Source organism: Onychostoma macrolepis, chromosome 18 (genome assembly GCF_012432095.1).
Source record: "Onychostoma macrolepis isolate SWU-2019 chromosome 18, ASM1243209v1, whole genome shotgun sequence".
Classification (NCBI taxonomy): Eukaryota; Metazoa; Chordata; class Actinopteri; order Cypriniformes; family Cyprinidae; genus Onychostoma; species Onychostoma macrolepis.
This window is the reverse complement of record NC_081172.1, coordinates 1,508,572-1,796,929: the sequence shown is the minus strand read 5'-3', so window position 1 is coordinate 1,796,929 and position 288,358 is coordinate 1,508,572. Positions and strand designations below refer to the sequence as shown.

The 288,358-nt window shown below is 34.6% G+C and overlaps 11 protein-coding genes across 21 annotated transcripts in view; 5 read left to right on the top strand and 6 right to left on the bottom strand.

Annotated features, from left to right (window-relative positions):
* The window catches only part of LOC131524658 (protein unc-13 homolog C-like), a 169,715-nt gene extending 151,958 nt beyond the window's left edge, over positions 1 to 17,757 (bottom strand). Inside the window, 4 exon segments of the mRNA XM_058751895.1 lie at positions 679 to 701; positions 7,797 to 11,345; positions 15,969 to 16,425; positions 17,649 to 17,757. Of these exon segments, the coding sequence (XP_058607878.1) occupies positions 679 to 701; positions 7,797 to 11,106 (3,333 nt within the window). The 5' untranslated portion in view covers positions 11,107 to 11,345; positions 15,969 to 16,425; positions 17,649 to 17,757.
* A 52,323-nt stretch (positions 17,758 to 70,080) lies between these two features.
* Positions 70,081 to 73,846, top strand: LOC131524577 (hemagglutinin/amebocyte aggregation factor-like). The gene is made up of 5 exons (XM_058751797.1): positions 70,081 to 70,221; positions 70,314 to 70,392; positions 70,727 to 70,915; positions 70,978 to 71,130; positions 72,113 to 73,846. Exons 1-5 carry the CDS (start codon positions 70,167 to 70,169, stop codon positions 72,156 to 72,158), a joined length of 522 nt encoding a protein of 173 aa, XP_058607780.1. The 5' UTR covers positions 70,081 to 70,166; the 3' UTR covers positions 72,159 to 73,846.
* Positions 73,847 to 105,103: 31,257 nt separating this feature from the next.
* Positions 105,104 to 140,495, bottom strand: lrch3 (leucine-rich repeats and calponin homology (CH) domain containing 3). Of its 5 annotated transcripts, none has more exons than XM_058751376.1 (22): positions 140,085 to 140,492; positions 127,494 to 127,638; positions 124,632 to 124,758; positions 124,428 to 124,533; positions 124,204 to 124,340; positions 123,951 to 124,060; positions 122,784 to 122,877; positions 122,539 to 122,665; positions 122,293 to 122,438; positions 122,115 to 122,191; positions 121,022 to 121,067; positions 120,790 to 120,930; positions 119,834 to 119,881; positions 119,665 to 119,718; positions 118,045 to 118,125; positions 117,318 to 117,389; positions 116,715 to 116,748; positions 116,530 to 116,622; positions 114,947 to 115,047; positions 113,889 to 114,026; positions 113,731 to 113,808; positions 105,104 to 108,819 (listed from the first exon to the last, which is right to left on the bottom strand). In XM_058751376.1, the coding sequence occupies exons 1-22, from the start codon at positions 140,338 to 140,340 to the stop codon at positions 108,661 to 108,663; spliced, it is 2,370 nt and encodes a 789-aa protein (XP_058607359.1). In that variant the 5' UTR covers positions 140,341 to 140,492; the 3' UTR covers positions 105,104 to 108,660. The 5 variants fall into 5 exon arrangements, with proteins under 5 accessions (XP_058607359.1, XP_058607358.1, XP_058607361.1 ...); XM_058751375.1 differs by lacking the exon at positions 105,104 to 108,819 and adding an exon at positions 110,241 to 113,512 and having other exon boundaries at positions 140,085 to 140,495; XM_058751378.1 differs by lacking the exons at positions 105,104 to 108,819; positions 118,045 to 118,125 and adding an exon at positions 110,241 to 113,512 and having other exon boundaries at positions 140,085 to 140,493.
* Positions 140,496 to 141,545: 1,050 nt separating this feature from the next.
* On the bottom strand, positions 141,546 to 143,192 carry serp1 (stress-associated endoplasmic reticulum protein 1). The gene is made up of 3 exons (XM_058751613.1): positions 142,931 to 143,192; positions 142,604 to 142,679; positions 141,546 to 142,064 (listed from the first exon to the last, which is right to left on the bottom strand). Exons 1-3 carry the CDS (start codon positions 143,012 to 143,014, stop codon positions 142,024 to 142,026), a joined length of 201 nt encoding a protein of 66 aa, XP_058607596.1. The 5' UTR covers positions 143,015 to 143,192; the 3' UTR covers positions 141,546 to 142,023.
* Positions 143,193 to 144,062: 870 nt separating this feature from the next.
* On the top strand, positions 144,063 to 151,151 carry eif2a (eukaryotic translation initiation factor 2A). The gene is made up of 14 exons (XM_058751945.1): positions 144,063 to 144,140; positions 144,746 to 144,815; positions 144,899 to 144,970; positions 145,186 to 145,304; positions 145,556 to 145,655; positions 145,737 to 145,819; positions 146,463 to 146,536; positions 146,614 to 146,758; positions 146,850 to 146,966; positions 147,740 to 148,314; positions 149,357 to 149,470; positions 149,549 to 149,662; positions 150,683 to 150,748; positions 150,831 to 151,151. Exons 1-14 carry the CDS (start codon positions 144,113 to 144,115, stop codon positions 150,894 to 150,896), a joined length of 1,743 nt encoding a protein of 580 aa, XP_058607928.1. The 5' UTR covers positions 144,063 to 144,112; the 3' UTR covers positions 150,897 to 151,151.
* Positions 151,152 to 151,164: 13 nt separating this feature from the next.
* On the top strand, positions 151,165 to 155,944 carry dcun1d5 (DCN1, defective in cullin neddylation 1, domain containing 5 (S. cerevisiae)). 5 transcript variants are annotated; one of them, XM_058751940.1, is made up of 11 exons: positions 151,165 to 151,302; positions 152,049 to 152,094; positions 152,206 to 152,240; positions 152,353 to 152,455; positions 152,538 to 152,629; positions 153,450 to 153,520; positions 153,632 to 153,723; positions 153,816 to 153,924; positions 154,083 to 154,187; positions 155,358 to 155,460; positions 155,541 to 155,944. In XM_058751940.1, the coding sequence occupies exons 3-11, from the start codon at positions 152,222 to 152,224 to the stop codon at positions 155,594 to 155,596; spliced, it is 750 nt and encodes a 249-aa protein (XP_058607923.1). In that variant the 5' UTR covers positions 151,165 to 151,302; positions 152,049 to 152,094; positions 152,206 to 152,221; the 3' UTR covers positions 155,597 to 155,944. The 5 variants fall into 5 exon arrangements, with proteins under 5 accessions (XP_058607923.1, XP_058607927.1, XP_058607924.1 ...); XM_058751944.1 differs by having other exon boundaries at positions 152,206 to 152,248; XM_058751941.1 differs by having other exon boundaries at positions 151,174 to 151,302; positions 152,052 to 152,094; positions 155,361 to 155,460.
* A 418-nt stretch (positions 155,945 to 156,362) lies between these two features.
* On the bottom strand, positions 156,363 to 159,511 carry LOC131524684 (uncharacterized). 2 transcript variants are annotated; one of them, XM_058751937.1, is made up of 3 exons: positions 158,883 to 159,511; positions 158,411 to 158,626; positions 156,363 to 157,651 (listed from the first exon to the last, which is right to left on the bottom strand). In XM_058751937.1, exons 2-3 carry the CDS (start codon positions 158,619 to 158,621, stop codon positions 156,762 to 156,764), a joined length of 1,101 nt encoding a protein of 366 aa, XP_058607920.1. In that variant the 5' UTR covers positions 158,622 to 158,626; positions 158,883 to 159,511; the 3' UTR covers positions 156,363 to 156,761. The 2 variants fall into 2 exon arrangements, with proteins under 2 accessions (XP_058607920.1, XP_058607921.1); XM_058751938.1 differs by lacking the exon at positions 158,883 to 159,511 and having other exon boundaries at positions 158,411 to 158,799.
* A 942-nt stretch (positions 159,512 to 160,453) lies between these two features.
* Positions 160,454 to 187,743, top strand: capn5a (calpain 5a). The gene is made up of 14 exons (XM_058751974.1): positions 160,454 to 160,653; positions 163,965 to 164,137; positions 168,898 to 169,029; positions 176,440 to 176,642; positions 177,104 to 177,109; positions 178,207 to 178,399; positions 178,484 to 178,677; positions 180,556 to 180,633; positions 181,190 to 181,385; positions 181,470 to 181,592; positions 182,426 to 182,622; positions 183,368 to 183,489; positions 185,285 to 185,421; positions 185,943 to 187,743. The coding sequence occupies exons 2-14, from the start codon at positions 163,973 to 163,975 to the stop codon at positions 186,123 to 186,125; spliced, it is 1,929 nt and encodes a 642-aa protein (XP_058607957.1). The 5' UTR covers positions 160,454 to 160,653; positions 163,965 to 163,972; the 3' UTR covers positions 186,126 to 187,743.
* Positions 174,704 to 175,504, bottom strand: ompa (olfactory marker protein a). The gene has a single exon (XM_058751973.1). It carries the CDS (start codon positions 175,249 to 175,251, stop codon positions 174,769 to 174,771), a length of 483 nt encoding a protein of 160 aa, XP_058607956.1. The 5' UTR covers positions 175,252 to 175,504; the 3' UTR covers positions 174,704 to 174,768.
* A 13,689-nt stretch (positions 187,744 to 201,432) lies between the features above and the next one.
* On the top strand, positions 201,433 to 249,833 carry myo7aa (myosin VIIAa). Its single transcript, XM_058752026.1, has 47 exons — positions 201,433 to 201,537; positions 204,463 to 204,576; positions 204,726 to 204,878; positions 207,107 to 207,291; positions 208,577 to 208,698; positions 208,791 to 208,933; positions 209,977 to 210,090; positions 211,311 to 211,464; positions 211,599 to 211,675; positions 213,004 to 213,123; positions 213,437 to 213,579; positions 214,586 to 214,796; positions 214,877 to 215,012; positions 217,246 to 217,352; positions 218,377 to 218,514; positions 219,378 to 219,536; positions 220,609 to 220,701; positions 221,796 to 221,890; positions 223,329 to 223,413; positions 223,490 to 223,708; positions 225,514 to 225,831; positions 226,866 to 227,069; positions 229,151 to 229,327; positions 229,442 to 229,531; positions 231,038 to 231,165; positions 231,258 to 231,384; positions 232,506 to 232,625; positions 232,774 to 232,947; positions 234,184 to 234,411; positions 235,405 to 235,576; positions 236,592 to 236,708; positions 236,801 to 236,927; positions 237,005 to 237,174; positions 238,272 to 238,462; positions 238,577 to 238,701; positions 239,919 to 240,076; positions 240,840 to 240,993; positions 241,115 to 241,270; positions 242,288 to 242,393; positions 243,342 to 243,455; positions 244,019 to 244,106; positions 244,988 to 245,094; positions 245,213 to 245,398; positions 245,489 to 245,605; positions 245,684 to 245,767; positions 247,378 to 247,497; positions 247,614 to 249,833. The coding sequence occupies exons 1-47, from the start codon at positions 201,433 to 201,435 to the stop codon at positions 247,704 to 247,706; spliced, it is 6,624 nt and encodes a 2,207-aa protein (XP_058608009.1). The 3' UTR covers positions 247,707 to 249,833.
* A 2,404-nt stretch (positions 249,834 to 252,237) lies between these two features.
* On the bottom strand, positions 252,238 to 287,871 carry gdpd4a (glycerophosphodiester phosphodiesterase domain containing 4a). Of its 2 annotated transcripts, none has more exons than XM_058750551.1 (16): positions 287,717 to 287,871; positions 280,567 to 280,821; positions 278,401 to 278,504; positions 277,033 to 277,126; positions 276,896 to 276,955; positions 274,000 to 274,098; positions 273,811 to 273,904; positions 270,143 to 270,288; positions 269,811 to 269,893; positions 264,369 to 264,519; positions 261,753 to 261,977; positions 260,333 to 260,490; positions 257,422 to 257,569; positions 257,259 to 257,341; positions 254,416 to 254,495; positions 252,238 to 253,117 (listed from the first exon to the last, which is right to left on the bottom strand). In XM_058750551.1, exons 2-16 carry the CDS (start codon positions 280,747 to 280,749, stop codon positions 253,011 to 253,013), a joined length of 1,815 nt encoding a protein of 604 aa, XP_058606534.1. In that variant the 5' UTR covers positions 280,750 to 280,821; positions 287,717 to 287,871; the 3' UTR covers positions 252,238 to 253,010. The 2 variants fall into 2 exon arrangements, with proteins under 2 accessions (XP_058606534.1, XP_058606533.1); XM_058750550.1 differs by having other exon boundaries at positions 253,024 to 253,293.
* Between the last annotated feature and the right edge of the window lie 487 nt (positions 287,872 to 288,358).

Genomic DNA, 288,358 nt, shown 5'->3' with positions numbered 1-288,358 from the left:
TATATCTATCTATCTATCTATCTATCTGTCTGTCTATCTATTTATCTATCTATCTGTCCATCCGTCCATCTATCTATCTATCTATCTATCTGTCTGTCTGTCTGTCTGTCTGTCTGTCTGTCTGTCTGTCTGTCTGTCCGTCCGTCCGTCCGTCCGTCCATCTATCTATCTATCTATCTATCTATCTATCTATCTATCTATCTGTCTGTCTGTCTGTCTATCCGTCTGTCTGTCTGTCTGTCTATTTATCTATCTATCTATCTATCTATCTGTCTGTCTATCTATCCGTCTGTCTGTATGTCTATCTATCTATTTATCTATCTATGTATCTATCTATCTATCTATCTATCTATCTATCTATCTATCTATCTATCTATCTATCTATCCATCCGTCTGTCTGTCTGTCTGTCTGTCTGTCTATCTATCTATCCATCCGTCTGTCTGTCTGCCTGTCTATCTATCTATCTATCTGTCTATCTTTCCTTCTGTCTGTCTGTCCGTCCGTCCATCCATCCATCATCCATCCATCCATCCATCCATCCATCTATCTATCTATACTGCTCATTAACATCACTGAACACTGAAAAACATGCAGCATATTTCATATACATTCAAAGGTGAACAAACACAGACAGAAAGTGGTGAAAAACAATAGAAGCACAGAAAACACAAGAAGACCTCGGTGTCCAGAGCAGTGCTGTCTGCAGAAGAGAAGCAGAAAGACAGAGAGGAACGTTAGAAATAACAGCACATATCGACTTCTTTATCTATAAATAACTGCACACACTTATAATGACTTGTGCCTAATGGAGCCAAACAAATAGTGCCAGCACAGCTCATTTACGATATCTCAGTCAGAGTATAATCCCTGATACACACACACACACACACACACACAAACCTTGAGACAATAAATCACGTGTCTCTCATACTACACCAGCCATATAATGCTGTAAAAGCCTGCGGTGCCCAGCACAGAAAGACCGCTCATGTTTATTTAAATACACTTCAGACAATCAATATCCAAACACGGTTTCTGCCAAATTATGGGCAGATTCAAACCTCAGAGATGAGGTTACACTGATGACCATCGCTGACCCTGATTTCTCATATTACAGGAGATCATCATCCTTCAGTCGCTCTCGTTCTCTCTCAAAGATCACCTCAGACGCTTTAATGTCACTCAAGTGTTTAAATGTAATGGCAATGATTAGTTCAGCTTTAGTGCAATAGCTTCACAGCTCGCTGGACCATGAACTATAAAAGTGAGACGTCAGAGGTCAATAAACGCACGTAGAAGCTGAGAAGAACAGCCGTGGAGCTTAAATCTAGCTGGTTATTAGAGTGGAGACGAGGATGGTCAAACGAAGTATTGATCAAATCTTTCCTGTTGGGCTTATGAAGGGTTACTTGTCCTTCTGTAATGCTCAGACCATCCTTCAGTGTCAGAGAAACACTAAACTGAGGACTAACTGGTATATATTTGGGTGTTTTATTGGCCTGTTTGTTCCAAATCGATTTTATAGCAACCGACCATCCAACTTTAACACTGTTTCGCTACCGATTAGGTTTTTAAAGGTCTTAAAAAATGTTTTAGTTTTTATTTTTATTTAACAATAAATCAAAATGTGTCAAGGTTACAAAAATCAAAAGAATATACACTACCAGTCAAAAGTTTTTGAACAGGTAAGATTCAAGGTTCTCTTCTGCTCACCAAGCCTGAATTTATTTGATCCAAAATACAGCAAAATCAGAATATTGTGAAATATTTTTACTATTTAAAATAACTGCTTTCTATTTGAATATATCTTAAAATGTAATTTATTCCTGTGATTTCAAAGCTGTTTTTTTAGTATAATTTCTCCAGTCACATGATCCTTCAGAAATCATTCTAATATTCTGATTTGCTGCTCAAAAACATTTATTATTATTATTATTATTATTATTATCAAAATAATAAAATAAAATATTTATATCAAATTAATAATATGTATATAGAATATATATAAATATTTAAATTTTTCTATTGATATTTTAATTGATTTTTACAGGTCAACATATTTTTTAACAGAAATGAAGACCCATAAAACTGTTAAGAAAATGAAAATGACTAAATTACAATGATTAAAATCACCATTAAGAATAACAGGAATGACATATAATTTAATGACGATAATTTAAACTGTTTTTAAAGGTGATTAGGAATGATGAAATATTTTTTAAATTCAAATGTTTAATTGAAATAATATTTTTAGGTCTGGAACTAACACTTTATACTGTATGATACATCATCAATTCCTGACCATATTTTGTCTGTAGAATATGCTGTTTCACTCAGAAATATGTCACATTACTAAAGTAAAATGGGTTACAAATGAAAAATCACATATAGGCATAAAGAGAATAAAAAGTTCTTATATTGACTGATTTTAAATATTGCCAGGTCTCATTAAATGGACCCTTAAACAAGATCACACAGTGTCCACGGAAATCTATCCATTTTGTGGGCTGCAGAATATATATGCACTGAGGGATTTCTCAGACGAATTAAATTTCCTTTTAGATTTCTTGGTCAGTGACAGAGACGAAATGAGATGAATATTTTGGCAGCGGTTCTCAAGGCTAAAACATATCAGTCTGTGAGAGAGGTGACGGAAAACCTCATTTGGATCAATGGTCTGTTTCCACTGAGCTCTGCCTAAATGCATCACTTTCATTAATAATGTCTTTTTTTAAAAACAAACTGCAGGTAGAAAATATCCCTGTTATGCACCATTTAAATAACAAAACTAAAATATTATAACGAAGTTGGCTTATATACATACTGTAACGTTAGATTTTGCTAAAATATAATGTAAAACATTTATCCTGTGAAATAACATGCACTGATAAATCATGCACAACAAGACCAAGAACATTTCTTGAAGCAAATATGGTCAATTTTGATTTCACGTTGTCTGTAATCTAAATATGAATCGGACTTTTTGCAATGCACTTTAATTATTTATTCCATAATTGGATATATTTCCTTGTGAAACTGAGCTTAGGTGTAGTATTGGAGCAAGTTATTGCATTTTAATGATTAGCTTTTTATTCAGTTTTACATTAGAACAACATGCACTGATGCATCATTTACCAGAATATGTATCTATAAAGTAAACAGGGTCAAATGAGATTTTATTTGACTTTCGTGTCCATCTCCATGAAGAATTTTCCTAATACAGTCATAATCCTCGATTATTGAAATGCAATGCAAATGTAGAGCAATGGAAATCTGGGGCAGAACTGATGCATTTTTATTGGTTTGAACAGTTAATATAGACATTCAAATATGAATTTCCAAACATTAAGAGGATAGGAAACCTTCTAAACAAACATCTGCAAACGGCAAAAAGTGTTTACTATCAGTGCTGCACACATTTTTAAAATTTGTCCTCTGTGAGCGCTGGGATCTAAATAAAATATTCAGAGAACGGATACACTACTTTCAGTCAGCTGACCTCGATGGATCAGAGCGGAAATATAAAATGGATATAATAAACACGTGAAGCGAGGAGTGCCGGCTCGCACCGCTACTCTCAGAACAAGACTGATATAAGAGTCCCAACAACACTGACCTGGTTAGCAAGCGCCCTTGGGAGGAGGAATTAGCATGTGAATGCAGTTCAGCCTAGAACTAAATGAAGATGGGTTTGGCAGGAAGAACTAATCCTAAGAGACCTCACTGTAAAAGACTCCTAAAATGTGCAGCCCTGCTTTTAAAACTGAACCAAAACAGCCACAAAACTCAGAGCCCCTGCACGACGGTTCCTCGTTTTATGCAAATGATTTCTGATCTGCATTCTCTAATTAGTCAAGGAGAAAATGAGAGCTCAGAAATTAAATTGGCTGTGTGAAAACAAGGAGCTAAATACCAGCACCACTGAACTGAAGAATATTTCTGTGTTTTCATCAAGGAGTGTAAACCTGGAGAACGCTAATCATTAGCACTCCCGTTTCCAGCGTTGTTAATGGAAAATACATTAAAATAAAAATGCTAAATATTAAAAATGTCCTGAGAAGAATTATAAATCATTTATATTTTATACAATAAATATACTTGAATACAGGCACGTGCACAGATAGGGCTCAAGAGAACCACATGCCCTTTTTGCCCTTGCACTCCGAAGGGCTTTTTTTGTTTGTTTGTTTTTTTCTTTATCAATAAATCAACACTGTTGGATTACCCTGTCAGTCAAACCTCATAACTCCTCCCCCTCTATCTTGACTGAATGAACTATTCCACAGCAGCCGAGCGAAATCTTGCAAGGGTAAATACAGATCTTGTTGTTTGAATAAATACATAGAGACACTATGTCTATAAAGGCTCATGTTTTATGTATTTGAGGTCTGAGACATGTGGGAGGGTTAGCACTTGCCATCTAGTCATAGCCAATAGCCTACACTTAAATAGCCTTGCATACAGTAGCATTTCATCTTTTATAAAATTAGATTTTGGTCAAATGCATTTTACAACAGGAAAAACTAAGCGCACATATAGCTACAACATACTTTGTTACCAGTTGATGAAAAAATAATGTGATGCCGCTGTTTTAATGGCGGACAAAATGCACATTTGCACACATTCGCTGGTCAAAAACCCTGTGACTGCATTTGAGTTTGACACAAAGCGACTGAGTGATTCTCTTTTTAGGGAAAATGTAGTAAATAAGAGACCTTCAAGAGACCAACATCCCTGGTCTTCCACAGGATCAAGTGTGAATACATGTCGGATGCTATAGTTTCTTATAATCTCCTATTTTGACTGGAATTGTGTTGGACAATATTTCAAAATAGTTTGACAAAAATACATTGATTCATTGCTTTACCTTCCCCTTTTCTCAATGACATACATAAACATGTTAACCAAATAATACAAATTAGCTTATAAAACCAAAAAAAAAAAAAGGTGATCATTTTTTTTTCTTTAAACGTAGTTTTATTGAACTTTATGTGTGCAAAGCAGAGAATAAATTAATTGTATATTAATAAATGGGGTGCCCTTTTTCAGTTTTAGCACATGCCCCTCAAAAGGTCTGTGCACAGCTCTGCTTTAATATATTTGACAGTATAATTAAAGGGTCACGCTTTATATTAGGTGGCTTAACTGCTATGTACTTACATCCAAAAATAAGTACAATGTACTTATTGTGTACATATTGTATTGCAAAACACTATTGCTGCTACTGAGGAGGGATACGGGTAAGGTTAGGGACAGGTTTGGTGGTGTGGGTAGGTTTAAGGGTGGGTCAAGGTGTAAGGGATGGGTCAACAGTGTAATTATAAATGTAATTACAGAAATGAATTACAGATGTAATTACATATAGGTATTTTTAAAAATATAAGTACAATGTAAAAACATGTATGTACACAATACGTGCTTTGTACCAAATTATTAATTTAAATGTAAGTACATAGTAGTTAAGGCCACCTAATATAAAGTGGGACCAATTATAGTATATAGTATATAAATTTGTATATCTTCACTGCAAAATATTAAACTATTTTTATAATTAGTGTGCATATAGAAATGTATAAATATAAATATATGTGCATATATAAATATAAAATTATATATATATATATATATATATATATATATATATATATATATATATATATAGTGTGTGTGTGTGTGTGTGTGTATAAAAAACACACACACAGACACACACACACAACAATTAGTTGGTAATTATAAGTAGAAGACATATTTCTACAAGTGTCTTGTGTCATAAAGGGAAAGCCCTAAGAGATGAGCACTCTCTTATAGGGTGAATGCCTTTTTCTAGCTGAAATTAAAATTAAATGCTCAACCTTTCAAGCACACCAACTCAGTGCCAGCAAAACAGTCTGTTCCTTCTCCCATTATATAGATGCTTTGTTTTCACAGACTAAAGCTTCTGTTGACTGTACACCTGTCAGTGTGTAGAAAGCATCCTTTCAGATCTCAAAGGTCTGTAGTGTAGTAATACCATGCACGATAAAACCTGTGGCAAATTCACTTACAGTGCAGTTTAGTCAGGTGACAAATGCACAAAAATTATTAAGTCATTGTGCATTCGGTGAATCTAGCGCTAAAACACTAGCACTCTCTATTCTATTTCTTTTTTATCCACTTGTTTTATTTTATTTATTTAAGAGAAGAAGAAAAACGTGACCCCTAACACTCGCACTCTATTCCATTTCTATTCTACTACTTGCATTCTTTTTATTTAAAAAAGGACACTAGCGTTCTCAATTCTTTTTCTATATTCCGTCTACTTGTTTTCTTTTCATTTATTATAAGAAAAATAAGAAAAAAAAACCTTTCTACGTCTACTGCTTTAGACTAACCGAGACTTGTCACAGCACTTACATATTATTGCTCTTTTGTTGGTTTTGATTGCTTCTATTGTCCTCATTTATAAGTCGCTTCGGATAAAAGCATCTGCTAAATAACTAAATGTAAATGTAAAATAACACAGACTCTACGTGCACTTATTTGATGTAAAACATATCAGTGAAAGTGCAATAATTTCTGGAATCCAATTGTTGAACTGTGTGCCGGTGCCAATCCTCATTGTAATGCCTGAAATGAACTGATTTGGTCTGTGATTTGTGGCTTGTGTTTTAGGGAATCAGAATCCACTAAAGTACACAGAGCATCTGGCTGTTAGTGTGCAGCATGAATGAGCAGCCTAAATACAGTATCCCAACAGTACTCAGCATTGTGGAGTGCGGCGCTGGGTTTGCCGTGTGCTGTGACTGTGATTCTCACATCTAGGTCAAGAGCGCTTTCGGTGTGAGTAAGACTGGGTGGAAATTCCCCTGATTCCTGACTGGCTGTAAAGGAAACTCTGCTTTTGTGGGGTAAACTGCCAGCATAGCCACGTTACCGCTGTTAACAACAGCAACTCCTTTTAGCCATTCCATTAATCATATATTGACATCTGTTTACAAACTAATAGCACGTTCATATTAGCTTTTATAGGGTAAACTGACTTTGTATTTGAACTGACATTTGAGACTTGCTCTGCTGAAATAAATGCTAATAAAACATGCCTGCATAGGACAAATTCACCCAAAAATAAAACAACACCACATTCAAATGTGGTGCATGTTACAAGAAGAACCAATGCTATTTGCTCTCATTGACATCAAGCCTGATCTGAAAATGCATAAATTAAATTTGAGAGCTACGATGGTGGGCATGATTTCTAGTGAGTAACGACTTGAATTTCATTACATCACTCACACAAACTACTGTATATGACATTAGAAGAAATGTGGAACATAAGTCAAATGGACTAATTTTATGATGCCTTTTGGGACAACCACTGATAAATGTACGCTTCTGCTGAATGAGAAGGTGCTGAATGGTAAAGCATTGTCAAATTGTCTCTTTTTATGTTGACAGTGACAGTAAATGATGAAAAGAACATTATTATATGGGTGAACTGTTCCTTTCAAAATAAATGCTTAAATACATATAAATAGAACTGTTGATTGGACTCTCTTTCATCTGAACTCTGAGGCACTGACAACAACCACACACACGCACACACAAAATCAATCGCCAATTCTAACCACTCAACATCAAATACTAGTAATCAACATCTTGCCCTTCACAACAACCCTGGGATGTCATGAACCAAGACCTCATGTATGGACAACGGTGGATCTCCGATGACTCAATCAATGGTTCACCAACCAAAGCCATAACTAAAACCCTTCAAGACAACAATAATAAGTTAACATATAAACTGGTTGGTTCATACCTCCTGCCAAGATCTGCTGTTCCAGCTCAGCCATCTGCTTCCTGTAAGCTCTCAGCGCCGCCTCTTTGAAGGTGGGACGTATCCTCTTTTTGGGTGGTGCTTCTTGCACGGGAACCTCTGTAACATTTTTGTTCTCATCCTCTTGTTCTACTGTCTCTTTTATCTCATCTGCTCCCTTCGTTTCTGGTATTTCTTGATCTTCCTGCACCTCCTCCTTACTCTCCTCCTGTTCCTCGGTCTCTGCTTCCGGTTCCTCGGTTTCTTCCACGTAATCCACCAAACTCACCTCATACTCCGCCGTGTCTTCGGTCATGGGATTGTCATCATACTCCTCACTGTATTCCTCATCATATTGCTCATCAAGGCTGCAGTCATATTCCAGCACGAGGTTACCCTCTTGTGAGATGTCATACTCTTGCGAGACGTCGTATTCCTCTTCTTGGTACTGTTCCTCAGCCTCGTTTGCGTTCGTTCTGTTTTCCAGATTGGCTAGCACTTGTTCCATCACCTCAACGTAATGTGTCTCATTGTCCACAGGTTGTTCAGCAGGTTGTTCTGCCTCTTCTGCCTTGTAATAGAAAGGCTCTGTGTAGACGTCCGAGTCAATGGTTGTGCTGGAGCTGTTCGCTGTGGACTGGGACATGGTTCTGAACCTACCCATGAATGAGGTGTTGCTCGGTTCTTCAACCGGGGCGCTAGTGCTTTGGGAGCCTTTATTCCACACGAAATCCAAAGCTGACTTTGCTCTTTGCAGGGTGGATCCAAATCCTCCAAAGCCGAAGGTTTTTTCACTAAGGTCAATGCTGAGCCTGCTACTCCAGGATTTGGGGACTTCCTCCACTTTCTCATTTCTGATCTCACTCTGGCTCCGGTACATGGAGGAAGATCTCTGGCTCTGCTGGAGGTGGTTCACATCTTGTCGCTGCAAAGTTTGTGGAGCTGATTCAGGCTTAGCTTGGATCTTCTTGGTCTTGGGCTTCTTTTCGGGTTTTGGTTCCGCCGCAGGTTTAGGTACTGGTTCTGGTATGGGTTCAATCGCAGCCTCCGGCTCTGGTTCTGGCTCCGGTTCAGGTTCTGGTTCTGGTTCTGGCGGTGGCATTTGTTCTAGTTCTGGCTCTGGCTCTGGCTCTGGCTCTGGCTCAGGTTCAAAAAATTCAGGTTCTATATCTATATCTTGATCTTGGCCCATCTCAGGAGTGCTATCTAGTGTCAAAAAGGTCTCACCTTCAAATTGCAAATCAACCTCAAGGCATTTAGTTATTTTCTCAGGGAAACCAGGGTTAGCTGCAGGGTCAAAGGGGCTACTGATTTCAGAGATTATGTTCTGTTCAGTGGAGGCATCCAAACCTGAATCAGCACCTTGTTCAAGGTGATGCCAGTCTTTCCAAGGTGAGAGGTCACCTTGCAGCGACAGCTGAGAGCCACTGTAATGGCTTCTGTCTCCCGATACACAAACAAGACCATTACTTACACCACTGTCAATAGTCTCAGTGGTTTCAACTTCATTGTGTTCCGCATAAGGTCGTTCCTGGCTCAAAGTTTGACTGGGGGGACTGGCATACCAAGAGGATGCCATGTCTTCTTGCTTCCGTTGCCAAAGTTCCTGATCTGAAGAGGAGAGCAAGGAGCAGCCATTGACTCTGTTGAAATACTGACTCTCAGAGAAGTCCTCAGAGTAAGACTGGCAAAGTTTAGAGCAGTCCGATTCAGACCGGCTGAGTTTGGGAGTGGAGTAGTCGCTCTGAGACAGCCATCCAGGTGTTATGTCAGAATAGTAGGACTTGCTTTGCTTGTCGTGGTCATCGTAGGCTGTGCTATCGGCATAGTGCACAGAGTACGCAGCGTCATCGGCCATCCTTCGGTGATCGTGAGATTTTTTCTTGTCCGATTTACTTTTTGGAGGTGGTTTGGACACAATTGCATATTTGTTCTTGTTTAATTCATCAAGCTCTTTGTCGCTTTCCATGGAGTCCCAGTCGTCACTTTCAGCCTTGTCTTTGGCTGAGACCTTGATGTCCATGCTTTCGTACGTCTGAGAGGAAGCCATCGGCTTGTCTTTCTTTTCTTTCGAATCGTGTGCTAGACTATCTGTCGAAATGGATATCCCAGTCCCTTTTAGCTTATAACACTTTTTCAAAACTAAATCCCTGTCTTGGGGGCTTGAAAATATAACTATAATTGGTCGAGGTTTAGCATTGTAACATTCTCTTTGTTGGCCTAGTCGATGGGCCAGTTCAATTTTAAATGTCTTGCGTGCTTCAGCGAAGCCCATTTTCTCTTTCAGGATCTGATAAATAAGGTCTTCTGTTTTTTCGTACTTCTCCTCAGGCACATTTAGAAATCTCAGAGTAGCTTTGTTGGACTGTTGGCTAATCTGTTTGATGTAGTCGTGGATGTCTCGAGTCTCACGTCTGGACTGCACAAAACCCGAACGGAGCTGCTCGATTTCGCTCTGCACCACCTCCACGCTGCTGGAGATCTCGTCAATGGAGCTTTTGAGGGCGTTAACATGCCCTCGCAGTTCTGAGAGCTCGGACTCGATCTGACTGATTCCCTGAAGTTCTTTGAAGATCATCTCCATCACGTCCTGAGTCTGGCTGATGCATCCCGTCGAGCTGGATCCCGGCTCCAGGGTAGTGGCTTTCTGGTGTCGGCCGGCCCGGTCCAGAGATTTGCTTCTGATGCCAAGAGTCTTTCTCCAGTTGCTGGCCTCTGAGTCCGAGGACACACATTCTTGGCTCTTCTTCCATTTCCTCAGTTTTTTCAGAGCGCCCAATCGAAGGGTGTGGAGACTGCTGCGCTCTCCCCGCTCCCCCTCCGAGCTGCCATCGGAGGGCGCTAAACTAATCAAACTCTTCCTGTTCCTTCTTACTGGCATTGTATAAGCTTTTTGTTCATCAAATCTATGGACAAGTTTTGCCTCGTTTAGAGAGTCGGAGTAATCACTATCAATTGACAAGACCTCATGAAACTCATTATTATTCAGAAAGAGGGCATTTTTTGGAAGTCCATTGGCAATTGCTACACGGTAACTGAATGTTGGCGAGAGAGAAGAACAGTCGTTTTTTCCGTCATCCTCCTCAAGGGATATATTGCGTGCTGATGAGCATTTGGAGATCTTTTTAACTGTGCTTTTCAGTGTGGTTGAGAACGTCGGGTTCCGTGCATGCACTTCGGGGGACGTTTTGGGTTCTTTTTTGTTTTCGCTACTCTCTTTCTTCTTTGTGGTATTTGCCAGTTTCTTTGTAAACATTCCTTTGCAAATCTTTACGATGTAAGACGATAGCTTCTTGAAATGGGCAGAAACCATGGAGGGCGATGTTTCAGCAGTTTTGCACTCTGGACGCAGTGAAGCAAAGCTGGTCTCAAATCCAGCAGTGCTCAACAGGAAGCACACAGACACTTACGAGTTTTGAAAGTCAACCCTGAGGTATAATAAAGGGTCTAGAGAAGAAGTGACCTCAGATGCGGTTGTGCCGGGCAGAAATCATCGCACATCCTCAGTGAGGGAAATATTCAAGAGTGTTCTTCAGAAAAGGCCTCATGTCTCTGAAAAAAAAAGAAAAAGAAAGATCTTTTAAGTTAGTTTGCACCGAAGGTCAGCATGTAAAATGCATAACTCTGAATGTTACACTGCATGTACTGTATAATAAATCATTGAATAATTCTTTGTACTAGAGCCCCAATTTCATAGTCCGTTTCTTATGAGGCTGTCAGATCCAATCCAGCTGAGCTAGATGTTTCACATTTTGAGAGAATTGCGGAAAGTTTCTTATTTTCACAGAAACTAGAGCAGAAAACATTCTGGTGTTGTTTTGGAGATCCAATAAACCCTTAAACTGCCTGACATGAATAATTGTGTTTACATTATTTTACAAATCAATGCATTTCTAGCTTCAAAATGAGCATGGCAACATAATCATCAATCGAGTTACACCACCTTTGGAAATCTGGTACATGTAGTGTCCCGTGATACAGACACACAACTTAATGATCACAGTTCAAATGCACTAGAAAATACAATATGACCAAACTGACCAGAACAATATACTCAAGTATAAAGGGCAAGACCCTATGGAAAAAAAAAGTGGAATATGCTTGAATATCAATAATTCAGATATGAATGGTTTTGTCTAGAAGCTCATTCGTTATTCATAAATGGAGGTGAAAGGTGAGTAATACAGTCACACTGTATTACTGCACTAAAGGGCCTTGTTTCTTTCTAATTAAATACGGTTCACATAGGGCCTAAAAATGTATAAGGGCATAAGAAAGAGAGATGTGATATTCTGTGGGTGAAGAAAAAAAAATACACTGGCATTGTGCTGAGTCACATTTTCTTATTTCAAACAGAAAACAAGATTATTTTTCTTACCCTATTGGCAGATTATTTTGCTTGTTCCAAGCAAAAACTCACCTAATTGTGACTTGTTTTTTCTGAAAACAAGAAAATAATTTTTACTTGTCTAGAAAATCCTTCTTGGTGTAAGAATTTTTAGATAATTTGGCTGGAAACAAGACAAAAAATCTAAGTAAGAAAAGCATTTTTTGCAGTGAATAGACTCAGTATCTGCATTCAGCTGCAATACAAACATTGTTCTCAGTTTAATAGTAATTTCCCTATAATACAGAACAGAGCAGATGTCAGCCTGTGTAACGTATGCGCGTGTGTGTGTGTGTGTGTGTGTGTGTGTGTGTATGGATGGCGTTGTTGACATATGTGTTGCTGTGAGTCACACACCTTGATGTTTACAGACCTCTCTCTCTCTCTCTCTGTCTGTCTCTGTCTGTCTCTCTTTCTCAGACCCTCTAAAGCAGCTTTCACTCCACTAATGTAATTATAATTTGAGTGTACAAAACTTGTACACTCAAATGTTATTAATCCAATCAGATGTAATTTGATGATCGGTGCTAAACTCACTCTGTATCCTGTCAAGAACACGGTCATATTTCAGTACATCAGTAGTTTGTCTTATTTTCCACTAAAAATATCCTTAAAACAATACAATTATGTTTCACGAGTAAAGTCACGTAAATAAGATAAAATGACTTATTTTCAATGGAATTTGAATCTTGAATAAAGTTTATTTTGTCCCCCGCTGGCAAAAACAATCCTGTTTTTTTTCTTCTTCTTCTTGTTCTAAGCATAAATCTCAATACATTTTCTTAATTATGCATAGCTCAAGAAAAAAAAAAGTAAAAAATATAAAATATTCTCTAAAAACAAGTCCTATTGTCTAAGCTTCTCAAGTAAATATCTGTCAAAAGAATCAGTTGCATTAAGAGTTTTTGCATCATAACATTATTTTCCTGACAATAAATATTTTAATATTATTGAGGTGCTTAATCATCTTGAAAGTAATATCACAATTCCAAAAATCTAAATGGTTAGGAAAATTAATTATATATATATGTATATGTATATGTATATATATATATTAGTGCTGTCAAGCGATTAATCGCGATTAATCGCATCCAAAATAAAAGTTTTTGTTTATATAATATATTTGTGTGTGCTGTGTATGTTTATTATGTATATATAAATACACACACATACAGTATATATTTAGAAAATATAATTTAATTTATATACAAATATATTTAACATATAAACATAACATGTTTTTCTTAAATATATACATGCAAGTGTGTCTATTTATATATATGTAATAAATATACACAGTACACACATATATATTATGTAAACAAAAACTTTTATTATGGATGCGATTAATCGTGATTAATCATTTGACAGCACTAATATATATATACATACATATATATATATATATATATATATATGTATATGCAAATTTAAATGTAAATATATAGTTGGTTTTCTTAAGATTTTAAGGTAAATTGTGAAGAAGATGAGATTCACTCTGACACAAATTCTGCCTATTCAACACAACCAAACCACTCAGTAACAGACATCAGATGTCACAATCACCAGACCACATCATTTACTACGAATTTTCTCGCTGATACTTTTAATTAAACTAAGTATTCGGCTGGTAAAACTCCAGCATGTGGTTTCTTAAGCAATGATTAAGACTTTGGGCATTGATGTCTATTTAGAAGAGTCAGTCCGGCCAATGGAAACAAATGCTGAGACCAGAGGTTTCTAACTTCCTTTTCCAACGAATTTATTAGCTCTTTTGTGATTAATGGCTGAAATCGCTGTCTATTTATTAAGCCATTACAGCATTACAGAGCTCATTCAATCAATCTACTGAAACTACAGACGAGACAATTAAATCTGATTAGAGTAACTGTCATATTTCCATCACAAACCCAACAGGTAATCAAGTACTATTTCACAGCGCTAATCAAATTTCATTGGATATGATGTAAATGCAATGCTAAAGATCATCACAGAGGCCATTATGGAAAATATGTATGTTTTAATCTGCACTGATTACGAATTTATGTTGTTTTAGAGTCACTTAATTGGATAGCTAATGAAAAATATACACGGAATGACCAAACATATGTGACAGCACCTACAAATGAACAGATCTGTTAAGTAATTTCCCTCTGGGATTAATAGAGTTTTTTGAATCTTGAATCTGGCTATTTCAGCTGCACTGACTACTAGCAATCCAACATATTGAAATGCAATTATTTCTATTCAAGTACGATAATGACCTGCACACAAAGCGAGGTCCATAAAGAAATGCTTTACTGACTCTGGCATGAAAGAACTTGATTGATGCCCTAATGCTCCTGAAAGAGAGCAATTCCCTGCATGCATGAACTAAGATCTAGTGCAAAGAAGAGTGGAAGCTCTTAACGATGGATTTGTTTCAGCTTTTGTCTTCTCAAGATGTTAACCGATAGACTGGAGTGGTGTGGATTATTGTGATGTTTTTATCAGCTGTTTGGACTCTCCTTCTGACGGCACCCATTCACTGCAGAGCATCCATTGCTGAGACACTGATGCAATGCTACATTTCTCCAAATCTGATGAAATAACAAACTCATCTACATCTTGGATGGCCTGAGGCTGAGCACATTTTCATTTTTGGATAAACTATTTCTTTAGCTCAATATTCTTAAACCTCTCCTGAGCAACGAAAGTCCAAACTCTGAGCAATAACATTTTTCTTTCCAATTCCACAAGCTAGAATGCAATGCTTTCTTATGAACCTATAACCTATTAACAACGCCTGAACCTCAAACCACCTTTAAGCAGATTCAGGTTATAGGTTTCAAAAAACTGCTTTCATTATCCAAATGAACAGAACTATAAAGTGAAACTGACTCGGCTCCTCACCAAAAGCCTACTGTGAAAGCATACTGTGCAATTATTTGCAAGTTCTTTTTTTTATTAGTTTATTCATTTATTATGTCACTGCTCCAAATTATTGCGCTTGACAGCGTGTTGTGCAATCCCTCATAAAGATGGGCAGCTCATTAGCTGCTCTCTCTTTCTCCCTCTGTCGCCCCGAGGAGAGCCGATTCTCATGTGTGGTCGTCTGTGAGCTTGAGATGCAAAAGACATGGATTATCGATCCGATGCAGACACAGGGCTCTGACCCCGTACCTCACATAAAGACACTGCTCTGACAACCTCAGCCCCTTCTGATGCATATTTAAGATAGAGAGACAGCGAGAGAGAGAGAGAGAGCCCCACCCACTAACACAATTACGAGCCGTTGCTCATCTCACATTCACTCATTACCCCGCGAAACCTCGGCATGCACAGATCCGTGTCGGCATATGCTTTCTAAATCTGAAAATGCATGCATTTTAACCATAAGCACAGCTGACTTTGAGGCCCCTCGACTGAGAACATGCTGGATATCAGTTCACATCAACAGGGCAGCCGTCCCGGCATGCATGCATCCGTGCATGCATTAAACCAACGCTAATTTGAGAGCGCGATGCATGCTCTTGGTGCGAGAAATGCAACAAATCAGAGCTGGCGGAATTGGAAAGCTCTTAATAATCCAGCGAGCGCTTCCATCATCCCGCTCTGCCTGTGAGGACACGCTACCAGATGTTGATCAGTGAGCTGAAAGCATCAAGCGTCGGACGTACCACAAAGTCTAATGGCACAGAATGGCATAAAAAGTGATACACGGATGCATGCACACACAAAATGCACGATCAGTTCAATTGCAATTCAACATTCAAGATGCAACAGCTTAAGTTAGTGCACACACATACCTGAATCACAACCCTCTCCGACAGCATGCAAAATCCATCCACTAGCATCCGCTGAACTCTTAAACGTCCTGCCGCGATGCCCAAAGCATCCTCCGACGATGCAAACGCACAAAGCAAGCCCTCAGTTCCACGTCCTGCTCTCTCTGCGATCCATTCCTCCCTCGTCGCCTGCTGCAGCGCTCCACTCAACCTTGGGATGAAGTCTGGCTCGGTGGGTGCATGCTGTTGCAAATCACGGAAGGATCCTGGGTAAAATCCCTCCTCTCCGTCCGGCTCTCCCAGACAGAAGTCGCAGCAGACGGTGTGTCTGGGACGGTGAAAGCCCCCTGTCTGGATGCACGGGATGCGCGTGTGTGAATAGAGAGAGTACGAGAAGCCCTTGGAGGAGTGCAGCCCTGAGCCTCTCTCTTGCTCACACAGAAAGAGATGCACAAAGCTGCTGCTGCGATTCACAGACCTGCACACGTGACACGAGAGAGAGAGAGAGAAGGAGGATGGGAAAGGATGAGATGCACAGCAGGAAGGCGGGATGAATGTGTGTGTGTAACAGAATCGAAGACTGACTTGCAGCTATTAAACCTTGCATCAATGTCCTCTCGTTTTAACGTCTCTCTCATTCTGTCCATTCCATTCATCCTCTAATTCGCTGTGTTTTCTAATGCAAACATCTCTAGTACATGCAACAAACCTTTTAGCACTGAGTATTAAAGTTGAGCTTGTGCATCGCCCTTCAGCGTTTGTGATTTCTCAAATCACAGCAACTCTATAATCCTCCTACTATAGCAATGACCGAGAACAACCTAGAAATCTAGCTACCCTCAAAACCCTATGAAATGCATAGCAATACATTAATAAATTCAGAATTATTAAGCAATCGTGTAATCCTAGAAACTACATACAGTAGCAACTACCCAGAAATCACTGAGCAATTATTTACCAATGCCATACAGAGTTACAATTGTTACCTACTATTAAAAACAGTTTGCCAATTAGCATGAAGTTGAAATACAATAAAAATATCAGATGAAAAGTGTTGCCTTCGAAGCTATTGTAACTGAAAATTTTAAGAAGCACTAATTGGAAATTAAAACTATACTAAAAGTAAATCAAACCTTAAATAACAATATTTGGGAAAATAAATAAATAAAAATGACAAAAGCATGTAACAAAATTACTAAAAATGTAATTAAAATTTAAAGGAAAAATGATAAATGTTGTCTTGGCAACTAACTGAAATACTTTTAAGTTTGAATTGAATTGAAACTGAACTAAAAGTAAACTAAACCTAAATAGTAAATAAATAAATAAAAATAACAACAATACATCACAAAATAAAAATAAAACTTACAATTAACCTGTCATAGTATATAAATGATACTAAACTAACACTGATGTCATAACAACCGTTCCTAATGCCATCAATCTATGCCATAGCAACCGCCTACAAATCATGCAGAACATCCCATAAACTACTTAGCAACACCCTAGCAACCCTCTAGAATAAATGAGCCTAATGGACTTGAGTTTTGCACAGACACATTTTCTTCCGAAAACAAAACATCTCATTATACCACATTATAGAATATGATTGCACTCATTACTACATTTTCCCCCTGCAATTTGCATGAGAAAAATGAATGTAATCAAACACTGATCTTCAACACAATATACAAAGCTCACCAAGTCTATAGTTAGCACGGTCTTTTACAGTCTCTGTGTCCTTGTAGAATATGATGATCATTTGTGATTGGTTTAGAGCTGATGGCTGAGAGCTCTGCTTGCTTAATTTAGCCGCTGTGCTATTTCCAAAGCTTTTATTATGATTTCTGTATCACTCAGGAAACAGGGGATGTGTCATGTAATCCCGCAAACAGCCGCTAATTTGTCTCGCCTCCCAGCTAAATTGCCTTTCCAGACTCTTTTTGCCCGTGTTACAACAGAAAAGGGGCGTGTGAGCGACAGAGAGGAGAGAGGAGATGAACCAGAGCCGGAGGGAAGCATGAATTTGGGATGTGAAAGCAGAACACGGCTCTTGGTCGCCCTCTAGTCTAGACACGGATTAGCACAACTAACCCACAGCTGCTCATCAAACATTCATGCTAATGCTGTGCTTCACCATAAAGATGTCATGTGTGTTCTGTTATAATCTCGGTGACATATGCACATACTGCTAAATCTCTGACTCTTTCCATAATCCTGGACATAATAACTGCTTAAAGTCAACATGAAATGGCATTAGAAAGACATTTGACTTTCTGATATTCAATGGTATCAGAAAGCAAAGTGTCTCTGGTCATATTTGAATTGATCTGGACTTTTGGACTTTCTATGGCTAAATTCAATTTTAATCAAAAAGCATGTCTAATTAACTGAAATCATAAAACTTGATCAATTTAATCAATAATTTTTTTTTTTTAACTCAAATTCCGTTTTATTTTGCCCAAATTCTGTGCTTTTCAATTTTTCTCGATTCAATTTTAATGGTTTATTTCATGTCTATTTTATTTTTTCTTGTGTTTGATTGATAAAACTCACCAACCAATAAGACACAAGCTTGTGGGTCATGTGGTTTGGATCATAAAGGCCACAGGAGTGAGAAAACAAGTGAAGCAAAGAGAAGTGATATTAAAATCAATTGCTGACAAAATGGGAATGTGTTTAATAGCCTATACAGCACTGACCTCACATCATTTCATTACATCAGCTGTACGATTGCTAACTGTACAATGCTTATTATATCATTATACTGCAGTGTGCTCTTACATCACTGCATTAAAGCAAGTGAAATTTGTATTAGACGACTTGTATATTGAATTTTCCCAGGTTATTTTCATGCAAATGAAATGAAATGTGTATTATCATCAAACAAGCAAATTTGCAGTATATTGCAATAAACAAATAGTTCAGCCAAAATGAAAATCATTTGCTCACAATCACAGGGAACTTTAAGCTTTCAAACTTCAAAATAGGACGAAAAAGCACCATGAAAGCAGTTCATACAAGCACTCTAAATGTTCTTGAGTCATACAATAGCTTAGTGTGAAGAACAGACCTAAATTTAATCCATTATTCACTGATAGCAAGCTGTAAACCACCAAAAAAATCACATAAACTGATTTTCAATGGGATGTGGATGACATAAAAATAAGTTCAAGCTTGTTTGCAAATTATTTTAATTATTTATTAAACAATTAATAAATAAAATAGAATTACATATTAATAATACATATTACAACATATTTATAAATAAAATAATGAATAATTATAATAAATTATCTTTTTTTTAAATAAAACAATTCTTAAATGGTTTAATTTAATTTAATTTAATTTAATTTAATTTAATTTAATTTAATTTAATTTAATTTAATTTAATTTAATTTAATTTAATTTAATTTAATTTAATTTAATTTAATTTAATTTAATTTAATTTAATTTAATTTAATTTAATTTAATTTAATTTACATATTTTGGCCTATTCCTCACATAAAGCTTTTGCATGATTTTAGATTATTTGGAATATAAAACATGATTCATAAAGACCACTTTTAAGATATTTATGTGTCTTTTTTAGTGCTGTCAAACAATTAATCGCGATTAATCGCATCCAAAATAAAAGTTTATGTTCGCATAATATATGTGTGTGTTCTGTGTATATTTATTATGTATATATATAAATACACACACATGCATGTATATATTTAAGAAAAATATGTTATATTTCTATATTAAATATATTTATATATCATATAAATTATACAAATATAAATACATGTAAATATTTTCAAAATATATCTTGTATGTGTGTGCATTTACATATACATAATAGATATACACAGTACACATACATACAGGTGCTGGTCATATAATTAGAATATCATCAAAAAGTTGATTTATTTCACTAATTCCATTCAAAAAGTGAAACTTGTATATTATATTCATTCATTACACACAGACTGATATATTTAAAATGTTTATTTCTTTTAATTTTGATGATTAGAGCTTACAGCTCATGAAAGTCAAAAATCAGTATCTCAAAATATTAGAATATTTACATTTGAGTTTGAATAAATGACCATCCCTACAGTATAAATTCTGGGTATCTCTTGTTCTTTGAAACCACAATAATGGGAAGACTGCTGACTTGGCAATGATCCAGAAGACGAACATTGACACCCTCCACAAAGAGGGTAAGTCACAGAGGTCATTACTGAAAGGTGTGGCTGTTTACAGAGTGCTGTATCAAAGCATATTAAATGCAAAGTTGACTGGAAGGAAGAATTTGGGTAGGAAAAGGTGCACAAGCAACAGGGATGACCGCAAGCTTGAGAATACAGTCAAGCAAAGTCGATTCAAACACTTGGGAGAGCTTCACAAGGAGAGAACTGAAGCTGGAGTCAGTGCATCAAGAGTCACCACGCTCAGGCGTCTTCAGGAAAAGGGCTACCAAGCCACTTCTGAACCAGAGACAACGTCAGAAGCATCTTAACTGGGCTGTGGAGAAAAAGAACTGGACTGTTGCTCAGTGGTCCAAAGTCCTCTTTTCAGATGAAAGTAAATTTTACATTTCATTTGGAAATCAAGGTCCCAGAGTCTGAAGGAAGAGTGGAGGCACAGAATCCATGTTGCTTGAAGTCCAGTGTGAAGTTTCCACAGTCAGTGATGATTTGGGCTGCCATGTCATCTGCTGGTGTTGGTCCACTGTGTTTTCTGAAGTCCACAGTCAACACAGCCATCTACCAGGAAATTTTAGAGCACTTCATGCTTCCTTCTGTTGACAAGCTTTATGGAGATGCTGATTTCATTTTCCAGCAGGACTTGGCACCTGCCCACACTGCCAAAGGTACCAAAAGCTGGTTCAATGACCATAGTGTTACTGTGCTTGATTGGCCAGCAAACTCGCCTGACCTGAACCCCAGAGAGAATCTATGGGGTATTGTCAAGAGGAAGATGAGAGACACCAGACCCAACAATGCAGATGAGCTGAAGGCCACTATCAGAGCAACCTGGGCTCTCATAACACCTGAGCAGTGCCACAGACTGATCGACTCCATGCCACGCCGCATTGCTGCAGTAATTCAGGCAAAAGGAGCCCCAACTAAGTATTGAGTGCTGTACATGCTCATACTTTTCATTTTCATTTTCATACTTTTCAGTTGGCCAAGATTTCTAAAAATCCTTTCTTTGTATTGGTCTTAAGTAATATTCTAATATTTTGAGATACTGATTTTTGACTTTCATGAGCTCTAAGCTCTAATCATCAAAATTAAAAGAAATAAACATTTGAAATATATCAGTCTGTGTGTAATGAATGAATATAATATACAAGTTTCACTTTTTGAATGGAATTAGTGAAATAAATCAACTTTTTGATGATATTCTAATTATATGACCAGCACCATATTACATAAACAAAAACTTTTCTTTTGGATGCGATTAATCGTTTGACAGCACTAGTCTTTTTGAAGCATGACATCTTTAGTTCCCCTTTATTTTAATCATACTGAAAGTGACCAGCATGTTGCCAAGGTCACAAAAGTACCGTTTACTATATATATATATATATATATATATATATACACATGCTTCATATACACATTTAGCTAAAATCATACAAATAAGTTTTAAAACAGAATAAATAAAATGAGAACCAGGGAAAAAAAGTGGGCTAGATTTCATTCCCTCTGTGTGGGTTTAAGACAACTTTGGACTGGAAATCTCTCTGGTACCTGGCAACCGCATGTCTTTTCACAGAAGAATAAAATTGCTTTGTTTTGAGGGTGAATTGTTCCTTTCCAGAACTTGAAGAATTGCGATGCTTTTGCTCTGCACGTGAATAGACCCGTCGTCTGCAGTTTGTTTTGTTCTGGACTCAAGGAAGTAGAAAGTTCAACAACTCTTCCACAACAAAAACCCTGTCAATGTGTCCCAAACCAATTAAAATAAATATTTGTTTAGGAAAAATGGGACATTTGCAACTTACCTATAGAGTCTCTCTCTCTTTCTCTGCTGTGATGCAAGCCATCAATCATCCTGCACCTCTCGTCCGGTCATGCATCTTTGCTCTAGAAGAGTCAGGAGACATTTAGGCATCAATCCTGGTTCACATGAGTCCCTCCATGACCTACATACACGACACACAGGAAAATCCTCACTGCATGCCGTATGACTGCAGGGCTTTCTCACACACACACACACACGTGTAGCTCTCATAGATCATGCAGTGCATACGATACAGGCCTGTAGTATCTTCACAGCTGTGGGAAACTGAAAGTAACCGGAGGTGATTCATCACGAGAGCTGCGATGCTCAGAAATATTATAATATTCTTAACAACATAATAGAAGCTTGCCACCATGGGAATATTCATTCGAGTGCGTTGTTTGACGGTAAATGACAATCGTTTAGGATAATTTCTCATTTCCCTTCCTCCAGGTTTCATTAAAGGCCGTGATGTCTCATTTCATTCTGTAATTTTTCAGTAAACAGTGTTAACCAGTTACTTGCCAAACGTGAGCAGGAATGAAATTGCTTTTTAGTGGTTACAAAGACTGTAAATTGCATTGTATTTATATTTTAATAACTGGAAATAAATATTTATATTGCATGTTAATGCAATGTAATATTTTATATAACGTTGTTTCATGACTGCTCTCAAACATGCCTGCATGTGAATCGGAGAAATGCATGTCTTTGGCATTTGAGAAGATTGTTGTTTTAAAGGTCAGAGAAGGAGCAGAATGAGATGAAACACCTGAGACTTCATCCAGCATGGTTACCGCACATTACCGCAGAAGAGGAAACAATATGATAACGTGGGAAATGTGCATTCAGACAAATGAAGTGTTTGAATGAGACACAGGTGTCGGTGTCTAGGAATATTTCAACAAGAAATGAAAATTCTCTTATTATTTATTCTCCCTCATGCTGCTGAAAACCCATACAACACAAAAGGTGAATGTTGAAAGCATTTACTAAAATTTTGTGTGTGTATAAAGTGAATGTGCCTGTCAATTCCCAAAATGACAAAAAGTTTGGGGTCAGTAAGATTTTTATTTGTTTGAAAGAAAGAAAGTATTACTTTTATTCAGCAAGGATGCATTAAATAGACCAAAAGTGACATTAAAGACATTTCTAAAGATTTAGTTTGAAGAAATGCTGTTTTTTTTAACTCTATTCATCAAAGAATCCTGAAAATAAAATGATCACAGTTTCCAATAAAAAAGCTGCACAACTGTTTTCAACATCGGCAATAATCAGAAATGTTTCTTGAGCAGCAAATAAGCATCTTTGAAAGATTTCTGAAGGATCGTGTGACACTGAAGACTGGAGTAATGATGCTGAAAATACAGCTTTGATTCACATGCATAAATTACATTTTACAATATATTCACATAGATAAAATTTCACAATTTTTACTGTATTTTTGATCAAATAAATTCAGCCTTGATGAGCAGAAGATACTTCTATCAAAGCATTTTTAAAAAGATCTTACCAACCCAAAACTTTTGAACAACTTGTGCATGTGTGTACAGACCTATTTACTATACATGAGACATTGTGCTATGAAAATCTGTTTGAAATGACATTTGCTGATGAGACAAGAGAGAACCAAAGTCAAATCAGTCAAATGAACATCAAATGAAGTCGTCCTGTCATTTTTGTAGTCCAATGCGACTTTGAAAAATCAATTTCAGAGCTTCAATGAAGGGAATAAAAGATTATCAGTGGATAACAAAGGTTTATTCATCACACAAAGCTATCATATGCCATCATCATACCATACTGCACTTGTTTTCATGAAAGAAAGAAAATCATATGGGTTTGGAGTGACAGCTAGTAATGGATGACAAAATGTAAACTATTCCTTTAAAACATGATCAAATCCTCTCACATTTAAATAAGCAGCTGTGGTCTTCTCCTAAAATGTAAATATTTGCATGTATCTTTAAGGATCTGCGTGATAGTGCAGTTTGTGAGCAGATCAACAGCAGGATGTTGCAGAAGCAGAAGACGGATGAGGGTAATGGGATTTTGGGGATGTCTTGTGTCAGTCACAGCGGTCGGTACGTCACAAGCAGGTCTGGATCTGCTGCATTGCAGTTGAGAGATGATGTACTACAGCCCACCGAACCCTGAATCTATAACACAGAGGAAGAGAAAGACACTCATCACCACCGGGGTCGGAAATTAACTTGTGGCAAAAATGCCCCAAGATAAATGGGCAAAAAATGTCCCTGAACGATTAAACTAAATCTATTGCAGCTGTCGCGATAAAAATGAAAATGAGTGAAAAGTGTAGATTTTGAAGAAGTGACCCTTCGCAAAGACCCACCCCTCACCTTAGTTACTGTTGCTATGTCTGACAATACCGCTCTCACGCCGTACATCATGTTCTCACACAAAAAATACATTGCGGAGTAAAGATAAAACTGACAACATGCCGACAGACAAGACAGAGCAAGTTACTTTAGGAATGAATCATAGTCTCAGCTTTTACATTTTGTCATTTTTTAAGAAATTCAAACAATAAATACTGTTTTGTGGCTCTTTAATGTGTCATGACAGATCACTGTTAGTAACGCCTCTGTTCAAACTGATCGTCTTTTCATAGATAAAGCACGAAATAAACATGAATGAACATTAGAAGGTATTTTATTTCAACCTTGGAAAGACATCAATACACACCATTTTTCAAGTTTAAGTCCAACCGATGTTAATCTACTCTCTTATCTGGTTCGATTGTCGGACAAAAGGGCGGATTCGGCGACATGATTGGTCAGATCGCCTGTCAATCAAACTCCCTGCAAAGGGTCAATAGACCGTTTTCACATTTCCGGGTTTCTCAGCAGCGGAAGTCGCCATAGTTGGTTAAACTTCGAGAGCAATGAATGGGAGACTAGTATATTTATTTTTTGCATACCCATTTGCTCAAATAGCGAGAGAAAAACTGCACGATAGTGTTTTCACGACTTTCAAAAAAGGAAAACAATAGCGAGAGACTGATAACGGCAAATTTACTGTCCCTCCCATAGACACTGTATTAGAAACACCCTCACATTAGCGTTAACTAGTTTGTTTGTAATTTGATGCAAGTGTGATATAATACAAAGTATAGTGTTATAAATGTACATACATTTAAAAAAAAAATCTAAATATAAAAAACTTTCGAGGATTTACGATGCTGATGACCGTTAAACCCATCATCACAGGCAGTCGACTGCCAGCATGTAATTGAATCTCCAGATCCATGGCCAAAGATATGATAGTTGTGAGGCTTCATTCTGAATCGAATGCGACAGAAAGAGTGGATACTGTAAAATAATACAGACTCCTGAGCAGAGATGGAGAAATCTTCTATTTGGACACAAGCTGTGATATCTGCACTGACTGACTACTTCATTCAAGCTTTGGTCTTCAGTATCTGCCACAAACATCTTCTCATCCCGTCCCTCTAGATTTTGAGGAAACTCCAGCTGAACTTGAACTCTGTAAACGTCTGTCTCGCTCTGACTCATACTGTATCTCTGAACGCGTTATCAGTATCTGTGTGAACTGAAGCTTCCGCACTACGGTGGATCTCGCTTTCTGTTTCTTACTCAGATTTCCTGATATAAGTGCATTAGGTATCTGCTTCATAAATCTGAATGTACAGTAGATCTGTAAACTAAGCAGAAATGCATCATGAATCAACCTGTAAGCAAATTCCTCCCCAAACACCTATTACCATATAGAAAAAATTAAACATGAAAACAATGTTTTTTAATAAAAAATAATAATAACATTTTATTACTTATTTTTCTATTTATTTTATTATTTATATAAATATTATTAAAGTATATGTATATGCATGTGTGTGTGTGATTTTGAATGATTTAGATTGATAGTTATTTATTTACAGAAATAAGTATCAAGCTAAATCATTCAAAATCAAATCGAAACGTTTCATGTTAATATGAAGTAAAAATAAAAATAATGCAAGAAACAGCTAAGGAAACAATTAAAAGACCGCTTGAAAATTCTCAGCTTCTCTGGATTTAATGATTTGTAGTTATGTGTTTCAGTAAAACATATTTTTTGTTTTATTTTGTAAACTACTTATGATCTTTCTTCCAAATTTTAAATGAAAATGTTGTCATTTCGAGTTTTGTTGTTGTTGTTTGTTTGGTTGTTTTTGTCTTTTTTGCATAAAATGACAATTGGTCAAAATAGCAAAAAAAGATGCCATGTTTTCAGACATGTTTATATTAATTTTCAGACGACACAATACCCATGTTTTAACTTTAGGCAAGTTAAGAAATCAGTATTTGGTGGAATAACCCTGATTTACAATCACAGCAAATGAAAATTTTATTGGCATTTTCCGCAAAATAAATACAATTTAAAAAAATGTTCTAAATGACAAGATCAGACCTTTATAGAATAAAACAAATATTAACATTTCGATCATACCCATACCTAGTAAAATCCAGTAAATCCAGACCAACTGAGAATTTTCAAGTAGTCTCTTGAATAAAAGATTTGATACTAGAAACTTTGCAAAGTCTAAAAAAGTTAAACAACAAAATTTTAGCAAAAAAAAGCTGTAGCCTTACTGTTAAACTCAACTAGTGGACTGATATAAACCTGTGTTCCCTGACTCCAGAAAAGAGCATAAAGCCAATCAGATCAGAACAGGTGATTTCAGCTTGCCATTTTATAGTGCAGTATGCATCAGTGTGCAATATGTGACGGTCCGTGAACGAGCCATTCATTAACCATCGTGACATTTAGGACACCTATTAGCATGCAGTCTCATGCACACACAAACACGTACCTCAGTCATTGTGCTCTAGTTCCCCTATTAGGGCCCCTTGAGAGTTACGCTGAACAAACACACTTTCTTTAATGTTTTTTGCACATATGGCAGCTCTCGTCTGTAACAACAGCATACTCTCTGAAGATCCTCATGACAAACTCAAAAGCAGCTCTCCTGACTCAGAGCTGACAATATCCTCAGCGAAAGGAACTTAAACTGTCTTCTAAACTCTCTGTAGACAGCAGGCTCCTTTCAAGGCCACTGAGACCGTCAACAGCACAGTTGTCTGGCGAGTTCAGGAAGAACCTCTGTGGATTTGTGTTTGAGAAGGACGTGGTGGTTTGTTCCTGAAAGCCTGTGAAATTCAGCAAGCCAGCAGAGCAGCATTTGAGTGTAATTACTCCAGCGTTCAGCTCTTCATATGCTCACAGCAAAACCCTGAGAAGAAAGAAAATCAGTGAAAGCCAAAACAGAAATGAGCTGGATACGCCACTGATATCAGTTTATCTCTTGCTCAGGCTTACAAAGACACAGCTAAACAGATGAAATATTATCAGATAGTGAGTTACACACACACATATATACATATATATACACAGTATCTCACAGCAGTGATTACACCCCTCACATTTTTGTAAATATTTTATTATATCTTTTCATGTGACAACACTGAAGAAATGACACTTTGCTACAATGTAAAGTAGTGAGTGTACAGCTTGTATAACTGTAAATTTGCTGTCCCCTCAAAATAACTCAACACACAGCCATTAATGTCTAAACCGCTGGCCACAATAGTGAGTACACCCCTTAGTGAAAATGTCCAAATTGGGCCCAATTAGCCATTTTCTCTCCCCGGTGTCATGTGACTCGTTAGTGTTACGAGGTCTCAGGTGTGAATGGGGAGCAGGTGTTTTAAATTTGGTGTTATCGCTCCCACTCTCTCATACTAGTCACTGGAAGTTCAACATGGCACCTCATGGCAAAGAACTCTCTGAGGATCTGAAAAAAATAATTGTTGCTCTACATAAAGATGGCGTAGGCTATAAGAAGATTTCCAAGACCCTGAAACTGAGCTGCAGCACGATGGCCAAGACCATACAGCGGTTAAACAGGACACGTTCCACTCAGAACAGGCCTCACCATGGTCGACCAAAGAAGTTGAGTGCACGTGCTCAGCGTCATATCCAGAGGTTGTGTTTGGGAAATAGACGTATGGCATGGGTTGATAACCGGTTTCAAGGTATACCGCGCTTTGGAAAATTCACGGTTTCAAAACCACTAAAATTTTCCGTTCATATACCGTTCCTGCGGTATGCACAGTGTTTTACATGTCGTCAAAGACGGAAAGTGCAGCAGGACTCCCACAGTTGTGAGCAGTGAAGAGCGTAACGAGTCACACGACGACTCCCCCTCCGGATAGCGGTCAGTGAGAGTAACCTGTGTGTATGATGGCCGAATGAGGTGAATCCCTGGAGCTTTTTCCCCCGTCGAAAAAGGCGCAGTCTGCTGTATGGGAATTTCTCGGGTAACGTAGACCAATCATGTTCCGTACAGATGACATTTTGGTGCCGATCACTAAATAAATACTTCCAGGTCGTACACAAGCGATATATCTGTGTTGTCTTCATTTCTCCCTCTTTCACCCTCGATCAAGACAGAGACCCATTCGCCAGTTGTTTCAGTGTTGAAATAAATACTATTTGGCTTGCTACCGAGGCAGATAACATACCTAATTAACTAGCTAACGTCAACTAGTTTCCTCCCTCACACTACTTCACAGAGCGGGGAATAGCAGACTAAAGTACTACGTTTCTGCGATTTAGTACAATAAATTCAGCTGGTATCACGTCTATAATTTTAAGCCTCCTGCCATTGTTTACATCTGTTCAAAATCACGTCATTTAAAAAAGAAACAAACTGCTGGCTCAGGTGTCTTTGCCAATGTCTGAGTATTATACGGAGAGAGACCGTGTGTGTGTGTGACACACCTCACCACTCATAACTTGGACTGAAAGATGAATGTGTAGAAAGTGAGCATATCTCCAAAAACCTTGTTGAGCTGCAGGTTTAATGACTGCATTTTTTATTTTTTACAGTAATTGTTTTGATTTATGTTTTTGATTATTGAGCTGTAGGTTTAGGTTAAGTGACTGCATTTTTTATTTTATTTTTATTTAGAAGGATTTTTTTTTTTTTTTTTTTTACAGAAAATAATTTATTTATGTTCTGATTATTGTTGAGCTGCAGGTTTAGGCTCTCTTAAGTGACTGCACGTAATTTAATTAACAAGAATTCAATTATTTATATTAATTATTTAGCCTGACATGTTTACCGTTCCAAAATGTTCTATATGTTTCTTAAAAATAAAATGTATTGTGTTCAGTGGGAAAAAAAACGTTGTTGTTTTTTACCCAGACATTTAAAAATAACATATTTTAGAGCTAAAACCGCAATACCGTGATACCGTGAAACCGTGATATTTTTATCTAAGGCTATCATACCGTCAGAATCTCATACCGGCCCATGCCTACATATGAGTGCTGCCAGCATTGCTGCAGAGGATGAAGGAGTGGGGGGTCAGCCTGTCAGCGCTCAGACCATACGCCGCACACTGCATCAAATTGGTCTGCATGGCTGTCGTCCCAGAAGGAAGCCTCTTCTAAAGATGATGCACAAGAAAGCCCACAAACAGTTTGCTGAAGACGAGCAGACTAAGGACATGGATTACTGGAACCATGTCCTGTGGTCTGATGAGACCAAGATAAACTTATTTGGTTCAGATGGTGTCAAGCGTGTGTGGCGAGTACAAAGACAAGTGTGTCTTGCCTACAGTCAAGCATGGTGGTGGGAGTGTCATGGTCTGGGGCTGCATGAGTGCTGCCGGCACTGGAGAGCTACAGTTCATTGAGAGAACCATGAATGCCAACATGTACTGTGACATACTGAATTAGAGACTGGGCCGCAGGGCAGTATTCCAACATGATAACGACCCCAAACACACCTCCAAGACAACCACTGCCTTGCTAAAGAAGCTGAGGGTAAAGGTGATGGACTGGCCAAGCATGTCTCAATGAGCATGTCTAAACCCTATATATATATATGAAGAGTTTGTTTGCAAAAACAGATAACTCCGTTTTTAAAAATTTTCAGAAATCATGTTTTTTTATTGTGCATTCCAATTAATCTCAATCAAACTGCATTTGGGTTATTTTGACTAGGTTAAAAAATAACAAAAAATAAATAAAAATACAGCTCACTAACACAATAAAACACAATAAAAACATGATAACATAAAAAACATGATTTTTGAAAATTAATGACTCGGATCTGCAAAGAGGAGCGGGACAAAATCCCTCCTGAGATGTGTGCAAACCTGGTGGCCAACTAAATGAAACGTCTGACCTCTGTGATTGCCAACAAGGGTTTTGCCACCAAGTACTAAGTCATGTTTTGCGAAGGGGTCAAATACTTATTTGACTCATTAAAATGCACATCAACTTATAACTTTTTTGAAATGCAATTTCAAAACTTTTAACTTTTAACTTATAACCTTTTTGAAAATGCAAATTTTTTTGTTGTTATTCTGTCTCTCACTGTTCAAATAAACCTACCATTAAAATTATGGACTGATAATTTCTTTGTCAGTGGGCAAACGATCAAAATCAGCATGGGATCAAATATTTTTTTTCCCCCCACTGTGTATATATATATATATATATATAAAATTAAACTTTAGTTTCTGCTCTCCTAAACCATAAAATATGCAATGAAGTAATGTTTCCATGTGACAGCAGTGAAGTTATTTAACCCTGTCCCTTTATTTTGACAAATATGATGTTTGAGCATCTGTCTCACAGATGCACTGTGGTCTTGAGACAGTGCTTGAGTAATTGCCAGTGAAAAGCGAAATTCTTTCAATTACCTCAAATCGCCATTTACGCCAGGAGTACCTTTGATTTGTTGTCACACTAGAATTAAAGGTGATTTTTCACATTTAAGCAGCAATTTTCCCTCTAACAAGATGCTGCTTGTCAGTAATCCATCAAACGCGACAGATACAAGCGCTTCATTCCCGCGGCTGCTGTCATCCATCCGTCTGTTACCCGACAGCAGACGCACTGACCACTGCTTTGAGAAGATATTGATCTGACCTGCACAGTATTCCAGGATAATGGACTAAGAACAGCTGGTACACTGATTAGTGATCAGGAACAATGTTTCTGCCACGGCTTACATTCTGCATGCAATCTAAAGATATGGAGAACTATAAACTGCTTTGTGCTTCACTCAGGGTTAAATTAGGGTTAGGGGTTTGTGCAAATCACTTCCACTAATAAAACATTCCCCTGCGCTTGCACAGCTCATCTCGTGAGCTCTGGTTTCATCCTCCTCCGGAGATCCGCTGGAGTGTTGTTATTGTGTGTGGGCAGAGACACGGAGTAGGTGGATCCAGCCTACAGCCTGTATTTACATTTGCATCAGACTCGATGTGGCAGATGAACAGCCCCCAAGATGCACCAGTGCTCACGAACTCCCTCAAACACACACAACACTCATTCTTAGAGCTGAATATGGCTGTTTTCTCAATCTCATACAGCGGCACAGACTCCTAAACTCTCTAGAGTGGAGAAGAGAAACAGTATTGTGGGAATAATTGTCTAAGAGTGGGAAGATGGATTGAGTTCAGAATGCCAGTGTGAGACATTACAGCACTGAGTGCTGATTTAGTTTCTGCTTTTACTACATATACAGCAAATTTCAACTTCTTGACTGTTTATATCACTGCAAAATGTAACCATATTACTGCCCAGCTCTTTATAGAAAGTTGGATATAAAAATATGTCCAGCTTTATCTGCATGCATACCCTAATGAAAAATAAATATACTGAAGTATATCTGAATGTGCTGAAGTGGAACTATTGCAAGTATACTTCAGGTACACTTTAAATATCTTGCATTTAAAGACTGATATTATTCAGAGATCATGCAATCCTCATCAATAGTAACATTAAAACACATTTTAGGCTTAATATTAAGAAATGTGCATTGTGCACAAGTAGTACTCCAAATAAAGTTTCATTATATTTTTAAATCAGTAAGTCTCGAGTGATATGTAAGTAAATATGTTAATATATTTGATCTTTACTTAGTATGAAATAAATGTATTTTAAACATTAGTTTTTTACTAGGGTACTCGTGTAGGGCATACTGTAAAAAGTAATTAGCTTGTACTTTTCATCTCACAATTCTGCCCCCCTTAATTCTGAGTATAAATTACAAATTCTTTTTTCTTGCAATTCTGAGTTTATATCTCACAATTCTAAATAATAATAATAAATATATATATATGTAATAGATAAAACAAAGATAATAAGTAATAAATTTGCAATTTCTGAGTGGAAATTGTTTTAAAGTAAATCCTACACTAAATCTACAGTGCATACAGTATACCTGCATAGGGTGATATACATCTGTATCTCAGCTGCTTGATTGTTTGTGTTGTCACAAAACTTAATTATATTATGCATGTTACTGTAAGCATGGGATTACAAAATCATTCACAGAACCATTAAATGTGAGTCTGTTTCTCACAAAAGACTTTTAAAAAGCACCAGAAGACTTGAAATACAATGAAATAATGGACTGCTTATCATATAGTCATATAGACTACTGCTTTTTGGAGCTCAGCAACATCAGTCCTCATTCACATTCACTGCACAGAAAAGAGCAATGCATCATTTCACAGAAGAAAATACGTCAATGGGGTTTTGAACAACATGCATGTGATTAAATTAATATATTTAAATTTTTGTGTTAAAACATTTGAACTATTCATTCAAATCTCATGCAAATATGCAAATGCTTCCTTCATTTCTCTCTTCCACTCAATCAACACATACTGCATCCTTTTTGTGAGCAACAGTACATAACCGCAGGCAGAAACACTGGACAGCAGAGCTGAGAAACCCCCTGTGTTTCACCTGGCCTATACGCAGCTACACACACACACACACACACACACACACACTCAAACTGAAACTCAAACTTTTCTTAAAGAGACATTACTATAAAACACTAGATGAAATGTATACACCAGACATGTGCAATGCATTGTGACATGCAAAATCAACAAAGTACTCTGAAAGTCAATTATTATTGATGGCATGAACTTTATTTGGTACATATTTAAATAATTATAACTGTCACAAGCCAACTATAGACCTCTGGCATGTTTTATATATATTAAAAAAATTATAATATGATATACTGTCATAGTGTTCAATTATTAAATATGCAATTGGTAAATATGAAATATATACATATATTGTGTGTGCATTATTACATATAAATATTTTTTAAATTATTGTATATGTTATAAAGTTACACACACACACATAATAATTAAACAATAATTTAATTACATTTATTTTACATGTATTCTTAATACATAAATAGTAATGTAATTATATATAGTAATGTAATTATATATATATAATTACATTATTATATATGTATTATTATGAATAATTAAAACACATGTAAAATAAATGTATATACGTATCACATATAATCACATATAGTGATAATGTATGTACATTTTTATTATGATTTATATTTATGCACACACTGGTGCATAAATAATCATTATTCATTGTGTTCATTATACAAATTGCAGTGTGCAAACATACACTCTAAAAAATGCTGGGTTAAATACAACCCAGCGCTGGGTAAGATATGGACGAACCCAGCGGTTGGGTTCTGCCCAGAAGGTTGGGTTAAACATTTAACAAAACAACCCAGCATGTGTTCTGTCCAATATTTACCCAGCACTTGTTAGGAGTTTGAACTTTTGTGTTGTCTTGTTCTGTTTCTTTGGCCTGTTCCTGTTTTTCCTTACATGGTTTTGTTCCTGTTCGGTTTAGCTCTTGGGTTCATTTGCTCGTTAGTCATTATTAGTTAACTCCCTTCACCTGTTTATCTCTTGTCAGCTGTATTATTTATGGTCATCCTTTCTGTTCAGTTTTTGTCTGTGATTATTCATGTTACTAGTGTTTCTGCTACCCTGAGTTTTTCATGTGGGTCATCGTCATCCTTGGAGAAACTGTAACAGCACTGGGTTGTATTTAACCATGCATTTTTTAGAGTGTACTTTATTTTGACTAGATTTTCACTGTATTTTACTTCTTGCATTAAACATTTTGAATCAACTTGGCATCAGTAGCTGTTTAGTCAAAATGACGGTTGTTCTGTCTAGAAGAAAATTCATGTTATTACATTTAAATTGTTTTATTTTATATTATTTAATATTATATTGCAAAGCTATGAGTTTCATGTTTAAATTGATTTACATTAAATAAATAAAATAAAATAAAAAGATATCCACCCTTGTTTCTCTAACTCACAGCGGACTTCTCTTACTGAATATTCTGAAGGGCAGCTCTGCATTGAATGCATCCAGTTTATAGACTGACACCCACAACACACCTGAGCTTAACTGTGTGCAATAACAATAAACATAGGCTACCGTCACATAAACTGCACTGACAATACCTGCACTGTAAAAAATGACCGTGATTTTAACAGTAAAAAACTGTGAAAATGCCATTAAATGGTTAACGGTAAGTTCCCCTAATATATACGGTGAAAAACTGTAATAGACATTTCAGACAATTTTATGGTGAAATACCGTGCTTGGAAGTGAAAAAGAATGTAAAATTTACAGGGAAAAAAATTCCATGCGTTGCATTTCAAATTTTGTTTGAATTTGATGTTCTTTCTTTGAAATAACTATGTTTCTTAGTTTTTTCTTATCAGTTATGTACACTGTAAAAAAAAAAAAAAAGAAAGTTCAGCCAACTTAAAATTTTAAGGCAACCAGCTTCAGTAGATTTTTGAGTTTTCTCAACTTGTCGTTTTAAGTTTATACAACAAAAATTTGAGAATCTCCCCAACAATAAGCTGAGCAAACTCAAAAATCTGCTGACGCTGGTTGCCTTAAAATTTTAAGTTGGCTCAACTTTTCTTTTTTTTTTTACAGTGTATATTAGGGTTGTATGTTACATCTAATGTTGTTAAATTAATGTTTATTGCATATCTCAGTTTAATGAGTCTCACCATGATGGTGTTTAGTGTTTGTGTGAATGACACTGTGCACCTTCTATACATGTTATTATTTAAAAGCTGCTTGTGATGGGCTTTGGTTCATCATGTGACTTTCTCATCACCACCTGCATTTGGTGGTTATCAGTGTATTTCAAAGGTACAAAACAGATTTCAGTACTTCAATAGGTTGGTATATTAACATTAAATCAGTTAGTGAAATTACGGTATTTACCTGTAAATTTAATTTAAAACCGTAAAACCTAAAATGTTGCTACCGTATTTTTTACGGTAGAATTCAGGCAACCACAGCTACCGGTTTTTTACCATAAATTTTACGGAATTTTTTTTTTACAGTGTGCACAAAATTTCCACAGACCTCCAGGGAAATACGGCCCTATCTGGTCGCTGTTAGGACTGAGTGCAAATACCACAAGCCTTCACATGAATACTACAGAGATCTGTTAAAACCTCTGCTGTTAGCGGAGTGTGCTACTCAGATTGTGGACAGAGGAATTTTCCTCTCGCTGTCGACATGTATAGAACTAGTTGACACGAGATGTTTTAGTATGTGAACTCTGTCAGCTAAATCTAATCTGCCTCATGACAGAGAGTGAGAGCGCTCAGCTTTGGCACTAATCTCTTCAAATACAGTGAGAGCAAATGCATGTCAGAACAAACACACAAACACACACAATGCATTTGTTATTTATACTGCCACTATATATGGAGCTCTGCTCTTTCCTTTCCTTTGAAAACAGACATTCACACACACACACACACACACACAGGGGTTTGGGAGTTAGACGAACCCAGCAGTAATTAACTTTTGACTGTTTTAAAGCCTCAAGCCTTCAAACTTCAAACCCAGAATCCTTTCACTGATCGTCTGATGCATACTGTGCACAACACTGCTGAAAGAGTCTGTTCCAATCTGGCTTCAGATACACCAGTCCACCTGAAACTAAACTAAAACAGCATATGAAACTTTAATTAAGTCTCTTCTGCTCACCGAGCCTGCATTTATTTGATCAAAAATACAGTATATACAGTGAAATATTATTACAATTTAAACTAGCTGTTTTCTATGTGAATATATATTAAACTGTAATTTATTTCTGTGATCAAAGCTGTATTTTCAGCATCATTACTCCAGTCTTCAGAGTCACATGATCCTTCAGAAATCATTTTAATATGCTGATTTGCTGCTCAACAAACATTTCTGATTGTTGAAAACAGTTGTGCTGCACAATAATTTTTTGTGGAAACTGGGATACATTTTATTTTTCAGGATTCACAGATGAATAGAAAATAAATAAATATATAAAAAATGAATATAATTTTATAAATATGTAAAATAATAATAATTTCTAGTGTTAAATGAAGTATTAAATAATTCAATGTCAATATGACATTTCATATATATTATTGTATTATTATTATTATTGCACTAAAGCCATTAGCTTTTATTTATGAATTTATTTTCATTTAATTTGAAATAAAATGTATTTACTGTCACTTTTGACCAATTTAATGCATTCTTGCAGAATAAAAGTATTAATCTTTCAAAAAACAGCAACAACAAAAAAAGCTAGGAAGTGGTTTTATGATAATTTCTGATAATTTCTTTTTTGGAGCTTGACAGCCTCTAGTTAAAATCCCATTCTGTTTCCTAGAAAAGAGCAGCTTAGACATTATTCCTGCAGATTTGAGGCTGAGCAAATGATGATGTATTTCTTATTTTGTGTGAATTATTCCTTACAGCTCAGCACCGCAGAGCGCCGAGGATCAGCCATGCTTGTTCATTCATAGGGAAGCCTGTAAATAAATTGAAGACTAGCTGCTGCTCAGATCATGAACATTTCCCACAGCACTGTGATGCGATTGCGCTGTGAATTCCCCGCTCTGGATGGCCCTGTCAAACTAGGCAACACCCTGGGCATTGAACCGCCACGCTAATCGCACTCCTGCGGCCCAACTGAAATGAGCTGAGCCGCTTCTCCATTCTCAACGTGTGCTTTCTAATCTTTGGGCAGATTAAAAAACGACCCGCGTCTGAAACAAAACACTGGAGGCAGGCGAGGACAAAAAGACTTTGTTCCGGCTGTTAGCATGGACAGCGAGCAAAATGTCAAGGGAAAGAGCTAAATTGTTTCTGGACCAGAATCGCTACAGACCTGCTCACAATATCAATGACACACAGAGAGAGAGATAATACACAGGAGCTTTATAGTGTTTAACTAGTGTTACATTATTACACATAAGTACGAAATTGTATTTTTTATTATTCATATATACAGTATAAAATGATAAAAATGATACTAATTTTTTTTTTAAGGTAAGTGGTTGCAAACCATTTATTTTAGACACATTAAAAAAAAATGTTGAAAGTCAACTAAATTTGTTTATTTAAATCTAGCTAAAATAAATTGTTAATAAATTAATAAACTTTTTTTTTTTTTTGTAAATTCAATGAATTTTTATATTCAGTGTGTGTATATATATATATTGTGTGTATACAGTATATGAACATTTTTGAATTTGAAGATCATGGTAAATTGTATTTAATTTGTCTTCCGGGAAACATGCAAGTCTCTTCTGTTGCTTCTGAAGGGCAGTACTAAATGGAAAAACATTATATTTCTACAAAATAAGACAAATTTGGACATCTTCATCCTGTTCAAAAGTTTTCACCCCCCGGCTCTTAATGCATCGTGTTTCCTTCTGGAGCATCAGTGAATGTTTGAACCTTTTTTAATAGTTGTGTTTGAGTCCCTCAATTGTCCTCAGCGTGAAAAGATGGATCTCAAAATCATACAGTCACTGCTGGAAAGGGTTCAAATATGCAAAAGATGCTGGAAAACTGAAGATTCTGCAGGACATGGAGGATTTTTCTGAAGAACAGTCTCAGTTTAACTGTTCAGAACAAACAAGGGACTCATGAACAACCATCACAAAACAAAAAAACAGTCGTGGATCATCCAGGTTCCCAAACTTTTGAATGGAGTTATTTTAATAATTTCAGCCTTTTTTTTTTTTTTTTTTTGTCTTGTGGACTAAATGTAAACATCTTTTATGTAAAATATCTCTCTCAGGACAGTACTAAATAAAAAATAACATGCATTTTGTATGATCTCTCTTATTTTGTTAAAATTACTCACAGATTCTGCAAGGGGTTCACAAACTTTCAAGCAGCACTGTATATATATATATATATATATATATATATGTGTGTGTGTGTGTGTGTGTGTGTGTGTGTAAAATAAAATGATTTTGATATGCTAGCTATATCGACCTTTCAGGCGTCAAACACTAATGCATGTGCTTGTAGAAAATGCACAACCTAAAAACCTCAAATCCTGCTGTGTAGTTTGCAAGTTTTAACTTCCAATTAACTCGGAGCAGAAATTGTTTGTGTTCCTTTGCGAAAGTGCAACAACTTAATTATGACTTTGCTGTGTGACAGTGATAAATGTGACCTATCATTATTTGCCTATAGAGCCAACAGAGCCAACATCCCTCAGGAAGAAATGGAGTCCAGATATACAGTATAGCACAGTAAAGTCATAATTACCACGGTACACTGGGTGCTAATGACAGGCGCTGGCGCTGACACCGCGGGCGATTGGGGAGGTTTGTCCAAACAACACAGAAACACGATATTAAAACTGCACTGAACGGATGCTTTACTACTTTAGTGCTCTACATGTAATGATGCTGATGATCTACATATAATACTGACAATGTGACACTCATTTAATCAATCAATAGCTGTCAACTCAAGAAGTGTTAGTGATGTTAAAATATTTCAGTGCAAGCTAAGCTCAATCAACAACATTTGTTGCATATTGATTACCATATTAATTATTTTGCACTTGTCCCACCTTTTATTAAAAAAAGAAAATAAGAAAAAGAAAAAAAAGGAAGTGAATGGTGAAGGTTCAAATGTAAAACCAAAAGACATAAACAATATTAACCTGATTTTAGTGTTGGAGGGGAAAAAAAAGAAAAAAGTTGTATTTAATAATAATAATAATAATAATAATAATGCATATTCACAAAATTATTAGTTTCACATTTTTCGCTTTTAAAAGCTCCAAAATTGACCTCTTGACCCCTATTAAAAATCATTTATTAAATATTATTAAAAAAATATTAATTAAAAACTTGAACTTGATCAAATTAAATTAAAAATAGAAATGCTATTGGCAACTAACTGAAATAAACAAGTGTAAGTTGAAGTACTGAAATTACTAAAGTAAATAAAAATAAAGTTATATATAAATACAAAACTAATAAAGATGACAAAAGCACACACAAAAAAAGGTAACATTAAAATGAAAACTGAATATTTGAATAATACATACTATAACAAGTATATATATATATATATATATATATGTGTGTGTGTGTGTGTGTGTGTGTGTGTGTGTAAAATAAAATGATTTTGATATGCTAGCTATATCGACCTTTCAGGCGTCAAACACTAATGCATGTGCTTGTAGAAAATGCACAACCTAAAACCTCAAATCCTGCTGTGTAGTTTGCAAGTTTTAACTTCCAATTAACTCGGAGCAGAAATTGTTTGTGTTCCTTTGCGAAAGTGCAACAACTTAATTATGACTTTGCTGTGTGACAGTGATAAATGTGACCTATCATTATTTGCCTATAGAGCCAACAGAGCCAACATCCCTCAGGAAGAAATGGAGTCCAGATATACAGTATAGCACAGTAAAGTCATAATTACCACGGTACACTGGGTGCTAATGACAGGCGCTGGCGCTGACACCGCGGGCGATTGGGGAGGTTTGTCCAAACAACACAGAAACACGATATTAAAACTGCACTGAGCGGATGCTTTACTACTTTAGTGCTCTACATGTAATGATGCTGATGATCTACATATAATACTGACAATGTGACACTCATTTAATCAATCAATAGCTGTCAACTCAAGAAGTGTTAGTGATGTTAAAATATTTCAGTGCAAGCTAAGCTCAATCAACAACATTTGTTGCATATTGATTACCATATTAATTATTTTTGCACTTGTCCCACCTTTTTATTAAAAAAAAAAGAAAATAAGAAAAAGAAAAAAAAGGAAGTGAATGGTGAAGGTTCAAATGTAAAACCAAAAGACATAAACAATATTAACCTGATTTTAGTGTTGGAGGGGAAAAAAAAGAAAAAAGTTGTATTTAATAATAATAATAATAATAATAATAATGCATATTCACAAAATTATTAGTTTCACATTTTTCGCTTTTAAAAGCTCCAAAATTGACCTCTTGACCCCTATTAAAAATCATTTATTAAATATTATTAAAAAAATATTAATTAAAAAACTTGAACTTGATCAAATTAAATTAAAAATAGAAATGCTATTGGCAACTAACTGAAATAAACAAGTGTAAGTTGAAGTACTGAAATTACTAAAGTAAATAAAAATAAAGTTATATATAAATACAAAAACTAATAAAGATGACAAAAGCACACACAAAAAAAAGGTAACATTAAAATGAAAACTGAATATTTGAATAATACATACTATAACAAGTATATATATATATATTTTTTTTAATCACTGAAACAAAAGGATGGGATGATTTCTTTAAATTAATTATTATTATTTTTTTTTTCATAATCAACATTATATGCCACAAATGCTGTTAATTGAGCTTATAACGTTTAATGAACTCCTATAAATATCATTGGCTCTCATGTGTCTTATGACTAATCACAAAGTACAAATATATGAAATAATAAACATAATAAATATCTATATAACTACATTTAGAAAAACTATGTATATATCATCTTCATCACTTGCCCCATGGTCTTCCTCAGCATTAGCAAGTTTTACACCTGTAGGAACTAACATTCATTCATCAAACAATCAAAACTAATTAAACACAGTTAACGACGGAAGTGGGTTTTGTTGTTTTGATTAAACTCAGCGAAGCATGCAAACGCTATGAAACAGAAGAATAATCTGTAATAATTATCACTAACCAAAATAAATTGCTGTTGTCATATTTTTCACACAAAACCATTTTTCTGGCATCAAAATGAGTAACTTATTTAAGAAACAGTCGCTAGTGAATTGGCTCCTGGCATTATCAGCACTGCTCCTCTCGAACGACTGCGACAAACAAACACAAGACACGGGAATAAACACAACAAAACGACTCAATTGTAACGGTATAATCAGAGCAAATGAAATGCAAACATAATTGAGTGATCAATCCAGAGCGCTTTTATCTCATGAACACAAATGCAAAGACACACACACACAGTGCTGGTTTTGTTTCAGCTGTTGTATTGCAGCAGTGATGGATCAAACCGAGTCTGACACACACTCTATCAGAGCCGGCGATCCTTCATTTCACCTCCATCTCGCCTCTGACACACACCACGCCGGAAATTAACTGCTCCCTAATATCAGCCCTTCATTTCATCCCCTTCTCCATCCAGGGAACACCGAACAGCACACTAGCACACCGACTATTTCTGCAGTATGCAGCACGTATAATGTAACAGAATACGACAAATGTGCATAAAGTATAATAAGATACTGTATCCAACCATGAAAATTCCAGCATCAAAATTCACATTTTCACCCGTTTTTAGCCTTCTTTATGACATTTTCAGTGTGTTTTTGCCTGAGCAGTTGACTGCGAGATTCACAATCTCAAAAAAAACACTGAAAGGCCTGTAATTCTGTCCCTCAGAGCTTTGTCTTATTCACGTCAAATCAAATATTGCATCTATCCTGGCTAAAGTCCATTAAATCCCTCTGCGAAAGCTGTTTCTTGTGGGAACATCTCAGAAAGGTAGCTTTAGGAGGTTTTGCTGTTCTTCTTCTGACATTTTCAGAAAGTTCACCCTCCACTAACAAACACACACACACACACACTTAGGATATACCTTCTATACACTTATACATTGTTTTATATAAAAACAATTCAAACAGTATGTTAAAAACAATATATTCTGGACAAAAACAAAAAAACTTTAAAAATAAGTTGAAGTATTAAAATTACTAACACCAAAATTAAAATTAAGACTAAATAGAAATATTTCTATTAATATTTCATTAATTTGATTTCTTAAAATGTATCTTTGATCATCAAAATCCCTTATTTAAACGCTGTCTTCAATTTAACGCCATACCCTTACATCATTTAGTATTTGTGGAGTCATGAATATGCTAATTAGTCCCCGCCTCCACCCAATCACAGCAGCTCCACACAATGGCAACTGACAACACTAGATAAATGGTTATTGGAGAGTGAATCCGTGAGTGAATTTATTCAAATTCTGATTGGCCATCGCGTTCCAGAAATCAACAGATGTGTCTGTCATTGGCTACACTGCTCAACTCTGCAAAAACACATTGTAAATAGAAATCTATGACCAATGGATGAAAAGCCCTGCCCCTCGGGTTGACGGGATTGGTTCTAATATTTGTGATGTAGAAAATGGGCGGGTTCAATCTGCGTTTTATAAAGTCGGACACGGTTTGTCTTTAGGGCTATTAAAATATAAATAAATTCTAAAATACTATGTAGCCTAAGTAATACTAAAATAACTCTGCTACATATGCATGCAATTTGCATTTTCACAACTTAAAAATACATTGTTTTCTTTATTTTGAATCATTTATCAGCATTAAAGTTAACTAAAACCATTAAATAACATTTTCATTACTTGAAATAAAAGAACTGTTAGTTGTAATAAAGAAAAAATAAAGCTAAACCAGTTTATTTCAGCTACTTGCCACATTTCTCAACATTTTTCATTTTTCATTTGATGTACAAAAATAACTAACAGGGAAATAAAATTAATGAAAACTACATAGATATGTCAAAAAAGAAAAAGAATAACTAACACAACTAACATTTTTAAACAAATGAAACCGAAAATATAAAATAGGCCTATAAATATAAAAACTAATTTAAAAAAAAAAAAAATGAATTAAAAAAACACTATAAAAGATGTGACCCCAGATGTCTCCACAGGGAGTTTCTGTCATATTTTGCTCACTTCTGGGGTCATTTTGTCCTTACAGATTATCAGTGTAAATCCTCACACATGCAAAGTCACTCAGAACTCATATAAAGGCTCCTGTAGGGCACGTGAACTTTAGTTCTGCATCGTTTCAGGGGAAAAGAGGTTTTTGTGCTGACTATGAGAATATTATGACCTTCCTGTTTGATCCGCTCAACAAATATTTATCTTTGTGTCCTGTGATCAATGACACCTTCACACACATGCACACACACACACACACACACACACACACTTCACTATTTCTCATCTCTATATCCTCTTTCATCTGCTTCTATTAATGCCAGCATGCAGTTTTGCATTTTTCTTTAAATAAAAAGCCATTACTTGAAAAATAATAAACATAAACTGATATAAATAAATATGGTAAATGCACTATTTAGTAAAATTAATTTAGTAAATGCACTAATAAAAATGTATAAAAACTGTATATAAGAAATAGTAATATAAATAACAGAAACTACTAAAACTATAACTTAAATTAAAATGTAAAATCTAAATAAAATCTAATTCAAAATATTAATACAAACTATAATAGTATACTATATATTAAGTAATGTTGTCTTGTCAACTACCTGAAATAAAACAAGTTTAATATTTTAATTAAAAAATAAATAAGTTTAATGGTTTAATAATAATAATAATAATAATAATAAATAATAATTATTTATTTCAGCTAACTTTTATTTTATTTCAAGTAACAAATAGGATTTTTATGGTTCTAGTTTTAGTCTTAGTTTTAGTAAAATATGCATAGTTAAATCTTTAAACCTGACCCAGGAACCGTGTGAAACAGGAGTTTAAAATGACCCTGGATTAGCTATTTCAAGTGTAAAAGCCTCTATATTGACGACAGTTCTGAAGGAGACAAATGTGAATCGGACGATGGTGGCACGCGGGCGGCGAGGAGAGCTGTGTACGTGGGTTTATCAGTGGCAGATGGTATCACTGGCGGACGATGGCACACAGATGGTCCAGGTATCAGGTCGGGTGCCAGGGGCCCGCTGGGGAACAGGTCCATAAGATGGATCAGGCTGTCTGGGGCCAGACAAAAGCATGAAACAGGGTCAAAACAAATGCTCTCTCTCTCATTCTCTGCCTCCATATCCATCCTCCACCATTCACGTCTTTCTTTCTCTTGAGACGTGGAGAAGGCTTTTTTTAGAAGGACCTAAGGAGGAGGCAACACCTCTCCGCAAATTTATCTTGGGCGAGCACCAAGTCTATTTTTTTTTTAAACTGTCATAGCCATTACAAGCCCAAGACAAATGAACTTTTCTGCTCCATGGAGCCTGAAGGAGCATTCGTGATGAATCAAACAGAAAAGGTGGCCGAGGACTTCACATTTCTTTATGTAGGACGCAGAAAAACTTTAAAGCATGATCGTGTTTAATTACCTGCGATATTTCTGAAAGCTTAGTCTAAATAAACTAAACTAAACTAAAAAAATAAATTTAAAAAATAGCTATATTAACATTTCGGCCATCACTGATAAGAACAAAATTATTTTAATGTTATGGCTAAATAATAAAATAAAATGTTAATACATTGAATTTTCCCTATTTTGTCTAAATAAATAAATAAATAAAATAAATAAAATCTAGTGAATTATCACATCATTATAATGCACAGTATGAATAACAATTGATTGCTCTTGTCTTCATTCTCTAATAATTAAATAAAATATAAAAAGACTTTATTTATTTTTAATATAACAGAAAAGTATTACAATTTTGGCCAACAATGACAAGAAGAGAATTATTATTATTATACAAAAAAAAAAAATAATAATAATAATAATAATAATTTTAAAAAAACAATATATATATATATATATATATATATATATGTATGTATGTATATGTATATATATATATATATATATATAAATAAAATATAATTTTTAAAATAATAATAAAAATAAAGAAAGAAATATTCATTTTATATTTTTCTAATAATAAATGAAAACTGGTGAATTATCATAGCATTACAATGCACAGAAAAAAAACATGGAAAAGAACAAAATGAAAAATATTTCTAGTTATGCTCTGATGCTCTTGTGCAAGACAGTGATTTGTCAATGAATCATTCTATGAATTAGTTCATTTAATTATTCAATCAAACCGGTTCAGAATCATTCATTATAAAATTTATCTGCATAAAAATGAATTTAAAAACCTTTAGCCTGAGATTGGAAGCAACCAGAAAGCTCACGGAAAAGTAATGGAAAAGCCTCAATCAGACAGTGACAGTAAAGCTTCCCAACACAATAAATGTCTCCTCTTTCAATGCACAGCTTCAAGTTCAACAACTGGAGAAATATTAATTACTTTTTTACATTTGTCATAATGGGGATTTTCCCTTTTCAAATACTGCTTAAGGTTAAATCTATATTGTAATTGAAAACAACAATGTGCTTTACAGAATGGACAAAGACTTTGTGCATTAAATCTAATGAAAGCAGAGGACGAATGACGAAGGAGGAGCATTAATCTCCTGCTGTTTGTCCGTGAGGGTTTTGAAGACCCGTACAGACCTATAGATGGAGGGAATATTGCTGTCTGTAGCAGAAATCAGATTTACTCCTGTACTTTATCCGCTGATCGTGTCGTGGCCACAGTGAAGCTCTTTATAATGGTCTTATAATATCGGAGCGTGAGCCTAATCTAATGAGCAGCATCTATGCTTTCATCACGTCAGACCTCTGGAGAAATGCATATTCCAACCATAAACCCACAACTTCATCAAAATAAAATAAAATAAGATAAGATAAAATAATGAGATAATCAAAAAGTTTGTATTAATTAAATAAAAGCTATATTAAAATTTTGGCCAATATTTTTTTTAATAAAATAAAAAGATTTTAATAAACAAAACCTATAATATCACTGTTAAAATACCTATTTCAAATAAAAAAAAAATATGTTCAGTTGCTGCCTCAAATTTTTAAATCAACTTGGTTGTATATGTATATCAACTTATATTATATTAAACAGACTTAAGTTTCATTTTATATAACTAATAAAAGCTGAAATTGCTCAACTTATTTTAATGAGTTAAAATAATGTAAAAACTTACTGATTATATCATTTTTTATAGTGATGTTAATAAATAATAATAAAAAAACAAAACAAAAAAACAATGAAAGAACAAAAGAACAGTATTATTTTCATGTTATGGCAAAAAAAAAAAACTGCATATAAAATAAATAATAAAAAATAAATAATAAAATATGTTTTTCTATTTTTTTTTTCTGAATAAATAAAAACAAAAACTAGTGAATTATCATATCACAGCATTATAATGCACAGTATGAAAAAATTGAAACCATTTTTTTCTCCAAATTGTAGTCATGCATGTCTAAATAAAGCCTCCCAAGTTACTCATTAAAATGCTAGTCATGCATGAATAAATAAAAAACAAACAAACAATGATGTAAAATACTTCATTGGTTAGGTGTTTCTCTTGTAGAGAGTAAAATATGCTTGTAAGACTTGAATCAGTTCATTTCAATAAATCAATCATACTGGTTCGGAATTATTCATTATCAAATTAATCTGCATCAAACTGGATGATACAAAAACAACAACATATTTTTATACAGGTCTTCAATCAGCATCTGCGCTCTTATCATGTCAGGCCTCCGAAGAATCACACGATTCAGCCGTAAACCAACAACTTGATTCAATGCATCACGCAAAGGAGGTTTGAGAGCAGTGGCTTGTGGTAGTTACTCACGACGACCAATGCCTGGTGTTATTTTACAAATGCAATGCAATAAAACACACACACACACACACACTCCTGGCTTTAATCAAGCCTCCATCTGATGAGCCGTGTGTGTCTCTGCCTCCTGTGCCGGTGGATATTAAACACCCTCGGCTGACTGGCCACAGCTGGTGGGAAAAAAGAGGTCAGAGAGGGGTCACTGCCTGTGACCTTTGACCTCACATTACGTCTTCCCTCTGCGCAAAAACAGTTACATCTGTCTCAGATCCGTCCTTCCTCCTTATTTCACCTGTTTTACTGTAAAATGTGCATCTGAGCATCGCTTAGCATCGCTTAGTATAAGCACACTCTCCTCACAAAGACATTAAATATTTGGAATATGTTAAACCTACAAAAATACAGAAGACACACACAATAAAAAGTGTGTTTGTTTATCCTCTGGTGATCATGAAAGTCAAAGAGCCTTTCAATAATCCTTTTGTAGATTCAAATTTGTTTAGCATTATAATAGAATTTATGATAGAATATCTAAAATGCAAATGAGCAGGAGGATGAAGGATTCTCTCGGAGGACTTGAGGAATCTTCACATCTGCATCACATTACTGTCGCTGAGAGGCTTTCAAGGTGGCGCATTGCTGCCACATAAATATTATTTTTACCACTCAGTTATGCCGTAATAACTAGATGTTACAGTATGTCATTTAAATGATGCATTTTCTTGTAAAAAGGCTGAAGAAACCGTTTGAAATACTGATGCTTGTTGTCAAGTTCAAGTTACATCCGATAACAATGATATATACAAAATATGTTGTTTTAATGATATATTATCTTATTATAATAGGAAAATCATATTGTTTTTTGACATAATATGCCATCATTATGAGAAAATATATTCTTTTAATGACACATTATCTTGTTATTACAAAAAAAAAACATATCATGTTAATGACATCTCATTGTTATGAGAAAACATGCAATTTAAACGAGACAAATGCATCATTTTAACAACATTGCATCTAGTTATTGCAAGAAAATATAGTTTTAGCAACATAACATCCCATTATTATGAGAAAACTGAGTGGAAAATATAATATGTATATACAAGTAGTGCAGACACAAACTCATCTACTGTATATTTATGCATTTGGCAGATGATTTTATCCAATGTGACCTGCATTGTAACATTGTATTAATTAATAAAACTGTATAAGTATTGTATAGCATTGTTTAAATTTTATCTATTCATCAGTATTGATTACACAAAACTAAAATTACTAAAAGTAAAACAAAAAAGCTAAATAGAATTACTAAAAAAAAAAAAAAAAACGACACTAAGAAAAATTACAGAATTATTAAAATGAAAATTTTACAAATATTTTAACATTTAATAAATATTACTAAAATTGTGTTGTTAACATTTTATTATACTTTTCACATTCTATATATTAATATTTATCTCCTATTGGGATGATTTTTAATTAATCATGTGACTTTATTTTTACCACCAGTTTTTTAAAGGTGGTTGTCTTTACCTTGCTTCTATTGTCGTCACTAGTAAGTCGCTTTGGATTAAAGCATCTGCTAAATGATCAAATGTAAATGTAATGTATATAATTTGGTATATTAACATCCATATATAATGAATTACATGCTTTTTTGTACTGTATAGTATGAGTTTAATCAATCAAAGCTAAAATGTTGCAACCGTGTTATTTACGGTAACACACCTGTCAGGTTTTTCTATACCGTCACTGTAACACAAGAATGCACGTTAAGTACAACAGGACCTTGTGTTTGCCAAGCGTTAATGCATTTGCATACTAGCTTAGAGCATGCTTGTGTCCTTACAGCTTTCGGGAAATCTGCCTACAAATGGCTTACTTGTACGGTATGTACAAGTAAGCCAAAAAAAACATGCAAACACACTTCTGCTTGAGGCTCGCATTTACAATGCAGATATATATATATATGGAGTGTCAAAGTGCTGCTGAATCAGGACAGGTCAAATGATTCAGAAGGAAATACGTCAGTGAATGAAAACCCCTCAAGCCTGCGTTCAAAGCCAGTTGAGTGTGTTTCTACGCATTTTCAGCTGAACGCACCTGCAGAGATTCCCAAACGGAGCCCGAGGAGGATCTGAAGAACATTCCATTGCATCTTCATTAAAGAGAGAGACGCCTGCGGTTCAAACCCTCTCTGACACCGGATGACATCAGGAATGCTGATTATGCATTACTGCACACATAACACTCATCATGTGACATAAGCATGATGCATTTCATCTCAAATGCTTTCATAAAGAATCAGTGGAAATAAATGCCTTTATGCATTTTAATAATGCATTATATTGTTTTCATAAATTGCAAGCGAAACCGAAGTTAAATGCATATAATATTTGCAGATTCCTTGTTACATCTGAAATTGGTTGTTTGTCATGTGTTTAATGCATTGGACTTTCTAAAGGTGTCACAATGTATAGATTTGAATGTATAACTTTGGTGCAATTATTCATGAGATCAGACAATCATTACAAGGATGACTAATGCTTTAAAATACTTGATGCATTATATAAAGGCTTAAAGGGTAATATTACAACGCATTTGAGAAACTGTATTTATGTAATGCGTGGTGGCTTGTGTGCTGAGATGTTTTGTGCCCTGCATCCCTACAGAGCCACGGGACAGTTACATAAACACACATGACATAAATGACCATGTCATGTTTACATTACATGTAGTGGCATAAACACACACCCACACTGTCACAGATGCACTGAAGAGGACACTGAAACACATTCATCAGACCTTTGATCAAATTAAATTGATGCATTAAGTTGATCAAAAGTGACAGTAAAGACGTTTATAATGTTATAAATGATTTCCATTTCAAATAAATGCTGTTCTTTTGAACTTTCTATTCATCTGTGAATCCTGAAAAATAAAATGTATCACGGTTTCCACACAAATATTCAGCAGCACAACTGTTTTCAATATTAATAATAATCAGAAATGTTTGTTGAGCAGCAAATCAGCATATTAGAATGATTTCTGAAGATCATGTGACACTGAAGACTGTAGTAATGATGCTGAAAATACAGCTGCGCATCACAGAAATAAATTACAGTTTATAATATATACACATAGAAAGCAGCTATTTTAAATTGCAATAATATTTCACTGTTTTTATTGTATTTTTGTTCAAATCAATTCAGCCTTGATGAGCATAAAAGGCTTCTTTCAAAAACACTATACTGGTACTGTAGTATAATAATAGTCATAATAATAATGTTACACAATAATAGTCATAATAAAAAGGCTTTTTATGGTTTCTGAACATAATGGAGGAACATTTTACAGCATTCTTTAACAGTCTAAATAACTGGCTGTTGTAAAAATAAACATAAATTGATTAAAATTGATATTTGTTCATTTATTTAAAATGGACTGATAAATTAAATAGTTAAATTACAGTTAAATCAATTAACCAATTAAGAGCTGCTTACCAATGAGGAATCACACATGAGCATTTCAAGTGTCTTCTGGAGGAAGAGGAAGAGGAAGAGGAGGAGGAGGAAGAGGAAGACGGCTCACATTTCCTGTCTCTCTCTCTCATCTCACTCAGACGGGCGTCTAGGGTTACAGGAAGGAAATGAGCCTCATGTTCAGTGTTAAATAATGGCTTTCAGAATCAAACAAATCAATGCTTTTTCACTCTGTGACCCCAGGGCAGACGTGCAGGATGAATATCAGTGTGTCAGAGCTGTCAGATGAGAGTGACTCATGAGTTCAGAGGCTTTGACCCCTTTCAGCACCCACTAATAATGAAAATATTACCGTCCATTATCATTGTGATTACCACATTATCTCATATGTTAGTCAGTATTATCATTTGCATAAGCACATTTTATATAAAAATGAAAACTACATTTTCTAAATCAATTCAAAAGTGTTTTTCTCAAATGTTTTTTTCTAAAAAGTTTAAACTTGAATCTAGAACAAAAGATATCTATCAATGGGGTCAGAAAAATTTAATTAACCCAAAGCGAAAACAAGATTACTTTTCTGACCCCAGATTGGATACATTTTTCAGAAAGCTATATTTCAGGTCATTAATTATCTTGATTTATGAATGTTTAGATGTTTGTACTGGAAAACAAGACTGAAATACGAAGTAAGAACGATGTTTTTTGCTGTATGCGGTAACAAAATCCTCTTTCTGAAGTCCAGCACTCTGAAGAATAACCTCCAGACGAACACAAAGCCCTTTAAAAGCTTTTATAATCAGACTTGTGACCTCATGTCACAACATGTACCATATTCTGAGCCGTATCTCGTCTTGAGTGAGAAAGACATTTTCACATTTGACTTGAAAACCCCTTCCATCACAGAGATTAGGATCTGCTCGTCACTGTACACACAAACACAATCACTGCATTTACATAATTCACCGTCAGTGGGTCAGCTGATGTGTGACTTTCACCTCGTCTCTCGGCCAGCATCCGTCTCAAGTCACTGATTCTGTCTAATAACACTGTATCTTGAGCAAAAATGTGCACAAAATGCCTAATATTAGCTCATTTGATGATGCTGGGTTCAGAAATGTCAATAAAAGCTTTCCATTATATACAGTTTTCCACAAAATATATATATATATTTTTTTTTTAAATTCTATACTGTATGTATCAGACGTAATGCACTTATAACAAAAGCAGTAAAATGTCAAAAGTTTTGACAAAAAGAAGTATTCAAAAACATATACTATAACTTACTAACTGTAACAAAATAATAGAACTTTATATCGGGCTTTAATGACTAAAAGAAGTAACTCACGATCTGCAAAGGAGTTGAAAATTATATAAAAGAAAAATATTCCGTCAAAGAACTAAATAAATAAATATGGATTTAATGATGCAAAGAAGTATTAAAAATGTATCAAATAACTTACAATCTGCAAAGGAATTGAAAATTATGTTAAAAAAATATTACATTTAACATCAAAGAACTAAATACATTATAAATATATATAAACAAAATGCATAATTTAACTTAAAATCTGCCAAGGAGTGGTAAAATATCTTCAAATACTCCATTTAATGTCAAAGAGCTTACATATGACGTAGCAGAAAACATCTGGCTCATTTTTGCATTTTCTTATGTCATAATTCTGACCTTGAAATCAGACAATTAGGCATAAAATAATGTGTTCAGATCCACTCATGCATGTGAAAATGAGCTGAGAACTGATCAAAAAGCTGTAATCTGGCTCAGATTCAGACAGGAATCATGCAATGTAAAAAAATAAATAAAAATGTTGAGCGAACTTAAAAAAACTAAACATTTTTTACCAGCTTCAGCAGATTTTTGGAGTTTGCTCAACTTGTTTTTGTGGGAGATTCTCAAATTTTTGTTGTATAAACTTAAAACGACAAGTTGAGAAAACTCAAAAATCTGATGAAGCTGGTTGCCTTAAAATTTTAAGTTGGGTCAACTTTTTTTTTTTTTACAGTGTGTGTTTGTGGTGTTTTTCTGCAGATTAAAGGAGAATATGAGAATACTTCACCTTAAAAATGTTACGAAATGCACATATTTTGTGAGATAGTGTGACGTTCTCCAGAAAAACAAGCACTGTTTTTGGAATCAGCACCCATAATTAGTAAAAAAAATAAATAAATAAGTGTTGGATTTCATTTAGCATATTTGATGCAGGACTTCAGGATGCATGTAAGAGTGTTAAATCTGTCTCTGTCAAGATATATTACATGCCAAAAACTACTCGATCTAGTGGTCGTGCTCTCGATCTGGTTCTGGGTGCGTTTGTCAGGCAGTTTTTTTTCACACTTCTAGTCTGCAGTAACTGTTGTCATGTCATGAGCTGGATGATTGCAGTACAGGCAAACATATCCGTCAGCCGGCGTCATTGATCGCTCTCAGACTGATTCATTGATGGAAACAGACACAAACCAAATGCTGATGGAAGGAATTGGTCTGGAAAGGAACACAATGGTTTTTTGTTTGAGCGTGTCTGTATTTGTTTGCAGCGGTGAACTTTGAGTCAGCGTGTTTGAAGATCTTCACCTGAGATGCATGGCTTTCCATCATCCATCATTTTCTTCATCCCTTTAGTTTGCTTCCATATTATTTTTCTCTCCTCTCCTGCAAAATGAAGGGACAATGTCAAAGTTTTGCTTGTGTGGGATAAAAGAATGCTACATAAAAAGCGACTTTTCCTTCTTGAGACTGTCATAAAAATGCAAAGTAAAGGTATAGTATAGAAACAGTGTATCCAGCTTGTGTAAAATATGCATTATTTCTCATATTGGGGTTGTAGAAAGCTGGCATCGCTGCCTCCTAATCTAATGCATTTGACTGTTCTTATAAACACCCTCCTTACAGAACAAATCAAATGTTTTTATTCATAAAATAAGAATAATAATGGGATTTGTGGCAACACTCTGCAAGGTCTCAGGATTAACGGTGGAGCAGCACAGACATGCGTCTAATAAATAAAAAGCCCTTTTCTAATTGAATTCTGCACAACTGGTCGATGTATTGATGTTGATTAAAGCCTTTATGCTGATTAATGATGGTCTTTACCGCAGCTGAGCGTTCTGGGCACGAGCTGCTGAATCAAAGTTTCTGATGAGAGCATTGCTCAACAGACAATCCTCAAATAATGCTCCAAACACAATGAAACTAATTAATTACAGGGTCTTAATTCTCTCTGGTAAGAACAGATGTTATACGTTTACCGCGAATAAAAAGAGGTTTGTACTGATTCTTTGACAACTAGTCACAATGATTTAAAGTAGGCATGAAAGCAAAGTTTATTTTTTATAATGCATATTACTGGTTTTATTAATACTATGCATTTATTTATTATCATCATAACTTCAAAATTCACTCCAAAAATCAATACACTGCCTTTCAAAAGTTTTTAAATACTTTTTTGAAAGAAGCCTCTTCTGCTCACCAAGGCTACATTTATTTAATCAAAAATACAGTAAAAATGCGAAATATTATTACAATTTAAAATAGCTGTTCTCTTTGTGAATATGTGTTAAACTGTAATTTATTTCTGTGATCAAATCTGAATTTTCAGCATCATTACTCCAGTCTTCAGTGTCACATGATCCTTCAGAAATCATAATAATATGCTGATTTGCTGCTCAAGAAATATTATTAGCAATGTTGAAAACAGTTATTATTTTTATGGAAACCATGATACATTTTATTTTTCAGGATTCTATATGATTAATAAAAAGTTTTTAAAAAACAGCATTAATAAAAATATTTTGTATGTAAAATCTTGCGGAATAGAAATATTCATTTTAAATGTAAAAAAAAAAAAAAGAAAAAAAAAAAAGAAGAAGAATACACCTTTTACTGACCCAAAACAGTTTCTCTGATAAATTGATCTCTGGTTAAAAAAATAATAATAATTTTTTTTTTTTTGGAGGCTAATTTTTCATCAATATGCAATCACTTGTTCCACCTCCAGTTGTCGGTATAATACTTTTCTCTCCATCCAAATCTCAACATAATTTCTCATTGAATATCCTGTTTCACTGGAAAACAAGACAAAAACACTGATTAAGAAATAGAAACGCTGTTAATTTTATTCTTTTTTTGCTTGCGGTGTCTTTGCTACTGAAATCAGTGAAAAGTGAGCAAGTGTTCAGGCCTTGGTGTTTAATGATATGCAAAATACTATACTTAATAACCTGAGACTTATTAAAACAGTGTTCTGGACATGCAAGACACTGCCTGAGGCGCCACAGACATATCACCCTGCAGCCCAAGACCGGTTGCCCACTGAAGCTAAGCAGGGCTGAGCCTGGTCAGTACCTGGATGGGAGACCTCCTGGGAAAACTAGGTTGCTGTTGGAAGAGGTGTTAGTGAAGCCAGCAGGGGGTGCTCACCCTGTGGTCTGTGTGGGTCCTAACGCCCCAGTATAGTGACGGGGACACTATACTGTAAAAAAGCACCGTCTTTCGGATGAGACATTAAACCGAGGTCCTGACTCTCTGTGGTCATTAAAAATCCCATGACACTCATCGTGAAGAGTAGGGGTGTAACCCCGGTGTCCTGGCCATATTCCCTCCACTGGCCCTTGTCTATCATGGCCTCCTAATAATCCCCATCCACTTGATTGGCTCTATCTCTCTCTCCTCTCCACCTGTAGCTGGTGTGCGGTGAGCGCACTGGCGCCGTTGTCCTGTGGCTGCCGTCGCATCATCCAAGTGGATGCTGCACACTGGTGGTGGTTGAGGAGAGACCCCCCACATGATTGTAAAGCGCTTTGGGTGTACAGCAATACACAATAAAGCGCTATATAAATGCTTCATTCATTCATTCACATATCAGATCTACACACACACACGTATATACTGTATAAGACATCACGCATATGCAAACACACACACACCCTGGACTCATCTGAGAACTCCTGATGGTGTTTAGATAGATTTACAATGCAAACATCATTCCCAGATCTAGACAGCTAAAGCTGAGAGATGCACAGGCATGAGCGTTTGCATATGAAGATGAAACCCACGCTACTGACCTTGAGCAGAGATGCTGACATATAAATTCGGTTTCATGGATGAGGGAATAACTGGTGTGTTGACTTTTATCTGAACATATGAAAGCGCCAGGAAACAATAACGTCTCTGGCACCGCAGGGCTCCGGCAGTAAACAACGCATGAAAACTCCCACCATGCCTTTGGAGAAGTGGACGCATGAAGTGCTGGAATGAGCCGGAGGCTCACGGTGCTTCATATGATCATCTACAGGTTCCTGATCCACGGGGATGAAGGATGCACAAATGAGAAAAAGTCACATATGAGTAACGGCAGTAAAATGCAACACCTTTACTTCTATAAAAATATTTTTATAGCAATGCTGAGGGGAGACTGAACTAAACGATGCAGCATTTTTCAGTAGCGTGACTGTAGCGCAGCTGTTTTCAAAACAATAACACGCTATTTTCCAATATCTAGCAGTGTAGCGTGACAATATACTACATTACTGTTGTTCCTGTCATTCTGTATTGCAATTGCAGGTGAGCAAACAAGGTGAACACGCTGCCATAGCGGTCCTTCATTGAAAATCCGATTCATTTAGTGAGCCAGTCCTTCCCTGAACACCATTTTATAGTAAAATAAATGACTTCATTCAATAATGGGCATTGGAAATATTTGCATGTAGCATTTCCATACTCTCAGTTTAGAAAGTTTGGGTTTGATAAGATTTTTTTAGTCACTTCTGCTCACCAAGGCTGCATTTATTTAATCAAAAATACATTAAAATAGTGAAATATTATTGCAATTTAAAATAATTGTTTTCTATGTGAGTATATTGTAAACTGAAATTTATTTCTGTGATCAAAGTTGAGTTTTCAGCATCATTACTCCAGTCTTCAGCATCACATGATCTTCAGAAATCTGCTCAACAAACATTTCTGATTATTATCAATGATGAAAACAGTTGTGCTGTACAATATTTTTGTGGAAACTGTGATACATTTTATTTTTCAGGTTCAGAGCACTTCTTTTGTAACATTATAAATGTTTTATTGTCACTTCTGATCAATTTAATGCATCCTTGCTTAATAAAAGCATTAATTTCTTTAAAAAAAAAAAAAATCTTCTTAATATGTATACTTTAGTATTGTGTAGTATAAATACTGCTCAGAATTGTTAACAATATGAAGCATAATTAATGTTTTTGTTTTGTTTTTATCGGCTAACAGTGTCCATTAACTGACCACTCCAGTAACTGAAGTACTTTATATCCAGTAACTGAACTACTTTAACTATTTAAAGCTATTAGTAGTTTGTCCATAGGGAAGCTGCAGTCTGAAAGTACCTCTGCTTGATGGGAATCTCACAGAGAGAAAGAGAAAGAGAGAGAGAGAGAGAGAGAGAGAAATACAAAAACAGGAAACCAAAACAGCCAAGGCAAGCCGAGAGCAGATGGAGCTGCGCGCACACACACACACACACACACACACACAGTATCACATAGAGGCATGAAAATACATGCAAAGCCATTCATGCATATGCTCGATTGCTCACACACACACACTTGACAGCATTTACAAACTTCATCCTTATCACCCGCAGGACCCGTTCACCTGCCAAAGCTGAGACCGCACCCATTTTACTAAATGAAGGAAAATGCACAGTATTTCTGCAGTCAGCATCAGAATATAGTGTATAATGCAGCCTGTGAGATCTGTGCAAGCGAGGAGCGCAGCTGCCCGATGGATGATAACGTTAATCTGCTCCCCTCCGGGACAGAAGCGGTTAATACACGTCCAAGCCACACGTTTGAGCATGACTACATAATCCAGCAGTTTAAAAGACATGTACTGGGATAAAAGCAAGCCTTAAAGCTGATGTATGTAGCATTTGATGTTCAATATGACCAGACAGCTATATATAAACTGCTCCAGGCATAATGATTCCTCAATCACGTGTCTTGTTGAGAACAGGTGTGCTGGTACTGTACAAAGTGATCAATTTAATTTCGGTAGACTGCAATCTCTTCTGTCGGGGGTCTGACACAATGACAGATCAAGGATGGACGAGGGGTGAGAGACTAAACAACTGAGTCTGACGTTCCCAATTCCCCACCGAATATTACAACGGCCCATTTTGGCAGCAAATCAATGCACGGGGAATGAGAACAGGAGCAGCGTGGACATAAATGACTGCGATAGACTGAATTAGGATGTAATTCATGCAGTAACTTTAGCCTGTGAATGTGTGGGATAGTGCATCTGGTCCTACGGGACTCACTGTAGAAAATATATGACCATGCGTGGCTTCAGTGGGAAAACAGCGACCTGGAAAAGATTACACAATTTAAGGTGTGTTTCACATCGCTGATAGAAGCAATGCACGGGAGATGCAACAGCAGGGTTAGAAAAAAATAAGATACTACATTGAATAGTTCCTTCAGCAATGGGCATATATTATATGAGGTGTGGGTTTTTAATATAAGGCTGCAGGAAATATTAATAGAATGGAAAAAACATTGACTTCATGACTTAATTTGCATATATTTTGACTGTGTCGGATTAAATTATTAACATGATTACAGGGAAAAATAATTAGAGGTTCATTTCAAAATATAATAATCACATTTTTAAAAAAAAATCTATATGTAATTGTTTTTATAATTTAAAAAGCATTAAAGAATTGTATAATTGTAAAATGGTTACTTTTACACATTGGATCTCTGACCCCAAAAATAAAATTAAATCAATCTTAACAGATCATGAGGGTTAAAAACTACATTGTTAAAAACACCTATTTCAGCTTAAAAACTGAAGTCTTAAAATATTACGTATAATCAACTTGATTGCATAAGTCATTCCAAGTTAAATTACATTAAGCCAACTTTAAAAATCAAGTTGAATTTCAAGTAACAAAAAAATACATATATTTTTGATGCATTAAAGTAATGTACTGATCATATCATTTTCTACACTGCATTAACTAAACTTGATTGTCTTGAAATCAGATTTAAATGACAGGCTCTAAATGATGTAAAACGCCAAGCTGCAGCTTAAATAATCAGAATTCAGTCACATTTACTGAACCATGTTTGCGTGTCTCTTGCACTGTATTAACTAGCATGAAGTCATTAAAAACTCCAGCAAACCATGAGTAGTTCACACAGTTATTATTTTACGTTGCATCATAAAAGCCAATGAAATTCTCATTTTCAGTGTGTTTTTCACATTTCTACAGTACATTTGGGAGCTAAAATGCATACGTATGTATTATACAGCAGGCCACTGTGTGAAAAAAAGACCAACACAAGTATCCAAAATTCATTTACCACCTCTAGCAGGTGCTTTCTGGAAAGTATGTGTGTAACAGAGTTTGTGTGTAAATAAATGAGTGTGTGTGTCCTTCCTCGGTCCAGGCCGCCTCTAGGGATTGGTCCTGTAGAGGTCAGTGACTGTAGAGGAGGGTGTTCATCTCGCTATCAATCACACTAAAGGAAAACTCTCTGAGCTGAGACAGCAAGAGGAAGTTTTTCAATAAATGAGTCCTGCACCAGATACTGAAGGAAAAGCACGTTTCTCTTCCAATAATGTTCAAAACCACCAGGATAGACAAAATCCCAGATATGAGAGAGATTTCATATGCTTCCGTTTGTGCTCTTTCAGACTGTTATTCTAACATGTGCAAACTAATGCTTTGCAGTGTAACGGTTTATTTAGCAGGTCAATGAAGCTGTTTGAATACAGCTGCTTGAGAGCAAAACAGAAACAGACACGTTCCCATGTGTTTGAGAGATAAATGCGAGACACCTGAGAGCTTCACGCTTTTATCCCGGGAATCCGAGCAGATAAGATAAAAAAGCAGAAAGAGAGGAGGAGGAAAACTGAAATAAGCGCAGAGACACAAAACCTGGAGGATTGAAGATTCTCCCAGTCATCATTCAGAGGAGAAAGAGAGAGAGAGACTGCGAGTATCAGTAAGATAAACAAACAGACATAAAGGCATTGAAATGAAAAGCACTAAAGCAGACGACGCAGCTCTCATTGAGATGCAAAGAGAATAATTACAATCTTTAGATCCGAGGCAGAAACAAATTAGATTAATTAAATGACCATGTCACATAATCTCTACTTTAACTTTAAATTAGAGAGCTGTTTGCACCAGTAAACTTACATTAAATCCATTAGTTCAGTCCAGTTCATTCACATTTCAAAATATGTTTAAAACATAATCAGGTTACATTTAAACCGTCAATTTGGTTTTAATTTCGGTAAATCTTTATTCATGTTGCTTCATTACTTTAAACTCTGATTAGTGATCGATTTGAAACTCGCAGGAGGTTTAATTTTCCAAAAGTGCAGCACTTATTTGATGGACTGGGGACAGTAAAAGTTGTCAGAATAAAGTAAAATGCCCCCTTTTGCAATAACCTGTACTACTGTTCAAATTATTATTATTTTAAAGAAACATTTTTATTCAGCAAGGATGCATTAATTTGATCCAAAGTGACAATAAAGACATTTATAATGTTCCAAAAAATTCTATTTCAAATAAACGCTGTTCATTTGAATTTAATATTTGTAAAAGAATTCTGAAAAATAAAATGTTTCAAAGTTTCCATAAAAACATCCTTTAGCACAACTGTTTTCAACATTCAAAAATGTTTCTTGAGCAGCAAATCAGCATATTAGAATAATTTCTGGAGAATATTGAAGACTGGAGAAATGATGCTGAAAATGCAGCTTTGATCACAGGAATAAATTACATTTACATTTTTATTCACATAGAAAACACTTATTAGAAATTGTAATATTATTTCACATTTATAGTCAAATAAATGCAGCCTTGGTGAGTATAAAGGACTTTAAAATAGTCTTTTGAACGTTATTGTATGTTATATTGGTTGAGCACAGACACACTCAGTGAGGCAAAGGCATGCGTTAATAATAAGAGTACAACATTAAATTAAACTCAGTTTCCTTCACAAGCTACTTATGAGAACCATAAGATTAATTCTCATGCAACCATCAGAATTAATCTCAGATAAGAGATTTAATCACTGATTTATTAAGACATGTTTTAAATAAAATGATGCAACAGCACGAAAACTCAATTAAAAAATTTGGATTAGATCAAACCTGTTTAACTCTCATTCTGACGGCACCCATTCACTGCAGAGGATCCATTGGTGAGCAAGTGATGCAATGCATTTCTCCAAACCTGATGAAGAAGCAAATTCACCCTCATCCATAACCTTGGATGGCCTGAGGGTGAGCACATTTTCTTTTTTGGCTGAACCACTCCTTTAAAGCAAGAGAAGAAGGAATGAAAGAGAAAATAGTTCATCTCACCTGTTATTGGCGCCGTGTCGTGCTCTCTTATCTTCATCTAAACTTGATGGTCAGTGTAATCCCACCATCACTCAACAATAATCAAACCTCGAGCCCAGTCCGGCTCCTTCAGCTCATCTGGTTTGTCTGTGTCTCTTCACAAGAAGGGTTTCTCGCCTCATCCAAGACTAGAGCTTTCTCCGTCTTTGCAAAGGTGGAACAAACTCTCAGAACAGCCAATTCACCTGTATTCAGACAAAAAACAAACACATCTTACTGCAAGCAGCATAAACATGAACCCATATAGAGCTACACTGCAAAAAAATGGTTGTTTTTCAGAACAGTTTTCTAAACATTCTTAAATCAACATATACTGTATTTTCTTAAAGGGATGGTTCACCTAAAAATTGAACTTCTGTCATTTACTCACCCTCCATTTGTTCAACTTGTTGTTGCAGCCACCGACTTTAAATAGTATGGAAAAAACACTATAGAAGTCAATGGGTACCGTCAACTGTTTAGTTACCAACATTCTTCAAAATAGCTTCTTTTGTGTTCAGCAGAAGAACAAAACTCAAAGGAACTTGAAGGTGAGTAAATGATGACAGAATTTGCATTTTTGGTTGAACTATCCCTTTAAGAAGCAAAATGATATAAGACATGAAGTGAAGTTTTGCTTAAATCAGGAAAGAAATATCTGCCAGTTGGGTCAGAAAAATAATCTTGTGTTGTCTTTTAATTAAGTGTATTTTTTTGACCCCACTGGCAGATATTTGTGTAGTGGTAAACCAGACATACTTACTACACGGCCAAAAATGATTTTCTTCCTCAGATAACAGAAGAGAATATATGTACTGGGCGAAGCAATCAAAGAACTATCAAGGACTTTACTGCAATCAAAGCTTGTAATCTTTTTTTAAGGTTTTGATCACTTTTGTCTTCACTATACATCTGGTGTTCATCTGCAGATTGACCAATATCATGTTCATTAACATCACAAGTTTGTTTCAAATTGGCTCAATGCACCCCAGTATGTGAAACAGTCATACTTTGCAGCACTTCATGATTATATTTTCACTCGACACACAGCGCCATACTGACTTGAGCTCCACACTCTGGTAATTACCATTGATATGGTCTGTGAACGCTCTTATAAGTCATTCTGGTTAGACAGTATCTGCCAAGAAGAGAACGAACAAATGAAACGACAAAAGCACAGTGTGCAGAAAGAAAGAAAGAAGCACTGTGGTGGTTATCAATCAGATGATAATACTAAAGTACTTGGCAACATCCAGCTAACAAAAATATATTTTGCTAACATTTCCATTAATTTATCAAATGTAATTTCTAAATATTCTCTGAACAGATAAGTGTTTTTGTTGTGTAAAATGGAAACATTAAGGGAACATTCCATTTTAATCGTTTTGAAAACGTTATTTTTGAATGTTCTCTGAACGTTCTGAAACATGCAGTAACACTTCAAAAATGTTTAACTAAAATGTTACAGAGAAAAGTTCCATGAATGATACATAAATAAAGCCCAGATAACTTTGAACATTTAAAATACTTTTAAATCTTGAACATTTGGAACATTCTAAGAATGTTAGAACTCCCTGTTATTTGGGCACTTGTAGCAAAAAGTATCATGGTACTATTAGGTTGTTTTAGGTATTAATATGGTAATAACGTGGTTTTAGTACTGTATGTGTCAAAGTATTATGCTATTATGATATGAAACCATAACCATACAACAGTACTTTGTTGTAGAAGACAGTTTGATTACCATATATAGTACTTAAATTTTACTGCAAAGTTTTACAAAGAATACATTGTCCTGCATCAAATTTGATGAATAAAATCCAGTACTTGAGTTTTACTAATTTTGGGTGCTGATTCCAAAAACAGTGCTTGGTTTGCTCGAGCGTGTCACACACACAATATTTTTGCTTTTAACATTTATTTTGAATTATTTTATAATATTATAACTTAATCAGCAGAAAAACACCACAATTTTCATATTTATTAATGATTCTGAACACATTATTTTACGCATAATCCTGATTTCCATTTTTTTTTTTTTTACTTTTGACATTTGACTGTTTTTGTTATTTTCATAAGTGCATTAAACATGATACATATTCAGTATAATTAGAAAAACCTTAATTCTTATTTTGTGGAAAAACTGCATGTGATGGAAAAATAGTTTTTGACATTTTTGAACATCATCAAATCAGATAATATTTATATATATATATATATATATATATACACACACATTTATTTATTTATTTAATTTTTTTTTTGTTTGGATATGGGGTAAATAAATGGGCATAAAAAAAAAAATAAGTCAAGATGCAAGAAACAAAATAGCAAGATATTGGTCTCGTTTTCTGAAAAAGTATCAAAATTAAGTGACTTTTTCTCACTTAATGGGGTAAGAAAAATAATCTTGTAAATAAAAGCACAGAAACTGCACAGAAAACCATGGTTATTTCTTGAATACAACAATGCAACAAATTTCTATCCACATTATTTGGCCTTCTGACCTTCTGCAGCCCAGCTTACACAATTTACCACCAAAAAGCCTGTGCTTTTGTGATAGCGTTTGTTCTTTGCTTTACCGGAAAATACTTTCTTACTTAAATGTCTTAAAGAAGGAAAGCTGGCCAAAGGGCACGAGATGCGTGCGCGTGTGTGATTAGTATTCCGCGGCGAGGCTTCATCCTGCAGAATGTCAGCAGCACCTGGTCACGCCTCAGAGCGCAGGGCCACGGCATGATGGGATTGATACGGGCCTCCACGGAGGAAGAGCAACCGTGTCAGAGAGGAGTGTGCCTAACAAGACTCTGCTCTCCTCCTCTCTCTCTGCCAGCGATACGGCCACCTGGGCTCAAAACCCGAGAGGAGACGCTCTGAATGACTGCGATCCAAACGTGCATGGTCTTCCCCGCGTCTCAGTGTGCAGAAAAATCCTTTTACCTGTCAAAGACTTCTGACACTGCTGAAATAAACTGTGCTTTTCCCTCCGAAATCTCTTTTTGGAAGAAAAGCACCCCTGAACGTCTCATGCCAATTGGTTTTAAACTGGCTTAAGATTTAAGCTCGTTTCAACACAACTTGCATTTGCAGCATGCGCACAACTGCATTTCTGCTTTGTAACGAAACTATGATGCTATACAGAAAAGCAAGAGATTTCTTTCTTACTACATTGAGCTTTGCATAACAGATATAAAATGGTTATCAGAAGTAGGCAGATGTGAAATATCAGCATAAAATATGTCATTTAATTAACATGGAAGCCAAAAACCAAAGTAAAGTAATAAACGCAACTTTTTTATGCTGAGCTGAGTCAGAAATATTGATCATGCTTTACAGTACGGTTTTATTTGTTAACAGTAATAAACTAGTTAACATGAACTAACAATGAACAAAGCATTTATTAATGTTCATTAAATGTTAATTCCAGCTGTTACTAATACATTTTTAAAGTCAAAACTTGCATCTGTTAAAATTTGTTAATGCAAAACATGAAAAACAATAAACAATGCATTTTTTTATTAAATAACATTAACAAAGATTAATAAATGTTTTATATTAATCTGTATATATTAATGCTGCAACGTAAATGTGTTAAAAATAAGTCATAATATAATATAACATTTTACAGTAGATCTCATTTGTAGTAGTTGACTAATTTTAACGGCTAATTAAAAATTCAAAGTCCAAACTTTAAGACTTTTTCAAGACTAGGTTACCATTTTAAAGGGATAGTTCACCCCAAAATAATTCAGTCATCATTTACTCACCCTCACGTCTTTGGGACGAGGCCTGTGCTACAGATGCCAAACAGCACAGAAAGTCCACTCCGCAGCGGTGTGAAGCGAAGAGGGCAAGAGAAACACACACAGTCATTATAATTCCAATCACAGAGCTGAAGTTTACTGAGTTTCACGATATCAAAGCACTAGAGATTCACAATGTTCTTCAGTGAAGGTCTCGCACATGCTTTATCTGCAGAGGACTTTCTTAAGAACAAAACAAAAGGAGGAAGATTTAATGCTAGATCAGCGGTTCAAACTTTACAGACTGTTTGTAAAGAAGAAAAAGTTACACTTTATTTTAAGGTGTCCTTGTTACAGTACAATTATACATTTAAGTACTTATTAATATTTATTAACTAGGATTAGGATTAGGGTTTGGCTCAGGGTCACTTGCATGTAATTACAGTATGTATAATTAATTGTTATTATAATAGTAATGTAATGTGTAACAAAGACACCTTAAAGTGTTACCAAAACAAAAAAAAATCAAAAACTAGACAAAAAGTTAACATAACTAGACAAAACTTATTTGATAAAAATGCATCGCTAAAAACAAAAATTGGTCACCAGTGAAAATTGTTGGTATAACAAGTAAAATGTTTTTGAGCTCAGAATATAATTTTAGTGTATCAAGCTAAAATAAGAAGTGTTGCTTTGGAAACTAGCTGAAATAAAAAAAATTAGTTACTGTTTATTTTATTTCAAGTAACATTTTTTTTTTATAATTGTTTTAATGTTTTAGCAATGTATGTATATGTATACTAACATATATATATATATATATATATATATATATATATATATGTGTGTGTGTGTGTGTGTGTGACCCTGGACCACAAAACCAGTCTTAAGTGTCAATTTTTCGAAATTGAGATTTATACATCATCTGAGGGTGCAAAAAAATCTAAATATTGAGAAAATCACCTTTAAAGTTGTTCAAATTAAGTTCTTAGCAATGCATATTACTAATCAAAAATTAAGTTTTGATATATTTACGGTAGGAAATTTACAAAATATCTTCATGGAACATGATCTTTACTTAATATCCTAATGATTTTCGGCATAAAAGAAAATGGATAATTTTGACCCATACAATGTATTTTTGGCTATTGCTACAAATATACCCCAGCGACTTATGACTGGTTTTGAGGTTCAGGGTCACATATATGTTAGTAACTATAATACTATAACAAACCTGGTACCATCTAGATGACATCTGCATTAAAGACTAGCATGCATGTCATCTATTAAATTTAGATTAAGGTAAAACATTTACAGATATTTTCTTGGGAATCACTGCAGCAGATAAAAAAGACAAACTGTTATTACCAACTGCATCAACAATCAAATTAATAAACTATTTGCTTCTCTCCTGGGTTCATTAAAAGACTTCAAAATGTTATCCAAATATCCATAATTAATATCACAGTATGTACACGTCAATCACTGAGGCCCACTGTGAATCTGTGCATATTAAGGTTTTGATGAGAAACTGGGGAGTTGAAGATGTTTTATTATATATAACTGCAGAATAATCTCTCTCTGCAATCACACGTGTGACACACAAACACACTGATCGCTCATCATCAAACCAGAGCCGTTACACTGTAGACAGAGAGGAAGACAGATGGAGGAGGATGATGATGATGGAAGACGGAGGACTATAACGGAGGCCTGAAATGAAGGGATTCAGAAGAATTGAAAAGAATGAGAAAATACAAGAAAGAGAGTTGCATGAATACAGACGCCACAGTGAGAAACACCTGTGCCACAGCAACACAAACACCCTTAATTACTTCTCATTTAATGATCTTTCACTGTGAGGCATTATAAAAATCATTTCATCATTGTATTACTATAATAGCAGTCCGGGCAACTTATTTTCCAAGGCTTTCAAGTCTTATGATTACTTTGTGTGAAAAACACACAAAAACAGTTATTCTCTGATATAATATTGTAGCTGGTCATGTGACACAATTAGAACCAATAGCATTCCTGAATTCATTTAGTATTACGCAATGAAAAATGTGTGTAGTAACAATTTTCAATCAGAAATTGATCGTAAATTTCACAAATATTTCATAAGTAACGCATTGAAATAAATGTAAACTTTTTTAATACAAATGTGAATATAACATTTTTAATAGAAAGACTGAAAAAGTATTTTCTTGTAAAACGTACTCAAAAAATCTTAGTTTTTCATTTATTACATTTTAATGTTTAAATATATATATATATATATATATATATATATTTATATAGTGCTGAATATAAATTTTTCTTGTTGAAGACTCAACTTTTATGTTCATTTTATGGTGCTTTTGACACTTTTGTAGATTAAATGCACCTGGTCACTGTATGCTATTATGAAAATTGTGCTAAATATGTCCTTTTATGTTTTATAGTAGACAAATAAAAGACATGAGGGAGTGTACTGTACAGTAAATGATGAAAATGTTAAATTCTCTGTGAACAAACCCTTAAAACAGACATCAAATTTACAATTGTTTACCATTTTGTCTTACAGCAGGCTGTTTAACAAACTTCACAACGCAATAAAATTTGAATACAGCTTATAATGCAAAACCCAGGTATGTGAATCTGGTTTAGCATCTGTAAACCACATCAGCTGTGCCAGACCCGTTCTATCTGTTCGTCAAAACGATCAGGCTGGGAGAATAAATTTTCCAGCCAAAGGCAGATGGCTGAAAACCCGAAGCCCCAGAACACATCTAAACAAAAATCGACCGACATCCTGAGCTCGAGTTAGTCCTGAAGATAAAAGCTTCAGATGGCACACGCAGAGCAAACACGCTGAAACCGAGGCCTTTAATGGGGCGTTCAGATCAGAGCGCCGTTCCACGGGGGATTTTATGTTGTGCTTTTATTGGAACTGTGAATATGATTTTCTTATGATCCAACATAACATCACGGCGGCGATTGCTTTGGATTCTGGGACCTTCTGGGATTTGCTGGACACCGAGGATGGAGTTTATCATCCACCTTAAACGGCTGAAGATTTTATTGTCTAGAAACACAGTGTGTGTGGATCCAAACTGTCCCAAAGGAGCCTTGGTTTGTGCACATATACACACACAAACATTAACTAGTGATCTAAACAAGTACTTCAGATGTATACTGTTTACAGATAAAGCCACACTACCTGTCAAAAATCTGGAATAACTACATTAACCACATCACTTGTTCAGCAATGGATGCTCTGCAGTGAATGGGTGCCGTCAGAATGAGAGTCCAAATTGTCTTAATGATGGATTTGTTTCAGCTTTTGTCTTCTCCAGATGTTAGCTGATGGACTGGAGTGGTGTGGATTATTGTGATGTTTTTATCAGCCGTTTTGGACTGACGGCACCCATTCACTACAGAGCATCCATTGCTGAGACACTGATGCAATGCTACATTTCTCCAAACCTGATGAAGAAACAAACTCATCTACATCTTGGATGGCCTGAGGCTGAGCGCATTTTCAGCAAATTTTAATTTTTAGGTGAACACTTCTTCTAAACCAGATGCATTATTCAGGTAGCTAAACATAAGAAAGGAAAAAAAGAGAAAGAAAGATTGCTGTAAAATGTTAACACGTTGCCAAGATAAATATATGCATCCTATACGTACAGATTAAAACAAGCCTGACACATTTTAAAATGTGTTGCTTGCATAGCTAGAAGCATCTGCATCCATATATTAGTGTTTGAGGCCTAACGCAGCAGTCGAATCCTGTGAATCCACACACACACACACACAGAGAGAGAGAGAGAGAGAGGATACGGTCATATAGTCAGAGCTCTTGAGTCTCGGTTCACTCTATAATGAGGCATCAGGCTCCAGCAGCACTAATGCGAAGCCCCCAGGTAATAACTGCACACTGTTCCACATCTCCTCGCTTCTGTTGCACCTCGAGAGCCAAGCAGAGAAGAAACGCTGTTCTATATAATGAACATGTGTGTGTGAGCAGCAACTGGGCACTTATGTGTGTTACTGCAGTTTCTGGTGGTTTGTGTTGCGGTGAGTTTCCTGCTGAGGCACCACTCCAGCCCGTGTAATTAATCAACACTGGATCACACACACACACACACACACACACACACTGTGAGGACAGTAGAGAAGGATCATCTGCCCTGCAGTGTGTGCATGCATGTGTGCATGTACTCTTATATGATAGTGTGTGTAACTCTGTTCCAAAAGCGGTGCTGTCGACATGCAGGTGTCTACTAAGGCAGCATACTAACTAGGGATGGGAATTGTGATTTAGTGATTCAGGATCTGATTGCACTTAATTATTTAGCTTCCTTAACAATTCCGTTAATTAATCTTTCAGTACTTGAAGAATAATTGCTCCTATAACTGTGACGTTATCAAATAAACTAAACAAAACCAACAACTTAGTGGTAATATACATGCATGTACACACACACACACACACGTATGTGGTTCATAGGCACTCTCTATAGGAATAAGGCATATAGGCAGATTATCTTATTTTATTTAATTAATTTATTTTTGTTTGTATTTGATAGTTTTACTGATGGAATATCCAACCTTGGCACATTTCTAGCAAAGGCAGTTTTTTTCTTCTTTTTAAATCTTTTAGGAAGATTTCCAGGCCTGTTCAGGTTTGATAACATATTAACAAACATTTATTGAATGATGTGAACAATCATTCTTTTTCCATTTTAGTTGATCTGGTCTGCTTTATGGTGGAGACGTTGCTTGGAAGGATACTTTTTAAAGGAAATGACCATATCCAATTTCTGCTTTCATGTGTTCTGTTGATTTTAATGATTTCAAATGATTTAATTTAATGGGAAAATGCACAATTAATGCAGGTGTTTAAAAACTTTATCATAGGCCTTTTCATAAAGAAAGTATTAAACACTATTGTCTTGTTTCCAAATGCAAATTTTGGTTTACATCTCACAATTCTGGTATAAATTCGAAATATCTTCCAATTCTGACTTTATAACTTGCAACTGCAAGAAAAAAGTCCAACATTTTATTTACTTTACAGATGAGTTATTTAGTAATGCAATAATTGACCCATAAAATGCCATGGTTAGAATTTAACACCACACCTTTTTTATTAAGCAATAAACCCATCTCAAGTGTCTCATGATTTATAGCGAGTGTAATTATTTGAGAATTTGCCTAAACAAATCGGATTGTATTATTTAAAAAATATACCATAAGGTCAAATAATATATTTATCTAATCGCAGTACAACGAGCCGTAGCCTTCCCTGAGTAAATTTACACCACTTATCTTTCATTAAGTTTAGCTTTCAAAATCAAGCACTCAAACAAAACGAACATAGCAATGTTTAACATGCAGCTCTGCTTATCTATGTTTACTGTACATACTATGATCCCACAGACAAAAAGCCATGATTCACTGATAAAAATGAACAAAGCAACACAGTTAAGCAGGTCAGACTGGCTGAACTGTGTCAAAGATTCTCCAAAATAGTCAATAAAATAAATTGAATTTGACCTGGCACAGATAGTAAGATATTTCATGCAAGAAATACCAGGAAAGTTCATGCTTTATATCAGTAAAACTCTTGGACTTAATCTTATTTGCTGTGATCCTGTACTTCCTCTCAAGGATGCCAAGAGCTGGCAACTAATACATTTCTGCTAATAAGTAAAGGTTTGTTTTTGCCTTGAAATCAGTCCCACCTGTTCAAACATGACTAGAACCCACTTGTTAATTAACAGACTGACCTTACATTACGTATTGGTGCCCATAAGTCCTGAAGGCCTTATAAAAGCAGAAGTTTTGTCTCAAGCTGTCTTTGTAACTTCACTCGACCACAACATGAAGAGAGCTGCTTCATTCCTGCTGCTGACGAGTCTCTTGGTCAACGGACAAGGTGGGAAACTTTATGAGAAACTGTTTAATTTAATTAAACGGTACGGTAGATATGCTTGATGTTAAGTGTTCAGTCTGAATCAAATTTTACAGAATTACGCTGGGAGAACACTTTCGATGAGCCTCTAGATTTTAAGTGCCCTTCGGGACAGTCAATATCCTCCATAAAGAGGTGAGTAGAAAGCAGACTGCGCTTTAGTAAAGGTAGAGATGCTGTCAAAATATTACTATATTAAAAGTCAAAATATAAAGGGCCAAAATTGCACATTGTGTCCAAAAATGCACATAATATAATTCATTTAGCATGCAACTCTTGATAAACGGGCAAACAATTATACTGTAAGGATGAAAAGTATCATATTTGGTTTGTAAATGAGCAAGAGACAAAATTCCCCATCAAAAGTAGTATGAATTCTAAAAACAATGCTTTTGTCTTATTAATGAAATACAATAGAAAAGTACCTATATACTGTATATAATCAGAACATCATGTTTCCCTGCCTAAGCCAACATCACAATCATCACGAGGACCGAATGTGGGAGTTCGGCTGTAAAGACACCTTTGATTCCGCTTCAGACTGTTTCTTGTCACCTAACGTCAATGATTTTGACCAAAAATTCACCTTTGAGTGTCCACCACACCACATCATGACCGGAATGAGCAGCTACCACAATAACAAGCACGAAGACAGACGGTGAGCTCTGATTTTGGACTGTTTTCATACCGGGCCGATATCATTATTGTGTTTACACACAGGTGGCAGTTCTTCTGCTGTAGAAGTACTGACCTCTGTACCGCTGACTGTGAGTGGACTACTTATGTGAACAACTTTGATGAGTATTTCCACTGGACTGTACCAAACCATAACTACCTGGTGGGTGCTGAAAGCTACCACGACAATAAACATGAGTAAGTACAGCTCCCCAAAATAATCCGACATGCTCGTAGACAGGCTTCATGTGAGCCTGGAGGGATTGTTTTGAGATGATGATTGGCTGCTTCCTTATTACAAGATGCAAAACGTAATTTATTAGTAATAATTGTCGACAGATATTTATAACTATTCACACACTCCGACTTCTGGCCATTAATTTAAGTTCTTTCAGTTAAGAAATCTTAAACCCAACTAACTAAATTAAGATCAAGACCAAATTTGGTTGGTAATTTGGTATTGGTATTTAAAATATTAAGGGGTGTTAAAGGGGATCTATTACGCCTCTTTTCACAAAACTTCTCAAAACATTTGTGACCCTGGAGCACAAAACCAGTCTTAAGTCGCTGGGGTATATTTGTAGCAATATCCAAAAATACATTGTATGTGTCAAAATTATTGATTTTGCTTTTATTCCAAAAATCATTAGTATATTAAGTAAAGATCATATTCTGTGAAGATATTTTGTAAATTTACTACTGTAAATATATCAAAACGTCGTTTTTGATTAGTAATATGCATTGCTAAGAATTCATTTGAACAACTTTAAAGGTGATTTTCTCAATATTTTGTTTTTTTTGCACCCTCAGATTCCAGATTTTCAAATAGTTGTATCTCAGACAAATATTGTCCGATCCTAACAAACCATACATCAATGGAAAGCTTATTTATTCAGATGATGTATAAATCTCAATTTCGAAAAATTGACACTTAAGACTGGTTTTGTGGTCCAGGGTCACATTTAATAATGAGAGATGTTAATGCAATTGGCCTTAACGGGTTTAATGTTGCAGCATGTGTGGTCTTCGACATTGTGACCTGTCTTCCTGTCTTGAATAATTTGTTCATTTGAATATTGATAAAGGTGTTCAGGAGACGTAAATATGATGCTGGAATCATAATAGCACATGAAACTGCCTATTTAAATAATAACATGATGTCTTTTTACATGCTTTTCAGAGACCGGCGCTGGAAGTACAAGTATTGTGCCAAAGTGCAATGCTGAGACTCACAAATTCCCTCAAGTGCAAATACACTCAAATTCAAATCTGAAATGAAGAAGACAGGATGGAAACATAATCATAACTTCAGAAGAAAAATGCTGATAGGTATAAGACTGTATATGAGAGTGTCTTGAAGTACTGTCAAATCAGCCGATATGAAATAAAATTGATATAAATCTGAATAAATCATAATTATTTCTAATTTATAAAATAATTAGTGTTTGAACAAGCATATGAATACCTTTTTTCAGGAAGAGATACAAAAACTCTAACAACACTTTTTAATTTATGTATTTTATCAGCATAATAATAGGAGTGGAAATTTGAATAGAAAAATTTACATGAATTTCAGAATGTCTTCAGCATGACTTGAGAAGTTTAATAGAAGAAGAACATCTGAGTTCGCATGGTCAGTGTCACAATGTTTACAGTCGTCTTCTATTTATGACTGACAATATTAGATGAGTAAATGGATAAATACATCACTTAAAAACATATATTTGCTCTGTAAACCCTTATCTTTGGAGTCAACATGATTCTGTAGAACAATATTTCCCAACCCTGTTCCTGGAGGAAATACAATAGTACATATTTACTGTATTTTCCTGATTCAACTCACGAGCTTGCAATGAAGAAACAAACCTTGGGATCAGTTGCTGAATTCAATTACAATTAAATTAGCTGTATATATAAGCCATTTCAACTTAAATTATAATAAACTTGTTTAAAAAAAAATAATAATAGTTGAAGCTTGTGCAACTGATAAAAAGGTTGAAACTGCTTAACTTGTTTTGATGCATGTTTCAATGTAATATATTTTAGAATAACATGTAAATGAAAAGTACAGGCTTTTATAGGCTATAATGTGAACTCAACATTCAGCCTCAAAAGGTTACTAATTTTGTGATAATGACATGCCCCATTATTTTGAGCTGCTTTGACCAGAAGTACGTTTTAAAGTTAGATCAGTTTTTAAAAAGCATTGGCATTTGTTTTTTAGCAATACAATCAGAGGTGCTTTTAATTTTTATACGTAACAAACTAAATGGAAAATAACAAACTAAAGATATTATTGGGCTTTGCAATGCCACTGAAAACAAAAATAACATTTCAGAGAAAATGATGCTGTATATATTTGATTGAACTGTGTATTTGAAGCGTATTCTTTCACAGTTAATTCATACTGATTTGTAATTGTCTCACCTTCAAAGATTGCATCTCTTGTGTGTTGACGTTATTTGATGCATTATGTGGTGGTGTTACCTTATGAACTGTGATTACATTATAAATTGCTGCAGTGTGTTTATAATATTACATTTACATAATACATAACACAATAATACATAATACATTTCTCATATACTACCCCATTATATTATGTGAAAAGTCATGTTGAAAATTGTTATTACACTATGAGCTTACATAATATCATATTTGTTCTACATTTTTAGAAAAATATTATATTATGTAAGGAGGATTAGGACTGGCAAGCTAATCAACATCATATAAATAAATAAATAAATAAATTAATTAATTAATTAATTAATTAATTAATTAACAGTGCCAAATCTATTAAAATTCATTCCACAATGTCCAGCACAATTGGGGTAAAAAAGGTGCATAAGATTTTTGTGGGTCTACCAATAACGCAAAAAATACTATAGTACCATGGAAATTGGGCATGAAACTTGTTTCCGTAACGGAATAAAAAAATAAAAAACATAAAAAAGATTAATTGCAATTTTTTATTATGATATCTTTCTCAGAATTATGAGGTATAAATTCAAAATTGCAAGTTATTTTTCTCACAATTGCACAATTGTGTTTTTTCTATACTTTTTTTAGTTGTAAAGTCAGAATCGTGAGATATAAAACAAGAAAATATCAGATTTTTCCCCCTCACATCTCGACATGATATTTCACAGTTCTGAGGGAAAAGTCAGAATTATGAGACAAACTTGAAACTGCGAGAAAAAAGTCAGTTGTGAAATAAAAAGTCACAATTGCCTTTTTATTTTTATTCTCTGGCAGAAACAAGCTTCCGTATAAATAAAAACATTTTTGACCAGCTTCAGCAGATTTTTGAGTTTGCTCAACTTGTGGGAGATTCTCAAATTTTTGTTGTATAAACTTAAAATGACAAGTTGAGAAAACTCAAAAATCTGCTGAAGCTTGTTGCCTTAAAAATTTAAGGTTGGCTCAACTTTTTTTTTCCAGTGTTGAAACCACTGAAGCCTGTCATCAAAAAGCCATTATCTACAACATTAACAAGCAGATATACGTATATTGCACATTTATACATCACAAATTGTGCACTAAATGGAGAGTATTTTTGTATTTTACTTTGCATAGGACACCAAGTGAGTCAGAAGTGTCACTATGGTTCCTCATATTACAAAAAAAAAATATTATTTTTTTTTAAATTGTTATAAGAGTGCAGCACTTAAGTGTTTAGTCATCCTCTATTTATGACTGACAATTTTGGATGTGTGAATGGATAAATATATTACTTTAAAACATATATTTGCTCTGTGAACCCTTATCTTTGGCCCATATCAATGTGATTCTAAAAGACAATATTTCCCAACCCTGTTCCTGGAGAAAATGCAACAGTCCATATTTACAATATTTTCCTAATCAAACACCCCTTCAGCTCATCAGCATGCAATCCATCCATTTCACTGAAAATGTCTTTCCTTTTGGCTCCACAGAAATTCTGTTTGTTAGTGTAAGATCAAGTTGAGTTGGTGAAATTAAATCATGTTTTTCTCTTAAATTTTTTTTTTTTTTTTTTTTAGTAAATATGTGGTAAATTAAATGGTTTCAAGTCAAAAATATAGAATAAAATAAGTTAGTTCATTTTAAGGGTTCAGGTAAGAATACAGGGAACAATTATATTTTACTGTATAGAATACTTCAATTACACATAAGTAAAAATGACTAATAATAGCTCAATTTTTGGTAGATTTATGGTAGATTATGACCTACATATTAGGTAAATTTAACTTACTTCGTAATTTATTAACTAACGGTAACATTTTCAGATGCACAGCAATAGTTTGTAGTTTACAGTAACATGTGTAGCCTATATAAAAGTGTTACATTTCTAATTACTATTCCTCACCTCCAGTACATTTATGCATTAGATTTCAGGTAATTCCATGCATACAGTACATACGCTGTAGAGGACATGGGGACTTTAAAAAGTCGGTTTTTTTGTTTTTGTTTTTGTTTTTTTTTTTAAATAAAAAGACATGAATAGACATGAAAAGGCAAAAACAGTGGGATTTTTATTTTAATCTCAAATAAATTTTCATTTTTTTATACCAAACTTTATATATAAAGATGATTCTCAACTATGTTATGAAACATATTTTTAAAAACCATTTTTCTTAATGCAAAATGTGTGTAAAATGGCCATAAATTAGGTTTTCCATTATATGCAATGTATCTATAAACTGTATCTAATTTGCATATTAATGTGTTTTTGGGGCAACATAGAATGAACAAATATGTGCAATAATGAAAGTAATAATTAGCAAGATTTTTATAACAATATCTAATATTTAATAGGAATATTGATATATAATTTTTTTTTCTCTATTCATTTGTTGCATCTTTCAAAATGTGTAAAAATAAAAGTCCTGGTGTCCTCTACATGTATGCACATGTATGAAACCAATGTCCTGTTTCATAACACAAGGTCATATTTTGATTTGAAACCCCATAACATTTTCCTGAGATGTTGATTTATGACAAACAATTTGAAAATGAGTCAGATTTAAATGATAATTACAAAATATTAGCATATTTCCATAAAGGTGTTACGCTTGATCACTAAATTAATGTCAGCCATTTTTAAAGACCAAGGAGAGGACGTGCTCACGGTGAAACATCCAATACGATGCACAATATTCATACTGGAAACTGATAAGTAGTATGATAATATGCCATTTCAAACACTGCCATAGAGCCATTTGTGTAAAAGTAATTCAGGTTTCAGCTCTACAGATGGACGGATAGACAGACAGACTCCTGGATGAGGAAGGAGCATCAATAGCAGGACAAATGAGGCAGAGTTTCCGATAGCCTGTGGGGAAAGAGATCGGAGTTTTTTGGTGCTTTTAATCAATGTTTATACTTAGATCCGGATCAATCAGTCGACCTTCAGTGTGTTTGAGATCTTCTCCTGGAAATAACACACTCGTCTCTTCACACTGCCGGTGACGTCTTATTAGGGGAAATTAATGCTGTGTCACTCTCTGGTCTTCATCCACAAGCACAAAAATGGGTTTCAAATGGCTTCCAAGCGATAAAAACACACAACGAGTTAATCAAACATACAGGGTGCAGGTTACAAAAACGATCAAACTAGAATTATATAGTTAAGACTTAATTAACCACATTCAAGGCCTGATTTCTATACTTAGTATTCTTGGGATGCTTCACTGTTCACTGTATTGATTCTGATTTGGCTTCATTTGGAACTATTTTCGTTAAGGGAGCAAAAAAAGATGACATAACTGCCAACGCTGTCTAAAATGTAAGTCGCTCAATTTTACCTTGTTTAACTGTTATATAAAAGCAATATGTGACCCTGGACCACAAAACCAGTCATAAGGGTCAATTTTTGAAATCTGAAAGCTGAATAAATACTCTTTCCATTGATGTATGGTTTGTTAGGATCGGACAATATTTGGCTGAGATACAACTATTTGAAAATCTGGAATCTGAGGGTGCAAAAAAATCTAAATATTGAGAAAATCACCTTTAAAGTTGTTCAAATGAAGGTCTTAGCAATGCATATTACTAATCAAAAATGTTTTTATATATTTACGGTAGGAAATTTACAAAATGTCTTCATGGAACATGAACTTTACTTAATATCCTAATGATTTTTGTCATAAAAGAAAAATGTATCATTTTGACGCATACAATGTATTTTTGGCTATTGCTACAAATATACCCCAGCGACTTAAGACTGCTTTTGTGCTCCAGGGTCACAAATTACACTCGCAAATGTGATTAACCACAACTGCACACTTGCTTGTGTATATATGACTTGGAGGAAAAAGGATGCAGAATAGCAATCCAAATTTGAATAAAAGGAAACAGAATTCAAATTAAACAAACAAACAAAAAAAATCATGTAACTAAATTTTAAAGTTTCTCTAGAAAGAATGACAGACTGACAGATGGACGGCTAGAACGATAGATAGAACGACAGATAGATAGATAGATAGATAGAATGATAGATAGATAGATATAACGACAGATAGATAGATATAACGACAGATAGATAGATAGATAGATAGATAGATAGATAGATAGATAGACAGATAGATAGATAGATAGACAGACAGACAGACAGATAGATAGATAGATAGATAGATAGATAGATAGATAGATAGATAGATAGATAGATAGATAGATAGATAGATAGATAGATAGATAGATAGATAGATAGATAGATAGATAGATAGATAGATAGATAGATAGATAGATAGATAGAAAAACTTAACAGTGAAATTTGCTAAATGAAATGAGTTCATTTAACTCAATTTTTAATGAGTTCATTTAACTCAAAATTTTCAAAAAATTCAACTCAATATAAATTTGTGATATGAACTCAAAAGCTAATTAGGTTAAGCAGAACTCAATCTAAATAAGTTACTATAAATTATTTTAATCTATTATTACCATACAGTCTATGATTATTACATCTAAATGGCTGACCACAAAATATTTAAAAGAAATATGAGCTTAATTCATGATAACTAACATTGCTTTTCACGTTTATACAACATGGGGCTATAGGTTATTATGCTTTATATCTACTAAACTAATACAGATATGATCAAGTTTACTGAATCCACCGAAGCCTCGGTGAACAAAGGGGCTGAGGAGCGTTTATAATGGCTGTTTTGTTAACCTTATTTAACATTTTACACTGTTATTTGCTCCTCACGTTGTCTTGTTTAAAATTCATTCTAACAAATTGTTGTCATGCTTTTGAAATCAATCTTCTCAGAGCGAAGGCAGCGAGGGGTGGTGTGATGTCACTGGCAACAGGAAGGCTGTGAAACTAATATGAGCCTAAAATGAAGTAAGTAGAATTCACATTAAACAAATTGATGGGCTTTAGTGTTGTACAAGATGTAATTTGTCAGGTTATAAACAGTTATTTAAATACATCTTTCTTCAGTTTTTATTTTTTGATGAATTGCTATTAATGCAGATGTAATGGCCAGCAGCACAAGTGTTAAGTCTTCTGAAACAAACTATACTCTCTTTTTTGTTGTTGTGAATATTAGATTGAAATTGAAACCTAAACATTGATCATATCATGAATACACAGCACAGATGAAAAATAACAAACCTCAAGAATGACATCTAAAAACCAGTCATGTTTGATATAATGTAGTGTGTGCCAACATTTCGATTCAGACTGAATTGGCAGAGTGAATAACATCTTAAATTTCAGTTTGTCGTTTTGCATTTTGTGTTGGTTCAGAAGAATACCAGTGAAGTCTAAGTTCTGATTATAGTTATATACTTCACTAATATAGATGGAAAAATGATCTTTTATATTTCTACTTGCACTTCTCAGTTGCTTTGGTTTTTCATAAAGATGTCAGGTAATTGCCAATGCTAAGTTTGTAGTGGTTTAAAGTAGTCTTATTATGATTCATAAAAATAAGCTGTCCATAAATGTTGCTTAATTGTAGGGATGGGTACCGCGAACCGGTATTTTTTTGGACCGGTACGTAACTGGGTCAATACCGGACTACCGATAAGCTTCAGGACAAACGATACTGTTATCGGTACTTGCGTTGTTTTATCTCCGTATGCTTCAATGTTAATGACTAATTAGAAGCTGCTGCTTGATATTTTCCTTCACTGAATGATGTGGCCGTCGTTTGCTCGACGTGCGCGTGATTTCCGTGCGCATGCGCGGTGTGTGTTTGCGTGCAATCGGTCTTCGCGGCAAGAGTGAAGCGTTGAAAAGTGTGAGCTCACGTGACAAACCTAAGCGACACCAGTGTCAGATGCAATATATGCAGTAGTGTAATAGTGAACAAAGGAGGCAACACCAGTAATACAATGAAACATTTACTAACAAAACGCAACATCTACCTCAAGCAATGCGCAGTGTTGCCAACTAATTTTCAGGGGAAGTTGCTAAAGGAAGGTCGATTTGTTGCTAAAAGTTGCTAAATGATGTTGTGATGTCATTGGCAATGACATCATTGCGTAATTACGACGCAAAAATGTGTCACTACATCAAAGCTCAGCAAAAATATATATTTTATGTTAATTTATATTTGTTTGTAAAATAATATAAATGCTTAATATAATATTAAAATATAAATAACTGTATTTTTATATACAACACTGAATTATTGAACACTTACACAGTTTTGAACCATTAAAATGTTTTATTTTTTATTTTTTATTAGCTAATAAACTTATAAAACTACACATTCTGAACAGTTATAGTTTTAAGCAGTGTATTAGTGGTTAGTTAGTGTGCTACACTCTAAGAAAAAATAGGGCACAATCTACTATGTTAACATTAAGGATTTTTTTTTTTTTCCTGCATTTTTAATTACGCATTGTATTTTGTGTTTTCGGGTTACAGGGTTACAATGGATAATGGATAACACATAATGTCCTGAAAAATTTCTACTTTTCCATTTTTCTAGATATTTTTCTTACAGTGTACCAACTGATCAACAATCGCAGGTACAAGCTAAGGTGTATCATAAATGAACAATTATTCAATTATTATTATCAAATTGAACAATTTGCAAATAGCAGCTAATTAATTCATGTGATGTGTGCTATGCATCTTTGGTTTCCTCATTTTGTGTAATTTAGATGGAAATTGTGTGCCTTTTTATCTTTTGAGTCATTTATCAAAGGTTGCTAAAAATTGCCAACTAAATTTGTTGCTAGGTGCTTTTGGAAGAAAACGTTGCTAGGGTAGTGTGAAAAGTTGCTAAACTTAGCAACAAAATTGCTAAGTTGGCGCTGTATTTACTATGTCTTCCAGCTCCAGCTCCAACTGCAACTCGAGAGACACATTCACATTAAATGTTGATTCAGCGGTAGAGTTACACTCACGAGACACTGCACTTATTCACAATCACAAAAGTACATTATTTGCGTGTGTTTTAAAGCCTTGCCGGTTAAACATTTAATTCGCGTGCTGCTCTGATGTGCACTTATTCAGAGCGCATACACTGAAGCCTGTATACGCTAAAAGACCGGTCAAACAGCACCTGATTACTTAGTTATCGTCTGATTGCACTAATACTGTCAAAAATACACAAGGTTTACATATAAACACAGTTATGTCTAAAGTGAAAGTAAACAGTTGAGGGAGAAAGGATGCGTGCTCGTAAAGGGACAGAACTAAACATGCTGCTGATTGTCATTAAAGGGATAGTTCAGCCAAAAATTAATATTCTGTCATTATTTACTCACTGTCATGTTGTACCAAACCTGTATTAATTTTTATTCTTGTGCTGATCACCAAAGAAGATATTTTGAAGAATGTGGGTAACCAAACAGTTGCTGACCAGCAACTGTTTGGTTTCCCACATTCTTCAAAATAACTTTTATGTTCAACAGAAGAAAGAAACTCATTCAGGTTTTAAACAACTTGAGAGTGAGTAAATCATGACACAATTTTCATTTCTGGGCAAACTATTCCTTTAATGTTAATTAAATAAAACACAAAGCGAAAAATAACTCCCTGCTCCTGACTAAAGAACTTTAACACAGTTGCTAAGTTCAGCAGTAATAAAATAACTTGAAATTTTCAACAACTTTTCACATATCTTTTTGCACCAAATAGTATCGATAAGAACCGGTATCGATAAGCAGTATCGGTATCGGTATCGGTATCAGTATCGATAAAATGTAAACGATACCCATCCCTACTTAATTGTGAGTTAAATTTCTGTAATTTTGTGTTTTGACTTCAGGAACAATAATGGCATCAGTCATTCAAGCTATGATCCTGGCAGATCTACTACTATCTGAAAAGAAGACTCAGCAGATTTGTTCAAGACACACAAGGTAGGACACAGGACAGGACAACTCTATATTTACTTGGCAACATTTTAACATTTTAGCTGAGGTCAGCAGAAATGACTGAATAGTTGAACATTTGAGTTGTCTTAAATGGATAGTCCACAAAAAAAAAAAAAATTCTGTCATGGTTTACTCGCCCTCATGTTGTTCCAAACCAATTTTGAATTAATTTTATTCATCTTCAAACAAAAGTATATATTTTTGATATTCTTTCGTTTTTGTCTATCCATTGGAAGTCTAGGCAGTCCTTATTTTCAAGCTTCAAAAAGTTTTTAGTTTTAGGCTTTGACACATAATAAAAAACCCTTAGCTCAAGCTTCTCAGTTAATGTTTGTGTCTTCTTTAGAAGACTTGAATGAAACCACTTTATTCATATGGATAAACTTGTCTTTAAGCTTAATATTGATTGCCTAGACTTTCAATGGATTGACAAAATGGAGAGAGAAATTTAAAAATATCTTAATTTTTGTTCCATAGATGAACAAGATTCGTATGTGTTTGGCTTGACTTGATAGTGATAGTGATAGTTGAAGATACCCGTCCCTTTAAAGGGTTAGTTCCCCCAAAAATCATTATTTAAAAGTCATAATAAAAGTCATTATTTTTGTTTTCTTTGCGCACAAAAAGTATTCTCATAGCTTCACAAAAATTGTGATTGAATTACTGGTGTCACATGGACAGTTTTAACAATGTCCTTACTGCATTTCTGGACCTGGGAACATTTCAGTTGCATTGCTGTCTATGGAGGGTCAGAGAGCTCTCGGATTTCATCAAACATATCTTAATTTGTGTTCTGAAGATGAACGAAGGTCTTGTGGGTTTGGAACGACATGAGGGTGTCTAATTAATGACAGAATTTTCATGTTTGGGTAAACTATCACTTTAAGCACCGTTTTTCTTTCTGTTTTGTAATAAAGAACCTTAGGTTGTCAAATTAAACAGTAATGTAAATTAACAAATTCAATTCAAGCTCTAAAACATTCAGCTTATATTCAGCCCTGAAAATCCTGCTGATAAACAACTCTGGAAGTTATGATGTGAAAAAGTACTACAGGGTTTTAAATGGGCACATACTTTATTGAATAAACACTTCCCCGATCTTTTACACCTTTATTGTCATTTATGAAAATTTAAAAATGATGTCCGCTTTATTTAAATAGATGATATTTGGTTACATAAACTATTTTTTTTTTTTTACTGCATTTAGAAAAAGGGAGCCTGATCAGGTACAGAAGGCAGCTGCCACCATCTTTGCTGTTAAGGAGGAAGAGGGAACATTGTCTTTAAACCAATGCTCCCAATGATTTCTTTGGACCAGTGTTTTTGCTTAGTCTTATGTAACTTTATTGCTTTGAGTTTGATGAACTTAAACCATTTAAGTAGCCAAGTTGTAAAGACTTAGTTAGAATTAGTTACCTGAATTCAAACCGATTCAGTGGAATAAACTTAAAATTTTTAAGTTCAGTTTACTCTAATAATTGACTAAGTGAACACTAAAAAAATGTTAATTTAACTCAATGTAAATGAGTTACAGTACTCATATTTATTAGTTTTAAAACTTAAATGGTTTAAGGCAATCGGTTTGAGTTACCGTAACTTGTCGGGTTTTACAGTGTAGATAGATAGATAGAGATCATGTAGATATTTCATCAAAGAATCCTGTTATTGCATACTTTCTGTAAACAGAACACCCAGATGATCTACTACAGCCACTATTTTTGACCGCTAAAAGTGAATTTTACACAAAATTTGAATAAAAATAGAAAATCTTTTGTTTCGGAGATGATAAATGAATGAAATTTACATGCAGCCAGTAACACACTATATAATATCGCACACTACCCTCTGAAACTTTTATTTTAATGCCTAAACTATAAAGTATTCTTTAGCACTAAACCATTCCGTGCTTAAGCCCATGCATGCTACATATTTTCCGACTATGCAGAGTATACATACACTGCAACACACCTGAGTATTTGCCTTAAAAAATAGGGAATCACCAGTTGAAGGAATGCAAAGAGAGAGGGCTAATCTTTTTTTACATGACCCAGTTTATGAAAACAGTGAGAGCGGTGGAGACAGAACTGGGTCTAGACACTAATTTTTTAATCAGTTCTGAGGGTGGAAAAATAAGAGAACGAGATTGATTCAGATCACTCCCGTTATTACTGTCCATTTCAATTTGCCTCGCACAAAAGCAGCAGCGATGCTAAAAAACCCCAGCATGAATTATGGAAATAGCATGCAGAATATTCCAAAATAAGGGCTTTCTGTTGGGCAGAGCTGGACAAATATTAATTTGGCTAATGAACAGTGGCTGTTTAAACAGCCAGTCATTTGAATGAAGCAAATATTGGCACGAAGGAATATCAGCGAATCTCAAAGATAATCATGAAAATATAGAATTTTGTTCTTCATATAACAGTGTGCACTTTCCCTCACCTACTACGTATTTACACTCACACACACATATACACACACACACACACACACACACACAGTCTGGTCAGCTATATAGGGACTCCTACCCCGTACAGTAAACTTTGTGCATTTTTACTTTCTCAAAAAAAACTCATTCTGTATGATTTATAAGCTTTTGTACCCATGGGGACCTCAATTTAGGTCCCCACCGTGACACGTGTCCCCATGAGTCTGTGTGTATTCAGGTTTAAGTTCCCACCAGGATATAGAAACCTGTACACACACACACACACACACACTTACTTTTCAATTATGATAGAGATTAATATGGTTTTTAAACTGATGGTAATTTAATACTATTTTAATGTGTTCTATCATCTAGCCCTAACACTCACATAAACCTTTCTGCATTTTCATGAAGTCATTATTTATGTGTTTATTAAGATGTTTTCTCATGGGAATCATCGGCTGCTCAACACAGTGTAGCTCATTTCAGATTTTACCATCCTTGTGAGAATATTTGGTCACATATCAAGTGAAATACTGGCAAAACACACACAGCTTCACTTCTAAAATTTAATGAATAGCGCAGACTTCTATTGTTTACATCTATCTTTATATTGTTATATCTATTATATCTAATTAATGCTAATATAATAAATTATAATTTGTTTGTTCATATATTATTTTACATTTATTCACAAAAGTTATCTGAAACATTAATGTAGACACTTCACTAGCAATATAGGCCTATAGATAGATAGATAGAGCTACTTTTGGAGACGAGAAGTGTAGATACACACACCAAAGAGCTGTGTGTGTGCTGCATGGACATCATGACTGGTGTTATGCAACACACACACAGCACAGTTTTCTGAGGGAGTGAGGTCACACTGCTCGTGTTGATGCTTGTGGACCTGCACATCTCCTCCAATCAATCACGTGGAGCCGCAGCGCCGGGAGACAGGCTTTCCCGAACGCCGCACATATCAGCGCTCTTCACACTCTCACCATCACACTGTACCTGACCATCACATCACAAAACACTGGTTTACAGCAGCTCAGACAGGTGTGAGCTCTGCCAGTGATCCAGCAGTCAAGCAAGAAACGACAAGAAGTTCATTCTGACATTTTAGACACAGTGTGGTCAGTTTGGGGATTTTTGCTCTGCTGACAAAAATAGTGGGATCAACTGACTTGGGATCAAACCACCTTGCATCACTCTAGTAAATTCCTGTATGACTTATAAGCAAAGCATCAATGATTTAAATTAAAGAGAAGAACACAAAAGCTGATAAATACACAGTGCAATGAGAGTTAATCTGCTGCTGTTACTACATAATCACCGGTTCACTCACTAATCATGCATGCATACGTGTGTGTGTGTGTGTGTTTCGTAGAGCCTCTAACTGCTGCTGAAAGTGTCACTTCTGATCAAGCACAGCAGAGGACGGCAGACTGTGAAGAGAGGGAATTGCAGAAGGAAATAGAGGGGGGGGAAATCCGTGGACAGAGACACAAACAAGCCCAAATAAAGCAGATCACAATAATGCTGTTCAAAGCAGTCGCCTGTCAGAAAGTGAGAAACTGTCCTTTTAGTCTGATTCTCTTGCCCGGTGACTTTTTCGAGTTGGTTTACAATAATTGACTCTGTAAAGTCCTACCTGGTCTCATGGCATTTACGTACCTCATGTTAATTTAAAACAGCCTGAGGAACATTTCTAATGAAATAAATAAAACGAACACCATTGAACACTCTTAACCAATCAGAATCAAATCAAAAATCAATAATGCTTGTGAGAATTTCATTTTTAAAGGTGCTATATATCATACACACACGACAGATGACAGTAAAATTACACAGCAGTCAGTTCCTGTTGAAATATGGCAAATTCTGGCATCGATTGAAATACTAGTGTGTTATAGATAGATTTTATTTGTGTATTTTTTCCATTCATTCATTGTTGCATAAACATAATGCATAAAATAAAGTAGTGCATTAAATAAAGCGCATGTTTTAAAAGTAATGAAAATATGTGAGGATAAAGAATACATATTTGCTACATTCCCACTGCCATTAAAAAGTTGGGGACCGTTAAGATTTTTTAATGTTTAAAAATAAGCCTCTTCTGCTCACTACTGCTACATTTATTTGATTAAAAATACAGTAAAATCAGTAATATTGTGAAATATTATTATAATTTAAAATGGCTGTTTTCCATGTGAATATCAGTTCAAATGTAATTTATTTCTGTGATCAAAGCTGTATTTTCAGCATCTTTACTCCAGTCTTCAGTGTCACATGATCCTTCAGAAATCATTCTAATATACTGATTTAATGCTCAAGAAACATTTCTGATCATCATCAATGTTAAAAACAGTTGTGCTGCTGAATATTGGTGTGGAAACTGTTATACTTTTTCATTTTCGGGATTCTTTGATGAATAGAAAGTTCAAAAGAACAATGACAGTGATTAAAAGTGCAAATAGCATCAGCGTGTTATCGCCTGAAGCACCAGTCAAAAAAGCAGCTACTGCATTTTATTCAAGTAAATCAAACGTGTCCCACCAGATTATGCAGCTCGGTCACAATAAAGTTGGAGACCCATGGTGTAGATGTTCTGGTCCATTATGGAGACACAAAAGGCTGGTTTGTATGAAGAAAACAGTACTGCATTAAAAATGGACAGAAATTATTTTCTTAATCAGTTATATTATGCACATATCTGAGTGTTTATGAAAACAATGAAGGTCTAGTTTTATTTTTGCAATGCATTTAAAGTTGGAATTGTGATGCTGAAAATGTGGATTCGACAGCGCAGATGAATGCTGCGTCTGACGTGCTTCAATTTAACACGCTTATCTAAACACTTCTCTCCCCCGAGTCTTTAGAAACGAGTCCTGCAGGCTGGATGAAATCTCTCTCCAGCATCTGTACAGAGGCACAAAGGCTAATGCCTCAAACAGATGGCTTCACTAACGCTGCGGAAGACAGATGTACATGTCGTAATATGTCAATCGGGTGACTCGAAACGAAACAAGAGATTTGTATTCAATAAACATGACTTTTATTTTTTATTTGGATGCTTTGAAATAAGGGCTGCATTCTGCTGTCGTTCATTCATGTAATTGGTTCTAAATTTCCAGAGCAAATGTCAGCCGGCTGCCATTTTTTCATAGGTCACCTGACCCTGTCATGTCAGTGCATCTTGATCAATGTTGTTATTAAAGGTGATATACATCATACACACAAGACACATGACAGCAAAATTACACAGCAGTCAGTCCCTGCTGAACTATGGCGAATTCTAGCACTGAATGAAATACTAGTGCACTTATAAATGTATACAGAGCTAAGAAATATTATATACACAATGTATATATATATATATATATATGTGTGTGTGTGTGTGTGTGTGTATGAAGAGTTAATTTGCAAAAACAGATAACTCCATTTTTAACAATTCTCAAAAGCTTTCCAATCAAAGAAGCAACTAAATAAACATAAACAACAAAATGAAAGTAACTGGCAGCCGCCTCAGGTCAGAATTCGCAACACGAATCCTCTGATTATAATGAACAAAATGTAGAGGTGATGTAAATAAGAGGTTAATTGTGCCGTGTTGACATATTCATTGATTATAGCGGAATTTTCTGAGATGGCGATAAACTGAAATGAGTGACAGCTTTTTAAGGAAGCACACTTTGCGCGCTTTCTTTGCTGTATATAGCCTATTCTCCAACAAAAGTAAAATCTTTCCATGCCACAGGCATATGCCACTCGACATGTCACCGTTATATGCGCATGGCACTCGACCCGGCACCGTTTTTCTCAAATACATGTTGGGCACAATTATATACTCCAAGGACCACAGCTGGAGAATTGCAGAAAATAGTTGAGTCTCGGGGTCAGAAAACCTTAAAACAAATAGTCAAACATCTCCTACATCAGCACATGTTGTTTGGGAGGCTTTCAAGAAAAATTCTCCTCGCTCATCCAAAAACAAACTCCAGCATATTCAGTTATCAGACACGACTGGAACTTCAAATGGGACTGGCTTCTATGGTCAGATGAAACTAAAAAATGAGCTTTTTAGCAGCAAACACTCAAGATGGGTTTGGTGAACACAGGGATAAAAAGTACCCCATGTGTACAATGAAATATACTGCTGTATTTTTGATGTTGTGGGCCTATATTTCTGCTGGAGGTCCTGGACATCTTGTTTAGACACATGGCATCATGGATTCTATCAAATACCAACAGATAAAAAATCAATAAGTGACTGACTCTGTTAGAAATCTTATAATGGGCCATGTTTGGATCTTCCAACCGTACAATAATCCAAACACAAACCTCAAAAACAACACAAAATGGGTCACTGAGCACAAAACCAAGCTTCTGCTGGCCATTCCAGTCCTCTGACCTGAACCCTGTAGAACATGAGTGAACTGAAGAGAAGAAGCACCAGCATGGAGCTGTGAATCTAAAGGGTCTGGAGTGATTCTGGATGAAGGAATGGTCTCTGATCTCTCGTCAGGTGTTCTCTAACCTCATCAGGCATTATAGGAGAACATTTAGAGCTGTTAAACTGGCAAATGGAGGTTTCAAAAAGTATTGAATAAAAGGGTGCCGTTAATTATGGCCAATGTGTATTAGAGAAAAACATTTATTTCATAATGATATTTCCCCCCATTTAAAATTCTTATTATCCAATGAAAGGTTAGATTTTTGTGATTTTTTAAATAAAAGATCAAAAGGATTACCAATGCAGATTTATTTTCACAGCCTTCTTTGATCATATTTACCAAGGGTGCCAACAATTCTGACCACGTGTGTATATATACACACATATAAATATACATATACATATATATAGGCTACACACACACACACACACACACACATACATATATATATATATGGTAACACTTTACAATAAGGTGTCATTTATTAACATTAGTTAATGTATTAACTAACATGAGCAAATAATGAACAATGCATTTATTACACTATTTGTTAATGTTAGTTAATGAAAATACAGTTGTTCATTGTTTATTCATGTTAGTTCACAGTGCATTAACTAATGTTAACAAACACAACTTATGATTTTAATAATGCATTAGTAAATGCTGAAATTAACATTAACTAAGATTAATAAATGCTGTAGAAGTATTGTTCATTCCTAGTTCATGTTTACAAATGTTGTTAACTAATGAACCTTATTGTAAAGTGTTACCATATATATATAGGCTACATATACAGGCTACATATACATATATACATTATATATATATATATATACACACATACAAAAACGCATTTCTTTTTGCTTGCACGCCCAACTACCGTCCATGCATACAAAAATGTACATACTCTACGCAGTATGCAATATACTGAAATACTATAAATAGTGTCCTATTCTCAACATATGAACATCTGTTGTATCCTAACAGCTCCACCCACTGTCATTATGACATCATACATATCAAGACGATGTAATTGTGCTGTGAATACCTTGAAGGAGCCGATGAGACAAGCCAAAGCCTTTAAAGCACAGCAGGTGCTGCATGAATAAAAGAATGCATATTCATGAACATTAGCATTCATTTGCATACATTGATACATCTTGCATCAAATTAAGGTCAGTTTAAAGCAGTCTAGAGGTGAAACACCTAGAGCCGTAATAAGAGTTTAACATTTCAACCAGAGCTATAGCTTAAGGCTAGATTTTAATATATTCACAGTGTTAGAGAAAACACTTTGAAACTGAACCTTGCCAAACTACTGGCTATGCATAATTTAATGTAGTTAAAGCAATCTGATGGTTTCTGATGTTCGATTTAACTCAGTCTGATATGCAGAGACAATTAGAAGCCAATTTGTAGGTCAATTCACCTCAAACAATGACAGAGTTTAATGTAGCACTGTTCGGGAAACCTGTCTGAAAACGTCATTATTTTTGCCAGCTTTTTGGTGATATCAGCTGCACAGAACAGTGACACACTTCACCTTTAAACTACAAGCTACTGAAACTAGTTACATTAACACAAATACACAAATAAACTGATATGAAAATAAAGATGATCATTGTTGAAAACTATGGAAGCTTGTTTTTCCCACGGGATTAAAAAAAAAATGAATCTCGCAATTCTGACTTTTTTCTCAAAATTCCAAGTTTATATCTTGCAAATCTGAGAAAAAAGTCAGAATTATGAGATTAAAAAGTAGTAAATTCCCTTTTTACATTTTTTATTATTTTGGGGAAAATGCAAAATGTAAAATCTGAATTCAGAGAAAAAAATAATATTACTTTGCAATTATGAGAAAAAAGTCAGAATTGTGAGATAAAAATTGTAATAACAGTTTTATTCCATGGAAGAAACAAAAATTGTGAGATGTCAACTAAAAATTTAGAGAGAAAAAAGAAAAATCTACATTTTGAGTTTTTACCCCACTTTTTTGTTTCTGTCATGAAACAAAAACATTTAAAAATCATTTATTAGTAAATTATTAGTAATTGCAAGAAAAAGTCTAAATTATGAGATTAAAAACTCAGAATTGCAAGTAAAAGAGTCCCAATTTTGAGATAAAAAGTTGCAATTGTCTTTTTAATTATTTTTATTCTGTGGCAGAAACAGGTTTCCATAGAACAGATGAAAGCAACTGCTTTTTATTATTTGTGGAAACAGTGGTACTTTTTTCAGAATTCTTTGATGAATTGAACGTTCAAAAGAACAGCATTAATTTGAAATAGAAATCTTTTATGACATTATAAATATTTTTACTGTATAACTTAAATGTCTTTATATAATCATGCATAGAGAAATACTGTAAACAGATGTCTGGAGCTGGATGTCCAATCAAAATCTGCTGTATTGTGGAACAAATTCATCTGTCACTTGTTGTCAAATTAGGTGTCAGCATGGGGAAAATGTCTGAAATGTCTAATAAAATATGTAAAATACACATTAAAAATGCATTTATGTCACTTTTGGTCAATGTTTAATGAACAAAAGTGTTCTTATTATCCCAAAATTTTGTAATGTTAGTGTGCATTTAATAAAAACGTGTTTGATTATTGCCGCATCCACAGAAAGAAATGTATTTTGTGATAATAACACACTATCCTGCCTATTGCACAGCTACTTTAATGAATAAATACACAAGAATTGAAATATTGACCATGTGTATTAAAATAAATACTAATAAGTCTTCCAAAGCCTTTTTACTACAGTCAGTATAACCGCTTCTCAATTTTTGTATGAAAATATCTACAGATAAAAACAGTTTAGTGGTCATTATACAAACATATTTGACTCAGTACTGCGACTGGCCAATCAGAATCAAGTATTCCAGAGAGCAGCGTATAATAAATGTGAATCATGTCAACAGTGAGTGTTTGTTTAGCTGAAGGTGGGCTGGATTCATCAGAGGGATGCGGGATCCGCGGCGCTGAGGAAAGCTTTGATCTGTTCATTCCTCCGGTCACGCTGCTGAAGGGAAAGAGGAGAGGTGCAGAGGAGCAAAACCAGAGGAGGTCACGGGGAAAAAGGATTTGTGTTGTACCTTCTGATGCTTTCAGAGACCGTCTGTCACAGCTCGTCTCAACTGGTGGGTCACGACCCAAAAATGTCAACAATTAAATACAAATAACTACGTATATAATCATGCACAGGTACAATAAACAGTGAAAATACAATAAAAATTTGTTTAAAATAATCAACAGGTGCTTAACATATTTTTAACTAAAGGAACATATTGAATCAATATTTAATTTTTACTTACAAAAAGTCTGGGGTGAGTTATTAATGCTAATATTCTGCAGGGATGCATTAAATTGATGCAGTAAAGACATTTATAATGCTATAAAATATTTTTTTAACAAATTCTGTTCTTTTGAACTATCAAAATGTATATTTATATATAATTTATGACACTGAAGACTGCAGTAATGATGCTGAAAATTCAGCGCTGCGTCACAGAAATAAATTACATTTGAATATATATTCACATAGAAAATAGCTATTTTAAATTGTAATAATATTTCACATTTTTACTGTATTTTTGATCAGATAAATTAAGCCCTGCTAAGCATAACAGCCACAAACCTTTGAACAATTGTATATAAAACCATTAATAGTAATAAACAACAATATTACTTACATATATTTTTAATAAAACAATGTAAAACTGGATATAAGGCATCATAAAACACTGGAGCATAGTAGATCACTGAATCAGTTTTGGGTGAATTCTTTGAAAAGAACCTTTGAACGGATTCACAGAAATGAATCAAGTCTATCAGCTATCATTAGAGCATTGACATTTTAGCACAAATTCATCTGTCACTTTGTTCAAACGAGTTAAATCAGATGCCAGCAGGGACGGGACGTGTGATTCATTCTCAAAAATCACGAACACAATTATTTACGGTAAAACAGCATGCAACCCAAGTGCAAATTAATTTGATAAGTAAGGAATAATTGACTTCAGTCCGTTGAATTATTAGAAAAATAATGTGTGCAATATTTTTCTAATAATTCAACGGACCGAAGTCAATTATTCTGCTTATACTACGGTTGCCACACCTCAAGACATCGATCAGATGATATATTTCAAGGCATTCGTCCGGTTTTTCTACTTAAATCGCTACTGTGAGTAGGATTATTTCTTCCGCATCTCATCCAACGCCTCCGTTGCTAATTCCAAAACGACATTTTAAACCTAGTAACGGAGGCGTAATAAAACGTAGTTTTGTGGCAAAAACATGGACATGATCTGTCGTTTTTATTCTTTTGTTTACTATATTTATTTGTTTGGCCAGTGTTGTTGTGGGTTTTGGTTCTTTTGCTGTATGGACATTTGAAATAACAGAAATCATTTGGCGAAGTGATATGGTCATGTAACGCGGTCAGGAGCTGCCTGGAACTACGTTCGCCGTGCGTTTCCCTGAAAATAATTGCACACCTCAGAACGTTTGTCAGCCAATCAGATTCAAGCATTCAACGGCCCCGAAGTATAATGTTAGTTATTTTAGAATTCAATTTCAAATTTAATTATATCATAAATAGCCTATCCTTGAAAGTAGATGATAACTGGCTGACTATATAAATGCACATTTTTTTTCAACAAGTGAAAAGCACCAGTAACAATATTCTAATGTAATAAATCACGGACCTCTTGTGTGACGTGTCTTCATTTATGAACAAAACAACACAAGATCAAAGAAACTACATTATCGCTAAATGTGTTTAACGCAAAATCTCAATTCTAGAGCAAAACTTCCTGAGAAAGACAAAACAAAACCTAAAACTGAAATTAAAATTAAAACCACACACACACACACAAAAAAAAATTGGAATAAAAATAAACAAAATCAAATAGAATCAAATGTTTAAAAAAAATTCAGTTAGCTTCTAAGGCTTCTAATGTTTTATTTTAATTTAGTTTAACTTGATGCACTAAAATAACTAATACTGAAAAACTGTGCAGACAATGTAAAAATGCTAAAAATGAAAAAACAATAAAAATTGATTAAAATTTTAAATATTTAAACAAATAAAAAATATATAATTTTATATTTTAAATTTCTCAGTGATGACTAAAATGACACTGGAACAAAAGTCACTGTAAATAAAAATGTCTGTGGAGCTTAAAGTTTCTCCTACAACATCAAGCTGTAAAACTTAGTTTTTTTCTGCACTGCTCTATAAATTAAAGTGCAGAACACTTCAGATGTCCCACTGTGCACTGCAGTTTTTTTCCAGACGGACGATTTATTATTGCAGTGTGGCCGCAGAGGGCAGCCGGCCTCGCTAATGCTCTTCACAAATGTCAGCGCATAATTCTTCGTTACTCTAATGATATTCTCAGACTTTGCCATGTTGCAATCACCACTTTGATGCTGAGACGCCACTTACGTTGGTCAATGTTGGTCAGCCTGCTGTTGCTAAGTTACCAGAGCATCAGCCGTATAGAGTGAAAGCGCTGACACTGGTTTCCTCATGCAAACACAGCGTATGATGCTGATTGTGAGCTGGAAACCCAGCGATCTGAGGATCAAACCCCAGAAAGCCTGATCCACAAACCAAAGGGTTGCTGAGTTCAGTCAATCTTATAAGTCCCTGCAGAGTATTGCAGTCGCTTTGGTTGAAATGTGTCTAATAAATATCCAGAAACTGATCCAGTTCATTGCTTCATCAATTAGAACTGATGTGCTTCACCAGCTAAAATATTAAATCATTATATTGGATTATCAAATAATATGCATTTCTAAGAAATATTTTGGGATCTAGCTTTTGGAAAAAAAAAAAAATTATATTTTATTATAAAATCTGTATGCCTGAATTTAAGATTTATGTATTTAGCTTTTAGTCTTTGGCAACTTTAACATTCATCTGGCCAAGCCTTATACTGCAGACTTCCATTCACTCGCTTCATTTGATTTCAAATGCCTTTCCACCACAAGCATTCACAAATCAGGAAACCAACTTGACATAATTTACACACGCAATTGTACTGCAGACAGCATTTTGGTAAAATCCCAACACATCTCTGACCACTTCTTCATAACATTTAACCTACATTTTCCTACCTGTGTGCCACCAACACCTCTACCTGTTACTTTTAGACGAAACCTACGCTCCCGTTCACCCTGCCATCTTTCCTCTGTAGTGTCCTCCTCTCTTCCCTCATCTACCCATTTCTCATCTCTGGATGTGAATGCAGCAACTGACACTTTATGCTCTACTTTAACTTCTTGTGTAGACGATATTTGTCATCTCTCCTCCAGGCCAGCACGGGCTGCCCCTTCTAACCCCTGATGTTCCTCGTGAGCATCGGGCCAAACTCAGGGCAGTAGAGAGAAAGTGGCGCAAGTCAAAAGATCCGTCTGACCTGAGTATGTATCAGTCCTTGCTTTCATCTTTCTCTGCTCAAGTCCATACTGCCAAATCTTCATATTTCCACAACAAGATCAACAGCGCTCCAGACACACTTATCCTCTTCAACACATTCAATTCTCTCTTCTGTCCCCCTCCATCACTTCTATAACAGCTGATGATTATGCCACATTCTTCAGAGACAAAACTAGAACAAATCAGCTCCACACACAAAGGACCTCCAACCAACCACTTCTGCTGCTAAAACTCCCCTCTTCTCCTTCTGTCCCTTCACTTCTCCTCTCCAGCCATCCTCTCCTACACTCTTACCAGCACTCATGATCAACACATCTCTCCTCACAGGCACCTTCCCCACTGCGTTCAAGCAGGCTCGGGTAACCCCACTGCTCAAAAAACCTACATTAAACACTTCACTTAAAGATAGCTACAGACCTGTCTCTCTCCTTCCATTCATAGCAAAAACACTTGATCGAGTCAGGTGTCATTATTTCTCTCACAGAACAACCATCGGGATGCTAACAAGTCAGGTTTCAGGAGTGACCATTTAAATGAGACTGCGCTACTGTCACTGAAGCCTTGCGGATTGCAAAAGCTGATTCCAAATACTCAGTTCTTATTTTGCTGGATCTACAGTATCTGCCGCTTTTGATACTGTGAATCATCAGATCCTCCTGTCCACCCTTTTCATCACTGGGCATCACAGGGTTTCTACTTCACTGATTTGAATCCTATCTCACTTTGTAGGTCGTTCAGGGTGGCCTGGGGTGGGGAGGCATCCAGAACACATCAACTGGTCACTGGGGTTCCTCAGGGATCGGTTCTTGGACCCCTCCTCTTCTCCACATACACTACATCACGGAGTCCCATCATACAGGTACATGGCTTCTCCTACCATTGCTACGCTGATGACACACAGCTCTATCTCTCATTTCAACCAGATGATCCAACGATGCACGGATCTCAGGCTGCCTGGCGGACATCTCGGCATGGATGAAAGAACATCACCTCCAGCTCAACCTGGCAAAGACTGAGCTCCTTATCTTCCCTGCCACTCCAGCTCTACAGCATGATTTTACCATCCAGCTAGGTTCATCAACAATTACCCCATCAAGTTCGGTCAGAAATCTGGGTGTAATCATTGATGACCAGCTGACTTTCAAAGATTACATTGCAAAAACTGCTCGATCTTGCAGGTTTGCACTGCACAACATCAGAAAGATCAGACCCTTTCTGACGGAGCATGCTGCACAACTTCTTGTCCAGGCCCTTGTCGTTTCTAGACAGGACTACTGCAATGCTCTCCTAGCTGGACTTCCATCAAGCACAATCAAACCTCTACAAATGATTCAGAATGCAGCGACACGACTGGTCTTCAACGAGCCCAAAAGAGCACTTCAAGACACTGATGCTAGCATACAGAACAGCCACAGGCTCAGCACCCGCCTACTTCTACTCTCTTTTACGAATCGACATTCCCACCAGAAGTCTGAGGGTGCTTTCACACCTGGCCCGTTGTTTCGGAACCTGTCGCATTTCCCCCTTTAGCTTGGTTAGTTTGGGCATGTGTGAACACGGAAATCGCACTCGGATCTGCGCCAAAACAATCGGTCCAAGATCGCCTGAACGAGGTGGTCTCGGCTCGATTGAAAACGAACTCTGGAGCGGTTCGGTTGTAGTGAGAAAGCAATCCGATCCAACGGACCAGGCTATATCACACTGTATAATGGGTAATTACGTAAGTTCCGTGAAAAGCAGTGGGTGTGCACGTCTTCGCCATTCAAAATCAAAGCGCGCCTTTTCATTAAAAAAAAAAAAAAAACACGTTTTAAAATATAAAATGTATGTTCATTTGCAACAGTTGCTAACAACACTAAAAAGACATTTATGCTATGCCATCAAAACAGCCACATCTACTGACGCACACCGTGCTGCGTCGTCACGGGAACATCCCAGCTGAAGATAATGAGGAAATTACTCTCTCCCTTTGCCAAGTGCATGCCGCTTGCTTTAGTTAAAAATAACAGTGTTTTGTGAATGTTGATGCTTTAATAGCAAATATTTATTGGGAGCGTTTATGCAGGGATTTCATAAATTTCATGGATGTAGCCACAGAAAAATTTTCTTATTTGAACAATGCTTGAAACTTGGTATTACGAGCACTTCCTGTGTCTGTTTGCCTCTTAAATATGGCTATCGATGTAACGCGCAATATTAATTTAGTTGAAATGTATGCAAATTGAAACAAAAGCAATTGGATTTATTGATGATAAATGTATAAACCTGGTAATTGGATATTTAAACCACATTCAGTTTATTAGTACTATGTATGACTGACATACAGTGCTGCTTGAAAGTTTGTAAACCCTTTAGAATTTTCTATATTTCTGCATAAATATGACCCAAACCATTATCAGATTTTCGCACAAGTCCTGAAAGTAGACAAAGAGAACCCAATCAAACAAATGAGACAAAAATATTCATATTTATTCGGGAAAATGATCCAATATTGCATATCTGTGAGTGGCAAAAGTATGTGAATCTCTAGGATTAGCAGTTAATTTAAAAGTGAAATTAGAGTCCATCTGTGCAGAGGTGTTTTCAGTCGGTGCAATGACTATCAAATGTCAGTACGTGACCTGTTTTATTCAAAGAACAGATCTATCAAAGTCTGATCATGTTTGTGGAAGTGAATCATGTCACAAACAAAGGAGATTACTGAGGACCTCGGAAAAAGAGTTGATGTTGCTCATCAGGCTAGAAAAGGTTACAAAACCATCTCTAAAGAGTTTAGACTCCACAAATCCACAGTCAGACAGATTGTGTACAAATGGAGGAAATTTAAGACCACTATTTCCTTCCCGAGAAGCGGTCGACCAACAAAGATCACTCCAAAGCAGAACATGTAATAGTCTGCGAGGTTGCAAAAGTTCCCAAGGTAACTTCTAAGCAACTAAAGGCCTTTCTCACATCGGCTAATGTTCATGTTCATGAGCTCATCATCAGGAGAACGCTGAGAAACCATGGTGTGCATGACAGAGCTGCAAGAAGAAAGCCACTGTTCTCCAAAAAGAAAATTGCTTGCTAAAGATCATGTGGACAAGCCAGAGGACTATTGGAGAAAGGTTTAATGGATGGTTTAAGTGAGAAGCTATTATGTTCAGAGAAAAGAACACACTGTATTCCAGCTTAAAAATCTTCTCCCATCTGTGAAACATGGTGGTGGTGGTATCATGGCTTGAGCCCGTTTTGCTGCATCTTGGCCAGGACAGCCTGCCATCACTGAAGGAACAATGGATTCTGAATTATACCAGCAAATTCTAAAGGAAAACCTCAGGACATCTGTTTAAGAACAGAGTCTCAAGAGAACGTGGGTCATGCAGCAAGACAACAACCACAAGCACACAAGTCATTCTACCAAAGAATGGTCAAAGAAGAACAAAGTTAATGTTTTGGAACGGCTGAGTCAAAGTCCAGACCTTAATCCAATTAAAATGTAAGCAAGCAGTTCATAGGAGGACACAGAGTTGAAGTGGTTCTGCACTAAGGAACGGGCGAAAAATTCTCTTTGTGTTCTTTCAAGACTTATATGAAAATCTGATGATGTTTTGGTCATATTTATGCAGAAATATAGAAAATTCTAAAGGGTTCACAAACTTTCAAGCAGCAATGTATATGCATCACATTAAGTTTATTTGTCAAAACTGTGTAACCCAAATTGATGGAAATGTTTAATGCAATTCAAATACATACATTTTAAATAAAGGCAAATAAATAAATGCAACAAAATAAGTGCATACTGTGACTTAAAATGAATGGCATAATATAAAATGTTGGTCATAACACAAATGATACGTAGCTCACCTTATCAATAAAAAAATATATATATTTGTGGCTGCAAAGTTGAGCAATTCTGATTTCAGCTTCAGTCTCTCTATTGTCTGAAGCACATGTGAAGAACATTTTTTTTTTCTTTTCCATCTTTTTTCTTCAGCAAGTCTGATGAAAGAGAGAGAAACAAAGAGAGTCAAGGCAGTTTGATATGTGCAGACATTTTTTTTTTTTTTTTTTTAAATACTGTCATTTTGTATTCAGTTAGTGACAATACTATGACAATTGCATGAGAACATCTCCAGCTTCACTTCATCACAGACAGCATTTTAAAGCATCATCAAAGTAAATGCTCATAAACATGCTGCCTTCTTTTAAGGCTTATGCACCTCACAGAGAAAGCAATCCCAGAATGCAGGAGTTATCTGTTTTTGCAAATAAACTCTTCATATATATATACACATGCATACAGTACATATACGTTCTGTCTGGTTGTCATTGTGTCACGCAGTATTTTCATGTTGCACCTGGTTAGGCTGGAGTCTTTCTCCTCATGCACACACCAAGCGCTGCCCACTGCACATGCATGCAAGTCCCTAATTGACCGTTAGCTGTTGGTGCATGCATGACGAGGCTCACATCACTGCTGTGCTCAAACCCACAGGATCTTCAACTCAAATTCACACGCTCAAACTCATCTGCTTTTTGACTATTTACAAACAAAAAGCTTCAGTATCAGGCACAATAAAGACATGCTTTGAATTCAAACAGAAACTAGGATTAGATATTTAAAGGAACAGTTCACACTAAAATAAAAATGTGCTGAAAATGCACTCACCCTCAGGCCATCAAAGATGTAGATGAGTTTGTTTCTTCATCAGGTTTGGAGAAATGTATAGCATTGCATCAGTGTCTCAGCAATGGATGCTCTGCAGTGAATGGGTGCCGTCAGAATGAGAGTCCAAACAGCTGATAAAAACATAATCCACACCTCTCCAGTCCATCAGTTAACATCTTCTGAAAGAAATCCATCAAGACACTTTTAACTAATACGATTCCATAATCCATAATAAAGCTTCCTCCAGTGAAAAAGCCTGTTGTCTCTCACATCATAATCCAGCCACATGTTTGTTTAGAGCCGTTATGGCTTGTGCTTGATCTGTGCAGATTTGTCTCCTAATTCAGACCAGACCACTTTTTCACCAGAGTAAGAATTATTACAGAATACAGTCTCATATTTTAGCTAAACAATGTTTTGTTTTGAAGCTAAAACGTCTTAATGATTTGTTTCACATATGCAATTAACAGACACTTTTATCCAAAGTGACTTAATTGCATTCAAAAGTACAGCTTATTATCAGACCTTGCTCTCATTAATAAAAGGATGAGCTCTTCAATATGTCCTGTGCCAACAGGAAAAATAAAAAAATGTCATCGCAGGAAAGTAAAACTGCACTTGTCAAGGCGTTTTATGAGGTCTGCTTGGTCTCTGGATCTCGTGGGACATCTGCTCCTGTGAGACTCTCACCGTCTCTCTGTGTTTCACACAGCTGTTCTGTCAAATAAAGCTGTAGCAGAGCTCACAAACACACACATCTGACACATTTTACATCTTCAGTGTCCATAATTTGGCATATCATCAGCGTCGCTCAAGAAACTAAACCCAGACAGTCTGTTTAGGCAGAAAGTGAAGCTGAACAGGCAAAAAAAAAAATGCTTTATCACAGATGCAATGAGTAAATGATCTGATTCAGAGATTCAATTCAAAGACAATATCAGTATGCATACTACAGATTTAGTTGAACAAAACAATCAAAGTTTATGACTTGCTCCGTGCAAAACTGATACCTAATCCTACTTTAATTGAATTCAAAACTTATATTACTAGCACAATACTGATAAATCTCAACAAGAAGAGAAATCGAGGTGTGGCTTTTCTGCAGTTCTCTATAGAAACACTCTCCTGTGTGATATAATCAATTAAGGCCTTAGGGAGTCTATTTTTCAAAACATTTGCCATTGAGCCTGCCTTCATTTGCATATTTCATAATTAGCGATAAAGCAATGCATCACATTTGGGAAAATAAGATGCTGCCTGCTGGCATGCATTTGGTCGTGAGGGAAAAAGGTTGATTTGATAAGCAAAAACAAAGACGGATGAAGTACAGTAACCCAAATCCACTCCTAATGTGCATATTCATCTTGTGAAATGGCATAATAATGTAATAGTTCTCAATCATCACTGATAAAGCCCTTCAGGTGCAGACTGAGAACAAACCCATCTGAAGGACTCTTGTGACCTCTACCGGACGCACGTGATATTACAACACTATTTGCGCTACAAATACTTTATTACTGACAAAATGAGAGAAATTATTTTTCTCTTGATTCATAGATTTTACCCGGATAAGTGCTCTCTTGAAACACTTAAGAATGATATTAATACAGACCGTTCTTTCCGTTTAGAAAACCCTGAAACCTCTTTACATTGATTCTGGAATTGCACACAACATCGTTTTAGTGCGACATGATTTTATCAAATGTCATGTGAATTCTAATTTTGAGTTTATTTATAGAAATGTAATTTTTGGCTTCCATGAATGTGGGGGGAAAAAGTGATGCTTACAGCATTTAATAAATCTCATTTTCCTGTAAGCTGAATATCACATTCATAAATGTACATTTTCTAAATGCAAACCTCTTTCTTTTTTTTTATTCAAACTTTAAATTAAAAAGTATTTTGAATCCATTGAGTTCTCTACAAACTTAAAAGCAATAAGAACAATGGCTTTGCTAAAGGACTTGGCACTTCTTCTGGACTGAATGACCCTGGACTGTTGCTGTATTGTTATGATTTGACAATGATAACAATTCTTATTCTTCTTTCAAGCATTCAATTAAAAAAAAAAAAAAAAAAAAAATGCTAAAAAAGTTGACCTGAATGAGAATATTACACAAGTAACAAGTAATAAAAGCTTTATTAAACAGACAGCTCATATAATTTCATTTGCATTCGATAACTAGGCTACTGGCAAAGATAATAATAATAATAGTCACAAGTTTTGATTTAAATGTCATGAGCACAAAAGGAAAAATTTTTTAAAGGTATATCCTGCCTTATATTTATCATATAGGCCTAATGTAAGTGAATGAAGGCATGCAATAACTGTGTTTTACTTCTACTAAAACAAATGAAATAAAAATAAATTAAGCTTCTGCTGCAGATCTCAGGACCTGGTCATTTTAGACTACACATGATATCATTTTTGGGCAAAAGTTGCTTTATAAAAGTGCTGGTTACTCAAAAGTGTGCTTTCTGCACATGGATTGAGTTGCTAAACAGAGACTATGACTAGTTTGGCAGTGATTGCTCTCGTTCTGGACGGTTACAGCTGTTGTCGTGTAACAGTAACTGGTTACTGCAGCGCTGTACATGTTTCTGCTCCGCAGCTGCTGAGAAACTCAGCCAGAAACAGCCGAGCGCTGAGACGTTTAATGATGCATCAACACTCACTCACAGACAGACAGGAGAGAGAGAGAGAGAGAGAGAGAGAGAGACTTTCAGTTTGTCAAGGTGCTTCTCAGGAGACAGACTCCTGAAAAAAAAAAAAAAATGAGGAGCAGAAAAACATGACTGTCATTGAATAAAGGACAACGGGGCTAGTTGTCACAAGTGGAGTCAAAAATTCAGCCAAACAGATTCTTGTTTTCTTGAGCAGTAGGATAATATTTAATATTTCCAACAATTTTTTTGTATTATCAGTTTAAACCACACTGACATATAAAGGAATAAATGAGAACTGTCACCCTTTACTCACTCTTACGTTGCTGTAAACGTTCACTGAGTGGAAAAGAGCAGCCTGGACATTCAACTAAACATCTGCTTTAGTGTTTTACAGAACAACAAAATAACAACATAAACAAGGGCACACTATATAAAACGGCTCTCTGAAGTTGTAAATTAAACCTGTTACTGGAATACTTTTACAAGAAAATACTATTTCAATCTTTCTACTTCAAAATGTGTGTCGTTTCTTCGAAATTTGTGATATTTATCAGCAATTGCTGAGTGAAAATTGTTTCAAAGTAACATTTTTCAGTCTGTTTTTCAGAAATATCCAGTTGGGGCAAGTTGTCACATTTTAATAAAATATTAGATTTTTAAAAATCATGTTTTGTTTGCATATCTAAAAAGCCATTAAATAGCCCATAATACACATTAACAGCAATATGTTGTTGAACAATACTGAATATGCTTCCTTTTTCCAACTTTAGATTTAAAACTTTTTCAATTTAATAGATCAAACAAAAAAAATCAACATGTCCCACTACACACTCTCAGAAATAAAGGTACAAAAGCTGTCACTGGGGCGGTACCTTTTTCAAAAGGTACATGTTTGTACCTAAAGGGTCCATTTTGGTACCTTAAAGGTACATATTAGTACTAATAGGTACAAAAGTGTACCTTTTGAAAAGGTACCGCCCCAGTGACAGCTTTTGTACCTTTATTTCTGAGAGTGCAGAGTCAAAGTGTGTTAAATATAATGTAGGTTTTTCAGTGTAACAACAGCAGAAGTGTTCAATAGCATTTGTGCAGTCAAGGCTGAATTTGTAAATTTGTAAATAAACCCACCAGAGCAACCGAGTCGCCTTTGAGCTTTTGCTCACGGCACAGAGTAACATTTGCTAAACGAGTGAAATGATATTCATGAGGCAATTAACTCTATCAAATTCCACAACATAACAAGCGGTGGAAACCTCCCAAAGCTCAGAGCAGCACAGAGAGTGTTTGTATGAAGGACAGAGAGTCTGGCGGTGTTTTAAAGCATCTTTGAAGCAGCCAGAGCATCTCAGGAGACTGATTTCACAGCTTCTACGCACTCGCTCAAGCTCTGGGACTGTGCAGGTCTTCAGAACCGACTGACATCAGGCTGGTTTGGGGACTGGATCACAACAGACTGCAGAGAACTTGTTAAAAAGTCAAGCCGTGGAACTAAACTGTTTATATAAACTGAAATGTCACATCCAGATTTTGCATTTTGTCTATGAAATATGTTTGTTCAGATATAACCTGTCAGTTTCAGGCCTGGGTCAAATTAAACATAGGCCTACAATATAAATATAACCACTGTAAACAAACAGTAAAGGAATATATATAGAAATAATGATGATGGGTTTGTTGTTTTTTTTTCAATGAAGGACTTTTCAATTAAAACTTGAATTGAAATATTTGAAAAATACTTGAAAAAGTGCACAGGAATAAAGATCATGACCTTAATCTGTATGTATCTTTTGTTATTGTGTGGTTAGTTTTTCACCTTTTTAATGCAACATTTTGATAAGACAGCAGACAATTAACACTGAAATTATAAAATAGGCTCCTAGTAAAAACTATTCAAAGCTATAATAATCCATACTTCGAATGATTAGGTTTATATATAGTGATGGGTGTTATGCATTACAAGTAACGCCAGTTTTTTTTTTTTTTAATTTTCAAGAACAGAGCAATGCTAACCATGTATTGTTTCACACTTTGTGAACATGATTAAATATGAACATGTATTTACTCATCTCACTCACAAAAACCGATTTAGCATTCCTCAAAATGATTAAAAACAGTGAAATGCAAACTCAAAATATGCAAATCTGCAATAATTACGTGTGTAAAATAAACAAATATCCTTCAATCTAATCCCATTTAATTAACCAATGTCTTTGCTGCTGATCCAATTCAACCATACTAATGAGCAAATTTGACTGGTGTGAAAAGGCTTTTATATTTGCCAAAAACATAACTTTTTATATTAAAAAAAAAACATGCAAGCCCAGCCCAGATGAGAAAAAGTAATGCAAAAGTACAACGTGACAGATTACTTTCCATAAAAATTAACTTAGAAATGCACCTCAGTATTAAATAAAAGTTCACTTTTGCTCTAGAAAGTAGAAAGACTGTAAATACTCACCATTATATTTTGAATATATTTAGCCCTTCAGCTGCTGCGAATTAAAACTTCATGCATGTCAACATTACAAACTGGTTTTAAAAAGCACAAATACCATTTACAAAGCTCACTATGATTTTACAAAGGCAGCAGCATTATTATTATGCTATTTTGGAGGAAACTCCCAGAAAATCCCCATGTAGCCCATTCAGATGAATTTCCTATTTTGTACAAATGTTCCTATTTTGAATAAAAATGTGTTTTTTTTGTGTGTTTTTTTCACACGTCGCCCTCTGATGGACAGTGAGTGTTACTTCAGTCCACAGAGACAAACAGCACACCTGTTCAGTGACAAAACCATCAAAACGCTCTTCAGTCGCTGCCATTTTACCACGAAAAAGGACAAACGCAGCATAAAAAAAAGCTCTTTAGAATAAAATGTCCAGCAATCGGACAGAAGCACTGAAGCTAGTCAAGAATTATACATTTATCCATGCATGCACATTTTTTAATAAAATGATCTTAAGACGAAATGCTGATTTGCATTTAAATTATTGCATGAGAACAAAGAGCCTGAACCAGGAGATCAGGAAAACTAGCACGACTTTGTAGGAACTCATCTGCATGGGACAGTGATCAAAATATGTTATTATGCAAATAAAATATGCAGATAAAAACCTGTAAAATGGGACACTGTTGCATTCAAACCCAACACACATCAGAGGTGTGCAAATAAATGAGAGCACAGCAGAAATGGGAAACTTTTTATTCATGTATTTCACAAATCCAAACGTTCAGACCATCTTTTTTCCAAAGTAAAAACTTTACAGCAAATGTTTTGCAGGGAGAAGTGTTCAAAAACAAAACCGCAGTGAAAATAAGAAGCTAATGTTCGGGCAAACGTTGGGGTCGTCTGAAAGCGCACAGTAGGTCCTCGTGTTTCAGGTGGAGAGTGGTTCATACTTGTAAACGTATGGAATGTATTTATTTACTGTACAGACACGCAGGGACAAACCCTGCAGAAGAAACTACATGATCTGTGCTGGGGAAATAACCCTAGTCAAACAATTTATTTATAGAGAAAAAAACAACACACTCTAAAAACACCTATACACAACCTGTCGCAATATATTTTTCTACCGCTTTTAACTTCCCTTTTAAAAACTCTAAAAAAAGCAAGTTAAAATAGTGACTTTAATGATTCAGTTTTCTACATTTTCATTTTTGAGTCTCTTTTATCAGTCATATTAAAGATTACATTATTATCTTCAGTATAGCATGTTCTTGACCCTACGGGTGAATCTCATGAAAACATATCCAGGTCACGTTTCACCGTAAAAGCAAGAAACATTTTAAAAGAATATTTAGCATAAAGAAAAAGTAGCCTATTTTAGGATTTTTTTTCATAATAAATAAGCACATTTTTGCGACAATCTTAATGAAAAATAAATTAATTCTGCAATTCATATTATTCATTATGGCGATTCTCATTTTATTTCAATTTTGACTTTTATATGAAAAATAAGACCTAATATTTAATACTTATATAATACAGTAGAAAATAACATTTAAAAACAGGTTTATTTTCTTTGCAGTATAATACAGTGGAGAGGTCTTGTTTCAAACAAAGACTAGCTTTTCACTGCAATATAATGAAATCATAGCGAAAAACATTTTAAAACATGTTTTTTAGTTTTTTTTTACCTTGTTATATATTTATGCCAAGACAATTATTTAAATTAAATGTTTAAAAAAAAAATTAATATTTTTCTTAAAAAAAAAAAAAAAAGTAAAAAAAAAAATTCACTGCATTATAATTTATTTCAATAAAAAAAATAAAAAACTTGTTTTAAAATATTTTCTCACCACATTATAATGCAATTAATTAAGTAAACCTGTTTTATATTTTTTGCTATTTAAATAATACATGATTTTACAATAAAAATGTGCTTAATTGTCATGAAAAATGAATAAATATTGTTTATTTCTTTTGATTTTGGGGTGAAATGACCTGGCCATGCTCTTGAGCGTGTTCGTGAGCGTGGAAACCAGCACTGCTGGGAGCTCAGGACTCACTCCAGTAACTCTGGCACGATACGGCAGATCCGAGCGGGAAGTAACAGCGTGTGGAACTGCCTCTGTAAAGACAACCGCCTAAACCAGTGAACAACATCTGTGCTTTTCAGGCTCACACACACACACACACACACACATCCAGCTATAAACCACGGATGACATGTGTGTTGTGATGGCAGACAAATCATAAGCAAAGCCATGCAACGGTGGCAACGTAACAATCTGAATAACAAGGAAATAAAATAAAAACAGCTTTTATACTGCCGTCCCATTTCAGTCCAAACTCCCAACACCCAGAATCCCTCGCATGCAAGACCAGTAACATATAAACACACAACAGCAATAGAAATCAGCCCTCGTCGCTCTATCAGCTCCACACGACCAAGGCTATTAAAATAGAACAAGTGTTTCATTCATTTACTGTGTTTCAAACATCTTTACATATATCTGTGTTTTAAAAAAATTGTGCCCATCATGCTAAACCTCGCTATAGCACTAATATAACTCTCAATTTTACAAGGTCAATAAAGTCTGTGAGCTCTTAAAGTTTTAATAGTTTTCTTCTGGTGCGATCGTAGTACTAAAAGCAGCACTAAAAGTGTCGTAAGAATAAAATCCCGTGGCTACACATTAAAACTCGTGACGGAAATGCTCGGCGGATCACATCTCCGTCTGTTAATCTAGGACCCCTGTGAATTAGTGTCATTCAGTCATTTACATGCTGCTTTGGACTGTTTTTCTGCTATTTAAATGCTCACGGTCGAATCCCATCAAAACACGCCACACTTCACCTAAAATAAAAAAGGAAAAAAGACTACACGAAGCTTATTTCTTCTTTCCTTGTTTTTCTTAAAGATTGTATTTATTTTTTTGCATTATGACATTATTTTCATGAAAAATAATGCTCATTACCATGATGCATTTGGATATTTTTTTTTTTGTAATTCTCATTATTCAGTAGTTATTCTCATTACTGTAATACAGTAAAGATACAGCAATACAACGATTATTTAAATCCTTATGAACTAAATGTACTAATTTATGTACAATAGCTAATTTAATACATTTAATTCATTTAATTTAATAAATTACAATACTTTCAATTTAAATAATATATCATTATACTTTTGCATTGTGATAATGAGAATTTGTTTTGCATGAAAATTGTCACAAAAACCCTAATGGTCCTAAAAAATGTGTTTCAATACTTTTCTTAGCATTATAATGCAATAAAACAACCTGTTTACTGCATTATAATGCAAAGAAAATGCTGTATTATTTAAATAAACAATGAAATGGTTAACATTTTTAATTTAAATAACACATAACTCTCTTTGCATGTTTCAATACTTTTCTTAGCTTATAATGCAATAAACAACATTTTAAAATATTTTTTTCACTGCATTATCATGCAAAGAAAATTCTGCATTATATAAATGAAAAAAAAAAAAAAACTTAACTTTAATTTAAATACATCATTTTCTTTGCATTACATTTTTGCATTGTGATAATGAGAATTTGTAATGGTTCAATAATTCTCCCAGCTTTATAATGCAATAAAACAACCTGTTTTAAAACATTTTAACTGCATTATAATGCAAAGAAAATTCTGTATTTAAATGAAAAAAAAAAAAAAAAGTTTACAATTTTTTATTGAAATAATACATAAATTTCTTTGCATTACATTTTTGCAATGTGATAATGAGAATTTGTATTGTACGACACGAAAATAATGTTACATAAATTTTAAAGGTCCTACAAAATGTGTTTAAATTTCTGCACGCATAATATCTTATTTTTATTTCAGGGTGAAATGTGACCTGCAGGTTTTGTGAGATTAAACCACCAGCCAATGTAACTCTCAGATACGTAAGCTTGGGTAGTTTTGGCCAACTCTCATTCCCACATCATTTGAGAGTCAATAATAATAATAATAATAATAATAATAATACAAAATAAACACCACCCATAATAGCTAGAGATATTAAAGTGTAAAAGTAACTGTTAAATGAAATAGAAATATAGCTTCAAAGAAGTCTCTGGACATGTCTGTCGGTCAGTCGTCTCTTCTCCTCTCTCCTCTGTTGTCTGAGGGCTGGTTGGAGCTTGAAGAGTGTGTGTGTGTTCACAGAGCAGGTAGTGTGTGAGTGTGTTACCGTTACAGAACCGTTCATGAGGCACTCAAGAACAGAAAGGAGTCTTAAAGATCTTTGAGCCTGCTGGGAGGAGATTCCTACAGAGAGAGGGGGGAGGCGACGCTGGGGCTGGTCGGGGTCGTGCTCGGGGACGGCGTGTGTTTCGGAGGAGCCAGATCCAGGAGGGCACGGACCGTCCCGGCCACCTGAGGCAAACCTCGCTCTTCCAGGATGTGCAGGGGGAGACACAGCTGGTTCTGCGGCCGCAAACACACACACACACACAGAGCAGGGGCAAACAAAAAAAAGGGACGAAAAGGGTGTCAATGGAGAAACAAATTATTAAATTAATAGAACTTAGAAAATGAAATGATCAAAGGAATAGTTCACCCAAAAATACAAATTTCAAGATTAAGGATGAGTTTGTTTCTTCATCAGATTTGGAGAAATGTAGCATTGCATCAGTGTCTCAGATGCTCTGCAGTGAATGGGTGCCGTCAGAATGAGAGTCCAAACAGCTGATAAAAACATCACAAGTAATCCACACTAGGGCTGTCAAAATGGCTGAAAAACTAAATTCGAATTTTGTACTTAAATATGATCAATATTCTAATTTAAAAGGCATAATTTTAGTTAGGGGGGAAAAAGCTTTTGTCTTCTCTCCTGAGGCCACAAGAGGGCGCACCGAGCAAAATATTACTAATGCACGTTTCTTCAAAGCAATAAAATAACAAGACTATCTTTGAAAAAAAAAGAGAGCATAATGTTTAAAATAATGTCAAAAACAAAACATGTATGTATGTATAGTTTAATACAAAGGACCGAAAATCAATCACAAAGACCACTTTTTTCCATTTAAAAACATGAGATGCAGTGGGATGGGGAAAACCGCCATGAAGTTGAACTTATATTTATTTTACATGGCTTTCTAAACATGCGGCTCTCTTGTGTGAGACGCGAGTGCAACGGTGATAGATGTCCCTATAGAAAATGCGATAAATATACGTTCTGTGTGAACGGCTTGGTTTCAGTTTTGAAACATCATCTCCGCATTGATGTTCTCTTTTTACACAATATTTTGATATTTCCAGTGGGTTCAACTGGATAGGCTAAAAACATTAAATTGCAACGACACATACATCGTCATCGCATCTCGTGCGCCACTGATAAGGCTGCCTGACGCACACCTAAACTTCGAATGCAGCGTTTTTGCATTCAAATGTGGATTTTTATCTTAAATTCGATGAATATTCGAAATTCACATTTTTTTTTTTTTTTTTTACAGCCCTAATCCACACCACTCCAGTCCATCAGTTAACATCTTGAGAAGACAAAAGCTGAAACAAATCCATCAAGACGTTTTTAACTAAAATATGAGTCCATAACCCATAATAACGCTTCCTCCAGTGAAAAAGTGCATCTCCTGTTGTCTCTCACATCAAAATCCAGCCACATATTCAGAGCTATTTTGTCTTGATCTGTGCAGATTTCTCTCCTGATTCAGACCAGAACGCTTTTTCACTGGAGGAAGCGTTATTATGGATTATGAATTCGGATTGGAGTTAAAAACGTCTTAATGCTGGATTTGTTTCAGCTTTTGTCTTCTCCAGATGTTAACTGATGGACTGGAGTGCTGTGGATTATTGTGATGTTTTTATCAGCCGTTTAGACTCTCGTTCTGACGGCACCCATTCACTGTAGAGCATCCATTGCAGCGACACATTTCTACAAACCTGATGAAGAAAAACACTCATATACATCTCGGATGGCCTGAGGGTGAGCACATTTTCAACAAATGTTCATTTTTGGGTGAACTATAAAATGGAGGAACTTAAAGCAGATAAGGTACAACTAAGGAAGAACTTAACTTATAAAGAAAGTATAATCATGACAATAAAGAACGATGGAGGAGAAGAGGAGAAATGGAAAAATCGTTCAAACCAAGAACGCAGCGTCAACTAGTCTGATACTACAAATGAACTGAAGTATTAGTAGAGGCTGTTATTGCGGATGCTTTGAGTTAGTGATCTGAACGAAGCCCTTAAGAGATCAAAACAGGGTGTAAATCATCCTGCACTGTTTGTGCTAAAAACAAGAACTGAGGTGCCATCTAGCTATCCAATATAAAGCTGCGACTCTCAAGACTCAAACGCACAACTCAACTAGTGATAAAACACACGTCTACAGAGGATACATGAGTTTAGATTTTATTGTAGAAAAGCAGAGGAGGACAACAGTCAGACTGTAGGAAAACCAGGCAATATGGCACACAAATCTGACAGACAAATGCTCACACACTCTCTGCGACCGCTGCTGTGTTTCCTAAGTGTGTTAGGAAGATATTACACTGTATAGCTATACATTAAGAACAGGCATGTACTGGCTGATGAGGGCTGTTATTTCAGTGAGTAACTGTTCCGGTGCACGACTGACAGCATGCTTGATAACTGCAGGGATAAGAGTGGTTTTCTAACTATTTAAAGGGTTAGTTCAGCCAAAAGGTCAAATTCTGATGTTATTTACACACTTTACATCATTTCAAAATGTGTATGATTTACTTTCTGCACAAAAGGAGACATTTAAGTCCCAGCTGCTTTTTTCCACATAATAAGCTTCACTCAATGAAACACAAGCAGAATTTTGTTTACATAAAAAATTATTCTTATTATTTTAAGCACTGCATTTTGATAACACTTTAATAACATGTAATACTGCAACAACATTATTATAAATAAACCATAAAAATAATACAAAAATACGTCACTTTGGATAAAAGCATCTGATAAGTGAATAAATATAAATATTACTGTACTGTACAATACTATAACAAATATAATATTAAATAAAATAATTTAACTAAATCAATTAGTTTAACATAAAAATAAACTTTAGCAAAAATGATCGAAAACAGTCTTTCAGTATTTTTTCTTACTTTTTTATTAAGGATTACAATTATTCTAAGAACGAGCAATATTCGTCTGCAAGCTTAATGCTTTAATATAATCACTTTTAATTTATTTATTTCGAATTTATGCAATATACTGGAGCCAAACCAGAGAAGGCAGTCAGCATTCCTGTACGCATAATTCACGTAATGGTAATTTGTGGGCGGGATTATGCTAAATTATGAATGACCGCACACGTACTCAAGACACAAATGATTAGAATTCATTCGCATATATACGTTTAACTATCAAATCTGAGGTTTGTGAAATAATTGGCCCATTTTACGGACAAATTACTTCAAATGTACTCATGTTTTCATGAATGAGGCCCAATGAAAGCGAATTAGTACAGGGGCTGTCAGGCTCCAAAAAGAACAAAGCACCATATAATATGAACTGCTGTTATGATATGACTTGTGCACTATATTACAAGCATTTTGAAGCCATATGATAATTCTGTTTGAGAAAACAGGCTTAACATGTAAGCTGTGTATGCCACATGGCACATCTGTCCCCATTCACTTTAATTGTATGGAAAAGAGAAGCTCAGTCAGTACGCCAAAATTTTGCGTTTTGTGTTTCATGGAAGAAAGCAACTCATACGGAATGACAAGCAGGTGAGTAATCGTTATTTTAGGCTGAACTATTGTGTTAACCGTGAGGTGGAAGACAGTGACATACACACAGTAAGGCACAAAGGGATAAAACAGGGGGAGTTTATGGTTTGGCATCCTCCACTCTGTCTCATTTCCTTTTTATTCACGCAAACCCTCGGAAACTCAAAGCCTCACAAAGTACTCAAACAGTTCAGCAAACTTTGGGAAAAAGTGCAGCAGTACTGATGCACAATAAAGGGCTTGTTCACGGAGCAGGCAGCTTGTTCTGTTGTCTTGTTTAAGGCTGAATGGGCGAATCCGCCCAACTTTGTGCTTTTCGATGGAGCTTTTAATTTTTGCTATGGACATGTGCTCTCTACACACTCACAAACACGCATATAAACACTCTCAAATGATTGTTCGCTAAGCCCCGCCTTAGAACATCACTAACCAATCCTACCTTAGCAGCTGTTGCGGTTTATAAACCATCAAATGAGACTTCTGTTTATTTTGTTTCATTTTAATCCATACTTTTATTCAGCAAGGATGCATTAAATTGATCAAAAGCGACAGTAAAGACATTTATAATGTTACAAAAGATTTATATTTCAAATAAATGCAGAAAAATAAAATGTATCACAGTTTACACAAAAATATTGTGCAGCACAACTGTTTTCAACATTTATAATAATCAGATTTCTGAAGGATCATGTGACGCTGAAGACTGCAGTAATGATGCTGAAAATACAGCTGCGCATCACAAAATAAATTACAGTTTAATATATATTCACATAAAAAAACAGTTATTTTAAATTTTAATAATATTTCACTATTTTTACTGTATTTTTGGTCAGCCTTGGTGAGCAGAAGAAACTTCTTCCCGAAATATAAAAAATCTTCCTGACTTCAAACTGAACAGTAGTGCAACTAATTTTCTTTAAATAAATGGCACAAAATCACAATTATTTCCAGTCTATGTAATAATACCATTAAACCAAATTGTATCCCTTTATGAAATTTGCATGAATGTTATTTTATGAAGCAAGCAACTTTACGCAGAGGGGGCGGAGCTTAGCGAAGTATCAATTTTGTGCACTAGAAAACACTATAAACGTAACATCTGTGTGCATAAACACCAGCTATTGTGTAATTCTGCACAAAGACGCAAACAATTGGCTATTTTAGTGCAGTGATTAACATGGAAGTGTGATTTAAAGGCTTGGCACCAGGTGGCAGTAGAGAGCACATAGCAGCGACATGATTGACAGGTAGAAAAGGGCAAATCCAGCCAGCTGGGAAGAAGGAGGGGAGTGAAGGGGAGGCGGTGCCAGAGAGAGCAAGGCCTCAACCAGCCTAAACACACAAACCACCTCCCCTTTCAACACGTCACCCGCTGAACACAAACTATCCTGCCCACAGAGCCGAGACGAGGAGGAAAAGGAGCGTTCAAATAAAACACAATGAGGGGTTGATGGTTTTAAATTGGAAGGGAATGGAGGGAGAGAGAGAAAGAGTTAGTAGTATTAGCGATAAAACTTGAAGGCACTAGAGGAAACAGCAAGAGATGTTAGGTTTGAAGCAAATATGAAACAGAGAAGTTATTTCTTAATTTGGTTTTAAGGAATACCTGAGGAACTCCAATTCTGCGGCAGGCCTCTAGGAAGTTCTCCACATTTCGTCGACACTTGGCCATCGTCAGTTTGGGCTGGAAAGAAAGAAAACATGAAACCGATGCAATGCTATGCACATACACAAAAACTAAAACAACACTAGATAGTCTCTCACCACTGCCGGTGAGGGTACATGGATGCTCGGTATGGATCGGGGACGCACATGGTTGGCCAGATGGCACAACACGACCCCGTCAGTCAAAGCTGCCCCAAGATCACTGGGTAAGGACACCTTGAGTCGGCACTCGATATTCTACAGGGTTGCAAAATAAGACTTACAGCAGGATGAAAACATTTATAAAGAAAAATATATACACACTACCAGTCAAAAGTTCTGAACAGTAAGATTTTTCAGGTTTTTTAAAGTATACACTTCTGCTCACTGAGCCTGCATTTATTTGAGCCAAAATTAAATATTTTTACTCTTTAAAATTACAGTTTAAAATATATTCAAATAGAAAGCAGTTATTTATTGATGTGATCAAAGCTGTATTTTCAGCATCATTACTGCAGTCTTCAGTGTCACATGATCCTTCAGAAATCATTCTAATATGCTGATTTGCTGCTCAAGAAACATTTATTATTATTATTATCATCATCAATATTTAAAACAGTTGAGTACTTTTTTTAGGATTCTTTGATGAATAGAAAGATCCAAAGATCAGCATTTATCTGAAATAAAAAGCTTTTGTAACATTATACACTAAGTATCTTGATGATAAAGACAAAAATGTATTTCAGATAAATGCTGTTCTTTTGAACTTTCTATTCATCAAAGAAACCTGCAAACCTGAAAATTCTGCTCAGCTGTTTACAACATAATAATAATAATAATAATAAGTCTTTTGAGCAGCAAATCAGCATATTAGAATGATTTCTGAAGGATCATGTGACTGAAGACTGGAGTAATGATGCTGAAAATACAGCTTTGTTCACAGCAATCAATTACATTTTAACATATTTAAATAGAAAACAGAATATTTCAAAATTGTACTGTTTTTGCTGTACTTTGGATCAAATAAATGCAGGCTTGGTGAGCAGAAGAGACCTCTTTAAAAAAACATTAAAAATCTTATTGTCCAAACACTTTAGAGTGGTAGTGTATATGTATGCATGTATGTATAAATCAATAAATAAATAATACATGATGGAAAAGCAGTTTGTTTGACGCACCCTTCTCAGCTGCTCTATCAGTATTGCCTCCTCTCCTGTCGGGGCAGGACTCTGTGTGGGAGTGGCTTCCACTGGCTCCGCCTTCTGTGTGCCTGATTCGCCTGCAAGATGGTCACACATGCCATTAGGAGCACGTCAGCACATAATTACATCAAGTAGCTATCAGGAGTGATGATTGACATGCCTGTAATAGAGCGCAACAGTGACTGCCCACTTTGGAGTGTTATTTATACGCTATTATAGCATTACTTATATATATATATATATATATATATATATTTTTTTTTTTTCTCCAGTTTTCAATTTAATATAAGTTTTTGTAATTTGATGTGCTTTTGCCATTTGTATTATTATTTTTTTATTATTATTATTATTTCTCTAGATGTAATTTATCTTTATTTTAGTTTTAGTCATTTTTAGTGCTTGAACTTTTTAGGTTTATATATTTTTTATTTCTAACTTATTTCGATTAAATCTAATATTTATATTTTATTTCTAATTTATTTAAATTAACAAAAACTAAAAAAATAATAATAACAACTATATAAATAACTAACAAATAATTAAATTTACAATAACAACACTGCCTCTTTTTTCAGTGACTTGGGTTCCTGAAGTATTTCTCACATTTTCTTTAAAAGCCTGGAATTTCTTTAATTAAGAGTTCAAGACAAACCAAGTAGTTCCAAGGTGAATCACATCAACACAACGTGAGATTCAAAGCAAAACATATGAAAAGTAGTATGTTAAGAAGGCAACGTTGCAACACGTACTTCAATTCTTTCCTGAGGGTTTGGAAACAGCAATACATTAACATACATATTATTCCCCACAAGTAACTGATCAAATGCAATAGTTCTGAAGTATTACAAAATATTAAAATACATACCGTCACTGAGAAGTACTGACACCGATTCATGCGCTATAAATAGTGCAGTTTGCAGAATGCACATACACTATATTGCCAAAAGTATTGGGTCACCTCCTTCTAATAAACAGGTTTGACTACTTTAGTAATTTCCATGAGTACAAATCTTAATGTTAAAGCATATAATGATATTCTATTGATCCAAAAACTCATCACCAAACACCAATGATCTGTACATACACAGTATGGACAAAAGTATTGGGACACCCTCTTCTTTCGAACAGAAAAAGCACTTCCAAAACTGTGGCAACAAAAATGGAAACATAATTCATGTATTTAAAAATTGCATCTCTGTTGCAACAGTTTTGGAAGTGTCTAAAATGACCCATATGTACAAGTCATTGGTGTTTGGTGATGAGTTTTTGAATCAATCATTTCTTTTTGAACCTTGCCTTATACACAGAGCCATTGTCATGTTATAATAGAAACTTGTCCTGTCCGAACTGTTGCTATAGAATTAGAAGCACACAATTCCCTAGAATATCATTATATGCTTTAACATTAAGATCTGTACTCAAGCAGTCAAACCTGTTCATTAGAAGGGGGTGTCCCAATACTTTTGGCATTATAGTGTATCTAAGTGTGTGCATCATATGTTTATTCATGACATCATGAAAGTTGCACAAAGCAGCAATCAGCTGCGTCAGATAAACACCTTTTTTCTTCTCCTCTCGCTGACTGAGGCGGAACAGGTAACTCTCAGGTCTCTGGCTGGGGCCGCGGGATGGGGACGTGGGGGATTGGAGGGCTGCAGGACCAGCAGAAAGTCACAATGGGATGTGGGGCAAAGAATTAAATAACAAAACAGAAGGAAAGAGTCTGGTTTAAACAAACACATACCGGTGGGTGACAGCGAGCCATAATCTTCACCTTGCTACAGAAGGAAAGAGAAAAAATTAACTCAAGGCGTGAATCTTAGAAAGACGTCCGTCACAGATATTTCTTGGCAGTTTTTGTGAGATTCACCCTCATTTTTTAAATTAGGTGTTTGATGTGAGAACTTCCAAACCCTAAACAAACATGCACACGCATCAGCTGTAATCTTACACCATGTCCTAAACAGGCATGACGTGACAGCTTTCCAGCATCAGTTCCTCAATGAAATGGAAATACTGCTCACAAAATCACAGTCAATCACAATATATTTTATGTTTATTACAGTGAAACGCTGTATTAAAATAATTAGATATCAGACTATTTTTTTGTCACAAATAACAAGACCCAAGGTGCCAAAAACAGATATTTTGTTATTCACAGTTATGTCACAGTTGTGTTAGGATTAAACTCATTCTTTACTGCATTCTGCCTCGTTAGATCTGAATGCAACAGCAGTGTCTTTGTGTAGTGAATTTATGAAGTAAAATCATCCACAATATGCTTATTTCTATCAACAGAAATAAAGTGATGGAGGCAGATCATCTCCAGGCTCTTGTGGTTCAGTACCTGCGGCATACAGGAGGAGGCGACGGATAAAGTGGGAGACACACAGCCATCCAGCGGCACAGCAGAGAGAGACTAGCCAGCCAGAGCAATGCAGAGAGGGAGAAAGATACGAAACGAGGGGAAATAAAGGGACGCAATTAGGAAATAAACAGCGGGTTTGAGAAAGTGTAAGACAGAGTTTTGGAAGAGTCGAAGAGTAAAAGATTTTAAAGTTTATTACTGAAAATGCTGCAGGAAAAATGCTAAATGTTTTCTTTTAGGGGTCATAATCAGCTTTAAAATAAATAAATACATTTAAAAACATGATGATGATTGTCAAAATTTAAATAAATCATCAGGAAGCATGCATAATAAGATTATTTGCATTTATAGAAAAAACGATGGAGGTGGATCATCTCCAGGCTACAAACAAACAAATAAATTATCATTACCATTTAATTTACTAGCTTTTTAAATCAAATTTAAAAAAATAAATAAATCCATAAGCTTATTTGCATCTACAAACAACAGAGTGATGGAGGCAGATCATCTCCAGTCTTCAAAAAACAAATAAATGAACATTTGTGAGTAGTGTTGCAACATGCAAAAGTTTAATACAAAAGGGGTTTATTCGTATCCCTATCCCTAATTATGAGCAATACTAATTGTGAATCAGCATTCATCAACAGCAGTGTATGGTATAGGTCCCCATTTAGACAGCTAGTAAACATGGCTGTGTGTCTTTCACCTGTTTGTGAGGGTCTGGCCTCTTCTTTATAGTGTTGGTATCTGTGTCTATCTCAAATATCAGTAGGGGCTCAAACTCACTCTGACACAAAACCAACATGACAGAGAGAGAAAGAGAGAGAAAGACAGGAAGGGAAGCAAAAAGAAGCAGGGCAGGCATGTTAAAGATGCTTGCCGGGAAAAGCAGATCTAATATTAAAGATGCACTCAGAAAGTTTTAATAGTAATTAGACAGTAATAACCATCAATTACAAGATAAGGCTGGTCATGTCTTAACAAAACAGCCTTTTCTTGCCACTAGAGTCTTGCGAGTGGACACCATTTGAATCATGTGTCAAAAGAACAATTAAATAACTTATGAGTAAACTTTTTAATTACTGAGTGCAACTTTAAAGGATGTTAACCGCTTAAATGGATCAGAAAAGTAGTTTCCATTAGAAATAACCTTAAATCATGTCAATACATTATCACTGTAAAAATTGAATCATGGGTCTTAAAAAAAAATTAAGGTGATAATTAAAAATAGTGAGTATATTTCATTAAAGAAATTGTGATTCAGTGTTGTATAGAAAATAATTGAGGACTTTTTACTAATAAAACCAAGAGGTGTGTTTTCCTCATTTTTTTTAAAGGAAACTTAAGCAGTTTTGAGGCTTGAATTGAGGAACTGATTAAACTTAAAAAAAATTAAGGTGATAATTAAAAATAGTGAGTATATTTCATTAAAGAAATTGTGATTCAGTGTTGTATAGAAAATAATTGAGGACTTTTACTAATAAAACCAAGAGGTGTGTTTTCCTCATTTTTTTTAAAGGAAACTTAAGCAGTTTTGAGGCTTGAATTGAGGAACTGATTAAACTTAAAAAAATTAAGGAAAGAAGGCTACCTATTTATTTTAAGAGAATTAGTTAAATTTTGCAGTTTCATTTTAGAGGTGATTGTTAGTTCCCAGCATGCTTTGCATATGGCTGGATATGGAGAGTACATTTTGAAATTAAATGATATTTTATGTGTTTTTTGAGTGAAGGGAAACATCTATTAATGTTTAATGTTCAGTTATGTTTGACATTTGAAAGAGTTTATATGTTACGTTGAAGTTTTCTTTGAGCAGTGCAATCGTTACCATTGTGCAGAAGAGTAGAGCTTATGGTTATATATATACTACTCCTCTAAAGCATTAAGCCTCGTTCAATGAGCAGTAGCTTTGCTAGAGCTAGTGCAGTACTTTCCAGTATTTTCCTTCTGTATACAGTCTTTTAAAAGCATAAAATAACTCAGTCAAATACAAACAGGCCTCACTCAAAATCACAGACTTTTGAGAATCAACTTAAAATAAATTAGTATATTTCACAAATTATATTAAATTTATTGTGTCACAGATTAATTAATTTAGGAGATTTTACATGATTTATTCAGGTAGATTCCATTAAAAAACCAAGCCTTAAAAACTACTCAAAAATATTAAGTTAATTAATTTTTTTTAAGTAAATAGCCCGTTCCATTTTTTACAGTGATGCAAAGTTATAAAGATTAATAGTGACATCTGTTAAGGGAAGTGAACACACAAGAGAAATGAGATGGTGGAGAGGATAACGCATGATCCGAGCTGATTGGCTCTTACCATGAAGAGGGCGGAGTCATCGGTGTGAGTGGACCGTCTGGAGGGGTACAGACTCTGGGGTGGGACAGTATGCATATGACTACAGCACTACACACTCACATTCACACACAGCAGGATGAAGTGATGGATAGGGAGGAAGTGATTGTGCAAATGTGAAGCAGACACTCACCTCACTGTCTGTCGGACTGAGCTTCGTAGGGCTCTGAGACGACTTGTGCTGAAAATAGAAATACAAAAAATTGATTTCCAATCTTTAGAAACATCACCGGACACATTTGGGAAGAGTTTCTAATCAGGATTTGGATGCTAAAGATCACTTTTCGCCCTCAATGTATTATTGCGGTACCTTTCGCTATACTAAATGCTATTATATTGTTGGGAACACTACTTTGGAAATGTAATAGGTTACAGATTACCTATTTAAAATGTAATTGTAAAATGTACCCGATTTCTTTTCTAAATTTCGAATGTTTTCAACTGTTAAATAACATTTAAACAAGTAAACCAGGCAGGGTTAACCTTACAGTAGCACTCAACACTGATTACTGTCACTTTCAAAATCCTTCATCACTTGAATGAAGATTATAATAATTTAATTTTAAAGCACAGCCACCAGAAAATAAGACTTTCTACTCTGAGATCAAATGGTTAAATACAGATTTAAATAATAAATAAAACTAAAACATATACATAAACCCGCTATCAAATAAAACGTAAGTAAGCAGTTGATGGCAGCCATCGACTTCCATAGTATTTTTTTTTCCATTCTATAGAAGTCAATGGGTACCGTTGGTTACCAACATTCTCCAAAATATCTTCTTTTGTGTTCAACAGAAGAAAGAAACTCATATAAGCTTGGAAAAACTTGATAAATCTTCCTCATCCCCCATTTTTTATTGTTTTTACATGTTGTGAAAAAGCATTTGCTAACAAATGGCTAAAAGCGACTACAGAGGTTGCTGGGGACATTAAACATCACACCGAACAGGTAAACTCGTACCTGTGAATTGCTTTTACAGCCTCATTGTGTTTACAATCATGCTCTAGCAACTTTTTCCTAATTTCAAGAGTTTGCAGCACTTTTTTTGCAAATGCATTAATAATTGTGTGTATGAGTGTGTGTACCTTGACGTAATTCATTACAGCGTCTTTTTGCACTGATCTTGTTTTCTGTCTCTCCTCTTCGTACCGCAGAGCAGCCAGCTGAGCTTCCCGTCTCACTCTCTCCACGCCGCCACCAGAACCTGACGCCACACCAGCGGAGCGCTGACACACACAACCAGAGTAAATTCAGAGTAAATTTCAGAGTGAATTTCATTGACTGCATAATGAGATGTGAAAGTACAGGGACTCTCACCTGATTATGAGCGTACGAAGATGTGACCGCTGTATCCGGCCCACCACTAAAGAGACAACAACTGTTAGTGAAAACAGATATTTTCCTTCTCTATTTGATTTCCAATTCTTAATTTTTTTTAATTAATTAGCGGGAAGCACTGATGGTTCTTAGGCAGCCATTGTAATAGTTAGCGTTCTTCTTCTTCTTTGGAAGTTTATGGCAGCACATAAACCCGCTTGCAGGAAATTTATAAAATTTGGCACGCAGATATAGGACAGTCCCAACATAGCAAGTTTGGAGTCGCCAAACCAACAGGCCAAATTTGCACTAATGTTTATGCTAATAACTTTTGAACTGTAAAGTTTAGAAGAAAATTTATTTATTTATTTTTTCTGATCCCTTGGCTCGTGCGGAGTCATATGGACACGAAAATGTAAATTTCTATGGTCAAGATTTCTTGCAATTTTTAATCATTCGAAAAAAGCTACTTTTTTTCGAACTTGTCCTAGACGGATTGTCTGATTTTCTCCAAAACTGACTCATCTTTAGATTATGCTGGCAAGAAGATGATTAGTCAAACCGTTCTTGAATAATGCGTGAACAAATTTGACTAAGAGCACGACAAAATGGACATGAGCCTATATCTCCGCAACGGTTTAGCGTATTGAGACCAAACTTGGTGTGTGTTATAATAACATGACCTGAGGTTACATGCACAGTTTCGACACACTGTCACCTAGTGGTCTGGAGGTCTATTTTTGCTTACAATTTCAGTTGGCGAAACAGTTTCTGTTTACCGCATTAACAAATTTGATGGCATGGTGCCAAACTGCATCTGATGCTGTATCTCTGCAAAGCTTTGACATTATGACACCAAACTTTACGTGTGTCATTGTCACCTAACACTGACGACACCACATCAATTTGTGGCACCTATTGGTAAAAATTGGTAAACCAATAAATCATATTACTAATGACTGAATTTATGATTTATTAGCTAGTAAAAGCAGACGGGAAACAGACATGAAAAACAAGATCATTACTGCTTATGGTGGAGTGAAAATGTATATTATACATCGCAGTTATAATGAAAGTTTAATTAGTTCAGTACCGGTTATGTAAGGGGGTTTGGCGTCTTGGATCATCAGTTCTTAAGTCTCTGGATGGGCTGGTCTTCACGGGTGAACCCTAGAAACAAAGTAAAGCTATCATTAGCCCCGTGTTAACAACAAAATCCAATTGGTGTTGAGTAGAACTGATGTGATCAGCCATTAATCAGTAACGCGCACCTCTCTGGTGATTCGTCTTTCAATGTAGGCCATAAACTGTGAGCTGAGGCTGACAGGCTCCGCCCCTCTACGGCTCCGCCCATCTTCATCCTCATCATCCCCCGTACTGCTGTCAATGAAGTCTATCTGTTCAAGCTCCGTTTCCACTTTAGAAAGAGACAAGATGATTTCAAATTAAAATCCTGTAGAGCTTATTACTAGAGTCTAGTGAACTATAGTGATTCATAAGTGTAGATGTCATCTCACATGTGCCATTGGTTACGTGAGACCCCGTCCGATGATCCTCACGTTCTCTTTCTCGATCTCGTCTCTGTCTTTGCTCTCTGGTGATTTCCGCCACTCTTAACGGCAAGTCTGACAACTCGTCTGAAGGCTTTAAGAAAGGATAGATGGGGAAAAGGCAGAACAGGACAATGAAATGAATGATGCATTATGGAGAAGAACAGCTGGATAGAGTGGATTGCTGATTGAGTGATCAGAATAGCACTTGCCTCATTTCCAGACCACCTCTTGTCTCCGCTGTCAACACTGTTAAAACCAGAGTCCAGAGCTCCGTACAGCCGGCCAGGATACAAATCCTCCGCACTGAGAGACAGACAGACCGACCAGAGAGAGCAACATCAAATCATCTGAGGTTTCACACATAGAAATAGTCTTCTAAAGGTCTGAAATTACTTTCTAACACCCATATCATGCTACAAGAGACGAAAGTAAAATGTCTTTTTGATTTTCTGGTGTCTAGATATGGCTTGGGTCCCTCCTCCAATGTAATTCTGTGGTACTGTCTCCCATTAATTATTTTATTTTAAATGTAATTTTATTGTATTTTATTTTATATTCTATTCTATACTTTATTTTACTTTATCTTGTCTGCTCTCAAGTCTGTGCTGTTTTTTCACCCATTTATTTTATTTTACTTCACTTCATCTCACGTCTTTGATTTTCTGGTCTCAAGTCTGTTTTTTCAACCTTTTATTTAATTTTTATTGTATATTATTTTATATTCTATATTTTATTTTACTTTAGCTCAAGTCTTTGATTTTCTAGTCTCAAGTTGGTGTTTTTTCATCCATTTATTTTATATTGCTTTTATATATATATATATATATATATATATATATATATATATATATATATATATATATATATATATATATATATATATATATATATATATATATATATATATATAAATTTATTTATGGTTTTTTTTTGCCACCACAAATAACCTGATTAATCAGAAAAGTAACAGCAACATTTTAGGTGGTATAATTTGTAAACACTTAAAATATCCTTATAAAGATGGTGCTTTTACCACAAACATCTTGAGAACCACTGTGGCTCCTTGTATACAAGATCCACATATAAGTTTCTGTCACATTTCCTGAGTAGTTTGATCTCTACATCATCTCATCACCCGTCATCCGGTTTTGCTGCAATCTCTCTTCTCTTCATACCTTCATTCCAATCAATCCAAGCTTTCATTCTGTCTGTGTCTTTTCCTTTCCCTCCCTTCTTATCTGCAGAATCACCCTGCTTTGCGTGTCCTCTGAGAGATACGGCCGATAAACACCGGCTCAAATGAATGTGGGTGCAGGAGTGAAAGACGAGGAGGAGTTTATGCTCACAAAACCCAGTGAAATGAAGCGAGTTCTTACCAGGATCCGAAAGGCAGTGGTCTTCTGTCATAGTCTGGAAGGTCTGATGCTGCTTTACATGCCTCCATGTTCAGATATTTAAATATATGGATCTTTCCCTTTATACAGATCTGGAAAAAATGAAATAACACACCAATAAACATGATTCTCAGAGGTGCTCCTAACTTTTAAACAGTTCTCAGAAAGGCAATGAAATAATATTTTTGCTCTCATAAAGTGACGTATTTTTTAGATCAAAACAGGAATGTGTTACCTGTGCAGGTGGGCTCTGGAGAGGATTGTTGTCCAGAATGATGCTCTGGAGGTGTCTGAGATTGCGGTAGCATACTGGGATTGTCGTGACCTTGTTACAGGAAAAATCAAGCCGGACCAACGGCAGCTCGGCCAACTCTGCAAACCGATGAACACAGAAATGACAACACATCTACACAAAAATGTCACTCATTTCATTTAGGTGCAGGTGCTTGCGTTTCTGACCAGCAGGCAGGCGAACGAGGTGGTTTCTGCGGATGTTGAGGTCACGCAAAGCTTCCAGCTGACCGATCTGTGGAGGAAGTGTCTGGATCTCATTACAGCTGACGTCCTTGAAGAGAGAGAGAGAGAATTGATGAGTAATGTGCATGAGTGAGAGCAAATGTGAAGATGACTGCAGAGCTCGAGAGAGAGCGCTGGTCCACACACCAGTTCGGTGAGCTGTCTGAGTTTGCCCAGATCCTCCGGCAGCGATACCAGCTTGTTATTGCAGGCGATCAGAACTTTGAGCGGCAGACGGCACAAATGAGCGGGGAGAGTGGACAACTGGTTCCGGCTGCAGAGAGAAAACAAGAACCAAGAGAATCAGAAACGGCAGGCTCCAATGACTAGATTTAAGAAAATATGAGTAGTACTTTCGCTTGAATAACTTGAAAAGGGCAATGTAGTTACTAAAGAGCTCAGGGCCTGTATTCACAAAACATCTTAAGGCTAAAAGTAGCTCCGATTTAGGAGAAAATCTTAAAAATAATGTGTGTGTCAGTGCTAAATGTAGGACTCCTACATTTTTGCTCTAAGAGTATTTCACAAAGTGTTTTAGCACTAAAACTAGCTCTTAAATCTGTGAAATGTTAGGAGTAGTGAAGAGGAGACCTAAGTCACAAACCATCCTAAAATAGCTGTTGCCGGCAATCTGCCTCGGAATATAAACATTTTAGAAACATTTGAAGATAACGAGCTTTTAAAAAGGTATCGCCTTTGAGTTTGGAGGTTATCCCAACTCCAAATTTTCCTTTGATTATATCCTTTTCATTAACCAAGAAGTAACAGCTGTTCTTGTGTCCAGTTTGGTTTTCTTTTACATTTGCATGTCTTACTATCATCCGTGATTATTCTTCTCTGTTAATTAATAGGAGGTTTATATGCATATCCGCTACGAGAAGCATACATGCAAGAGGCTGACAATTAGCTGAACATATACTTGTTTAATAGTGACACTTGCCTGCATTTTAAAATCTTTATTTGAATGTGGCAATTAACATTATTTTTAAACCTGTATTTGGATGTGGCAACATAATATCGTGCTCTACAATATTTCTATGAATAAATCTCTGACAGAGACTATCAGCCAATCACTGTGTGCATAGTTAGTAAGTATGCTGACATCACCCATAGCAACGAGGTCAGCCCCGCCCCCTTATTTACTCTCAGCTTAAGACTTCTCTCTATTCCTTAGTAAAAGTTTGTCTCAGCAGCTCTGTGAATAGGTTTTAAGAGAAAACTCTTTATAAAAAAATAAATAAATAAATAAAAAAAAAAACTCTCTGGTAAGATCAAATGTTTTGTGAACACGGGCCCTGAATGGTTTTATGCTGCTAACAGTGTTGCTACTGTTAAGTAAAACTATTAAAACATTTTTATATATATATATATATATATATATATATATTTTAGATATTTTATTTTACTGTATTTATGTTACTTTTTATTTCATTTGTTATTTTATTTGCCATCAAGCAAAAGCAAAAAATAACCTGATTACTCAAAATAGTAATAGCAAACTCTCCTCAACAAGATTTAGGTATCATAATCTGTAAACAAAAATCCTTACTAATAAAAATAAAACTAACCGTGCCACACACATCATGAGAAACACTGTGGCTACTTCTACACAAACTGTGTAGTTTTTGTCACTTGAAAAGTTTGATCTCTACATCATCTTATCTACTGTCATTCGGATTTGCTATAATCTCTCATCTCTTTGTTGCTAACAGTGTTATTGTTAAGCAAAAATAAAATTATTAACCGAAATAAAACAAATACAATACAATTATTAGATGAAAGACTTCAACTTAAAAATTAAAAATGTTCTTTTGAAAACTAACTGAAAAAAGTAAATTACTAATACCAGGAAAAAATAATAAAGAATTAAATTAAAATTGGAATTAAAACTAAAAGCTAATTCAAAATATTACATACAATAACAGTAAAAAATAATACTAAAATAGCACTAATTGGTTTCTTACTGGTCTTTAATCAAAAGAGCCCACTTCTGTATTTCTCTGCTAGATTCTGGCTTTCAATATAAACCTGTGGGATTTTTGTTTTCCCGTTTTATGATCCTCCATGCAAATTTTGTGAGTCGGATCGCCTAAAGCAATAACACACCTCACACACGTCTAAAAAGCCAAACAATATGAGGTGTCATTATGTCTGAACCCCAAACAGTGCAGGACCCGCTGAAGCTGAAGCTGGATTGGAGATCAACTGCCTAAGCATAAGCAACAGTACTAGTGACGCTTGCTTTAGTAAACACCACTAATTAACACTTGCTGTGCACCAACTGTGAGTAAAATACGGTTTTGGTGAGCTACCAAGTCAATTACAATGAGTTACTTGTCCTGTTGGTTGGAAGCTTTTTGGAATTGCGTAATAATAGATGGGTTAAAGTGTTAGTTCACCCAAAAATGAAAATTCTGTCATTAATTACTCACCCTCATGTCGTTCCAAACCCGTAAGACCTTCATTCATCTTCGGAACACAAATTAAGATATTTTTGATAAAATACAAGAGCTCTCTCAAACAAAAATAACGACTTTATTCAACAATTCTTCTCCGCCGCATCCTGTAAACAACACATGCACGTGCTTATGTAAGCAGCGGCACTATGCGCATGCGCTGTTTACAGGATGAGGAGAAGAATTGTTGAATAAAGTCGTTATTTTTGTTTGAGAGAGCTCTTGTATTTTATCAAAAATATCTTAATTTGTGTTCCAAAGATGAACGAAGGTCTTACGGGTTTGTAACATCATGAGGGTGAGTAATTAATGACAGAATTTTAATTTTTGGGTGAACTATCCCTTAAAATCTCAAATCATGAATTGTAAGAACAAATGGACTCTCAATTGTGTTTTTTAACAAATCCAAACAATGTTTTTCATATTTCCAGAACTCCATGTTAGAACACCGCTGCCGTTCAGCTGTGGTAACATTTAAAATGGTTCAATACCAAAATTTGTAGATAAATATATTTTTGCGTTATGTGATGAATGCCGTGTCTGTGTATATGACCTGATGTTTAGGTAGGTGAGGGACTGTAGGTTGATCAGACTCTCTGGTAGTGAACGCAGGCAGTTCTGGTACAGGTTCAAACTCTCCAGCGACACAAACATGCACACCTCCACCGGCAGCTCCGTCAGTCTGTTTCGTGATAGATCTGAGAGGAAAGATAAGAGAGAGAGAAAGAGACAATGAGAAAAGCATGTCTGGCATCCAGAACGGCTGCACACCTGTCTTTGGTTTCGCACATGTTAAAGCGTGTTTGATGAGCTCTTGGCTGTCCATTCCTGGACCAATGTGCTGGAAATACAGTCTCTGAGAACCCTCTAGAAGCTTTCTTCTACTTCAGGTCAGGGAAATGATACATCAGCATCAGCCAAAATGTTTGTTTTTTTTTGTTTTTTTTATTACTGCTATTGATCTGAATTGGCTGATATTGGAAGCAGGATATATTAAGGCTCATTGCTGCAAGCCAAAATGCCAATCACAACATCTGAGACCTAATCAAGCACATTACAAACCAATACATATTTCCACCTTTTCGGTGTAATACTTCAAATAAATAAAATCCAAATACTGAGTTACTGAACTCCTCATCTGCTACAAATAGAAAAATATAGGTCTGATTCTAGTCTGTGTGGGGAAAAACTGACATTTCCATTGCACACTTATTATCCAGGTCTGTCCAATTGTCAGCTGTCAGCAAACAAGAACAAGTGACTGACCCCTTTTCACACAGCACTGTGTATGCAGGATTCAAGTGTGGTTGTCTTTATTATGACCTATGATTGCTTTCAAAACAGTCAATGAAAGAGATGCATGATCACAGCTGTCAAATTTTAATTTGAAATACAAAATGCATGCTCAAATTACAAAATGCATGCCCAATTTATGCATGAAGTATCAATTTATAAAACACACTTCTGTTAACACAGCCACAATGCAAGCGTCCGATCTGAAATCTGAATTAGATATAATAACAGCACTACTGGTGCATATGCAGTAAAGTGTTTGTCTGCTGCCTGATACTCATTTCTCACTTGCTCCAGACCACTTTCAATCCCACAATACTCCATGTCAGATTCACAATCTCTTTAACCGTTTAGTACATGTTTAGGGGTAAACAAAGTGCCTTCCGCATCAAGATTTAGGATCTTTTTCAGAACTAATCCAGAAATCTTGCTTTAATTTCATCAGAAATTCAAGAAACTCTTTATATATTTAAATGCACACACACACACACACTTTAAACCCAGAGGACAAACACTCAAACAAGGGACCCCATGACCACCAAAAATAGCTGCCGGACTAGGAACGAGATAAGTGTCCATTTTTCTGTTCTGGCTTACATGAAAGAGGCCAGTATATCCTCACTGGTGCTCCAACACTCATTTGACTCAACCAGATTCTGAGTTAATAATAGCAAAGTGTGGAGAGACGTCAGACAATCGTCATGCAGGAGATGCTACAGATCTTACAGATGCTTCAGACAACACATGGCAGCTGTGATAGCATTTGTATTTTAGCTGTGCGCGGTTTGACAGGACCGAACTTACCTGACAAAGTTTGTTTTGAGAACAATCTAATCTTAAAATTCACTGGGTTTTTCTGCATTTAATTTCTACAGTGTCTGATGTCAACTTCATTACCAAAAATGACAATATAAACTCAATTAAATTTTTTTTTTTTTTAAATATTTTATATGCATTTTCTGAATACATTTACATTTTCTGAATATACAAATAGCACAAACTACAATATAAAGCCAATGAAAATGTACGCTATTTCAAAAGATTGTCTGTATTTTCCGAATACATATTTATTTAAAAAGATTCAGAACTTTTAAAACGATGTTATCAGTATTTTCGGAAAATATTTACATTTTCTGAATATACTACTAGCATAAATGACAATACACTTCATCTATTTTAATAGATTTAACAGATTTTGTCTGTATTTTCTGAATACATTTACATTTAAAAAGATTCAGAACTTTTAAAACGATTTTATCAGTATTTTCGGAAAATATTTACATTTTCTGAATATGCTAATAGCAAAAACCACAACATAAAAACGATGAAAACTATAAAAAAAAAATATAAATAAAATATTTTTCTAAATAAACAAATTCTATTTTCTACATAAAAACAAATGAAAGCTTCAACAGGAGAAAAAAAAACAATATAAAAATGATGAAAATGTGTATTTTAATACATTTTTAAAACAATTTTGTTCAGTATTTTCTGAACGTTTACATTTTGTGAATATACTAATAGCAAAACTTACAATAAAAACACAATGAAAATGTGCATTTAAAAACATTACATGAACATTTTCATTCTTCTGAATATACTAACTGGAACAAAAGACTTACAAAAATAGAGAGCAAATAGATAAATATTGTGATGTATATTACACATTGTCAAAAGGCTAAAAAAGTTACTGATAACTTTTCTTTAATTATATTGCACAGTTCAAGAAGTTTTCTTAAACCTCTGCCATCTTACAGGCCTGGATCAGTGTTTTGCAACACATCATAATGTAATCAGATCCGCAGCCTTTATATGTTGTTTGTGGAGGTGTGTGGATGTACTGATGGCTTTCCAATCCACACTGGATCTATATTTGTAACAGTGCAGCTGTGCAGAGATCCGGGATGGGGAACACAGGAAGTGCTGCTGACTGTAACGTCTGCTTCCTACACTGACTGCTACCTAAAACCAGCACAAAAACGCAGCACGGATCCATTACGGAGAACTCGACTTTTATAATAAAGTAGGCAGATGTTTCAGATGAGCACAAGCAGCTTCTGTGTCTTTCTGAGTCATATTCTACAGAAAATAAACAAGGCATAAGGAGTTTCGCTTTTCAGACGCTCATGCAAACCTTATAAACACACACTGTTATTGAAAACACCCACTAAACAAGCATAAAGTGGGATCAGATTATATCAGGCCTAAACAGGATCCAAAACACTTGTCCTTAACAGTCTCTGATCCCTGTGACGATCTGTTTACAAACCATACTGCAATTCTGAAAACAACCAACATTATGCAACATCAAAGAGCAAAGACTGAGTAATGTGCATCTCCTCTTCTCGTTTTTGGTTTATATTTCCCCTCTGAGTGTCCAGCACAGGACAGCATTTCAGCATGACTCGTAGCCTCAAATATAGACAGTAATATCCAGATGACTTCACTTCCTCCATGCTTGTACACAACAGTCATCAGTTCTGGCCTCGAGGCGAGACAACGGCAGACAGACTCACTGCAATAATCTTCAATCCTGCATCTCCCTCGAAGGATTCCTTCTAGATCAAATATCTCTCTCGTAAGCCTTTTCAATAAAACACACTGCAAAATAACACCAAATACAAACCATACATTTCTAGTCTAAAATAAAAGAATCCTATTTTTTTGCTAGTCAGAACAACCAGCCATCATTTTGAAACAGCTACACATGCAAAGTTGATTCAAAATGTTTAATACAAGAAGTAAAATACAGTTAAAACCCTTAATCAACCGTGCTAATGCGCATTTACATGCATACATACACACATCCATAAAAGTTGAGTGTTGAAACAGTTTAACATTCTCACAACAATGATGAACTAAACTGGTCTAATAACTTGATATGTAGGAAACATTCTGGCCAAGTACAAAAAATGCATGAATTACTGTGATATTAGTGTATAATTGTGTTGTTTCATGTTATATAAATCAAAGAATATCATGAATATTCAATATATCACCCAGCCCAGAATAAATCTACACTAAATTAAATTAACAAGGCCACGAAATTTAACAGTTCCTACAATTTCTTGCACTTTTCTGTCATGGACACATCAGGTCACCATGTGACACGACAGACAACGATGCACAAAAACCTCCTCCAGCAAAATGAAGACAAGCTCATTCTTCTTTCTTTGTCTATGTCTGAGATGTGTTTGAGAGCAGAAGACACGCCAGTGTATATTTAAGTGCTCATCATGTTGCAACCAAGAGGTCTTCTGCGGTGAACTTGACATGCCTGCTTATATAAGGCCAAGAGCTTCAGTTCAAAACAAAGCATGGCGTGGGAAAGTGTGTAATTGCAATGTCTCTGACTTTTCACAAGTAAACTAACATGACCACAGTCCACAGCACTCTGAGAGAAATAACGTTTCTCAAACAACTTGTGCAAGCTAGAACATATCAGCACCAAAATCCAACAACAATCAAATAAAAACTAAACTTCATTCAGTGCTATGACATTATTGACACACGACTATTTAGCACATTTTATTCCCAAGCTGTCATTACAGTAACACAAAAAAAAGTATTTAAGAAAGAAAGAAAGAAAGAGAGAGAGAAAGAAAGAAAGAGAGAGAGAAAGAAAGAAAGAAAGAATAAATGAAAAAAGACAAAACGTTACATTTAAGTTTTAAGATGGAACAGGACCCAAAAATGTTCTAGAGATTTCTTGATTCAGTCTTAAAAGGTTTATTAATCTAATTAAACAAAAAAGCAACAAAATGTTTTTAAAGTTAATCTTAGTTTTTTTTTTTTTTTTAATCTAAAACTCAATGTGGTTCCATTAAATCTCCTTTCATACAAGGTAATCAAAGAAAATAATAGATAAATAACAAAAAAATTAAAATAAATTAATAGCCTAAACAACCAACAAATAACTAATTCAATATCCAATAAATTAATAACCAACTAACAAATATATAACTAAAAAACTAAAAATAACTAAATACAAGAGTTCCACAGGAGTCCTTTAGGAGTTGAAACCATCACAATAAAATATCTTCACAAAACCTTAAGAGTGCTAATTAACCAGAATAGCCAATAACTCTATTATCAATAGAACTGTGAGTCTAAAATTCACAACCAAGCCTCCATATATCTGCCAAGACTGCAGGATCAAAATATTTACTTCCATCTTGAAGAAAACTTTATCAACTGACAAGACAACAGCAACTACCACTAAGTACAGCACACATTTCTAAATAGGAGTGTGTAGTTAATTAAACAGTCAGCGGGGACAATCGTTCTGTCTGCACTGTTGGTGTCGTTGAATTGACAGCGGTCCAGAAGGCCTTGTAATCGCTTTCCGAGGGAGGACACCTGTTCTGAGTCTTCTGAGCTGAGGGAAGACAGCGTCCCTTAGCAGGAGACCAGTACATTTGGCACAGTTCACAGGACAACACAGCCAATGCAATCAGACGAGGAAATATGAGGTCAAATATCACGTCAAGTCAGCAAAGACTTACAAACATTCTCAACAATAGCTGCTTGACTATGAATTATTCAATACGAACTGCCAACAGATCAACAGATGACGCATAGATTACACCACAGGTAGAGCATTCAGATCTGTGACTCATTAAAATTACTTCCCTTTACACACAGTAAGAAATGCTAGAACTTTTAACGGAGAAAAAAAAAAAGAAGTTAAAACACTTCCTGATAAACCTGTTATTATTTACCATGTAACTCTGTAATGCAACATTTACAGTGCAATGTTGGCACAGAAGTGCTTCTGAAGTGGCATTTGAGTGTCCTTTTCTGCATAAATAAATTTACACAGCAATTACAACTGTATACTTTGATACTGGAGCTGAGCTGGGTCAGAGCAGGCATAATTTAGTCTGGCTTTTATGCAGCATTGCATTTTTACACTGAATTTTAAGCAGGCACATAGCAGCCTTAACTCTGCTGTGTAAAGACACTTTAAGTTACATGTTTTGTTGTGGTTTTAGAGATAAGTAATCCTATGCCAAGTTTACACTTTACACAGTCTGGCTTTTATATGACATTGCTTTTTTACACTGGCACGGAGCAGTCTTAACTCAGATGCGTAAAGACGCATATATACTGGAAAAAGTGGTCATCAAGAAGTGTTCATTAGATCTCTGTCTCTGTGTGTCTCTAGTGTGTAATTAGTTCCTTATTAAATAAAATGAAAAATTGCATTAGTCTTAACACGGCAATTTGTTCAATTTTACTGTACACTGTAAAAAAAATGCCCTAAAATTTACGGTAAAAAACCGGCAGCTGTGGTTGTCAGAATTATACCGTAAAATATACGGTGGCAACGTTTTAGGTTTTACGGTTTTAACTTAAATTGACAGTTAAATACCGTAATTTCAGTTAAATACCATAAACTGATATAACGTTAATATAACAACCTATTGAAATACTGAAAACTAAGAAGAAACCTAGTTATTTCAAAGAAAAAACATCAAATTCAAACAAAATTTGAAATGCAACGCAGGGAATTCTGGGAACGTCAATTTACGGTTTTTCCCTGTAAATTTTACATTCTTTTTCACTTCCAAAAGCGGTATTTCACCGTAAAATTGTCTGAAATGTCTATTACAGTTTTTCACCGTATATATTAGGGGAACTTACTGTTAACCATTTAACAGGTTTTTACCGTAGCTTTTTCACAGAATTTGTTGTAAAAAAAAAAAAAAAAAAAAAAAAATCTACATAGTTGTATTCCGGTTATCAGTGTTGTATAATTTAGATTTAAGAAGTTAGAATAGGTCTAGCCTATATATATATATATATATATTTAATTATATAGATCACTAAATTCAATTCAATTCAATCCATATCAAGTTTATATGTATAGCGCTCTTCACGATACAAATAGTTGCAAAGCAGCTTTACAGAAAATGTAAGTTTCTATTTTAAAATTTCTACATTATATTTAGTAGGGGTGCAATGGATCGTAGATGATCCGTGATCCTTACGGACCAGTCCCCACGGTTCGGCAAACATGTGATTCGCGGATTAATTGATCAATTCAACCAGTATAGACTAAAGGTTATCATTTGCACGTGTTTACCAATTTACACATTCAAGCAATTTCAGACCATTCAGATGAAGGAGAAATCGAATCGGGCCTTGCGCGCCGTTTTGTGCGCTCTGCCGCTGTCGCACACACTCGAAGCACGCACAGAGAGAGAGCGGCGTTTCGGACAGCGCCTCAACGGATGGATACACACAAAGTTATGTGAAAATACCCGTTTTGTCAAGTATTCTGGTAAACATAGTAGGTTATGTCCATGTCTTAAGTTAACGAGAACAGCTGACTAAGAAAAAACCGAATGTGTGTCAGTATTAGGTCCGTGCATTTAGTCTTAAAGAGACAGCAGCCTAGAAATACCTACTTCTGTCTTGTCTGCTAATCAAACAACACCACAGCATTAACAAAGATTAATCTGTATTTAACTTATGCAGTAAGCATTATTGTGTTGTTTTACACTTAATTTTTACATTTCTGCACCTTAATATTACTGTTACTGTCTTTATATAGCCTATAATTTTATGTCGTAGTCTGTACATCTATGCTTGGAGTTTGTGCAGTTGTTCTTGTTGTATTACTGACTTTAGTAGTTAAGCTAGTAGTTCTGCTGAGGTATAGAAATACTTAAAGTTTTTAGTAATAAATTATTATTTTTTTTTTTTTGCTGATCCGAAAAACGATCCGATCCGTGACTCAAAATTCGTAGTATGATCCGAACCGTGAGTTTCGTGATCCGTTGCACCACTAATATTTAGTTGTAGCTTATCAGTGGTGACTGTCAAGTTGATGTCCATATGGCTGAAATGTACGGTAAAATCATGTAGTTAGTTCATGACATGTATTCAAATAGACGGTGAACACTATTAACATCAATGATTATATGTTGCGATTAAACTTATAGCAAAATTTGTAGTTATGTATGTTGTTTGAGGGTTGGCATTAGGGGTGTGCCATATCATATCGTCCACGATAATAAATTTTTACATGATAAAAAAAGTGTCATATCGCAATATCAATGATATAGCGATGCAATGACGTAGTGTTGTCAAAAGACCCGGTACTTCGGTACCAAGTCGGTACTAAAAAAATGAAAACGTCACAGTACCAGGTTTTTTTTAAGTACCGGTGGTACCGAGTACCCGGTCAACCCGGTTCTTGACGCGTACGGCCCTATGATTTCCGCGATGCAGAAAACGCAGGCGGAATCTCAGAATCCAGTTATAAAAAGGGAATTTACAGTTTAACACGGAATTTGTCAAAGTTTGGATGAATTAATCAAAAGTAGGTCATTACACTTAAATCAAATCGCGACATGGACTAGTATCTGTAAATATTAAACCGCAAATGTCGATTCAGACATGAATCCACCATGTTCTGCGAGTCTCTGTGTGAATGAATGAATGAATGGCAGAGACGTGTGTTTTTTTTTTACTACACACAGTGAAGCGCGTGACGCTCGCGGTGATTTCAGCATCTGCCGTCTCAATGAGGACATAAATACATAAACAACACCTACAGAACTGCTCTGAGAGTCACTTCACGAGCATTTTACCGTTTCATTTGAGTAAAACCAGCGTCATATCATATAGCTACACACAGAAATTTAAAGGAATTCACGGCAACCCGTCAAAATAAAAGTTTATCTTAAAGACATTGTGCCAGAAATATATTACTATTATTTAGTAGAATGTATGTGATACTATTACTTCTGTTGAAAAAAATTACTATTTATTTTTAAAGAAATAATCACACAATATTTCTTCCATATTTTAATTTTAATTGTAATAGTAAATCCCCTTTATTTACCAAAAAAATTTAATGTGTTTAAATTTCATTAATTAAAAGACAAATTACATTTGGGTGAAACTTTACTGTTTTTCATACTTTTATTATTTGCGGAAAAACTTGAAACACAATTTAAATAAGTATAAAGAATGGCATTGATTTTTGTACATTTTATTTTTGTTTGACTTTATTATTAAAAATAGTGTGTTTTTTAATTAGCATGTGGTACTGAAATTGGTAACGAGAACTGTGGATTTTCAATGGTATCGGTACCGAATACTGAAATTTTGGTACCGTGACAACACTACAATGACGTATTTACTATGGATGCACCAAAATAAGCAAAAAGACCGAATAAATTGTACTGAACAATGACGGGTGGTTGTTGCTGGTTTCTGTATGATGATTAAAAATCGCAAAATGGCCTTAAACAATTAAATACACTGCAGAACGTTATGTTTTCTAATACACGCATGAATTGCATGTGTTCAAACAGCGCTGCAGGAGCTCGCGACGCTGTCTCGTTAGCCAGGGTTCAAAGTCCAAACCACGAAAGAAATCTGCGCTGAAACGGTGTTACTCGTCAGCTGCTCAGTCACACTTTTATTAATTTTTACAAGGCATGTGACAATGTGATACGTGCATCTTCCCAAATTAGTAATGAGAATAATTTATAAACCTGCTGCTGTCAACAAAAAGAAGCACAGAGGACTTCCTGCAGGTTTCCGTCAAAATAAAAGCTCCATCAACATTCATATGTTAGTATTGTAATATTACTGTTGTTCTGTTAAATAAAATTAAAAAGTAAGACAATAATAATGATAATAATAATTACAACAGCTCTGTTAATACCTTTATTATAACGTTCACATTGGGATCTGTAATATTTTCTAATGTTTTAAAAGAATTCCCTTCTGCTCAACAAGGCTGCATTTATTTGTATGAAGGGGTCTCAAAAATGGCCACAAAACTTTATTTTACTAACTTATTAATTTTAAGTTAAACTGTGCTTTGTTTGGTATAATGTCTGCTAGAATGTTAAAAAACGTTCAGTGTTAAATAAGTATTTTTAAACTGTTGTTTTGTATTAGTGTACAATGTTTAAAAATAATAATTTATTCCATGTAGTGTCCATTTCATTCATTTAACATTTAATATCAGAGGCATCCAAGTTATTTGACACATTTGAACATTCTTTTAAAAAAAGTAACAATTACTTTCCCTGGTACTTGGTTACTTTTATAATGATGTAACTGTTACTATTTGTGAGAAGTAACTAGTAACTATAACTACTTTTTTAAAGTAACTTGCCCAACAGTGGTCACTACTATTGCACTTTAATGCTGCTTCTGCCAGCTTATGATAATAGATTTACACTTCGAATTAGGTAGTCTGTCATCAATGACAGCAGCTCATTGGAAAAGGATGGAAATTGCCCTTCATTGTGTTTGCACTAATAAAGTTATTAGTGCCGATTGCTGCGGCCTGCCAGCTGCAATCACCAATAAAACGTTGTTCCATATTTTTTTTGAATATCGTCATAAATATCATTATTTGCAAATATTCTTGAAATATCGAGATATAATTTTGAGGCTATATCGCCCAACCCTAGTTGGCATCATCTGAGGTCCTCTTGTAATGTCAAAAACATTGTTTATTCAATCTCTGGCATTCACAGCTGTCTCTTTCTCTCCTAAATTTAATAAGTAGCCTTACCAGAGAAAAAAAATAAATAAATAAATTTAAAAAAAGTCATTACAGATAAACCTCTTACAGTCAAAATCAAGAGCCGATGTTAAACTGTTATTATCACCCTAAAGTGACCTCACTAAAAAAAGACCCATAAACTATCTGGCAGAAACAAAGCTATGGCACTCACAATCTGTCATTAGCAAACCATAACAAACTCACAGCAAAGCAATATAGCTATTTTTGGGGTTACAGCATTGAAAGCTTTCCTTTATTTTTTTCCCGTTCATTCCTACAGTCTGCATTTTTGTGAACCGGCTTTGGATGAGAACGAAATCAGACAATTTTGTGTGCATCCCAGCATGCACTGCACAGACGATCAATATTGACACAGACACAAGACACCAAGTGTGCTCAGGATCAGAGCTGTAGTCCTGAGCTACGATGACCATTTCCTATTTTCAGACCGTGCCACACAACACTGGGCAGCTAACTAGGGTAACACTTACTAGACCTAGGCTTTGTTAAATATGATCAGGAATAACTTGCATTAAGAGAAACCACTTTAAAGGTTAAAGATGCTGTGAGTTATGCATCTAAATTATGCACAATGCAATTACCTCCTTGTGTTATATAGCTGATGTCTACAATAAAAACAGTTTTCTGCATTTACCTTCCCTTTGCAATAGTAATTTGAGACATTAAGCATCATTTACATTATGCTTTAGACTAAAATAAATTAAATTCTAATTTTCTCAGCAATTTTAAACTGAAAACCACTAAGCAACTGTACACACGAGGTGTCATTGTGGTATTGTCAGAACTGTTAAGAAGAGTAATGAACCTGTCTATCTGCATGCCATCAATCAGGTAGTTATTTACCAGTCATGTAAACACTTAAAACATACAGCAGTCCGCAAAAACCTTCAGACAGATGTTTATATAGCCTGGACTGGTTTTACTGTACACACAACTCATTTAAAGAGGTTTATGCAACTTAAAATCTAAAATATTTTATAAACATATGGAGTCCTATACATATGCTCTCATGCAGGTCACATGCTTTTCTGATTGCGATGAAATGAAAATCACATGTCCAAACACGTCTAGAAACTCCTACACCGTGAGGCCTGCACCTGTATGTGTCAGATAAGCAAGCTACATTACAGTAGGGCATGTTTTAATATGCACGGAGGATGCAGGCATTTAACGATTTTTTTAATGAACAGAATAGTGCTAATATTGTCCTTCTCAGTCACTATGCACATACATGTGCTTTAAAAGGCGCTATATAAAATCTGTTTATCTGCTATAGTAATAAAATACAGCACATATTAACCTCACGATCAAACAGGGTCTCATATAATAAACATCAGAGATTTTTAAACGGAGGTTCGGAGAGGAGTTTAAAGAGAAACAGTGCAACCAAAACAATTAAAAAACAAACTTTTGTTTGCTTCTATTTCTTCATTTGTAAGCCGCTGTTGATAAAAGCATTGCTAAATGACTAAATGTGAATGTAAATATTCACAGTACAAATTGGGTCTTTAAACATATAGAGGCCTTTTAAGTTCTAGGATGGGGGTCCCTTGGATGAGGACATTTGGGGGGGTCTAAAACATTTAAAAACACTGTAAAACCCTTGATTCACATGATCATCAGCATCCTGTCAATATTATAATAAAAAGCCTTGACTGGATCTCCTATGATCCAACAACTTAGCAATGTCCATGTAAATACGAAACCCTTTAATATGATAGCATTCCTCAAAATAATGACCAAACCTTGTAATCACACCTTTAAGTTAACAAGATGACATATGACAACCAAAACACATTTCAGATGATTATCACGCCTCAGTTTGATAATCAAACACATTAACCTGATGATGACCAACATCATAAACCTCTGAACCTGTCAAACAAACCCAATGTTTGGGTCTCAGATAACCTGAAGTAGTCAACGTTTGAAGTGTTGTGGTTTTAGGACAACTTTGATAATAGGTTTTGATCCACTTTTGTATATGGAGCTCAATTTGACACATATTTGCCAGATTACCACATTAACACAACCATGACCTGAAAGTTTATGAGGTAATCTTAACTTTAGACAATTTCTGAAGAGGAAACGTTCACATTTCTTGGACACAAATGACCGATCATGAGGTAAGATGGGCTTCCAGCCCAGCACACACCCGTGTGTTTACACCAGTCAAACACAGCATAAACTAGCGTTAAAACTCGACCACCGCGGCGTTAGCTTAGCTTCTGGACGGGTTAACGGTTAAAACGGTTAAAAGGGAACGGAATGTAAAGGTTAGCTCGTTACCGGCGCGTGTGGTGTCGGTCAGGTCGTGTCCGGCGGCGCTCCGCGGGAACTCCTTCAGCTTCCTGCCGCTGAGGGTGAGCGCTCCGGTGGCCGCCGCCTCGTCCAGCGCCCGGTCCAGCGAGCGGCTCCAGGACGCGGCTCCGGGAGCATTGGATAATCCGTGATGAGCAACTCCCGCCGCCGTAGCTCCGGAGGGGTGACCGATGGTAAAAGAGGGCACGGCGCTTTCCGCAGAGAGCAACACCGAAGCCGCCATTACACAGCTAACACTCCCGCTGGATCGTCACGGGCCCCGCACGAGCGCGGACAGTGGCAGTGCGCATGCGCAGCGCGCGGAGGGTAGAGAGACGCACCGATCGACGGAGCACCGGCGAGGACACTAACGTCAGCGCGTGCGTGGATTGAAACAACTCACTTCTCAAATCTTTTTGTCTAACTAGTAATAATTAATGTGACAGATCCTTGAAACAATTTGATTTTTTTTTTTTTATTAATTAATTTCCTTACCTCTGCTTATTCATGTTCCCGTTTATGTAATATTACTATTTCTTTTTGTAAATATATATATCATATTTAGATTTTAAGATTATTTTATTTTTTATATTTTTATACATTTTAATGTGACATTCTTGAAACAATTTGAGGATTTTTAAAAATGATTCTGTTGATGTTTAATTTGCTATCCTCTGCTTATTAATGTTTTCGTTTAATATCACTATTTTACAAAGCAGTTATTATAACATTATTTATTTACATATAGATTTAGATATATGTTAATATATTAATATTTTAAATAAACTAGGTATTTTTTATAATTAAAAAATATATGTATCTTATATATAGATTTAGATTGTATGTATTTATTATTTTATGTTTTTTTTTTTTTAAATTGTAGTCTTTTAATATACACATTTTTAATATCTAAGTGTTCATATTTCTTAAGTAGGAAAATGCCATGGTAAATAAATGTCAACTTGATCTGAGATAAAACTAATTCAAGTGCATCCAAATCTTGATTTAAAGTGTTTATACGATTAATAATTATAATTCAAGAGTGTTTAAATTATTCAAATCAAAGAAAAAATATATTCTATAATCGATAAACTCTTGCAGAAAGGAGTGTGATATATATATATATATATATATATATATATATATATATATATATAAAATAATTGAAATCAGATGAAAAATGTATTGACTTATAATGTGATTTAAATATGTAAATATACAAACTGCCCCCTACTGGTTAACTATAAAAACTACATAAACCACTAAATTTAATCATTTTAATAAATCATTAAAAAATAAATGATCATAAACAACAGTTACCACACTATGCTAACAGCCAACAGAGATTTACATTTGTTTTATCATAAGAGCTGGTATTTATGTTTATTTTTAACCAATCTAACCAGTTGGCTTCATTTTTCACAAAGTATTTTAAAGACAAAAAAAAGAGACATTTTAAAAGTCTTTTTTATTATTTTTCATGTTCTCTACACATACAACTGAATATGTGGACCTTCATTTCCTTGAACGAACAGTCAAAGAACACAAATTCAGCTCTAAATGTAGAGGAAAATCCAATAAAGGTGCATAGTACCAAATAATGTTAACAATTAACATGAACTGGTCCAAAACCTACAACATAGAAAATTCAATGCAACATTTCATTTAAACAAACGTGTTTTTTTTTTTTTTCCACAGAAAAAGTTCAAACAGTAATTTGAGTTTGAGTTTATTGCCTTGGATTGAGCAGCAATAATGACAGAAGTCCCACATTGGAATGTTTCAGAAGATAATGTTCCTCCAGCTTTTGAGTAAGGCACAAGAGACTGTTGTGTTGTGGTGAAATTTAAAGATTAAATAAAAAAAGAGGAATGATCAAGCAATCTTCAGGAAAGCTGGGAGAAGAGAACAAACTGATGTACAACGCTCACATTCCCATCCTGATGCTCTGAATGATCTGGAATATTGCTGTAGCGAAAGGACACAAAAATAACATTAGAACACAAATATAAATGTAAAGTATTTTTTTATATTTGTTTTTCAGTGTCTTTGCATGTTCATCAGATGCATGTTGATCAACCATGAAGGTAAAAGAGATCTTATGTTGTCTTCAAATAAAGTGCACAATGGTTAGAGCGTGTCACCAATGAATAAGGTGCTCATGCATGGGAAAAACTCTTTTTGAACCCCAAATTTAAATTAATTAAAGTGAACGCTCACAGTACAGACATTTCCCTGTATGATTTATCCAATAATACATCACTAGCTAAAGCATTACTTAAGAATACTCAACAGTTTTACATTGAAATTCAAATGCATTGTGGATTTTAAAGCAGCCTGCATTAGAAATGCACTTTGTCCCTTTAAACATTGAGTTATGAAATAAAGTTCACGCTTGCAATGCAAATTCTTTGCGTTGGATGTATTTGATTGAAAAAATCATCAGTAATCACTTTAATGCATTAGACAACACATTTAATGCATGTATTTTTGGGTTGTTAACTCACCTGATCCACATACTACAAAGACGAACAAGGCAAGAAGCCACGGTCCCACCACTGCCTTCTCTTCTTGAGAGCCTCTCTAGTGAAAAAATATCAACATTTGTTTATTCACAGAGACTTAAATGACTTCTAAAGAAAGACAATATGATCTAAAGCTGCCCAGCATCAATTATTAGCGAATTAAACAGCTGCCCAACACAATCTTACATGAAAACACGAAGTAAGCGTTTACTATAATGCAAACAAAGCAGTAAATCCTATTTTTGATAACATAGATATATCAAAATAATGGCTGTAGTACAAGACAGAGCAGTAAAAGCGGTGGTTTACCGTAGATTTGGACACATTGCCTCTCTGAGTGATGTTCTTGCTGTGTTTCTCATTCGCCATGCGAATCCTCTGTTTGGCCACCATCTTCTGTTGTTGTTTTATTAAAGAAAAAGAAGAAAAATCGGAGCGAAACAGATCTAGGAGGCTTGTGATCAGTTGACGTGTGATCTGATGTACTGGTTTAGTCTACGTGTGCATAAGAGAAGCTCACTCCACCCATCGAGACGTGGACGCTTCGGAACGAAATGAAAACGTAGAACGTAGATTTGCGTCGAAGAGAAATATGTGATGGGCGGGGATTAAGCGGTTGATGGATCTAAATTATATTTATTTTAATTTTATTTAATTATTTCAGTGTATTGTTTTCTTGTCAATGACTGTTAAAGTTAATCAGTGTTATTATTTATGAATACAATATTGTCCATAACGCTTTAAACGCAGAGTTGTTGTCACGTGGTATGTGTTACTTTAATCAGCGCTGGCGAAGCTAGACTAATCATTGCTGTTTTCGATTATTGGAAAATATATTTTTTAGTAATTCTGTAAAGGTTGCTGGGGCGAATATTTATTTTTGTGTGTTAGGTGGCAAGCCTTTAAAAGAATATCTCTTTTGTTTCATAAAAATGTATTGAAACAGATTAGAATTTTGGCTAAATTCAGTATTGACTGTATGGCCGCCGATCGCCCCTGAAGGATGATTGTGTGAAAACATTTATTAATTACTTCATATTCATCTTAAAACTCACACATTCTCTTTTTTTTAAGGATAAGCGTCATTCTTTTTCGCCTCAATTAATCACAGCATTAGTCAATCGTGGAAATATATTTTTGATTGTTAAGAAAAATATGTCAGCAAAATTAATCGTGCGTCATGTGTGACCAAAACGAAATTATTAGTTGTTATTATGCTATTTATTTATTTATTTATTTCCAAAACGCAATGAATAGACATGGGAAAGACTATGAATATCACGCGCCAAATCAAATCTTGTCTATAAATCTGTAATAAGATTATTATTGAGTTATTGAGAAACAAACATCAATATTTTCGAGAAATCCTCTTCAGAAAATCGAAAGGAACCTATATTACATATAAAACTTTAATTTATGAGTTAGGTTTGTCATTCTACGCGCTGTGACCTATGGCTGTGACGTGGCACGTTGTCGTACTTCCGTTTCAAAATGGCGCCCCCCACGCCTCATTTAGCAGGTGAGTTGATGCTCTAAAATGTGTATTTCACGCTCATTTCACCTAGTATTTTCAGTGGCGTAAATATAAACAATAAGCGTGGGATTGGAGAGCGTGTTATGAAATAACTCACAAGTAATTTATTCTAAAGTTCTGCAGTCATATTCCCGCATAAACTCATTCATAAGCATGTCACATGCGCGAAAAAATATTTTCTATCGTAATTTCAAGAAATCAGAGTATTGATCCTAAAGCGTGCCGTCATATGCACACACATTCAGATGTGAAATATTAAAAATTCTCAATAATGTTTAACTAATGATCAGCTGATAAATGACTTAAAAAGGTGCATGTATGAACAGTTTATTTTTAAATCCCTAGAGAAGCTAGTTTTCAAGCTACGTCCATCAAAACTCAATAAATCCTTAGTAGACTTAATATTTCCCATAACTGACAATTACAGATCCGTCATAGACTCTATCAGTCCCTCTGTCCATACAGTACAGCCCTCAGATCTCTTTTCACACTGCCTGAGTATTAAATCTACACGAGACATAAAACCTTTTGCCAAGCCAGCATTCAGTCTTTCTTTTTCAGTTTTTAACATACTCTTTCATTTCAATCAGTCAGAGGATCAGATGGCACGTTTCTGCTGCGCGGACCTCCGAGCTGTCAGGAAAGCCCTGCCTTTCAGAAGTGAGTTATTGCATTTGCAAAGTATTTACCCTAAAACCTAGTCCTTTTTTTTATTTTGACAACATCTGTTTCATTTGTTTCAGAGATGAACAGCAAGGCAAATACGTAGCATTCAGCAGCGACGGGTCCTTGTTTGGTTGGTGCAATGGCTCACAGTACGTACTTAGCATTGTGTAGTTAGTTAGTAATTCGTGTCATTTATACAGACGCTCAAAGCACTTCACATTGTGAGAGGGGTATCTCCTCCTCATCCTCCATCAGTGTGCAGCATCCATCTGGATGCACTTATTGGAGGAGAGGAGACAGAGTGAGGAAGCCAATCAGAAAGGACGTTTGTTTGAGTAAATACCTGTCTGTGTGTGTTTAATAGGGTCAGTGTGATCAAAGTTTCCACTGGAGATTTGGTGAAGTCCTTTGATTTGCCCAAAACATCTGCACTGGAATTCTCACCTCTGAATAGAGTTCTGGCCACCTGGCAGCAATATACCAGTAAGAGCTTTTAATATATGATAGCGCATTAATATTCTCTATATGGACCCTTCTAATGAACAGGTTTTCAATCTTTAACATTAAGATCTGTACTCGAGTAGTCAAACCTGTTCATTAGAAGAGGGTGTCTCGATACTTTTGTCCATATCATATTTTTGATGACATTCTAGCTTTATAATAACTATAAGCACAGACAAAATGTTTAAACAAGCAACCCTCAGAACTCATTAGCGAATGCACTTATTTCTCAGAAACGCAGGATAACCCTCAGGGAGAGGCAAACCTGCAGATGTGGGACTTGCAAACAGGTGCCTGCATTAAAGCGTTTTATCAGAAGAAGGTTACGGGATGGTGAGTCGCTATTAATGTTCATGACAAACAGAATTAGTTTATTACTGTCAGTTTATTCATGATCTGTCTGTATTTTCTCAGGTGTCCGAGCTGGGCAGATGATGAAAGTATTGCCGTTAGAAATGTCAATAATGAGCTTCACTTCTTTGAGAACAACAACTTTGGTAACGCAGTGTTCTTCTGTTTACTTAATTAAAATGTATACCAGTGTGTAAAGGAAAGTGTCTGTGCTCACCATTTCTTTTAGATTTACTCACACTTTGGTCATCCCAGATGCAGATGAGTGTGTTTCTTCATCAGGTTTGGGGAAATGTGTCACTGCATCAGTGTCTCAGCAATGGATGCTCTGCAGTGAATGGGTGCCGTCAGAATGAGAGTCTGATAAAAACATCACAATAATCCACAGCACTCCAGTCCATCAGTTAACATCTGGAGAAGACAAAAGCTGAAACAAATCCAGCATTATAACTTTCAGCTTTTGGCTTCTCCAGATGTTAACTGATGGACTGGACTGTGATGTTTTTATCAGCTCTCATTCTGACGGCACCCATTCACTGCAGAGCATCCATTGCTGAGACACTGATGCAATGCTGCATTTCTCCACCTGAGGATGAACTGTTCCTTTAACGAATCCTGCATTATGATGAAATAATTTCAAAAGTACAACTCATTTATGTAGCAAGTGTGATTAAAAATACAATAATTAGTTAAATAAAATGTTTTTTAGATGAAGTAAATGTCAAATGTCAATGCAGATCCTTTAAACACCCATTGAGTTTGCAATCTATAATGTGTTTTGCTGTGTAGAAACCATTGCCAACAAGCTTCACCTTCAGAAGGTGTCTGAGTTCGCTCTGTCTCCTGGATCACAGCCGAGCAAGGTATCCGAACACTTTTGAGCATTCATGTGCTGTTTTACTAATAGAAGTGTATATTAATCCCTCACCTGTTGTCTAAGGTTGCTGTTTATGTTCCTGGAAGCAAAGGAGCACCGTCTTTTGTACGACTGTATCAGTATCCCAATTTCGGAGGTCCAACATCTGCTCTGGCAAACAAAAGCTTTTTCAAAGCTGATAAAGTGGCCATGCTGTGGAACAAAAAAGGTAGACAGCTACTGTTTTAGCTAATGATTGGTTTGTCAGCATCACATGAGGTTTTCATTCATGTATGATTGTTTTCTGGTCTTCCGTAAAGGCACTGCGGTTCTAGTGACCGCCAGCACAGAGGTTGATAAAACAGGAGCCTCTTATTATGGAGAACAGACGTTACATTACGTCGCCACCAATGGAGAAAGTGCAGTAGTTCAGCTGCGTAAGTACGACTTTAAATAATGATTCATCAATAATTGAATGATTAATAAATAATTAATTACAGTGACAGCCTATTGAAACCAATTTCTGTCTGTAACTAAAAATGTTTGTGTGTGTGTGTGTGTGTGTGTATATATATATATATATATATATATATATATATATATATATATATATATATATAAAATAAAATATTGTAATTTAATTACTTATTTTATGTAGTTTTATTTTAGTTTTGGTCATTTAAATAAATGCTTTATTGCATTTATTTATTTTTATTATTTATTTATTTATTTGCTGTTATTTGTAACTTTCTATTTATCAATCCTGAAAAAAAATAAATCACTGTTTCCACACAAAAATATTGTGCAGCACGACTGTTTTCAAAATGAATAATAATCAGAAATGTTTGTTGAGCAGCAAATCAGCATATTAGAATGATTTCTGAAGATCATGTGACACTGAAGACTGGAGTAATGATGCTGAAAATACAGCTGCGCATCACAGAAATAAATTACAGTTTAACACATATTCACATAGAAAACAGTTACTTTAAATTATAATAATATTTCACAATTTTACTGTTTTTACTGTATTTCTCACCATATAAACACAGCCTTGTTGAGCAAAAGAGTCTTCTTTGAAAAATATATATATATTTAAATGTAAAGTGTTCAAACATAATGATTTTATTTGTTATGCTGGTTTTAATAATAAAATCATTCTGTTAATGACTATATATATGTATATATATTTTTTTTTCATCCTGCACAGCAAAGAACGGCCCCATATATGATGTGTCCTGGAACCCCAACTCTTCAGAGTTTTGTGTGGTTTATGGTTTCATGCCCGCCAAGGCGACTGTCTTTAACAACAAGTGTGAGTCCGTGTTCGACTTCGGCACGGGCCCCAGAAACGCGGCTTTCTACAGCCCCCAGGGCCACATCCTCGTCCTGGCTGGGTTCGGGAACCTGAGAGGGCAGATGGAAGTTTGGGACGTGAAGAAATACAAGCAGGTGTCTAAACCCCAGGCTGAAGACACCACGCATTTCTTCTGGTGTCCTGACGGAGAGCACATAGCGACGGCGACCTGCTCCCCCAGACTCAGGGTCAGCAACGGATTCAAGATCTGGCATTACACCGGGACTGTGCTGTACAAGCATGAAACGCCGTCAAATAAAGAGCTCTGGGAAGTTTTGTGGCAGCCCTTCCCGTCTGGAGCCTTCCCAGAGAATCCTGTGAAATACCAGGCGTCTCCGAGTGAACTCGGCAGCACTGAAGCCAAACCGGCGCAGGCATATCGTCCACCCGCTCTCCGCAACAAACCCCAGACCGCCAGCTCCAAACTAGTGAGTTTCTGCAATCCTGGGCCCGTATTCACAAAGCATCTTAAGGCTAAAAGTATCTCATAACTCGCCGATTTAAGAGAAAATCATAAAAATAATGAGCGTGTCAGTCCTAAATTTAGGACTCCTACATTTTTGCCCTAAGAGTATTTCACAAAGCGAAAAAAAAAAAAACACAAACCATCACAGAAATTCTAATGGGTTCCACTACAAATAGCCTACCATTACAAACATTACAAACCGTCATCTTTTAACTATTAAAAATGGTTTCCTGTAGTGTGTTTTGGGACATGTTCCATTGGGATTTAGTGGTTTTAACAAGCCACCAATAGAAGGCGACCAACAGGGACCATTAAAGCCAGTATAATTCCCATTATAACCAGTAAAACCATTACAGATTTTTTCAGCAGGGCTAAAATGGCTGTTGCTGACAATCTGCCTCGGAACATAAACATTTTAGAAACATGCTGCATTTATTTGCTCACACACGTTTTCCCACGCATCTTTTTTTGGTTTTGATTACGTCCTTGTTTTCATGAACCAGCTGGGCAAGAAGTAACAGCTGTCTACTCTGTTTATTAAAAGGCTGTTTATATGCATATCCGCTAATTGTTTATGAGAAGCGCACATATAGTATAAGAGGATGACAATTAGCTGAACATATACTTGTTTAATTAGTGACACTTAGCCTGTATTTATAATCTTTATTTGAATGTGGCAATTAACATTTTTATTTTTAAATCTTTATTTGAATATGGCAACATAATACAATATTTCTATGAATAAATCTCTGACAGAGACCCCTCCCATCTCAGCCAATCACTGTGAGCATATTTAATAAGCGTGCTGACATCACCCATAGCAACGAGATAAACCCCGCCCCCTTATTTACTCTCAGCTTAAGACTTCTCTCTATTACTTAGTAAAAGTTTGTCTCAGCAGCTCTGTGAATAGGTTTTAGGAGAACTCTTAGTGGTAAGATAAAATGTTTTGTGAATACGTGCCCATTTATGAATGTCCTGTGACAATAATGTGTCTATCGAAGCATGAAGAAGAGCCGCCGCAGAACATGAAGCCTGGTGCTGCAGGAGAGAAGCAAATTTCGAAAGCTGCTTTGAAAAACCAGAAAAAGCGAGAAGCGAAGAAAGCAGCTAAGCAGGTAGACCAGAGTTCGCTATTTGCATTTGTTCAATAAACCTGTAAAAAGAAGAATAAGTGATGCGTTCTGTTGATTCAGGAAAACAAGCCGGATGAAGCTCCGCCTCCAGTAGCAGACTCCGCCCCTGCCAGTCATGTGACTTCTAGCTGTGGAGACCCTGAAACTGACAAAAAGATCAAGAATTTGAAAAAGGTGAAACGGTTGGGATATGTTTACGATCAAATAAGATCAGCGGTACGGTGAGAAAAAACTCCTTGAAGGGAAATAAACACTGTCGTTTACTCAGACTTGGAATAGACCACAGAGTAAAATGGACCTACTTTTATGATACTTTCAAATTATTTTATTTTATTTTATTTTATTTTATTTTATTTTATTTTATTTTATTTTATTTTATTTTATTTTATTTTATTTTATTTTATTTTATTTTATTTTATTTTATTTTATTTTATTTTATTTTATTTTATTATTTTATTTTATTTTACATAGCTCTTGCTGTGAGAATAGCCTCAGCTGCCAACATGGGAACATACCTTTATTTTGAGTAAATTACCCTAAATAACCGTAAGTTCCCATTTATACCAGTTAAAAAATACAAAAATAAATTCTCAGTCAAAATGTAATTTATTTGAATTACAGTGAGAAAAACATCTTGAAGGTAAAGAAACAAACAGACCTGGATTAGACCACAAATGGGCCTACTTTTAATTTAATTACATTTTCTCATTTCTTTTATTTTATTTATTTATTTTTTAATTTACGTAGCTCTTGCCATGAGAATAGCATCAGCTGCTGACATGGCGACATACCTTTATTCTGAGTAAATAATGTCAAAATGTAAATGTTTTTTTTTAATTGAATAACCCTGTAAAGTTCCTATTTGTACCAGTTTAAAAAAAATGTAAAATGTTTTTCTTTCCCTGTCAAAATGTAATTTTTTTTAATTACAGTGAGAAAAACGTCTTGAAGGTAAAATAAAATTGTCATTTACTCTAGACTTGGAATTTGAACCAGTTTAGAGTAAAATTGACCTACTTTTATGATACTTTTTACTTTTGTTTTTGTTCCATGAGAAAAGCCTTGGCTACTGGTATGGCTGGCAACACACCTTTATTTTGAAAATAAATTAAAAAATAAATAAAATCTTGTATATGTATGCCAAATATGATGTGTCTGGCATTTGTTAATGGTGTTTTCATGTTTATCTGGCAGAAACTCAAAGCAATTGATGAACTCAAGGAGCAGCAGGCAGCTGGCAAAGTCATGCAAAAAAATCAGGTAATATAGCAAAGCTCATCGGCATGATTAAAAGTTATTTATTATTATAGAAATATTATAATAGTTTCCCCCTTTTTTACAGCTTGAGAAGATGCAGAAAGAGGCCCAGCTGTTGAAAGAGCTCGAAGACCTTGAATTAGGATTGTAAACTCACTGTACCAGTTTTCACATTGGTCATCAGTTTTCAAACCTTGCTTTGTCATACTGTCGTGAATATGTATTGAGATGACTTTTTTTCACGAACTACTCATGATCAATAAATAAAAGAGCCTGTTTTGCTTCTTTGAGCATGGCTAATGTAATAAGTACTAAATTGTCAAAAGCAATATTGCTATGCAATGTGTGTGACGTACAGCACAAGAGAACGTCCATGAAGTACGAAATAAAAATGTTGAAATTCAAACTGCGTGACTTTTATTATGTCTGTTGGGGAGCCGGAAGTGTTCGTTCCTCCAGTGTGAAACCAAAGCAGTCGCAGATTTTTAGCTCAAACGCAGCTGAAATTGTTGACAAATAAACTCAGCAGGACGAACCAAAAGCAGCAGATATTTCAGGTTTGATGAAAGCACACTTTATTACACTGAGTTTGTCACCTGTAACGTTAGAGAGCGTTATCGAGTGTTTATTTGTGATATTTAGATGAGCCGGTGAGGTGGTGTTCGTATATATATGTTCGTATATCACGCCGGTGTTTGTGTTCATTTCTACTCAAGCTACTACTTGTTTTTGGCGTAGTATTTTCCCTTCACATAAATGTATTAGTATTTATTTTACACGTTTAGATGACTTCCAGGCTTTTGTCAGTGAGCAGTTCAGCCATTTCAGGAGCCACAAAGGCGATAACGTTACATTTTGTGCTAAACAGCTCATCAGTTTTCTTATTTGATTGTTTTATCTGATAGTTCTTAAGTTGTTTGTTTTAAAATTAAACTGTAACTTTGAACATTACTTGTATGAATCAAAGAGGGGATTTAGTATAGCCTCGATTCTTGAAAATCCCTGAATTGCGTTGATGATATGATTTTAAGAAGCAATCGTGCTAGTTTGTTTTCAAAATAAGAAATAAAAATACAACCCTTTTAGCACGAATTTTAAGCTCAGGTGTTACTGTAGTCGTTTATTTTTATATTTATTTATTTATTCTGTCAAATGGGTGTTCTGTTTTGCATATCAACATCAGGATTTGCGTGGGAAATTAAAATTGTGACATTTATACATATTAATAGCTGTTTTTGAAGGAGTTTAACGACATATGTCATGCATGTAAATGTTATTTATATATATATGTGTGTGTGTAAAGCAGGAAGCATTAAGAAAAAAAGAGGCATCCGAGACATCATTGTCTTGTAAGTCTTGAAAGTACACATTTGAATTTGAGCATGAAGTAAGATTTCATTATGTTTGTATCCTGCAAGTCATGCATCAAGTAAGCATTTTGATTTTCTTCCTGTTTTTAGAGTCCGCTACACTTGAATGGACACGGTGCCCACAGGTACACAGGTAGAGCTGCTTTCTGCTCTTCACTGACCCTGAAATATTAAATCGGACGGGAAGGAAAGCAGCTGTCGGCTTCAATTTGTTCTGTTCATTTGTGCTTTGTTTAGTAAGACCGAACCAACTCACCCGAACCTCAATTATGCCTGTGAAAAAGAAAAGAAAGTCGTCCGGCTCCGAGGACCCCAGCATCAGAAAGTGCAAAATCACCAGGTAAAAATATTTGAGAGTTTCTCTCTGCATCTTTCTCTCTTTCATACATCAGTCGCTGTATCATCACCTCTTTAAAATCCAGTTACTGTAGGACACAAACTCCAGGACGGCTGGTAAACCCAGATGACCAGTTCTCTAGCAAGAAATGTCTCGCCTGGTTTTATGAATATGCAGGTACATAAACCAATACTTTCCTTACTCGCATAATGCAGCCTTTAATAAAAGTCTACATTATAAATTTTTTACTTTGGTAATGTGACATTTTAAAGTGAAACTAAAGGAATAGTTCACCCAAAAATGAACATTTGCTGAAAATGTGCTCACCCTCAGACCATCCAATGAGTTTTTCATCATCAGGTTTGGAGAAATGTAGCATTGCATCAGTGTCTCAGCAATGGATGCTCTGCAGTGAATGGGTGCCGTCAGAATGAGAGTCCAAACAGCTGATCACAAGTAATCCACACCACTCCAGACAACGCTGAAACAAATACAGCATTAAGATGTTTTTGACTAAAATATGAGTCCATAATCTATAATAATGCTTCCTCCAGTGAAAAAGTGGTCTGGTCTGAATCAAGAGAGAAATCTGCACAGATCAAGCACCGTTTACAAGCCAAAACAGCTCTAAACAAATATGTGGCTGGATTTTGATGTGAGAGACAACAGGAGATGCACTTTTTCACTGAAGGAAGCGTATTTTAGTCAAAAACATCTTAATGCTGGATTAGTTTCAGCTTTTGTCTTCTCCAGATGTTAACTGATGGACTGGAGTGGTGTGGATTATTGTGATGTTTTTATCAGCTCTCATTCTGACGGCACCCATTCACTGCAGAGCATCCATTGCTGAGACACTGATGCAGACACACATTTCTACAAACCTGATGAAGAATCTACGTCTTGGATGGCCTGAGAGTGAGCACATTTTCTTTTTTGGGTGAAATATTCCTTCTTGAGCTGATATGATTATTGTTGTGGTTTTAAATTTTAAATTTAGGTTCAGATGACATTGTCGGACCAGAGAGCATGGAGAAGTTCTGTGAGGACATCGGAGTGGAGCCAGAAAATGTTAGCAACATTCATCTATATGTTTCATGGAAAATCCTAAAGTTAGGTTTTAGGAACGGTCTTCTAGAAATCCCTTGAAATAACGTGCACTGTGTTTTTGTGGCCCTTCAGATTGTAATGTTAGTTTTAGCCTGGAAACTTGAAGCAACAAATATGGGATTTTTCACAAAAGAAGAGTGGCTGAAAGGAATGACGTCACTACAGTAAGATGTTTCATGCATCGAACATTATGAGAAATCATTATATCAGAAGTCTTTTATTATATTGGCTTGTAACTTCTCTGGTGTGTGTACAGTTGCGACTGCACAGAGAGATTACAGGGCAAACTGGATTATATGCGCTCTCTGCTGAATGACCCGGTTGTATTCAAGAACATTTACAGATACGCCTTCGACTTCGCCAGGGTGAGAGGATGACAAAAACACATTTATTTTCTCCATTTTAAAATAACTTAAGCATTTTAGGATAAAATTGCTTGTTTTTTTTTATCTGTATATAATTTACAGTTAATTTTTTGTCTGCTTATGCATGTTTTTTCATTTTCATCTGGTTTTATATGTAGGATAAAGATCAGCGCAGTCTTGATATGGACACTGCAAAAACCATGTTGGCACTTCTCCTTGGAAGGACGTGGCCTCTGTTCCCAGTTTTCAACCAGTTTCTGGAGGTTTGTCATCTTTTTCTTCAAATCAGACCGTCAAATCTGCTGTCAAGCTCCAAATTGGGTGAAAAAAAAAAAACCACAATAAAAGCGGGGCTTGACCTTTTCTCTTTTTTTCGTCCAAGGAATGCACATGTGCTCCTAATTTCCAATCCTGTGCTCATAATAACCTTTAGGGGCACAATGAAATGCATCAAATAATTTGTTTTTACAAGGAGATATTTACAAACAAAAAGACTTTTTCAATACTACTTGTATTTATTTTAATACAAAAAGCACACTAGGACTCTTAATTAAACAAGCCTGAAATATCTTGAGACTCTTATTTTGAAATGTCTTTACTACTTCCGGCTGCTCATTCAATCAGATGAGGGAGATAAATACACACTCTTAAAGCTGTTTTTACTTCGAAGCATGCAACACTCATATTTATTTCAAGTTTAATTTCCACATTAAGCTGTATTGTGATTACCGTTTAATAGCCCCAATGTTACAACCTATTAAAATGATAATTAATATGTTTGTTATGGCATTTAAGATATTTTTATGGCCTTAAATTGAAACAAAACCCCTGAATTTCAGACTTTTACTAGTGCTGTCAATCATTTAAAAATAAATAGCTAATTAATTGCACATTTTTCTGTAAATAATCATGATTAGTTGCATGTTAATATAGTCATAATTTCACATTGAATCTCCAAATGAATGTAGAAACAACATAAAGCTGGCATCTTTTTACTAAGCAGCCTATTATTAATGAAAGTCAGTGTATCATTGATATCAGTGCTGCTACTGGTGTCTGTATTAAATGCATTTCCCCCTCAATGTTAACCATTAATTATAGCCATTCAAATTACAGTATAATTAATTATAACTGAATTTACATCTCTTTATTTATACCATGTTCATATTGTCTGCTGTAACGCTAGCCAAGCGATGCCAGGGAATAAAAAAATAGATAGATGCTGCGTTAAATATTTTTACTGCGTTAAACTAAAAAAAAATGAATTTTGACAGCCCTGCTTTTTATTGCACACATACTCCGTCGTAAATGCAAGTGAAACGCTCACACTGTCAAACTCTCATAAAAGTAGTCAATTTAAAGTGGAACTTTTTTAAAACTTGTTTAATAACATTCATTGAAGTACTGTGACTAACAGAAACGTCTCTCCTCAGCAGTCAAAGTATAAAGTCATGAATAAAGACCAGTGGTACAACGTCCTAGAGTTCAGCCGTACGGTTAACACAGACCTGAGCAACTACGATGAAGACGGAGCCTGTAAGTGTGATGGATTCTTCTCATCTTCTCTCATAAGATGCTTCTGAGGTAAACAGCTGCTGATCTGTCTGTGATTTCAGGGCCAGTGATGCTGGATGAGTTTGTGGAGTGGAATAAAGCCAGAATTGCATTATAGCGCAAGCAGACGCTGGATTCAAGCACATCAGAGTTTTTGTTGTTTTTCGGTGTGCCCCAGACGATGGCATGCCTCTCGAGGACTGCTTCAACATGTCCCACATCACTACCCAGAGACTCTTACAGTGTTACTTTAAAAGGAACCGGCACAGAGGAATCACAAGGCAAAAGGGGAAATATTTTTCTTATGTATTGAATTTGTTGCAGCAGTTCTATTGCCAGTGTTGTATGAATTTTCTTAGAGGAAAAACAGTCTGTTTGTAATTTCCTTTCCTTTTCTTTTTCTCTCAAAGTTTTACTTTGTTTATAGTGTTTTGAAAAGGAAATAAATAAAGCAGTTGTAAATTAATTTTTCTTCTGAATCTTAGTGACTTGGCACACAGCGCTGTTGGAGCAATAAAGCATTTTCCAACTAAAATCTAAATGAAGCTTTACATACATGCACACAAAAAAAGTTTGGAACCAGTAAGATTATTAATGTTTTTGAAAGAAGTCTCTTCTGCTCTCCGAGGCTGCATTTATTTGATCAAATATACAGTAAAAAACTACAATTTAAAATATCTGTTCAAATCTAATTAATGATCATATCTGTATTTTCAGCATCATTACTCCAGTCTTCAGTGTCTCACAATCCTTCAGAAATCATTCTAATATGCTGATTTGCTTCTCAAGAAACATTTCTGATTATTATCAATGTTGAAAACGGTTGTGCTGTCCTCTGGAAACCATGATGCATTTTATTTTTCAGGAATCACACATGAACAAAGTCCAAAAAAAACAGCATTTATTTGAAATGGAAATCGTCTGTAACATTATAAATGTTTTTACTGGCACTTTTGATCAATTTAATGCATCCATGCCAAATAAAAGTATTAATGTCTTTCATTATAAATCCAAATAAATCTTACTGACCCCAAACTTTTGATTTATATATTCCATATACGCATCACAGTTACTACTTTTGAAAGAACAGGTGGCGTTGCCTATACATGAAGCACATTTAACACACAATTTGATGCTTGTAAAAAAAAAATAAACATTTAAATGTACACTTGATAATGCTGGTGGTAGATTTAGACTCAAAAAGAAAAGAAAAAACGCTTGAATGAGAAATCAGCCTGGTCTAACCACAACTTGGTCAAAGGTGTTTTCAGTGATGGCTTCCACTATGTTTTAAATGTGTCTCCTGCTGTATCTGAAACACTGTCTTCATGGGAAGGAGCGTCCGCTTGAATCGTCCGGCCGTCAGTCGACTCTCTGTCTGGGTTGAGGTCAAGAGCTTCAGCCTGTTTCATGATGGCATTGAGTCGCGTCAGTGACCTCGTCCTCAGTTTGGGCCTGACCTCGCCTTCACCCTCCATCCCTGAGTCTTTGATGTGGTTGTATGGATTCCCTTCTTCATCATAGTTGTAGAGTTTAATGACGCGGATCTTCTTTGGATGTGGACTAACCGCTGATCTCAACTTTGGGGTTTGTTCTTCTCCTTCACAACTCTGAGGCTCATTTGACTCGTTTTTCCCATTTCCAGTAGCGTCCGCATTATCAACATCCATGCGTTCCTGATCAACCAAACCAATGTCCACTGTGTCTTCTCCAGTGGTTTGGTTTTTATGGAAGAACACTGTGTCAGTTTGTGCTCTGGTGGCTTGTAAGTTCGTCTGTCCATTGATGTGAGTGTGATTGTCTTTTCTACGAGGCATGCGGGCCCTTATTGTTCGTAGGCACTTCATCACGTAGGATCTGCTGAATGCACCAAGTGTGAAGGCCACTAAAAAGCTCACAATTACTGACGATGCCACAGCCGCCGCGAAATGGCTTTCTGACACCGTGTCGGAGTAAACCCCTGCCTCCCTGGTCTTCCTCTTAACTATGTTAACTCTATAAGGCACGATTGTTTTGCTCATCTCGTCCAGACGGACACAGTAATAGAGTCCATCATGGCTGGATGTGGCTCTTGAAATCCTCAAAGTGCCATTGCATGTGTCCACTGGGTCTTTGTTTTGGTGGTTACAGCCGTCAAACAGACCAAACGGCGTCTGCCAAAACTGCTCCAGCACTGCGGAGAGAAGAATACAACAATCACGACTTCAAAGCTTAAAACACTGAAAATGGAGCTAAATTTGGGTTCTTTTTCAACACATTGTCAGCGAAAGGAAGCACTTAACGTTCAGAAAATATTGATCCACAATTAAAACATTATAAAAAATGTTACTTGAAATAAAGTAAACATTCACTGGAATCATATAAAAAAGCTAGATGCCAAGGCAACATTTCTCATTTTCAACTTTGTGTATTAAAATACTAAACTAAAACCATATAGACAAATAAACAAAAACTATTAAAAATGACCAAAACACACACAACAAAATTACTAAAACTTCAGCTGAAATTAAAGTGGAAAATATAGAAATGTATAAAATAATAAAATAGAATTGAATAATTAAAAAAACTATAACAGTATCTCAATGATATCAAAATAACACCGGGTCAAATTAAATAAATGCACTTATTTTATATAACTTATTTTTCACAATTCTCCACAAGTCTGATTTGGTTATTTTCTATAAATAGGTATATGAAAACAAAGCAAAAAAAATACAAATTTTAGTGTAAATTTGGCCTAAATTAAGCTGTCCACCAAACGCTTTTTGTAATCTATTGATAAATTAACATTTTCCATAAATGAAAATATTTTTACTGCCAATTTGGCGTTGAAAGGTTAAGCAAGATGAATGCAGTCAACACTATTTTGCATTAATAATTAAGAAAATGGAATAAGATGATATACTTCCAGCATGCTTTCTGTGCTGCTCACCTTCATCTCCTTCGCCTCCGCACCGAAGCGTCAGCTTTTGTCCTGGATGAGTGTGAACTGAGTTTTCAGGTCTGACCTGGAGACGTTTTGTTTGAGAGTGCAGCAGAGTCTCCAGCGACTCTTGAGAGATTGTGTGTGCTGCAGTTTTAGATCTGACACACAGAGAATCCCAGAGAATCAACGCCAGCAGAGAACTGATACTGAACTCCATGCTGTCTAGAAGAAAATGAGATGTCCAGTGTGGTTTTAGTAAACTATTACCAATATTATTGCATTAATAATTGCATAAATATAAAACTGCCCTTTGACCAAAGTTTCTGGTTTGACTTCACAAAACACAGACACAATCTGAAGTTCATAGTATATCAAAACAACAAATATCTGACTGTTTTTTTTTTTTTTAAAAATGAAATGCATTTAAAATCATGTAGATATATGGCATAAAGTATAGATCATCCAGTCAAATACTCACAGAATGTGAAGTCTGTAGTTTTCTCTGTGAGAGGAGTAAAGTACAGTCCTCACATGACAGCTCTTATATTTCATCCCGTGCTCCATGTTTAAAGATTAACATTTTTCTCTTCAATAATAGGCTGTCATGTGGATGAAATGCTAGTGGATGTTTCCAAATGTTAGAGTTGATATCGTAACAGTTAGCGGCGGTTTATGGTTGAAGAATGTGAGCTTTAGGTAATTAGTAACATTATTTGCCTCTGTGTGCAGAAGAACAAATTGACAATCCAGAATTCTGATATTTAAAAAAAAATCTAGCGTTTGATTGTGTCCATTCAATGCAATACAGCAGCAGAAAAGTCATTTTTGGCCATATTGATTATAAATTTCTGTCAGTGGTGCATTGCCGTGGACAGCAGGGAAAACAATGCTAAACACTGAAAAAATAATAAAAACAGACTTTTTTTTTTTTTTTACTTTTTACAGACTTTTTACATACAGACTTTTCTCTTTTGTTGTTAAAGTCTAAGGCTGTGCATCTAAACATTCTTTATGTATTTTGGAACAAATGTATCCATAATTAGAGTTTATAGAGTTTTTTTTATTATTATGTCTGTATAGGTTTTTTTATTAAGTTTTAGTTATTTTAGCACTTCAACAAACTGCATGGAAATGAAAGAATATATATATTGAATTTATAAATGTGTGTGTATATATATATATATATATGTGCGTGTGTGTGTGTGTGTGTGGTTGTACATACACATATATGTAGTTGTTTTTCGGTGCTTGGCTTAGTGTTATGTTAAAATCATTATTATACTCTTACCTTTTGTTCTTTAATATTTTGAATTGTTTCATATGGAAAGAGAAAGGCGTATTTTAGTCCATTGATCTAAAGGCGTTTTCTCCACATAAATTTAATTAAATAATTTTCAAAGTTCATTAGTTGCTTGCTGGTCTTTTAAGGATGTGGCAGATCAGGACGCCCGCCAAATTTCAAAGATTCACAACAGAAACACAAATGTAAAATTTAATGAAATTAAATAAAATTTGACATCGTGATCCGCGCTGCAAAAAGTAACAGGTGTCACGTGACGATCCTCCCTACTTCAGCTTTATATATATATATATATATATATATATATATATATATATATATATTTATTTATTTATTTATTTATTTTTACATTTTTTTTTTTTTTCTAGAAATTCAGTAATCACTATGTACAGAGACAACTTTCAGGCTGCCACGCCTATTTTAAACTGCATTTCATAGTAATCGCGTTTCTACCGGCTTGTGTTTTGCCACACGGTGGCAGCAGGAGACTTCAACATCACCAGATGCTCGTTAAAACTACGTTTTGTGTTTTTCTTTCAATTTTTGTCTTGCTTTTCTTAGCCGCCTAAAGAAAGCTGAATCTAAAGCGACAGCGAAACTCTAAACAGCGAGTAAAAGGCCATCCTGTTTCTCAGAAAAAGTTCGATTCTGTGGCTCTATAGCCCTGTGTTTCCCTTCTGATAAATTGTGATGAGTTGCACACACACACACACACACACACGCGCGCACGCGCACACACACACACACAAGAGCAGTGAAGGCCCCTCCCTCCCTCAGAGCACAGAGAAAATGAAACACGAGGAAATAGCCACAAACACACAGTCTCTGGAGGACTGAGGAGAAACCTGTGGACATGCGTGTGTATGTGTGTGTATGGAGCTGCAATTCATAAGAAACATCATCTGTTCATACCTCATTTGAATATCCTCAAGCAGGAAGAGTTTTGCAGGTAAATGACGGCATTTAAGGTTATTGCATAATTACAGATCATATTTAGTGGGTATTTTTCAAATGTTTGTGAGTGTCTGGGGTGTTCCTGTGGCTTCACTCAAAGAAAGACCCAAAAACGCACCTATCCGCGGTGTTTTCACCTGTTTCGAACGCGTTTAGTGTTTTGTTGTGACATGTTTTGAGTTTGTTTGCGTGTGTGTGGAACGTTGAGAAGGGAGGAGTTACATTGTAACAGTCTGTAATGAAGCTCATGCAGTGATACATTTGACAGGGTTCTATATTTCGGACTAATTTGCATATGAAGAATTTATTTTAAATTGTGGTTTCCAAACCTGGAAAACTCATGAATGAAGTCTTGGGAGTGCAATCTAGTTTTAAATTTGCGATAGTTACAAACATTTGCAAAACATACGGGAACCTTGCTTGAGTACATTTGATACAATGTAACGTTATATTCAGTACTTTGTATTGAACGTGAAACATTCCAAACATACTGTCCAAAACGGATTGTCCCTCTAACAGTAAGTATAATCTGTACATAAACACTTGATTATGACTGCATAAAGGTTTTTTTTTTCCCCATTCATATATATATATATATATATGTGTGTGTGTGTTAAGATGTTAAATAAATATATAACTATATTAAAATAATTGATATTTTAATATAATATTTTGTATTAAACGCACTTAAAAATGATCCACCAATTAAAAATTATATAAACAAATTCAATAAAATAAATAATAAATATAAACTAGTTCAAGTTACAATGGGCCCAAAATTGTTTGGATGCTTAAAGGGCACTTAAAAATTTACGTGAAATCGAACTTGAATTGAAGTTTTTGACAAAATATATTTTTAAAAAGTGTGTTTCATGTGTTGTATCATATTTGATACTTTTATGGCTCATATAGTATGATATAGTGAGAATATGGAGCTCAAGGAGTAAAGAACGGCTCCGTTTTATTCAGAAGCCCAAACTGAGCAAAAATATGCATTTTGGTGCAGATGCTTATATTTATATGGCCAAAAATGTGTTTTTATTGCTTGTAATATAAATCAATGAGATCTTTATAACAGTATAGCAGATACTTACATAAATAGTCAAATAATCAGTTGTCTCCATATCTCCAGTAATATGTCTTATCATATTTAAAGGCTTAGTTTTATGATCAAAGCTCTGCAGTTTCAAAACATATTATGCATTGCATGAGAGATGAAAAATAAATGTTTCTCAAAATCCTCATAATCATATTTTATGCTCTTTTATGCTTAAATCATGATTTATGGATAATCAAGTGAACCTAAGTTGCCTCAGTCCTTGAAATAAGAGATTTGATCACTGATGACATATGATATTTTATTTTATAATGCAATGACAATGAGTCACTTTGAGTGTCCAGATGATTTCTGAGGCCTTTCTAATTGCCCAAATAAATGTGACTAGTTAAAGACGCACCCTGTGTAAAAACACAATACCGTTGCTGACTCATTCTCGTGATCCTGATAGTACAGAATGAAGGTCTGTGTGTTGTGAAAGGGTTTATATTGTGTTTGTCTTCAGAAACCGGGATCATTTGCACTGTCCGTGTAATGATGATGTGGTTCAGTAATTCCGGTCTGGATGGGTGTCTGGTGTCTTAAACGGATTCATCTGAGCTCCGTATCGATCTTTTCTCTCTCGCGGTCGTGTGTAATGCTTTTACGGCTGTGTGCAGATGTGAATGAGGTTTGTCTTCCATTTGTAAATCCTGCAGGATGGCCTCTGGTGCTCCGTCAAGAGTGATAAACACCAGAGCAGAAAGCAGAAGTGCACAGTAAACTAAAGGCGGGCCCAGTCGTGTTTATCAGATGCTTAGAGACAATTTCTGAATTTTTTTCCCCTTTTTGGATGTTCTGGTTTGACAGTGTGATGCTGACTCATGTTTCACCACTCATGTGGCTTTTAGCATGAATGTTAAACAGTTTTACACGAGGAATAGTCCCACCGTGTCGTTCCAAACATGTATTATTTTCTAAAGGCAAAACACTGCAGGCAAAGCCGGTGCTTTTCAGGCACTGGTCAGTTTTGAGATTTTGTGCTATTTTGCTTCAATGTAGTGTTTTTTTTCAGGCTAGTGGAAAGAAAACATCCAGAATACATATTAAAGTGTTTATTTTATGGTCTGTAGATTTTAATTACAAGACGTATTTTTGAAGGCCATGGGATTATTTTGCAGTGTCATTTGCATAAGTTTTATTCCTATTAAATTTTTACCCTGTTTACCTGTAGTGCTTGCCATTTTATTTTAAGCAAAACAAGACAACCAGAATTTCCAAATTTCTGGGTTTTGTGTGTTCATTTTGCAGTGTATTCTTAAAGGAATATTTCACCCAAAAATGAACATTTGCTGAAAATGTGCTCACCGTCAGGCCATCCGAGATTTGGAGAAATGTAGCATTGCATCAGTGTCTCAGCAATGGATGCTCTGCAGTGAATGGGTGCCGTCAGAATGAGAGTCCAAGCAGCTGATAAAAACATCACAATAATCCACAGCACTCCAGTCCATCAGTTAACATCTGGAGAAGACAAAAGCTGAAACAAATCCAGCATTAAGACGTTGTTAACATCAAACTGTTGCTTCAAGCTAAAATCCGAGTCCATAATCCATAATAACACTTCCTTCAGTGAAAAAGTCCATCTTTTGTTGTCTCGCATCAAAATCCTGCCACATATTTGTTTAGAGCTGTTTAGGCTTGTAAACGGTGCTTGATCTGTGCAAATTTCTCTTCTGATTCAGACAAGATGAATTTTTCACTGGAGAAAGCAATATTATGGATTATGGACCTGTATTTTAGCTGGAAGCAAAGGTTTGAAGTTAAAAACATCTTAATGCTGGATTTGTTTCAGCTTTTGTCTTAAGATGTTAACTGATGGACTGGAGTGCTGTGGATTATTGTGATGTTTGGATTCTGACGGCACCCATTCACTGCAGAGACACTGATGCAATGCTATATTCCTCCAAATCTGATGAAGAAACAAGCTCATCTACATCTGGGATGGCCTGAGGGCAAACTTTAATTTTTGGGTGAACTAATGTCAAACTGTGGCTGGAGAAACGCATCCAAAACAGTGTTTCGACATTAGGCTTTTTACTCTGATATAAATGACAGCCATAACTCAGTTCTTGTTCTGAATTACAACCATAGGCTATTTCCTCTTAAAACGCACCCTTGTGCCGGAACCGATCAGGCAGAGTAAGGGATGTCGCAGTAAACCGATCCCAGCACTCAGCTCATTACGATCTTCTGTCTGCGTGTGGCTCCAGACCGCAGGATGTTCTCGTCGCTGAAGCCGTTTGAAGAGCAGCAGTTCTCAGCTCTGAGGAAACAGTGCCAGCAGAACAGGACTCTGTTTGAAGACCCCGTCTTCCCCGCTGTGGACCAGTCGCTCTTCTATCGTGGAAACCGCATCGGAAAAGTCACCTGGAAGAGGCCGAAGGTAAGAAACAACTGCAGATTTTAAGATGCAAATAATGTGAATCTGTTTGTGTTTAGTTTGTAATCTAGCTTAGTTTTGTCTGAAAATGTTGGCCTGTTTTCCCATTTGTATTAATGAATAAATCTAATTATTTTATAATCCAATTTAATTCATGAATCTGAACATTTAACACATTAATTTCAGAATTATAGTATGAAAATTGATATTAGTCTCTTTTACCTATTCTATTAAATTTATTTTCTAATCCAATTTTTTAATAAATTTGATCATTAAACTGAATAAATAAATTTGATTATAAAATAATTTTATTTATTTAAAAATAAAATAGACCAATGTCAAGTTTCATACTTTAATTCTGAACGTTAAGTGTTAAATTATCAAAATAAATTTGATTATAAAACAAATTTAATACAATATGAAACTTGATATTAGTCTATTTTCCCTATTGTATTAAATTTATTTTGATAATTTAACACTTAACGTTCAGGGTTGAAGTACTGGTCTATTTTCCCTATTTTATTTTTAAGTAAATCTATTCATTTCTTAATCCCATTTATTTAATAAATTTGATAATTTAACCTTTAAAGTTTAGGACTGAAACTTGATATTGGTCTCTTTTACCCATTTTATTATTTTAAAATCCAATTTCTTTTACAAATCTGATTATTGAACACTTGAATTTCAGGATTACAGTTTGAAACTTTATATTGGTCTATTTTCCCTATTTTATTATTAAGTAAAATGTAATTTGTAGTCAATTTATTTCATAAATTTGATAATTTAACACTTAATGTTCAGGATTAAATTATGTAACCTGATATAGTTTTTTCCCCCTATTTTATTATTGAGTAAATCAAATCATTTTATCATTTAATTTATTTCCTAAATCTGACGATTGAAAGACTTAAAATTCAAGAATCACCCTATTTTATTATTAAATAAATAAAATAATTTAAAACCAAATTTATTTAATAAATCTGATAATTATACACATGAACGATTTTGTTCTTAAATAAAACAAATTATTTTATAATCTAATTTATTTCATAAATTTGAACATTTAACATTCAGTATGCAATAGTTAGCAAACAGCACTGATTCATCCAAAGACTTGATAATTAGTGCCCTTTCGTAACCATTAATACACTTGAATCAGTAGAAGGTGGATATTATGGCTGCTTAGACTAAACCCAGCACCTAAATAACCTGCTCGTTGTCATTAATCGTATCTGATCTGCGTGTTTATGAAAGGTGTGGCTCTTCTGGCCGTAGATCGTGTAACTGGACACCACGTGTTACGCATTTAAACTCATGCCAGATAAATGTGTTTATAGTTGAAACAATAACCTCTTCATACAATGAACACTTGATCATATTATATTTAGCCAAAGATTATAAAAGTTATTGTTTAGAAATGTGCATGAGTAAAGGTTTGTGTACAGGAATGGTTTCCTGCAGCTGTCATAACTGGAGTCATGAATATTTTTTAAAATAGTCTCTTCTGCTCACGAAGGCTGCATTTATTTGATCAAAAATACAGTAAAAAACAGTGAAATATTATTGCATGTAAAAAGCAGTTTTCTATGTGGATATCTGTTCAAATATAATTTATTTCTGTGATCAAAGCTGTATTTTCAGCATCATTACTCAAGTCTTCAGTGTCACATGATCTTCAGAAATCATTCTAATATGCTGATTTGCTGCTCAACAAACATTTCTGATTATTATCAATGTTGAAAACAGTTGTGCCGCACAATATTTTTGTGGAAACCGTCAACAATAATACTCTTAATTTTCAGGAATCACAGATGAATAGAAACTTAAAATTTTATTTGATACAGAAATCTTTTGTAACGTTATAAATGTCTTTATTGTCGTGTATTTTGAACAATAGTGTATAGTGTTATCAAGTCACACTGAATATGATTGCATGAAATATTAGCATCCTTAACCACGTCCACAGAAATTCATGAATAGGCACAATTTAAGCACAAGCCTTTAGAGCAGAAGGTCTTAAAATAATGAAAAAAGTTACATTTAGTCAAATGTCATGTATATACTGTATGAAATGTGTGTTTTCTCTGAAGAAAGCTGAAGCTCATTTAGGGGTGGGCGATATGGCAAAAATTTAATATCACGATATTTTAAAGAAAAATCACGATTTTATCACGATTCTTTGTCATGTTGGTTTTACTATTTTGCAAGTTGTCTGAGCATTACAGCCAAACTAATTTCCCTATTATAAAGACAAAACCTTTCAAGGTAACAAAAATATTAAAAAAGAATGGTGGATATTTAGGCCAAAGTTGGCGACGATAAAAATCTTTGTCATTATTTTATCTTTGTTATTAAAAAATGAGAACAAAGATACACATTACAAATACACGTAATATACAAAACGGTGTTTTATTTTCAGGTACAATAGGTGTATTTAGCAGGAGCATTCGAGAAATTGAATCAACAAATATAAAAATAAAACACTATATAGATTGATTCCTATTAAATCAACTGTATTGACGTTTTTCAGTCAAGAGTAGTGAGTGATTTTTCTCTGTGTTTTATTAACATTGAAGGAATAATTAACCCCAAAATAAAAAGTGTTTTATATTTATACCATCATTTACTCACTCAAAAGTTTCTTTAAACCTGAATGAGTTTCTTCTGCTGAACATAAATGCTATTTTGAGGAACGTGGAAAACCAAACATTTGCTGGTCCCCAGTGACTTATTCCATAGTATTTTTTTTTTCCTTCTATCAAAAGTCAATGTGGACCAGATACTATTTGGTTACCCACATTCTTCAAAATATCTTCTTTTGTGTTCAGCACAAGAAAAAAATTAATACAGGTTTGTATTTTAAGGTGAACTATCCCTTTAATGACAGTCGGCAGCATGTTCAGTACTGCCCCTTTAATACATGCAAGCATCCGTTTACTCTCAGCTGTTTACTAATACTCATTTTAGACATAAGCAACGGAGTCTATACATAAACCTTGTGTGTTTTGACAGTATTAGTGCACAAGATAACTTTTTGACAGGCTTTAGCACGCGCGCTTCGGGTGTACGGCCTCAGAAAAAGCGCACGTCAGACCAACGCGTGAATAAAACATTTAACCGCAAGGCTTTAAAGCAGATCCGAATAATGTACAGTATATTGAGACGGAGGAATAAGAACTGCAGCTGATAGACTGTGCGCTGTAGCACGATACTACGATATTTCTTCAAAAGCAGATCGTGGAGACATTTTTATCGTCCACGATCAAAAATCGTCATATCGCACACCACTAAGCTCATTACACAAAAACAAGCCTAAAAGATCCATTAAAGGCTTAAAGATCCATTAACTAGTTAAATATGCATGAGGTTTTAAGTAATGCTTGAATGGATTGTCAGCTTCATCTAGCGATTGGCTAATGTAACCATGTTTGCACAATGATTTTCATCTGTAGATTGTTTGGCAGGTGAAAATGGTGCATTTGGTCACTCGGTACAGTAACAGCACACCTCCCTTCTGCAAACTCAGAGACACAAGCATTACACCCCAAAGATTAATGCTTAAGTATGCTCAGTAGTAAACACCACTAAACGGGTCACACAGAGCAGCGTGTTTGCGTTTAGGGAGCATTGCTTCATGTATTCAGGACACTCCCTGTTTCTCGTCCATCATGAGTGACGGTGTTCTGTTCAGGCATGTGAGTGCAATGTAGTTGAACAAGTGCAATGCAATCTTCCGCCCACCAGAAACCTCCTGTGAACTGAACTGTTTGCTGAAGCAGAAGTCTGTTTTGTTGAACATCAGGCCTTCACTCATGAATGTCACATGAAGAAACTCTTCCTCACTGCAGCTGTTGTTTTCTTCAGCATCTGAAATAATACTAGAGGTTGTGTTGAGTAAAGCTATGCAGGGAGAAAGAATAATCAGTGTCTGTGTCTCGTTTAGGGCTGAAGCATTTGGGGAAAAAAATTTTTTTTTCTTTTGGTTGCATTTTTTTTTTTTGCTTCTCTGTTTGTTCATTTGTTTGTTTGCGTTTTAAAGCTCCATGTTTACTATGTAGGGCTGCATAGTTGGGTTATGCTATAACATGATATGTTTTTTTGCATTGTAATACAATATTATTATTATAAATTAATTAAAATGTAAAATTATTGTAATAATACAGTGGAATTGATTTATTACAACGGTAATATTTTATATTTTGATTTAACATTTGTATATAATAATAATAATAATAATCATAATTGATATTATAATACAATCAATATATTAATATTGATGTTATATTATTACATATAAAAATATTGATCAAAATATAAAATATTGCCATTGTAATAAAACAATTTCACTGTAGAATTTCACCAGGCTGTATGAATGAATGCATTTAAAAACAAGTCAGCTGTTAACAATTTTAATGCTTGTTGACTTTAATATAATGATTTAATTAATATATGAGATGCTCATCAGTTCAACGTTTTTTGTTTTTTTTGAATATCTTGAATGTTGACTTTTAACCAGAAAAACCAGCTTCCCCATGTTTGTTGCATTTCAGGAGAGAACTAAACTAATCTTTTAAATGCTTATTAAATGAACATTATGCAGTCTTTGAGCCTCAGTGACACACTAAACCAGGAGCAGAGAAACACGTCCGGTTTAATTACAGGTGACAAACACATGGCCCTGCGGGTCTGTAACTGGACTCTGGAGAATGTGTGTGTGTGTGTGTGTGTGTGATCACAGGAATCTCTTTGTCTCTGTTTGACAGGAGCTGTGTGAAGACCCGCACTTGTTTGTGAACGGGATCAGCGCTCATGACCTGCACCAGGGGCAGCTGGGAAACTGCTGGTTTGTGGCGGCCTGCTCCAGTCTGGCCTCCAGAGAAGCTCTGTGGCAGAAGGTAAGCTCATGCCGTTAGCGCTCACCAACTCAACTTCTACCTAGTTACCACTGTTTGTAACTCTTTTGTGGTACTGTACAGATAGAGCATGATGTGAGCAATGCCAAGGTCTTTTCCCAGGAAATACATGAGCTGATAAAAGGTGTATCTTAAAGGAGTGGTTGACTGTTTTTTTTCTAGGCTTGATTGTGTTTATGGGGTGCAGTCTAACATGTGAATGCTTCGTTAAAAAAAAAAAAAAGGCCTTTGTTTGTTGTTGTCTCGTACTTTTAGATACGCTGTTATTTGTTAATGCTAAACAGTAATGCTACTGTTTTATTCTGATTAAAGCTTTAATACAGTACTGTACCATGTATAACGCTTCTCATAGCTGTGTGAAAATAAGTGTATAAATGGAACAGTTCATTGTTGGAGCTGAGCTGATGATGAGAGAGAGATGCAGAGCGTGTGCAGAGCAGGGCGACGTGAGCAACAGTATTAAAACAGCTGATTTCGAAACTTATGAATCCATTAGAATCATTAGAAGACAGAATCGCGATTCATATATGAATAGATTTTTACGTGCACCCCTAGTTTTCTCTTCCTCTTCTCTAAAGCAGCGCAGCATGGCCCCGCCCCCTTTGCTGCATCTTCCTGGGGGTGTGGTTTATCAGGGTTTGTGATGTCACAAACCTGGGAAATAACTCGTTGTAGTCCCTACGAGCCGTTTTTGTAGGCATTAAACTGCCATCATTTTAAAAGACGATATCTCCGTTTGCATTGAACTTTCAGCTTCGTAACTATGCAGATATTGTTTATGCACAAACAGCAACATTACACACTAACTAACGTTAAAAAAATGAAATCGCAATCAACCACCCCTTTAAATGCAATCTGAGTTGCTTTGGTTAAAAAAATGTAATTTCTTGTTTTGACGCCAGTGATGGCTAATGCTAATTAACCACCTTAACTGGAACTAAAATAACTAATTATGTTATTTTGTCTGAAACACTGATTACTATGAGACGTTTTAAGAAAAAATACTAGGCCTATTCATTTTCAATATTTATTTCTATTTATAAAAATACAGCTGTAACTTGTTTCGTTTGTAGTCCACATTTTATTTTTAAATTTTAAAATAATTTTAACATTTAAAACAAATAAACTTAAATTTAAACAATATAGCACAGGCAGAATGCAAGAACCCTTGGTGAATCTTTTATTTTAATTTCTCGTTATAATGACAGTGGTGGCTACTACAATTTAACCACCTAAAATAACTCCTAAAGTAACTTTTGTCTGTAATAGTGATTACTGGAGTAAGGGTTTTCTCATCTGTCTTGCTCAGCGACGTCAGCGGCTCACCTCCTTATCATTAGTTTGGTTAATAATTAGGTTAAATGTCGATGAAAGTTAATATTGCGTCTAGTGAGAATGATTTCGCTCATATAGAGTCTATGCTGTGGGAAATCATTCTGCTTCAGTCTAGACCTGCACTGATAGTGAAACGTCATCAATGCTCGGCCCCCGCAGGGTTAATTATCACTGCCTGGAAAATATTACATCTTCACAAAACACGCTGGTTTTATCGTAATTTCAAGATTTCATCATTTTCAACTTGGACTGCACAGAGTCCCTCAAAATGCCAGAAGATCCATATTCTTGATGTCTATAAAGATCAGGGCTCAACGATCAGGATTTTTACTTGCCTTGCCAACATTTTCACCATATAGGCCTATATTTGTATTTTGAGCAATGTGTTTTTGTTTGTTAGAAATATTTTTGTTCAATTTTTCCTTGACAAAAGATATATTTTTTTTGTTTAAAAAAATACAACATTTTCTTCACAAAAATACTGCAAATTATCTTTACAGAAAATACTGCCGTAACTCAAATTCGTAAACAATGCAAAACATTTCTGATTGGTTTGTATTTCCATTTTAGTTTATTTAATTTTAGTTTCAGTATTTTTATCAGTTTTCTAATACTTCTATTTAATTTTAATTTTATTCTAGTTTAAATTTTAGTGTTATTATTTTTTTAATATTTCTATTTAATACATTTTAATTTCAGCTTTAGTTTTAGTATTGTTACTAGTTTTTAATATTTCTATTTGATTTTATTTGTGTTTTAGTCTTTTTCTTAGTACTTAAACTTAAATGAAAATAAGAAATATTGCCTTGGTTTTTGCATTTTGTAATCTATTTTTATTTTATTTTATCTTTCATCAAATCTTTTATTTTATATTAGCTTTGTTTTATTTAGCCAAAACAATTTTTATTAGTTTTAGTGAGTTTTAGATGACAAAAACAACATTGTTACTGTGTTAATGTTTCCAAAACAATCACAAGCCATTTTTGGACACTGTGTGAATGTCACATTTTGTAACAAATAACAAATGTCATGTTAAAAAACATTTCAAAATTATTTACAATATTTTCTTTACAAAAACATTACTGATTGGTTTGTAGTTTCATATTATTTTAAATTTATAATTTTTCTAATATTTCTATTTGACTTTGTTTCACTTTTGGTATTTTATTAGTTTTTTTTATATTTTGATTTAACTTTAATACGTTTTAATTTCAGCTTTAGATTTAGTATTATTATTATTATTATTATTAGGTTTTTTTTCAATGTGTCTTTAATTTTTGTGTTTTAGTCTTTTTCTTAGTACTTAAATGAAAATAGGAATATATAGAATATATATATATATATATATATATATATATATATATATATATATATTTTATTCTATTTTATTTTTTTCAGCTTTGTATTATTTTGCCAAAGCAATTTTGTATAAGTTTTAGTTAATTAATAATAACAACATAATGTTTCCAAAACAATCACAAGCCATTTTTGTGTCATTGACAAATCATCGAACACCGTGTGAAATACACAAATTTTTATTTTGTATAAAATCTCTACCTCTGAATATTTGATTGCTATTATTTATACACCAGGTCCGGCGATTCCTCATTACAGGTGCACTGTAATCCTTCCAGACAAAGCCTTGGGATGTGCTTACCGAGCAAACGGTGCGTTATTAGGACGAGTCTAGTTTCGAGAGAATCAGATGTGACTAATTGGAGACTTGGGGTTATCATATTTTCATTTGTGTCCACACACGACGCGCAATCGTGGGCAAACATGGCCTCCCACGGGACGACTTCTGTTTGTTTCCCTGTGTAACACATTTCCAGATCTGAGTGCATGGAAAGAGTTTTTTTTAACACACTTCCGTTCACTCGTGAGCTTACAGTCGTACGTCATCCGTCCGTGTCGCTCCACGTAACTCTCATTAAAGCGCCTGTCGCTGTCACACCGCTGTACACTCATCTCCCTCCTGAGGTCTAATTACTGTCCTGTGATGCATCCCCCTGAAGACACACGCACAGATCTCGTCTGGACACACACTCTCACATAGTGAGCTGCCTACCTTGACAGCATGGTCTTAAAAGTAGGGTGCAAACTTGCGCTGCCATTTAAGACCTCATTTTGGCCATTTTATTAATGCAGCATCACATCTGTGCTTAATAGAGAACACAATCGCAGAATGCTTTGCAACAAGCTCTGTGAAAAAAAGAAATGTAATTAAATTGTTACTTAAAGCCTTTGCATTATAAAGGGTATATCATGCAGTATAATTATTCATAATGTGTGTTGTAATACATTATATCTTGTTGTAAATAATTATAACCGAATTTAACATGCATAGAATTGATAAGTGTTATAATGTATTAACTGTGGTTACGATTGTTAACGAGATTGTACAGTGCATTATAAGGTGCATAATGAATGCATTAAAACAACTTTTATAATGCATTACACATAAAGGCTTTAAGTAAAGTGTTGTTTTGTTATTGTTTTTTTCATCATTATGAATTAGCTTTTATAAATGTAGTTTTAAAATATATTTATAATTGTGGGGTAACACTTATTCACTGTGACCTTGTTACACATGGCATGTACTTAATAAATAACAATTACATGCAACTAACTCTAAACCAAACCCTAATCCTAACCCTGGCCTGAAATTAAGTCAATTTAATTAATTGGTATATTACTCAGTACTTGTTTATATGATTACACCTTAAATTACCCAAATTTACCATAGAATTATACCTCAAATGTCACCTGAAAATGAAGTATAATTAATTTTAGTTTAAGCTTTAGTAATTTAGTAGTCTTTTCTTTTTTTTAATATTACTATTTTTATTTTATTTTTTATATCCTATTAACTTCATTAAAAATTTCAACTTAAAGGCAAATTTTCAAAATTTTCATGAAATATTTATATTTTCTTTTATTTAATTTTTTTTTTTTGTAATTTATAGTCTGTCAGTGATTTAAAAAAAAAAAATTTTTTCAGTACTTTATGATATATCAAATAATAGTCTGTGTTGCAGCATAGGGCAAGTTTTTTTTGTTGGATTTTATTTTATTTTTTGGATTATTTAAATATGCATCTGATTGATAATACTGCTAAATTGCTTTATTTACATGTATTTACAATGTTTTTTTTTTTTTTTCAATAGATTGTTGTGCAGTTTATATAAAGATATAGTAGTAAATAATATATAATATCAATGTAATATATTTTATTTCTGATTGTTTATTAACAAATGTTTTAGTTTATTTATTAAAAAAACTTTTCATTACTGCATGAAATATAAAATTGTGTAATTAAATAGTTTGTGCTTGCTGTGTTGACAAGCTGAAATGTTATGCAAGTACTTCATTTTATTATTTAACACAAATAATTCTTTAAAAAGTGAAATCGCAGTAAAAATCTATTTGAAATGGAGTAATAGATGTTCATACCTGGGGGGGGGGAGTTTTCTTAGATAATGTGGGAAATTTATGCATACATATATTCACATAATTTGAATGTGCCTGTCAGAGAAGTTTTTTGATAGCTTTATGTGTCAGAATTGTTCTTTTGAGTTGATTCTTTTAATGAACTTGCTCACAGACTGAACTGAATCAGTTAGAGTGATTCTTTAACAACTTGTATGTCTCATACAACTAATACAACCTAACATGTCACCAGATCTATAATGGAAACACTTGATGGCGCAAACAAACGGATGAATTGGCTTTTTGAACCAGTTAATTGTAACAAACTGTTGGAAAGAATCAGTGAGTCAGATTTCCCAGAACTAATGCGTGGCGTTTGCTCGAAAGCAGGGCACTTCGATTGATTCCCGATATCGATCCGGTCGTGTTGTGGTTCGAGCCGGATGCCGGTCGAGACTGTTGACCTTCCAAAACATTCACATACAGAAACCGTATGATTGATAAAACTGATTTCATTCATCTGTCTAGAAGCATCAGAACTGCACTGGATTACATATTCACCAAAATGCATGTGCATAATAATTTGATTGGTGAAAACAAAGAGGTTTCGATTAATTCCCGATATCGATCCGGTCGTGTTGTGTTGTGGTTCGAGCCGGACGCTGGTCGAGACTGTTGACCTTCCAGTGCTCAAAATCGAAACATTCACATACAGAAACTAAATGATTGATAAAACTGATTTTATTCATCCGTCTAGAAGCATCATTACAGATTACAGAAGCACCAGACAAAATGCATGCACTTACAATCGTTCTAAAGTGTTGCTTTTCTAAACGGCAGGATAATAAGCTAAGTTTTTATGATCAACTGGTGAAAATAAAAAGGTTTTTGACCAGCACAGAGAGCATCTAACCTGTCTGGGGTTTTAGGATGCGATGCATGGAGGGATTGGATCTCTTAATTGTTTTTGTTGAAGGTCAAAGAGCAGGAGATTTTCTCTTTGGTCGCTCCCTCCTTGAAAGCGAACAGAAAGTACATGACTTTCCGCACCTTGGCCAGCTCCGCGATCCTCTCTCCGAACTCCTGGATATCCGCCTCCAGACACTTGATGGGCGAGTCCTCGGGATCCCCGGCGTTCCTCCAGAACTGGCCGATAGGCTCCAGCAGCTGCCTGGTCATCAGGTTGGTCAGATCGGGCGTCCAGAGCTGGCAGATGCCGGTGACGGTGAAGCGTCCGGTTCCTCGCAGGCTGACGTTCCAGCGGAGGAAGCTCAGGTCCTGGTCGCTGAAGTCCAGCCGGTAGACGGACTCGTGCGGCAGCAGAAGCCGCTCTCCGTCCTGCCGCTTCTGACCCTTCTGCTGCAGCGACTGCACCCTCAGACGCATCACCTCCGCCAGCTGCTGGTCCTCGCTGAAGCTCAGCTCTGTTTCTGAAGCCATGAGCGGATCGTCTCGGAGTGCAGGGAGGATCGGTGCGCTTGTGCTCTCTGTGCGCGACTGAATAAACTCTCTCCTCTCTCAGACTTCACTTTCCACGCCGCCGCTCCACCCGCCTCCGTGGCCCCGCGGGGCAAAAAGCCTGGTTAGCTGGGGACTTTATTGATTTTGCCGCTCAGAGCTCTGAGCCTCTGGATGAGTTTTGAGAGCAGGAGGAGGAGCGAACAGACCGGGGATTCGCTGCTAGAGTTTGACGTGTTGCAGCACTAGGCAACAGATGCTTACTGCTGGAAAAAAAAAAAAAAACTCTTAGGAAATTTTTTTTTTTTTTTTTTTGGCAGGGATTTTTATTATTATTAAATATGCATCTGATTGATAATACTGCTATTTTATTTTATTTGATCCCCACATTCCCATTAGCAAATGCCTTTCATTTATTTATTGTTCATTTGTTCATTCATTTATTAATTCAGTCAGTCATTCATTATTTTTATTATTACTATATATTATTTTTTGTCTGAATATTTACATTACATTGTTATGCAGTAAACATCCAAATATAATAAAAATGTATTGCAATGAATTTTTTTTAATCAGTGTACATGCAGTACAACAAATACCTCTATGATTTATATATTCTTCACTTAGTTTGAGTATTATTATTATTATAGACTCTGTTTTTAGCATTACAGTATTTTGAATTGAGGGACTGTCATGAAAATAAACAAAAATTAAGGGTCCTAAAAATCTGTGTTGTTAAGTAAAAATAAATCTAATGCTATTGAAATTTGTTTTGGCTCATTTAAATAAAGTTGAAACAAAATATAAATATTATAAAAACCTAAAAAGGAAAATTATAACTGTTACCTTGGCAACTAATTAAAATGTTGAAGTACTAAAATTGAAAATTTTAAAATTAAAATACTAATACTGATATAATAATTATATTTAATAGTAAAATAACATTGCTTTAAATAGGGTTAATTTATGCAAAACAAATATTTCATCAAATTTATTTCTTATTTTCTTTTTTTTTTATGTTTGGATTAAGCATGTTCTTGAGCTTTTTGATATGATTTACTCAAAGGCTCCTATAATTCCATGCATTTATTCACCTTTTTTCACCATAGATCTGGCAGTGTGAGTTTAGTGGACTCCAGTTATAAAAAGCAGTATTTTGTCTGTTCGCAGGTTATCCCAGATTGGAAGGACCAGGAATGGGACAAGCAGAAGCCGGAGAGCTATGCTGGGATTTTTCACTTTCGGTTCTGGCGTTTTGGAGAATGGGTGGATGTTGTTATTGATGACCGACTGCCAACCGCAAACGGGAACCTCATCTACTGCCACTCTAACGACAGTAATGAGTTCTGGAGTGCACTGGTGGAAAAGCCTATGCCAAGTAAATACCACAACCAATAGAAACAGAATAAAACATGCCTAAAAAATGAATGTGAAATATGCTGATTTGGTGCTCTTGAAGCATTTATTATCATCAATGTTGAAAACAGTTTTTGCTGCTTAATATTTAATACATACTGGGGTAAAAAACTTTTATTCCACAAGGATGCATTAACTTTTTATGTTAAACATTTATGTTAAATGTAAAAAGATTTATGTAATTTAAAAAGATTTCTATTTCAAAACAAATCAAAGTATCCTGAGAATATATTAGCATAGTTTACACACAAATATTAAGCAGAAAAAGCTGTTTTCATCATTGATGATTGATAAATAAATAAATATTTCTTGAAACATATATTACAGCACCAAATCGACATATAAATAAATTATATATGTTTCACCAACATCAATAATAAAAAGACAACTTAAAAAATTTAAAAAACTGTATTTTAAGTGCAAAGTTATGAGAAACATTTCTTTAAACATTTCTTAAAATGTTTATTACAGCACAAAATTCAATAATAGTAAGAATAATGATTACAGCACCAAATCAACATATTATAAATAAATGATATATTTTTTTACCAACATCAACAATAAAAAGACAACTTAAAAAAATATAAATCTATATTTTAAAAACAAAGTCATGAGAATTTTTTTTTTTAAATCATGTTTAGGTTTAGTAATTTCACTTTAATGGCAAAGAAAAGGTTATTAGTCAGTTATTGAATGCCTTATTTTCAAAAATGTCCAATGATATTTTCATAGGAGCCTAATTAAAAAAAAAAAAAAAAAAAAAAAAAAGAAGAAAAAAATCTGACGTGCTTAGAGGTTTTTGCTTTTGAAGTCTTTGTATAAGTGTGTGTGTGTATATATATATATATATATATATATTTATTTATTTATTAGAGGTCGACCGATAGTGGATTTTACCGATAGCTAGGTTGGACCACACTGGCCGATACCGATTAATCAACCGATAGTTTTCAAAATGGATACTGAAAGAGAGCTAGTGCTTTACTATTTAAAAAAAAAAAAACACCAACAGTACTGAACCATACTTTGTAAATGAATACAAATATTAATATTATTTACTATATTGATCATTAAAGTTATTTCATAATTTGCTAATGTTAAAAGAAGAAACTTTAAAATGTAAAAATATAGCCTATTAGTAGCTAATAGTGAATGTTGAAATGAAAACACTCTAACAAGGAACAATACTTCTACAGTTTTCATTAATGCTACGAATGGACTTTTATTGTTAAATGTTACCATTTAATTTCAACAGTCATGCTTAAAGATGGTTGTGGCAATCAACTATCGGTGCCGATTAATCGGCAAAACCGATGAATCCGTCGACCTCTAATATATATATATATATATGTATGTATGTGTATATATGTGTGTTTGTAGATGGAGCACATCTGATTTGTTTCATGACTACAATTGTACCTATGTATTCATATATTTGTTTTGAATATATATATATATGAACATGCATTCAAGCTGTCCTTCACTGAACTGGTTCATTCCTCTGTGTCTGTCATTTATCAGGTTATGTGGATGTTATGAGGCTTTGGATGGCGGGAACACGGCCGACGCTCTTGTGGATTTCACTGGTGGAGTATCTGAGCCCATGGATCTGCTGGAGGAGAAGTTCCTCCAGGAGGAGGAGGCCAGAAATCAGCTGTTCGAGCGCGTGCTGAAGGTCCACAACAGAGGAGGCCTGATCAGCTGCTCCATCAGAGTGAGCCTCGCATGCATTTGTGCTTCATGCAATAATGTGTCGTGTCCCAGCCTCATGTTTTCATATTTGGATTCTTTTCCATAGGCCATGAGTCAGGCGGATATGGAAGCCCGTTTAGACTGCGGTCTGGTCAAAGGTCACGCGTATGCGGTGACTGATGTGCGTAAAGTGCGTCTGGGCACCGGCCTGCTGGCGTTCTTCAAATCAGAGAAGCTCTCCATGATCCGCATGAGGAACCCGTGGGGTCAGAGAGAGTGGAACGGACCGTGGAGCGACAGGTTTGTGAACATCTGGAAGCTGTTTAGCGTTACTGTCGAGTGTGTGGTTTGTAAAGGAGACTGTGTGCGACCCTGGAGCACAAAAGCAGTCATGAGTACCGCAGGTATACAGTATTTGTAGCAATAGCCAACAATACATTGCATGGGTCAAAATTATAATTTTTTTCTTTTTATGCCAAAAATCATTAAGATATTTAGTAAATTTCCTACCGTAAATATATCAAAACTTCATTATTGATTAGTAATATGCATTGCTAAGAACTTCATTTGGACAACTTTAAAGGTGATTTTCTTAATATTTAGATTTTTTGCTTAATCAGATTTTCAAATAGTTGCATCTCGACCAAAAATCGTCCGATCCTAACAAACCATGCATCAATGGTCTAATTTATTTCAGCTTGCAGATGTATAAATCTCAATTTTAAAAAAGCGACCCTTATGACTGGTTTTGTGGTGCAGGGTCACATTAGTGCATGATGCTCCTACGTAGGTTTGCAGTGTTATTATTTATTGCGCTGTTTGTGCGATGAAAGAAAACTTGGCCTTATTTTACACTGAAGTTTTCCCCAGCCTTTCCCTGATGTAAATAGTTTGATTTAGGGCACAGAAGCACTTCAAGTGATCATGTAAACAACTTTCTCGATTGCTGGACAACATTCGCCTAATGCTAACAAATCCAGTGAATGTGCTAAACATTTAGGAAGAGAAATGATTGCGAGCTAAACATGCTTCATAAAAAAAAGGATTAAAGTGTAAAAGTTAATGTGCATGATGTATGACTCCCTCGTGTAAAAAAAAAAAAATAGGATGCTATGGAAAAAACAGGAAATGGCAAAGCTGTGCGGACACAGCAGTGCTTTGTTTCAAAACAGATTGTGACTTTTAAATGCTGCTGAATGTATTTTTGTGGTCATACTGCCACCTACTGGAGGACAAACTCAGCATCAAGTGTCATGTTTCAGCATCATGCAGTACATCTTTTTTTTTTTGCATGCTTTGTCTGTTATCTTTGAGATTATAGTCGTGTTCACATTGCAGGGTTTTTGGAGTGAAAAACACATTTTAATGTTTGAGGAGGGTTTTTCAACCAAAGAACACTTGTTGAGTAAAGACCTTATAATTACATGCAAATAATATATTTTTAATTTACATATTTTTATGATGCTAATGTGGCAAATTCATTCAAATAATCAGTATTGATGTGCAGGGTCATGAAGCATTTGGATTTTACTAAATGCATTAGAATTTGAGTGGGACAATTATAGGTATTTTAATGAATTTTATCTTTGGTTGAAGGTAACTTAATTGTTGCTTTTTTAATATTGTATATTTCTTGTATTTGTTTCTTTATTGTATTTTCCTTTCTCTTTTTCTTTATTTTCTTTTTTTTGCTATTATTATTTATTTTTATTATTCTTTCTGGTTTATACTTTACTGTATATTTTATATAATTTGTATCATCCTAGTAAGTTATGTTTGTTCCCCTTCTACCCTGTCATTCTCGTGAGGACTAAACAAAGTAAGAATTTCCTTGTACTAGTACATATGACAATAAAGCTCTTAAATCTTATGAGTTGTTTTTTTTTTTTTTTTTTTTTTTAATTAAAATATTTTTTTGAAAATAAATTAATGTGAGATCAAAAGAGTAAGTGGTGTCAGACACATTTTCAGTCACCAGAGTCATTGGTAAAATATGAACGCATTTTGGTTTATATATATGTATATGAGTGTAATATATAATACGTGTGTGTGTGTGCATATATATTGGTGTATATTTATGTGTGTGTATGTATTTTATTTATATATAATTTGTATAATTTTTTTTACAGTAGAAATTGAATTAAAGCACTTAATATTTTTTTCTTCTTTTGTCTGTAGCTCAGAGGAGTGGAAGAGAGTGAGTAAGAGTGAGCGAGAGAGGTTGGGAGTGACTGTGGAAGATGATGGCGAGTTCTGGTGAGATTCTGCACTGCTTTTGCTCTGTTTTAAGAATTGCATTGAAATTGTGAAGGGCAATCAGAAAACCTATTTAACAAAGAAATATTGCCATCAAATACAATATATTTCATAGCTCAGAAAAATGCAAAAATAATCAGTTTACACTTAATAATAAAATATGTATTGCCAATTGTCTCATCATTGTGCAACCTGTTTGTATCTGTTAATATCTCAAAAAATGTGTTTTAGGGTTTCTATCTGTGACATTCTGATGATTATCACACAAAATAATTTTGCATTTTCAGTTTGTCAGTACAGCATTAAACACTTTTTTTTTTTTTTTTTTTTGTTAAAGCAGTTAATTAATTCTTCATTGCAAAACTACATCATCCTCCCTTTGCAAATATCTGTCTGTCTAGCTAAAGCTGAATTACATGCATGTGAAGTACATCTGACTGAAATCTTTTACTTCAGAATCAACTCGTGAACTCAACTCCTCTTAAAACTCTACAGTTTTGATTTGTTACTGATGATCGTTCTTTTCCGTCCTGCTTCTGTCCATTTATCTTCCCAGGATGGATTTTGAGGATTTCTGCAAGTATTTCACAGACCTGATTCTGTGCCGCTTGATTAACACGTCGTACCTGAGCATCCACAAGACCTGGGACGAGGAAGTGATGCGGGGCTCCTGGTGTCGCCATGACGACCCTTTAAAGAACCGATCAGGAGGCTGCATCAACCACAAAGCCACGTTCCTGCAGAACCCACAGGTGTGTGTGTGTGTGTGTGTGTGTGTGTGTGTGTGTGTGTATTTTGTGTAGAGGTGTGCTGAAGAGTGTTTCTGTGTTCTTCAGTATGTGTTCGATGTGACGAAGCCAGAGGACGAGGTTCTGATCTGCCTACAGCAGCAGGACAAGAGAGTTCGATCTAAAGACGGCAAAGGAGAAAATGTGGCCATCGGCTTTGACATCCAAAAAGTATGTGCATTACACACACAAACCAATCTTTAAAAAAAAAAAAAAAAAGAGTTGTTCTTCTCCAAATAAGACTGAAGATGCACTTATGAAAATAAAAAAGCAGTCAAATGTCAAAAGATTCGGTTTTGATGACAAAAAGAAGTATTCAAACTTAATAACTATAACAAAATGTACTCTGAACGATAGAACTTAATATTTCTATTTGGCTTTATATCTATCTTTAATGACAAAAAGAAGTATATTATTATAAAATAGCTCACAATCTGCAAAGGAGTTGAAAATTGTTAAAATATTTTATTTAACATCAAAGAACTATATCTATATCTATATCTATCTATATACATGTATGTATGTGTGTGTGTGTATGTATATCCAGATCAAATATTTCTGGCCCAGAAAAATGCAAAAATAACCAATTTCCCCTTAATAATAAACATGATGAGTACCGTTAAAGCCTTGTTTTTTTTTTTTGCAGCCTGTATATATCAGTTAACATCTCAAATATTGTGTTTTAGGGTTTCTATCTGTGACATGACATGTAATAATGTGTTCATTAATCATTAATACGTGTGAAAATAGGCTGAGAATTGAACAAACTGTTGTAATCTGGCTCAAATTCAGACAGGAATCATGTGTTTGTGGTGCTTTTCTGCTGATTAAGTGAAAATACAATACTCCTTTACCTTAAAAATAATTGTCAAAAGCAAAAAAATGCACACGTTTTGTAAGAAAGTGTGACGTGATCCAGCAGAACAGATCAATAAGCGCACAAAATTAATAAGAAACAAGTGTTCATTCAGCATATGGTTTAAGTGAGACGTGTTTTCTGACAGGTGGAGCTCAACCGGACGTACCGCATGCACTCCATCCAGAAAACAGTGGGCAGCTCCATCTACATTAACTCCCGCAGCGTGTTTCTGCGCAAGGACCTGAAGGAGGGCCGCTATGTTGTCATTCCCACGACCTTTGACCCCGACCTGCAGGAAGACTTCCTGTTGCGCATCTTCACAGATGTACCTGCCGCCTGCAAGTAATACATCAGAAATATATATTATTAGTGCTGTCAAACGATTAATCAAATCCAAAAAAGTCTTTGTTTACATAATATATGTGACCCTGGACCACAAAACCAGTCTTAAGTGTCAATTTTTCAGAACTGAGATTTATACATCATCTGAAATCTGAATAAATAATCTTTCCATTGATGTATGGTTTGTTAGGATAGGACAATATTTGGCTGAGATGCAACTATTTGAAAATCTGGAATCTGAGGGTGCAAAAAAATCTAAATATTGAGAAAATCACCTTTAAAGTTGTTCAAATTAAGTTCTTTGCAATGCATATTACTAATCAAAAGTTACGTTTTGATATTTACGGTAAGAAATTTACAAAATATCTTCATGGAACATGATCTTTACTTAATATCCTAATGATTTTTGGCATTAAAGAAAAATGTATAATTTTGACCCATACAATGTATTGTTGACTATTGCTACAAATATACCTGTGCTGCTTATGACTGCTTTTGTGCTCCAGGGACACATATTATATATTTAATATGTAAACATAAACACATTTTTCTTAAATATATACATGCATGTGTGTATTTATATATACAGTACATAATAAATATACACAGTACACACACACATTATGTAAGCAAAAACTTTTATTTTGGATTCGATTAAACGTTTGCCAGCACTATATATTATACAGTAGTCTTTTCTCTGCGTCATGGATTATGGATGTATTGATGCAGACTGTGTGGTGTTTAGGGAGCTGACGACAGACGAGCCGCCCCATACCTGCTGGACGGGGTGTTGTGGGTATCCCAAGCTGGTCACACAGGTGCATGTCCACAGAGCAGATGGACTCCAGGCTCAGGACTCAGATGGAGGTGAGTAATGTAGTGTTCTCTGTGTTTCTTTACACAACAAACCCCTCACAGAAATACTCTGGAGAACAGTATCTACCAGATATGTGATCCTGGACCACAAAACCAGTCATAAGGGTCAATTTTCTGAAATTGAGATTTATACGTAATCTGAGAGCTGAATAAATCATCTTTCCATTGATGTATGGTTTGTTAGGATCGGACAATATTTGGCTGAGATGCAACTATTTGAAAATCTGGAATCTGAGGGTGCAAAAAATCTAAATATTGAGAAAATCACCTTTAAAGTTGTTCAAATGAAGTTCTTAGCAATGCATATTACTAATCAAAAATGAAGTTTTGATATGTTTACGGTAAGAAATTTACAAAATATCTTCATGGAACATGATCTTTACTTAATATCCTAATGATTTTTGGCATAAAAGAAAAATCAATAATTTTGTTGGCTATTGCTACAAATATACCTGTGTTGCTTATGACTGCTTTTGTGCTGCAGGATCACTTATGATCATTGTGAACAGACTGACATCTCAGCTAGTTTTCACTAACAATCTGATCTGACATGTTCATGATACTCGTAAGACATCTGAGGTTATAAAATGGAAATTAAAAAAATCTATTTCAAGATTTGCAATGGCCAAATCTTTAGGAATGTAATCGTTGTTGTTGTTGTTGTTGTTATTATTATAATAGTGCTTGTTATAACACAGTCATTATGTTTTTGAACATCAAGCATTTTTTTTTCTATTGAAGCGTTATATAAGTATTATATATTTTTGAAAAATATTTAAAACATTTACAACCATTTTGTAATGACTCCTAAAAGTGTTATAATCACCAAGTAAAATAATAAATATTTTTCTGACAACTTGCATGTATTTGTGTAATATATTTGGGTAGTGTAAACTACCGAGTTTAGGGTTAGTAAGATATTTTAATGTCTTGTGCTAGCTAAGATTACATTTAATATACAGTAAAAAAGTGAAATATTATTACCGTTTAAAATAGCTATTTTCTATGTAAATAGCTGTTAAACTGTAATTTATTTCTGTGATGCGCAGCTGAATTTTCACCAGTCTTCAGTGTCACATGATCTTCAGAAATCAAATGTGATTTCTGAAGGAAATGACCCCTGTGATGTCATTTCCTGTTGACGTGCTTGTCACATGACAGCAAAAACAAACAAACACTTTAGTATTTTTAATACTATTTTTAGTAATTCTATTTAAAAACAAAAGTGGTTATTTAAAAAAAATGATAACTTTAAAAAACGTATCCTTTTTGGACACAAATACATACATTTCTACAAGAGCTCCTTAAGTTGCAATTCCGTTTCTCTCTGGAATTGTATTAATTATCTATTGGACTCTCTGTGGATGTCTCAAATATCTGCATTACTCCCGCTTGAGAAACTCAGTTACGACACACATCAAAAGTCTAACGACTTTTAGAAGATTTGGACACTTCTTTAGCATTATGTTAATAACCTCCTCTACTGGGTATAATTACTTTCCTTCCTGTTATGATTGAAATATTTTTAAAAAAAATTTTAAGTGTTTTTCTTCCCCTTTTTTCCCCCTAATGTGTGTTTGAGACTGTATCTGTATGTTTCTGGACATTGGAGAAACCGAAAAAAAAAAAAAAAAAAACTTTTTAAAAATGTAAAAACCTTTATGCATTCTTTGTAAAGAATTTTTTAATGAGACCAACATGTTGAAAATAAGTGCATTTAGATCTGATATGTTTCAGTGAGTCAGTTTTGCTGTTTTTGATGGACTGAATCTTCCCGTTGTTTCAGCGTCTGATCCGTACGTCATCATCAGCTGTGAGGGAGAGAAGGTTCGCTCTGTGGTGCACAAAAACACACGGAACCCGGACTTTGATGTGAAGGCTGTGTTCTACAGGAAGAAGCAGAAGGAGCCGATCCGCATTCAGGTGCCGGTCTTTCAGGAATCATTAGGAATGGCTGTTGTGTTCCTCCTGTAATCTGCAGAGTTGGATTCAATAATCAGATTACTTTTTTTAAGTAACTAGTAAAGTAACAAATTACTTTTCAATTTAGAAGGAAATATCTAAGTTAGTTTTTCAAATAAGTATCACCAGTTACATTGTTTCTCACGTATTGACTGACAGCTCTGATGTTGCCATGTTGAGAGAAATCAGGAGTAAACATGTGAACATGATCTTACTGTACATCTAGACTAAATATGAACATGCATTTACTCAAAAACACATTCAGTGTTCCTCAAAATCAATAAAAACAGTCAAATGCAAACTCGAGTATTATACAAACCTGCATTATGTTAAATAAGACAAATATCATTTATGTATTTAATATGTAGTTAAGTGTAAATAGAGTACTTTTTTAGGAAGTAGCGCAATATTGTAATGCATTGCTTTTAAAAGTAACTTTCCCCAACGCTGCTAATCTGCCTCTTACTCTCTTTGTCAATCAGATCTACAACAAGAACCTTCTGAAGGACTCGTTCATGGGTCAGGCGGTCCTGAGCGGCGATCTGTCCGACCTGCAGCAGCTTCACACGCTTCACCTGCGGGACAAAGCAAACCGGCAGAACAACGATCTTGCAGGTCTGGTGTCGGTGAGCCTCACTACCAGCGACGTCCTGACCAACATCTGAGCGCTTTACGCCGACTGCGGTGGGCTTTCGGCACGCTCTGTGCCTGGGATTAATCGTGGACACTCTCGACATGTTGTATTACATTTATACTTGCATGCTCTTTATTAGAGCTGGGGCAAAAAATCAATGCATCGCGATTCGTGGATCGATTCTGAGATTATTGGAACGCATCGTGATTCTCTCTGGAATCGATTCTGAGCTTAGAATCACGATGCAAATGTCAAAATCGATGCAGAATAATTACGTCGATTTATTGTCCCAGCTCTCTCTGTGTGGAGTCCTTTGGGAATGTTTCTTGGAAGCGAATTTACTCGTTTACAATCACTTTTTAAAACCTAAAGAGACAGTTCGGCCAAATTCTGCAATCATTTACTCGCCCTCAAGTCGTTTCGAACTTCTGTTGAACATAAAAGAAGAAATTTGGAAGATTTTGTTGTTCACTCGCGGTAGCCACTGACTTTCATAGTAGGGAAAAAATACTATAGAAGTCAATGGGTACCGTCAGCTGTTTGGTTACCAACATTCTTCAAAATATCTTCTTTTGTGTTCAACAGCTAAAAGAAATACATACAGGTTTGGAAGAGGTGAGTAAATGATGACAGAATTGTCATTTTTGGGTGAACCGTCCCTTTAAATGTGTAATTTTCTGCTATATATATATTTAAATTAAGATATTGTAGGACATGCATTTATATCAGTATATGAATCAACATTATATCTTATACCACTATCTACTATTCAAGTATGTAGTCATGAATTCAGTTTTATATTCTGTCTATTATCATAATTTGGCCTTTCATCTGAAATGGAGGGTAAAGGGCTTCTTCTGTTTAATCTGTTTGCACTAAATGTTGAAATATGGAGGGCATTCCTGTTTTTCTATTTCAAATATTTGCCATTATCTTGACCACATGTTGATTTTATCACGCTTTTGTTAAAGGAAACATTTTTTATCCAGTGTTTACCAGAATCCAGGATTCATTTAAGGAATGCATGATGAGTATAAATCTGTTTCAGAGCCATACAGCTGTTAAAAAATACATTTTGAACCGTGAATATAAATGATCACTTGCAAATATTGTTTACTATATTGTATGCTAGCATCACTTGTGTAAAGACCTGTTCTAACCACTAGGTGTCAGTATGTCAACAGACGAAGAAGCAGGGTTTTTTTCCAATTTCAAGTGGTAATATGCAAAAAAAAATATTACACACTATATAACCACTTCAATTTTAAAATCATTTTCTGCCTCTTCACAGAATGGAAATAGTCACATGCAAACTTGAAAAATTTAAATGTCATAAAGCCAAATTCTACATTATTCCACTCTGTTTTTACTCTAATAGCAAATGCCAAGATGCTTTTTAGATGCGAAATATGAGAATTTCACTATAACTGTGCCACTTTACGATCACTATGAACTATTTGTGTTTCATTTTTTGTTCTTTTTCCGTTTCTTTGTGTGTAATGCCTGTTGTTTACATGTAGATGTGCCTTATCAGAACGGGTAAAATAGCCAAAGAAATCTTGATCATATTCTGTGATGTATCTTTTTGTATATTGCGATTGTTTTTCTCACTGTTTCACATAAGGAAATAAAGTTTCATTGAATGTTCAGTTATTTGCCTGTATTTCTACAGATGCACATGAAAATACTGTCATTTTTGGTTTTCACATGTTTTTACATCACACAGAATCCTGGAATTTTCAAACTGTTACTGGTAAAAAAAAAGCATGATCATTTTATTTTTTATTATTATTTTATTTTTTATTTTTTTGTAGATATACTTGGCTCAAAAATATTTTATCTACTGTTTTGGAAAGGCAAAAATATTTTTAATTATCTAATATAATTATTTGTAATTTATTTAATGATTTGAATGACTGGAAATGTCATGGAATTTCATTTCGAAAGTTGGGAATCCTGTTAATTATTTTCTATTTTTTTGCCTAAAATTTGTAATTTTCATTCATTTTAATGTCATCAGCTTAAATGTATGTGCCATTCTGAGTATTTGTGACCATATACACTATTGGTCAAAAGTTGAAATAATTAGGATTTTTAATGTTTATGAATGATTTCTGAAGAATCATGTGACACTGAAGACTGAAGTAACGATGCAGGAAATTCAGCTTTGATCACAGAAATCAATTCTACTGTATTTCAAAATATATTACAATAAAAAAAAAATTTAAGTTGTAAAAATATTTCACAATATTACTGTTTACTGTATTTTTGGTCAAATGCAGCCTTGGTGACTAATAGGAGATATAGTAATAATAATAATAAGAGACTTCTCTCAAAAAATATTATTCCAAACTTTTGACTGGTGGTAGTGTATATTGTAACTGTTTGCAACAATTGTTTTCCATATTTTTTATAAATGCTTGTTTGCATATTAATGAATATCTCAGGCCTGAAAAAGAGCTCTGCTTGTCATCTCCAGGTTGCATTGCTGTAAAATTCATCTCAAATCAAACGGCCCGGAAAGCAGTGACCTTTTGATCAGTAATACACACAGCCGCTGGTGAAATACTAGCTGTTCGTTTGCGCTGAGAGATTGATTGCTGGGCGGCTTTTCTCTTTTACTGCGTCTCTTGCCTGTCTAGAGATTGTGTGTGTGTGTGTGTGTGTGTATGTTGTATGTTGTATGTTGTGTGTGTGTGTGTGTGTGTCTCTGTGTGTGACCGGTCACGCTCTCTGCCCCCCGCGGAGTCTCCTCCTCCTCCTCCTGTCACTCAGGACGTCCCGTGTGTCCTGACCCCTCCTCTCCCGTCCCGTGAGGATCAGTGGCTGTGAATGAGCGTGTCTCAGTCCTCCTCATCTGACGTCTGGATCCTCTCACCTCAAACACAATGACCCAACTCAACTGAGGTGAGTGGACAGTGTTTGCTCCTTCATGTGGCTTTATATCTCATTACTTATCATTTGCTACCCTTGTCTGTCTGCTTGTTTAATAACAAGTTTATCTATCTATCTATCTATCTATCTGTCTGTCTATCTATCTATCTATCTATCTATCTATCTATCTATCTATCTATCTATCTATCTATCTATCTATCTATCTATCTATCTATCTATCTATCTATCTATCTATCTATCTATCTATCTATCTATCTATCTATCTATCTATCTATCTATCTCTCTGTCTGTCTACTAATTTATTTTATAATTTATGTATTATTTTATCATTTTTAACTTTGTATTTGTATCTTTTTATATGTATTATTTACATTTACATTTACGGAGGAGTGGCTTTTTTGTTAATGCCAGTGTTATTTTAGTATTATTGAGATACTGATGTCATTTTATTAATATTTTGAGTTAGATTTTCTTTTCTTTTTTTTCATTTTAATTTTAACTATAGGTAAAAGTTTTAGTCATGTTGATGTGTTTTTCTGGTCATCATATTTAATTTTTTTTAGTATCTCTATAATATATATATATATATAAAAATATATATGTTATAGAGATACTAAATAGATTTTGTAGAGAGCTTTGCATGTTTTAATTTCAGTTTTAGTTAAAGTTATTCTTGAATATCTATTTAAATCTCTCTCTATGTATACATTTTTTTCCCATTTACCCTTTTATTTATTTCAAGTAACAAATATGTTTTTCATTTGTTTTAGTTCTAGTTTTGGTTAACTAAAATAACCCTGGTTAGTAAATCTGTAAATAGCATGATAGATCTCTAGTAATTACATGTAATTTATAATCTCCAGCTAAAGTCACAATTTATTTGACATAAACCTGCATTAATTCTCAAAGCATCATGTCCTTGGATTCTCCATCACAGCCTTTACACACAGTTTTCTATATATTAGTTTAGCAGAAATGAGCTGATTTCAGTGTAATTGGAGGAATGCTAAATTACAGAACATCTTCTCAAGGACGAGATGCAGATGTTGAGCTTTGCATGTTTTTCTTGCATTTCAGCATTTAGTTCGTCCTCTGGCCCGTCAGATTTTGCTTTCCAATTGAGTTTTTTTGCCAAAAAGTGACAGAAACGTCTAATTAATAATGCATTGATATTTGAAGCCAGTAATCAGAGTATAGAGTGTTCTTTGCTGTTAAAAACTCATTAATTAACTGGTTAAATGCATTAAGAGTGAAAGATAAATCTTCAGATGAGCTGTGGATTACTTCTAGCACTTGATAGGTATTTTAGGCTTTAAGATTTTAGTTTGGCCGCTTGAATCTGTGCTGTCATTGGTCAGGGCAGGAATCAGAGCGGATTCCTGTGGATTTTGGACTAAGAACTTCTTAATTTGGTCTGATCCTTACTCTACATGTTAATCAAGCACGTTTTTAAACGTATCCTTTGCTCAAAGTAAGAGGGCCTTCGTCTCAATTCTTTGTTAGTGACAGAAAGATTGATTTTATAGGAAGCTTTCAACACATTTTTGCATCAGCCATGAAATTCAGACTGGTTTTATGTCTGAAGGTCAGAGTTTGAAATAATTACTTGATTAGTCAAGTGGATTGGTGTTGATTAGTCTTGATAAATTGGCTCAGGCGGCATCGTTGTAGTGGTTTTAATGGTTGTAACAACCCTGATGTAATCAGAGACGTTCACACGTTTAGAAAAATAATAGAAACTCCTCATTCAAGTGTAAAATTCTAAAATTAAAAATCTAAAATTCTCAAATAGTATGTATGTTTTTATTTTATGTTTTTTATTTATTTATTTATTGGAACCATGGTATTATTGGTATGTTTTTGGACATTTAGTAATATTTTTATTAATTTATTTACATTTTTTGTGAACTGTGCCATGATATGACAATAGAATTATTGTTATGTTTTTTGGGCATTGATATTTTTTAACATGTTAACACTGTGGCTGATGAATATGGGCATCATTCAGTACTATGGTGCTATTTAATATCATCTCAGTACTTTTGTGAGGGAAGTTAGAAGAAATGTGTTGCGGCTCTTCAACACACAGACCTGTCCCATATTTATTAGTCTGTTTAGCCCGTATCCTGGCTCTCCCTCCTGTCCCTTGCATCCAGACTGTGCAGTCTTTATTCCCAGACGTCAGCTGGTTTAATTAGACAGTAAAATATTAATGTCCATGTGCATGCCGCTCTATTCAGCACATTCATCCTGCTCGAGCTGCGTGTCCAGCTAGAACTTCACCAGAGCTCTGGAGCAGGGTTTATTAGAGTTAAAACCATAAAAAATTGTGGTTAGTTGAAATAAAATAAATGTTCATTTAAATGAAATATTTTTAAAAAACTTAAACTAATTTTATTAAAAAAATACAATTATAAAAAAGTATTTACAAAATACTTTAAAATGACAAATACAATTATATTAAAAATAAATAAATAAATACAATTACAACAATATACACCTACAATTAAAATGAAAGAAGATAATACAAAAAATAATTAAAAATAATAAAAACCAAAAGAGTATCCAAGAGTAATGTTGTAAAATTGTTGTGATGTCTGAAGGAGCTCATGTTCATCAGGAGGTCGTAGGTCAGCCATTGTCAAAGGGAAGTTAAATAGAGGAAATGTGAGGCAGGTCGTTCACGGCTGAATAATTTAGCATGGGAATGTTTACCGCTGCTGTTGTCTTGTTTTCTTTTTTCTGCACTTTAATCTGCAGCTCTTGCTTGTCTTTGTGTCCCATTGAATAACAGTCATTACATTAGCATGACTGCAGTGAATCACCAAACACACTTCATGACAGTCTGATAGCGTTTGATAAACACTTAAATATTAACATTCAATGTAATGTGCAAGGCAAAAACTCTGTATTTGTAGTTGACATGAAATGTTAGCCACTTCATGTTGCACTTAATTTAAGTATTTTTCTAATTCTTATGATTTTTTTTATTTTTAATTAGGGCTGCAAAACGATTAATTGCGATTAATCGCATTCAAAATAAGTTTATGTTTACATAATATATGTGTGTGTACTGTTTATATTTATTATGTATATATATATAAATACACACATACACACATACATATTTATATTAAGGAGAAATATGTTAATTTATATATAAAATATTTATATTTATATATATAATATAAATTATATACAATATGAGTTGCCAAACAGGAAATAATTATATTAAAATCTGAATATATAAATGTAAATTTGAATATGTAGTTATAAGTATGAATATACAAATGTAAATCTCAATATATAGTTATAAGTCTGAATATATAAATGTAAATCTGAATGTAGTTATAATTCTGAATATATAAATGTAAATTGTGAATATATAGTAGTAGATCTGAATATATAGTTATAATTCTGAATATATTGAAGTAAATCTGAATGTAGTTATAATTCTGAATATATAAATGTAAATTTGAATATATAAATGTAAATTGTGAATATATAGAAGTGAATCTGAATATATAGTTATAAGTCTGAATATATAAATGTAAATCATTGATATAAATGCATATCATGAAATCAGAAAATATGTATAAATCCTGAATATATAAATGCAAATATGGATATATATATATATATATATATAGTCTAACTATATCTTTATTATAGGAAATTGCCAACAACATCATATTATACATCATATCATATAAACAGACAACTGCAGCAGCATGTGATAGACAGTAATAATTAAAATAATTCATATAGTACAATATCTGCATTGATATATGTACAGGATACATAGGCATACTGATTTCAATAGAAAAGCAAGAACATCTGCCTATTGACATGCCTAATAGTAAAGATACATTTATGTTCAAATGTAGACTATATATTCACAATTTACATTTATATATTCAAACTTTACAACTATATTTTCGGATTTACCTCTGTTTATTCAGACTTTTAACTATATATTCAGATTTACTTCCATATATATTTACAATTTACATTTATATATTCAGATTTACATTTATATATTCAGAATTATAAATATATATTCAGATTTACATTTATATATTCAGACATAAGTGTATATTCACAATTTACATTTATATATTCAGATTTATAACTATATATTCAGATTTACCTCTATATATTCAGATTTATAACTATATATTCAGATATACATTTATATATTCAGAATTATAAGCATATATTCAGATTTACAGTTATATACTTAGACTTATAACTATATATTCAGATTTACAGTTATATACTTAGACTTATAACTATATATTCAGATTTACTTGATACATTTACAATTTACATTTATACATTCAGAGTTATAACTATATATTCACAGTTTATTTCTATATATTCAGATTTACTTCTATATATTCAGACATAACAATATATTCAGACCTATAACTATATATTCATTTATATATTCAAGCTTATAACTATATATTCACAATTTACATCTATATATTCAGATTTTTACATAATTATTTTCTGTTTAGCACCTCATAATACAAGTATAAATATATATACATTCAAATATTTTTTTAAATATATACATATATGTGTGTATATTTCTATATACATAATAAATATACACACATATACTATGTAAACATAAACTTTTATTTTAAATGCAATTAATCACAATTAATTGTTTTGTAGCCCTATTTTTTAAAACATGCAGGCTAATGACATCATATTCCAGCAACTGAAAGACTTCTTGCAATATTTGTACAACTTAAGGTGTTTTATTATACAAATATGACCAAAAATGACAAAAAGCAACCTAATCAACCTAAACTTAATTAAAAATGTTGAGAAATGTAACTGATTAGGGTTACAAATATATATAAATTAAAGTAAAATAAAAAGAAGTAAATAAAAAAAAGCAACTAGTATTGACAAATAAAAAAATATATAGTGTAAATGATTTATTATTAAGTTCTCACCAAGAGTGTAATAAATGCATGTGTTATTCATGGTGCTCAACACTCATCAAGTGCATGTGTTTCTCAGGTCACATGACATTCAGAAGGTTGACAGATTTGTACGCTTTGATTATGTTAATATAATAAGCAAACTGTGTGTGTGTGTGTGTGTGTGTGTGTTGTGCAGCACTAATTCTCTCTCTCTCTCTCTCTCTCTCTCTCTGTGTGTGTGTGTGTCAGGATCTGGTGTGGAGACGTCTGATGTCCAGGACGAAGTCATGGTTATTCTACAGCAGGTACACACTCATCATTCGCTCCAGAAAACACGCTTATGTCTTCATAAACACTCAGTGTATCACGATCCACAGGACCACTGAAATCTGACCACATGCGTCATACTGTCTGTTCTGAATCCTTTCTTTAATCATTTCAATCATAATCATTATTATAATCATACTTATTAAAAAAAAAAAACATGACCCTTTAAGACTTGCACTCTATTTGTTTTCTAACTGCTTGTTTTCTATATATATATATATATACATAGAAAAAAGAAAGACCTCTAACGCTTGCTTTCTCTATTCTTTTTCTGTTCTATCTATCTGTTTTATTTTTATCTATTATATAATTAACACAAAAAAACCCTTACTACACTCTTAAAAATAAAGGTGCTTCACGATGCCACAGAAGAACTTTTTTGTCTAAATGGTTCCATAAAGAACCTTTAACATCTGAAGAACCTTTCTGTTTCACAAAAGCTTCTTTGTGGCGAAGGAAGGTTCTTCAGATTATAAAAAGCTAAGAAAGAGATGGTTCTTTGACCGAATGGTTCTTTGTGGAACCAAAAATGGTTCTTCTATGGCATCACTGTGAAGAACCTTTTAAGGCATCTTTATTTTTAAGAGTGTACGTGTACTGCGTTAGGCTGACTGAGACTTGTCACAGCACTTGCATTTTATTGCTCTTTTGTTGGTTTTGATCACTTCTATTGTCCTCATTTGTAAGTCGCTTTGGATAAAAGCATCTGCTAAATGACTAAATGTAATAGTACGGGAGATTATGAGTAGATGTTGAGTTTTTATTGAGTCTTAGAAATATTATTCATTACATATGGTATTTGATAAGTAGTGTTGTGTGTGTTGTTCTGTAGAGGTCAGTGGTTTGGCATTGACTCCAGGAATAAAGCTGCTTCTGCAGAGCGGAGAACAGAAATGCTGTTAACTCATTATGTCTAATCTGATCTGGGTCCAGAACTACATACTGTGCACTAGCCTCGTCCGTCTGCATTGTTGTGCAGGTAGTTTTTTTCTTTTTTATCTCGTTTATTTGTTCATCGGTGCTCCTCTGACAAAGTAAGTTGTTTGCGGGTGGAGTTGAGTCTGTTGTTTTCTGCGCTGCTCGTTGTTGCTGAAGACCCTCTATAATGTTGTGATGAATGAGAGATGATGTTCTCCAGTTCATTACTGCTGCTGATCATGCAGGAGAGGCCGGGGCTAGTTGTCACACTTTTCACTGCAGTGAATACATCTCAGAGTAGCTCTATTTGTGAAGGCCAATTGCTGTATAAACACAAACGTAAAAGTTTTGAGTAACCTTAAAGTTTATATTTATTTATATATATATATATATATATCACATTAGAAACCAGCTGTTTACAAAAAAAAAAAAAAATCTCTCTTATAAAATCCATCCAACATATCTAGATTTTAAATATATTATTGGCAAATTAATGCCTTTAAGCAAAATTTAAACTAAAAGAAATTCATGAAACATTATTTTTTAAAGAAAATTAAAACAGTAACAAATGAATGAATGAATGAATAAACAAACAAATAAAATAAACAAACAAATTATTTCTGTGCATATAATTAAATAAAATAATTATATTGAATGAGATATAAATAATAACAATAAATAAATTAAAATAAAACAATAATAACAACAATTCAAATTATTTTATTCATGTCAATTTCAAATAAATAAATATATAATAATTAAACAAATCAATGAATTGTGTCAGAATGAATGGATTAATAAAGAAATAAATATTGTTGAGTAAACATTTATTTAAAAATAAACAATTTTAATCAATTATCTGTTGTTTTGGCTAAAATAAAAATGTAATTAATAAACTGTATTTACGTACAAAAGCACTGCTAAAGAAAACAAGCATTTGTGTCCCTGGATTTTTTGGAATTGGACTGAAAAGGTTACTTTATTTTGACTTTATTTATTTACTTCATAAGAAGATCTCTGCGTGACAGCTAGCCCCAGTCTTACTGTTTTATAGAATAATTATTTGCAATATGTCTGTTCAAATGCGTCAATGTTTAGTTTGCTCTATATGCTTTAACATCTACAAATATACATCCAGCATGTGCCGTTTACTTGCAAACACGACTGAAGGATGGAGGGTTATTGCAGGTTATTTGTTTGTCTCGCTGCTCCGTCGGCTCTGTGTCTGTAGATTCTGATGAACTCTGCTCTCGTCGGCTTTCTGTGCCTCTAATTGCTGCTGACAGGCCCTCATTTTCAGGAGCGGGATGTGCTCATAGATTCACAGGGGTAAGACTCGGAGGAACGCGCGCGGGTGGGGTTTCTGTCCCGTTAAAGAGACTGAAGCGAGAGGTTAGAGCTGACAGGATAGTGGCTTTGAATGGGTTTCTGTGGAGATGAAGGGAGCCAAAGCACAGGGACGGGATGTGAAAACACGCAGACTGAGTTACAGATATCCCACATTAGTACAGGTAAGGCCGGCTTTGGTTTGGAGGCAAATAAGACATTTAATTAGCTGAGGGTGTTTGTGGCACACAGAGATGCACATGTGTGTTATTTCATAATAGCTGAATAAGCTGAAAGCGTTTACTGGTGATGCTTCACCACAAAATTAAAGGGAAAAATTAAAATTAGATTTTGCATGAAGAAAGTGAAGCCTGTTTTTGTACGGTTATAAATCATGTAATAATTTTTGAATGGTAAAAATGTGTCTGTTAAAAATATATGAAATTACACACACACACACAATTACTCAATATTAGCTTGCATTTTGAACATTTTAAATTATAATATTAACTTTTTTTTAATTATATGTTACAAAGTAAAATATATATTATATAAGTAAATATACTATAGTATTTATTAATATTTTAATTATTTTTATGAATATTATTTTTATATTTTTAGTTTTCATTTTTAGTAATTTTCATTTTTTTTCAGTTGTCTTTCTTAAATTTTATTTAGCTTTATTTTATTTTTTATTTTGCTTTTGGTTTTTAGTTTTAGATTTTAGTATTTAAACTTGAGGCTATTTTATTTTTTGTTAGTTGCCAAGACAACATTTTTTAAATGTAATTTTTTAAGTTAAGATTTTCATTTAATATTTATGTTTTATTTCAGCTTTAATTCAATTAGTGAAAACTATTTTTTAATAGTTTTAGTTAACAATAGCAGCACTGATTTTTACCGTCTTTTTTTTCTGGCTCTTAATTAATTAGCATTAATTGATGAAAGCATTCCAGTCTGAGGTGCGTGTTCCGGTCCTTTAAGCTCCATCCAATGACATCATCCGTTTCATGACTGCACTCACAGTGCTCTGCTGGCTCCGCCCACTTTTAATTGTCTTCCAGTGGGCGGAGCCAGCAGAGCTCTGTGAGTGCAGTCATGCAGAGAATCATCTCAGATACTGCACAATAAGCCATGCTTTACATAAATATGTGCTTTACTTCTCCACTCTTTCAGAATAACTGCCAGTGAGGAGAGTGTTTTATGGTTTAAATGCAAATGTGGTTTAATTGCTTTGGCATGTCTATATTATATTGTAATGTCTCAGTTTGGCAATGAGACTGTCCTCTGAGGCGGAAGATTTGGCAGGCTTTTAATGATGGTTGCACTGAAATACCAGCTGTCCTATAGTATACGTACAATTCCTGTCCTTGTTTGACCTTTGCCTAATTTTGTCATTTAAATGCTAATTAAAACCAGTCCAGACCTAGTTTTCAATTTCATGCTAATATTAAATAATTTCAAGACTTCATGATTTACTGATTTCACCAGCCCAAGAATCACTGCTATACTGTTCATATTCAGGATCAGCGATTAGTCATTTTGTTTTGTGCATGCTTTTGTCATTTTTCTTTTTTAAATTCCATTTTATTTTTATTTTTTATACCAAAAAATGAACCAACCAAGCAGTGGGAAATGCAAACACGTTTTGCATGACCAGAAACCTCTTATTTATTTTTTTCCCTTTTTTTTTTTTGTGATCAACTTTTTATTGTCTTTCAAATATGAGTAAAATAACATCATTGGAACAAACAAACAAACAATCAAGGAAGAAGGAATAACAGACATATTGCCAATAATCTGACAGTCAGACAAGAAAGAAAATAAATAAATAAATAAGCCAAAAAAAAGTAGGATAAAATAAATCTAAATAAATAAATACAAGGGTTACGTTATATAATCATTCCTTTATATAAACTCCTATATAATATAAAGAGGTAGAAACCTCTTAAAAAATATTTAAATCTAGTTGATCTTTATAATGCTTTGGATAACTAATTTCTAAATGTTTTTAACTCGCCTCAAATTCACAATACTTTCTTTTTGCAAAGCACATGCATGCAAAATTAGAACAATATGTGTCCCTGCAGCACAAAAGCAGTCATAAGCAGCACAGGTATATTTGTAGCAATAGCCAACAATACATTGTATGGGTCAAAATGATACATTTTTCTTTTATGCCAAAAATCATTAGGATATTAAGTAAAGATCATGTTCCATGAAGATATTTAGTAAATTTCCTACCGTAAATATATCGAAACTTAATTTTTGATTAGTAATATGCATTGCTAAGAACTTCATTTGAACAACTTTAAAGGTGATTTTCTCAATATTTAGATTTTTCTGCACCCTCAGATTCCAGATTTTCAAATAGTTGCATCTCAGCCAAATATTGTCCGATCCTAACAAACCATACATCAATGGAAAGATTATTTATTCAGTTTCAATTACAAAAAATTGACCCTTATGACTGGTTTTTCTGGTCCAGGGCCATATATGACCTGTTGTTGTCAAAAGGTGGCGCTCTTACACGCAGACATGGGCTCTCATTAACTCAATGGGCTTTGAACAACATTCTCACTAAGTTAGTAAATTTGTGTTTATTTGTGTTTAATAGTTTTTAATTGTTTTGTTTATTTTTGAAGTGTTGCATTTGTATCAGTGCTGCGGCTCACTAATGAGTCTCTCAGATGAGGTTGCAGAGTGTTTATGACACACATTCATCATGTATTTCTCCCTCTTTGTAAGCAGTAACTGTAGCTCGGCGGTATTGTTTGTGGTGATAATGCGTAGATATAACTAACGCAAGCGTCACTCGTGTTGTTACTGCACTTGCTGAATAATTTACCTGCGCTGAGTCTCAGTCTCACACACCTCACCTGTACGGATACAAGTGTCCACCGTGGTCTGTTTTCGTCGCGTTTTGAACGGTTTAATAGAAGAAGTGCTCATATCTACAGCAGGGGTGTTTAATTAGAGCTCCAGTTTCTAAATGTGACCCTGGACCACAAAACCAGTCATTTCAACAAGAAATTGAGATTTATACATCATCTGAAAGCTGAATAAATGAGCTTTTGATGTATGGTTTGTTAGGATCTGACAATATTTGGCTGAGATACAACTATTTGAAAATCTGGAATCTGAGGGTGCAAAAAAATCTAAATATTGAGAAAATCACCTTTAAAGTTGTTCAGATGAAGGTCTTAGCAATGCATATTACTGATCAAAAATGAAGTTTTGGTATATTTACGGTAGGAAATTAACAAAACATCTTGATAAAACATGATCTTTACTTAATATCCTAATGATTTTTGGCATAAAACAAAATGTATAATTTTGACCCATACAATGTATTGTTGGCTATTGCTCTGTGCTGCTTATGACTGCTTTTGTGCTGCAGGGACACACATTTGATCTGAATAATCACAGCTTTGTTTCAGGAGCCCGTATGTTGTGTCACAATGACATTTCAGGCTCATTCAATGCAGTTTTTTTCCAAGATGGAAGCCTTAATACTTTGTAAAAGTCATAAATTATAAATTCTAGTCAAATCTGTCCCTCAAAGACTGTCGATTATAGAATTACAAATGATTAAAAAATACCTTGTGAGGAAAAAGTTATTGTTCAGTGATGAAAATCTAGATGGATTATGTAATTTTGACTGGACAAACAGAAATCACTGAGCTGATCTATTATTTTCTGTGATTGATGATGATTCATATGTGAGTAGCCACACTATACTAAGATTTTTTAGTGTTTTTGAAAGAAGTCTCTTCTGCTCACCAAGGCTACATTTAAATTTTTTATAAAAAATACAGTAAAATTGTGAAATATTATTAGAATTTCAAATAGCTATTTTCTATTGGAATATATTTTAAAATGTAATTTATTCCTGTGATCAAAGCTGTATTTTCAGCATCATTACTCCAGTCTTCAGTGTCACATGATCCTTCAGAAATCATTCTAATATGCAAAGAAACATTTCTGATTATTAGCAATGCTGAATATTTTTGTAAACTGTGATTCACAGATGAATAGAAAGTTCAAAAGTACAGCATGTATTTTAAATAGAAATCTTTTGCAACATTATAAATGTCTTTACTGTCACTTTTGATCAATTTAATGCATCCTTGCTAAATAAAAAGTATTTTTTTTAATTTATTTTTTTACCACTTCTGTACCACTTTTGAATAACATTTTTTAATATATTTTTTATATTACTATTATGCTATGACAATATAAGAGAACTTATTTGCAGTCTGATAGGAACCGATATTGTTTGGTGACCTTTGACCTAAAGCATTTCTGCACTCACACTTACAAGTCTTGCTTTTAGATGAATACTCAAGCACATTTCTTCCCAAGAGTGCTCTTGTTTTATCCGAGGAGGTTTGATACAGAAGGACAGCGAGGAGGACTGAGTGAACAATGCAGTTGTTGTCTTGGCATGTATTATTGATCTGTGTGTGGTTGCTAGGATTGTATCAGCGGCAGCGTGGCCTTCTCAGCCGTGACAGCTGCGGCCAAACGGTGTTGAGTTCTCCCTCTACCTGGATTGATTTGCCTTCGGGGATATTTAGTTAATTAAAAAGCTCCATATTATCAGGGGATCCACCTTCTCATGGGCCTCTCTCTCTCACACACACACACACACACACACACAGAGCAGCAGGAGGAGTTACGGTCAGGAGAGATGAAACTAACTTAGACAAAGTGAATGTAAAGAAGCGGAGCCATAAATCCAGAGAGGAATGATCCAGCTTCGGGCCTCAGGTTTGGTGTCCTGAGGAGGTCTGTGTGCTTCAGGATTGCTGGTATTTTGCGATATCCCAGGTCTCTGGAGGGCTGGATGCTGAGGAAGCGTGTGTGTTTGGCGGTGTGTGTCGGACGCTGGATTATCGTTTGCATGGATTGGGGATTGATGTGAGGATGTACAAGCGTCGGGATTACGTCGAACTCTACGAGAAGGATCAGGCAAAGTGGGCCTTACTACGAAATGTCAACACTGTGGTCAAACACACCACTCTGTTGCCGGTACGATGTGTGTGTGTGTGTGTGTGTGTGTGTACCTGTTTTTCTATTCAGGTGGGGACTTAAACCTGAATACACACAGACTCATGGGGACTCGTGTCCCCTAAATTGAGGACCCCATGGGTAAACAAGCTAATAAATCACACAAAATGAAGTTTTTTGAAAATCTAAAAATGCAGAAAGTTTCCTGTAAGGGGTAGGTTTAGGTGTAGGGTTGGTGTAGGGCAATAAAATATACAGTCTGTACAGTAGAAAAAGCATTACGCCTATGGAGAGTCCCCACAAGGATAGCAAACCAGACAAAATCCATGTTATTGTTTATTTAGTACTGACCTGAATAAGATATTTCACATAAAAGATGTTTACATATAGTTCACATGAATATATAAAAATGACCCCGTTCAAAAGTTTACATCCCCTTGATTCTTAATACTGTGTTGTTACCTGAATGATTCACAGCTGTGTTTTTTTGTTTAGTGATAGTTGAGTCCCTTGTTTGTTCTGAACAGTTAAACTGTCTGCTGTTCTTCAGAAAAATCCTTCAGCTCCAACAAATTCTTTGGTTTTCCAGCATTTTTGTGTATTTGAACCCTTTCCAACAATGACTGTATGATTTTGAGATTCATCTTTTCACACTGAGGACAACTGAGGGACTCATACGCAATTATATTACAGAAGGTTCAAATGCTCTCTGATGCTCCACAAGAAAAAAACATGCATTAAGAGCCGGGGGGTGAAAACTTTTGAACAGAATGGAGATGTGTACATTTTTCTTATTTTGCCTAAAAATCTTTTTTTTTTTTTTTCATTTAGTACTGCCCTTCAGAGGATACTTTTATGTTTCCCCAAAGACAAAATAAGTTAAATTTACCCTGACTTTCAAATTCAAAAAGTTTTCACCCCCCGGCTCTTAATGCATGGTTTTTCCTTCTGGAGGAAATTGTTATATGTGTTAAATTAACTTTATGTAATTAATATGTGTGTCTGTGTATATATATATTATTTGGTTATTTTTTAGTTGTTAATTAAAAATGAATAAGAATGATTATTTTGCTTAATAGAAATAATTAATAAAATAATGATTTTATCCAGGTTCACTAATTTGATAAGTTACTCAATTTTAAGTGAATATAAATATATATAAGTAATAGAAACTCTTTAGATAAAAGTGCCTACTAAATGTTGTTGAGGGGCTTGTGCTTGTACTTTACTTATGCTGCATTAACGCTATGACGTAATTACCGTAATTTCAAGATGACAACACATGACGTTCTACATGGAGCTGTTCACACCCTTCGACTCGGATCCATCTCTCTATCGATGCCTAAACATAGCTCCTAATGAATCTGAGGTGCAAGTACAAGTTGTAGCTCAGAAAATTCCCAGTTGTCTCAAGGGGCAGTATTCCTTGAGGATATTTTGGAGTTCCCAGTCTCTAAACACCTTACCTTATTTTTATTTAATGATGATTCATCATTTAATATTTGCACTAATTTGGCTTCTAAGAAAGTTATGTTTGCTGGTTTAACAGCTGCAAAAAAAACAAACAAAGAAACTATAATTCATTCTTGGTTTTCTCCTGGACCCCCTTCAATTAAAGAATGGTAGAATTATTTGAGAGATATTGTTCTTATATAGAGATCATTGGCTGTCATTCATAAAGCATGAAGTTCAACTCTGGATGTTTGAGATAAAGTCATTTGAAACCACTTGTTATTTTCAAGTTATTCTCAGTGTTAGCACATAATCCAAATGGGTCTTAACAAAGATACTAATGTCACTGTATTTATTTTATATATTTATCTATTTATTTATTTTTTGTTTCAAGGCTTTGGCAATTGTATATAGTCTTAAATATGATGTTTGTTTTATATACATGAGTACACATATATACACTGCTTGGCATATAGCAAAGCAAAGTGTACATTTTGTGTAAAAACTGAAAAAAAAAAGTGTAATGAGTTTGACGAGGATGTTAAACGCTTTTTACATGTTGGTATCTTATAATCACGATATAGCGTGAACGCACCTTAAGTGATCAGGGTCAAAGGTCACACTGATGACGTCAGCGTCTCACGGTGTTTAAAATAAAATGATGTCATTCACAAATAATCAGTGAATAATGACCAGTGTTGGGGGTAACACATTACAAGTAACGCGAGTTACGTAATCAGATTACTTTTTTCAAGTAGGCCTAACTAGTAAAGTAACGCATTGCTTTTTTTTAATTTAGAAGGAAATATCTGAGTTATTTATTTCTGAGTTACATTGTTTCTCACGTATTGACTGACAGCTCTGATGTTGCCATGTTGAGAGAAATCAGGAGTAAACATGTGAACATGATCTTACTGTACATCTAGACTAAATATGAACATGCATTTACTCAAAAACAGATTCAGTGTTCCTCAAAATCAATAAAAACAGTCAAACGCAAACTCAGAATATTATACAAACCTGCAATAATTAGATATGTTCAATAAGACAAATATCATTTATGTATTTAATCCCATTTTATTAACTAATATCTTTGCTACTGACCTTCGATGATCCAATTCAACCATACTAATAAGCAAAAATAAAATTTTAGTTATTGCTGAATAGTGTTGAACTTTCTTGTCCTGCGTCATATTCTTCATGTGATTAGTTTGCGCTGCGCCCCTCTACTGTACAGACGTGATTTACATTTCCTTCAGACTGAGGCCTATTCATATCACTTTTGTTGTGAAAAAGCTTTTACATAGAACTTTTGTATATTAAAAACAAATGAGCAAGCGCTGCACAGATTTAAAAAGTAATGCAAAAGTAACATAACGCATTCCTTTCCATAAAAAGTTACGTAATTAGTTACTTTTTTTAGGGAGTAGCGCGATATTGTAATGCATTACTTTTAAAAGTAACTCGATAATGAATGATGTATGACGGTTTCAGGGCGACTATGTCTGGCTGGACCTGAAGACGGGTCGGGAATTCGAGGTCCCGATCGGAGCCGTGGTGAAGCTCTGCGATTCTGGTCAGATCCAAGTCCTGGACGATGAAGGAAATGTGCGTTATCGATGCTAAAAGTTATTCCTCGTCTGTTGAGCTAAAGGCTGCTCTTCTTCTGGCTGATCAGTCAGGATTTCATATAATATTTATTATGAAGTCGGTGTGATGTGTGTTGCATTGAATCTGTGAATCTGCATTGTGTTCAGGAACACTGGATCTCTCCCCAAAATGCCAGCAACATCAAGCCGATGCACCCCACCTCCATCCACGGGGTGGAGGACATGATTCGCCTGGGCGACCTGAACGAGGCGGGAATCCTCCGGAACCTTCTCATCCGCTACAGAGAACATCTCATCTATGTGAGCTCTGCTATCTTACACTGCTGAAGACTCATGTTGTGTTATATTAGCATAACTTTAATGCATATTTCATTAGATGTGCAGGCGTGTAAATCATGGAAAGTCTCTTTTGAATAGGTTTCTGTTTTACATTAGTTAATATAATAATATGTAATACATAACATCAAGATAATATTGAGTAACTGATCAATTTAGTGGAACTGAATAAAATAATTATATCATATTTGAATAATATATAAAATGAATAATAATTTATATTATATATATGTATTATATTATATAATGTACTGGTTATATATATATATATATATATATGCAAATTAATAGCATTTTATATGTCTTATTATATGTCAATATGTATGTTGATATGTTACTCTCACACACACACACACACACACACAATTTGATAAAATAATAATAACAATGAATAATATGTTATGTTAATAAGATAACAATTAATAGTATTATATATGTGACCCTAGACGACAAAACCAGTCTTAAGTGTCAATTTTTCGAAATTGAGATTTATACATCTTCTGAAAGCTGAATAAATAATCTTTCCATTGATGTATGGTTTGTTAGGATCGGACAATATTTGTCTGAGATACAACTATTTGAAAATCTGGAATCTGAGGGTGCAAAAAAATCTAAATATTGAGAAAATCACCTTTAAAGTTGTCCAAATGAATTCTTAGCAATGCATATTACTAATCAAAAATGAAGTTTTGATACATTTATGATAAGAAATTTACTAAATATCTTCATGGAACATGATCTTTACTTAATATACTAATGATTTTTGGCATAAAAGAAAAATTGATAATTTTGACCCATACAGTGTATTGTTGGCTATTGCTACAAATATACCCCAGAGACTTAAGACTGGTTTTGTGCTCCAGGGTCACATATGTCTTATTATATGTCAAAATGTATGTTAATATATTAATATTATGTTATAATTGTTAATAAGTTAATATTAAAATACTTATAATATAGCAATTAATAATATATGTTAATAATGCATAATTTTATAAAATAATAATAACACATGCTTACTATATATATATATATATATATATATATATATAGTCATTTAAAGAATCATTGAATTAATTATTAATAAAATATAAATAATAAAAATGATCAAATAAAACATTATTATTATTATTTAATATTAATATTATTATTTTAATTATATTATTATCTACAAAAAATACAAAATAATTATTTTATTCAGGTCCATAAATAAATATATAGCCTACATTTATTGTATATAAATCTATTGTGTCAGAATGAATGATTCTGTAGTTCATTATGGTCCCCACCAAGACAAAAATGATGTATTGCTCTTCATCAAGAGCTTTATCTGTCCTGTTTTCATCTTTATCTGCTCTGGTTTGTTCTTTCTCTGTATGAAGACTAACTGCGGTGGTCGGGTAAGTTCTCCTCCGCATGTCTGCTCGCTCTGAACCACTGTGTTTTCATTACGGTGCTCTCTCATTTCAACATGGCCGTGAGGTCTGCGGTAACGGGACACTGATACGTCCCTCTGTAACAGCAAGACGCCTCTCGTGTCGTCCTCAGCCGCCGTGTCTCGTAACCCATGTGGATGTCTGTCTGTGTTGTAACCTGCAGTGTTGGGAAGCTTACTTTGGAGATGTAATAATAGGTTACAGATTACAAGTTACTTTTTAATTACTTTATTAAAGAAATGTAACTGATTACATTTGATTATTACTTTTCTAATATTTTCATCTGCTAATCACATTGAAACAAGTAAAGCAAGTAATTCAACACCGATTACTGTCAAAATCCTTTAACATTAACATTTACATTACATTTAGTCATTTAGCAGACGCGACTTACAAATGAGGACAATAGAAGCAATCAAAACCAACAAAAAAGTGCTATGACAAGTCTCAGTTAGCTTAATGCAGTACATGTAGCAAAGTTTTTTTATTATTATATAATAAATAAAAAGAAAACAGATAGAATAGTAAAAGAGCATTTTCATAAGTAACTGTAATTTAGTTACACATTTTTTCTCAGTTACTGATTACAGTTACATTTATTTTGTAATTAAATTACGTAATTTAGTTAGATGTAACTAGTTGCTTCCCAACACTGGTAACGTTAATGTGGATATCTGCATGTCCTATACATTGCATAAGAATCAACAGAATAAAAGTCCCTCTGGTCTGCTTCAGCTCTGTCTGTGTTCTTCACAGACGTACACCGGCTCCATATTAGTGGCTGTGAACCCGTACCAGCTGCTGCCCATCTACACAGCAGACCAGATCCGCCTCTACACCAACAAGAAGATCGGAGAAATGCCTCCACACATCTTCGCCATCGCAGACAACTGCTACTTCAACATGCAGCGCAACAACAAAGACCAGTGCTGCATCATCAGGTGTGCAAACCCATCAGAGCCTGTTAGTGTGGGTTAGTGTGAGCGCTGGATGGGATGACATATGTCCGTCCATCTATTATTCAGGATCTGGACTGGATATCTAAAGGTTACGGGTTCGAACTCCAGAAGACGTTTTTTTCTTTTTTTAGCTACCACCACAGTGCCCTTGAGTGTTAACTAAACGTAGAACTAAAACTATTAAAAATATATTTTTTAATTGAAATGAAGCTAAAATAATATAATATAAAATTAAATATAATTATTAGACGAAAATGTAAAAAAAAATATATATATATATATATTAGAAATGCCATAGCAAATTATGTAAAATAAGTATATATACTGTATATATATTTTTTTTAAAATAATAATAATAAATTATCATTATTATAAAATATAATCGTTTTTATATACAATATATAGATATATATGTTTTAATAAAATAATAATGATTAATTATTATTATTTTATTTTATAAATAAATATTTCTTTATGTATTTTATTCAGGTCCGTTATTCAGTACCATTTCAAATAAATAAATAAGTAAATTAATTAATATTTTATTCAGGTCCACAAATTTGATCAGTTATGCAGTGCCATTTCAAATAAATAAATATAGAAGTATTGTGTCAGAAAAAGAATGAATGGATGAGTGGATACATTTTTATCATGATAAATAATGGAATATTTCTGCTAATTATTAAGTATGTATTGTTATGTATCATTGCAAAACTAAAACTGTTAAAAATAGTTTTGTTAAATAAAGCTGAAATAAAATCAAACGTATTTACTTAATAAAATGAAAAGTAGAAATGTTGCCTCAGCAGATTAAAGCTGAAGTACAAAAATGGCTAAAACTGATAAAAAAAATAAAATAATAATAATTAAAGCTAAATAGAAATGTAAAAAATACTAAATAAATAAAAATGACACCGCTATGAAAAAATGACACACTTGAACTGAAATGAAAATATAAATTAAAAAGTAAATATAAAAATATAAGCTAATTAAAAAAAAAAAACAATAACTGCAATAGTATATAAATTATTCTGCAACAGCACTGGCAAGATCAAAAATATTCCTGTACTTTCAACTAATAGAAATAAGGACAAAGCCAGTGTTGGGTTTAAAATGTCAAAGGTGGGGTCAGGACTGGCCTTCAGGTCAGGGATAAAGTAGGGTTTATGGTTAAACTCATGAAAAGAGTTTGGGTTAGAGTTACAGGATCTTCCAGCAGGATTCTCTCTTACAGTGTTGAATTAAAAAAGTGTTTATTTCCCGTCAGCGGTGAGTCTGGAGCAGGAAAAACAGAAAGCACCAAGCTGATTCTGCAGTTCTTGGCTGCTATCAGCGGGCAGCACTCCTGGATCGAGCAGCAGGTGCTGGAGGCCAATCCCATCTTAGAAGGTAAGAGAACGGAGGAGGATTGAGCTCTGAAACACATCTCTGGAGCAAACAAGCGGATTACATTCAGTTTGTTTGATGACTTTACCCATCAGCCTTCGGGAACGCTAAAACCATCCGTAACGACAACTCCAGCCGCTTCGGGAAATACATCGACATCCACTTCAACAAGAGAGGAGCCATCGAGGGAGCCAAGATCGAGCAGTACCTTCTGGAGAAATCCAGAGTGTGTCGACAGGTAGCAGCGAATCATGTCATGCATTCAATTTGAGATGCTGGGGGTCAGTAAGATTTTCAAATGTTTTTGAATGAAGTCAAAGCTGCATTCATTTGATCAAAAATACAGTAAAAATTTGAAATATTATTACAATTTCAAATGACTGTTTTCTATGTGGATATATTTTAAACTGTAATTTATTTCTGTGATGCGCAGGTGAATTTTCAGCATCATTACTCCAGTCTTCAGTGTCACGTGATCTTCAGAAATCATTTTAATATGCTGATTTGCTGCTCGAGAAACATTTCTGATTATGATCAACAGTTGTGCAGCCAAATATTTTTGTGGAAACCGTCTTACATTTTATTTTTCAGTATTCACAGATGAATAGAAAGTTCAAAAGAACAGCATTTACATGAAATAGAAATATTTTATAAATTATAATTAAACTTTAGAAATATTTGTACTGTTATGTGATTAATTTAATGCATCCTTGATGAATAAAAGTATTTTTTTTTAAATATATACTGTTCGTATGAATACTATTACTAATACAATTATTATGATGCATTTAAGTTTTCTAAATCCTTATTTAACTTTTTCCGCAAAAAATGTCTAAATATTTGAAACTGAAATTTCTTTCTTATGCATAAAATGATACATTTCTCAGTTATTTATTATGTGATACTGTGTAAGAAAAATGAAATTTCTATATTATTGCAAGACATTGTGCAAATAACTTTAATGATCTTCACGATAAGTGTTTGTTTAGTGAGTTTTTTGTGGAAACTGTGATACATTTTTGTTCAGGATTCTTTGATGAATAGTTCAAAAGAACAGATTTTATTTGAAATAGTTGAAACAATTATTCTAAATGCTTTTACTGTCACTTTTGATCAATTTAATGTGCCCCTGATGAATAAAAGTATTAATTTCTTCTATTCTTTATCTTCAATGAAAACTGCAACATTGATTTATGTATGTACTGTATGTATCCATGCATGAATGTATTTAAGTATTTATTTACAGATTTTTAATTGGCATCTTTTCCTCTTCTCTTCCAGGCCCGTGATGAGAGAAACTACCACATTTTCTACTGTATGTTGAAGGGAATGACGCCCGACCAGAAGAAGAAGCTTGGCTTGGGTAAAGCCACAGACTACACCTACCTGTCTAGTGTGAGTAATAATGAGCTTTAGTGTTGTTCTTTAATGCTTTAATGGTCTTGCAATACAGTATACACGCTGACACTGTACAGAGACAAGCTTTAATAGCAGACACTGGCTGGAGCCTCCAAAATATACTAACATACAGAGCTGGGTAGATTACTTACCAGTTGTAATCTGTTACTGATTACAGATTACATGCTCGTTTTAGGTCATGTATTTGGACTACTTTATAAATTACTTTTTATCTAAGATGTTTTAAACTTACCGTTAACCCACCTAATCCCAAATTTTTCCCAGACATGAAAATATCCAAATAATGTCATTAGTAACCCTTTGAAATAATCAATAATTATTTTTTGAACTTTTTTTTTTTTTTGGAAAAGAGTGTGAAAAATTGTGTTTGCACAATTGCATATTTCTGCAGTCATAAAAATAGTTATATATATCATAGCCCAGCTATTTTAAACAGTTTTATCACATTCTAGGGTTATTATTATGCATAAAAATCCTTAAACAACATTTATAGGAACACTGAGATAAAAGACCAAAAAATGCAACCATCAACATATTTAAAAAATGTATATCATCAGATTTTTATATTAGTGCTACCAGTATTACAACATCAATATTGTAACTTATTTGTAACATTTTAAATTTAGTGCAATATTTTGTCATTGCAACATTTTAGTGCAATTTTACACTAACAACTGCAATTATATTTTATACCTAAATTCACTGTTATCCCAGCGGTCACTATTGTGACCATCAACATGTTTACTCATTCTGTGTCCACACTCAACAAAACTGAATATATGCAAATTCATATATTAATACTAGACACCTTAAAGATAATGTGTACCAAAAATCTTTATGTTAACATACTTTACTAGCCTTTCACTTTGGAGCTTTGATGCAGGCATCATCTTCTCAAGGTGCAAACAGGAATTAAACTGCTTTGATCTTGTAACAATTTGCACTAATCATGTGAAATTTAATTTTTATATCAACATCATAAAATGCATTAATCATTACACTAAACCAGGGTTTCTCAAACTGGGCTTAATGTAAGAACTGCAGTGTGTTTGTGAGTTAATAAAAGCATTATAAAATGTAATGGGCCTATAGGATTTTCTAATTTTGAGTGCTTGATTTTTGGAATCGTACATAATCCAGATTGCATGTAATCAGTTACTAAGCTAAATGTATGATCCTAATGTGTCTAAACTCAGGGAAACTGCACGGTTTGTGACGGTCGAGATGATCAGAAGGAGTATTCAAACATCCGTTCGGCCATGAAGGTCCTGATGTTCACAGACAAGGAGAACTGGGAGATTTCCAAGCTGCTGGCCGCTATTCTGCACATGGGCAACTTCAACTATGAGGGTCAGTTTACTGACAAATGTGTCTGATTAACTCATTTTGAACTGTATAAAATAGACTTTTGTCATGCACTTTGTCTTTAGTAGTCGTGCAACTGTGTATTTAGCAACTTCTGGTGTTGCAAACTTCCTCCTCAGCTCGCACTTATGATAATTTGGACGCCTGTGAAGTCGTGAGATGCTCTAATCTCACTACAGCTGCTGTTTTATTAGAGGTATGATGCAAAATCATGACGTTATATGCAACATGGCCGATGTTAATGGAGATTTAAATGCATTTCAGTGTAAAATTAACGTTAAATAAATATTTTAAATGAATAAATATTAGAATCTAGTCTGTTATGTATTGGACATTTGAGTGTTCTTGTTACATTGAAAAAAATGATTCATTGAATTTACAAACAAATTGTAAATTAATTGCAATCGATTTATTTTAGCTACATTTAAAATAAACAAATTTAGTTGACTAACTTTCAACATTTTTTTTATTTAAATGTAGCTAAAATAAATTATTTGCAACCACTTACCTTCAAAAAATTAGTATGAGTTTATTCAGTGTACGAGATTAGGAAAGTGTTTGAGCGCCCTCTTGTGTCTCACATGGAAACTGACAATCACTGTGATGGATTTAAGATCCCTAGTGGGCCAGAAAGTATGGATATTTAAAACATAAACATTTTATTAAACTTTTTCTAGAGAGAAAAAAATATATTTATGAATATTTAATTCAGAAAAAAAATTACTTTATGCACTTTTTACTCAAAAAGTGTATGGGTATTTAAATAGAGACATTTTATTTAACTTTCTCCACAAAAAATGTATGATTATTTGAATCTGAGAAATTTTATTTTTCCTTTTCCACAAAAAGTATGAATATTTGAAACACAAACTGTATGCAATTTTTTTTTTGCACAAAAAAGTATGATTATTTTAAATAGAGAAGTTGTATTTAATTTTTTTCCACAAAAAAAGTATTAATATTTGAGTCTGAGAAATTGTATTTAAGTTTCTCAACAAAAAAAACATGTGTGAATAGTTGAAACACAGAAATTGTATGTAGCTTTGTTCCACAAACAAGTATGAAGTATGCAACTTTTCTGCACAAAAATTGATTATTTTGAAATAGAGAGGTTGTATTTAACTTTTTCCACAAATGTATGTATGAGTACTTGAAACAAAAAAAATAAAATATTTTCCACGAAAAAATGGAAAAAATATAAATTTTAAAAGAGAAATTTTTATTGAACTTTCTCAGTGCTTGAACATTTGTAACATAGAAATTGTATGAATGCATCTCTTTTCCAAAAACAATTATGAATAGTTTGAACTTTTTCCCCACAAAAATGTATGAATATTTCAAACAGAGAAATTTTATTGACCTTTTTCCACCAAAAAATGAGTCTTTCTACTTCTGTCTTATGCATAAGATGATGCATTTCTCAATTATTTATTATATAGTACTGTATAAGGCAAACTATTTTTTTGAGAGCTGCAATTTCCGTATTATTGCAAGACTGTTTAGTAATGTTGGATGTTTTTATAGGTGGACTTGAAGGACCTGATGAACTGCTTGACCAGCCGCACTATAATAACCCGCGGAGAGACGGTGTCCACTCCTCTGAGCATCGAGCAGGCGCTGGACGTCCGAGACGCCTTTGTGAAGGTGAAACCGTCTCCCGCTCTCATCTGCACACCTGGGCCCGTATTCACAAAACATTTCATCTTACCACTAAACAGTCCTCTTCACTACTCCTAACGCTTCACAGATTTAGGAGCGAGTTTTAGTGCTAAAACGCTTTGTGAAATACTCTTAGAGCAAAAATTTAGGACTGACACACTCATTATTTTTAAGATTTTCTCCTAAATCGGCGAGTTATGAGCTACTTTTAGCCTGAAGATGGTTTGTGAATACGGGCCCTGATCCAGAGCATTCATTCTCTCTGGTAACCTCGTCTAACTAGCTGTGCGTCTCACAGGGCATATATGGACGCTTGTTTGTGTGGATTGTTGAGAAAATCAATGCAGCCATTTATAAGCCTCCGTCCCTGGAGCTCAAAGCGGTGCGGAGATCCATCGGCCTGCTCGACATATTCGGCTTTGAGAACTTCACGGTTAACAGGTAGAAAACACACACACAATTACATACAGCACAAATCCTGCAGACAAAGTATTGTTATTAGTTGCATATTGAGGGCTTGTGCACTTAATAGCCTGCTTATATATTAATACTAATTATACTGTACCCATGTTGTGCATTTGATGCTTATTGACAGACCCTGTTTACTTTATACACTTTACTAGTCCAATAGTGCACGATTCATCAGTTAATCAAAATAGAATTTTTTTTTTTTTTTTTTTTTAAATCGAAATGTAATAATTTCAGAGGCCTCACTTCACAAACAACTTTCTTTTCTGAAAATGTTGGGTTGACTTGATTTATTGACTGTGAAATGTATGTATTTAATAATAATAATTTAATTATATTTAATATTTATATATAAAAAAATATTCATTATTATTAAATATATTCTTTTAGCAGTATACTATATTTATATACTATACTAACACTGTATTACATTTAACACAATACACTGTATTATATTTAGTAATATTTATATATATATATATATATATATATATATATATATATATATATATACATACTGTATATGGATTTAACTTAGCAATAATGTGTTTAGTAATATTTAATTAAAAAAAAATAATAATATATATATATATATATATATATAATTGAGGAATATATTAATTACTATTAAATATATTAATTTAATTGAACAATAATATATTTTGTAATATTTAATGTGTGTGTGTGTGTGAATTGCGTGTGACATTAATGTGTAATAATAAAAATAAAAATAGTATGTAAATAATTAATATAAAAAATTAAAAGTATTAACTTTTATTACAAATTAATAAAAAATAATAAATAAATATATATATTAATTAATATATTAATTATTATTTAATAAATGAATTTAATTACTGTTAAATCTATTAATTTAAATGAATAATAATGAATATATTTTGCAATGTGACACTCATCTGCGTGGTATTGTACATTGCTGTGATTGGGTGCTTCTCATGCAGTTGTTTCTCTTCTTCAGCTTTGAGCAGCTGTGCATTAACTTTGCCAATGAAAACCTGCAGCAGTTCTTCGTCCGTCATGTTTTCAAGCTGGAGCAGGAAGAGTATAACCTGGAGAACATAAACTGGCAGCACATCGAGTTCACAGACAACCAGGACGCTTTAGATATGATCGCCATAAAGCCTATGAATATCATCTCTCTCATCGACGAGGAGAGCAAGTTCCCCAAGGTGAGAGAGAGCGGATATGTCCTGGACGTTCACACACTGCGTCCCGTGTTCCTGCTGACGGTGTGTTTGTCATGTTTCAGGGCACAGACACCACGATGCTGAACAAACTCAACTCTCAACACAAACTCAACACCAACTACATTCCACCTAAAAACACCTACGAAACACAGTTCGGCATCCAGCACTTCGCTGGTGTCGTCTATTATGAGACCAGAGGTTCGTATCCTTCGTATAATACACCATATTCAAACGCATTCAGTCTACACACACATTAAAAATAATATTTAGGCCTAAATTTAAGATTTATGTTTTGCATAATTGCATAAAACATTCCGTGTCAATTGCACAGATTTTACATCAGCAAACTGCTAAACTTAATATGATGCATATTTGTCAGTCATACACAAATGAAACATGCAAGATTTTTGTAATAGTACTAATGCATTAAATGTGTTTTAAATACACAATAACCAGCTTTATCATCACTTAATCCAATTAGTTTCAGTCTCATATATTTTAACTCATTGAATATTGCTTTTTGTACATATTTCAACCATGCTCATATTTTTAACCGAATAAATGTAATTATTTTGAATGAATGCATTTTAAAAATATTAATAAACGATGCCTTGACTTTCTGAGTTACTGAAAAATATACATACATGTTTGTTTAGATTATGTTAAAACTGTGTAATCCAAATGAATGGAAATTTGTATCTACAATTCAAATAAATATGTTTTAAATTTAAGCCTTAATATAATATAATGTAATGTAATGTAATTATAATATATTTTAATGATCTGACTTATGATTTTCATCTTTCTGAAAACAATGTAATTCAAATCTTAAATGTATGCCTAAATAATTTTTAATATAATATAATGTAATGTAATATAATATAATATTATTTTAATGATAGGACGCATAGTTTTCATCTTGTGGAAAATAAAGATGAAATATAATATATAACTATTATTTAAATGATTGGAACGCATGGTTTTCATCTTGCAGAAAAAGAAAAATTGCATATGACAAACGCATTAATCAGGGTTCCCACGGGTCCTTGAAATCCTTGAAAGTTTGTGATTAAAAATTTTCAAGGCCCTGGAAAGTTTTTGAAAATAAACAAACATGGATACAGGTCCTTGAAAATTCCATATTATTCCCTCCGGTCCGCTAATGTGTTATTTTGCCAACACTTTGTGCTTACTAGCTTGCTTGATTTACGTTGCACATTTATGCGTTACGTTACCACGTGAGGTACTTTGTGTTGTTCGTTGCCATGACGTTCACACGCACACGAAACTACTAAGATGGTACCTCAACGTTTCACAGACACACCGTGAAACATTGCAAAAATAGGCTGAAACGTGATGACTGGAAAATGCAAGTTTCAAGATATGTGGCTCACCAAAGAAGATTACAAAGAACGGCTTGCCAGAGATCCAAAGGATGTAATGTTGAATTGCTTTGCTTGTTAAGATCATGTAAAGCCATGAGGCAAGAAAAACTTAAAAGCATATTCATATATCTTAAAACTTCTGGTTACATGAGCCTAAGCTCTTTTCAATAAAATCCATGCAAAAGTTAATATCAGATCATTTTAGAATACAGTATAGTACATACCAAATATTATTCAATTTTATGCAAAACAGAAATACGACAAATATCAGATTTCTGTCATATGGCCAAAAATAAATGCAAAAAAAAAAAAAGCTTTTTTGCATAGTTGTGTTTGACACATGAAAACTGTAACAATGTATCTTACAAGCTGACGCGATGTAACCTTTGCTCTCACTTGAACTGTGTCCCCACATTAAGTCCTTGAATTTGAAGGTATTGGACCTGGAAAGTCCTTGAATTTGAAGTTAACCAAGTTGTGGGAACCCTGATTAATGTAAAAACGTGAAAAATCCCACAAATTTATATCTAGAGAGTAGAATATCATAGAAACTTGGTTTGAGCCATTAAAAAAACACCTAGAAATACTCTAGAAAGCACCCAGAGCATCTCAGCATTGATATATTTGTTAGTTAATGTGTTTGCATAAGTGTTAGAATTAAATAATCTTTCCATTGATGTGTGGTTTGTTAGGATCGGACAATATTTGTCTGAGATACAACTATTTGAAAATCTGGAATCTGAGGGTGCAAAAAAATCTAAATATTGAGAAAATCACCTTTAAAGTTGTTCAAATGAAGTTCTTAGCAATGCATATTACTAATCAAAAATGAAGTTTTGATATATTTACGGTAGGAAATTTACTAAATATCTTCATGGAACATGATCTTTACTTAATATCCTAATGATTTTTGGCATTAAAGAAAAATGGATAATTTTGACCCATACAATGTATTGTTGGCTATTGCTACAAATATAGCTGTGCTGCTTATGACTGCTTTTGTGCTGCAGGGTCACATCTGTGAATGGTTTATTGTGTCTGTGCAGGTTTTCTGGAGAAGAATCGAGACACGCTGCACGGTGACATCATTCAGCTCGTGCACTCCTCCAAGAACAAGTTCATTAAGCAGATCTTTCAGGCCGACGTTGCAATGGTAACGTCTCCGCTTCATTTTGCTCTTTACTATATCATTGCACTTCAGAAAATATTGCAGGACTATCTTAAAAACATAGTACTTTTTGAAAGTGGATATTAAAATGTATTTGTAATAGTAAGCATACTATACATGCTTCCCTCTTTCTTTCTGTGTTTTTGAACTGTGCTGGCAGTTTTTGTGTGGTTATGTGTCTGCTGACAGTCTTGGCAAACCATATTCACTCCATAAGGTAAAACCGTGGTAATAGACTAGTAGTTAACAGTAACTAACGCTTAGTTAACAGTAGGTACGTTGCACAAGCTTCCAGTGTTTTTGCTAATATGAAATGTGAGCGAGTATAACTAGTGCTTATGTCTGTTATGATGCATCACTATTATTATTTTAAATTGGTTATTAATAAATGAAGGTGAAATAGAAAATGCTAACCTTATACTAGAGTGCTATTTCTATTCTAACCGAACCTGGGAGATGATATAACGAGCAAATTACTGTCGATTTTTTGGAAAAAAAGCATCACCAAGGCTGCATTTATTTAAACAAAAATACAGTAAAATGTGAAATATCATTACAAATTAAAATAGCGGTTTTCTATGTGAATATCTGTTAAACTGTAATTTATTCCTGTGATCAAATCAACATTTTCAGCATCATTACTCCAGTCTTCAGTGTCACATGATTCTTCAGAAATCATTGTAATATGCTGATTTGCTGCTCGAGAAACATTTCCTCACTTTTCATGGCTCAATCCAGTCTCTTTCCAACTTTTTTGTTCTCCTAAGTAGACAGAAATAGCATGACCTGCATCTGTCTAGAAAATATATCTGTCAAACACAGTTCCTGATGTGAAACCGTTTCCCGTTTTGAAGCATGACAGAAACAGGATGTGAGAGGAAAACAAGCCAATGTCTCAAATCAAAAAGATTCACCCTAAAAACAGTCCTAACCTCTGCTCACCACTATTCCTGGTCGTCTTTTTAAAGTGCATGTTCCTCTGTGTGTGTGTGTGTTTCCTGACATGCAGGGGGCGGAGACCAGAAAGCGTTCGCCAACCCTGAGCAGTCAGTTCAAGCGCTCTCTGGAGCTGTTGATGCGAACGCTGAGCGTCTGTCAGCCCTTCTTCGTCCGCTGCATCAAACCCAATGAATACAAGAAACCCATGGTGAGTTAAAGCAGCAATACTGCAATGCTAAACCAGAACACAGCTATAGTTAATGGAGAACGAGATATACTGATGCCAGCAACTCCGTATATGAAGTTGGCAGATGTTTTGCTTTTAAATGTTGCATTTATTTTTCCCTCTAATTTTACAACGTTCAAGGACTGTCCTGCTTTTAATGCATGTAGAAAACTCTTTTATGAAGTGAACGCACACGTTTTAGAATGTTAATGTAAACAGTCTGGTGTAATATAACTTTTACTGTATTTGTTATACTAGTATTTTTTGCTGACATGACATTAAATAAAAATATACTACTGCGGTGTTCAACATATTATAGTAACTTTTAGCAATAAGTTAAAACATTGCAAATATTAAATACAAATGAGAATTTATGTACATTTGGTTGCACTTTATTTTAAGGTGTCTTTGTTACAGTGTAATTATACATTTAAGTGCTGAGTAATATTAATTAAATGCATGCACTTACTATATGGTTAGGATTAGGGTTTGTCTTGCATGTAATTATGCATCATTTATTGTTATAATAATACACTGTAAAAAAAAAAAAGTTGAGCCAACTTAAAATTTTAAGGCAACCAGCTTCAGCAGATTTTTGAGTTTTCTCAACTTGTCGTTTTAAGTTTATACAACAAAAATTTGAGAATCTCCCTCAAAAATAAGTTGAGCAAACTCAAAAATCATGCCTTAAAATTTTAAGTTGGCTCAACTTTTTTTTTTTACCGTGTAGTAAGTACATGTAACGTGTAACAAGGACGCCTTAAAATAAAGTGTTACCGTACATGTAGATGTGGATGAGACTTCAAGAATGATGTTTATGTGCTCATTTCTCCATCGTCCTCCAGCTCTTCGATTGTGAGCTGTGCGTGCGCCAGCTCCGCTATTCTGGGATGATGGAAACCATCCGGATCCGCCGGGCCGGATACCCCATCCGCTACACTTTCGTTGAGTTCGTGGACAGATACCGTGTTTTGATGCCTGGAGTGAAACCTGCTTACAAACAGGTGAGTTCATGAATTCACCGTCTCTAGAGATTCTCATACTGATGCAGGGCAAAATCCAGTCTCCCTTTAGTACATGTTTTTCACATGTCACTGTAGTGTCCTTATTTATGTATTTATTGGCTTATTTAAATAGGGACGGTACAAAAATTCCACGATTCCAGCCAGAAGAAGTTGAAAAATATGCATTGTACAAAGAGAGTATAGCATATGCTCAGTTTAGTCCCTAGAAAGGCTTTTCTTAATAAAAGAAGAAATAATAATAATAATAATAATAATAAAATGATTACTTAAAAAAAAAAAGAAATAATAATAATAATAATAAGCTAATTACCTATTTTAATGTTACTCCCAACCCTGGCAACATGAAAAAAAAAAAAAGAAATAAAACACTTAATTAAAATTAGTTAAACTTGCGTACAGTTCTGATTTATTTCAAACCAGTGCTTAACCATCATTGTAAAAAGCTTAATATCCATTATTTGTTTTCTCATAAAGTCCTTGTGTTTGTTAATGGAAAAGTGAACTTGAGATTTTTTTTTTTTTTTTTTTTGCAACAGATCATATTCTCTTTTAAATATGAATGTAAATAAGACAACTGAAAATTGAAGGTTTACTGTTGTCCTTTTGCATTATTACACACTATTTTCATATTTAATACTATAAAGCTGCTTTGACACAATCTGTATTGTTAAAAGCGCTATATAAATAAAAGTGACTTGACTTTCTCAAGTTTCTAAGTTACAGTTTACCATCTTACTAGTAATTAAATAACATTTTAAAACCTAAATAATACTCTAAAAAATATATTCATGTTATTTATGTGTGTGTGTGTGTGTGTGTATTCAGATAGAAAACAGGTAATTTAAATAGTAATAATATTTCACAATATTTTACTGTAAAATATAAAAGCAGCCTTGTTGAGCAAAAGTGACGTCTTTCAAAAGTATTTAAAAAATCGTACTGACTTCTGAACGGTGGGTGGTGTTATTAAAATATAAATGAATATCTTGATGTTCACTGAAACAATTTGTCATAATTTGTCCAACATGTTTTGATATTTTTGGGCCTTCAGGAGGACCTGAGAGGAACCTGTCAGCGTATCGCTGAAGCTGTTTTGGGCCGTGATGATGATTGGCAGATGGGAAAGACAAAGATATTCCTGAAGGTATTAAAACATGACTAATATATTCTCTAATATATACTGTATATATATATAGAGAGAGAGAGAGACTGTGATTTTGTGGCTTGTGTTTTAGAAAATCAAATATTTTTGGAATCTTGACAACAAAGGCCTGACAGTCAAGTTCCATATTTTGTAATAGAAGTGATATTGTGACAGAAAATGATTGATTTGTGACTGAAAACGGCATCAAAAAAAAAAAAAATCAGCAGAGTTTGTGTGCAACCCATTTTTGGTTATTTTTGGTATAGTGCCCAAACAAAATCTCACAGGAACCACAATTTTTGTGATATCAGCTTCAAATTTGGAACATAAATTGGTTAGACATATGCCTTTGATATTATAGCAATTTTAGAGTGCAACATATTTTATCAAATGTTTATTTTATATAAAATAAAAAACAATTAATATCTTTACTGTAAACTTAAAATTTTTATACTTTCTTTTTTTGAAATGCTTTCACTTCAGCAATAATCTGCCGTGTGTCAAGCATCGATAAACAAGTGAATTTATACCCCAAAGGTGCGACGTATAAGAGTACGTATAAAATAAGAGTCAAGTTTTGAAAAAAATTATGAGATTGTATTATTTGAGTTCCAACAAGCACTGAATTAATTTTCTGATGGCTCTTTATGGGTTTGCTCTTTTTAGGGTTAAATAAATGAAAAATCAGATTCTGTGCTTAGGTCATGGAAAAATAAGCTGATTGTTATTGCTGTTAAAACCGTGTCGGGGGATTTGATGCACAGCAGAGTCAAACTCAAACAATATTGACCTCAATATGCTGATGTTTTTCTGCTGCCGGAAACGCTGCCCTCTGCCAGAGGTCAAAGATCAGGAACTAGCTCGTCCATTACTAAACTGTCAGGGCCGGTTTTCCATGCTGGGGGCTTTATCACACCTTGCAGCTCTCTGAAACAGGAAGTCCCACTCGGCAGGAAGGAAGAGAGGGCAGTGACAGGAAGTAACGACAGCAGGAGGATCAGGACAGATGCAGATTATTAAACGATCTGATGATGAATGGAGAAACCCAGGAGTGTGTTTAAGTTCATTTAGAAATGCTTCTCTACCTTTGGCAGGATCATCATGACATGCTGCTGGAAATCGAGAGGGACAAGGCCATAACTGATAAGGTCATTCTCATTCAGAAAGTTGTCCGAGGATTCAAGGACAGGTAGGAATGACTGCTGATCTTCAGTTTGTGCTGCAGGAGCTATGGGGCAATGATATGCTAAATATTAATTAGTGCCCACTGTACCAGTCAAAACAAAACCAGTCTTAAGCAGCACAGGTATATTTGTAGCAATAGCCAACAATATGGGTCAAAATTATCCATTTTTATTTTATGCCAAAAATCATTAGGATATTAAGTAAAGATATTTTCCTACCGTAAATATATCAAAACTTAATTTTTGATTAGTAATATGCATTGCTAAGAACTTCATTTGAACAACTTTAAAGGCGATTTTCTCAATATTTAGATTTTTTGCTCAGATTCCAGATTTTCAAATAGTTGTATCTCAGACAAATATTGTCCGATCCTAACAAACCATACAAAAACTGACCCTTATGACTGGTTTTGTGGTCTGTGTTGTTTGATTCACTCATGCAAATCAGATAAAACAATTAATTACAATTTGTTAAACCTTCGTACAGTTCTGATTTATTTTAAACCAGTGTCATTAACCACTTTGTCATTAACAACATGAAGTGTATTAAACCGTACATTATGTCAAGGTTTCATGAAGAAACTGCAGGGGGTTCTTGAGTTTAATGAAAAACTAATGATTAATTAAAATCATAAAAATGTCAAATTAAAATAAATCATTTTAAAGTAACATCAATCAAAATAGAACAATAAATAATAATAATAATTTGTTTGTTTACCTGCATGTCATGTGACCATTAACCAATGTCAGAGAACCGTGGAAATGCAAATGTGATTGTTAATTATTCAAATATTAATTTTAAAATCAAATAAATATATCAGGTGAAAGAGGTTCAGATGACAAAACAATTTGGGAATGCTTGCATCACATGTAAATAAAATCAATGTGTTTGAAAGACAAAAGCCTTCTAAAGATATAGTAATGGTTAAATAACCCACTGAGTGATAATTCTAATAAAAATTAATTTAGCAGTAGTTGATGCAATGTTGAAACATTTCTTAATCCTGAAATAATTTTTGTAAAAATGTGTTGAAATGCTGTGTAATTTTCTGTGTAATTACAGAACTATTTTCATGCTAATGCTGAAGCTAATCTTCTCTTTCTTAGTTCTTGTCATACATTTCTGCAAATAGGCTCCCCACTCATCTAGCCCAGTTTTATCATTGGTGGAATATAACTTGGTGTAAAATATTTCAATGCAAGGTCAAAAATAATTTATGCAATACAGTATGTCAATTTGACAGCAACAAAGTATCTCAGTTCGACTTGACACACAGTCAAACCCATTAATGGAGAAATGCTAACAGTTCATCAACGACTGGGAGTGATTCCATTGATGATAGAGTTATCGTGAATGCATCTTAAGAATGCATCTCAAGTTTTTGTGCTGGAACATTCATCAAACATAATTAAAAACACGCTTAATTGTCATGCTTCCCACAGATCCAACTTCCTGAAGATGAAGAAATCAGCAATGCTGATCCAGAAAACATGGAGGGGTTATCACTGTCGGAAGAACTACGGAGCGGTCGGTCTTTGGATGTTCTTATATAAATCTCCATGCATTCGTCAGCAGTATCTAACGCTCATTTCTCGTCTTGTAGATGCGCGGTGGTTTCTCACGACTGCAGGCCTTGTATCGCTCTCGCAAACTCTACCAGACGTACCACGTGGCGCGACAGAGAATCATCCTTTTCCAGGGCCGCTGCAGAGGATACCTGGTGCGCCGGGCGTTTAGACACTGTCTCTGGGCCGTCATCACCATCCAGGCGTATACGAGAGGAATGATCGCCCGCCGACTCTACAAGAGACTCAAAGGAGAGGTGAGAACAACCGCATTTATTTGTAGTTATAGTTTATAACAAACTAGGGTGGGAAATTAACGGGGGCTTGGTGCAAAAACTCCACCAAAATTCAAGATAACAGGCAAAAAGCCCTTTCACATTTGTGACCCTGGACCACAAAACCAGTCATAAGGGTCAGTTTTTTGAAATTGAGATTTGTTTATGAAATCATCTTTCCATTGATGTATGGTTTGTTAGGATCGGACAATATTTGGCTGAGATACAACTATTTGAAAATCTGGAATCTGAGGGTGCAACAAAATCTAAATATTGAGAAAATCGCCTTTAAAGTTGTTCAAATGAAGTTCTTAGCAATGCATATCACTAATCAAAAATGAAGTTTTGATATATTTACGGTAGGAAATTTACAAAATATCTTCATGGAACATGATCTTTACTTATTATCCTAATGATTTTTGGCATAAAGGAAAATGGATAATTTTGACCCATACAATGTATTGTTGGCTATTGCTACAAATATACCTGTGCTGCTTATGACTGCTTTTGTGCTCCAGGCTCACATTTAAGCTAGATCTACTACATCTGTCACGATTAAAGTGAAAGTGTTGTTTTTGTGAAAGTGCATAACCCTCATTAGACCAAGTCATGGACCACTTCAGTGTTTCTTTGCTTGATTTCTTTATCTAATCTATTCCTAGTTTGTATAACCATTTTGTTTTTCATGCTACTTAAATAACCAATGTGAAGTCTTGATTTTCTAATTTGTATAAAGATCAATAAACAAGTTCATAAACGTTCTTAGCCTGTTTTGTCTGTAGCCAGAATTTGACATGCTTTTCCTCTACAAAAACATTCCTTTCTATTAATCGACATTAATAATCATTATTACAATATTAAGAGCAATGATCAACAATAATGATTTTGTCATGATATTGCAGCTTCACCGTCTAATTATTTCCTCTTTTTTTAATTTATAAGCTATTTACTTTATGCAGTTTTTGTGTAAATACATGTACATGAACAGCATTAAAGGTGCAGTGTGTGATATTGACAGCTAGTGGTTGAAATGGGTACTGCAGTGCAAATGTAAAATATTGGAGAGCGTTGCCCTCTCCTCCTCACACTCACTCCATGCTCACGCAGGTTGCCAGATGCAACAAGGAACGTGCGCAACTGACAATGTTAGGAAATGTATGTTTTATCCATGCTTTAATATTCCTCTGGTCATAGAATATTTTAGATGGATGCATTGGATTTTTAGGTTGGGTAGAATTTGCGATCTTTGGCCAGTTTATTTGCTGGCTTCCATGGCTGCAATACACTGTGTTTTCTGCAAACTGGCAACCCGGGGTGTTGAAATACTATTGGGTAAATTAGTAGTGGGCGGAGCCACACAGACCAAAACAAAAACAGTCATTCCGACACAGAACACACATCTCAAAGCAGAATAACTGACCAGTAGCATTCTTTTTTGGAGAAACGAGTATGTGAAACATTTTTGGTAAAGTTCATAAATTACATAGAGCACATTTAAACAGACTGTAAAAATAGACATAAATGCCATCTTAGATGTGGCTTCTGTTCCAACTTTGCAGTGTAAAGATTTTTGATGTTGAAAAAAAGATTGGTAATGGTCTAAATCATGATTAACAGTTAAATGTAAGTATTTGACATAAAAAAAAACAACACAGATCAATTTAATAATTACTGTATAAAAACTGCCTTTACAAAGGTAAAAAAATACAGTTGGTGATCAATATCTTCTGACCCTTAATTTTTGACCCTGCAACAAATGCATCACTCTCTTTTTTCCTCCGTCTCAGTACCGGCGGCGTTTGGAGGCAGAGAAGATGCGATTGGCTGAGGAGCAGAGGCTCAGGAACCAGATGAGCGCGAGGAAGGCCAAAGCAGAAGCTGAGAAGATGCACCAGGAGCGACTGGCACAGCTGGTGCGAGAGGACGCCGAGCGCGAGAAGAAGGAGCGAGAGGAGGCGCGAAGGAAAAAGGAGATGCTGGATCAGATGGAGAAAGCGCGGCACGAGCCGGTCAACGACTCTGATATGGTGGACAAGATGTTCGGCTTCTTGGGAACCACAAACTCCTTCCCTGGGCAGGAGGGGCAAGCGCCGGCTGGGTTTGAGGTGAGGATGTGGATCTGTCTCTTTAACCTCTGATTTGACCTCATCACACTTTTTCTCAGTTGCTTTGGTGCGTTTCTCAAATCATCCCTAATATTTGCAAAAAAGTGCGTGCATTTCTCAAAACAGTTCGTACACAGCACCACACACTTGATTTCCTGCAACTTACTCAGAATCTTTAGTTTATCTCGCAAAAGTAAATATTTATGTCAATGAACATTTCAGTGCCATCAGAATGAAAAGTCCTTGTGTCATTGTTCACAAGCAAGATATAACAGTGCACTCTGTTAGTATTACCTGATGTAAACTATGGCAACTGTGTGGATGACAGATATTGAACTTCTTATGTATACCATATATCCATTTCAAAAGTACAAATTACTGTATGTGGGATATTGATTGAAAGAGACTGTCTATAGATGCTTTCCAACTGAAGGTTCATGAGATGCACCTTTGAGCTATTTCAGAGAACTGGTTTATCATTGGTGGATCTACATTCTCCTCGTTAGAGAAAGTCAAGATTCACCTGCACAATTCATGGCAAATTTACAAAAAGTCTAATAGAAATGTGTAGAAAATATGCTTGAGAGTTTATGACAACTACACTGTAAAAAAAAAAAAAAAAAGTTGAGCGAACTCAAAAATCTGCTGAAGCTGGTTGCCTTAAAATTTTAAGTTGGCTCAACTTTTTTTTTACAGTGTAGATCAACCATTTTGCATTTAATGACTTCTACGATGAACTAATGACTAGATGTTTTGAGGGGTAAGACTAGCATAGAGAATGATATAATAGATTTTAAGCAACATGACATTAGCAGCTGATAATGTAGGAAACCGCAGACATAATCAGTTGCATGAATGTATCAAAGCAATCGCAACTTGTTCAAAAGAATGAGAAACTGCTTTTATGATGTGCACAAGTGACTAGTTGAATTTTTTTTTTTTTTTTGAGAATTTCATTTCTGATCTGAGAAATGCACCAAAGCGACTGAGAAAAGCTGTAATGAGCTGATTCATTGTGATTGTGTTTCCCTCAGGACCTGGAGCGAACGCACAGGGAGCTCGAGGAGGAAGACCTGGATGAAGCTCTTCCTCTCCCAGAGGACGATTTGGAAGATTTGTCAGAGTATAAATTTGCCAAGTTCTCTGCCACGTATTTCCAGGGCACGACCACACACACTTACGTGCGCCGGCCGCTCAAACAGCCCTTACTGTTTCACGAAGACGAAGGAGATCAGCTGGTATGTGACCTTTGACACTGTAGATGTTAGGAAGTGTCTGCTTATCTTTCCGCTGCCTTCGAAGATCCCTGCTTTTTCAGGACAGCGTTGTAGAGAAGGCAATCCCATAATGCATTGTGCCAATAAATCTGTTTAATTCAGTAAATTCAGCACAAAAATATACAGATTTGAGAGTAAAAATAGTTCAATATTTCATGCAATATTTGTGTGTGGATGGTATTTCAATTTATATAAATATATATTTTTAATTACTATAAAAATTTTATTTAAATATGTGTGTATCAGGGTTTTTATAGTTAACTAAAAAACATTTTCATTACTTGAAATGAAATAAACATTAACTGAAATAAAATAAAATATTAAAGTATTAAACTTTAGCTAGTTACCAAGATATCATTTCTTATTTTAATTTGACTTTAAGTACTACAATAACTAAAAATAAACTATATAGACATATTGAAAAACATAAAAATGACAAAAACATACAACAAAATTAATGAAACTTTAATTAAATTTTACATTTATATTTAACAAGTTAGTGTTGTCAATCAATTAAAAGAAATTAATTCAATTCAATTCAAGTTTATATGCATAGCGCTTTTCACGATACAAATCGTTGCAAAGCAGCTTTACAGGAAATTAAGTTTCTACAATATATTTAGTAGTAGCTTAGCAATTATTAATCGCACATTTTTTCTGAAATTAATCGCGATTAATCCCACCTAACATTAAAATTTTAAATATACTTTTATATTGCAATAATTTCACATTCAATCTTCAAATTAATGTAGAAACAACATAAAAACAGTATATTTTTAATATTTGTTTAATGGCATATTTTTGGCTGTAGGCAAGTATCACTGAGAGGAAATTGTTATTTTTTCCTATTAATAAACCATTGACTATATCCATTCAACATTACAGTAATTGAGAGCTATCAATTTGAACATTCATTAGATTTAAAAAAATAACAACTACTAATTTAAGTGAACTTAAACATTCTTCACATAAACCAATTGCAATAAATATCATATTTATGGATCCTTAAAGCTACAAAAGTTACTGATTTCCTCTTTTTTTCTTTTGTTCTTTGATGAACAGAATCACAGCAGCTGGTTATTAGGTTATTTGGCTGCTGTTACTTTAAGAGCTGCCGCTGCTGAACGTGACGCGAATCTGACACGCACGCTCGTAGTTTCATTCACGCTTTAATACAGGCTACAGCACTCTGCCGCCGTATTTGTGTGTGCAATTGAAGAGCTAAGAGCACAGTATAACAGCTGACAGGACATGAAAATTAGTTTTTACTGACGTATGGCCTGACACCCTCTCATCTGACCGTAAAGACGTCCCGCGTTTAAATAAACGCAATTCTTGTCAAGACAAAAAAGAGACAGAAGCAGCAGTTGTGTTGGGTGGCCAACCCTAGCTCCGCCCCTGCGTTAATTGCGTTTATTATTTTTAACGCTGTTAAACTGGAAAAATGTATCGCCTGTGTTAACACGCTAATTTTCACAGCACTTTTATAAATATAAATATTTTATATAAAAACATTTCTATACAATAATTTCTAAATATTGTCAAAATAATAATATATTTATACAAAATAATATATACACACACACATACATACACATTATAACTTTATATAAATTTTTATATTTTTTAAAAATTTTTACATCTGTAAAAGTTCTTATACTATATACAGTGCATATATATATATATATATAGTATAAGAACTTTTACAGATGTAAAGTACATGCATACATGAATTGTATCTTTATTAAAATGTATATAAGTACTATATCAAAACTACTATCAAAACTAATATAAATTCATATACATTTTAATACTGTTACAATAAATGCATATATATATATATATATATAGTAAATATATATAAAAATACAAATACTATATACAGTATAAGAAAATAACATTGTCTAAATGAAAGCTAAATATTGAATATTTTATCTAACTTGAAAATGACTCATGTTGATATGATGACTTAAATTACTTGAATGTGATATGAAATGATATGATATATTTAAATGCTGGTTTAATGAGTTTCTGTCCTGCAGGCGGCTCTGGCCGTGTGGATCACGATTCTCCGCTTCATGGGTGACCTTCCAGAACCCAAATACCACACGGCCATCAGCGACGGCAGCGAGAAGATCCCCGTCATGACCAAGATCTACGAGACGCTCGGCAAGAAGACCTACAAGAGAGAGCTGCAGGCTCTGCAGGGAGAAGGAGAGGTGCGCTTGACAAAGACAGAGCCAAACACATCTGGACAGATGTGGCGGCATTGATGCATAAGTCACACGATCATCTTCATGATCCACGAGTCACCTCCTGTCCATCTCTTACAGAACTCTCACACTGAAAGCCACAAGAAGAGCAGCGTGCGTCACAAGCTGGTGTCGCTCACCCTGAAGAAGAAGTCCAAGATTACAGAGGAGGTGAGTGATGCGGTTACCATGGCGATTTCATCACGCACACATCCTTGTTCCCTTGTTTCTGGGCGCTCTCTTTTGGTTTTTGATCTCAGTGACCTCTTCAAGACATTGATTTCACAGGCATGAGTCACTGTCAGGGTGTCTGAGCAGCAAAACCTTGCAGATATTCATTTCTCTGTCTGTAACACTCTTAAAAACAATAATCATTTCTTAACATGGTCTTTTAACATCCGTCGAATCTTTCCAATGCATATAGTGGAAAAAGGTTCTTTAGATTATTAAAATGTTTTTCGCACTAAGAAAAAGATGGTTCTTTTAATAACTTTTAACTGGAAGGTTAAAATTAAGATTGAAAGGAGGTTATTAGGAAATCATAAACTCTTCTTGCACATCAGTAGTAAAAAACACTCAGCTTCTCAGAAACAAAACATATTAAGTAACTCTGCCAACATGTTCATTTATAATGTTTATTATTATTATGAACATGCAAATGTGTCATTAAACATCATCTAAAAATCTCAGGGGTACTTTAGGTAAATATTTATTTATATTTACAGTATTAATTTAATAATGAAACTTAATTAAATTTATTTTTTTAATTAATGTATTACTTTATTATTATTAACACCAGAGAACCGCGAACATGTAGAACATGCAACTAAACGTTTTGGCATCTTGTGAATATTTTCCTGCAAAATTAATAGATAGATAATTTAATTTTAACTTAATTTGAAGTAATTCAGTAATAATTATTATTACTAATATTAGAGAACTGTGAACATGTTAATGTGTCATTAGTTTATTAAAATATTAACCTAAAATCTCTGTAGTACTTCAAGCAAATATTTTACCATTTTTCCATGACTACTGTAAACATTTTAGCATTTTCCTGCCAAAATTTGCTATTATTTTTATTTTATTTTATTTTATTATTTTTATTTTATTTTATTTTATTATTTTTATTTTATTTTATTTTATTATTTTTAACATCAGAGAACAGTGAACTTAAGAATGTGTCATTTAATTATTGAAATATTAACCTAAAATCTCTGTAGTACTTCAAGCAAATATTTTACCATTTTTCCATGACTACTGTAAACATTTTAGCATTTTCCTGCCAAAATTTGCTATTATTTTTATTTTATTTTATTTTATTTTATTTTATTTTATTTTATTTTATTTTATTTTATTTTATTTTATTTTATTTTATTTTATTTTATTTTATTTTATTTTATTTTATTTTATTTTATTTATTTTATTTTATTATTTTTATTTTATTTTATTTTATTTTATTTTATTTTATTATTTTTAACATCAGAGAACAGTGAACTTAAGAATGTGTCATTTAATTATTGAAATATTAACCTAAAATCTCATTGGGTTTTTCAAAAAATATTTTACACCTAAAAAAAAGTTTGGGCCCCCTGCTTTATCCGAAGTTTTTCAATCCTGGTCTTGATTTTTAGAGTATTTTCCTCTCTTTCTTCTGCTAATGCTGTTGTTCTGTAGGTGACCAAGCGTCTGAACGATGGTGAATACACAGTCCATGGAAACAGCATGCTGGAGGACCGACCCACATCCAACCTGGAGAAGCTGCACTTCATCATCGGCAACGGCATCCTTCGGCCAGGCCTGAGGTCAGATTGCAGATATGAAAATATGATATTATGACTCTAATACACAGCAAAGCATAGATTGATCAGCGTTCTGCTCCTGTTGTTTCTCTCAGAGATGAGATCTACTGTCAGATCTGTAAGCAGCTGACCCAGAATCCCTCTAAAAGCAGTCACGCTCGCGGCTGGATCCTCATGTCTCTGTGTGTCGGCTGCTTCGCTCCTTCTGAGAAGTATGTGAAGGTGAGAAATGCTGGTTATATGCTTTTTCGTGTGTCCTTCTTCATGTTTTGGGTCTCCATGTTTGACTACAAATCTTCTTCTCTCCTGTGATTGGTGCATCTGTAATATTTCAACCACAGATGAATAGTTAAATCATGTCTGGTTGGTATTCAGGTACTTACTAAAATCTGAAAATATTTATTGAACACTCAGAGACTGAAACGTTGATATTGAAGATGTTTTTTTTGTTCTCCCCTTGAGCAAATTGCATGATGGGTTTTCAAGGTTATTCAATTTCACTGCTTTTAAAATAAATTATACAGTTGCATGTGCTTTGACTTTCTCGGGAACCTTCCCAGCATGTTATGAGGATAAAACCTAGGCTATTAAAAATCATTTAGAATATTTTCATTGATTTACTGTTGTGTGAATATAATAACATTTAAGACCCACTGTTTTTTGTTTTGTTTTGTTTTGTTTGTCTTGGAGTGTTATAATTTTGTTAATTTCTTTAAATTATTATTTATATATTATTATTTAGTATATATATATATATATATATATATATATATATATTATTTAGTGTATATATATATATATATATATATATATATATATATATATATAAATACATGTTTATAATTATAGATTAAATGCTCACATTCAGTAGTAATGCCTGTAGCCAGAGATCATGTAGTAATTTAATTTATTTAATATTAAAAATATATTAAATTAAAATAATAATTAAATAGTTTAATTAGTCAATAATTTACTATTATTTTTAAATTAAATAATTATTTATTTATTTATTAAATTATTATTTTAAATGATTTTCTACATTTAAATTTACATTTTAAATTAAAAAATATGTGTACATTTAATATTCAGTTAATACTTAATTTATTATTTAATTTAATAATCTTGCTATTATTATTAATTAATTAAATTATTAATTTAGTAATTATTATTATTATTATTATTATTAATTTATTTTTATAATTTAATTATTTATCTAAAATAGGTGTTATTAAATTGCTTTCAATTGTTTGATTACTTTAGCTTCAGTGGGTCTCTGAGAGTTCATTTTGACCAATTATGTTGCCATTAATTGTAAACTCAATATGTCTGACTTGTTCCTGTAGTACCTGAGGAACTTCATCAGTGAGGGTCCTCCGGGTTACGCTCCGTACTGCGAGGAGAGACTGAGGAGAACGTTTGTGAACGGAACAAGAACACAACCGCCGTCCTGGCTCGAGCTGCAGGTATCAGTGACTGACTTTACTGAGTTCTGCTGCTGCTTTTCATGCAACAAAAAGCAGACAGTAACTCTAGGGGCTGTCAAACCCCAGGATGAAACAGCACAATTAAAAACGGTTCACACGATGTCTTCTTTTAACAATGTTATCCAAGGCCACGAAATCAAAGAAGCCAATAATGCTGCCTGTGACGTTTATGGACGGAACCACGAAAACGCTGTTGACGGACTCAGCGACCACAGCCATGGAGCTCTGCAGCGCGCTTTCAGACAAGATCAGCCTTCAGGATCGATTCGGCTTCTCCCTGTACATCGCTCTGTTTGATAAGGTACAACCAACATCTTTTTGGCCCAATTACTGTGTATATTTATCTAATCATATTGATCAACATGATCAAACTTTACTGAAATCTGTTGCACACAATCTACTACATGCCTTCTGCCATCTGACTGATCTTTCTTTATTTAAAAGAAGAAAATGAGAATGAAATGAACCAAAATAGATTTTAAATTCAATAGAAAGTATGAAATTACATTTTGCGTAAAGAAAATGCACTTATTTTAGGGCAATATTTCTGTGCAAAATTAAAATAAACAAATATATTTCAACAGAAAATATATAAAAACTCATTTTGCAAGAAATAAATAAAGTACATTTTTGGACCCAGGTCATATTGCAGCCCAAAAATATGAAATTATATTTTGCATTAAAAAATTAAGCCAATTTTAGGACCATTAAGATTTTCTAAATTTCTGTCATTGTTTTTCAAGACAATTAGTTTGAGCTCCATATTCTCACTATATCATACTATATGAGCTATAAAAGCCTGACGCATCAAATATGATATTCAACAAAAACACAAATGCAAACTTTTTGTTTTGGATTCAGACTAAAGGTTTAATTAAAACTATTTTCTATTATTATTTCTTAAGAAACATGTTCAGACACAAAACCTTTCAAAAACATGTCAGAATCATATTTCATCCCAAAATTTAAAAATAAAAGTTTTCTTTTTTATTTAATTGAAGAACATGAGACTGAAGTGAAGTGTCATAAAAAAAAAGGTGATGAAAAAATTACATTTTGCATGAAGAAAATTAAGCCCTTTTTTGGGCCCGGTTCATATTTAAGCCCAAAATGAAAAGAAAAATATATTTTGCATTAAAAAAAAAAAGAAAAAAGAAAAGCCTATTTTAGGACCATGAAGAATTTCTAATATTTGTACTATATTACAAGTAAAAGCTTTAAATCAATTCACACATGCAAAGGTTCAATAAAAATTATTTTTCAGACTATTTCATATGTCAGCCTTTTCAGGGTTAAAACAAACCTGTTCTGACATGTCAGGATCATCCCAAAATAAAAATACATTTTATTATTTTTTTATTTAATTGAAGAATAAAGTTGAGAATAAAAAAGGTGACATGGAAAAAGGTGACATGGAAAAATCCAAAATTACATTTTGCATGAAGAAAATTAAGCCCTTTTTTTACTCAACAAAAACACATGCAAAAGTTCAATAAAAAAAGATTTTCTGACTGCTATTAGTGACTGTGTTTGTCAGGTGTCGTCTCTGGGCAGCGGTAAGGATCACGTGATGGACGCCGTGTCTCAGTGCGAGCAGTACGCTAAAGAGCAGGGTGCGCAGGAACGAAACGCCCCCTGGAGGCTGTTCTTCAGGAAGGAGATCTTCACGCCGTGGCACGACCCGACGGAGGACAGCGTCGCCACCAACCTCATCTACCAGCAGATCGTGCGTGGCGTCAAGTTCGGCGAATACCGCTGCGATCGGGTACCATCAGTTATATTTCTTAAGAGTTTTTAGAAGTGGCTGAATTAAAAAAAAATACATATTTTCTTCCTTAGTATTTTTGTCTTGTTTTCTAGTATAAATGTGACCCTCTCTGTGAAATCCAGGCTAAAGTCTCAAAATCTAATTATGAGATAACAAGCATCAAAACCATTCATTTCTCTATGATTTCAATCTTTGACATGGCGTTACTCAGTCAATATTAACAATATCAAGGTTACATTTTCACAGAATGTTCTTTACCTTATAAAGGATGATTTTATGTAAATCACAAAAAAATGACTTTAGCTGGGTTTTCACAGCCAGGGTCACAAATATCTACAAATTCATGAATCGGGATGCATTTACTTGACAAGTAAAATGACTCAAGATGTTTTGTCTTGTTTTCTGAAAAAAATGATCCGAATTTTCTTAGTTTTTGCCTAAAACAAGTAAAAAACATCTGCCAATGGGCTAAGAAAAAATCTCCTTAATTCAAAGGCTAAACAATATTGTTTTTCTCACCCCATTGGCATATATTTTTGCATGTTTTAAGCAAAAACTAACAAAATTTGCATAATATTTTCATAAAACAAGACATAATATCAAGTAAATGCATCCTGATTCAAGAATTTGTAGATATTTATACTAGAAAACAAGACAAAAATACTAAGGAAGAAAATCTTTTTTTGCAGTACTATGAAGCATGCTGTATTGTTGCAATCTGTAATGTGTGTGAGATTCAATTTTTTGTTTTGTGCTGTTATGTCCATTTGAGAAGTCTGTGATGTGTTGCCCATGCCTTAAACGAACCTCGGATGCAGAAAACCAAATAAATTGAGTTTTCATTCACCCACTGTATTTCTAAGGAGGGAATGTTCTCTTTCTCTGCTTCTTTTTGCTTCTTTACCTGTTTGTTTCTTTCTTCCTCTTTTGTTTATCTTGCACGTCTACTTTTCTTGCACTCTTTCCGCTCTGTTCGGTCTGTTCCGGGAGGAGGAGGATCTGGCAGAGCTGGCGTCGCAGCAGTATTATGTGGACTACGGCTCAGAGATCCTTGTGGAGCGCCTGTTGAGTCTTATTCCATCCTACATCCCCGACAGAGAGATCAGCTCGGCCAAAACCGTGGAGAGATGGGCTCAGTTCATCATGGCTGCGCATAAAAAGGTGCCAAAACTTGAGTTAATTGCAACACTCACATAGTGAACAGACTTACATGAGAAACAAAGTAACTTGAGTAACTTATTTGAAAAAGTAACTCAGATATTTTCTTGTAAGTTAAAACATAATGCATTACCTTACTAGTTAGGTGAAAAATTAATCTAATTACGTAACATGTAATGCATTACCCAGCACTAATAAACAGTACTGTGTACTGCATAAAGTAGTATGCTGTATGAAATGATAAACATATAATATACAAATGATAAACTCTATAGTACAAGTGTACTATATTGTTGTCACATGACCTTACTAATTGCAATCAGAAAGTGACGTCTAGTCAAGAAAATCTCACAAAACAAGTCAAGAAAACATGTCCAGATCATATTCCATACCAAAAATAAAAAAACAGACATTTTATTTTAAATAAAGAACATGAGATTGACGCAATACAGAATCTTAAAATAGGCTTCAGAATTAAATTATATATATTAAAGTTACACTTTGCGTAAAGAAAATAAAAGCTGTTTTAAGGACCCAGGTCATGTTTCAGTCCAAAATTTAAAGAAATTAAAAATAATTTTTTTTTTTTGCATAAAGAAAATAAAGCATAGTGTAGGACCCATATCTTATTTCAGTGCAAAATCAATGAAAAAAATATGAAGGTATATTTTGCTTTAAGAAAATAAAGCCTTTTTATGATTTGTTTACATTTGTGTCATTATTTTTTCGAGACAATTAAGAATATTTTAATGAAGAATTTTTTTTTTCTCTATATCAAATATTTACACATGGAAAATCCTAATTATTTTATAATTTTTTTATAATTTTACATTTTAATTTCTTTTTCTTTTTTTGTTGGGTGTCTTAAACATGTTTTTGTGATTTTTTTTTTTTTTTTTTTTTGTAAAAATGTTTTCACTGTAGGCAGCTTGGTCAAATAAAGAGATGCTATTCTGAACTCAATTATAATTATACATTTGAACTGTCATGAAATCATCAAAGCTGTGTTGTGTTTATAGGGATCTACACCCAGAAGAGAGTCGATCCTCAGAAAGTGAAGGAGGAAGTCGTGGATTTTGCTCGCTATAAGTGGCCTTTATTATTCTCAAGATTCTACGAAGCCTTTAAGTTTTCAGGTATTTCTTGGACAATTTATGTCAGATCAATATTGCACAAGGTTTTGTGTTTACAGATGGGAGTTTATGCTTGGTTTATTGTGTTTCTGAAGGTCCAAGTCTCCCCAAGAATGAGGTGATCGTGGCTGTAAACTGGACAGGCGTTTATTTCGTGGACGAGCAGGAGCAGGTTCTTCTGGAGCTTTCTTTCCCAGAGATCACTGTGGTGTCCAGCACCAAGTACGGCTTTTCACTGAGATCTGTTTGGAGGTTTGATATGATTTGAGTTTGAAGCTAAAGGTCTGTGTGTTTGTCAGAGGAGGGAAGCTTCAGGCCCAGAGCTTCACTTTGGCCACCATCAAAGGAGACGAGTACACGTTTACCTCCAATAACGCCGAGGACATACGGGACCTGGTGGTCACCTTCCTGGAGGGGCTCAGGAAGAGATCCAAGTTTGTTGTGGCCTTACAGGACAATCCCAGTCCAGGTTAGAGAAACGGACACTAACACATCATGCCAATGGACGTTTATGTGTTTTGTTTCACTTAAATGGGTGAATCTCACTAATGCAGGGTCTCATTATATTTTAGCCTACGAGTAAAAGAAAAAAATCTGAAATTATATTTTAAGCACGTTCTGATTATATTCCAGCTACAACCAAAAGAAAAAAATTAAGAAATTATATTTACATAAAGAAGCCTATTTTAGGGCCTAGGCCATTTAAAAAAAGAAAGAAAAGAAATTACGTTTTGCATTAAAAAATTATGCCTATGTCATATTTTTTGCCCTAAAATCTAAAGAAAATAATATGAAATAATTTTTTTGTATAAAGGACATTAAAGCCTATTTTAGTGCTCAGATCATATTTCAACCTAAGAAAATAAAGAAATTATATTTTGCATAAAGAACATTAAGCATATTTTAGGGCCCAAGTAATATTTCTATGGAGGACCAAACCTGCAAAAACAATAAATAAATAAATAAAAATTTTGCATAAAATAAATAAAGCCTATTTTAGGGCCCTGCTGAAAGTAATTTTTGTTTTAGTTTGGTTTGTTTTAGGCTAAAATATGACATGGACCCTAAAATAAGCTTTATTTTCTTTATGCTCAAAGTAATATGTCATATTTCAGCCTAAGTAATAAATAAATTACTTTGAACATAAAGAAAATAAAGCTTATTTTAGGGCCCATGTCAGTCCTAAAACAAAAAACAAATATCAAATGTAATTTTGCATAAAGAAAATAAATCATATTTCAGCCCAAAATAAAAACAAAAAATATGAAATTATATTTTGTATATTTTGTATTTGAAAATAAATCCTATTTTAGTACATTTAGGATTTTAAAATTTTTTCGTGACATTTAATGTGGGGGAAAGTCCAATTCTCTGTATAAAATAATAATATAAATAATAATAATTATTATAATATATTTATTATTTTAATTATTAATATATACAGTATTAATATATTAATAAGTAATAATGATTTACCCTGTTTGGACACAGTACTTTTTTGTAGGAAAATCAGCATTTTCACTTGCACTCATTCTTTTCCTTCACATAATTTATTTTTCCAATCAGCTGGCGATGATTCAACGTTCCTGAGCTTCCTGAAAGGCGACCTGATTGTTCTGGACCAGGACACAGGTGAGCAGGTCATGACGTCCGGCTGGGCTCACGGGATCAACGACAGAAGCAAGCAGAGAGGAGATTTCCCTGCAGACTGCGTCTATGTGCTGCCCACAGTCGTTAGACCTCCGTCTGACATCGTGGTATTGATATTTTATCATCAGCTGCAGGGGGCGTTTTGTGCTTATTATTGCACAGTGTTGTGAAACCCTCTCGTTCTTTCTCTCTTCTGCCCTCTCCATGACTTCTCGGCTCAGGCTTTGGTTACCATGACACCAGACCAGCGGCAGGAGTCGATCCGGATTTCCCATGTTCCTGTAATGGAGACGGAGGAGAGGATAAAGCCCTACACGCTGGAGGAATTCTCCTACGACTACTTCAGGTGAACGCACACCACTTCTGTTCCTACACCGTCTCTTGTCGTTTTAAATATTAAAATGCTTGTAAATAAAAAAATAAAAAAATAAATAAAAATGCTATAATTTAATTATTATTAAAATTTTAATTAAATTAATTAATTTATTAAATTATTTTGTATTTATTTTAAATATATTTTAATCAAATAATACAATGAAATAAAAATAATATGTTCTGATTTTTAGAAACATTTTTTATTATTTTAAACAGAGATTGAGATTTATTGTCATGAAAAATACTGACACAAATATCTTAATGGTCTTACAGTAGGCTTTATTTTCTTTATGTAAAATGTAATTTCTTATTTTTCATAAATTAAGCCCTTTTAAGGGCCATTTCAGCCCAAAATCAAAGAAAAATATAAAAATTTACATCTTGCATGAAGAGAATAAAGCCTATTTTAAGGCTCAGGTAAAACAGTATTTCTGCCTAAGTTAAATAAATATATATATATATATATATATATATATATATATATATATATATATAAATAAATTAGATAATAAATGTATAAGTTATTCTAAATTCTCATTATTAGAAAAAGTATTGTGTCCAGACAGTGTTATTTTGTGAATGTATAATATATTATAAAATATTATTATTTTATACAGAGAATAAGATTTATTGTGATGAAAAATAATGACACAAATATAAAATTTTAATACGTCTTAAAATAGACTTTTGTTTTCTTTAGGAAAAAAATAATTTTCTTACTTGAGTTTAGGAATAAATATGACTTGGGCCTTAAAATGTAATAAGTAATGTCATAATAAGTATATTAATAAGTCATATAAGTAATAATAAGTAACAATTTAATTATTTAAAGGCCCATGTCAGCCCAAAATCAGTATATATATATATATATGTATGTACTGTATAAAGTAATTTAAAAAGAAATTGATATCTTGCTTTAGGAAAATAAAGCCTATTTTTATTTTATTTTATTTTATATTATTCAATTTTTTTTTATTTGATTTGAAGGGAAATGCAAAATTGACCTTGTTTACTTTCTTAATAAATGCTCCTGGTCTTACTGTGCATGATTTATCAGTGTATGTTATTCTATGAAAAAATAATATTTGACTTTACAAAGAAAATAGAGCAATGTTGTCAGAAATCACGTAATATGCACAGTTAGCTGCATTTAATAAAATGCATATGTGTTTTGACCCTGATTGACAGGCCTCCTCCCAAACACACGCTCAGCAGAGTGATGATCAGCAAGAGCCGCGGGAAGGACAAACTGTGGTGCTGCACACGAGAGCCCATCAAACAAGCCCTGCTGAAGAAGTGTGTGGGTCACGAGGAGCTTTCCCAGGAGGCCTGCATGGCTTTCATTGATATCCTTCAGTCCTGGGAAACATGGATGGATGCATGCATCTGTTTGACTGATTGGGAGACAGTGCTGAGTGAGCGGTTCAGAGCTTTTCTTTTCTTTGGATTTTGGCCTTAAATATGACCTTGGCCCTATAATAGAATTTATTTTTAATGCAAAATATAGTTTTATATTTTTTCTTTGATTTTGGGCTGACTTGATCCCTAAAATAGGCTTTAATTTTTATGCAAAACAATTAGATTTCTTTTGATTTTGGGATGAAATATGACCTTGGCCCTATAATAGAATTTATTTTTAATGCAAAATATATTTTTATATCATTTCTTTGATTTTGGGCTGACTTGAGCCCTAAAATAGGCTTTATTTTTTTATGCAATTTTTTTTTTTTTATTTTGAGATGAAATATGACATTGGCCCTATAGTAGTATTTATTTTCTTTATGCAAAAGATAATTTCAGATTTTTCTTTAATTTTGGCCTGAAATATGACCTGTGCCCTAAAATAGGCTCTATTTTTTATGAAAATAAAAATCATATTATTATCTCATGATTTTAGGCTGAAATATGACCTACGTCCTAAAACATGCATATTTTCTTTAAGCAAAACAAAACTTTATACTGAAATATGACCCGAGTCTTAATTTTTTAAAACATAAAAAATGTCCTTTTGCTAATGACTAACATGATTTCATTTGTTTTTAGTCTAAACTGAAGAAGTTTATGGATGTTATCTTCTTTCTGACTCTTCCTTGACCCGCTCTCCTGCACCTATAATGAAATATATGGGCGATTATCCGTCCAAGCGGACGCGGTCTGTGAACGAGCTCACGGATCAGATCTTCGAGGGCGCGCTGAAGGCAGAGTCTCTCAAAGACGAGATCTACTGCCAGATCATCAAACAAATGACTGAAAACCACGTCAAGTATGTCTCTCCTTTACATTTATAGCCAGACACTGATTTCTTACAATGTATGCTTCTGTCCCAAAGCTTTGCACAGTAGTGTGTGCTCCTGTAGTGAAGCGGTGTGTGTGTGTTTGTGCAGGTACAGTGAGGAGAAGGGCTGGGAGTTGCTCTGGTTGTGTTCCGGTCTCTTTCCTCCCAGTAATGTCCTCTTACCGCACGTCCAGAGGTTTCTACAGTCCAAGAAACATCATCCGCTGGCTTCTGACTGCATGCAGAGACTACAGAAAGCTTTACGGTGAACACACTCCCTCACCACACGTATAGACACGCTCTGATAGCTTATTTTAATTTAATACATTTTTATATAATAAATATAGTTGATTAAAAAACAGCATTTATTTATTAGAAATAAAAAGCTTTTGTAACATTATAAATGTCTTTACTGTCATTTTTGATCAATTTAATGCATCTTTGCTGAGTTAAAGTATTAATTTATTTAAAAAAAACTGATTTAGTATAAATCACTGTATTCACAGCCAAAGTTTTATTTTATTTTATTTTATTTTATTTTATTTTAAAAACTGAACCAGAGTAAATCACTGTATCCACTGCCAAGGTTTTAATTTTTAATTAAATTTCATTTCATTATTTTATTTTATTTTATTTTATTTTATTTTATTTTATTTATTTATTTATTTATTTATTTATTTATTTATTTATTTATTTATTTATTTATTTATTATTTTTATTTATTTAATTTTTTTTAATTTGTTTTTAATTATTATTATTTTTTTTAAATTTTTTTTTAAACTGAACCAGAGTAAATCACTGTATCCACTGCCAAGGTTATTTTATTTTATTTCTGCCATAACATTTCTTTGACAGTTATCCAATCAGTTGGTGATGATGATTAAACTTTCCTGAGCTTTCTTTTATTTTATTGATTCAACTTTCCTGAGATTTATTTGATCTTATTTTATTAATTGACAGTTCAGAAAGGATACAAAATACAGTAGTATTGTACAATTATGATAGAATGAATAGAAGTTCAATGGCTTAATAAAAAATAAAACAAAAATCATTCCCGTATCTCAAACTAGACCATGGTGCTCGTAATGCAAGGCTCATGGGTTCAATTCCAAGGGAATGCATTAACTAATAAAATGAACACCTTGAATAAAATGCAGGCTACTCTGATTAAATAGCATATATAGTTAATGAAAACCTGATGTCAGCAGTCAGTCAGACTCTTCAGTGGTGATGTTGTGAATAAGTCAGTGTGTTCCAGTATGAATGGCTTGTTTGTGTGCAGGAACGGCTCGCGCAAGTATCCGCCGCACCTTGTGGAGGTGGAGGCTATTCAGCACAAGACCACGCAGATCTTTCACAAAGTCTACTTCCCCGACGACACTGATGAGGTGACACAGACCTTCATATGCTCATGACTCATCACACATACGCATAATGTGATTCACTGATAGACTGAGACTGTTTTATGAATGTCTTTCTTTTTGTTAGAAACACTAAAGCTTGATATAAAATGAAATAAAAGTAGGGTTAAACTAAAACGAAAACCATAAAAATACATTCATTACCTGAAATAAAATAAATATTAAATGAAATAAAATAAAATACAAAAAAATTAAACGTGTTTTATTTCAGCTAGTTACCAAAGGCAACATTTCTCGTTTTTATTTAGTTTACCTTCAAGTATTAAAATAATGTCAACTAAATTAAAACTAATAAATAAACATTAATAAAACTATATAGACATATTTACAGAATAAAAATAACAAAAACTTTAAAATAAAGTAAAAAAAAAAACTGAAAATATAAACATAAAATCCCATTCAAAATATTAGCAAAATTATATAATTGATACCAAAATAACACTGGATAAAAGCTTTACATGTGTACTTTTAAACCCTCCCAGAATATTCCTTAAAGTGAATAAAATATAATAAATTTCCACTATTTTATTTCAGTCAGTTACCAAGGTAACATTTCTCATTTTTATAACATAACTCAAACTAAATGAACTAAGACCAAGAAATAAAATGTATAAAAACTATATAGACATAATTTAAGTAAAAACTAAAAAATGATAAAAATGACAAAAACACAAACAAAATTAGTAAAATTTGAATTAAAATGAAAACAGAAAATATAAAAATAAAATCTAATTCAAAATATTACCAGAAACTATAATCGTATATCAATGATGCTAAAATAACGTTGAATAGTTCTGCTTTTCAGTCCTCCCAGAATATTCCTTTAAATGCAGGTGGAAGTGTTTGACATGGATCTTATTTGAGGTTGAAGATCTTGAGGATCTTGAGAATGTTTGCGGTTCTTCTGTGTTTCAGGCGTTTGAGGTGGAGTCCAGCACGAAGGCCAAAGACTTCTGTCTGAACATCTCCAGCAGACTTCTGCTCAAATCACCCGACGGCTTCAGTCTGTTTGTCAAGATCTCTGATAAGGTACAATCACACAGCTTTGAGTGGCATTTTCACAACGCAGCACGCTTCTGGATGTTTTGTTGGTCCTGGAACAATCTTTCATGCCTGACCCAAGCCTAACCATTAACTAGGTACTGGGGATAGAGTAGTATGATATTCATATCAGGACATATGTTACCTTGGACCACAAAACCAGTCATAAGGGTCCATTTTTTTGGTTTGTTAGTATCGGACAATATTTGGTCTGAGATACAACTATTTGAAAATCTGGAATCTGAGGGTGCAAAAAAATCTAAATATTGAGAAAATCACCTTTAAAGTTGTCCAAATGAAGTTCTTAGCAATGCATATTACTGATCAAAAATGAAGTTTTGGTATATTTACGGTAGGAAATTTACAAAATATCTTCATGGAACATGATCTTTACTTAATATCCTAATGATTTTTGGCATAAAAGAAAAATGTATAATTTTGACCCATACAATGTATTGTTGGCTATTGCTACAAATATAGCTGTGCTGCTTATGACTGCTTTTGTGCTCCAGAGTCACATATATATATTTTTGTCTGTTTGCACGTTGTAGGTGATAAGTGTACCTGAGGGTGATTTCTTCTTTGACTTTGTTCGTCATCTGACAGACTGGATCAAGAAAGCGAGACCCGCTAAAGACGGTACGGCTGTGAATTTTACTGTAGGGTTTACTCTATTCATCTCTCATGTGCACTGACTTGAACTGCATTTATTTGATCAAAAATACAGTAATAACAGTACAAATGTGAAATAATATTGCAATTTAAAATAACTGTTTTCTATGTGAATATCTGTTAAAATGTATTTATTTCTGTGATGCGCAGCTGTATTTTCAGCATCATTACTCCAGTCTTCAGTGTCACATGATCTTCAGAAATCATTCTAATATGCTGATTTGCTGCTCAACAAACATTTATTATTATTATCAATGTTGAAAACAGTTGTGCTGCACAATATTTTTGTGGAAACTGTGATGCATTATATTTTTCAGGTAGTTACAAATAGTTTATTTTAAAAAAACAGCATTTATTTATTAGGAAAAAAAACTGATGTAGTATAAATCACTGTATCCACAGCCAAAGTTTAATTTTTTAATTTTATTTTGTTTTATTTTACTTTATTAAAAAACTGATCCAGAGTAAATCACTGTATACACTACCAGTTTTAATTTTAATTTTATTTGATTTGATTAAAAAACTGAACCACAGTAAATCACTGTATACACTACCAGTTTTAATTTTTATTTTAATAAAAAAAAAAAATGAACCAGAGTAAATCACTGTATCCTCCACCAAGGTTTTAATTTTAATTTTATTTTATATTTTATTTTATTAAAAAACTGAACCACCGTAAATCACTGTATACATTACCAGTTTCAATTTTTAATTTTAATTTTATTTTTAATTTAAAAAAATTTTTTTAAACTGAACCAGAGTAAATCACTGAATCCTCCACCAGTTTTCATTATTTTATTTTATTTTACAAAGGGTAGAAGAGTAATGGCTCTAACTCTGCTGTTCAGGTATAGTGCCTTCGTTGACCTACCAGGTGTTTTTCATGAAGAAGTTGTGGACGATCACGGTTCCAGGCAAAGACTCCTTCGCAGACTCCATCTTCCATTATTATCAGGTGAGCTGACGTAAACATCGCTGTATCACATCATGAAACCACAGACACTGGAGGAAAGCACTATATCAAATATAGCATATCACATCAGCTTCTCTTTATAACCCTCTCCCGTGTGAAGGAACTTCCCAAGTATCTGCGTGGATATCACAAATGCTCCAGAGAAGAGGTTTTCCAGCTCGGCGCTCTGATCTACCGAGTCAAATTCGAGGATGACAAATCGCACTTTCCCAGCATTCCCAAGATACTGAAGGAGCTGATTCCCCAGGATCTGATTCGCCAGCTCTCGCCCGACGACTGGAAGAGGGTTCGTGCCACAGACTGATGCTGTAGTCGTGAATACATGATTTCTGTGAACTGACTGGCTCGTCCTTATCGGTTTCTCCTCTTGTTGCAGTCGATTGTGGCGTACTTCAACAGGCATGCTGGGAAATCAAGAGAAGAAGCCAAGCTGATGTTTCTGAAGGTCATTTTCAAATGGCCCACGTTTGGTTCGGCCTTCTTTGAAGTGAAGGTATCTGTGCAATTTAGCAAACTCAGTTTTCATGTTTTCTCTGGATGGAGCGATCAGTGTCTGTTTCTCTCAATGCAGCAAACCACTGAGCCGCACTTCCCTGAGATCCTGCTGATAGCCATCAATAAATATGGAGTCAGTCTGATCGACCCCAAGAATAAGGTGTGTTTTCTGTCTTTTTCTTACTCTTTTTACTCCAGTTTCATCATGCAACTACCATATTTTCCATTTTTTATCATCTAAAAATGTACTGCGGCTTATATTAGAAACTGACTTATATAATGCAAATAATATAGAGCATGCAAAACATACATGCATTTGAAAAGAGTACATCATGATTTTATAGCACATGGGTTCCCGTCTCAAATATTTGATTTTGTCTATATTTTTCTGAAGAAAGGTAAACATGTATAGTGATAAAAGGCAAAATATGAAATGTCACAGATGTGTATTTACTGAGTAGTCCACTGTTTTGTAAAGGGGGGTCAAAATGATCATTTTCACCTGAGATTTGGAGCCAAATTATTTTAGAAAGACGGCAGCATCGTAATGTTATTTTTTACACAGAGATTGGTAGGTCTGTTAGTAAAATCTGTCGACTTTAGCAATCTTTGTTGCATTATAGTGACCGTTCAAAGACGGGAAAAAGCACTTCTCAAGTGTTTTTTTTTTTGTTTTTTTTCAAAAGTTTGCATGCCTGTAACTCAAGATGTATTAAATATATTTTAATGCCCTTTCATATATTGCATCTTCATGAACTTTCCATTTAGCATCTTCGTTTTAAGGGCCTGTATGGTTCAGCTCCAAAGATATTGGGATCTAAATATGGCTCCAGGAGTAAACTGTTATATTGTACACATTTTCAGTGGTCAAAAACCAAATGTGGGTCACTTTGTATACAGCTGATACTTGCAGTATTTAAAGGGAAACGTCTGAGGAATAAGTAATGTTGAAACTAGAAAGGTATCATGTTTCCCTCGATCTACAGTAGTTAGGATTGGTGTTTATAATAATTGTAGTTTGTGATTAATGCCGCTTCTAATTTTTTTATTCATTTTCTGTGTTAAATACCGTACAATTAAAATTATTATTTTTTTAAAGTATTGTTCAGCAAGGGGACCTAAATACAAAAATATTTTTAGTGCTTATAATAATGTTCATACATTTTATTTTATTTATTGTTTTATATTCTTTCTGAATCAGTGTTATTTTAGTATCACTACGATACTATTAGTTTTTTTAATGTTTTGAATATTTTTTTTATTTTTGCAATTTCCAGTTTCATTTTAAATTTAGTTAAAGTTTTAGTTCTTTTGTTGTGTGTTTTTTTCCCTTCATTTTATTAGTCATTTTTATATTATTATTATTATTAGAATTTTTTAAATATGTTTTTATAGTTTTTATTAATTTTATTTTAGTATATTGTAGTATTTTGAATTAATATTTAGGTTTTATTATTATTTTTGTAATCTTGTTATGTGCATCTGTCATTTTTATAATTTTTTTGTTAATTTTAGGTAACATTTATTTTACGGCTGTCACTAACGGTTATTATGGTAATCGAGTAACCAGTCAATCATTCTGATGATTAATCAAGTAATCAAATTTTTTGTGGTAATAAAAATAAACTTAAGTGAACAATAGACTTTAAATACATATATAATAGCAATGAGGCAATAATAATGGGTGAATTTTTGACCTGTGCGTCTGGGAAATTTGGTGGCGTGTTTCCAGTGTGCAGTGATGTTTGTATTTCTCTTCTCCATCCGCAGGATATTTTAACCACATATCCCTTCACCAAGATTTCCAACTGGAGCAGCGGGAACACGTACTTCCACATCACTATCGGAAACCTGGTTCAGGGCAGCAAACTTCTGTGTGAGACGTCACTGGTGAGAGAAAAATGACTTGCATGCAATGTAGTCGCGTGAAACTTTCATCAGGTGTGGTTTAATGAAAGGAAAAAATGCTGATTTGTAGATTGATTTCCCTTGTTTCCTCATAACAGGGCTACAAAATGGATGACCTGTTGACGTCCTACATCAGCCAGATGCTGACCACCATGAGCAAGCAGCGGCATTCACGCGGCCAGAGCAAGTGAACGTTTGATTGGCGCGAGGCGGCGGAGCTGGTGCGTCTGCTGCGGCCGATTGGTCGGCCGTGCAGCTGGGGGCGGGCCTTCGCGTCCCAGCTGTGGCGAATGAGCCGCACCCCCTCGGCCAGCTCCCAGGGCTCCGAGTATCCCGATGAAGACTCTTCATCCGCCTCCAGTGAGGATGACTACCTCTGAGCAAAGCTCCTGCTTTTGGGAAATGACGCCTGATTTATGTCTTTTGCTGGATGATTGGCTCTATGTATTATATGTGAGCCTGGAGCACAAAAGCAGTCATAAGCAGCACAGGTATATTTGTAGCAATAGCCAACAATACATTGTATTGGTCAAAATTATGCATTTTACTTCTATGCCAAAAATCATTAGGATATTAAGTAAAGATCATGTTCCATTTCTTACCGTAAATATATCAAAACTTAATTTTTGATTAGTAATATGCATTGCTAAGAACTTCATTTGGACAACTTTAAAGGTGATTTTCTCAATATTTTGATTTTGTTGCACCCTCAGATTCCAGATTTTCAAATAGTTGTATTTCAGCCAAATATTGTCCGATCCTAACAAACCATACATCAATGGAAAGATTACTTATTTAGATGATGTATTAATCTCAATTTTAAAAAACTGACCCTTATGATTGGTTTTGTGCTCCAGGGTCACATATTACTAAGTTTTGTGAGTCGAATATGAACTGGAATGGCTTTGCTACAGTACATGAATCCTGAAGCAGTGTGCTGTATTCCTCACAGTGTTTGGATTATTTATGTGGTAAACATTCAGAAAAATATTTGCATGAGTTTCTGAAGCCATTTGAATGCGTATTTTTAAAGGCTGCAAAAAAGAACTTTTATAATCGTTCAAATGTTAGTGTTCTGTTTTGAGAATTCTGTGATTTTAAATTTATTTGATTCTGTTTTTAAAATGTTACACCTTAACAACATGCCTTAATTTTTTTTTTTTTTTAATGTGCATTTTAAAGGAACAGTTCATCCAAAATGAAAATGTGAAAATCTGAAAATGTGCTCGCCCTCAGGACATCCAAGATGTGGATGAGTTTGTTTCTTCATCAGGTTTGAAGAAATGTAGCATCACTTGCTCGGCAAGGGATCCTCTGCAGTGAATGGGTGCCGTCAGAATGAGCTGATAAAAACACCACTATAATCTATAAAATTTCATTTTTGGGTGAACTAGTTCTTTAAAAAGTGTTACATGAGCAACATTCATCTGTTAATCTGCCACTATAACCTCATTTCCATGAGCGATGAGTCTCGAGTCATAATATAAATACAGCTGATTATGGAGTGCATTTTGGGAACGAAAAGAGAAAAATACATGGCCTTATTAAAAAGAAAAAAAAAGAGGAACCACAGAAGCCTATCGATAACATGTTCAGGTCATATTTCACCCTAAAGAAAAATTATTTTTGCATAGAGGAAAATGAAACCTTGTTTTTATGAAGCCTGATTTAGAGGTCTAATTTTTGTTGTGTTCATGCAACAAGGTAGTATTTGTTGCACTGCCTTTAATGTATGACTTAAAAACACCGAAGTAATAAAACACAGAGCTGAGGATTTAAAGAAAACCAACATCTGAGGATTGCAAAAATAAAATGTCCAAATGCATTCGGCTAAATTGAGATATAATGTACAGTGTTTACGTAATGAACAGGATTCACATTCCTAATGTAAAATGTAAACGTTTTGGTTTTTGAATCGATTTTAGGGTCAAATGTGACTTGCATGTTTCCATGAGATCCATAGATTAATATGCTAGAATGAAACTGCTGAAGTCCTTGAAGTTATCAATTTTTGAGCGACTCTTGATGCTTGTGTATATTGCAGCAGTAGGTTTGATCTGTTTGTGTCTTTTTATTCATTCAGTTTATGGCCTTTATTTGCACCAAATGTCCTTCAACACAAATATTTGTCTGACTTACTGTAACATCAGAAACTAATCTGAATGCATCGGTCTCTTGTGTTTTGTGTGCCGATTCATTTATGAGCAGAGAAACTTCTGACTACTCTGTAAAGGCACCATATTAGTTTTATATTAAATGTTCCTGTAAAAAGTGCAGCGTTTATTACATGAATGAAAATTAAACACGAACAACACTAATTTTGTTGTGATGTGATACTGTATGTAACATATATATCAAGGCATATATTGAGTCTGCTAAAAATATTTTTATTTAGGCTATTAGTGCTAATGATAGAGTAACAAAAAAGACAAAAAACTTGATCAGAACATCATTCAAGATCTGTTTACAATCATATTTACAGACATAAGTTACATTAAGACAGATTAAGCAATAGAAATCGCGCTAGGCATTGCATTTTCTACAGGCAGGAATGTTTTAGCATCCCATAATGGAGCACAAAGCAAGTATGCAAGCCCGAGCGCGACTGCTCAACATGCAAACGCTGCGGATGATGCGAGGAGCATTTGTTCACTGGCAAACCAAGACCTTTAAGCTGATCACATTAATCAGAAACCTTGTATAATTAGAGGCTGATTGAGCACTTTTGTACTTTAATGTCAGCAATTCCATAATCTTTTCAATCCAGATTGTCTGTTTGGCTTTTTATTGTCTTCCTGATTGTAAATGTTTGTCACATTTATCACATCATGCAAAGGATCTGACATCTTATACATTTCCAAAACACTCTGGATTAAATACAATGACAGCTCATTTTACCATGCATCATACCGCAGTAATCAGGCTATTTGCATCTGGGTCTAAAATAGGCAAATTCAGTCTTTAATGAAAAAAACTTCACAGAAGCAACAGAAACTGGATGATGGATTCATCTTATGCCACCAATTGAGAAAATAATTGGTCAAATACTTTTGATATTTTTTAACAAAATATCACAAACATACCGTTTTCTATTACTCTGAGTACCATGTAAATACCATGGTACATGAATTTCATGGTACTACCACAGTATTAACTGCATTTCACCCTAGAATAAGAAATACTATATTTATTATTTGAGATATATATATATATATATACACAGTATCTCACAGAAGTGAGTACACCCCTCACATTTTTGTAAGTATTTGATTATATCTTTTCATGTGACAACACTGAAGAAATGACACTTTGCTACAATGTAAAGTAGTGAGTGTACAGCTTGTATAACAGTGTAAATTTGCTGTCGTCTCTAACTAACTCAACACACAGCCATTAATGTCTAAACCGCTGGCCACAAAAGTGAGTACACCCCTAAGTGAAAATGTCCAAATTGGGCCCAATTAGCCATTTTCTCTCCCCGGTGTCATGTGACTCGTTAGTGTTACGAGGTCTCAGGTGTGAATGGGGAGCAGGTGTGTTAAATTTGGTGTTATCGCTCTCACTCTCTCATACTGGTCACTGGAAGTTCAACATCGCACCTCATGGCAAAGAACTCTCTGAGGATCTGAAAAAGAATTGTTGCTTTACATAAAGATGGCGTAGGCTATAAGAAGATTGCCAAGACCCTGAAACTGAGCTGCAGCACGGTGGCCAAGACCATACAGCGGTTTAACAGGACAGGTTCCACTCAGAACAGGCCTCGCCTTGTGCACGTGCTCAGCATCATATCCAGAGGTGGTATTTGGGAAATAGACGTATGAGTGCTGGTGGGGGGTCAGCCTGTCAGTGCTCAGACCATACACCGCACACTGCATTAAATTGGTCTGCATGGCTGTCGTCTGAGAAGGAAGCCTTTTCTAAAGATGATGCACAAGAAAGCCGGCAAACAGTTTGCTGAAGACGAGCAGACTAAGGACATGGATTACTGGAACCATGTCCTGTGGTCTGATGAGACCGAGATAAACTTATTTGGTTCAGATGGTGTCAAGCGTGTGTGGCGAGTACAAAGACAAGTGTGTCTTGCCTACAGTCAAGCATGGTGGTGGGAGTGTCATGGTCTGGGGCTGCATGAGTGCTGCCGGCACTGGAGAGCTACAGTTCATTGAGGGAACCATGAATGCCAACATGTACTGTGACATACTGAAGCAGAGCATGATCCCCTCCTTTCTATTCCAACATGATAACGACCCCAAACACTTGTTAAAGAAGCTGAGGGTAAAGGTGATGGACTGGCCAAGCATGTCTCCAGACCTAAACCCTATTGAGCATCTGTGGGGCATCCTCAAACGGAAGGTGGAGGAGTGCAAGGTCTCTAACATCCACCAGCTCCGTGATGTCGTCATGGAGGAGTGGAAGAGGACTGCAGTGGCAACCTGTGTATCTCTGGTGAACTCCATGCCCAAGAGGGTTAAGGCAGTGCTGGAAAATAATGGTGGCCACACAAAATATTGACAGTTTGGGCCCAATTTGGACATTTTCACTAAGGGGTGTACTCACTTTTGTGGCCAGCGGTTTAGACATTAATGGCTGTGTGTTGAGTTATTTTGAGGGGACAGCAAATTTACACTGTTATACAAGCTGTACACTCACTACTTTACATTGTAGCAAAGTGTCATTTCTTCAGTGTTGTCATATGAAAAGATATAATAAAATATTTACAAAAATGTCAGGGGTGTACTCACTTCTGTGATATATTGTGCATATATAAAATATGGAAATATTTTATTTGATGTTACTGTTTAATGTTTCGCACATTTTCCCATAAAATTTAATTAAATGTAAAAATTGCAATTAATTAGTGGATTTAAAAAAAGTAAAAAAATAAAATAAAATAAAAAAATTGACCATTAATATTATATATAGGTTTTATACTATATAAATTTATATAATTTTATAAATATATAAATATATATTACATATATAAAATTCTATTAATTTTAGATATAATTATGTTGCAGTACGTTTCACAGAATAATGGAAATTATGTCTGGACACCTAAGAGTAATGACAATTTTAGGGAAAATGTGCTAAACTGTCATGAGTGTGTAATTTTTTATTACTTAATATTTTATTTACTTTTTATTACTTCTATTGTAATTTTATTAAGTTTTGATTGAGGCTCTTCCTCAGACCTAAAACATGAGGTTTTATATATATATATATAAATATAAAAATAATATATAATTATTATTTTATGGATTTTATATATTTAATATTTGCCTTTATATCACCTGTCTGCCCAATAATGGAGGATCATTTAATATCAGTTTTCATAAAGTCATGTACTTGTGTCTCCAAAGTTTGACCCTCGTCCAGACTAGTTTATGAAAAGCATCTTTAAATCAAGAAATCTTCCTCAGTTGCTTTGAAGCTCAGACTGATGTCTGCGTCGCTCTGAAGCGGTGATGCTGCAGGCTTTGCTCCTCCACAGATCTTCAGACGGGCGGCTCCTCGCTGATGGTGGGCAGGCTGGGAGTGATGGGCGAGTTCTGAGCCTCTCCGCGGACGCTGATGCTGGAGATGGACCAGACGTCGCTCAGCTCTGCCGGACGGATGGAGAGAGATGAGAGCGGCTCGTAATGAGAGTGATGGAGGGTCAGACAGGGATGGGGAAGCCATGCACAGGGGGAACATGCAGGGGGAGCTCGGGGTCCCGGGAAGCTGAGGGCCCGTCAAAGAACAGCGGGTTCCAGCGGATGCCGTGGACCTCAGACACGTCTACAGCACAGACACACGCAAACATCACAGCACTGAACAACAAGGCCTTCTGGGGCTGCTGCTGGGAAATATGACTACTAAATCCCCTACTTAACCTTTGCCCTGGGGAATTGGGTCAGGGATTTTCAAACCTTTTGTCAACCAAACCCTTCTGACCATAAATATTTTAAGTCTATAAATTCTATGCATTTCCATAATTTAATCACAAATTTGCATGTCAATGGTTGATAAACAAAATTAATTTCACTGTTTATTTTTATTATTTTCATTTTAAAACTATCACATCCAAAATAAAAGTTTTGTTTACAGAATATATGCGTGTACTGTGTATATTTATTATGTATATATAAATACACAATTAAAATTAAATACACATGCATATATATATATATATATATATATATGTGTATGTTAAATATATTTATATATAATATAAATTATATGCATATAAATACATACATGTAAATATTTTCAAAATATATACTATATCTGTGTGTCTTTATATTTACATAAATATACACTGTATACACATTCTGTAAACAAAAATGTTGTTTTGGATGAGATTAATCACGATTAATAATTTGACAGCACTAATACACACAAACACACATACATAAATATATATATTGTACTTTACATAATTTATATTGTAATACATGAATAATACATTATAATATATAATAATGTGCCATATCTCACACACACAAAAATCACTGACTATGTTCAGAACAAAAGTTTAATGCACATTATGTACTGTGTACTATATTTTACAAAATATATTTCACAATATGCACTAAATATTTCAAGATTTAGTATGCCACTAATATGACCTTTTTATGTATGACCAATTATAAACTCAGAAATGAATATAGCTATTTTGCATTTTAACTCCAGTTTTTAGATTTCTGTTGTTGTATCAGATAAACAGTCCTGGATTAGATGTTTGGATGAGGTTGAGTGCATTACATCATGAGTGCTGTATCACACTCACTGTAATGTGCTGTAAACTGCAGATTTGGCAGTCTGCCATTCTGAAAATAGCCAGCGATCTGGACGCCGCATGCAGCACAACACGCCAAAAACATGAGCAATGACAGATTCACAGCCAAAAATCAAACTTACCCGTCCTGAACTTGCTGTACGGCCCGTTCTCATTCACCTGTCTGCTGCCCGACCAGAACGGTAAACCTCGCTCACGCCACCTGCAGGACCAAACATTTATCATAGAACCACAACAAACATGCAGCATGTTCACAATGTTTGAAGCCTTCAACTCAGAGGCGCAGCAAGTCAGTCCGGGGCCCATATGCAAAAAATTATAGGTTAAAGTGGACTCCAATTCAGTTAACTTAACTGGTTCTTTTCTGAGGCAAATAGCTGTTTTATCAATGGTATAAATGCTTGCAAATAATATTTAACATTTTCAAGTCAATTCATTATTAGTAGTGCTGTCAAATGATTAATCGTGATTCATCACATCCAAAATAAAAGTTTTTGTTTACAGAATATACTGTGTATATTTATTATGCATGTATAAATACACACACATGCATGTATATATTTAAGAAAAATGTTATGTTTATATTTTAAATATATTTATATATAATATAAATTATATGAATATAAATATATACATGTAAATATTTTCTAAATACATGCTGTATGTGTGTGTATTTATATATACATAATAAATGTGCACAGTACACACACATATTATGTTAAAAACTTTTATTTTGGATGAGATTAATCACGATTAATAATTTGACAGCACTAATACACACAAACACACATACATAAATATATATATTGTACTTTACATAATTTATATTGTAATACATGAATAATACATTATAATATATAATAATGTGCCATATCTCACACACACAAAAATCACTGACTATGTTCAGAACAAAAGTTTAATGCACATTATGTACTGTGTACTATATTTATATATTTCACAATATGCACTAAATATTTCAAGATTTAGTATGCCACTAATATGACCTTTTTATGTATGACCAATTATAAACTCAGAAATGAATATAGCTATTTTGCATTTTACCTCCAGTTTTTAGATTTCTGTTGTTGTATCAGATAAACAGTCCTGGATTAGATGTTTGGATGAGGTTGAGTGCATTACATCATGAGTGCTGTATCACACTCACTGTAATGTGCTGTAAACTGCAGATTTGGCAGTCTGCCATTCTGAAAATAGCCAGCGATCTGGACGCCGCATGCAGCACAACACGCCAAAAACATGAGCAATGACAGATTCACAGCCAAAAATCAAACTTACCCGTCCTGAACTTGCTGTACGGCCCGTTCTCATTCACCTGTCTGCTGCCCGACCAGAACGGTAAACCTCGCTCACGCCACCTGCAGGACCAAACATTTATCATAGAACCACAACAAACATGCAGCATGTTCACAATGTTTGAAGCCTTCAACTCAGAGGCGCAGCAAGTCAGTCCTGGGCCCATATGCAAAAAATTATAGGTTAAAGTGGACTCCAATTCATTTAACTTAACTGGTTCTTTTCTGAGGCAAATAGCTGTTTTATCAATGGTATAAATGCTTGCAAATAATATTTAACATTTTCAAGTCAATTCATTATTAGTAGTGCTGTCAAATGATTAATCGTGATTCATCACATCAAAATAAAAGTTTTGTGTACATAATATACTGTGTATATTTATTATGCATGTATAAATACACACATGCATGTATATATTTAAGAAAAATGTTATGTTTATATTTTAAATATATTTATATATAATATAAATTATATGAATATAAATATATACATGTAAATATTTTCTAAATACATGCTGTATGTGTGTGTATTTATATATACATAATAAATGTGCACAGTACACACACATATTATGTTAAAAAAAACTTTTATTTTGGATGAGATTAATCGTTTGACAGCACTAATTATTAGTATTGCTCCAGCCACCCAATAATCACAGTAAGCTTTGTGCTTTGTTACTTTTAAAATAACAGTCTCAGCCTTTAAATTCTGTCAATTTTATCATGACACGCAAACAATAAATGTGTTTTTACACTCTTTCATGTGGCGTGAGATCACTGTATTCACCTCAGTTCAAGCGAAATCAATCATCTCTTTTCTACTAGTTACAGCGCAAAATAAACACGAATGAATATCAGAAGGTGTCGAAAAAAATCAGAACAATTAAAAAAAACGCCAATGTCAATAAAACAGTTTGTGAATCATCATAAGCCATAACATAACATTTACCTCAGAAAAGCCAACAATGCAAGACTTTTTAAGAGTATGTGGAATTTTCACATTAATTAACTTTATTCATTCAGTATAACACTTTATTCTTGCAATTTTGACTTTGTTCTAAAAATATTATGAATTTAAACTCAATCATAGATTTAGTATTCATTTATCAATGTGGCACTAAAATGCCACTGTATTTACTAAACTACTGCATGCAAACAATCTTGACACTGGCCCAAAATGCACAAAAAAAAAAAAGAATTAAAATAGTGCAGCTAGATGTGATACAGTTGTGATACAGTCTTTTCACCTAGCTAGCTACCAACCACACACAGTTTTATTTTAAATTAATGAATTATTTTATTAGGCCACGGTGATGCAGCGTTTGCATGCAGTTTAAAAAAAAAAAAAGACAGTTCTACAACAGCAATATAAATTCACAAGACATTATGAAGCCATGCACACTGGATAAGACGCAAATAATATGCTTTTGCACATAAAATATTAGAATATTCAGATTATCCTAACAAACTATGATTTGGGACATACTGCAATTGATGCAGTTTTAATCTTGCATACTATATTTAAACAGACATTATGCGATTTAGATCTGGAAGGTCTTCAGAAATCCTTGAACGTGCAATGCATGTGCATTTGATTAGGTTTGACACTAAAGTGGCACTGCAGGTTTTCTGGTTAGTTGAACAGAACTCACCAGTGGAAGATGAAAATAGCAGCGATGATGAAAGCAGAGACTACGTCAGTCAGGATCCACATCAGACTGTACTCATCAGGAGTCTGTGTGAGGAGAAGAGAAGCATGATTGTCTGATACATGTCGGTCAGTCATAGGGTTTGAGGTTTGTGATCTGTGCTCACCATGAGGAACAGGGGCCGATGCAGCGTCTTGAGGATGTGCAGAGCGTTCGTCGTGACCGAATGAACCCCGGCGCACCACGCCAGCGAATACAACCATGGCTGACTGATCACATATAGGTTAGTGCTGATGTTCACGGAGGCATACTTTCTGAAATCACAGACGCATTCAGGAGAGACGTTATTAGGCCGAAAGAACATTATGAAGTTTCATACTTTCATTGTAAAAACTTTTCTCAGCAATGAGTCAGAAGACTTCAATAAAAGACAAAATTCTATTTTGAAGGAGTTCATTTGTGTCACAATGTGATGTCACGAGACATTGTTTACAAGCTGTTGTATTGACATCTTTACGTCAATCTGTCACTACACATTAAACAATGCCAAAGCGGCACTTATTGTTTGAATGCTGTAATAAAATGGAAAGAATTTGAAATCTGAGACTTTTTCTCATATCAAAAGTAACAAAGCTTACTGCAATTTATTGAATAGAAGGTACGCTACAATGTTCCCTTCATTAACTGAAAACAGGCTAGAATAAACGATTCTTGGGATTTAAGCATCAATATGGTTTCATAAAAAATGAGAATCAATTCAATTAAGAAATCAATATTTATTTTTTACCCCGCCCTAATTATTCTTTTTATAGGTTTAAGTATTGAAAATATTTTTTAATACAGTTAAAGATACATTTAAAGCTGCAGTCCATAAGTTTTGTCTCTTTGTTGCTAACTTTGTTTGAAAACCTGCAATTGCAGTTATTTGCACAATTATCTTCATTACGTGGGTTGTGCTCTGGCACGGCTCCAGCGCAGATGAATCTAATGTTTTGAGGAATATGTGTGGCTGTCAGTCACTGAACCAGTGTGGATACTGTACTTGCCCACATCTTGGAATATATGACCCAAATAAGAATTTTCACCGGATATTGTCATCTGAACAAGTAACAAGTTTGCAACTTTTGTTCTGACCAACTGAGGAAAAAAGTATTACAATAAATCGTGCTACCAATGGTGATTAAAATCTAACGATCAGTTAGCTCATATCAAATCAAACCGTGCAAATTCTTATTATTGTAATACTTTATTCTCAAATTGTTCATGTCAACAACATCAGCATTACGTGACTGTGTGAATATAGTGTGTATAAGCGAGTAGATTTCAATTTCTGTACAGTCTAATCTCTAATTGTCATACCACTCAAATTTCATATTAAGAATTTTTTTTAACCTGAAAAGCAAATTATTCTTCCTTCGAACTGGTTCACTTTAAAATACAAATCATGTGTAATCCCACATAGGCTATCTGTAATCCGATGCACATTTAAAACATGTAATCTAATTTCAGTCACATGTGTTTCATAAACACATAATCCTTTCTGGATTACAATCCGCTATCAAAATGATACATTTTATTATTCCAGCTGTCATGAGAAAAATGCTATAAACAATCCATCACCTGTAGCATCCACACACGCAATATAGTATACTAGCCAGGGAAACTTCTTTATGTTTACAGACGTGACGTAATGGCATCGCAGCATGCTCAAATTTCCAGCAAATTCCTACCCGTACCACTCAAATTAGAAAACATTATTATAAGCTAACCATTGTGAATTGGGCTAAAGCAGGGCAATAGTTTTGAACACCGTCTGGTTATGTACTTGCTCAAATATTGATTTCGGATAATTTTTAACCCAAAAAGTTATGGACTGCATTTAGTGATTCACACCTGAGAGACAAAGGGCCACCCATAATGGGCCATCAATATGAATGTGACTGAGGCAGGTAAGAAAGAGTGCGAGAAGAGTAAATTAATGTGGGTTTTTGATTATTTGTATTATTTGTATTTTATTTACAACACAGTATAATAAAAAGTATATTCAGTGAAGGTCAAGGACACGATTGAACATACTGATCTGAACACGGAGACTTGAACAGTAACACACCTTTCTGCCAAACATTCAGAGACTCTAATAACATTCATAGTGTTAACATTCATTCTACTTTTATATATTGTGGTTCTATATGTTTTCAAATATTAAACAAACATCCTGGTGTTGTGAGGCATTTAGACAATGAAATAACACATATTTCAAAATGTTTCACTTGATTTCATATATGTAGTCAGGAATCACAGTTTGGAAAAAGTATAACTAGTAAAATGTGTACAGGTTATGTCACAATAACAACAGATGCAACTAATCTTCGGCTACTCATCAGAGTGATATCCTCCACTGGATCTAGCTGCGTGACACATAGCATTGTATTCTTCTTCTGAGGTAAATTCTGGGTTATTCCTCTCAGCGCGTTTTCTTCCAGAAACAAAAAGTAACGGTGATGAACTCTTCACATTTGTTTTTTTTACGGGGCGATGTGGGCATTTATTTTTACATTACAGAATTTGAAAAGCGCAATCGGCTCATGGGCATGACCGCATTAGAGATAATGATTAGAGACAGGAAAAACTGGGCATCGCATTGGTTTCATACAGATTACTTTAACAGAGAATATTTGTTTAGGACGTGACTTCTTTTAAAAGTAGACATTTCAAGCTTTCTGTACATATATTTCTTGTGTCGTTGAGGCTGAGATTCAGGTTGTTTTATTTACGTGTCTGTGAAGAGGGGTGACAGAGACCGAGACAGCAGAGGGCGCACCCTGATAATTTTCTTTATTTAATAAAAGCACATTGTTTTGTTGTTATTATGAGTATACACAAATAAAACTTTTGCAGTTTCAAACGATACCTTTTTCTAATCTATACGATCAAATTGATGGAGTATTTTTAGTTCTTTTCACGGTCATCAAGAAAATACGAGACAGACCGTAACGTTGCAGGCTTCGACCCCAGAGGGTTAAAATACAAAAAAAGTGCTCTGTCCAGACGCAGCAATCGCTGGCTATCGGCCGTACCTGATCTGCTCCTGTGACATGTAGCTGTAATGCAGATTGAGTCGGACGATGTGCTCCTCCTGCAGCTCCTGGATGGAGGCGTGATCTCCAGACGTCTGCTGCAGCTCCGGGTCCAGCTCCTGCACCACACTCCTCTGATCGGCTGGAAGCCACAACACCTACCAGAAAACACCTCTTCAGCCATCCTTTCTTCATTTTTACACAACAGTTTCAAACAGGAACGGCAAAATGCCATGAGGTTATTATAATTATTATGGCCAGTGTTGGGGAAAGTTACTTTTAAAAGTAATGCATTATAATATTGCGTTACTCCCTAAAAAAGTAACTAATTACGTTGCTTAGTTTTTTTTTTATGGAAAGTAATGTGTTACGTTACTTTTCAAATCTGGGCATAAACATTAAACATAAAAAAGTTCTATGTAAAAGCCCTTTCACAACAAAAGTGAAATGAATACGCCTCAGGCTGAAGGAAATGTAAATTCACGTCTGTACAGTAGAGGGACGCAGCTCAAACTAATTGAATGAATAATATGACGCAGGAAAAAAAAGTTCAACACTATTCAGCAATAACAAAACTGAAACACAAATGTCATTTTTGCTTAGTATGGTTGAATTGGATCATTGAAGCTCAGTATCAAAGACATTGGTTAATAAAATAGGATTAAATACATAAATGATATTTGACTTAATTAACATTTAATTATTGCAGGTTTGTATAATATTCTGAGTTTGCATTTCACTGTTTTTATTGATTTTCAGGAACACTGAATGTGTTTTTGTGCAGGAGAGATGAGTAAATGCATGTTCATAGAACTACAGTAACATGTTCACACAACGCTCTGCACTTACTCACGATTTCTCTCAACATGGCAACACCAGAGCTGTCAGTCAATACATGAGGAACAAAGTAACTGGACTTACTTATTTGAAAAAGTAACAGATATTTTCCTGCAAATTAAAAAGTAATGCATTACTTTACTACTTGAAAAAAGTAGTGCCGTCAAACGATTAATCGTGATTAATCGCAACCAAAATAAACGTTTTTGTTTACATATTATGTGTGTGTGTACTGTGTATATTTATTACATACATACATACATATATAGACACATGCATGTATATTTAAGAAAAATTTTATAATTATATATTAATTATATTTATATATAATATAAATTATATGATTATAACATGTAAATGCATGTAAATATTTTCTAAATATATACTGTATGTGTGTGTGTATTTATATATACATAATAAATATACACAGTACACACACATATATTATGTAAACAAAAACTTTAATCGTATGACAGCACTATAAAAAAGTAATCTGATTATGTAACTTGCGTTATTTGTAATGCGTTACCCCCAATACTGATTATGGCTAGAAGAAACCGTCCAGCTGGGGCTGATGAACTACCTGGCTGGAGTTAATGGAGGACTCGTTGTGAATGACCTCCAGTGTGCGCGTGATCCACGAGTCTCTGTATGGATGTCCTCGAGGGGGACGTCTCAGGTCAAAGATCACCAGCCTCTCGTGCTCAGCAGCCAGATTCAAGAAGTCCTTCAGGCTGGGGACAGTCTGGTTTTGGACTTGAACCCTCTCGTCTGCATCAAGAGACGAGGCTGTGCCGAAAGGATCCCTCTAAGAGAGAGAGAGAGACAGAGAGAATTTTTAATTTTAACAAAACTTTTATTACAAAAAACCCTCCTATTCACAATACATATATATATATATATATATATATACATACACATATACAAAAAAATCATCACAATGTAAAGATCAATTCACCCTCAAAAACAAAAGCACAGAGCCTCATTACAACACCAAATACATTCAAAAGTGACAAAATCATCAACAGACTTATAAAGAAAATCAACCATAACTCTTGATTTTACCAAATTAGGAAACACAGCTAATATGTTCTGATTTACATTTTGCTCTATTTTCTTTTTCCTGCTTGTATAAATGGCCAGTTTTGCTTGGCCTAGAACAAAATTCAGAAGTTGACAAACAAATCTTTTTTTCCTCACATATTTGAACCCCAAAATAAACGTCTCCAGAGAAAAGGTCTCATTACAACTCCTAAAAACATTACTTTTAACAAGAAATAAAGGTTGCAATCTACAACAGTTCGTAAAAGCATGAAAGATGGTTTCTCTATTAGAGCAAAAACAACACACAGAAGCAACCTCAGGGTTTAAAACTGAAATAAAAGCATTAACCACGACAGCACCACGAAGAATTCTCCATTGTAAAGCACTGTTTATATAAGGATCTCCACTCAGGTTTTGTGCTTTCATTCAGTTTTAAAAAATCATGCCAGGGAGTATCAACTTTTCCATTTAAAACCTTTGTTAAAAACCAAAACACAAGACCTGCACAAAGATACAGTAATATGTCTAGATTTTCTAAATTATAGTTAAAATAATCAAATTAATTATGCTAATAAAAATAAATATTTTACAGTACAGTTGTAATTTACAGCAGTATTGTGTCATAATTTTTATAATCATAGTTAAAAAAATAAATAAATAAATAAATAATTAAAAAAATAATAATATAATAAATGAATAAAAAAAATTACAGTACAATTTTAGATTACAACAGTAATATATTTCTTGATTTTATAATTATATAGTTTAATAATAGTTATCATAAAGTATTGTGAAAAATCTCAAGGGAAACTTCAAGTAAAAGTTTTACGTCCAAGGTTTTCGGCTGATAAAACCCTCAGAACCCCTGCAATACATCAAGCAGTTTTATAGATCCTTTATAAGATCCAGTGTTTTAGGAGCTCAAATATAACACACAGTAAACCTTTCAACTACAATTCACAAGCCTTTTACTTTATCAAAGCCCTGAAACGCCCTGCGCTGAACTTTAAACTGGGAGAGCTTCCTCCGGGCAAAGCCTAATTCCAGCCGGAATCCTTTAATCCCAGCTGATGCCACGCAGGGATTTCAGACGGATCCTCGGGTTAATCAAGAACCCAAGAACCAAAGAACATATGGATGTGCTCTGCATTATTTTTATTACAGAACGATGGGGTTTTCATAAACCACAATGGGTTTTTGTTTGTTTTAATCTGTTTAAACCACCACGAATTTGAGTGATTTCTCTAAAAATACAAGAGAAAGGATAATTACTATAAAGCTGGGTATTATTATATGTTGTGATGTTCTTTCCAGCATTTTCCAGCCACATATTGTTCGTTCTCTCAGGGTAATTATACATACCAGAATCCATTTGATCTGAGAACACACAGAATGGACTCGTCAAATAGCCAATAAATTATTAACAAAAACACTTAATGGAATAGCATATTATTGTTCTTACTCTTTCTTCAATTTTCTCTATGCATCGAATAGCCTTTTATATTTGCTAAAATGTGCATCAGAGTACATGGCACTGAATCCTGCATCCACAATTCATTGCACACATTCACAGTCATTTTTTTTTAAATTCATGACTCATTATTTGATCATACTACAAAAGGATACTATTTTATATTTTATTAGTGCTGTCAAATGATTAATTGCATTCAAAATAAAAGTTTTTGTTTACATAATGTGTGTGTACTGTGTATATTTATTATGTATATATAAATCATACACACACATACTTTATATATTTTGAAAATATTTACATGCATATATTTATATTAATATAATTCATAATATATATAAATCTATTTAATAAATAAACGTAACATTTTTTAAAATATATACATGCATAGGTGCGTATTTATATATACATAATATACACAGTGCACACACATATACTATGGAAACAAAAACTTTTATTTTGGATGCGATTAATCATTTGACAGTACTATATTTGATATTAACTTATATTATTTTTTTATTTTAAAAAATACATTACAAATGCAAACTATCCAAGAAGGTAACTTGATCACACTTGAAAGCAGGCAGTATTCAGTCAGCTAGTATTGAATAATGCACATAGCCATCAATATTTTGATGTAGCTGCTAGATCGATGAACAGGACCCTGAGGTTCTGGATCATTACCTGAAGAAACCAGGATCCGGCGCTGAGCATCTCCAGCTCTGGCCAGGTGAACATGGCCGCTGGTGCGTCCGTCCGGTTGGGAAACACTTGGTGAACATTAGTCGTCCTCCTCAGGGTGCTGTCATGCATCAGGAACGGGACGCCGTCATAACTGCAGAGAGGAGCATCGTGTCAATGTTTATGCATTTTCAAAGAGCATGGAGCTGTTTCTGCATGCTATGAAACCCAATTCAGTTTGATTTTTACTGTCAGAATATGAAAAAAATTACGATTTTATAGCATTTAAGAACAAAGCAAACAAAACAGTAACTCCAAGGCGATTTTTGCTGTTATTTTTGTATTATTTATATACTTTATTAATATTTTGAATTTGTTTTTATTTTTAATATTCTCAGTTTTCTTTGTTTTTTTATATTTATCTTTATGTCAGTTTTAGCAATTTAATACTTCACGTTCAGCTTATTTTGTTTCAGTTAGTTGCCAAGGTTTGAAAAATCAGTTTGATTTTGACTTTTTTTCTTGGCGTTATTTTTGTATTTATATACAATTACAGCATTTATTAATATTTTGAATTTGTTTTTTATTTTTATGTGCTGTCATTTTATTTGACAGAATCACATTTTTGTAATATTTACAGTATATACTATTACAGTATTTATTAATATTTTGAATTAGTTTTAATTTCTGTATTTTTAGGTTTCATTTTCATTTTTTATGTGCTTCTGTCATTTTATTAGTTCAATGTTTCCATTTCTATTAATTTTTATTTTCCATTTCAGTAATTTTAGTACCTTAAGTTCAACTTATTTTCAGTCAGTTGCCAAAGTTTGATAAATCAGTTTGACTTCTTCCAAAATATGAAGAAAAACAAATCTTTAAAAAAAATTGAAATAAAGCTGAAATAAATTATAAATATTAGATAAACAACTTTTTTTAAAAAAAGAAAAGAAAATTAGAAATGTTGCCTTGGCAACTGACTGAAAATAAGTTGAATTTAAAGTACTAAAATTACTAAAATTGAAACGGAAAATATAAATAAAAATACTTTATTTATAAAAAAAATTAAAAATTACATTCTACTTTACTTTTAGTTATCAATACCGACTTACATAATCATGGAAAAGTATTTCATGGGCCTGAATAATGTGCACTGTTACTGTACAGAAGAAAGGTCTAAAATACTGTGAAAGAAACCAACATTCACAAAAACTATATTTAAACAAAACATGTACTGCTCTCTCATTTTATGCGTACATAGTAAACTTATAACTTAATGTTCACCTGGTTGAACTAATAACCTAAATCTGTCACTTAAATGATAAGTTGGTCAAACACAAAGTGAGGAGCTTGTTAATTCTGTTAGCCAGATTAACCCAATTTCAATCCATACCTGACACGATCTATAACTGTAAACGGGGTCAGAGGTTGTCTAATGAAGCAGAGCGGGATTTACAAGCCTGTTTCTCTCTCACTGATTGGACTGTTTTTGAAGCTGCTGCCATCGATCTGGACAAGCTCACAGAGACTGTAACATCATATATCAGTTTCTGTGAGGATATGTGCATTCCTACCAGGACTCATTTAACCTACAACAACGACAAACCATGGTTCACTGCTAAACTCAGACAGCTCCGTCAGGCCAAAGAAGATGCTTGCAGGAATGGGGACAGATTGTTGTATAAACAGGCCAAATACACACTTGAAAAGGAGATCAGAGTGGCAAAGAGGAATTATTCTGGAGAGCTAAGGAACCAATTCTCTTCCAGTGATCCTGCTTCAGTGTGGCACATCACAAGACACTTGCACTTACACCCTAGCACTGTGGAGAATCAACAACTGGCAGACGATCTCAATGAGTTTTATTGCAGGTTTTAAAAAAACACCATTAACACCTCCAGCGACCCCCCCTCCTGCAATTCAGTTCAGTGAAGATGACGTGCACCAGGTCTTCAGAAAGAACAAGAGAAGGAAGGCACCAGGCCCAGACGGTGTGACACCAGTCTGTCTGAAAACCTGAGCTGATCTTCACACAGATCTTCAACAGATCACTGGAGCTGTGCGAAGTCCCCTCATGCTTCAAACGCTCCACCATCATCCCCCTCCCAAAGAAACCCAAGATAACAGGACTTAATGACTACAGACCTGTGGCTCTAACGTCTGTGGCCATGAAATCATTTGAAAGACTGGTTTTGGCTTATCTGAAGAACATCACTGGACCCTTACTGGACCCCCTGCAGTTTGCCTACAGAGCAAACAGGTCTGTGGATGATGCAGTCAATATGGGACTGCATTACATCCTGCAGCATCTGGACAGACCAGGGACTTATGTGAGGATCCTGTTTGTAGACTTCAGCTCCGCTTTTAACACCTTCATCCCATCACTCCTCCAGCCTAAACTAACTCAGCTCTCCGTCCCCACCTCCGTCTGTCAGTGGATCACCAGCTTCAGACAGACAGGCAGCAGCTAGTAAAGCTTGGTAAATTCTCATCCAGCATCCGTACGATCAGCACTGGTGTTCCTCAGGGCTCTGTCCTCTCCCCACTGCTCTTCTCTCTCTACACCAACAACTGCACATCTAAGACCCTTCTGTCAAGCTCCTGAAGTTTGCAGACGACAAAACAGTCATCGGCCTCATTTAGGACGGTGACAAGTCTGTTTACAGACAGGAGGTTGAGGAGCTGGCTGTCTGGTGCAGTCTTAACAACCTGGAGCTCAACACGCTCAAAACTGTGGAGATGATCGTGGACTTCAGGAGAAACCCCCTGCTCTCCTCCAACTCACCATCATAGACAGCACTGTGACTGCAGTGGAGTCATTCAGATTCCTGGGCACCACAATTTCTCAGGACGTGAAGTGGGACAATCACATAGACTCCATTGTTAAAAAGGCCCAGCAGAGGTTGTACTTCCTTCACCAGATGATGAAGTTCAACCTGCCACAGGAGCTGCTGAAACAGTTCTACTCCGCCATCATTGAATCCATCCTCTGCACTTCAATAACTGTCTGGTTCAGCTCAGCTACCAAATCTGACCTCAGAAGACTACAGAGGGTAGTCCGGACTGCTGAGTGAATCATTGGTACAACCCTCCCTCTCTTCAAGAACTGTACTCATCCAGAGTGAGCAAAAGGGCTGAAATCACTCTGGACCCTCACATCCAGCACAATCGCTCTTTGAACTGCTGCCGTCTGGTCGACGCTACAGAGCTCTGAGCACCAGAACGACCAGCACAGGGACAGTTTCTTCCCTCAGGCAATCCATCTCATGAACACTTGACATTAAACGTGGAACACACAACACTATTATACATTACTTAACACACATACTTATTTACATTTCAAATTTGCACATATCATACATGTACATACATAATTGTCTATAACATTGTCTATACCAGGGTTCCTCAAATCTTACCCTGGAGGTCCAATCCACTGCAGAGTTTAGCTCCAACCCTGATCAAACTCACCTGTCTGTGATTTTCTAATGATCCTGAAGACATTGATTAGCATGTTCAGGTGTGTTTGATTAGGGTTACAGCTAAACTCTGTAGGAAAGTGGATCTCGAGGTCCAGATTTGAGGAGCCCTGGTCTATACTATAACAAATTCCTCGTATGAGTAAACATTCCTGGCAATAAAGCTCATTCTCATTATATCACAAATAATCCATGACACACTCAGTTGCGCTCCATTATCGCAGTCCACTGGATTCAAAACCGGCTCACAAAATGCATTGGTTTTGTGTAATACAATAAGCCTACAGTATTTTCAGCCTAACACTAAAGATGCTGCTTCAGATTCTCCAGGGCTTTTCTGAGCTTGTGCGCTGACAAATAAAGGTAGAAAACACCCCCTTTAAATGTGTAATTTTTTTTTTCTGTAAAATAAAATGTGTTCAGAAAAGTTATCATAGTTTTAGTGACAATGACATAAATTTCAAACCAAGTATGAAAAATGTCCAGAGTTTTCATGTTATTAGATTTTTGAACAAAAATTAAGTTTTCACCTATGGAGCAAAACTCCCCCCAGTCTGACAAAGCTATTTGCTTTAAACATTTACAGCAAAATCTGAGTACAGGAAGTTTTAGCTTGAAATGAAAAATAATATAAATCAATAATTATGAATTACAAAATAATAATGGCCTATTTGAAAAATGTTGTTAGCGGATACTAACTAGCTACCTGATGCTAATTTAAGGTCATTTTTAAATATAAAGTCCAAATATTTTTATTTAGTGCTGTTAAACGATTAATCGCATTCCAAAAAAATTTTCTTTACATGTGTGTGTACTGTGTATATTTATTATGTATACATAAATAAACACATACAGTATATATTTTGAAAATATTTACATGTATATATTTATATTAATATAATTTCTATTAAATATAAATCTATTTAATATAAAAACATAACATTTTTCTGAAATTTATACATGCATGTGTGTGTATTTATATATACACATAATAAATACACAGCACACACACCATGTAAACAAAAACTATTATTTTGGATGCGTTTAATCACGATTAATCATTTAACAGCACTAATTTTTATTCAACCAACTAGTTAGAATACATTAGATGGAAAAACAAAGGATTTGATGTTCAGAGAATAACTACAGTAATAACTACAGGGGTGGGGGGGCTTGACTGTGTTTGAAAAGAAAATGATGTCATTCTGAAAATAGAATTATATTTTTACTATGCCTATCTACAGGCCCTACTGTTCTCATATCATAACTGTGATGTTCTACAAAACAACAAGCTTTAAAACACTTTTTTTCTTACTGCTGAAAATTAGATGATTTACTGTGAAATCTGTTTTCTCTCTGATACATCACCAGTGTGAGCTTCATGATGAATACTTCTACATCTCTCTCATCAACGTAGCCCATAGTTACAATAAAAATGCATCTTGACTTTATCGTTTTTCCCAACTCTACCCTACATGACTGACAAATACATCAAACCCTCATCTTCCTCTGGAGCAGCATTAGTGTTCATCTAATCATCTCAACCTGAGAGCCGTCAGCATCACGTCTCTATTTATACAACAGCAGACCCCATTGACGCTGTGTTTGAAGCACAGAAATCCACCAACGTCACGGACGAAAGCTGATGGGGTGAACGTGGAAGGGACTTTATGTACGATCAACATAATCAGCTTTATTTAGAAGGCAACATCATAACATGAAATGAAATCTCACAACTCACTGACCTGAAACAGCAGCAACAACACTTAACGTGAAGCCAAGATTAATAAATGCTTTAGAAGTCTTTTTCATTATAACTAACGCAGCTTATTAATATTAACCAACCTAACTTTATAATATAATGATAAATATTGGACAACATTTTATTAGTGCATGCATTGGCTTTACTGTTTGAACTACAGGAACTTTTATGCAAATACAGCGAGTAGGAACGGTTGAAGACACTGACCTGATTGTGACGTCCGTCTCCAGTCCCTCTCCTCCCGCTTCTACAGCCTTCTCAAAGGACAGCTGGGTGTTTTCTGGTGCGAGCTATTTGAAATTAAACCACAGTTCAAAACAACAACTTCAAACCGGTTGTAATTGTATTTAAACGTTTAATGTTTCCAGTAAAGGTCAAAGAAACTATGCGGAATAAATTAAGAATCAGAAAGTCTAGTTTAGTTTTGAAAGTGAAGTCAAACATGGATTTTAAAGGGCATCCTGACATAACAAACCCACATAAAATCCACTGGTGTTCGTTCAATATCACACAAATATCATGAGGTAAAAATAGCAGACCATGGGCGCTCCTCTGTGGCCGATGAGGGTGGGAGCCGGCCCCAGCGTGCCCTCCTCTTTGATGCAGGGAGAATACATGCCCAGCGGCACCAGATACAGAGCGAAGAGAACCGCCAGGAACAAGCTGAGGAGAGCCACCTGCCTCACTGAAACACACACAACACTCGCCAATCAGTATGGGTTATATATTTTTTAAATAATTCTATATAGTTATAATTATTTTAGTATCTAAATGAAAATGAGAAATGTGTCCTTGGCAACTACACTGCAAAAAACGCTTTTCTTACTTAGATTTTTTGTCTTGTTTCCAGCCAAAATATCTAAAAAAAAAAAAATTCAAAACAAGTAAAAATTAGTTTTGTTTTCAGAAAAAACATGTCAAAATTAAGTGAATTTTTGCTTGAAAACATTGGCAGATTATTTTGCTTGAAACAACTAAATCAAGAAGGATTTTCTAGACATTTTGGCTGGAAACAAGACAAAAAATCTAAGTAAGAAAAGCATTTTTTTTGCAGTGTAGCTGATATGAGTTTTAAATTAATTTAATATTTCAAGTTTTATTTCAAGTAACAAATGTTTTTATGGTTTTAGGCATCTATATAATAACCCTGGATGCAATGCATTATGGGATTGCATTTTTTGTGAAGGATGCAATCAAGGTATACATTTTATTAGTGCATGCGGCATGCTTTACTGTTTGAACTACAGGAACACGCCTATGAATGCATACACTGCCACAGTGTAAGTATAACACACGGTATGTGTTATACCGTTATAAAATCACATCACACCTAAATTCTGATAAAGCACAAAGCTATTCAAGACTTCATCAAGGATGTGCGTCCGTAACTACTTCATCAGCGGGGTTTCTTCATTTCAGGCTAGTGGAACTAATTAGGGAGGGTCTTAATACTGCTGGTGACGATTTTGGAGTCAGTCTAGCACCACCAACAGTTTAAAGTTTCAATTTATATGAACTGACTGATTTTATGTCCAAAAAAAGCATATTTTTTAAAACTTGTTTTACTGCTTTCACCAAATTTTCCTCAAATTTGAGTTCATTAAATGCTTTGATGTATTGCACTTGGTTAAATGGTTATAGAATCAGAAATAAAATTACTAAATTAATAAAAAAAAAAAAGCAATAGTAAATCTAATCACTTTTTTAATTGTTATTTTTTACAAACAAACAAATAACTTAAAATGACCACCAGTAGTGTTTATATATTCATATTATTTAAAAAACAAATTTATATTACTATTTTATATTGTTTTAATGAATTATTTTTATTTATTATGATTAGGATTGTGTGCCATTGCTGTGCTTGGCCAAGTTTTTGCTTTATTTATATATTTGAAATTTGTGTGTGTTGTGTCGTTGTGTGTGTTGTGTGTGTGCAGGACATTATCCATTACTTTCACAGACATTTCTATAAACTCTGAAACACAAATCAATACAGTGCAAATGGCAAAATACGGGTAAAGACACCTGTTAAAAAAAAAAAAAAAAAGTAATAGTAAATCTAATCACTTTTTAATTGTTATTTTTACAAACAAACAAATAATTAAAATGACCACCAGTAGTGTTTATATATTCATATTATTTAAAAACAAATTTATATTACTATTTTATATTGTTTTAATGAATTATTTTATTTATTATGATTAGGATTGTGTGCCATTGCTGTGCTTGGCCAAGTTTTTGCTTTATTTATATATTTGAAATTTGTGTGTGTTGTGTCGTTGTGTGTGTTGTGTCGTTGTGTGTGTTGTGTGTGCAGGACATTATCCATTACTTTCACAGACATTTCTATAAACTCTGAAACACAAATCAATACAGTGCAAATGGCAAAATACGGGTAAAGACACCTGTTAAAAAAAAAAAAAAAAAAAAACAGAAATTTCCTTCATTTTAATACAGTACATTGTTCTCCATTTCTACTGTTTCTTTTAGAGCGTCAACATAACTGAAGCGGAGTTTATACAACCATCATTTTCAAAAGTTTCTTTCATTTTCAGGGTTTCTGTTCTGGCCAAAATCCACGAAGCCACTGCAATCATCTAGCAGCCTGAATAAACGTGGGAATTACAGAAAGAGAAGAGCCAGTGACAGGCCCAATTAGAGAGCATGACGCATGTGTGTATGTCATCTCTACACTGGCACGGCTCAGAGAGAGAGGCGATGTCTGTGAGAGAGGGACAGCGGGACAAAGGGCCGGTCTCTGGATGGAGGCGAGGGTCACACGGCTGCTGTGAGTTCAGCCTCTGTCTTTCTGCCTCGATCCTCATGCCTTCATTAAGAGCGGCGAGAGACGTGACTCAGCCAGGAGACAACAACAGGAGAAAGTGCTGCATCATCCTTGCTTTTTATCATAGTCTAACAACACGGTGACGAGGACAGATGCAGCAGCTGTGTGAACAGAGACACTGAACGGATTCGAGTCACTGATAGAAACAAAATGACGCAATATTCATTTACCTGAGAGCAGAATGATGATGTTGCTGACTACAGTACTGAATAACCTGGCCATTCACCAACATGGTTTTTGCTGTTGACAAGTTATACTACTCCAAGCTTCAAGACCACATTTGGCACACCTTTAGCTTTCAAGTTATTTGAAAAACCTGTGGTGTTTTGCTGAAAAATCATATATAAAATGTCCTTTTAGACACTAAACTAAAACCGTTAAAATATTTGAAACAAAGCTGAAAATAAAAATGTTGTCTTGGCAACTAACTACATGAAGTAGAAGTACTGAAAAATACAATAATAGAAATTGCATGTGTATGTATATGTTCAGTTTTATTTCTAGAGTACATTTAAGCATGAAACAAGGCCGACCAAAGTACTGCACAACAAACAATAATATATAATGAGGAGAAATCAATGTGTGTATTATTATTTTATATATATATATATATATATATATATATATATATATATTAAAGTCAGTAAAAGTAGGGCCCAATGCAAAAAGTTAATATGAAGGAATTTTCATATTGATTTCACTTTTTTTCCCCTCATATTTTGAATTATTTTGTTTTAGGGTTAAAAGAAAAGGAAAATTTCATGCAAGAAAATTACCAATACCTTTTCCATATTTTTTTTTTACCGTTTAAAACTAAAACTGGAAAAACAAAACAAAATCAAAGTTAAATAGAACAAACAAAAAAGACAAGCACATTAAAAAAAACACACTAAAATTAAAATAAAAGCTGAAAATATAAAGAATAAATAATAGTATATTATCATATATATTAAACATATTATTATATATTGTACATTAGTTCTTCCTGACAGGTATCATTAAATGAATTGTCCTGAGACATTGGGGTAAAAAACATTTATCAAATTGGAAATGCTTTGAAGTTATCAAAAAGTCTGAAATTACTCACAGCTCCTTTAAATATATGGATGGGGAAAATAAAGTGGCTTAAGTTGGTGCGCAGCAAAACAAAAAACAGGAATGGAGTGTCTGTCGGCTAAAAGCATGTATATTGCATCATGCTGTGCAACACTGGAGACTGGTTCGAGACCAGCAGGTGCGGATCCCATTCTCCAGCCCAGAACCACCGTTCTTAAAAACAACTAGATGTTTGCTGGCTGAAATATGACCAGAATCACTATGCATTTTCATTTGTTGCCAGCAGTGAACAAGAACACGTACCTCTCTTGTTCATGCGAAAAAAGTGTAAGGCTATTGGCCAGGACAGAAATGTCATTAGAGAAACTCCGCCCACGTGGAGAAAGGGTGCCGTGACCTGCAGGACAAAAACAGAAACACAAACACATTACAGAAACTGGATTTGAGGAAAAGCCGCTCAGGTTGTCGTCTCAATGATTGTCAGTGACTCACCTGAAAAGAAAGGAGCAGCGTCGTCCATTCTTTGCTCCATAAGTCAGAGAGCACAGCTGTGGCACTGATCGAGAAGCTGAGAGTCACCAGGATACCAATCTGTGCAAAAAAATACTAATTATAGCAGTGCTGCATTTTAGCTACACTTTGAATTAGTTTCATGCTTACATTTTCTGTTTCTATATTAATTAAAAGTAAGGACACACTAAATAAAAAAATCTGAAAATATTTTTGAAAATAATTGAATTTAAATTTAAAATTAGACAAAAACTACAGTGAATGCATAACATTTTTCTTTCAATAAGAGCAAACTTAAATAAATATATATATATATATATATATTAGGGGTGTCAACGTTAACGCATGCGATTAATCAAAAATTTTAACGCGTTAATATTTTTTTAAAGCAGATTAATCGTTTGATAAGGTTTAACCCCAACTTGCCGTCATCGCAGCGTGGAAGGTTATCTATCATTGTGTGATGAGCACCCCATATTGACAGAAAAACACAGAATTGTTGACATTTTTGCAGATTTATTAAAAAAGAAAAACTGAAATATCACATGGTCCTAAGTATTCAGACCCTTTGCTGTGACACTCATATATTTAACTCAGGTGCTGTCCATTTCTTCTGATCATCCTTGAGATGGTTCTACACCTTCATTTGAGTCCAGCTGTGTTTGATTATACTGATTGGACTTGATTAGGAAAGCCACACACCTGTCTATATAAGACCTTACAGCTCACAGTGCATGTCAGAGCAAATGAGAATCATGAGGTCAAAGGAACTGCCTGAAGAGCTCAGAGACAGAATTGTGGCAAGGCACAGATCTGGCCAAGGTTACAAAAAATTTCTGCTGCACTTAAGGTTCCTAAGAGCACAGTGGCCTCCATAATCCTTAAATGGAAGGCGTTTGGGACGACCAGAACCCTTCCTAGAGCTGGCCGTCCGCCAAACTGAGCTATCGGGGAGAAGAGCCTTGGTGAGAGAGGTAAAGAAGAACCCAAAGATCACTGTGGCTGAGCTCCAGAGATGCAGTCGGGAGATGGGAGAAAGTTGTAGAAAGTCAACCATCACTGCAGCCCTCCACCAGTCGGGGCTTTATGGCAGAGTGGCCCGACGGAAGCCTCTCCTCAGTGCAAGACACATGAAAGCCCGCATGGAGTTTGCTAAAAAACACCTGAATAAGATTCTCTGGTCTGATGAGACCAAGATAGAACTTTTTGGCCTTAATTCTAAGCTGTATGTGTGGAGAAAACCAGGCACTGCTCATCACCTGTCCAATACAGTCCCAACAGTGAAGCATGGTGGTGGCAGCATCATGCTGTGGGGTGTTTTTCAGCTGCAGGGACAGGACGACTGGTTGCAATCGAGGGAAAGATGAATGCGGCCAAGTACAGGGATATCCTGGAAGAAAACCTTCTCCAGAGTGCTCAGGACCTCAGACTGGGCCAAGGTTTACCTTCCAACAAGACAATGACCCTAAGCACACAGCTAAAATAACGAAGGAGTGGCTTCACAACAACTCCGTGACTGTTCTTGAATGGCCCAGCCAGAGCCCTGACTTAAACCCAATTGAGCATCTCTGGAGAGACCTAAAATGGCTGTCCACCAACGCTTTACCATCCAACCTGACAGAACTGGAGAGGATCTGCAAGGAGGAATGGCAGAGGATCCCCAAATCCAGGTGTGAAAAACTTGTTGCATCTTTCCCAAAAAGACTCATGGCTGTATTAGATCAAAAGGGTGCTTCTACTAAATACTGAGCAAAGGGTCTGAATACTTAGGACCATGTGATATTTCAGTTTTTCTTTTTAATAAATCTGCAAAAATGTCAACAATTCTGTGTTCTTCTGTCAATATGATGTGCTGTGTGTACATTAATGAGGAAAAAAATGAACTTAAATGATTTTAGCAAATGGCTGCAATATAACAAAGAGTGAAAAATAAGGGGGTCTGAATACTTTCTGTATCCACTGTATATATACATACGCACACATTTAAATATAATGGAGTTGAATAGGGACATGTAAATTATATAAAATTCAGTATATTTAAAAAAAATTCTAAATATTTATAAACATGTACAGTAGTAGTTTACACTGTTAGTAGTTGAGTTATTGTGTTTTGTTAATTTTATTTATTTTTAATTCTATATAGTAATTTTCATTGTTAGTTTGTCATTTTATTATATCAAGATAAATGAGAAATGTTGCAAAGGCAACTATAGCTGAAAAAAAAGTCTAGTTTTATATACTTGTAAATATATTATATATATATATTTTATTTCAGTTAACGTTTATTAGGTTTTTTTCTTTTTACCATAACAATCCTGCAGTGTCAACTAAAACTGAAACTATTAACTAAAATGTTGAATGAAATAAAGCAGAAATAAAATAATGTTGCCTGTCATGGCAACAAACTAAAATATAAGTACTAAAATTTCATAAAAATAAAACTGATAAAAATATTTTAAAAAAAACTAATAAAAATTACAAAAGCAAATAATTTCTAAAGTGAACATTCAAATAAAAAATATTTCAAAATATTGAAAACAATATCTTATATAAAAAAAATATAGCACAGCAAAATATTTCTGGAATTTTGGCTTATGTTGGAGCCTAAAACCACAACAACAACATGTGTGTTAAGAGCAAATAAAATAAAATTTCTATTAATTACAGCAGCCCCGAAATTACACTTTAAACTGACATATTTAGCAAAGCTCTATTCAGCATTAAAAACTTATCATCATAAATAAATTTAATCTTAGGTTCAACACAATCTGTGAATCGTCTGAAGCTGTTTCTCTGGTAACGAAGATATGGGATGAATACAAATGTGCGAGACGAGGCGAGGACGGCAGGATAAACGATGAAGAGCTTCTTTGATCACCTTGTGGCTCCAGTGGAGGTAAAGCCTCTGTCCTTCAGAGAGAAGGCACACGGCCAGGACCTGCACAGCATCAACACAACGTTAGCATCAGGATGAAAGCCATACTGAAGCACTCTGCTGCAGTTCACTGTTCTCACCAGCAGGAGGGCGATGTAGGTGAAGAGAGCCGCAGCGAGCACCAACAACACCACCGACCATGGGAACCAGAAGCCCAGGTTCCCGAAGTTAAACCTGCAGAAATACAGCACAGGCTTTAAGAACGAATTAATATATTATTTTTAAAGGTCAATGTGACATCAAAATGCATTTTTAGTTTTAAAAGTGTTTGGTAAATGAATAAATGTAACTGGTTAAAAGTCCAGGGACAAATGACAAAGAAAAATTCAGAAAATATTTTGACAAAAATTACAGTGAATGCATGACTTTTACTTTCAATAAAAGCAAAATTCATTTTTTTTTAATCTTATATAAGTTATTCAAATATAATGGAGATGAATAGGGACATGCAAACTCCTGATATTCTGTTTTTAAACGTTTATCTATGCATATGTAAAATCAATCAAATAATGTAATTATATAATTAACAAGCCATAGGGACACACAAAATAAAAAAAAATTAAAAATCTGAAAATATTTTTTTTATATTTTAGACAAGCTACAGTGAATGCATTACATTTTATGCAATACATCATTTTATATAACCCATTCAAATAGGGACATGCAAACTCCTGATAAAAAATATTTTAAAATAAATTAAACAGTATGTTTAATTCAAGTAATGTAATTATATAATTAATTAGCCAGAGACACACACACAATTTAAAAATTCAGAACTTATTTATTTTTTTACATATTTCAACAAAAACAAAAATCACAGAAAATGCATGACATTTTACTTTCAATAGAAGTATTCATTTATTTTTTTAATTTTATATAACCCATTCAAGTATAATGGAGATGAACAGGGATGTGCAAATTCCTAATATTCTGATGAAAAATATTTAAAAATATAATGTATGGAGTATTTTTAGTTTATCTATGCCTTATGTGTCAAATTAAGTAAAGTAATTATATAATTAACAAGCCATAAGGACACACAAAACAAAAATAATAATAAAAAAATAAATGCACATTGCATAAGTAAAATGCAATTTTTTTAAAGGTTTTTCTATGCCTTATATAATCAAATCAACCATGTGATGTATAATTAATAATGTTTTTTTAGACAAACTATAGTGAATGCATGCTATTTTACTTTGAATAAGAGCAAAACATTTTTCTCAAGTTTATATAACCCATTCAAATGGAAATGAACAGGGACATGCACATTTTTTGTCAAAAAAAAAAAAAAATGTACAGTATGCTTTTTTTCTATGCCTTAATCATGTAATGCAATTATATAATTCAGAAGCCATAGGGACACACAAATGGCAGAGGTTTCTGTGAATGACACATCAGTTTAACTGCGTGTAAATCCATCTGTGTGTCCATCTCGAGACACTCACCAGTCAAAGTCGTTGTAGTCATTCTGCGCCTCACTCCAGAAGTACAGGAATATCAGGCTCAGGAAAAACGTTACGATGAGCAGAGCAAAACTAGTGCACTCCAACTGTAAAACAGAGCCATCATGAGCCGTGAGAACACCCACACTGCACCGCAATTACTCAACACAGTGGCTCGAGTCAGAAATGCAGGAGGAGGATGAAACATGAGGCTAATACTAACTTTGCAATTCAAATAGTTGATTAGGAGCCGTCCAGCACAGCAATCATACAGTGAGTCATCAGCCGCTTTTAAATGACTCAATGAATGATGCTTTCTGAGTCAGAGCACTCAGATGACTGTGTACGACTTCAAGGGGAGCTTGTTTATCTGCACTGAAAACAGCTCCATTTAGAAGCAGCCCGTCAGCAGATGAAGAGTTAAAGAAAACTCATCAGCACACGCAGGAGAAATGCCCTGATAAGTGCTTTCTATTGAGCGTGAGTGGCTTCTGCAGATATTCTGGTGAAGGGGAAAATATTCACAGATTTAGACGAAACAAGCCCCTTGAGAGAGAACAATATGTTGGTACTTTTTTAAGGTAGAACAGAAGGTCATGGGTTTGTGTCCCAGGGAGTGTATGAAATTATTCATTTCTTTTTAATTGCTTTGAATGCAACTCAAGATGCTTTAGATAAAATTGCCTGTTAAAATGCATAACTACTAAATCTTTGAACTATGTGGTGATTTTTTGAATGAATAAAAACTAAATGAATACAGTGTATGATCAAAAGTGCAAAGACAAATGACAAAAAAATGAAGGGGGGAGTGTGCAAAATTCAGTAAATATATTTTGGACAAACTAGTGAATGCATGACATTTTACTTTTAATAAAAAATATATTTTATTTTATATAATGCATTCAAATGTAATGAAAATAATATTTATATTATATATGGCAACATATCTAATTTGTGTTTAAATGTTTTATAAAATAATATTTTTATAATTTTAGAAAGTTAAATAATGTATAAAACATTATATATTTCAGCTTATATTTCATATTATATATTTCAGCTGAAATAGCCATTTCATATTATAGCGACTGAGATATATAATTACAGATATATAATTATATTTATTTACAGTGAATGCATGACAACATTTTTTATTTCAATTTTATATAACCCATTCAAATATAATGGATATTGAGAAATATTCCGACAAAGAAATATTTAAAAATAAAATGTCAAGTCAAGTCATAATACTGATTATAAGCCTGCTTTAAAATGTTAAGAATGCATTAAAATGCATACCACAGAAATATTAGGGGGGAAAAAAATCATTTTTCTTAATTTGACTGAATTTTGTTATTGATGCTGTTTATTACTGTATGAAATGTTAAATTTTTGCCTAAAAAAATGCCTTTTTTGCCTTCTAGTGAAGTTGCTGCAATGCATTGCTGGGATTGCTAGAACTGCAACCAAAATAAAAAATCTAATAAAGCAGAATTACAGTCAAACCAGATTTTATTCAGACACCTTTAACATTTCTCACATTATCAGTTTATTTGCTATGGTTTAGAAAATGGTAATAAAATATGAGAAGAACTCAGAGTTAACTGTGTCAGAACAAATTGATCTTGATAATGTCATATGTAATGAAAGTTATATGTAATGAATTGGGTTGAATAGCTGTCAGCTGTTAAATTTAAGAACACAATTAGATAAAACCAATTTAGCTCAACCAATTACCAAGCAATGCTTCATTTTGTTCAGTCTGTGTGTAAAAGGTCACATTAGCAATTAAAGAAAAAAAACACTTAAGCAAAACATGCTCAGGTCTAAGTGTCTGAATCATTTTTGGTCCCAAATTATCATCAATTTTACTGGTAGTCCACTGTATGAAGAATTTTTGGGTATGTCACAGTTTACTTTATTTTGCTATCCTCACTTACATAAATGAACTATAGTGTCCTGCACCCGCTAGTAAAAAAAATAACAATATATATATATATATATATATATATATTTTTGGTTTGACTGTATTTTGCTGTTCTATGATGCCTAAACATGCCGTCTATGTAGGCAGCTCACTGTGTTTTGGAACAAAACTTGTATGGAAACCATTACTGCAGAAAAGCATAATCAGGAGTGATTCCAAGCACCATGATGATCATGTTTGCTCACCCGACTGCAGCAGCATTCCCCCGGCTGGGCTTTGGCGCGCTGGTAGCGTCTCCACTGGCAGCCGTACAGGCCGGCCAGACACGAGACAAACGGCTGGTGCTCATAGCGCTGCAGCAGCTGCCGCCGAACCACCTTTAGCTTCCCCAGCTTCAGTCTGGACAGGCTCACCGGAGAGCGGCCCATGGATCAGCCGCTCCCCTGCATGGAGCGGCCCGGAGCAGACGGATAACAGGAACCGATCAGACGGATCAGGATCTGCCAGAGACAAAGAGAACGAGGCCGTGATTTTGCTAAGTAAGACATGTTCCAGGATCAACATCTTATGCAAAGCCTGACAAACTGTAAGACGTAACAAGTTGAGAGAGCTGGTACGAACACTAAAATGCTGATCAAATTTAAGACCTTTTTTAAAGTGCCCCAATTATGGATTTTTGAAGACGAGCTTTCATGCAGTGTGTAACACAGCTCTAAGTGAATGAAAACATCCTGCAAAGTTTTAAATCTGAAAGTGCACCGTGTATAAAGTTAAAAGAAAGAGTCGACTCTGAATCATTGAAACGAATCCCAAGCTGTTTCATATTGCCACCCACTTGTTGGTCTTTTTGCGTTGGTTTGAATGAAAATGCAAATTCATTCTTTGCCACTAGGTGCCGCTTTTGAGCGTTAAAAATAGCGGTTTTCCCGGTAACGCTGTACACAAAGCAGCACTGCACTCACAAACACTGCTTTATCAGGCGTTACAGGCGAGATGAGATTAAAATGAGACCAATTGGACCAATCACCGCAGATTAGCGTCACGCAAAGGAGGGGTTTGGAAAAATGGGAGGTTGGGAGATGTTGAGCAAGTAAGGTAAAAATAAAAAGTGTTTTTTGACCTTGCATGCATGTCAACCTGTTGTTAGGGACTCCCAAAACCAAACCACATATGAACCTTTCATTACCCATAATAGGGGCACTTTAAGAGCAGCTAAAATCAATTTAAAAATAAAAATTAATACTATATGAGCAGGGTAGGGCGATGTCTATGGGCAAGGTCTAATTTCTCCTATTATACTGAACTCTATGGTGTATCAAGCTACAGCGAGAGAAAATGATCAGTCTTAATTATTTGGGGAATTCCTCCAGTCACATCGACTGGATTGTGTTTCCTGACAGAAGGAGGCCTGGTTACAGAAGTACTTCAGAAACCTTAAACTACATTGCACAGGGAGGTAATAGTGATGCATCCCGAGCTGGTTGAAAATCAATTAAAATATGTGACTATTCAAGTCGGCTGAATCGCAATACTGTTGGGAGTTTATATAAATGTACTTCTGCGGGGAACTGACTGTTTTAAAAAAAGTTTAGATGGTATTTTCTTTTCATCTTGCCTCTGTATAATGCATATTAAAGTAGTGTTTATAAGCACAGTGCTGCTTTGTTTACAGCATAACCAAAGAAATGCTGTATTGCTGCTGTTCTTATTCAGCCCGTCTGCTGCTTGTTTTATATAGTATAGTTTTACTAATTTAAAGTCAGACCGTTCTGTTTTTGCTTCTAATTTCAAAACTATACAATCTAATTTAAATTAAAAATGTGATTAAAATGCAGTGGTCACCTCACAAGCAAAAGCAAAGCCTTGGTTTGTCTATATGAAGAGATTCCTTTTATTTGCATTATTTATTTGATTTGAGATTGTTTTAAAAAATTCAATTTAGCTTTATTTGACATTTCAATTTCACAAAGATATGTGCACCATTTTGTCTAAATCTCATTTCGTTGAAAAAGGGAACAAAAAACCTACTAAATAGTATAATATTATATATAACATCTGTATAGTTACACAAACAAACAGACAAGCAGCTGTGTCTGATCAATGTTATTAATACTATAATATATAATATTTTATTCAGCAAGAATGCATTAAATTGATCAAAAGTGACAGTAAAGGCATTAATAATGTTACAAAAGATTTCTATTTCAAACCAATTCTGTCCTTTTGAACTTTCTATTCATCAAAGTATCCTGAAAAACAAATTATATCATGGTTTCCACAAAAATATTGGGCAGCACGACTGTTTTCAACATGGATGATAATCAAAAATGTTTGTTGAGCAGCAAATCAGCATATTAGAATGATTTCTGAAGATCATGTAACACTGAAGACTGCAGTAATGATGCTGAAAATACAGCTTTGATCACAGAAATAAATTACATTTGAACATATTCATATAGAACAGCTGTTTGAAAATGTAATTTCACATTTTTCCTGTATTTTTGATAAATTCAGCCTTGGTGAGCAGAAGAGACTTTATTCTCAAAAACACTGATAAATCTCACCAATCCCAAACATTTGAACGGTAGTGTACAATATGAAATCTTGAACAATATAACCCAGGATGAACAATTTGAAGTAAGAAAAGCACATTGCAAAGTTATTTCACCCATACTGTTGCTCATCCGTTTGCATTTCTTGTTCAGAATCTGCACATTTGCAAGACTCACAGACACAGACTGGGCTGTTCATCATCTTTGTCCCAGACAGACTGTGTGATCTGATAGAGGATCTGTGAGGGGAATTCTGCAGAGAATAATGTCTGACCCGTCTCTGATCTCCAGACAGACACATCAGAGCTAAACCGGTTAGCAGGCGGCGGATTAGAGCAAAAACAGCAGAGATGTTATCCAGAACGCTCACTGCTCAAGTTCACTCGTGACAAGTCAGATTGATACTGATAAACTCCATCCAGTGCGGTTACAAAAAACCAGGTTTATTCCGAGTGAGTCAGAACATCTCGACCTTGTTTTCATTTGACACCTTGCACTTTTAGAAAGAAGTACAGTTCTGAGTGGCTCCTCACACGTGCAACGAAAGAATCATGTGCTCACGATCAATAATCGATCTCAGAACAGCGCTGGGACGTCGTACAAAACACGTCTCAGCATCTGTCAGTGGCCTTCAAGGTTTAATGATCAGCAGAGCTTGTGTTGTAGTTCTGCTCTAATGAGAATACCTGCACTTAAGCCCCGCCCTGAGAGGCTGTTGTCATGGCAAAGACTGTCCTTGAGTGAAAGTATCCCATCAGGATGTGTAGCTGAGGCGGGAAGCGTTGCATTAGCTCGTTTATTGCTTCACTCAACATCACTAATGCAACCTGTCTGAAACCTGGCTGCATTGATCTATCAAACTAAATCTTGATATTTTTAATGCAAAACAAGGCAAAAAGCATGTAAACAACATACTTAGTCAAGAAGCAATACTGCATGAGATCATAAGTTTTAAAATGTTTCTTTCAAAGAAAAATTACTTGTTGCATCACATCTTATTAAGAAATAAAAGACTCCTAGTTTATCACTTTTATGTACGTCAGGCATAATTTCCTGAATGGTAAAATATGATGTTGTAAGATATCTATAATGCTGATGAGATAACACAGGATATTGCGTTACGAATGGTGGGTCGCACAATCATAAACTCATAAAACACACTGAATAAAAGCCACACGCTGACCGAAATCAAATGTATTCTCAGCCAGAAGAATATGACGTAACATTATAAAAACACTGTTGTTTGACTGACAGATATTGCCAATAGCCGCTGATTAACTCACTGATGTGGCCATTAAATCAAACGGCAGCCTGTGAATGGCTATGCATTTAAAAGCACAATTACAGACTACAGAAAAAAATATATATATAAATAATAAAAAAATATACATATTATATACTGTATGTGTATATATATATATAAATCATTTTATGTATGTGTGTGCGCACAAAATCTTTTTTTTTTTTCTAGATTTAAAATATTGAATTTTTATGTAATATGCTTTATGCATTATAAACTAAAACCTTTGACACAGAGAAGAAATTGATAAGTTATCTGAACTTTTTCGTGGGCGCAGCCTATTATGATTTTCTGGACTTGAACACGAAGACTTATAGACTGCCATGAGCTAAAAATGCGTTTAGATCAGCGGCTCCTGTATTTTCATTAGCTAATGGAAGATCATGTCAACTTAACTGCGTCCCAGAATGCACAGCGCTAATTTCTGAACGTCAGCCTCACATAAGGCCAATTTTCTTATTACAGTGAGCTTCAGAAACATCTGAAAGGATCAAACATTACATTAAAATTCTATACTTTAAATCTAGAATGTGTTACAAAATTATACAGAAGAGTAAGAATTAACAATATTATAAAATTAAATATTCTTGCAAATAGTTATATATACATATATACATACACATACATATTTCATATAAAGTTTATATTTGAAATAAAATATATATATATATATATATATATAAAAATTATATTTCTTTTATACATAATCTAAAATATTGACTATTTGTGTATTTATTTACTTTAGTGCTTATTTTAGAAACATCTGAAACTGTACACAGCTCCCTTTATGAGACAATTTCATCCTCATCATGCCCTTTGAACTAGAAATATGCCATGATGGCACAGCAAGATATTTTCCTCGCCTATCTAGCATGCAAAATAACTTCAGCGGCAATGACACAGTAAAAGTGCCATAATGCAATAAAACAGCACTGCTGATAACACAACTTTAACATCCTCAGGTCAACAGTCAAATGACTGAACAGATCACGATTCCACGACTGAAGTAACACAACATACACATTAGCAGGAGTCTCAGGGCAAATGGATTGTAGTGGAAATGCTATTGGTTTTTGTGCATGAGGCAGAAGGTCTTTAATATTGAATGACTGCGGGAGATTGAGTTGTGACGTCTAGTTAAAGAGAGTAAAAGCGTTCTCACGCGCCGTCGCAGCAGAGAGAGGCTTGCTTCACGCTCGCCGAGGCACAACGCTTTGTTTAGACATAAATAAACAATGCACAGTAATAATGGCCGCCGTTAGCAGCAGCAGGACTATTGTTTATTCTTGCCCTCAATCACTCCATGCACTCGGTCTCTCTGCCTCCACGTTCAGTTCAATAAAACACTTTACAGGCAAGATACCAGAGAAAAGCACTGTCAGACGAGACACTATAGAGTTCACGTGTATAAGGATTTATGAGAATTGTTTTGGATTAAATAAATAAAAATACGTCACACACAAGGTATGCATTTCATCAGCTCATGCATTCCTTGGGAGTTGAACCCACGACCCTGGCGTTGCTTGCGCAATGCTGGGGTTTTATAAGTGCTGAACTTGTTAAGGTGCTAAGTGGTTTCTAGGATTTGTTGCTAAATGGTTACTAGGGATCGTTGCTGGGTGGTTACTAGGGTGTTTTGGGTTGTTAGCATAGTAGGTGGTTGCTGGGTTGTTGCTAGGATGTTCTGAATTGTTGCAAAGTGGTTGCTAGGGTGTTTTGGGTTGTTGCTGTTGGACAGTTACTAGGATGTTTTGGTTGGTCTAGGTGGTTGCTAGGGTGTTTTGGGTTGTTGCTAAGTGGTTGCTAAGAAGTGTTGGGTTGTTGCTAGGTGGTTACTAGTGTTTTTGCTTGTTTCTTGGTGGCTACTAAGATGGTTTGGGTTGTTTCTACAGTAGGTGGTTGCTAGGGTGTTTTGGGCTGTTGCTAAGTGGCTGCTAAGGTGTTTTGGGTTGTTGCTACAGTAGGTGGTTGCTAGGGTGTTCTGGGATGTTGCTAGGGTGTTTTGGGTAGTTGCTAGGTGGTTGCTAATGCTAAGAATTTTTGGGTTGTTGCTAGATGGCTACTAGGGTGTTCATAGTGGACTGTGTTTACATTAATCTCACGTCATGAAAGCCAAGGTGCAAGTACATTTAACCACTTACATGACTCAGCCGAACATACAAGGGCTCTTCTTCGTGAGCATTTGAGTATGCAGTTAAAAACTTGCCTAGTGCGCCATCTGCTGTTAAAAACTAAGCTCAGAATCGATTCCAGAGAGAATCGCGATGCATTCCAACAATCTCAGAATCAATACACGAATTGCGATACATTGATTTACTCTCCTAGCCCTAGTGTTTCGGGTTGTTGCTACAGTAGGTTGTTGCTAGGGTGCTTTGGGTTGTTGCTAGGTGGTTACTAAGATATTTGGGCTGTTGCTACAGTAGGTGGTTGCTAGGGATGCTTTGGGTTGTTGCTAGGTGGTTGCTAGGGTGCTTTGGGTTGTTGCTAGGTGGTTACTAGAATGTTTTAGGCTGTTGCTGGGTGGTTTCTAGGGCGTTTTGTGATGTTGCCACTGTAGGTGGTTGCTAAGGTGCTTTGGATAGCTGCTAGGTGGTTTTATAAGATATTTTGGGCTGTTGCTACAGTAGGCAATTACTATGGCGGTTCCTGGTGGATACTAGCCTAGGTGGTTACTAGGGATTGTTGCTGGGTTGTTGCTAGGCGGTGACACTCCGGCTGCATGATTTGAGGTATCATTCATGTCAATAGTGACGTGGCTCCAGTTACACAATCCTGAGGGTTATAGGTGTAGTCACATCACTAACCCTCAATATGGGCAACAGTGATAGCCACGCTCGCCTTAGTTGACTTAGCAAAAAAGAACGAATAAAAGGAAATAAATCCTATTAACACTATTAACCTGATCTCTCTCACACACACACCAGCACTTAACGAGATCTGTATAAAGAAGGAAATGACCTGTTTGACCACGAACAGAAACAGACAATCCTCTTACCAACCGCACACCAAACCTTTTGTACTGAACCGATTTAAAACAACACAAACATATGACAGAGATCTCTTATTCTGGCTGCTTAGACAAGACAATGATCTGTGAAAATAGAATAGAAAAACCAGTGACGGTAACAGATGGTAAAAGTGTGGTATTTCACACTATGGCACTGAATTATTCTGACATATACAATACTTCAAAAAAGACAATGTGACAATGTATCGCCATACATACATATATATATATGTGTGTGTGTGTGTGTGTGGGTCAAAATCTAACATTCACTAGCTTGAAATTTCACTTCAGTTTCCACTGTAGAAATGAAGCTTTCAACAGACTAAACTGAATAGACACTCACTTTTGTCTTTTGTTTTCATTGACTTTCCAGAAGCGTCGGAACATTGTAACGGATCTATTCAACGACACTGTTCGACAACAAACACCTGCTGACTGACAGACAACATCACGAGTTCGAGTCACAGTTCCAGGTTGATCATCGCGTCGCGAGAGTCAGAACTGATAAATGAAAGGCGCGTGAATGTTTTACTCACCGATCTTTCAGCGGTTATTCCGGTTATTATCGATCATCTATCTGCTGTATCGGAAGATCAGAGCAGCTCCGTATTGATCAGTGTTTCTGTGTTTGTGAGCAGCAGCTGCTACTGAACACCTGTTACTCACAACACACTCACAAGATACTCCTCCCACCGACTCTCTCTCTCTCTCTCTCTCTCTCTCTCTCTGGCACCGGTTTGCATGCTTCCTTAATTAGCTCAAGGTTTTACATTTCACATTCATATTTAGTATTCTTATTTTTAGGCGTGTTTAATGTTTACATTATCCTATTTATGATTAGCCTGTAAATTTGAGGTTTAAAAAATTACATTTAAATGTTAAATATTTACATTTACACTTAACTATTTCTCCATATAGCCTATGCATTGAAAATGAGACTTTAATTTGACTGTACTATTTTTGCAACTGCATATGCAAAAACAAAAGTTCCATTAGCTGCAGCTTAGGTAAATTTAAGCAAAACCGCAGCTAGAGAGAACTTTTGACTTTACATCACGTGGAGATAAAGACTTTGTTACAGCTTTCCTGTGTGAATACTAGCCCTGCCTTCTCTATAGGCTACATAAATATACATTAAATATAAATGAACATATATTCAGCGCTCATTGACTTTTATA

What these genes read in the sequence shown, in the direction of transcription:
- myo7aa (XM_058752026.1), top strand. Translation starts at nt 201,433, where the DNA reads ATGTACAAGCGTCGGGATTACGTCGAACTCTACGAGAAGGATCAGGCA. An exon ending in AAGCGCCGGCTGGGTTTGAG is followed by an intron (nt 225,832 to 226,865) that starts GTGAGGATGTGG and finishes TGTTTCCCTCAG; the next exon opens with GACCTGGAGCGAACGCACAG. An exon ending in ACAGGACAATCCCAGTCCAG is followed by an intron (nt 237,175 to 238,271) that starts GTTAGAGAAACG and finishes TTTTCCAATCAG; the next exon opens with CTGGCGATGATTCAACGTTC.
- dcun1d5 (XM_058751940.1), top strand. An exon ending in TTTTCAACCAGTTTCTGGAG is followed by an intron (nt 154,188 to 155,357) that starts GTTTGTCATCTT and finishes GTCTCTCCTCAG; the next exon opens with CAGTCAAAGTATAAAGTCAT. An exon ending in CTACGATGAAGACGGAGCCT is followed by an intron (nt 155,461 to 155,540) that starts GTAAGTGTGATG and finishes CTGTGATTTCAG; the next exon opens with GGCCAGTGATGCTGGATGAG.
- gdpd4a (XM_058750550.1), bottom strand. Translation starts at nt 280,749, where the DNA reads ATGGGCCGCTCTCCGGTGAGCCTGTCCAGACTGAAGCTGGGGAAGCTA. An exon ending in GCCACAGAGGAGCGCCCATG is followed by an intron (nt 269,894 to 270,142) that starts GTCTGCTATTTT and finishes AATTTCAAATAG; the next exon opens with CTCGCACCAGAAAACACCCA. An exon ending in ATCGGCCCCTGTTCCTCATG is followed by an intron (nt 257,342 to 257,421) that starts GTGAGCACAGAT and finishes CTCCTCACACAG; the next exon opens with ACTCCTGATGAGTACAGTCT.
- serp1 (XM_058751613.1), bottom strand. Translation starts at nt 143,014, where the DNA reads ATGGTGGCCAAACAGAGGATTCGCATGGCGAATGAGAAACACAGCAAG. An exon ending in GCAATGTGTCCAAATCTACG is followed by an intron (nt 142,680 to 142,930) that starts GTAAACCACCGC and finishes TTTTTTCACTAG; the next exon opens with AGAGGCTCTCAAGAAGAGAA. An exon ending in CTTTGTAGTATGTGGATCAG is followed by an intron (nt 142,065 to 142,603) that starts GTGAGTTAACAA and finishes CTTTCGCTACAG; the next exon opens with CAATATTCCAGATCATTCAG.
- LOC131524684 (XM_058751937.1), bottom strand. Translation starts at nt 158,621, where the DNA reads ATGGAGTTCAGTATCAGTTCTCTGCTGGCGTTGATTCTCTGGGATTCT. An exon ending in CGGAGGCGAAGGAGATGAAG is followed by an intron (nt 157,652 to 158,410) that starts GTGAGCAGCACA and finishes TTCTCTCCGCAG; the next exon opens with TGCTGGAGCAGTTTTGGCAG.
- capn5a (XM_058751974.1), top strand. Translation starts at nt 163,973, where the DNA reads ATGTTCTCGTCGCTGAAGCCGTTTGAAGAGCAGCAGTTCTCAGCTCTG. An exon ending in AACGGACCGTGGAGCGACAG is followed by an intron (nt 178,678 to 180,555) that starts GTTTGTGAACAT and finishes TTTTGTCTGTAG; the next exon opens with CTCAGAGGAGTGGAAGAGAG. An exon ending in AGGAGCCGATCCGCATTCAG is followed by an intron (nt 185,422 to 185,942) that starts GTGCCGGTCTTT and finishes TTTGTCAATCAG; the next exon opens with ATCTACAACAAGAACCTTCT.
- eif2a (XM_058751945.1), top strand. Translation starts at nt 144,113, where the DNA reads ATGGCGCCCCCCACGCCTCATTTAGCAG. An exon ending in CGAAGAAAGCAGCTAAGCAG is followed by an intron (nt 149,471 to 149,548) that starts GTAGACCAGAGT and finishes CTGTTGATTCAG; the next exon opens with GAAAACAAGCCGGATGAAGC. An exon ending in AAGTCATGCAAAAAAATCAG is followed by an intron (nt 150,749 to 150,830) that starts GTAATATAGCAA and finishes CCTTTTTTACAG; the next exon opens with CTTGAGAAGATGCAGAAAGA.
- LOC131524577 (XM_058751797.1), top strand. Translation starts at nt 70,167, where the DNA reads ATGAAGAGAGCTGCTTCATTCCTGCTGCTGACGAGTCTCTTGGTCAAC. An exon ending in TCTCTTGGTCAACGGACAAG is followed by an intron (nt 70,222 to 70,313) that starts GTGGGAAACTTT and finishes CAAATTTTACAG; the next exon opens with AATTACGCTGGGAGAACACT. An exon ending in TACCACGACAATAAACATGA is followed by an intron (nt 71,131 to 72,112) that starts GTAAGTACAGCT and finishes CATGCTTTTCAG; the next exon opens with AGACCGGCGCTGGAAGTACA.
- ompa (XM_058751973.1), bottom strand. Translation starts at nt 175,251, where the DNA reads ATGGCTTCAGAAACAGAGCTGAGCTTCAGCGAGGACCAGCAGCTGGCG.
- lrch3 (XM_058751375.1), bottom strand. Translation starts at nt 140,340, where the DNA reads ATGGCGGCTTCGGTGTTGCTCTCTGCGGAAAGCGCCGTGCCCTCTTTT. An exon ending in CTCACCTACCTAAACATCAG is followed by an intron (nt 124,759 to 127,493) that starts GTCATATACACA and finishes TTCTCTCTGCAG; the next exon opens with CCGGAACCAGTTGTCCACTC. An exon ending in TCAGACAGCTCACCGAACTG is followed by an intron (nt 124,534 to 124,631) that starts GTGTGTGGACCA and finishes TCTCTCTTCAAG; the next exon opens with GACGTCAGCTGTAATGAGAT.